Source organism: Chrysemys picta, chromosome 2, assembly GCF_011386835.1.
Source record: "Chrysemys picta bellii isolate R12L10 chromosome 2, ASM1138683v2, whole genome shotgun sequence".
Lineage (NCBI taxonomy): Eukaryota > Metazoa > Chordata > Testudines > Emydidae > Chrysemys > Chrysemys picta.
In genome coordinates this window covers 41,467,950-41,735,859 of record NC_088792.1, presented here as the reverse complement: position 1 = coordinate 41,735,859, position 267,910 = coordinate 41,467,950, and the positions used below count along the sequence as shown (strand labels likewise).

Below are 267,910 nucleotides of genomic sequence, written 5' to 3'. Positions count from 1 at the left end.
ATACCAGGACAAGGGGGCATTCAATGAAACAACAAATTTAAACAGAATACTTTTTCACACAACACCAGTGGAAATCATTGTCACAAGATACGATCAAGGCTGAGCTTAGCACGATTCCAAAAGGATTGGACTTTTATAAAGATAAGAATATCCATATTCCATCATTATAATAGTATGTAAAAAGACGAGCTTTGGGAAGGCTATAAATCAACCTGTGGCCGTCAGGGTAATCCATTGGCGGGCTGCCAGACAGTTTGTTTACATTTGCATGGCCGCTCACAGCTCCCAGTGGTCATCGTTCCTGGCCATTGGGAGCTGCGAGAAGTGGCAGCCAGCATATCTCTGCAGCCCACGCCGCTTCCCGCAGCTCCCATTGGCCGGGAACTGTGAACCGCAGCCACTGGGAGCTGTGGGCGGCTGTGCAAATGTAAACAAGCTAGCAGCCTGCCAGCGGATTACCCTGATGGGGCACCCACCACAGCTATAAACACTCATGCTTCAGTGCATAGACCAAACTCTAACTAATGGGTTAGGTTGAAACTTCATCTGTGGGCAGATTACTATATAATTGCCTACTGCAGGATTTCTTTCGTCTTCTTACAAATCATTTGGTACCGGCCACTGTCAGAGACACGCTATGGAGTAGATAAATTAATAACTTGATCTGGAAGTGCAATTCCTATACACCACCACTAAGAGGCACATCTTGGTCATAAAGCGGTGATTACACTTCCTCAAGCAGGGGATGGTGATATAATACTCATCAACACTTCCAATTTCTTCCCCTGAACTAAATATTATTTCCCTTTTACCTGGACTGAACTTCTTGTTAAATGACTTGGTCTTGTCCAACATAAATGCAGAGCTGGGAAGAGCGCCCAGTAGATTTGGCTCCTAGTCCTGTGCTGTTACCACTAAGCTACACTTTTCCCCAGGAAATGATTACTGTATAAAATGTTTCTACGACCTAGAACTGCGGAAACTACTCATAATGACTAATTTGAAGTTAGCCCCCTTTTGTATTTGTGAATTGTTCACAAACACTATTTTTTTTTTATAAATTTGTTATTTAAAAATTAAATATTTAACAACACATTTTGGCCAAGGGTTGCTCATGAACTGTTCATTGAGTTTATTCAATCAATATTCACAAGTTACCATTTGCTATTAAATGGTCACCTTAGATTAATGTTGTTACTTTTTGTTCCCTGATTGGATGACTAAAATGTATATAAATTGCAGCCTGAACATTCTCATGACTCTTTGTGCGACTACATATTCACATGGTGGTTCGAGACTTCCACAAACATTCTTGGCCACAACAAATCACTTCTCCATGCAAATGAAGCTCACCTAGAGGCACAAGATAGCTGACTGCTGCTTTTGCTGCAAGGGATTGTATGAGCCAGCCAGCAAGAAAGGGGGAGTAGGCAAATAAGGCCAGAACAAAGACTTGCTGCAGTGAGCGGAGAGTAGCTTGCTTGGCAAGCTAGAAAGACAACCTTTAGCTGCACTGAAGGGCTACAGCCAAAAGATTGATTTGGGATGTAAGCACACAGCCAGCAAAGGGAGATCAAGCACAGACAGTGCACGGTAAAGAAGAAAATAAAAAGTTTCCCTATGGAAGAGGAGACCACGGGGAGGGTGTGAAGTTCAACAGGAGAGAAATGAAATGGCAACTTTTGTGGGCAATATTAGTGAATTTGATGAAAACCAAAAATCATGGGTGATACCGCAAATATTTTGAGCAATGTGTAGCTTGCAATTCTGTTCTAGACAGATGAGTTTCTACCTTGCTAACAGTGATGGGTCCAAAGGCACGTGGACTGCTCCATGATGTATGGATTCCAACTGTGCCCGGAGCTCCCATATATGCAGCAGTTACTGCAGCAATGCAGGGACATTTTTCTCCTACCCCATTGATGACAGCAGAACAATATCAGTGCCCTCAGAGACATCAGGAAGTGGAGAATCAGTAGCACAGTTCATTGCTGCTCTAAGGAAGTTGGAAGAACATTGTCAGTTCAAACAAACATTAAGCAATATTCCGTGTGACTAATGATTCTGAATTACACAATGACCAGATCTGAAAAAAGTTACTGCTGTATCAATTCTTTCTTTCAAGAAGACTGTTGAGGTAGCTATTGCCATGGAAACTGCAGAGAATAAATGGACACAAATCTGACATCAAGAATTATAACATTCAAAAACCAGTAGGAGAACACTTCAATATCCCTGGACACTCAATAACAGACTTAAAAGTGGCAATTCTTCAACAAAAATCTTCAAAAAGAGACTCCAATGAGAAACTGCAGAACTTGGAATTAATTTGCAAATTGGACACTATCAAATTAGGCCTGAATAAAGACTGGGAGTGGATGCATCACTACAAAAACTAATTCCCCCCTGCTGATACTCATACCTTCTTGTTAACTGTTTGAAATGGGCCACCTTGATTATTGGTCTCATTAGCACTACAAAAGTGATTTCAACCCCTTCTTGTCAACTGTTGAGAATAGCCCACTTCTACTTTAATTAAATTGGCTCATTAGCACTGACCGCTCCCCCACACACACACTTGGTAAGGCAACTCCCATCTTTTCATATGCTGTGTATTTATACCTCTCTATTGTATTTTCCACTCCATGCATCTGATGAAGTGGGTTTTAGCCCACGAAAGCTTATGCCCAAATAAATTTGTTAGTCTCTGAGGCACCACAAGAACTCCTCGTTGTTTTTGCTAATACAGACTAACACGGCTACCACTCTGAAACCATCACCATGCAAGGCACTGAATTTAGCCGTATAAAGTGGAAATCCATCAACTTCATGAAAAAGCTCGTGCAGATACAGCCAGACATCATCTTCCTTTCCAAATGCAAACAGATGGATATCATACCAAAAGGACTGAAGGTAAAAAAATCCATTACAATCAACATACCACACACACTATGGTGAGAGATTGTGCCACACATTCTCAAAGAAACTGCAGAACCATCTGATCAACATCCTATACAGCAAACGGGAAGATCAAGAATGAGCTCTCAAAACTGGAAACTCTCATAAAAAAAAACAACCTTCTACACACACTTCCTCGTGGCTGGACTTTTACAAAAACTAGACAAGCCATTTACAGCACACACTTTGCTTCTCTACAGAGGAAAAAAGACACTAAACGATCTAAACTCCTACATGCCACAAGGAGCCTGACAGTGGTTCCCTTAACTCACCCAATAATATTGTTAATCTATCCAGCTATACTCTTAGCCTGGCAGAAGAATCTGCCCTATCTCGGGGCCTCTCCTTCTGCCCCACCACCCCCACAAACATGATATAGTTCTGTGGTGACCTAGAATCCTACTTTCGACGTCTCCGACTCAAGAAATATTTCCAACATACCACTGAACAGCACACTAACTCACAGAAACCTCCCTACCAACGCTACAAAAAGAAGGATTCTGCGTGGACTCCTCCTGAAGGTCGAAACAACAGACTGGACTTCTACGTAGAGTGCTTCCACCGACGTGCACGGGCTGAAATTGTGGAAAAGCAGCATCACTTGCCCCATAACCTCAGCCGTGCAGAACACAACGCCATCCACAGCCTCAGAAACAACTCTGGAATCATAATAAAAAAGGCTGACAAAGGAGGTGCTGTAGTCATCATGAATTGGTCGGAATATGAACGAGAGCCTGCTAGGCAACTGAAGAAGCACAGGAACAAATCTACACAGACACATCCCTATAGCCCTGACCAGGGGAATTCTATCTGCTACCCAAGATCCATAAACCTGGGAATCCTGGACGCCCCATCATCTCAAGCATTGGCACCTTAACAGCAGCAGGATTGTCTGGCTATGTGGACTCTCTCCTCAGGCCCTATGCTACCAGCACTCCCAGCTATCTTCGAGACACCACTGACTTCCTGAGGAAACTACAATCCTTTGGTGATCTTCCAGGAAACACCATTCTGGCCACTATGGGTGTAGAAGTTGTCTACACGAACATTCCACACAAAGATGGACTACAAGCCGTCAGGAATAGTATCCCCGATAATGTCATGGCAAATCTGGTGGCTGAACTTTGTGACTTTCTCCTCACCCACAACTATTTCAGATTTGGTGACAATTTATTCCTTCAAGTCAGCAGGACTGCTATGAGTACCCGCATTTTTATGGCTGACTTAGAACAACACTTCCTCAGCTCTCGTCCCCTAACATCCCTACTCTACTTGTGTTACATTGATGACATTTTCATCATCTGGACCCATGGAAAGGAGGACCTTGAGGAATTCCACCAGGATTTCAACAATTTCCACCCCACCAGTCCACACAAGAGATCCACTTCCTAGACACTAAAGTGCAAATAAGCGATGGTCACATTAATACCACCTTATACCGGAAACCTACTGACCGCTATATTTACCTACATGCCTCCAGCTTTCATCCAGACCACATCACACGATCCATTGTCTACAGCCAAGGTCTAAGCTACAACCGCATTTGCTCCAATCCCTCAGACAGAGACAAACACCTACAGCAGTGGTCCCCAACCTTTTTTGTCTGGCAGGCACCAGAAGACGAGCCACAGAGGACCGTGGCGACGGATGAGCATCTGCCAAAATGCTGCTGACAAGTGGCGACGCCTATTGACATCACCACTGACAAGTGGTGACGCCTATTGACATCGCCGCTTGTCGGCAGCATTTCAGCGGATGCTTGTCCGCCGGCCAGTACATGGGCGCACTTAAATGCCCCTGCGGGCGCCATGGCACCCGTGGGCACCGCACTGGGGACCCCTGACCTACAGGATCTCTATCAAGCATTCTTAAAACTACAATACCCACCTGGTGGAGTGAAGAAACAGATTGAGAGAGCCCAGAAGTCACCTACTACAGGACAAGCCCAAAAAAGAAAGTAACAGAATGCCACTAGCCATCACCTACAGCCCCCAACTAAAACCTCTCCAGTGCATCATCAAGGATGGAAGTTGGAAATCTATAATACGGAGGGAGATGAGTTCTAGTGACACTGATCAAGACCTAGAACTGCATATGTTAGAAGCTGAAGTCATACATGGCATCTGGCTCACAGCCTTGATCAAGGGAGTTCCTACAAGAATGGAGATTGATGTTGGAGCAAGTGTCTCACTGATTTCTGCATCTGCCTATCACCAGACTTTGTCAAAAGTTCCCCTGGAAGAAACCTCCACAGTTATGAAGCCTTATACTGGAGGAAAGTTCATCTTGATGGACAATCAGTCATTTTACTCCTGCATGTGATTGAAGGAAAGTATCCAGCATTACTTGGCAGAACTTAGCTTGAGAAGCAGTTGGACTGAGATTAAGGTGATCACAAAAATACTTAGAAACCTTTAAGAAATACTGGACATACACTCCAAAGTTTTTGAAAAAGAACTTGGACAGATGAGCAAAATGTCAGTGAAGATCACTGTTCAGTCTGACAGCCAGCCAAAAGTAGGCAAGTTGTGCCTTATGCTCTGAAGCCTCAGGTGGAAGCTGATTTGGACAATTAGTGAAAATTGGAGTCTTGTCACTGATTTCACACAGTGAATGGGCTACACCCATCAGACCAGTGATCAAGAAGGATGGCTCTGTCCAAATTTGTGGAGATTTCAAAGTGATGCTGAATCTGGTTTTATGTGCGGACAAGTATCCACTACCTCATATTGAAGATTTGTTTGTTATTCTTAATGGAGAGACAAGGTGGGTGAGGCTTTTGAGCTACATAGAGCTCTTCAGGTCAGCTGTGTAGCTCAAAAGCTTTTCTCTTTCACCAACAGATGGTCCAATAAAAGATATTACCTCATCCACCTTTTCTCTTTAATATCCTGGGACCAATATGACTACAACAACACTACGAACAACTCTTAGTGGAAGATAGTGTTTCAATAAATTGGATGTGCTCAGTGCATACCTACAAATGAAGATTGATCTGGCCTCTCGTAAGTATCTCATAATCAACACACAAAGGCTTATTTTGCTACAACATGTTGCCTTTTGGTATCACTCAGAGCACCTGCCCTGTTGCATAAAGCCATGGATGAGATCCTGAATGGAATGAACAATTCAGTGCTATTTGGATGACATCCTTGTTATAGGAAAGTATCAAGAGGATCACCTTCAAAATTTGAGTGCTGTCTTGCAAAGTTTGGAAGACCATGGGCTGAAAGTATGGCAAGACAACTGTGAGTTCTTCTTTGAATGCTTGCTCATATCCATTCCCATGTAGGTGTGTGCACCGCATGCATAGTTGCTGAGGATTTTTACCTCAGTGTATCCATTGAGTCGGTTCCGGTGCCCCCGGGAGTTGCACCCTCATGGCACTGTACATAGGGGCCTACTGCCCCCTCAGTTTCTTTTTTCCACCTGTGACGGTCTCTGGAACTGCTCATTCTTGCTCTGCAAGTACTCTCCCTAGTGGATATCTTTGTATTTCTTCTGTAAATAGTTAGTTGTTATAGTTAGTTGCTAGTACTAGAGTATGACCCTGCTTAACAAGGTTCTTTCTCACCCCGGCACCAGGGCATGCCTTGGTCTCCAGGGTTAAAGCCGTGCAAGGCTGGTCACAAGCCTATGCCTATTAGTGTTCCCCCCCTCTTGACTTGCCTCAGGTGTTTGGGCAAATCCCACCTGCTTGATTGTTGCAGGATTTGTAAAGGCTTTAAACCCAGGACCCATAAAGAAATGGACCACAGACTTAAGTTCCTCCTGATGCAGGTGGCTCTTTGTCTCTCAGAGTCAGGTCACCCTGACTCATCACCGAGCACCTCTGCTTCTGTGAGAAGCATGCTGGCTTCTGTGAGGGACAGGCACTGCAGCCTAGCCTTTCTGGTGCCAGGGAAAGACTCCTCGTTGGCGCCCCGTGACTCCTGGCACTGCCAAGTTTCGCTGGTACAGAGGAGGTCAGTGCAGGAGAGCACAGCATCACTCCTGCTCATTGGTACTGCACAAGAAACAGCCCAAGGAGGACAGGAAACATTCCCGTACTCTGAAATCCACTGGTCACAAGGACATTGGCAGAGTGAGACCCGTGCAGGGCCACTCGGACTCAGTGGCTGCTGCTATGGCACCATTGACTACAGCCCCAGGGAGGGAGCCAGTACCATTGGACTCTCCTCCGAGGGAGGGCAGGGCTGGCGCACCCATTGAAACCAGAGACATTCCTGGCAGCATGGGACCTGATGTCCCTCTTGGTTCCACCATCACCGACTAGACATGAGCTGGCACTGGAGGTGAGGCCAGCTATGGCATGAGGGCTCCCAGTGCCATTGAAAGGGAAGCCTGCGATTATGCAACAGCACTGGTCTCCTCTGTCCTGGAACCGCTCACCGATACTATCCAGCACCACACCTCTGTGGTCCCCGGGGAATGAATCCTCAGTCTCGGACTCAGAATCGGAGTCCTATACCTCGCGTAGGAGCCGGCACCGTTCAGACCATCAGTACTGGATGGAGGACATGAGTCAGGGGTTCCCACCTGCAGGCTGGCCAGCATAGTGGAAGATGCCTGTGCAATGACCCCTTTGGACTCCCTGGGCTTACCATCAAGTCCAAGGACCCAAGTCGCGCAGGTCCTACTCAGTGGCATTGGAAAATAGAGCCCCGCCACCCCCTCCTATGCTAGTGGAACTAGCATGCTCAGGGTCAGTTCAAGAGGGTCTGTTAGGGAGCAGAAAGTCATCCACCAGAGCCACATACTTGGCAAAATGGAAAAGATTCTCGATCTGGTCAGGGCAGAAACTGGGGGGGGGGGGGGAGGTCCCACTCACTCACTCACTCACTCACTCACTCACTCCCACTCACTCAAGTGCTAATACTGTATATTCGGAACTAGTTTGCTTCACCTAAAGCAGCAAGGGTTGTCAGTGTCTTTGATTAGAGTATACCTGGTGATTATCTTGGATTTTCCTCTGGGGGTGAGTGGAAGGTCCATCTTCACTAATGAACACTGTAGTCATTTTTTTAAGGGACTGACAGGCTGTACCCACAGGTCAGACAGCTGATTCCACCTTGGGACCTTAACTTGATACTATAGAGACTAACGGGGGCCCCATTCCAGTCTTTGGCAACATGTTCTTTACCTGTCCTGGAAGGTAGCCTTGCTGGTGGCTATCACCTCAGCCAGAAGGGTCTCATAAATCAGGGCCCTTACTTCAGAACCACCATACACAGTTTTCTTCAAGGACAAGGTCCAGATGTGTGGCCTGGTAGGCAAGGCTGAGAGCTTCTTAATGAGGCTTTGATCCCCAAGCCCTTTAGCAACCATTACTATCCACTAGTATCCTTTAGCAACCATTAACCAAGGGGTGGGGCTACTCAGGGAGAACAGGAGTTTAAAAAGCCCGCTCCTAAGCGACCAGAGGAGCTAGCAAACAGGAGCAGCTAATGGGAGTTTTGTGAGCGAGGGGACGAGGCTAGATACACTTCATTAATATTCTTTTAAAATTTAAGGCAATAAACACCTCCTAATAAATACCAAACAGCATTAAAGAAAGAGCTGCAGGAGTAAGAAGAGAATGCAGGCAGAAGTCTAGTAAAAGAGTGGGGGCTATCCAGTTTATTGCACTGAATGCAGCATGTATGATTACCTGCCTTATGGGCAGGTGGCGTATGTGTGCATTCGGTGCAAGGAGCTCCTGGCCCTCAGAGACCGCATACAGGCTTTGGAGACGAGTGGCTGAACTGGAGGAGCTAAGGGAGACAGAGAGGTATCTAAATGAGACGTTCAGGGACACTGTAGAATGGTCCCACCCCTGGTCTGACAGCCTCTGTGCTGTTGAGGTGGATGAAAGTCTCCGGAAAGGAAAGCATCAAACTGGAGCAGAGGGAAATGAGAACTGCCTGGTGACTTGCCTGCCTGGTGCAAAGGTTGCGGATCTCTCAAAACATCTGGACAGATTTATGTGTAGTCCTAGGGAGGAGCCGGTGGTCATGGTACATGTAGCCACTGATGATATAGGGAAGGATAGGAGAGAGGTCCTGGAGGCCAAATTTAGGCTGGTATGTAAAAGATTGAAGTCCAGGACATCATGGTAGCATTCTCTGAAATGCTTCCAGTTCCATGCGCAGGGCCAGTTCGACAGACAGAACTGCAGGTGCTCAATGCATGGATGAGATGATGGTGTATGGAAGAGGGGTTTAGATTTACTGTATTAGGAACTGGGGAAACTTTTGGGAAAGGGGGAGCCTATACAGGAAGGATGGGCTCCACCTAAACCAAAATGGAACCAGATCTCTGGCACTTAAAATTTAAAAGGTCGTAGAGCAGTTTTTAAACTAGGGACTGGGGAAAGCCAACAGGTGCAGAGGAGCGCATAGTTTGACAGAGAGATCCCTTAGGGGACAATCTATTAATAGAGATTCTCTATGTCCTAGTAAGGAAGAGAGGATGGAAGATGATAAAATATGTGTAGGATCGGATGAGAAACAGTTAAATGAAAGAGAGTCCCATTCAATTACATCATGTAATGGCAGACAAAATATTGTCACTTTTTAGCTAAGTGCTTATATACAAATGCTAGAAGTCTAAATAATAAGATGGGTGAACTACAGTGCCTCGTATTAAATGATTATATTGATACAAGAGGTATCACAGAACCTTGGTGGAATGAGGATAATCAATGGGACACAGTAATACTGGGGTACAAAATATATCAGAAGGACAGAATGGGTTGTGCTGGTGGTGGAGTGGCACTATATGTGAAAGAAATCATAGAGTCAAATGAAGTAAAAATCTTATATGAACCAAACTGTACCATAGAATCTCTATGGATAGTAATTCCATGCTTGAATAATAAGAATATAGCAGTTGGGATATATTACCAAGTACCTGACCAGGATGGTGATAGTGACTGTGAAATGCTCAGACACTATAAATATAAAACAATAATGAGGGATTTCAACTATCCCATAATGACTTGGTATATGTCACCTCAGGATGGGATGCAGAGTTTCTTGAAACCTTAAATGACTGCTTCTTGGAGCAGCTATTCCTGGAACCCACAAGAGGAGAGGCAATTCTTGATTTAGTCCTAAGTGGAGCACAGGGTTTGAGCTAAGAGGTGAATATAGCTGAACTGCTTGGTAATAATGACCATAATATAATTAAATTTAACATCCCTGTGGAGGGGGGAAAACAACATAGCAGCCCACTATGGTAGCATTTAATTTCAGAAAGGGGAACTACACAAAAATGAGGAGGTTAGTTAAGCAGAAATTAAAAGATACAGTGTGAAAAGTGAAATCCCTGCAACCTGCATGGAAGCTTTTTAAAGATAACAGAATAGAGGCTCAACTTAAATGTATACCCCAAAATTAAAAAAACATTGCAAGAGGAACAAAAAAAATGCCATCGTGGCTAAACCACAAAGTAAAAGAAGCAGTGAGAGGCAAGAAGGCATTCTTTTAAATGTGGAATTTAAATCCCATTGAGGAAAATGGACAGGAGCATAAACTCTGGCAAGTGAAGTGTAAAAATGTAATTAGAAAGGCCACAAAAGAATTTGAAGAACAGCTAGCCAAAGACTCAAAAACTAATAGCAAAAAAAATTTTGGACGATAAGGCCATTGAAGAGAAAATAAATGAATTTTTTGCATCGGTCTTCACCGGTGAAAATGTGAGGGAGATTCCTCAACTTGAGCCATTCTTTTTAGGTGACAAATCTGAGGAACTGTCTCAGATTGAGAAAAGACAACCCAGGGAATTATAGACCAGTCATCTTAACTTTGGTACCTGGAAAGATAGTGGAGCAAATAATTAAACAATCAATTTGTAAGCACCTGGAAGAAAATAAGGTGATAAGTAACAGTCAACATGGATTCATCAAAAAGAAACCATGTCAAACCAACCTAATATTCTTCTTTGATAAGGTAACATGCCTTGTAGTTAGGGGGAAGCAGTAGATGTGGTATATCAGAATGGAGAGGGGTAACTAGTGGTGTTCCCCAAGGGTCAGTCCTCGGACCGATCCTATTCAACTTATTCATAAATGATCTGGAAAAAGGGGTAAACAGTGAGGTGGCAAAGTTTGCAGATGATACTAAACTGCTAAAGATAGTTAAGTCCAAAGCAGACTGTGAAGAACTTCAAAAGGATCTCACAAAACTAAGTGATTGGGCAACAAAATGGCAAATGAAATTTAATGTGGATAAATGTAAAGTAATGCACATTGGAAAACATAACCCCAACTATACATACAGTATGATGGAGGCTAATTTAGCTACAACAAGTCAGGAAAAAGATCTTGGAGTCATCGTGGATAGTTCTCTGAAAATGTCCATGCAGTGTGCAGAGGCGGTCAAAAAAGCAAACAGGATGTTAAGAATCATTAAAAAGGGGATAGAGAATAAGACTGAGAATATATTATTGCCCTTATATAAATCGATGGTACGCCCTCATCTCGAATACTGCGTACAGATGTGGTCTCCTCATATCAAAAAAGATATACTGGCACTAGAAAAGGCTCAGAAAAGGGCAACTAAAATGATTAAGGGTTTGGAATGGGTCCCATATGAGGAGAGATTAAAGAGGCTAGGACTCTTCAGCTTGGAAAAGAGGAGACTAAGGGGGGATATGATAGAGGGATATAAAATCATGAGTGATGTGGAGAAAGTGGATAAGGAAAAGTTATTTACTTATTCCCATAATACAAGAACTAGGGGTCATCAAATGAAATTAATAGGCAGCAGGTTTAAAACAAATAAAAGGAAGTTCTTCTTCACGCAGCGCACAGTCAACTTGTGGAACTCCTTACCTGAGGAGGTTGTGAAGGCTAGGACTATAACAGAGTTTAAAAGAGAACTGGATAAATTCATGGTGGTTAAGTCCATTAATGGATATTAGCCAGGATGGGTAAGGAATGGTGTCCCTAGCCTCTGTCTGTCAGAAGGTGGAGCTGGATGGCAGGAGAGAGGTCACTTAATCATTGCCTGTTAGGTTCACTCCCTCTGGGGCACCTGGCATTGGCCACTGTCAGTAGACAGGATACTGGGCTAGATGGACCTTTGGTTTGACCCAGTACGGCCTTTCTTATGTTCTTATGTTCTTATCTCGACTTTAAATCTTTTGATACTGTCTTACATGAACACTTCTTAAACAAACTAGAGAAATATAGCCTAGGCCAGCGGTGGGCAGCCCATGGGCCACATGCGGCCCATCAGGGTAATCTGCTGGCGGACCGCCAGACAGTTTGTTTACATTTGCATGGTTGCCCACACCTCCCAGTGGCCACGGTTCACTGTTCCCGGCCAATGGGAGCTGTGGGAAGTGGTGCAGGTGCGGCAGGTTGGGGTTGATTGAGCCCAGAGGAGTTCTTTAATCCCCTTTTAACTAGGGCAAGGAGCAGTTGTGCCACAAGGACTTTATGTGGAAAACTGTCCACTAGAACCTGGTCTGAGATCACTGACTCATTTCCTCTAGGCCACAGAACATCAGTTAGGTGATGATACATAGCTGTATCTATGTTTAATGCATTGCCACATTGCTTGCTAATTTGACTTAATCTTCGTTTCCTCTTTTTCTGCAAATGTGTCCAGATTTCCAGGCAAGGAGGTGCATCTGAGTACTGTGAATGTAAAGATTTCCTGTCCCCTAGGCAGATGCTGCTGAAAGAACATGCTGAATCATCACTACATCCAGTAACCCTCTTCCCAGGTCCAGGCTTTTGGGCCCCACCTCACCCAATGGAAGGTAGATTTAGGCTCTGCCAACTGCTACCTCCCTGAAGTGCTGCAGCTGCTGGAGACTTGTGCTGCTGGGGTTTGTGCTTAGGGTTGCCAACTTTCTATCTGCAGAAATACAAACACCCTTGCCCTCCCCCCTCCCTGCCGCTTTTCCAAGGCCACACCTCCTGCTCACTCCATCCCCCTCTCTCTGTCGCTCGCTCTCCCCCACTCTTGCTAACTCACTCATTTTCAGCAGGCTGGAACAGGAGGTTGGGATGCAGGGTGAGGGGGCGGGGTGAGGGCTCCAGCTGCGGGTGCGGGTTATGGGGTGGGGCTTGGGTTTGGAGTGCTGGAGGGGACTCTGGGCTGGGGCAGAGGGTTGAGGTGCAGGGGGAGGTGGGGGGTGCGGGCTCCAGGCGGTGCTTACCTCAGGTGGCTTCCAGGAAGCTGCCGGCATCTCCCTCTGGCTCCTAAGCAGAGGCATGACCACGTGGCTCTCCGCACTGCCCGCGCCTGCAGGCACCGCCCCCTCAGCTCCCATTGGCTACGGTTCCTGGCTTATGGGAGCAGCTGAGCTGGCGCTGGGGGCAGTGCGCAGAGCTCCTGTGGCTGTCCCTCCACCTAGGAGCCAGAGGGAGATGCTGGCAGCTTCCCGGAAGTTGCATGGAGCTGGGTAGGGAGCCTGCCTGTGCCGTCAACTGGACTTTTAATGACCCAGTCAGCAGTGCTGACTGGAACCGCCAGGGTTCCTTTTCGACCAGGCATTCCAGTCGAAAACTGGACCCCTGTCAACCCTGTGGTGGCGAAATCAAGTATAGGCCCTGAGGTGAAACACATCCCTAATATTTCCATTTATTTGTTATTAGCATCTCTCTCTAGGTCATTAGTGCCTTTTAATTTTAGCAACTACTTCTCCAAAAACTAATCAATCTTCAGAACAGGTTCAGTTTCTCATCCGCCCCACTGTATTAATGTGCATTCTGTTACTATAAGCCCCCTCCCTTGGCTTCTGTTCTATTGGGGCTGTCTGGGACCCTTGACATCCTGTGCGCCAGGCATGAGAATGGGAGTGATGGCAGAGGTTCTACTTTCCTACAACTCTCCAATTTCCTTCCACTGTCATCATCAAGCTGTCTCTGATGCAACTTCTGCTGTCTCTGCCCCTTGCAGAAGAAACAGAAAAACACCTGACCAGGGAGATAGCGATTGTACTAGAAAAAGAGGGCCTTAATCAGGGGCCTCCAAAATAACCCAAATTTCATATATATTACACACAAAAGTTATGCTAAAGGAACATTACAGTTGCAAAGCTGAGCATTGCAAAGTTATGCAAGGCCAGAATAAAGGTTGCTTGTCCGTCCTTATTTTGGATACCTTGGGCATATACATTATGATACAATCTTTAATTACATGTATACATACTATTTTTTCCAGCCACTCATAGTGTCTTCCATCCACTGGCTCCCAGTCCCCTGTTCCCTGCCCACCCCCATTTCCCTGCCCAGCCAGTCCCAGGCTCCCCTCCTCTCAGTCCCAGTCACCTTGTCCAGCCCATCCAGATTCCCATCCACGCCCAGCTTCCAGTCCAAGCTTCTCTTCCCCCACCCCTGCCAGCCTCCAGCCCCTGTCTATCAACTCCTCCCCCCCCACACACCACCCTTGACTCCTTGTCCCATTGTATTCCTGGCCCCTCCCTAGGGCGTGAGTCATGCCGGAATGCTCCAAAACACCATTCCAGCACTGCCAGAAAGAGCATTTCTTTATGACTGGCACTATTGCTTATGAATGAGAGTTCTTGAAGTACCAGAAATGCACTGCCTCTCCATGATCTGGCTCTTCTCTCCTCTGCATTTGTCAGGTGGCTTGCTCCTCCTGGCTTCCTGGAACAGGAGAGAGAACACTGAGATCACAGGACTGAAAGGCTCCCTGTTCTCCGTTCTGGTGCCCAGTGCCACCACGGGCTGCAGTAGCCAGGAACAGCAATTTCAGGGAAAGGCCTGCTTGGTGCCTGTAGCCCCAGGATAGAGTGTGCTTACTGTAGGCAGAATCTTCTTGAAGCTTTGCAGTTAAATACTCCCAAGTCTTTACTGAGCAGGTGTGAACTGAGATTTTTCAAAGACTTATAATTTGGTCAAATCTGGATGAATTTGGTCAAATGTGGGATCAACAAAAAAGCACACCCCTGACCCAAAGGCCATCCCCCTGACACATTTCAAGTCCCTTCTTCAAAGCCTGAAGGCACTTGAGCTTTTCAAGGAGTAGGTCGCGGGAATTTTTTTAATATGACTAAACAATATATTTATCTAACCTTGTTCTAAGAAATGGCTGAACCCTTTTGGTGGAAACTTTCAAACAAACAAGCAAATAACAGACACCCAGCACAGAACTTTTCAAACCAAATAATGGCAAAGTTATAAGCAAGTGAAAATAGGGTCTTATAATGGAAAGTGTCAGGCAACCTCAGTAATAGCTTGTAACCCGACCTGTACCTATTCTATATATATTTTTAAAGGGAGCAAGTGTTTAGAAAAGTGAGCCACTCTTCTAAAAAGTGAGGTCGGTGACTATGACATTGCTTTAACTCTCCTAATGGAATTTTTTGTTTGGGAATTGCCTCTAATTTTCAAAAATAGGAAAATAAACTTTCTTTCTTTCTTCATAACTTTACCTTAGAGTGAAAATTCTTAATCAAAATGTATTTAGCTGAAAAACTCAGCTAGCCAAGGACAGGTCATGTCCCTCGGTCACTGTTCAAAGACAAAGCTCAAAGGAAGGGAATGTACACCTTTTAGAACTCTGTAGCCTCTCACCCGAAGAGTTTGAATTGCAAGCACCTGCTCCCAGATCCCAATAATGTAAAACTACCTTTAGCCTGACCTATATAGGGCCTACCATCTTTTCATAACATTAAAGCCCCCCAACTCCTGAAGATTCCTCAGGCAATGCCACTTTATTGGAGCTCTATGGTTTTTCTGTGGGGCAGTGATCTAGCTGCCCTCTAGAACATAAGAATGGCCATACTGGGTCAGACCAAAGGTCCATTTAGCCCAGTATCCTGTCTTCCAACAGTGGCCAATGCCAGGTGCCCCAGAAGGAATGAACAGAACTGGTAATCATCAAGTGATCCATCCCCTGTTCCCCATTCCCAGGATCTGGCAAACAGGCTAGGGACACCATCCCTGCCCATCCTGACTAATAGCCAGGATGGCTATTAGAGCTATCCCTTGAAACCCCACCAAATTTCTAGCTGGAGATCTGATTTTGTCCCTGTGGGTTCCCTCCATGGCTGCTACTAATGTAGTCATCAGCCTCCTGGCTCCTGTGAGAGCACGGGCAATGGAGCCATGGAAGGGTCAGTTGTCAATTAAGACAGCTCTTGCTTCTTTTCTATGGGTCCGCAAGGTTGGGAATCCTCAGTCCCTACTAACTCCAAGGTCATATCAACTTTGAATTTCATATTCTCTAAAAAGTGCAGTACTAAAGGTTTTTCTCTTAAGTTACTGTCACACATTTACAGACTCATCTCTGATTCCTCTTCCTCCCTCTCCTGGTCTTTTTTACTGTATTCTCATTGGAATGCTGATTGGCTTAGTAACTCAGAAAACTACCCTTGTGTGACAACCATGTTCCCAGAAATCCACAATGAACTGCAAACACTAAGTTTGTCATTGAAATTTCTGTAGAAGAACACACTCTTTCAACCCTAGAGAAATTAGCTTACGTGCGCAATGTTCTTATAATAAATTTATTTCAAAATGTCACATGGGACAGGATAGTTCCTTATTTAGAGCCCAGAACTTCCCTATATTCACCAACTCTTCAAAACTAAGGAGTACCTGCTAATCTGGCTCATTAGAGAAGGATTTTCTTATGAGGCACTGATTATAGCTCATTGTTATTTTTGGTGAAGGGAAGAAGGGAATGAAATATTTGCAATGGCTGTCTACCTGCTCCTGATTTTTCTTTCCCTCGTCACTTCAACAATTCAACTGCCAGGTAAGTTCCTGTCCTGACTTTTTTTGAAGTGAGGATATAAAAATGCTTCTTTTTGCGTCCTTTCCTTAGTTACTTTAACTTTCTCTTTGGGGCAGAGTGAGATTATTTATTTATGCTCTATTATTAGCCCTAATTTAAAACAGCTTCACTCAGTTTTGGTGGCATCTGGAGTCCTCAGATTTCCTTCATGGCATATAATCAGGGTTTAGACCAAGATATGGCTCAGAAACTGTGCTGGTGAATTTGGTCAAAGGCTGGGAGGGTTGGGGGGGGAGGGTAATGTATCACCCAGGGAAGCTTGGCTTTGTGATAGATGGTCCCTTACACCAAAAATCAAAACAATATTCAGATTACTGCCGGTCCCAAAGGACCAGTCACGTACCCCAGGTCAATTGTTCCTTAGATTTACACCAAAGCCAACACTTGCAGCCAGTCCTATAATAACCTAACTAAAGAGTCATTAACTATGAGAAGGAAATAAGAGAGTTATTTACAAGGTTAAAGCAAGTAACATACACCCAAATGAGATAGGGTCTTAAGTTTCAAAAGGTAATAAAAGCTTCTATAATAATCAAGCGCTATATGTTCTATAGGGCTAACCCAGGATAAACACTGGGGATCTCTTGCTTGCCCTTGAGAGTCCATGCAGCATAGAGATACAATTTCTCCATATCAGGGATTTTTATTCTCATTCCACTCTGAGCTGCCAATTCAGCTGATGGGAGGAATTCACTCTCACTTTTCCTTTTCCTGAGGTGCTGGGGCGGGGGAGAGGGACAACAGGAGAGCAACCAACAAAGTCTTTTGTTCTCTGACATTCCACAATAGTTTGTCTGGTTTTGATGGGCATTCTCTGATAGGCAGGACATAACACCTTTTTTGTTGTAGGCCAGCATTAATTTCACACTAATTAATGTCTCTCTCTCCTGTCTGGTGACTGACACAGCTATAAAGGCTTGCAATGCAAATGCACAAATATAACTTCACAATATGGGATACAGATATACTAAGTGAGATCAATGCATGCAGCATCTTACAAGCATTGAATAAAATCTAAACAGCACATTTTTCTAATACTACATTTATTTTAATAATACACACAAGGGAGGCAGCATAATTCTAGCAATGTATTTGTCAGTATCAAAGTGAGAACTGCGGACCTTGGCATAACCTGGCACCTGCTTTGCCAGCATCACAACAGCATCTTTCACTGCAAGGGGCTCAAATGTCCAATAAGTGACCAGCTTACCTCCTATTACAGCCTTCGCCATATATTTTTTCTCATTTTGTTTTACAGGTAGTGGAATATTTTTAATACACAATGAAGACCATAAGCTCTGTGTAAAAGCTCAAAGCTCGAACTCAGTCATAATTGCCACTTGCAACCAGGACGATGAGTCACAAAAATTCAGGTGGGTCTCTGACCACCAGATTCTGAGTATGGCATTGAAGTTATGCTTGGGAGTGCCTTCAGTGAAAGACCAGGCTGTGATCACGCTGTATCCTTGTAACAAGACAAGTAAACTCCAGCAGTGGGAATGCAGAAATGAGACCCTTCTCGCAATCCAAGGGGAAGATTTATTTTTCAACTCTGCCCACGGAGAGGGAAGGAAAGTCATGCTGTCCAAAGGATCGGGCTCGTGGAATAGGTGGAAGATCTATGGAACTACAAAAAAATTGTGTTCTCAGGGCTATGAAGGTAAAATTTTGAAAATTAATCTCTTTATTCTAAACTAATTTACTTGCGTAGCTATTAGAGAATTTTGTTTCCAATGCACCTCACCTTACCATCATTCCATGCACAGAACTACGGTTGGCTCAATAGCAGAGCTGACTACAGGTAGAGAGCAGAATTGGACCTTTCAAGAACTGACTTTGGCAATTTGTGGTTCACTTGGCAAAGGCAATTCCAAGTGCCAAATTAAGTACATTAATGATAGACCCCTATATTGTGTCAATCAGTATACAGGGAATGATGATTCTATTAGTACAACAATGAAAACAAAAGATCTGTGTATATATTGGTATCAACCTGCATTTGTGGAAGAAATTTGGAATTACGTTGTATTTAATGTCCTAGGGTTGATTTAACTGTTGCTCATGGAATATTACATTCTAGTAACTGGATGTGAGACCTAGCTCTTCCTCAGTTCAATTGAATACATCAGGCATGGTGGTCCAGCAGCATATGAAAAGGCGTTTCAGTTTATGATCCCAATTCACTCACTATGTATGCATTTATATGGGGAAAATAAATTTAAAGGTGAAGTGAAATAATGTTTGTCAAAATAATAATTAAAAGAAAACCACTTAAATCCTAAGGACCTGAAGTTTACTGTACAAAGAAACATATTTTAAAATGGATTCAGTAAAAAATAAGTGGTTTTTTTCTGCTTATCCCAGAAGTCTTAACTTTGGAGAGGCAATTTTCACCTACTACAGTTGGTGTGACAGTCTGCTATAAACAGTGAGAGAGTGCCTGAGCATGTTCTTGGCTGCTCCAGTTGTTCCTTCTGCTCCCACGCTTTCATGGGCTGGGAGTTAAAGTTCAGAGTTCATGTTATTAATTTAACAGTAAAAATCATTCCATTAACGTTGTAATTACCAATGAGCAAACATTAGAAGTCAGGTGATTCGGAATGAGGTTGCACTTAAACTAAGCTCAAAACTTCGGAAACACTTCCCCTGTAGCAACCGCATGAGAACAAGCAGAAATAATGACAAGAATTATCTTTATTGAACAGCTAGATTGTAACTATAGGAGTAAGGGGGAATAAAAAACACCCCTATCGTGTCCCTCCTTGGGCGACCCGGGTCTTGGCTCCAGTCACAACGGAATGAAAGGGGACTGCCTGCCTGTTTATTCCCCTCCCATAGCAAGAGGGCAAGGGGAAGGGGAAGGGTGTGTAAGTAGGAATGGACAGAGCTTTGGCTCCTCCCCACAACTGACCAACAGCCATTGCTGCTGAGCTGACAGAGGGGTTGTCATAATTTGCTGCTGGTAGAAGCCAGACACAAATTATGATACCTAGAGCAAAAGGGAAGCAGTCAGTGAAGTAACTATTCCAAATGTAAGATTTAGCTACAGATCTCTAGGGCTCTATCAAATATTCCTTGACTAAAAGAAAAAAAAAATCCTCACATAATTCAAAGCAGGTATTAAATATATAACAGGTCTGAACATTTTTGAAAATCTGGCCCAGACAGAGTTACAAAGAAATATGGTAGGTTGAAATGACTATGAAGGCCAGGCTCAGGTTGTTTGGATGAGCTTAACTCTGTATATCTCTACTTTAAAATGTAACCTTCACTTAGAATTTCCTGGCTCTCTCAGCTTTGATTATGATAATGGTCTTAATGTAAGGATTTTTACTGTGAAATTAATTATATGTAATGTCAGCATCAACTCCTGCTTAACTAAGTTATTTGCATGGCATGTGGTTTATGATCAAACATTTTTGTGGACACTGGTACCCAATTATTGCTATCTCTATCCATTTGTCTCCTTAGATATGTTTACACTGCTAGGAAATGCCTTTGGGGCACCCTGTGTATTCCCTTTCAAGTTCAATAGTACGTGGTACGCTGAATGTACAAAGGATAGAAAGGCTGGTAATGAACAGGGCTTCCCCTGGTGTGCAACATCTACAGACTTCGATGAAGACTCTCTATTTGGATATTGTCCACTGAAAGGTAAGTTCTTCACATTTAAAACAAGGGCCCTGATTTAGGCAAGCAGTTTAAGCACATGCTTAACCCACTATCACTTGCAGTCCCTGCCCAGGAGGCTCAGAGACTCTGTGTGGTATTGGGGAGGCAGTGGCCCCTTTTACTGGACTTCCAAAGGCTGGTGATGGGGGAGGGGAGAGCAGCCAGGCATTCCCAGGAGCCAGTGGGAGGAACTAGAGGACACGCATGTTAAGGGGGAAGCCAGGGCCTGGGGTAGCTGTGGGGGTGAGGTGGAGATCAGCACACTAGGCAAGGGGGAAACATGGGGAATCAGGATAGCACACTGGGTGATGGGGCAGCAAATGGGGTCAGGGATAAATGAGATAATGGGTGGGGCAACAAATGTAGGAGCAAGGGCACATAGTGGCAGCAGCTGCCTACCTCAGAAGGCTGGTAATTCCAGGGGCCTTACCCCCAACTTGGACGTTTCTAGCCAGGCATAGAATTTTCTAGAGGGATGTGAGGCAGTATCAGCATCTTTATCCCCTTTGCTGGCCTAAGGGGTGGGGAGATGGTTCTCCATTGAGAGCAGCTATTCACATCTGTGAGGCAAGGGTGGGAGTTCTTCCTGCTGTACAGGCTGAGAGATCAAACTTTCCATCGGGGTGTGTAACATCTCGGATTAGCTTCCCTTCCCCAGTATGCAAAGGAAAAGCCACCCATCAGATGGAGATTTCGTCACAGATCAGTAGAAGGGGTCTGAAAACCTAGTCTACAGGGAAATCCCATAATGTTGGAAATTTGGCAGGTCTTAGGAGAGGTTCCATGGAGTGAGGGAATGGTGGATGTGCAGGATGACAGGTTATATATATATATATATATATATATATATATATATATATATATATATATATGTATATATATTTGGGTAGGTGTTGAAAAGTAAGTACTGAATGAATGGAGGGTGTGTAAGTGGAGCAATCAGTGTGTGCAAAGCAATCTAAATATATGCAAATTGCTACTTTATGTTAACTAGAATATACTGGGGGCATGATTTCAAATCTTGGCAGGTATGATTGATTATATTTTCAATTAACAAATACTGTGCCAATCGTCTCTTTACAGACAACATTGACAAAGACTTTTGGACTACAAACCCTTTCACAGGCACCCACTACCAGATAAACTCCAACTCAGCCCTAACGTGGCACCAAGCAAGGAAAAGCTGCCAGCAGCAGAATGCGGAATTATTAAGTATTACAGAGCTACATGAGCAAACTTATCTGACAGGTAAAGCTAAATAACAAGTTGATCTCTGGAGCTTACACATTTTATATACACCTGACTCAGGGCCATTTTTAGGAAGATGGGAGGGAACTAAGTGTCATTTTTCCAACCAAATGTATATTAATATGCTCCAAAAATGTACTTCCCCCTTACCAATAACAAGGTGTTGCAGCATCTCTGCATGATGGATGACTCTACATACCTGATTTTGTCCAAGACATGTAGTTTTCAAACTATTAGTTTTAATTAAAGCTTTGTACAGTCACTACAAAATCAATTCTGTTTAATAAATTGTCATTTTATTTCTTTTTGTTACTTAGCGCTAACTGGCAGAGGGAATTCTGAACTCTGGATTGGACTTAACAGGTTGAATTCCAATGGTGGATGGCAATGGATTGGTGGCAGTCCATTCAGATATTTAAACTGGGCTCCAGGTAGGTGCACATCTGTTTAATGATGGTCTGTTTATGGGCAAAATTCTGCTCTTATATATGCATGGTGGGTCTAAGCTCCTATATTCTGCTCTCTCCACATTCACAGAATTCCCATTGATGTCAATGGGACTATTAAAAAAAAGTAGAATACTGGAGTGCTTGTGAGAGGAATTTGTCCTTACTTTGTAGTGCAAAATGAAAGAGAAGATTCCCAAACCAGGAAAGCATTTAAAGTCTAAAGACATTTGCATCATCTTCACACACGTGATTTTCCAGTAGCGATTTTCTTACATACTATTCAATTCAGATGGAAAACTCATTAAAAACATTGAAATACTTTCTGTTTAGAAACATTACATACCATGCATTGTAGATTTTCATTTTTTCTCATTTTTAAAAACTATAACATTTGCACGAAGGTCTTCATAGGCCCCTGCTACATTTTTTCCCAGCTAGATTTATAATCCTGTATCTGTGCCATCATAATCATTTTCATAAAGCATGTAAACTACTAACGAATCAAACATTCATTTATTGTAAAGTCCATAAGTAAATGACAAACAAGGTAAAACACCACCACCAAATATTATACTCATAATGCTGTTGCCACATCTGTTTTGAAACATCACTGATCTTTTTCACTCATCTTCCCCCCAACCTCAAAAATTAGTTGTTATAGGAAATAACGTATGAAATGGTTGAAAACACCTTTATTTTTACTATGTGATTGTCCATATATTAAAATACATTCATCTGTCAACACATGAATGTATAACTCATAGTATGATTAGGAGTATGTATAAGAACTGATAGGAATACTGTATGAGAGTAAGCCCACCCTTCCCAGAGCCCCAGCCTTGTGGGCCCTCTGGTTTACCATTTACCTCTTCAGGGATGATATTTGATGCAAACTGACCCAGGGTTTCCAAAACAATTAGCTGTTACTTTAGGCAGCTCAAAAGAAATACAGAATCATGCAAAATAAGATGCACTTAAATGCCATTTCCTCCCTCAGTTTCCTCATCACTCTTGAGCGTTCTTTGGGATTTGGGTCACTGTTTTCTAAGGAGTCCCTAACTGTTTTTAAAGGGCTGTTTCAAGACTTCAGTCTGTGTTCCCCTTCTGGGGAAATCCCACCGCTCCAAACCCTTCTTCCTGTAGACCTCTTGGAATAACTGGATTATGCCTGGTCAGGTACCTCTGTTAGCATACCCACTGGCCTGCCAGAACAGAGTCACTAAAATGTTAGTGTCTTCTTTTGTTTATTCTGTAGCTTCTTGCAGACAGGGTGTGTGATAAATGACACAGTCCTTGCCAGCCCCTGGCTGGTTTGCTACACATTGCAGGTTAGCATTATACATATGGCTCATAAAATCAATCAGAATTCACAAGTTCTACATAAATAGATCCCCCAAATCAGGGTTGCCATTTCTCAGATATTTATCTTTTGCCTTAGGCTCTAGTATATTTCCTCAGCATGTCTCCTCCCATTTATGGCCAAAGTGGGATAAGGTTCATAAGCTATAGATGCTCAGTAAATACTGAGGTTGAAAATTTTCAAATCAACATATTGCCTCTGACTTGTGGAAATATATATTTTGGTTTATCTTTTATATTATCAAGATTAATCCAACTTTCTTCATAAATACAATATTGCTGAGTTTCCTCCTGAACACTGTTTCCCTGGGATTCTAAAGGTTAGAGAGAGCAAGTGTGATGAACACCATGATTGACACATTGGAATTGAATCAGGGACCTCCAGAGCTAAAAGCATGGGTTGCTGCAGCTTGAGCTAAAGCTTGCTATGTAGGGTTGTAACAGACTCATGTTCCCTGGAGATGGGGCTCAAAGGGAGACTGTAACACACACTCGCCAGTGGGTTAAATGTGGAACTATATATGAATATCCAATTGTAGTCAGGCTATTTGGACTAATGGACAACAACTTTATAGCATCAGTGTTGTTGGTCAGCTAAGTAATTGTCTCCTAATCTTCTGTCCTTAAAGTGATGATTATTAGCAAATAATATGTCAATGAATTTGTAAGTGCAAGAAGACCCCCAACAGATTGTTCCTTTGGTTGGTGAGATGAAGATGTACAGTGTTAATAGAGATTCTCTGCTTTTTGTGTTTGTTTCTCAAAGGAAGTCCCTCTCTTGAGTCTGAAAAGATCTGTGGACTGCTACAGTCTGGAAATGGTAAATGGGAAAACCAGCAGTGTGATCAGAAACTTGGATACATCTGTAAAAAAGGAAATTCCTCTTTGGAGTCCTTTATTATTCCCTCAGGTAGGCTGGTCAATACAAATAAAAGCTATTTATTCAAAGTCTATAGAATGTCCTGCAATGAGCAAAAGATAAAAAGGAATGCATCTTTATACAGTGCACATAACCTTCTGTCTCGATTGTCAAAACCAAATTGTTAGGCCTGTTGATCAGTTGTAAACACATGTGGAAGAATTCCATGATGTCAGTTCTCTATAGGTGTCTAAATGTTGCTTCACTAAGGCCACTTTGAAAAAGTTCCAGGAACACAAGGCCCTCAGAGGGAAAGGATCCTGCTCTGGGGGAAACTAATCAGGACCTGAGTTCCTTGCATGCATGCTGAAGTCTGCAGAATATATTAGAGGGACCATGTGCTGCATCAGGAGTGATCCGGAGTGCATCCTGCACCTGGCCTCTGAGATCCATTGGATACATCTACACAGCTATAAAAAAAAGTGCTGCACCAAGTCTTCGAACCCAGGTCAATTGACTTGGGCTTGTGGGGCCTGCGCTGCGGGACTAAAAATAGTGTAGATGCTTGGGCTCAGGTTGGAGCCCAGGTTCTGAGACACCCCACCCGTCTCACAGGGTTTCAGAGCCTGGGCTCCTCCCAAACACAGCTTCTACACTGCAGTTTTTAGCCCTGTAGCCCAAACACAGCAAGGCAGAGTCAGCTAGCCCAGGCCTGTCGTGGCTGTACTGTGGGTCTTTTATTGCAGTGTGGATGTATTCTGTCCTACTCTGGCAGGATGGGTCATGATCTGCCTATGTAGCTGGAACCCTTCATTCCCACCTCTTTCGATTGCTCTTCTGAATAATTGTTTTAAACATTTTTTTTCCTTTAGGTGACTTTAGGCCTATTAAATGCCCCAGTGGATGGATCCCCTATTCAGGCCACTGTTATATGATTTACAGAGCACCCAAAATATGGAAAGATGCTTTATCTTCCTGTAGAAAAGTGGGTGGAGATCTGGCGAGTATCCACAATATTGAAGAATACAGCTTTACAGTGTCTCAGCTTGGGTACAGTGAGTATTGCTACAGGGCAGTATTTTACCTGCATACATATTTATAACATAGCCATGATCAATTCTGCAGTTCTGACAATGATGTTAATGTAAGGTCTTAAAGTCCAAGAAGGCAGATCCACCTTCATTACTCAGTCAGGGATGGACATGAAATTTAATAATGCTATTAAAATATATAATAGTATGGGGGGGAGGGATAGCTCAGTGGTTTGAGCATTGGCCTGCTAAACCCAGGGTTGTGAGTTTAATCCTTGAGGGGGCCACTTAGGGATCTGGGGCAAAAATCAGTACTTGGTCCTGCTAGTGAAGGCAGGGGGCTGGACTCAATGACCTTTCAAGGTCTCTTCCAGTTCTAGGAGATAGGATATCTCCATTAATTATTATTCTTATTATAACTGCTTCTTATGTTTTTAGAGCCTACGGATGAGTTGTGGATTGGTTTGAATGACCTCAAGATTCAGATGTATTTTGAATGGAGTGATGGGACTCCTGTGATTTACACCAAGTGGCTACATGAAGAACCATCCCATGCAAACAACAGGAAAGAAGATTGTGTCAGTATGAAGGGAGAGGTACAATAATGCAATTATATTTACTACTAGCTTGTTTTCTTTCAAAGGGTACATCTACACTGCAGCAGGTATCTACCAGCTTGGGTAGATAGACACATGCAAGCTTTTCTCCAGCTAGGGACTAAAAAATAGCAGTGTAGCTGGTGGTAGCCTGGGCGTTAACTCAGGCTAGCTGCCTGAGTACAAACCTGCCTGGATCCCCTGGGTACGTGCTTGTGTAGCTAGCCTGAGCTGCTGCTATGCTACCCCCATCTACACTGCCATTTTTAGTAAGCTACTGTGTGTCTATCTGCCCCAGCTGGGAAACACGCTGCCTGCTGCAGTGTACATATAGCCGGCCTAAGTGACTATTGTAGTTTGATTCATTGCCCAAGAGCAAGGGTACTAGTCTGAAGCCAATGACATCTGAAGTAATCACGTCTGGAGATTTAGGTTTTGTAAAAATACAGCTCTCAGGCCCTGATCCTGAAAGTGTGAGTATGGAGGCTATGCACAGGTACAAGTAAGGTTTAACATAAGGGGTGATCCATTAGGCTAAGGCTTTGTCTGCTCTAGGGAAGTCGATTAAAGAGCACTGAGCATCCACTCACAAAATGTGGGATCTTCTTGGTGGTAAGTCTCTTGGTGCAGGGATTTTCTACTTGTCTGTAAAATATCTTGCACATTTATTGTGCTTTTCTGAAAAATAAATTACAACTTTGGAAGCCCATGTAGCTGGAGCCTCCTAATCAGGAAAGGCACCACATGGTTTGTGCTCAGTTTACAGCCCCTCATCATGGGTACAGTGGAACGAGGACTACTATATTCCTATTAAATCTCTTATATTCTCACTTTACTTTGTTTTCCCTATCTTTGCTTTGCAGTTTTTAAAGAAAAAAACTAAGATATTTTCTCAAAAACTCAGTTTGACCCATTGTGAGGTTTTGCAACTGCCACACACCCCTTTTCTTGGCTGGTGCAGCCCATAGGGTTAGTTTGCCTTTATTATATTCACTAAAAAAATATCTACAAGACCAAGGCCAGTAGGTCCCATAAATCCGGAAAAACATAATGTGTGTGTACATTGGGGACGTTCTACTAGATCCTAATTTGTCCTTGCAGAAGCTCCCATATCTCTTTCGGATGAGTGTTCTTATTGTCAGGAACATGTCATGCTGTAGGATAGCATGGTGTATTTCAGTCATAGGCCAGCCCAGGAAAAACTCCCTCAGGAACTAAGAACCGCTTCGGATCTTACCACATTCTGCTCTGTGTGCAAGGCACACTTATTTGTCTTATCTTTGGTAATAAATATGCAGAGCAGAAATTAAAGAAATATTTTTTGAAAATATTTCACATTTTTTCTTCAAGGAGATAAAAGGAGAGAAAGAGAATCATACATGCCATAGTTGAAACTAGTCACGTCATGTAATGCACTTCTGCAGCGTGCTCAGATACTGCACTATGATAATAGAATAGAATAGAATGTTGACTTGTTCAGCAGTCACTGAAGCCTTCATAAATGCCATTTAAACTCTGTGCACTCTGAGGATATGCACCCAGCACTAATAAGCTAATGAACTTTTGGACAGACAGCAGAGCCTCCAATGGAATTTCAAAGTTAAAGGGAGGACCTTTATTGATGGGCCATGGTAAGGAAAAAGAGATCTGTAGTCATGTGGGGAGGGAATTGAAATGACCCAAACCAAAGCTTAAAGGTGGTCTGGGTGCTGCCTGGAGACTGGTGAATGTTCAGTCTGGTTCTTATTTCCTCTGAACCTTTTTACGGAAAACCTTAGAAAAAAAGAATAAGGAATGTTCTAAAGACATAATCCTTCGTCACTGACTTTCCTTTCCTTTCTTTGCCATGTTCAGGATGGCTATTGGGCAGATGATGTTTGTGAAAAGAAACTTGGTTACATCTGCAAAATGAAACCTTTGGCAGAAGAATCTGAGGAAGTTGAGGTCATTGTCCCAGGCTGCCAGAAAGTAAGTACTATATATATATATATATATATATATATATATATATATATATATATATATATATATATATATATATATATATATATATATAAAAAAGATCATTTGACTTATTGGTTTCACTCCTTTTAAAATTATATTGTCTTTTAGGAGGCAATCTACGATAACTGCTTTTGACAAAACTTGTTCTTACCCTAGCAAATTGTTAATTTATGCACATTGATGATTTTCAGACCACTGGGGAAAAAATTGCTCCCTCATTTAAGCAAAACCTTTCAGTTCCTTGTGTCTCCTTTTGTCTTTATTCTCTCTTTTCTGAATTGAGCAGACCTATGCAGTTTTGGTTATTCATGAGTCATCTGCTGTACAGATGTACACTTAATCATTGTTCCACTGAAAGATTTTGCATTGCCCAACTGCACAGCAATAATAATTTTCCTAGAAGTCAGCCTGCAGCCAACATCAATGTCTTTGTGGGACTTGCACAGCTCTGAAGGCCCTACGGTGTCATTAAATGAGGTTGTGATGGTTTCCTCCTGCCGGGGTGCCACCTGGAACTGGGGTACCACTGAGCTCTCTGACCCACCAGCCTGGACTCCCTCTAGACTGTACTGCTGTGACAAGTTGCAAAGCCCTCCTAGCTTGCACTGTCACAACATTCATACGGGTAGGGATACATCCAGCTGCAGTTACACACAGACTCTCTAACCACCAGCCTCCCAGCCTTGGACCCCAGAGCAGTACCATCCTGCCTTGGTCAAATCTGGGTTTAATACCTGGTCTGCCTCTCCCTCAATGTGAAGAGAACAATGCACACTTGTGGTAACCAAGCAGAGATTTTCCCCAGACACCTTAGTCAAATGCACACTGGTTTGGATTAAAACATAAAATAAGTTTATTAACTACAAAACATAGATTTTAAGTGATTATAAGTGATAGCAAACAGATCAAAGCAGATTATCTAGTAAATAAACAAAACCGCAAATTGAGTTTAACACACTAGATAGGTAGAATATGAATTAGCACATTCTCACCCTGAGTGATATACAGGCTGGCAGATTCCAAAGGCACAAGCTCCCTTGGCTTTGCAGCTTGGCTTTCCCAGCTTTTCATACACAGGTTAGCAGTCCCTTAGCCTGGGACCATAATAATAATTAATGGAGATATCCCATCTCCTAGAACTGGAAGGGACCTTGAAAGGTCATTGAGTCCAGCCCCCTGCCTTCACTACCAGGACCAAGTACTGATTTTGCCCCAGATCCCCACGTGGCCCCCTCAAGGATTGAACTCACAACCCTGGGTTTAGCAGGCCAATGCTCAAACCACTGAGTTATCCCTCCCCCCCCCAAAGACCATCACTTCCCCCTTGTTCAGTCTTTTTTCCTCAGGTGTTTCTAGCTGTGTTTTTGTAGGGAGAGTGAGGTACCCTCTTTTTTTAATCTTCTTCCCACTTGCTCGAAAGCTTTTTTTCTGTGACCTGGGTCAAACAGTTCCCGTTTATGTAGTGCTATCTCTGAGAGGTTTCTATTGTAAACAGTTCCTAGGGTAATCATTGTGCTTGTATGCATTTCCTCAATGAGCCATTAACATTGTTTGGCCTTTTTACTGTTGTCCCTGAAAGGCTGCTTGTGGGTGTTTTCAACCTCAGAACATGTTTCAGTAACACATACATAGCCACACTTCATAATTTCACATACGATGATAGCACATACAATCCAATGAGATATTAATGTCTAGCAGATCAAGACTTTTAGAATGACACCTCACAAGGCATACTTTGTACAAAACATATCCTAATTACGGGACAGTGGTGAATGCTGGGGTGCCAGGGTGTCACAGATGTTTTGAAACAAATTGATAAATTAAACAGTAATAAGTGACCAGGACCAGATGGTATTCACCCAAGAGTTCTGAGGGAACTCAAATGTGAAATTGCAGAAATTGTAGTATGTAACCTATCATTTAAATCAGCTTCTGTACCTGATAACTGGAGGAAAGTTAATGTGACACGAATTTTTAAGAAGGGCTCCAAAGGTGATCCCAGTAATTACAGGCCGGTAAGCCTGACTTCAATACCAGGCAAAATGGTTGAAATTATAGTAAAGAACAAAATTGTCAGATACATAGAGGAACATGATTTGTTGGGAAAGAGTCAACATGGTCTTTGTAAAGGGAAATCATGCCTCACCAATCTACTAGAATTCTTTGAGGGGGTCAACAAGGACGAGGACAGGATGGATACAGTGGAAATAGTATACTTATATTTTTAGAAAGCCTTTGACAAGGTCCCTTACCAAAGGCTCTTAAGCAAAGTAAGCTGTCATGGGATAAAAGGGAAGATCCTCTCACGGATCAGTAACTGGTTAAAAGATGTGAAACAAAGCGTAGGAATAAATTGTCACTTTTCAGAATGGAAAGAGGTAAATAGTGGTGTCTCCTAGGGGTCTGTACTGGGACCAGTCCTATTCAACATATTCATAAATGATCTGGAAAAAGGAGTAAACAGTGAGGTGGCAAAATTTGCAAATGATACAAAACTACTCCAGATAGTTAAGTCCAAAGCAGACTGCAAAGAGTTACAAAGGGATCTCACAAAACTGGGTGACTGGGCAACAAAATGACAGATGAAATTCAGTGTTGTTAAATGCAAAGTAATGCACATTGGAAAACATAATCCCAACTATACATATAAAATGGTGGGGTCTAAGTTAGCTGTTACCACTCAAGAAAGAGATCTTGGAGTCATTGTGGATAGTTCTCTGAAAACATCCACTCAGTGTGCAGTGGCAGTCAAAAAAGTGAACAGAATGTTGGGACTCATTAAGAAAGGGATAGATAATAAGACAGAAAATATAATATTTAACTATATAAATCGATCCTATGCCCACATCTTGAATACTGCGTGCAGATGTGTTGCCCCATCTCAAAAAAGATATATTGGAATTGGAAAAGGTTCAGAAAAGGGCAACAACAATTATTAGGGGTATGGAACAGCTTCCATATGAGGAGAAACTGATAAGACTGGGACTTTTCAGCTTGGAAAGAGATGGCTAAGGGGGGATGTGATAGAAATCTTGTAGAGTCTATCAATCAAGATATAAAATCATGACTGGTGTGGAGAAACTAAATAAGGAAGTGTTATTTACTCCTTCTCATAGCACAAGAATGAGGGGTCACCAAATAAAATCAATAGGCAGCAGATTTAAAACAAACAAAAGGAAGTATTTTTTCAGACAATGCACAATCAACCTGTTGAACTCTTTGTCAGAGGATGTTGTGAAGGCCAAGACTATATCTAGGGTTTTTTTTAACCCTGTTAAATTCATGGAGGATCGGTCCATCAATAGGTATTAGTCAGAATGGGCAGGGATAGTGTCCCTACCCTCTGTTTGCCAGAAGTTGGGAGTGGGTGACAGGATGGATCACTTGATGATTACCTGTTCTGTTCATTCCCTGTGAAGCACTGGCATTGGCCACTGTTGGAAGACAGGATACTGGGCTGGATGGACCTTTGGTCTGACCCAGTATGGCCATTCTTATCTTCTTATGTAATATTTTGCACTGGAAAAGGCTCAAATTGCTGAGAATTGGCAGCAATGAGGGAGGAAAAACAATAGTACAACTCGCCTTTAATTACGCATAGGGCAAACAAAAAGTCATATTTAACAAGCTTTGTATGAGAACTGTGCAGTGGTTGTGAGCATGTATTCCCGCCAACCCTAGTCAAATGTGGGACACTCACACAAACGCCACTATGGATTCTACTCCAGCCACTGGAGTTGCAGTCCCTAAATATGCCCAATCGAGGCATTTGTGGTCCCTATCACTGTTTGATTATCACATTATTTTTTCTCTCATTGTTTCTTAGTTTAACTTCACGGTTGAGTACAACATTAATATAATTTTTTAGAAGTGTAGTGGACAGTTATTGTGTGCTATGTAATTTCACAATCTGACAGTAGCTCGTGTACATGTCTGACGTTTATGTTGACAGGGCTGGATAAGACATGGTTTTTACTGTTACTCAGTCGGACAGACATCTGTGACATTTTCAGAAGCAAAAAAAATCTGTGAAGGAAACAAAGGTTACCTAGTCACCGTGAAAGACAGGTATGAAAAAGACTGCCTTTGCTTTCAAATGTGTGAGCAGGATGGAAGACAGAAAGGAGGTTCTATGTTCCAAACTTGTAGTCGGTAATGACTGATGCTTGATTCATTGACTGGCAATTGCATTGTGGAGTTGAACAAGATTACACAAAGCAGTGTCACAAGGAACATCAGAAGACAATCATACTATCAATCCTGATTTTAATAAAAACGTAAAAGATGGTCAAGCTCCTGTTACTACCTATCTAGGTACTGCCAACCAAAATTAAAAAGTCAGCAGTCAGCCCCCGCAAAATCATAAGTTTGGCCTAAAAAATAAAATTTGAAAAATAATACATTTTGGTTACTATTTATTTCTCTTACAGTTTTTGAGTCTTTGAGGTTTATGTTTTCAATCTTTTATCTGCATCCCTGAGGGTTAGAACCCTTTTTTATTATAGTATTTAATAAAAGCTGAAATTCTCCCATAACATAATGACTCCAGAAGCTGTGGCTTATCTCACGACTCATGATAAAATTGCAGGAGTTGGGGACCCTGTATCTGTCCATATAAGGGATGCGTATGACATCCATCACCTTGGTATCACAGCATTTTATGTGCTAGAGTGGTACTGTGACATGCTTGATGCCACATCAACTAAGAAAAGAGTCTCAGTCCTGTGACATAAAATGGAGATCATGGTTCTTGAATTCTACCTGGGGCAGCTATTTTATGACATAAGATGTTACCTTTGAAAAGTATTAGGCTTTAGCTGAGGAACTGCTTATAACACGCAAGAAACGAAGACAAACAACAATATACTACAGTTAAAACTCCCCTGTTGTGCGTTGTTTATTTATTTATATGCTGAATGAATAAAATCTGCAAATCAACCCAAGTATTGCAGCTTAATTCTCTTTATTGTACAGTACAAAAGAAGAAAGGAATCATTGTAGATTGTGAAAGCATCAGCATCTGTTTATGATATAAATTAATATGCCATTATAATGTTGCCAACATTTGCATTATGTATGATTTCATAAAAAGAACAAAGTATGGTAACATCTTGGTTTAAAATTGATTTGACACTTATTATTCTCCTTCCAGATATGAACAAGCCTTTCTGACTGTCCTGATTGGGTTCAGTCCTGTGAAATATTTCTGGATCGCTCTTTCAGATGTTGAGGAACAAGGGACTTTCAAGTGGGCTGATGGTGAAGCAGTTCTGTTTACTCACTGGAATTCAGGAATGCCTGGTATGCACTGCCATGCTGTGTGGTGGGTAACACTGGGTGTATGTTTTGTCGGTTCTCTGGCAGTTAAAAAAAAAAAATCAGTTTGGGAAGAACCGAATCTGAATTTTTGGAAAATTGACAAAGTAAGTGTTTCGTTTAACCCAAATCATTTAGTTTCTGGGCATTTTTAAAGGGCTAGATTAACAAAAGAGCTAGAGGAGGAGCTGGTGCAACCTCTCCCCACCCAAAAGCCACTGGTTAGGGCAGTCACCTGGGATGTGCGAAATCAGGTTCAAATCCCCACTCTGGAGCAGGGATTTAAATCCAGGTCTCCTCCATTCTAGGGGAATGCTCTAACCACCAAGCTGTAGGCTGTTCTTGGAAGGGGCTTTCACAGTCTCTCCTGTTGAATCTGTTCCATTTTGTATAAAATACTTGAATAGTCATTGGGTCAGAGGTAATGAGTGAGAATGACTTTACAGCCTGGTTGTTAGAGCACTCCCCTGGGAGGGGAGAGACCCAAGTTTAAGTCCCTATTTCAATTACTATTTAATCTTCTACTTTCATATGGCAACTTGAAAAGTAACATTAAAGGTCAATGTCCAAGTTTGTTACCCAAGTTCGTCATTCCAATGCCATGGAATGAATCAAGACTGTCCCTCCATAGAAGGATCATAGAGAAGCAACTAATTAGATGTTCCATGGTTTGGATGTCCTCCCTGCTAAGTGCTTTGGCGTGACCAGTGCCATCAACATGGCAACTGAACACTGATTGATGGTCTAACAAGCAACTCAGGTGAGTATTTAATTATTTATACAAAGTAGAACTACTTCAATGGGAGAGACAGAGAGAAACCCATCCCAGAATAGTGCATGGACTGATGGTTAGGGCACTCAGTGGGGAGACTGGGATGCAAATCCCTGCTCCAGAAAGGGGATTTGAATCTGGGGCTCCCACATCCCAGATAAGTGCACTCACCACTGGGCTAAAAGTTATAAGTGGAGTACCACCACCACCTTCTCCACTGGCTATTTTGTGAATATGCCTAAATCTCTGTGTGAATTTAGCTTGAAAAAAAGGTTTTGGCCAAAACTATTCAGTGAATTCATGTTAAATTTGTGAATTGTTTCAGGTCGACTGAAACTACATTTTTCAGCAAATAAACTATTTCTTCTGAAAAACTTTGCCCAGCTTTCATTGTGGGAACACTACCTCTGGAAATCAGGCACAAGGTGTCACATGGTGTCTTTCTAGACATCCAAAAAGTGAGGATCTCAAAATTAGAGAACACTTCTGAAAGTCTGCCAGCATAAAACTAAAAAATGTACAGACTACATTATTGAAATGATTTCATTTGCACAAAAAATAAACGCATCAGACTGGATATGCTGGAAATACCTTCCTAATAGACTATTGGGAAATGCTGCTTCTGATGGACATTAATTTTCCTTAACTCATTTGTTACTTGGGATTTGCTAGTTGGCTCAATCCAGCTTTTATGTTTGTGAATGAATTCTGTATAACTTCTTCATGAGGTCTCATGATCAAAGTCATGACTATTTATTGATTATGGTATTTATTTAAATCACACCTGAGCTGCTGGTGGGTGTATGCATATGGAACATGTAACATTGAGTGATTTTGACTTTGCAGCAAAATTTATAATCTCCACTTGATATATTTAAAAAAAAATTAAACAGAATAATAAGTACATACTTTGGGAAGAGATCATTAATTAAGACTCTTTCTTGAATTAACTTACCGATAGTTTTCTTTTCTTTTGTGTGTCATGAAGGAAGGGAGCCAGGCTGTGTTGCCATGAGAACTGGAACTACAGCTGGATTATGGGATGTTGTGAGCTGTGAAGAGAAATCAATGTTTCTCTGCAAACAGTTGGTTGAGGGAGTGACCCCTCCTCCTGTTCCAACAACAACTCCTGCCCCCTCATGCCCAGATGGATGGCATTCAAGTGCCCACAGTAGCTCATGCTTGAAAGTAGGTATTAAACTCCTGAACACAAAGATATTAATTTATATCATAAACAGTAGATAAATTTGAAAAAACACTTGGCTACAACTGACGCAATAGCAACTTGCATTTGCATAGCTCCTTTTATCCTCAAGGTTACCAAGCATTTCCCAGTGGTTTAGGACAGAAAGTGAGGAAGAGCACCATAGTCAATTGGAACTACAGTAGGGATTCTTAGAGACTCAGAGAAGGAAGACTGGATGAGCTTGCAGTAACCAATTTCAAGAGATGACCAGGCATGGACCAATGCTTTGGCAGCAGAGTCACAAGGCAATGGATGAATGTAGGCGGTGTTAGACAGGCAGACTAAGATGGACCATAACAGATGTTTTTTCTTAATACTGTGCCTGGCATCACAGAAATTTAATTGCACAATTCTCTGTAGCATTTTCAGAATGGACGAAAACATATGAAAACATGGTTTGATGCACGAGATTTTTGTAGAGCTATAGGAGGAGATCTGGCGAGTATCCATAGTGAAGAAGATCAAAATGTAATAAATCGCATGTGAGTAGCTGCATTGCCCTTATTCCTTCACTTGAAATGTATTCCATGAAAATAACACAAAATATCCTTTCCGAAAGAGGTCATTTCAGCTGAAAATCTATATGTCTCTATCATGGTGCTTATTCAAATATAAACATTTGTGTTGCATTAAAAAGAGTGGGGATGGGCTTTGGCATCATTTGAACTTCACATTAAACAAAATTGGGCATCAGATTTCTGATCTGTGCAGATTTCTGAGTGTCATTTGGGAGTTTCTAAAAGTTGGTACAGAGTTAACTGAAGATAGTATAGCAATATATCCGAACAGCAGACATATTTTTATTAGTATTGTTTATTATTTATTGACCATACCCAAGAATATGGTAGGGATGTGACAGTGAAAGACAGGGCCCTGCCTTTGGAGATCTTACAGTCTAGACTTTAAGATATGATACAATGAGTGAGGGTGATAAATAAAGGATGAAAGTGTTTTAGAAAGATCATGCAGTTACTCAGTTTAACCATCTATACATCTTTGTGGTTCTGATTTTTTTCTAATTTTTATTCTCCGATTTGCATACTAATTTTCTATGTATGTGAGATTGCAGACATGAGGTTTTAGAAGGGATTTGAATGAGGAGAGGGGGTGTCTATGCAAACAGGCATTGAGAGGTGTTTCCATGTGTCAGGGTAGCCTGGAAACACAATGAGAGATAAGGAAAAGATGGGGGAATCAAAGTTGGTGTGTCTGGTGGAACAGAGGGGATAGGAGAGTGCCAAAAAGGCAGACTCAGATGTGCACTCTGGGGCTAAGTGATGTAGGCCCTTGAAAGTGAGGAAAATTGGTTAGATTTGCTATACAGATCTATGGGGTGCTAGGAGTTGATGGATTCAAAGAGGGAACAATGGAAGAGATGATTTTGGCAGAACATTGCGAGTGGAGAGGAACAAGGTGGGTATCAAAACAACTGGTGAGGAAAAAGTTACCATAGTGAGCTGTAATTAGGACCTGGACCTGGATTTTGCCATTGTGATAGATTTTTAAATAAAGTTCTGTGGGAAGCAATAGGCTTTGTTGTGGCTTGTATGTTGAGAGAGTTAAAAAGGAAGGTGTCGAAGATGACGTTCAGGTTGTGGCCCTGCTTACAGGGAGGAGGATGGTGTCATCAACAAGACTGGCATTCTAGGGTACTGCTGAAAATTTGGAACTCTGCATTTTTACCCATGTTGAGCTTATGCAGATGATGAGTCATCCAGGATGAACTGTCTGAAAGAGATGGAGGAATGTGACAGCGATCTGTAGGAAATAGATGCAATGTAGAGCTGATCCAAAATGAACAATAACAACAAAAAGAATGAGTAAAAATTTCAAATCCCTTTACATTCCACGGGTTTGGAACAATATTTCATTTATCTGATGTTTTTCATGAAAATTATATTTAAAAAAATTGGTTTCAAAACGTTCATTTTGGAAAAAAAATTCATTTTCTCAAGTTTTTTTGGCTTTTGTTTTCCTGCCCTCTCCTCCCCACTTGTCTTGTTTCTTTCCATTACTTTTTTTCTTCTCTTCCCAACTTTTTAATTTTTTTGCCACTGAAAAAAGGGAAGGAAAAACAGAGACCTGGAGGAAGGTAGAATGAATGGGACATTTTTCTTGGTTTGTTTTGTCTGATTTTGTTGAATACATGGAAAGTTTTGAAAAAAATGAATGTTTTTCACAATTTTTTATTTTGAAACAAGGCCATTTATTCACACAAAATATTTTTCATTAGAAAAATTTCAATCAGATCTAGTTCAATGAGTTAGTTTATATTTTGGACCTGTCTGTAATTAAATAAATGAATGAACCATTTTTAAATAAAAGAGTAGTTCATGTTGCACAAGGATCTTTTCTTACTTAATAAAGGCAAAAAAAACAATAGAGAGACTAAGAAAAATATTTAGGCATAGACTGTGCCAAGCCTTGTATGTGTATGTGTGCATGTCATTTAAGGCTCTGATCTGGCATAGCATTATCACGCATGCTTAACTTTAAGCACGTGAACGCGAGTAGTTAAGTTCTTTGCAGGACTATGGCATTAATGTGCATTTACCACAGCATCACTGTGGGTGGTAACTAAGCAGTTGAGGCCTTTTCTGCAAAGAATTGTAGGACTCGACCTACTGCCATGTGCAGTCCCAGTATATTTTTCTGGGGATGCTGGAAATTAAATAAGTAATTTAAATTATCGCGTTAGGGAGGCAAAATATTTCTTATGTCTTTAGTGCATATTAGAGATATTGAATAGGAAACATTCAAATTTATAGAGATGTTGCAAGTCGTATAATGATATGCATGCTTTGATTTATATACTGTCCTCTCTCTCTATATTTATATATTTATATATAATATTTTAGGGATAGAGCTCATTTCTATCAATCATACTGGATGGGTCTGAGTGCCTTTGATCCTGACAGAGGGTTTACTTGGAGTGATGGCTCTCCAGTGAGTAATTCATTGTTTTTTCACCAGAGTTGGCTTTCTGAATTTATCCTATTGTTTTTATGCAGTCTTTACTCAACTTATTTCTGCTTCTGCCCTCCTTCCATCTTAAGCTACCCTGTGTGATCCCACAACAGTATTTACATGGGGCAATACATCTGTTACTCACCACTGCAGGATTTTTTACAGTGGAAGTTGATCAGTGATCATCACTATTGTAGCTGCATAATTTAGTAGCTTTAAACAGCTCACTTCAAGCATTATTTTCTTTGCATAAGCACTGAAAAATTTCTTACTGCTTTGGAAAATCTAAAAGTTTGCCAGGGCCATGAAGAGATTTCCAACCTTACCAGCTGGAGCAGATGCAGAACTTGGATTCTTTGCAATAGTAGATGTCTAATATTCAGGGCCTTATAGAGAATATTCAGTGTCTTAGCTTTCAGATGGAGGGGGAGGGGGATCTAGTACAAAGTACAAGATTTTGCCCCACTGAAGAGATCACATTTGGGAAAGGGCAGGAGCCCTATTGCTTTCAGCCAGATGACAAAGCACTTGAAAATACTCAATAGGGAACAATCCTGCACTAGCCCCAGGGGCAGATGGGATAGGATGTTGGAATAACAAGGTTTTCTCCCCTCTAGCTTCTTTCATTTCCCTGCTTTGTAGAAAGGTCCTCCTGGGGTGTGGCACTGCTCCCCCAGGATGCAGGTCTCAGCCTCCTCCCCACTCCATTCTATGCATTATCTTTCCTGTCATTCCTCCAACTCTCACTATTATTACTATTATTATTGTTGTTGCTGATATTGTGCTAGAGGCTGTACAAACAGATGGAATGTGGTCAGATGATGTTTGCCCCCTGGCTCTTGTGGAACAGAACAATGGAACAGAAATGGCCAAGCTCCAGCAAAGAGAGACTGTTACAGTCAAAAAGCCGAAAATCACTGAAAAGTCCCAGTGCATGCTGTGGACTGTGGCTGAACTGTTTTGAGAGCTGGGCTTGGCTGGATACTTTCTGAGACATCCCAGGATTGCCTCTGTTTTTAAGTTGTTTGTCTGGGTTACTGATGGCTCCTGGAAAGACTGCTGTGAACAGCCTAGTTTCCCATGTATTCAGTAGTATCAAACCCAGAAAGGGGATGCTGAGATCAAAGTGCTTTGGAGGATAGGTTCATTAATGGCTATTAGCCAAGATATTCGGGGACGCAAACCCATGCTCTGGTATCCCTAAGCCTCCTCCAACTGCTAGAAATTGGGACTGAACAACAGGGATGGATCACTCAATAATTGCTTTGCTCTGTTCATTCCCTCTGAAGCATCTGGTACGGGCCATTGTCAGAAGACGGGATACTGGGCTCTATGACCATTGGTCTGACCCAGTGTGGCCATTCTTATGTTCTGAGTACCTTTCATGGTAGCCCTAAATAGAGTACATTTGAGTAGTCTAGTCTGGAGATGACTGTCTAGCTATGGTGACTCCTGCATATAAGAGGAAAGGTGCCAACAAAAATGGTAAAAAGGAACGCCCAAAAGTCATGGCAATAACATTCGATCAAAATGAACCAATCAAAACACATTGGCTCCACTCATGGATACTTTATTTCATCCTAGCAACATCTGAATTTGTTACTAAAACAATGTTTGTAACATTGTCAAAAGACTGGAGACTCCCTAATTGGTTCTGTTTGTTTAAACAAAACAGTTTGTACAAGTCTCTTTGTCTTAATCTTTTACTTACTGTTATAAATCATTTTATATCACAGGTCAAACTAATCTTTTGTTACCTTTCACCTATTTAATAGACTGGAATCAGCAAAATCTAAACTGGAACTATACGGCCCAATGTTAATCTTGGGTTGAATCATCCAAAGAGACAATCTTCTCCCTCCCATCCCAATAGTAGCAAAACTACATTGTCCCACATTGCTCAATCTTTATAGCCCATGTCATGACTGGTATCTTTGTTGGCAGGGGCTAGGCACAACTTCTTCAGTTCATTAATGTGGCTTGTAAATCAGGTGGAAGAGTCACACTGTGTTCCTCCTTCACCTGGCAAGAGCAGAGTATGCTGTTTCCCTAATAGTCCCAGCCTTTACTGTCCCAATGGGTGCAAGATTTAAGAGCTGAAATCAAACTGGGTCCCTCTGCCCTTGCAGAGCACAACCATCGTTCTTCTTTGAAAGGAAAATAGTCACAGAGTTGTGTTTCTACCAAAAGGTAAACTATGAAAACTGGGCAGATGGAGAACCCAATAATTATGACGGAAATGAAAAATGTGCAATGTTCAATGGATACACTGACATGCAGTGGAACGATATGTTCTGTGAAACTTTGGGTGACTGGGTTTGTCAAATAAAAAAAGGTAGGATGTCTTCTTTCTTTAAATTAGAATATTAAACAAAAACAGTCGAGTCTGTTTCATGGACTGTTCATAAGGCTACATACAAACAGAGCAATGTAACACAGTGGGTATAAAGCGGGAGGTGGTAATTCAAACCTCTAAATTAAATTTAGACATACAGATGCTCAAAAGGCTCCCTTCCATTATGACTTTGACCATTACTTCACTCACTCTTCTTGGCCTGATGAAGAGACCACAAGATAGCAGGATCATCCAGCTGATAGTGCCAATTTAATGAAAAACTTTTGGCTCTGTTAAGGGGCTGGGAGGATTCTGAGTGTTAACATCTATTAGCTGTTGCAACTTCCAGATTGATGGAACGTATTTCAGTGAAAAGATATTGAAACCTAGTGTGTGCTTAAGGACATCAAAATACTATTCATTTCACTCTAAATGGAAGACATAATTTCACTCTAAACAGGAGTAATGGATTTCACCACCTGAAACATATTTTAAGACACATTTTAAAGTAGCTTATGGTCTGGTCTATACTCCGTATTATCAATATCTGAAATCCAATACTTGGAGGACAAGAATATGTTCTTTAAGCTTAATCATTGATTGGATCTAAAATGATATTTTGCTGACTGTTAAACATGGTCATATATTCTTATTAATTATATGTCAATACATGGAAAATGTATTAAATAATGCTGGGGTTTATTTTCTTATTCCACATTAAAATGATAATTACAGTATTTATAAATGTCATTGACAGAACATGCATGAGATAGATAACACATTCAGATTTTATTTTATTTTACAGGAGCAACATTAAAACCTGAACCAAGTACCACATTTGGTAGGTTTTGTATTTCCTGTTACCAGAAAAATGTTACCATATAATGATTCTAACCTGTTGTAGAGATACTGTATATGTGCCTTCATTATTTATCTTGCAGAATATACATATAAAGTCAGTGAAGATGGATGGGTTATATATGAGGACAAGGCATACTATTTCAGCCATGAAACTTTGCCTATGGAAAAAGCCCGAGAGTATTGCAAGAAGAATTCTGGAGATCTTGTTATCATTGAGGGTGAAAGTGAAAGAAAGTTTCTGTGGAGATATGTAAGAAACGTATTTACTACTTCAGAAATGGGTAATTCAGTGCAGCACACCCAGACACTTGTCACAATCTGCTTCTGAAACACTGGAGCGTGTGTACTGTCATGCCATATATTTGCACCACCTTGTCAGGCCCTGAAGGTAACATCCAGCAAAGGTCAGGGCATGTTTGCACTTGGAAATGTACTGAAATAAGTACTCTGGAACATTTATCTTGGTATATTTCCAAGTGTGGATAAGTCCTCAGCTACTTTACAAGAAGTCAAATACAATGCAAACTAACTGTTGCTAGCTTCTAGAGCTGTTCCTTTGTTAAATATTTTTGACTAAATCGGGCATGCAAAAATCTGACATTGAGTTACTGAGCTGTCAGCACATGTAAAAATTTCAAAGTGGTACAACCATGGGATGCAAGGGAGCTGCTGAAACCTCATTTCATATAAAATCATGGAGTCATGGTCTGAAAGAGGTTTTGTCTCTGCTATTTTGCAACATAAATTGTGGCAAGGTGGAGGAGGAGGTGGTGAGCCATGGATTTACCATTTTAAAGGATTTTAGCTGAGACAACTGAGAATTAGAGTTGGCTGGGAAATTAGTTTTTGCAGCAAAACAAAGTATTTTTTATGTTTGTCAACAATGTTCTTTGACATTTTTGTTGAAAATCTAAAAGATAAAAAGGGTTGGGTTATTTCAATTGAAACCTGGACATTTTTTGATGATGATTTTTCCCCCCGCAAAACTTTCCATATTGTAGAAAAAAACATTCTATGACAATAATAATAAAAATATTGTGATGGAAAATTTTCAACCAGCACTTCAGAGAACTCTCCTAAACTCTTCCAAAATGTACTTTTGCTTCATTTTAAAATTTGCCAGCCAGGCAGGTTTTCCTATATCCTAACAGCTTTTCCTCTGCTTCATTTTCATCCTACTCTACTTTTCTTTTTTACTTTAATATTGGCAATCAGGCGAAGGATTTGTAGTCTTCAGATATAATCCATAATATGGCAAAGTGCCTCCACCATCAGCAAGATAAGAAATCATTGCTGACAATGCATGCTGTACAGTAGGCACTAAACCAGAATTACAGCTATTTCGTTACATTTAATTAAATTTTTATTTTTGTTTTAGAGCTTCTATTATGACTTTGGGGATTCCCTTTATATTGGTTTAAGTGTGAGCCTTGATAAAAAGTTTAGGTAAGTAAACAGTGAACATCAGGCTTGTAGAACATAGTACAACAAGTATTGTATTTAGCAAAGCTGTCCTTAAAGGGGCTATTACAGTTTCAATTTCAAAGGGGGATGGGGGTAAAACTTGTTTGGGGCTCAGTCTTGACACAATATTTCCAGAATATAACTTTTTTATTTAGAAAATAAATAAAAACATGTATTTTATAGAAGTTTTAGAGAGAAGTTGTTAGTGGATAGACAAAAATATTTAAAAGTTCAGCAATTCTGTTTGATCTGCAAAATTGTTTCTGCAAAGATACCCATCTTAGCTAATCCCCCCTCTTGGATCTGTGTTCCTGTGCAGAACTCAGTTTCAAATTCTAATCAGTTGGTTCTCAGCAGTGAGCTTTTTGCATCACTCCTTCTTACTTCTCAAAGGGTCAGATTTTTTCTGGCCATGGTTGATTACGGGTCTCTTCTGTGATCCCAACTAGCATTCCTAACCTCACATCCACAATGCTTCATCATGTGGTTTCTCTGACCCTACATGTTCTTTAGGCTTGGTGTTTGTCTCCTTACTTTGTTGAAAATCTTTTTTCTAGTTTCAGATTTTCACCTATACACTAATTCTCAGGTCTTGTGCTTCTGGCATAGTCAACAGCGCTGGAGCTTCATCTCCTTTTATTCAAAACCTGTGCAGCATAGATGGCAGGTACAATAGGCCAGGGGAGGCTAAGCCTCCCCTGCAGCGCAGCCGTCAACTTACCATCTTTGAAAGCATGGATGCCCCTAGGCTGTGGTGGCCTCGTCTGTACTCTGCCCCAAGTCCTCCTCCCACTTTTCTACTGTGGCTCTGCCTGTGTTGCACCTCTTCCTGTCCCTGTTGCACCTCTCCCTGAGGCACCCGCCACTGGCCGAGTCCCTCCTCTCCTCTATCCCCCTACCCTGAGGTGCCAGCTGCTCACTGAATCTCTCCCCTCCTCCACGGAGTGGAGCAATGAAGCGAGCGGCGGGCAGTGGAGGTCTTGGGGGAGGGGGATAGAGCGACTCAGTGAGCAGTGGGAAGGGGTGGAGGCGGGGAAGGACTCAGTGAGCGGCAGGTGGGGGCGCCTTTGTGGGAGGGGAGATGGAGGAGGAGAGGGACTCGGCATGTAGGGTGGGTCTTGGGCATGTGACATGACTCAGCAAGCTGCAGGTGAGGGGGCTGAGTATGAGCGGAACTGGGGGTGGAGTGTGGGTGAGGCCTCGGGGGAGGAGGTCAAGCTGGGGTGGAGCAGGAGGTGAGACCATGGTCCAGATACCGGAGGAGCTTCCGGCACCTGGGCCAGCCTCCCCAAATGCCAGAGCCATGTGATGCCCATGCTGTGCAGAACGTCTTTTCCCCATGTTAAAAGAACAGGAGTACTTGTGGCACCTTAGAGACTAACACATTTATTAGAATTAATGGACACAAATCTGACATCAGGAATCAAAATACTCAAAAACCAGTGGGAGAACACTTTAACCTGTCTGGTCATTCAGTGACAGACCTGCGGGTGGCTATATTACAACAGAAAAACTTCAAAAACAGACTCCAACGAGAGACTGCTGAGCTAGAATTGATATGCAAACTAGACACAATCAACAAAGGATTGAATAAGGACTGGGAATGGCTGAGCCATTACAAACATTGAATCTATCTCCCCTTGTAAGTATTCTCACACTTCTTATCAAACTGTCTGTACTGGGCTAGCTTGATTATCACTTCAAAAGTTTTTTTCTCTTACTTAATTGGCCTCTCAGAGTTGGTAAGACAACTCCCACCTGTTTATGCTCTCTGTATGTGTGTATATATATCTCCTCAATATATGTTCCATTCTATATGCATCCGAAGAAGTGGGCTGTAGTCCACGAAAGCTTATGCTCTAATAAATTTGTTAGTCTCTAAGGTGCCACAAGTACTCCTGTTCTTTTTGCGGATACAGACTAACACGGCTTCTACTCTGAAACTTTTCCCCATGTTGACTTTGTTTCCCTATATATTAGCATGCCAGCTTCAGCTCCAGAGTTCACAGTGAGCCATCAGCCACAAAATTTAATACCTGTGAATTCACATTCCTTACCTAGAAGGTTATTTTCTGGTGGCAACGATTTCAACATTTAGAGTGAATAAGTTACAGGCTTTGATGACTTATTTGTTTTCTTACAAAATTCTTCAGTGATTGTATGGACAGCCCCTGAATTTCTCCCAAAGTGTTTGTGAATTATATTTTCCCATGTCAATGGGGATCCAAGAGGTCCTTCTCTACTCCCAAGGTCTGTCTTTTCAAACATCTTTCTTTTTCCATCTATGGCCATGGACCGAGAGACAAAGTGTTATGGTGCCATCTACTGGGACATTTGGTTATGAGTCACAGTCACTCTGAGCCTCATCTTCAGCCACTCGCTCCACTACTCAGGGTGCCTCATTTGTGCAGATGACTTTATTTGTCTGACTTTCATTAGCATTAATGGAAGTCCATCTAATGGACTGTTGTTCCAGGGGCAGTCCTGCCTTCTCGATCTACTGTTTCGTACACCCACTGTCTGGGCAAATTACTTCCTGGAAATTCTGTTTGCCGTGGTCTATTCTTCTCCCATTCTGTGTTTCACCCTCCTCCTTGCCTGGTGATGTGCTGCTATTTGTCAGTTATAATAGTTCTCTCAGTTTCTTTCATATTGTTTCTTTCTCTATGGCTCTGGAAGTGTCGCTGACAAGAAACAGTATGTTTACAGTTATGCATTGTGTTGTATTTCCTATTAGAATTTTACTTGTAGAGACATCCAGAGAGTTGTGTTGGCTCAAAAACTGGGAATGTTCTGAGCTGGGTATCTTTGAAGAAAAGATGCAAATTGCTCACCTGTAGCTGATGCTCTCTGCTGATAGGCAGCCTTGGCAGATTACTTGCCCATCTCCTCCCCAGAGACCTGAGACTTTTTTCATCTTTAATTAGCTTTTATTTTGGGAGTATTTCACCAACCACTAAGATAAGAAGTGATTATGTCATTGCTGAGAGCAGCATGCATACAGTGAGCGTGTCTGAGATGCCCCCTACTGGAGACTGTCATTCAGGACCTGCTTGGGGCCAATGGATTAGGCTTTGAGTTGAGGAAACTTCCACTAGATCCACATGTAGGGGCCCTGACCCAACAACCTACAGAGATGTATGTGTCCAGAGAACAACAATTACAGGCAATTATCTCAGCTAGCTGTTTTAGTGATGTGTTGTGATCCATGAACTCTGAGAAAATATGCAGGTGGGGAAATAGAATGTATTGATATGAAATGTATTAGTATATCTATCTAAATAAGGTACATATGACATTCATTTAACACTAACAGAAGTATTGGGAGCATAAGCTTTCGTGGGTAAGAACCTCACTTCTTCAGATGCAAGACTTGCATCTGAAGAAGTGAGGTTCTTATCCACGAAAGCTTATGCTCCCAATACTTCTGTTAGTCTCAAAGGTGCCACAGGACCCTCTGTTGCTTTTTACAGATTCAGACTAACACGGCTACCCCTCTGATCATTTAACACTGAGATGCTATACTTTAAATGAATGTAGTTATTGTGAACACAGGGCTAATGTAAGTTAAAAAAACAAGAGAATATTCTCTACTTGAGCTCCAGGACTTTGGCCATATGATTTCCATTAATATGAATGAAAGTCACACATAAAGCTATTGTTAGATGTTAGATGTTCTCTGTGTGCTGTCCCAGCTCTGCGCAGATAGTTGGCACAGCAAACTTCGATTGAACTGCCCAATAACCACAGGCTCAGTTTGAAGTGAGTTGTGAAGGCACTTGGTCAGGTTTATTGTCAATGAAACACAGCCCTAATGCCCTTGTTCAATGGTTACAGGTACACTAACACATGTGTGCCCATTGCAATGGACTGGCTCAGTTAACGGTGGGACTTTCCATTATCCCCTGGGCCAGCCAAAGACACTCCCTCTGAGACTTCATTTTATACCCCAATACAAACAAGTTATGTATTGCCCCTCTGACATAGTTAGTTACTGCCCCCTGACGTGGGTTGTTACCACCCATTACCTTGTATATGTTGGTTGAATCAAAATATCTCTATCCATCACGCTGTCATCCTGACCTTATCTTTAGGAGGGGTCAGTATGTTCTCATTATCTTTGGAGGGGAGTGTTTGTACCATACTTGGTATGGGGAGTTCTGGTACCACCCTTCTGGAATGTGTTTGTGTGAGTGTTCTGTGCCTAGCACTTCTTAGGAATGTGTGTGTTTCTGCAATATCTGCCCTGTTCTTGCTAGATTCTGTGAGCAGACCTGTCTCTTGCTCACAACCAGGCTTTGCTTTATATCAGCAAAGCTTTGACCACTACTTTAGCCCAGGCTTCTGGCTTCCTATCAGGCACCTAATACAAGGGCTTACATCTCAGGCTCTCTTCCTACTACAAAAGGCATGTTTACCAAGCTGACTTTTTGTTGTTTAGCTAGAATTTCTGTAACGTAAAATCAAATGATTAATGTGGCCTTAAAAAATAAAAATGGATCTATCCCGTAACTACTGCTACATTGTTTCTTTTAGCTGGATCGATGGAACCCCAATAAACTATGTAGCCTGGGCTCCAAATGAACCTAACTTTTCAAATAATGAAGAAAACTGTGTGGTCATGTATACCCGTACAGGTGAGTATAGTAATATTTCAGTGTTGTAACAGCTCTGCACTGTGTGACATAGAAGTGTGTGTGATACACATGTTTCATGTAAAGTCATTTATTATATTAAGTGGGTTGATAGTGAGATTTTCAACAGTATCTAAATGACTGTGGAGCATAAATCACACTAAGACAGTCCAGGCACTTTTTAAAAAATGTCACCTTTTGTGGGCATGGCACTGGACTGGGACTCAAGAGACGTGGTTCAATTCCTGGCTTTACCAGAAATTTTCTGTGTGACCATGGGCAAATCAGTTAAACGCTCTGCCTCAGTTTCTATCAGAAAACAGAGACGAAAAACATTTTATTTCTCCGACACTTCGTCTTATCTATTTAGAGCATAAGCTTTTCAGGACAGGAACGGTCTCTGACCATGTGTTTGTGTAGTCCCTAACAAAATAGGGCCCCAACCTTGGTTGGGACCCATACACACTTCTATAGCATAAATAATTAATAACAATTTATAAATATTTTATAATACAGAAGAGGGGGAAGGAGAATTGATATCTAATATATCCAAGTCACTTAGTCTCTCTGCACCTCAGTCCCTCATGTGTAAAATAGAGATGAGAATAATACTACTACTTCCCTGTCTTGCGAGGATAAATACATTACAAGTTGTGAGGTGCTCAGATATTATGGCAGGGGGATCAGATAAGAATCCTAGGTTGATAGTGATAGAGATAACATACTAAAACAAATTGCAAGAGTAGTTAACCTACTATAGTTCTATAGTAGAAAATGATTTATGTGCCACTGCAGCTCCTTCTTTATATGCAGCTAGTGATGGTTTCATATATTAAATCACCTCAAGAGGCATCGGGAGAGGCATCTTTAACTCACATATCAAACTTTATAAGCTTTTTTGACATTTTTCAGTCATAGATTAGTATTGTTTGCTCACTTAACCCACTTCCCTCCTTTTCTTTTCTCCATTCCTTTTTGATCTGCACTGTTCTTGAGTACCGACTAGCTGTACAAAGCAACTCCCTGTTAAACAGGTGTTGCCCTACAAGAGTTTGTTTACATACAGCCACTGCATATGTTTGGCTATAGAATGAGAGAGAGGCTTGTGGGGTAAGCGCTAACTGATACTGCTTCAAAAAGGTTCCAAGATCCCTATCCCAAGCATAGGACAATAGTGGTGTGGCTCTGTGGAGGCAAACACTTTAGGAGAAAATCAGTTACGAGAGGTAACTTCTTTTTATTCTGGGAAACAGGAGGATTGTGTATGAAGTAACTCCTGTTTATGAAGATTGTCTTTAATCCAGTTGTATGCCATACATGGAGACTCTTTAACATCTTTCTGTTAGGGCTAGTAAAAAATGTTCCTTGAAAATTGTTTTTCAGTGGAAAATTGGGGTTTCAATTACACAACATTTTTTGCAAAAAGGGTCTGTTTTCATAGAAAATTTGGATTTTTCATCAAAAAGTGAACACTCAAAAAAAAAAAAAAAAAAAAAAGAAAGGGTTGGGGGGGGGCGGGGTTTGTCTGAAAACCAAACCTATTTTGATTCTGAATGTCACTGAGATGCCACCTGAGCATTGTAGTTTGGGAGTTTCATGTCCTTATTCTTCCCTATGGGCTGTGCCCCCAGCCAGACTTCACCTCTACTGATCCACTTGGGCCATGCAACTGCACGGTGCACTTTCCCCTCATCAAGAGATGTAGTCTGACCAGGAAGCCTGGCCTATAGAGGAGAATGGGTAGGTGTTCAGATGAAATATTACACACTTAGGTTTTTTTTTACAAACACTTGAAAATTTCCATGGAAATTATGAAAACAATCTTTCTTTTTCAACAAAATTTTCCTGGGATCTGTGACATTTTGGGGACCACCCAGATCAGTAAGTGGCTCCGTCACCACCTGCCTTGTAAATTAGGGGCCTTAATACTATGCTATTATGGCTCAGGGCCCTGAAACCAGTAGCCAGCCCTCAAGCATAAAGGTCTCCCTGGCTTCCACCAGCCTAGTCAATCCTTGCAGGGTGTCACCAACAGCCCTACTGGTCCTGAGTCTTCCCAAATCCGTCCTTCCTGAGTTCTTAACTACCAGACACTCGGACTTTTCTCTTTTGGTTCGTCACCCCTGAAGGTGTGAAAAACAGCCTTCTTCTCGTTATCAGTTCACCTTCATACACACACGCCAGACGTTTTGTACAACAGAGACCTGCTTGGGAGAAACATAAACAAAAATGTATTTAATAGAAAAATCGCAGATTCAAAGATGAACAAGTAAGGGGAAGCAAACACACACAAGTTACACAGAAAATACACATAAAGATGCAACCACAGGTGTTATACTTTCTAATTAGATAAATTCCCTTTTCTAGTACAAGTTACCTTTTGTCTTTGAAGAGTTTCCCAGCATGCCCCCTGTCATAAAGTGGATCCAGCATTTTACATACAGCTTTCCACTTAAAGGTCTGCTCCTCAGTTTCTGGATACCTTTCACTTCAAATCCCTTCCCTTCTTATAGAGTTAGCAGGGTTTTTTTTGTTTGTTTGTTTTTTTAATTTTCTCTCAAATTATGATGATTCACAGTAGGGGAAATTCCCTTCTTTCTTAGTTTTCCAAGACTGGTGTTTTCTTTTCAGTTTTAAGCTGTTTCAGTGTTGTCCCATTAACTTTAATGGCCCACCATTTGCCTTTTCCTGGGTTGTACAATGTTAGGTACTTGGAATATTCTCATCTGCCCCTCCCTGTCTGATTGTTTCACCGCTCTGTGGTGAGGTGGAGGTGAAGTTGCACCAAAGTTACAATTATAATTTTCTCTCTCTCTCTCTCTCTTTCCACCACCCCATATGCATACATGCATAACCATAACTTGTATACGTATCTCATAGTGACAATCAAGTTCAGAACATTACAAGCTTTCATAAAAGACCTTCCGTGATGTATTTTTATAACACAATAACATTGTATACAACCAGCTGATTCAACTGTTTATTCTTTGGGATTCATATCCCCTGTTCTCCCCCTAAGGTGTCTGAACCCTAAAAGTTGCAGGAGGAAAATCCCAACTAACTGTACTTTCTATACTGTAATCACCAGAAGAAGGGGTAGATTTTCATTCCAGTCTTCATCTTGTCCAGTAATTTACTTTCCATATTTAATATGTTCCAGGTATGTGGAATGATCTGAACTGTGGTGCTCCAAAAGGCTTTATCTGTGAAAGGCTCAATACTACTACTCATTCAGTAGTTGTTCCCACATCACTTGCACCTCTAGGGGGATGCCCTCAAAATTGGTTTTTGTTTAATAACAAGGTATAGTAGCAAACATCTTCCATATATTTTATTTTATTTGCAAAAGAAACTGAACAAAAAATTATATTTTTGTCTTTTATTATTGTAGTATGGGTTTAGATTATCCGAAGTTGTGTTCTGATTGGCTGATCAGGCCATTCTGGTGACATTATATCCATATTTAAATAATCTAAGAAATGAGTTTGTGAGTTACTATAGGTTTTAAATGGCTTAGGCACCATTCCTGCAATTACTTTGCAAATGCTTAATTTTAAAAAGATTGTATCACTAACCAAATGTGTGCTGTTTTGTTTGTAATTTATACTTGATGTATACTTTGATACATGTTCAGTGAGCAAAAGTGCCAGCTGTCGGCATGAACAGAGAATGTAAAGCTGCTTCTCAGCTAGAATGAATTCGAAGAAAAAACCCCCATAAATCTGTACAAAGCTCCCTCTTTCCCAATAGGATGTATTCAGAATTGCAGAATATAAATGCATGCCTTCCGGAATGGGTGTACATTGATTTGGAATTGCCCACTGATGCACAAAAAGTCGATATTTATGCAAGTACTTTTTGTCTCTCCACTGTGAGACAAATGTAGTACAACTTTATATTCGCTCCCCCTTGTCTTGTTCTCTAAGATGCTGGTACCAGTAGATCATCCAGGAGACAGTGTGGAACTGTACAGAGTTCACAGTGGTGAACAATCATCTACAAGGTGTTAGCAGCAGCAGCATGTGAAAACATTGCCTTCTAGTGGTAGAGCTGCAGCTGTATCATCCTAGCAAACTCAAAAGTCACATTTATACCAACTAAAAGTTCTTTGAATACAAAGGTATCAGCACTGTAGGAAGAACTTACTGTTACTACCCTGTATGTTATGGCCTGAAATGCTCAAATGAACAGAGATTGCACAGAAGGATATTTGACAGGTTACTGTTCAATGAGACATTCAAAATGTATCATCCACATTTCCTGTCAGACAAATGCACCAGTGGTACAAATAGTTACACTTTTACCATTGGTTGAAAAAGGTTGACGGAAGAAATACAAAAAGTGGGGGGAAAATGTAACTTTATCTAATGGGAAATTGTTTTCTTTCATAGTGCTTTTACCCCTCTCCTCCCCTTCCTCTCCTTTCCCCCCACTTTTCACTGGAATCTTTCTGTTGGATGAGGAGGGTTATTTATAGCCAGGACCAAATTATTTTGTTATTTCACTGCTAATATGTATATTTCCCTCACCATTTTTAACAGGCCAGAGGGTATTTCTTTATCTTTAGTCCTTTAATTGATAAGATAAAAGCTTTTCCTCCTCTTTTATTATATGCTTACTTTGTTATCTTACAGCCATATTCTGTTCTCCTAACCACTAATCAGTTAAGTTTCTCACTGGATGCTAAAGAAAAGGAGCTTTTATGTTAGTTCTCCAGTGTGCATATTTTCTTTTTGTAGATTCATAGATTTTTAAGACCAGAAGGGACCATTAGATCATCTATTCTGACCTCCTGTACAACGCCAGAAATTGATCTTGTTAATTTCAGATGTTTTTGATGTGAAATGGTATTAGATTACAGCCTTCAGCATACTTTTCTTTTTCAGTGTTTCAAAATATTCGGCTCCAGTGAAAATGAGAAATTGACGTGGCATGCTGCACGAACGGCTTGTATAAATTTGGAAGGAAACCTGGCTTCCATACCAAGTGAAGAAGTGCAAGGTGCAATGTATAGGCCAGGGGTGGGCAAACCTTTTGGCCCAAGGGCCACATCTGGGTATGGAAATTGTATGGCGGGCCATGAATACTCATGAAATTGGGGGTTGGGGTGCGGGAGGGGATGAGGGCTCCAGCTGAGGGTGTGGTCTCTGGGGTGGGTCTGGGGATGAGGGGTTGGGGGTGCAGGAGGGTGCTCCAGGCTGGGACCGAGGTGTTCTGAGGGCAGGAGGGGGATCAGGGCTGGGGCAGGGGGTTGGGGCATGGGGAGGGGGGTCAGGCGTGCAGGCTCCAGGCGGCGCTTACCTCAAGCAGTTCCCAGAAGCAGTGGCATGTCCCCCCTCCAGCTCCTATGCGGAGGCACGGCAAGGTGGCTCCCATTGGCCATGGTTCCCAGCCAATGGGAGCTGCGGGGGCCACACTTGGGGTGGGGCAGCGTACCGAGCCCCCTGGCTGCCCCTGCATGTAGGAGCTGGAGGGGAGACATGCTGCTGCTTCCAGGAGCCATGCGGACTGGGGTAAGCCCCCAACCCTGCTCCCCAGCGGGAGCTCAAGGGCTGGATTAAAACATCTGGTGGGCTGGATGCGGCCCTTGGGCCATAGTTTGCCCACCCCTGGTACAGGCATTTTGGTATTGGATGAGAAATCAGCTAATCCCCCTAACATACAAATTAAAGATTTTTAAAGCTTCAGTTTTTATAATAGAGCCTGCTACTTTCGCTTAAAACTAATAATTAATTGACACTTAAGTTAGCTGAGAAAAATGTAATTTTGATAACATTTATGTGCATGTATTAGTGGCTTTCCTAAGTCACCTTTTTTAAAGTCCCAGCCTTGGAGGAATTAGTAGCAGATAGACTGGTGTTGCAAGTGCTGTAATGCTAAAATTTGAAACTTGGAACTTGTCCTATGATAGATTGTGTTTTTAAAATCCAAAACCACATGAAATCAGACTGTGCACCTGCATAAGTACCATTCAAATTGATTAAATGTTGCAGAATCAGACTTAGGGAAAATGATAGCTAGACACACCCAACTTCTGATTTAACTGCCAGGGAAACCATCTCAGCTGTGAAATTGCTGGTCTAAAGTGATAAATCTATTAAAACAATTTTGTTTATATTTTATAACTATGATTCTCGCTCCGGATATTTTGGTGTCTTCATGCTTCACTTGTAAAAATGTTTGTTTTCCTTCAGCCTTCCTCATCACCCACTTCAAGGATGCTTCAACTGATACCTGGATTGGACTGAATGATATAAATTCTGAGTACACATTCCTATGGACAGATGGAAGTGGTGTCTACTATACAAACTGGGCCAACAGTTTCCCAAATTATCGCAGTCAGGTAAATGTGGATTGCAAATGATCATTAAACTATCATACATTTGATAAGGTCAATCAAACCATATATAACTTGCACAATTTATTTCTTATGTAGACTTATTTCCATTCACTTTTTGCTGTTGAGAGTAGAATGGTCAGGGTGCAGAGTTCCAGATCTTTTACTAGCAGAAAGGGATAGCTATGTCAGCTTACAGTAGAACCATGTGTTTGGAGCTTCATTTTCAAATATTTCTTTGCAAAAGCCCAGAACTATATTTGGTTGGTGCTTTCCTGGACATAAAGTATTTGCAGACAGTAAATGACACTCAGGGGGTTTATTTAAATTTCTGTTTTAGCTTTTCTCTATGATACAATATGAATCCAAACAAATGGATGGAATAAGGTCCATATTCTGCAAACCTTACTCAAATGAATAGACCCACTGACTTCACTGGGACTACTCAGGAAACTCACACGGGTAAAGGTTACAAGATGATCGGACAATAACTCTGTAACTTTGGAGCCTTGTAAGGGATTATTAGAATGAATAATAAAATTAAGAGGATGGTGTGTATTTGTAAATATCAGATGCAGATATGCACTCATGCATAAGTTATCATGAAATACAATTGTATGAATAAATTCCTCAAACGAAGAGGAATCTGTGCCTCTTGTTTTCATTCCCCCCATGCACTAACCACTAAACATTCCTTCAGAATAAGCTTCTGCTGTGGGCTTTGAAATTTTCCCCAGCATTATGTCAAGTTATTTTAATAGCAAAACATAATTGTGTGTGGTTCAATAATAAATGAAATGGTTAATGTGGAATAATGGCTGTAGTTCCATTTGTTGTGCTCTTACTTTATTGTCTTGACTAAGTATGTCTCCTTTTAACAATAAAAACATATAGCTGATAAGTGATCTGAAATGAATGGGGTGAGCGGTCACAACAGCACCCTGAACAATAGAGAAGTTGGTTTTAAAGGGCTGCCCCATGGGAGATGATGCGATTTGGAAATACCATCACAACAACACTAGCAGTTCTGTTGAAATATGAAGCAATTCAATAGATGATTAGATAATGTGGACCAGAGTGGATATAAATAGTGACAGACAGATACATAGCTGATTCAACCATGCAAGCTATCTGGGTCTGCAGATCCAGAAGGAAGAGGATTGTTTCTTGCTTGCTGTTTATTTATTCTTACTCATTTATGTATCATTTCCCCCCAGGCTGATTGTGTTGTTATGATAAAGGACCCCATTGAGGAAGCAGGGAAATGGAAAGATGTAGACTGCCAAATGAACAAAAGCTACATATGCCAGAGGAACACTGGTGAGTTCTTTCTCCCCAAGCTTCCAAGTTAATTGCATTAAAAACTTGACTGTGATTTTTAGATTGTCTTTATGGTTTAAATGCTGACTTTCCAAATACAGCACATCATCTTTGGCCTCTACATGAAATGAGTTTCACAGCCTTATGTGTTAACATTTTAACAAAACAAGCACGTACACTGATCTCTAATACATGTAGCAGCCTGGCCTATAGAAAAGACAGCATATGCCATGCAGCATCCTGCTCTTACATAGATACAAGAATGGGAGAGCACAGGGCCGGCTCCAGGCACCAGCCCTCCAAGCATGTGCTTGGGGCGGCACCTGGAGGTGGGCGGCGCTCACCCAGGGAGAGCGGGGCCGCGGCCAGGCTTGTCGCCCTCTCCCGGAGCTCCGGCAGGCCAGGGAGAGCGGGCCCGCGGCCAGGCTTGTCGCCCTCTCCCGGAGCTCCGGCCAGCCGGGGAGAGCGGAGCCGCTGCCGGGCTTGGCGCCCTCTCCTGCCGCGCTCCCCGCCGGGGGTGGGGGAGGGCGGCGGGAGTCTTTTTTGCCTGGGGCGGCAAAAAAGCCAGAGCCGGCCCTGGGAGAGCACCAAAGGCCAGAGCTGTTTCTCCTGCAGCCTATTCTGACCTGGGACCCCTCCTCACAATGATGAGTAGCCCAAAGGGAAGCTTTATAAGAGTCCCCCTGCTACAACCCACCAGAACCACGAGGAGAGCGTGACTTGCTTTGGATGGGATGATTAGTTGGTTAGTGGGTGAGAAGATTGTGCTTCCACTTAGTACATACAGCTGCATTAAAGCTAATCACTATCCAGTGCATAGGGAGCCAAATGAGTATAAATCCATGGGAGAGTCTGGCTCAGTAATGGCCAGTCAGAGCAACAAGGACCATGGCTTTTTATAAAAGAACTCTGAATCATGTTTTTTGTCACTGAAGTCCTGGCTGGGACGTGCATCCAGTCTTAATTTCTGTTAGTGCTACCACTCTTAAGTGTTCGAATACTGCCGACATTTGTTGTTCGGTGGAACAATAAGTCCATGTACTACAAAATTACCTTTCCATGTGTTTGGTTTTTTACTACAGATCCTAAATTATATAATTTCCAAACAACAGTTCCAGTATCTGGCTTTACCCTTTATGGTAACAGTAGCTATTCACTCATCAGTTCCAGAATGAACTGGGAAGAAGCACGAAAAAACTGCAAGGCTGAATACTCAGAACTTGCCAGTATTTTAGATCCCTACAGCCAGTCATTCCTGTGGCTACAAGTGTTAAAAGTCGGGCAGCCTGTATGGATAGGTCTTAACAGCAATGTGGTAAGAACATCAAATAAGTGTGACTATGATGCTGCTGATCTATGTCAAATCAGACCTCCCACATTCCTTACTCGAGTGCTGTCTGCAGTTATTACCCAGGGCTCTATTTGATGTGCTTGCTTTTGTCTCATAGTTGAGTAGTGATTGTGAAAGAACTCCCACTGTTCCTGTTAGCGTGCTTCAAAAGCAGCTTAAACTATAGCTAGGGAATGGTGGGAACCATGGAAATGGGAATGGGGGAGACACAGAAAAGGGTATGTGAAGAAGAGATAAGCTGTGGATGGAATTATATACCTGTGGATACACAGTAATGTGAGGAAACCAATAGGAGAGTGGAAGCCATCAAAATGGTGGGGGAGGGAGAGAAGCCGTGGAAGAACATGGGGAGAGGTGCAGATGGGGAATCCTGGGAATGGGAGAAGGGACAAACCAACAGCAGGTGAAAGGGGTGTGTATTCCTTTTGAAAACAATGATTTAGCAAAATGGTTGAAGATCCCAAAAGCCTCAAGGCCTGATTCACTGAAGCTGGTGCCTGATTGATACTGAGGAACGGCAGGCAGTGTTACTGTTGCTTGCCCTCCTTCAGAATTTCCATTGAATTGGTGCAATTTTAAACTCCAGGGAGAATGACAAGGGGATGTATTAAATCAACTTATCCCATAGCTGCTCGGGTATCACACCATTCCCAGTCCATGCCATCCTCTTTGCATTTCACTGGACCCCCAGACTATTGCAGAATGTGGGTTACAAGTGGTGTGGGCCACTTCAGGCTGCCTTTTTGGCAGACTTCTCTCCCCCAGATGCCTGCAGACGTATAGAACTCAGGCTTGGGAATACTTTGGGCTGAATTTACTGCAGAGGCTCATCACTGCCATTGTTTGTTCCAGTGGCTAGGGCTGCAGTGCTACCACATCTGTTTACTTACATTCTTAATTAGTTCTCACAACCATTTTGTTGGGAATCTTTAGTCCCTCCGTACTTTGAAGGAGGGGTTTAAATCTGACAGGGGAGGGGGTCAAGGATCTGCTACTCGCCCTCCCCATGATAATCTGCCCAAATTTGGCTGAGTTATTAGCCTCTGAAAATTTCAGTTCACCCATGTTCAGCAGGGACTTGATAGAGTTTGGCAGCTAAGTTATCCAGAGATTCCACTTGCTGTGGGCATGCTCCATTCCCTCACTGTGCCTGTGTGCAACCAGACTGAGCTTGTACCATTCCTTCTCCTCAGAGCAATTGCTCCATCCCTAGGCTGCAGGGCCAGAGCAAAGACTCTCCCTGCAATGCTCTGCCTGCCAGTCAGGGGCCACCGAGGTCCCAGGCACAGGAACCATGAGCAGGGAGTCGACCTTTCTTGTGCTCTCCTTGCTTGGAAGTGAGCAGGAGGAGTAGGAGGAAGCATGGCTGGAATGCACAGGGCTGAGCAGCTGAGCCTGGGGACAGTGGGATGAAGATACCGGGGTGAGGGGGTCAGACTGGGACAAAGAGTTGGAAAGGGTGGGCAATGGAACTGGGGAAACATGAGGGACTGGAACTGGGTCAAGAAGCTGTGGCAGGGGTAGCAAGGCAGGGGATGGGACAAGGAGCCAAGGGAGGCTGAGAGGGGTGGGAGATTGAGATAAGGGTGCTGGGGTTGAAGAAACTAGGATGAGGAGTTCAGGAAGATGGAGAACTGGAACAAGAGGCCGGGGGAGGGGGGCCGACAGGCTGAGTCAAGGGCAGGCTGGGGAGGCCCAGGGAAGAAGGAGTCAGGCTTGGGGAGGTCAGAGGCAGAAAGTCTATGACCACTACCCAAGGAACTTGAGCCTCAACATTCCACTCCTGTCAGCAAATTGTGGCAAAATTGGTTGACACATTTGTGCCTCTTCTCCCTGCAATGGCTGGCCTACATAGAGGATAACAATCTACAACTGCTGTCAGTTACTCTGTTAGCTCAAGTAGCGGAGGTCTGTGCTGTGGAGCCAAAAGTTCTAGCCCTACCTATAAGACCAATGGGAATCAATATAGTTCCCATGGTGGAATTTGTGTTTTTTCAGTTTGCTTTAAACAAACAAAAAACTAGGAAAATACATTTTAAAAATGATGACTGTTAAGAATATTGCTTGTGCAACCTTAATTTGGACTCCTTCCACCTATGTGTTATGCTATTGTCTTTAATCATATGATCACATACTATTTTTTCCCATAGTATCCCTGCTTCATTCAGTGCAAAGCCTGGAAAGTGCTCATTGAATGACTTGGGGCTGTGCAGTGAATGAGGCTGTTGTCTGTAGGACCACGGAGACATATGTTGCAAACGTTGGAAGGTGTATGGTTGCAAGGATGGTCTCATGGTTTAGGTAATAGAATACTCTTGGAGAAATGGATTCTGTCTCTGCCCCAGAGTTCCTGTGTAATGCTGGATGAGTCACTAAATTAACATTTTCACAGGTGGTCAGTAAGCCCATATCTACACGGAATACTCGGAAGTTAAGGCAAATCAACTAAAGGTGTGAAATCAATGTGCACAAGTTAATCCCCCGTGTAGATGCTCTCACTTAGGAGTAAAGTAACCTTAGCTCGCTGTAACTTAATCCTCCTTTGAGCATCCATGTGGGAGTTTAATATACTTTAACTCAGGGGTAGGCAACCTATGGCACGCGTGCCGAAGGCAGCACGTGAGCTGATTTTCAGTGGCACTCACACTGCCTGGGTCCTGGCCACCGGTCCGGGGGGGTCTGCATTTTAATTTAATTTTAAATGAACTTTCTTAAACATTTTAAAAACCTTATTTGCTTTACATACAACAATAGTTTAGTAATATATTATAGACTTATAGAAAGAGACCTTCTAAAAACGTTAAAATGTATTACTGGCACGCGAAACCTTAAATCAGAGTGAATAAATGAAGACTCGGCACACCACTTCTGAAAGTTTGCCGACCCCTGCTTTAACTTATGCATTTTAACATCACACCTTTGGTTGATTTGCCTTAACTTTCCTTAGTATCCCAATGTAGACATGACCTAATTGTGTGTGTGCCTGTTTTCTGGGTGCCCGACTTGGGATATTTGGGGCCTATTTTGCAGAAGTCCTGAGCACTCACAGCTGCAACTGAAGAAAATGAGATCTGTGATCTGAACATACAAAGTGCTTTATAATGCTAAGTTACCTGAAAAATCAGGTCATATGCATCTGTCACAGGCCACTCAAAATTAGTGAACACTTTTGACATTAATGTCTCTGTGCACCAGTTCCTGATCTGTCAAATGGGAATAATAATGTCACTTCACCTCATTAATGTTTGTGAAGCACTCAGATACTACAGTGATGAGTACCATAAAAAAGCCCATTAGGAAGTGAATAATTCTGTTTTCAAAGCAGGATTTGAGTAGTGTGCCATAAATAAGGCATGGGGACGTATATTGAACAATGAGGATAAAATCTAATTTTGAATAATTGCCCATTAGGTGAGCACTGTCCATTCTGTGCTCTGAAAGAAGCAGGCATCCTGTAGAAAAAAGTGTGTGATCATGTAATTAAAGATGATATCATAATGCATGCACACAAGGGGGCTGAATTAAGGTTTTATAGACAAACTTATTTCTGACATTTGAGTGTGTGAGTTTGTGACCGTAATGTTCTTTTTTTTTTTTTAAGACAGTTTTTGGATGCAATATTATCTTAATTGTCTTTTGTTTTTAGACTAGTGGCTTTTACAAGTGGACTGATAACTGGAGAATCAAGTACTCTAAGTGGGCCAGTGACGAGCCAAAACAGAACTTGGCCTGTGTTTATTTAGATGTTGATGGGACCTGGAAGACAGGGTCTTGTGATGAAAATTACCTCTCTGTCTGTAAAAGGTCTGATGGTAAGCAACTGAATTTAGCAATTTTAATTAGTGAGCTTTAAGTTTAAATGCATTCAGGTCTTGATTATGACTACAGTAGAACCTCAGAGTTACAAACACCAGAGTTACGAATTGACCAGTCAACTGCACACCTTGGAACTGGAAGTATGCAATCAGATAGCAGCAGAGACCAAAACAAACAAACAACAACAAAAAAGCAAATACAGCACAGTACTGCGTTAAATGTAAACTACTAAAAAAAGTTTTAGTTTTAAAAATTACAGTTTTAAAAAAAGATTTGACAAGCTAAGGAAACTGTTTCTGTGCTTGTTTCATTTAAATTAAGATGGTTAAAGGCAATATTTTCCTTCTGTGTAGTAAAGTTTCAAAGCTGTATTAAGTTCAGTTGTAAACTTTTGAAAGAACAACCATAATGTTTTATTCAGAGTTACGAACATCCTCCATTCCTGAGGCATTTGTAACTCTCAGGTTCTATTGTGTGTGTGTATATATATATATATAAATAATGAATGTGACCGTTGACGTGTACTCTGCTCTAATATTGGTTTCTTTGAAGGAAATAGTCATTGATACAGTTTCTTGGTGCTTGACAGACACTAACTAGTGAATTCTAAAGATTTTTCAAAGTTTACAAACTAGTTGGTGCATTATGCCACTTTATTTTCAGTCTGTAAGCTATGGACCCACTGTTGCATCCCTTGCATATCCAAATACTCTGACTTGAATGAGAGTTTTGGATGCTCAAGAATTTCAGAATTAGGCCTTTTCTACTCAGCTACAAATCTGTCAATCCAACAGGAAGTATCAATGGAGATTTATTGGAATGTCCAATATTAGCTGCCCCGGCTTCTTGGTTCCCCCCAGAAGCAGGGTCTAGCCACCTGCGGCTCCCAGCTGGGAGAGGGTTCCATTCTCATCTTGGCTCCCAGCCAGGAGTGGAGTCCAGCCACCCAGCTCTCCAGAGGAGTGGAGGGCAGCTGGGTTCTAGCTCCCTGGCTTTCTTGTCAATTTCATAGAATCATTGAATCATAGAATATCAGGGTTGGAAGGGACCTCAAGAGGTCATCTAGTCCAACCCCCTGCTCAAAGCAGGACCAATTCCCAACTAAATCATCCCAGCCAGAGCTTTGTCAAGCCGGGCCTTAAAAACCTCCAAGGAAGGAGACTCCACCACCTCCCTAGGTAACGCATTACAGTGCTTCACCACCCTCCTAGTGAAATAGTGTTTCCTAATATCCAACCTGGAGCTCCCCCACTGCAACTTGAGACCGTTGCTCCTTGTTTGGTCATCTGCCACCACTGAGAACAGCCGAGCTCCATCCTCTTTGGAACCCCCATTTAGGTAGTTGAAGGCTGCTATCAAATCCCCCCCTCATTCTTCTCTTCTGGAGACTAAACAATCCCAGTTCCCTCAGCCTCTCCTCATAAGTCATGTGCTCCAGACCCCTAATCGTTTTTGTTGCCCTCCGCTGGATTCTTTCCAATTTTTCCACATCCTTCTTGTAGTGTGGGGCCCAAAACTGGACACACTACTCCAGATGAGGCCTCACCAATGTCGAATAAAGGGGAATGATCACGTTCCTCGATCTGCTGGCAATGCCCCTACTTATACAGCCGAAAATGCCATTAGCCTTCTTGGCAATAAGAGCACACTGTTGACTCATATCCAGCTTCTCGTCCACTGTGACCCCTAGGTCCTTTTCTGCAGAACTGCTACCTAGCTATTCGGTCCCTAGTCTGTAGCAGTGCATGGGATTCTTCCGTCCTAAGTGCAGGACTCTGCACTTGTCCTTGTTGAACCTCATCAGGTTTTTTTTGGCCCAATCCTCTAATTTGTCTAGGTCCCTCTGTATCCGATCCCTACCCTCTAGTGTATCTACCACGCCTCCTAGTTTAGTGTCATCTGCAAACTTGCTGAGAGTGCAGTCCACACCATCCTCCAGATCATTAATAAAGATATTAAACAAAACCGGTCCCAGGACTGACCCTTGGGGCACGCCGCTTGAAACCGGCTGCCAACTAGACATGGAGCCATTGATCACTACCCATTGAGCCCGACGATCTAGCCAGCTTTCTGTCCACCTTACAGTCCATTCATCCAGCCCATATTTCTTTAACTTGGCGGCAAGAATACTGTGGGAGACTGTATCAAAAGCTTTGCTAAAGTCAAGGAATAACACATCCACTGCTTTCCCCTCATCCACAGAGCCAGTTATCTCATCATAGAAGGCAATTAGGTTAGTCAGGCACAACTTCCCCTTGGTGAATCCATCCTGACTGTTCCTGATCACTTTCCTCTCCTCTAAGTGTTTCAGAATTGATTCCTTGAGGACCTGCTCCATGATTTTTCCAGGGACTGAGGTCAGGCTGACTGGCCTGTAGTTCCCCGGATCCTCCTTCTTCCCTTTTTTAAAGATGGGCACTACATTAGCCTTTTTCCAGTCATCTGGGACCTCCCCCGATCGCCATGATTTTTCAAAAATAATGGCTAATGGCTCTGCAATCTCATCCTCCAACTCCTTTAGCACCCTCGGATGCAGCGCATCTGGCCCCATGGACTTGTGCACGTCCAGTTTTTCTAAATAGTCCCGAACTTCTTTCTCCACAGAGGGCTGGTCACCTTCTCCCCATATTTGTGCTGCCCAGTGCAGCAGTCTGGGAGCTGACCTTGTTCATGAAGACAGAGGCAAAAAAAGCATTGAGTACATTAGCTTTTTCCACATCCTCGGTCACTAGGTTGCCTCCCTCATTCAGTAAGGGGCCCACACTTTCCTTGACTTTCTTCTTGTTGCTAACATACCTGAAGAAACCCTTCTTGTTACTCTTAACATCTCTTGCTAGCTGCAACTCCAAGTGTGATTTGGCCTTCCTGATTTGGCCTGCCATATTTACTATTCTTTCTACACATCGGGATGGTTTGTTCCTGCAACCGCAATAAGGATTCTTTAAAATACAGCCAGCTCTCCTAGAGCCCTTTGCCCTTCATGTTATTCTCCCAGGGGATCCTGCCCATCTGTTCCCTGAGGGAGTCAAAGTCTGCTTTTCTGAAGTCCAGGGTCCGTATTCTGCTGCTCTCCTTTCTTCCTTGTGTCAGGATCCTGAACTTGACCATCTCATGGTCACTGCCTCCCAGGTTCCCATCCACTTTTGCTTCCCCTACTAATTCTTCCCTGTTTGTGAGCAGCAGGTCAAGAAAAGCTCTGACCCTAGTTGGTTCCTCCAGCACTTGCACCAGGAAATTGTCCCCTACACTTTCCAAAAAGTTCCTGGATTGCCTGTGCACCGCTGTATTGCTCTCCTAGCAGATATCAAGGTGATTAAAGTCTCCCATGAGAACCAGGGCCTGCGATCTAACAACTTCTGCTAATTGCCAGAAAAAAGCCTCATCCACCTCATCCCCCTGGTCTGGTGGTCTATAGCAGACTCCAACCACGACATCACCCTTGTTGCTCACACTTCTCAACTTTATCCAGAGACTCTCAGGTTTTTCTGCAGTTTCATACAGGAGCTCTGAGCAGTCATACTCCTCTCTTACATACAACGCAACTTCCCCACCTTTTCTGCCCTGCCTGTCCTTCCTGAACAGTTTATATCCATCTATGACAGTACTCCAGTCATGTGAGTTATCCCACCAAGTCTCTGTTATTCCAATCGCATCATAGTTCCCTGACTGTGCCAGGACTTCCAGTTCTCCCTGCTTGTTTCCCAGGCTTCTTGCATTTGTGTATAGGCACTTAAGATAACTCATCGATCGTCCCTTTTTCTCGCATGAGACAGGAGTCCTCCCCTCTTGCGCTCTCCTGCTTGTGCTTCCTCCCAGGATTCCATTTCCCCACTTACCTCAGGGCTTTGGTCTCCTTCCCCCGGTGAACCTAGTTTAAAGCCCTCCTCACTAGGTTAGCCAGCCTGCTAGCAAAGATGCTCTTCCCTCTCTTCATTAGGTGGACCCCGTCTCTGCCTAACACTCCTTCTTCTTGGAACACCATCCCATGGTCGAAGAATCCAAAGCCTTCTCTCCGACACCACCTGCGTAGCCATTCATTGACTTCCACGATTCGACGGTCTCTACCCAGGCCTTTTCCTTGCACAGGGAGGATGGACGAGAACACCACTTGCGCCTCAAACTCCTTTATCCTTCTTCCCAGAGCCTCGTAGTCTGCAGTGATCCGCTCAAGGTCATTCTTGGCAGTATCATTGGTGCCCACGTGGAGAAGCAGGAAGTTGTAGCGATCCGAGGGCTTGATGAGTCTCGGCAGTCTCTCCGTCACATCGTGTATCCTAGCTCCTGGCAAGCAGCAGCCCTCTCGGTTTTCCCGGTCGGGGCGGCAGATAGATGACTCAGTCCCCCTGAGGAAGGCGTCACCGACCACCACCACCCTCCTCCTCCTCTTGGGAGTGGTGGTCGTGGAACCCCCATCCCTAGGACAGTGCATCTTTTGCCTTCCAATCGGTGGAGTCTCCTTCTGCTCCCTTCCCTCAGATGGGTCATCTAGTCCACTCTCTGCATTAGTACCTGTAGAGAGAACATGGAAACGATTGCTCACCTGTATCTCCATTGCTGGTGCATGGACGTTCCTCTTTCTCCTTCTGGAGGTCACATGCTGCCAAACCTCTTCACAGTCCTTCTGTCCCTGCTGCGCCTGCTCTGAATCTTCAGAACGTTGTGGCCGTAGAAGCATCTCCTGACCAGGAAATCTTCATTTTCCCTTATGCAACGCAGAGTCGATACTCATTTCTCCAGCCCTTGAACCTTCTCTTCCAATATGGAGACCAGCTTGCACTTTGTACAGACAAAGTCGTTTCTGTCCTGTGGAAGAAAGACAAACATGGCACAACCTGTGCAGGTTACAACAGCTGATCACTCACCTTCCATATCACCGTCCTCTTAAGAGCTTTCACAGCTGTTGCAGGAACTACTCAGAGAAACCTGCAGATGAAAGCCTCAGTGCGCTCTCCCCACGCGAACTCCCAGGCAAACTCCTGCTGTTCGCCGCTCAGCTGGTTCGCTGCTGACTGCCCTTATATACCAGTCAGGCCCACTCAAGGCCCACCTGGAACAAAGCACTCCCAATTCACACTTTTCAAACAAACAAGTTCAAATTTCACGGCTCCAACAGCCGATGTAAGGGACGCAGTGTCTACACAGTGTCACCCTAACTACACCTACATAAGCCCTACACCCCTTGTGGAGTTGGAGTTATTATGCTGGTGTAGTAGGGCACTTACATCAGTGGGACAAGGCTGTAGTGTAGACACAGACATTGTTAGACCAACATGAACTGCCTTGTGTCGACCTAACTGTGTTGTGTAGACTTGGCCTCAGCTGAAGTCAGTGCAGTTACCCCAATGTAAAACCTCCACAACAGAGTAGAGAATCTGGCCCAGATCATGAACCGTGAATATCTGAGGTTCTTTTTCATGGTATCCTGGTCAAATTAGTAGTGGCTGCTTATGGTACAGTATATATGTGTTTTCAGTAACATATCTGAAAAGCCCTTATTGATTTCATACAGCATGGTTTCTTCTCAGTTGTAGTCCCTACTGAACCTCCACAACTCCCTGGAAAATGTCCTACATCTGACATACGCAGATCTTGGATTCCCTTCCATGGTCACTGTTACTACATTGAGTCCTCAGAAAGGGAAAGCTGGCCCCAGTCTTCCATGGAATGTGTTCGATTAGGTGAGTGTCATCTTTAATTAGGATCTAACAGTTTCCTGCAGGCTCACCACCTATTTTGGGCACCAGCCCTAGTATCTGCCCCCCAGCAGTTTGATCTTATCTTCAAAGTGAAAAACTGGGGCACTGTAGAGAAGTAGGCAGGTAGGAAAGAGGTTGGTGGGAAAAGTGGAATTAAAGGAAGCCCTTTCTCCCCTTTCAGAATGAAAAACTGGGAAACTTTACAGTAAAGGTGAGGGTAAAACAAAACAATATTTCTCTCTCAAGCCCCCCCCCCCATCCCGTTAATCCTCTTACTGTCTGCCTTTTAGCTTTCCTCAGTTGATGAGCAGAGCCACCTAGTTAATTGGTTAATCATTCAGTCCTTAACCAATTATCTCCCTAATTTGCTCCATGTTTGGATTCTTACCAAATACCCAGAGTGGTGAGTCAGCCTAAGGCTACTCTCACTTGATCACCAGGCCACTGGTCTGAACCTGGCATAGGTTAAGAGTGAATAAAATTAGTTGCTATGTGATTACTGTTTGGTGGTGAGACATGGTGCACTAGCCGTTCGGGGTTTGAGGAGGGAACACATCTGGGCTGACAGTGTCCTGGTCCCTAGAAATAAAACCCACTACCCTGTACCTATATAGGGAGGAACCAGGATCAACAAGGATTAAGAGGCTTTGTTTACTTGTAAGGTGGCATTTGGTATCCTGCCAGTTAACCTAGCAATAGGAATTTAATCAGCTGACTTTCCAAAGGAAGGAAGATGGGAGTTCAAGATGCAGGTCTGCAAGGACTCTTGTCCAGGTACCTGGGAAAAAGCAGATGTATTTTGGACCCTCTTGGTTTCCTTTTACTTGTTTCAATTTAATGACTGTAAAAGGAGTTCCTGGTCTGTGCCAAAATGAGAGAGGTTCTTGATATTTTGTTCTGTTAAAGCCCTAATGAACTGAGCACTTCAAGAAGAGGAGACTTGGTTGTTAGCCACAACCCAGAATTTTACGTGGCTTATGTGAAATGAGTTGGTGATCTCAGTTTAATACTTCTTAGAGGTTGGTACCCTAGTGTGGCAAATCCACCATAAAATGAAAAGAACCTAATGCTGGTCTCTTGTAATAACTGGGCCTACAAATTTACCCTAATTGTGAGCTCAACTGTAAGAAGTGAGTAAAAGTTTATAAAATGTCACAACAACCTATGATAATAAATGCTAATAGGAAAAGGTACAAAATGGAGACGGACAAAATTAGTCCAAACAAAAAGGCTTACTGATACAATTATAGGACTGTGTTGAGATGGTGCCTGGTAAATAAGAGACATTTGGGACTGAAAATCAATTAACCAAAACTGGCATGTTGGTTATTAGGCCTAATTGGTGGATAAAATAATAAGGGGATGGGCTATTCCACCCAATGCTCCCTTTTGTGGTCCTCAAAAAGAAAAGCTGGCTACCAAGATGCTGGCTGACTGAAAGATGAGAGAATGGGAAGGAGCAAACTTTACCATCATGACTGCCACCCCCACCATCTCCTGGGATCCTTGGAGCTCTTGGGCCTCCATTGTACTTTTGACATCCTGAGAGAGACCTTCATCAGACCAGATCAGACAGAGACACCCAGATGACATTGGGTCACTGCTACCAGCTTTAGTGAAATCTCAGCCATGACCCGGGATGTGAGACTGTGTCTCCACCCCATGTGTCCTTGTCCTTCCCCACCTTATTTCTTTTTCTATCTCTCTCCATTTTCCTTCTGCTTAATAAGGATCTGGCTTAGCCAGCAAAGACTGCATATTTTGCAACATTGCTATAAGGGCAGCTAAATGCAATGCTCTGGGCAGCCCAATAGTGGTACAAGTTTGCCAGGTCTCAGAGTGGCTAATAAGACCATGTGCTATACTTGTGTTTTTCCAGAAGTAAAGTTGCAAGTGAGAGTCAACAGATACATAAACAGTATTTTCTGTTTTAGCTGTTCTTTTCTTCACCCTTTTGTTTTGTCTTCTAGGAAACAGAATTAGACTTTAACAACAGCTACAATAGCCCTGTCCATTTCAACTAACTTTTTCTTCTTTCCCCCAAAAGGAGTTATTACCATTTTTAATACCATCTAAGAGACCGTCAGATGATGGGGCAGGGCAGTTCTTTTTAAAAACTCTCTCCACCTAAAGGGAAGGGGAACATGGGATACTGTTAAAATGGAAGACTTACTTAATACTTTACATTTCACATGCTTTAACCTTTCTCCTCCTTGTTTTCTGTATCTTTAATACAAGGTTAAAAATATTTTAATGATGTGTTTGCCAAGGTACTAAGGTGTCTGAGGACTCTGTATACTAAACCTTGCTTAACTCTGTTTATTGTTGGACAGTGACAGGATCATGTTAATACCTTTGATTCTTAGGCCCCACTTATTAATGTAGATGGAATACAACAGGATGTCAGTATTGAGGAAACTGGGATTATGGTGGTAATAAGATCATCCCCTTAACTGGGATATGATGATATTTCTTATTTCCCAAATCAGTTTCTCTCTTCTTTCTTTTTCTTTTTTTAATCCCCGTTGCAAGAGGGAATATATTTAAAAACAAATGCTGCATTTTTCTATTTGCATTGTCTCTGGCACGTTAAACAGCAGGGAAGGATTGGGGTTGATTGAAAAAATGGCGCATGCAAATACAAAACTAATATAAGATATGTATAGCCTAGAAATAACCAGCATAGCAGGATGTTTTCCTCTAAAGAGCAAAATGCAAGGGCTGTTACTGATCTGTTTCTGGAGCTCTGATTGACTTCAGTGGCAAAAATTAATTACAGTCTATGGCTATTTTAAATGTATCAGGAGGGTTAAGAAAATGTTGTCATGATTGTTTCAAGGGGCAGATCGTTTTCTATGGTGAAACATGCTTAAATTATGCGTATTTATTAATTTATGTTTTGCAGGAGCCTCTTTGGTTTCCATAGAAAATAGGGCTGAAATGAATTTTCTCTTGGACCACTTGGATGTATTTGCAAGTGACTCGAGACAGTTTTGGATTGGAATGTACAAGAATGTGGATGGTAATTATTTAACTTTCAATAGTTATTTACAAATAAGTACTCAAACAGAAGATGGAAATCTGATGTCAAATGCTTAATATTTTTTCAATTATAGTACATAAAAAGGAGAAATTATTCAGAAAGGTGACTGCACATTTTATATCCCTGTCTCTCTCTCTTGTAAATAGAAAAAATTACACGCCTACAGTATTTCATCCAGTTTATTTCATTTCACACTTTTCTTTCATTCCCTTGATATTTAACCAAACTTAACAGCACCTCAGTTTTTGAAGGAACCTCAGTGTTAAGTATTTATTCAGCAAGAGGAAGTTCTGAAAAGTCTGCTAAAGTCTTTTAAAGAAATATATTTCTGTATTTATTGGTTAGGATTGTAATGCTGTTTTTCTCCTGTGAAGCCACAGCCTGTCATGGGGAAGGGATATGAGGAGGGTTTCCGTAGCAGCTACTATTCTTGCTGGTATTTCGTTTGAGCTAGATGCAATACCTCCAGAAGCCTTGGAGAGCATATATAACAGCAGCCTTTGGTATACCATTAATACCACTGCAGTGTGAGGTGAGCATTCTGCTTCTTGCTGGCTGGTTGATTCTAGATGGTGCAAAAATAGACAGGAACATGCCACCTTACCGATTTACGCCTTTTGGGCCCACTGGATGTTTTCAGCACAGTTGCTGGTACTAGACTTTCCTAGTCCTAGGCACTGGAACTACAGCTCCTATGAGGCACTGCAACAGCATTTCTGAATCGAACTGTTCAGTTTTCAGTCACAAGTTTTGGCAAAAAGATTAGTTTTCAGTGAAATTATTTTGGTTTTTAATTTGCTGAAAACTTGAAAATTTCCATGAATGAAAACAATTTGATTTTCATTTTCCATCTAGCTCCAAGTCTAGGCACTGGGATTCCCTTCATCCTTGAGACACAGGAAGTAGCAGCTATTCCTGCTAGCTGAGCCTGAGTAAGGGAAGAGCAGAGAACAATAGGTGTATTTTTAAGTCATCCTGATACAATCAGGCAGAATTAATTAACTGAGCCAGACCTTGCAAGGGAGCTGATTTCTAGCCTTGGCTCTGATGCAGAGCCAAAACCACAGGGGCAAGAGGGGGTGCAGCTCAGCAGCCCCACCTTAAAAATTGTTCCAGCACCACTGTACTGGGATATTTTTAAGTCCTGATTTGCTGTTTACATCACTATCACGTCACGTGGAACAGCGCACTGCGTTTGACGTTGTGCGTGCCATCTGTTGCGATTTTTTTTCCACTGTAAGTTGAGGGGTACATTTGACAAAATGTAAGCTCCTAAGAAAGCAAAGTTAGATGTCCATTCATTTTAGCCTTCTTGGACAGACACATTTGGATTTATTCAAAAGAAGGACCGTGATGTTTGTGCTTTCTGTTGTGAAAGTGTTGTTTGTCGCACATCAAGTGTTCAACGACATTTTGAAACGAAGTACGAGAAAACTTTTCTTGACGAAGCAGACAAGAGTGAATCGATCAAAAAGACAGTAGCAGGATATGAGACGCAAAGCAGTGTTTTTAAATGCTTAAGTGTAAGTAAAAATCAAGCCACAGAAGGAAGTTACAAGATTGCACAGCGCATTGCAAAAAACGGAAAGCCGTTTACAGATGGGGAATATATAAAAAGTTTTTCTCAGCAGTTCAGAGGTTTTGTTCAATGATTTGCCAAATAAAGATGCGTATCTAGAATAAAAGAGCTGCCTGTCTCTGCCAGAACAGTTGAGAGACGCGTCAGCGAAATGGCAGAAAACATTAACGAAAAGCAGACGACTGCATTAAAAGACACAGCAGTGTTTAGCGTTGCAGTTGATGAGAGTGTATATATAAACGACGCTCCATGTTTGGCAGTTGTAGCAAGATATTGTGCTTCTGATGAAATCCAAGAGGAACTTTGTTGCCTAAAACTCCTGCATGGCACAACAAAGATGGAAGATATAGTGGAAACTTTCGTAAACCATTATGAAGAACGAGGAGTTGACATCAGAAAAATATTTTGTGTGACAACAGAGGGTGTGCCTGCCATGGTCAGAAAACAGAAGGGATTTGTAAAGTTACTTGAAGATCAAGTTGGCCACCCGACAGTCAAATTTCACTGTATCATCCATCAAGAAAACCCGTGTGCTAAAATTTCTAATTCAGAGCTTAATAATGTGATGAATACAGTGGTGCAAATTGTGAATGTCCTTGGTGCTTTATCTGCTTTGACTCTAACAGTTTCAAGCACTGCTAGAAGAGATGGATAGTGCTTATGACATTCCACTTCAAAGCAACATTCGGTGGCTAAGTCGTGGCAAGGTTTTGGTGCGCTTTGTAAACTGTTTTGATGCAATCAAGGCCTTTTTGTCGGAAAAAGGACAAAGCTACCCCAAACTGGATGATGACAAATGGCTGTGTAAGCTCATGTTTCTAACTGACATCACCGCTCACCTAAACGAACTCAACTTCTGTCTGCAGGGTGCAGGGCAAATGGTTCTGGATCTTTATGAAACCTGGAAGGCATTCTTTGTAAAACTAGCAGTTTTTTCTCAGGATATTCAAACTTCGACTTTCCGATACTTCCAACACATAAAAGAGCTATCGACACGTTGCACTGTTAGTGTCGATGAAATTGGAATGTACATGCAAGAACTGGAATCAGAATTTTCTGACAGATTTCAAGATTTCCAGCAATCTGGCCCAATGCTTTCTTTTCTAATTAAACCTGAAAAGTTCAACGAAAGCAACTTGGATTTGTCTGTATTTCAGTGGATGGATGTTGAAGATTTCAAAATGCAGCTCATTCAGTTAAGAAGCTCAGAATTGTGGGCATCAAAGTTTGGAGATCTGCGGAGTGCATTTAAAGCTACCAAGAGAGATCATGGGGCCTCTATTCTGACCTGCTGGACGTCCCTGCCAGTGAAATGTAACTGTTTGAAGAAAATTGCATTTGCAATGCTTTCAGCATTTGGATCCACATACCTGTGCAAACAGGTATTTTCACATATGAAATCTGTCCTCTGTCCCTCTCAGAGCCGGTTAACAACTGATCACTCAGAAGCCTGTGTGCAGCTTAAAGTATCCAAATAAGTGCCAGACATGGGAAAACTCATCAAGGAAAAGCAAGGACAAAGATCACACTAAACTGATAAGATCTGCATTTTAATTTAATTTTAAATGAAGCTTCTTAAACATTTTAAAAAACTTATTTACTTTACGTACAACAATAGTTTAGTTATACAGCATAGACTTAGAGACCTTCTAAAAACATTAAAATGTATTACTGGCATGCAAAACCTTAAATTACAGAGAATAAATGAAGACTCGGGACACCACTTCTGAAAGATTGCCGACCCCTGCTCTAGGACAATGCAGCTGACAATGTCCAGGTGAAAACTTACAGACATAAGACATTCTCAGTTGTGTCTGCCTGGAAGGAGAGAGAAAACTGAGTCCTATAGAATGTTAATGTATTGATTTAATAAATTAATGAATTCAGCGCTCAGATTACAACAGTGACAGGTGCCGTAGAAATTATGTGATATTGTTTTAATCTCTACAAATGGGTGGTCCTTAACCTGTCATTTGTTACTCTGTATTTTTCATTTTAACTTTAGGAGAATGGACATGGGCAGACAACAGTGCAGTAGAGTTTGTAAACTGGAAAAAAAGAGAGCCTACGGATGGTTATCATGAACATTGTGTTGACATGGATGCCTCAGATGGGGGCTGGAGAAGCTATTACTGCTCTGCTGACAAAAGATTTATTTGTAAAATACCAAAGAGTAAGTGATATGTTCATTACAGTGAGTTATTAACAATGACTAATATTTATGCTACAAAATCCTTTGCATTGCATATTCTGTATGGGTCTATGTTTGTGGTAGATATTCTGATCCTACTCCCATTGAAATCAGAGGTGAAACTCCCATTTAAGGGCAATTGCTAATAGAGAAGGGGCCCGGGACTCCTGAGTTCCACTCCAATCACCCTTATCCTTAGTGCCTTAGAAGAGTAGGCGCTAACCAAACCAGGCTCTGTTGGTAGGGAGGTGGAGAGAGTACAACCAGAAAGGTTTAGGGAGGAGGAGGAGCCAAAACAGAGGAGTTGCAGATGGGATGTGAGGGGAAGAACTTGAGAAGAAGTTAACTGGGGGTGAGAGGACCCAGAATAACAGAGCTACTGCTGAGAGGGAGGAAGGAGATACCGTTGAGAAGCAGCAGTGGAAGGATACTAAGATGTATGTAACTGTGAGGTAAGTAGATGGGAGGATGTGCCTAGGACCCAATGAAAGGAAGAGGGGAATTGTGACCTAGTTTGTTTTTCTGTTGCCCCCTTGGTCTTGGACTTAAAAATGAAAATATGGATTTTTAGTTTTCCCCATACTTCAGTGTGTGAAAAACCTTCAGCTTCTCAAAATGTCTTGAAGGCTTGACATTCTGAAGGTGTGAAATCATCCCAAATCAATTGGTAACATTTTTTTCATGCAAAACAAACAAAAATAATTTTTTTTCCCTGGATCTAATTTTTAACTGGAATGTTTTGCTTGATTTGGGTAGATGATTCATTTGGATTAAGTTAAAGGTGTTATCAGATATTTTGCATCTCCATTACTTTACTTTATTTTAAAATGCAGTGTACCCAACATAGTAATTCTTCATACAGGATTTATTTACTCTGTGTGACTGTACAATTTGGTGTAAAATGGAGACTTAGACTATGAATATCTTTTTTTTTTTATTTGAAAGTTACTGAAGTTGAACCATCTGAGAAGCCATCAGACAATAAAGGTAGGACTGCTTTCTTATAAGCAAATTAAAGAGAGACCCAAATCAGGTTATAAATATAAGAACATAAGAACAGCCATACTGGGTCAGGCCAGGTCCAATATCCTAGCCCAATATCCCATCTTCTGGCAGTGACCAGTGCCAGGTGCCCCAGAGGAAATGAACAACAGGTAATCCGTTCCCTGTCACTCATTCCCAGCTTCTGGCAAATAGAGGCTAGGATACCATCCCTGCCTATCTTGGCTAATAGCCATTGATGGATCTATCCTCCATGAATTTATCTAGTTCTTTTTCAAATATTTATTTTATTTTCTGACAAAATGACTGTTTGATACCCAGCTCTGTGGATGTTTATTTGAAATGTATTATTGTGATTATTACATCTCCAACCTGACTAAAAAGCAGAACTCTCCCCTCAAACTCAATTTCATTTTGAATTAAGGTATTTAATTGTGTTTTGACTGGACCTCTGTATGATATATTTTGTGACTAGCACTATAGAAGTTATCTGTAAACTGTAATGATGTACAGCCATAAAACTCTGCCTTCAAAAATAAGGTCATTGGGCCTGATTTTCTGCTGATTCTCCACAATTTACATTGACTTGGAGTTATGGGTGCTCAGAACTATTGGAAATCAGACCCATTGCCAGACCCTAATATATATCGTCATAATCCTTAGGATCCTGAGTAATTGCTTCACATTCATTTACAGCATTGAAGACCGATGAAGCTGTTCCTGCACACCGCTTAAGTGGGATGGCCGTTATCCTGGTCCTTCTCATTCTAGTCGGAGCTGGCCTTGCAGCCTATTTTTTCTACAAAAAGAAAAGACACAACCAGCTACCAACAGATGTCAGCTTTGACAACACTCTGTACTGCAATAGAGATGCTGTTCCTGTAGCTAGTGACTCAAAGTATCTTGTGGCCAACATTGAGCAGAATGAACAAGCTATGCTTTAATTCACAAAATAAAAATGATTTTGATAAAAATTAATGCATCTGGACTACATGAACCCTTAAGACAAAGCTGTTTTATCCTGTTAAAATTGTAGTGCATTTTGCAGAGACTGCATTTGTGTGTTACGTACATTCCTTCCATAGTCTTGCGAGGTTCTGGATCTACTTGTAGAAGAATAGTTCTGTGGGAGGCTATTTAATAAAAGAACCAAATATGACCTCAAGCCATGTGAAAAACATTCAAAACTATTCTACTGTCCCTACATGGCACCTGCATCCCTATCAACCATAAAAAGAGCCAAGCTCATCATGCTGATTATGAGAATAATCATTACAAACTCTTCAAATCACTCAGAAAAGCAACTGTCTAATTCTATTGGAATCCTGCAAATCTCACTCAAGAGTTGCAGCACTCAATGCTGGTGCCATTATATTTCACTTCAGCATATAAAAAGAGACTTTTTTTGTTGTATAACTTCAGTTCAGATGACTTCACAACACCTACTCAACATGTTCTCTTATGGGGCTTGATACACTGAAGTCAATGGGATTCTTTCGACTGACTTCCCAGAGCACTAGATCAGGCCATAGGTGCCGACTCCGTGGGTACTCCAGGGCTGGAGCACCCATGGGGAAAAATTGGTGGATGCTCTGCACCCACTGGCAGCTCCCTGCCGTGCCCCCACACCTCAGCTCACCTCTGCCTCCGCTCCGCCTCTGCCCCTAAGCATGCTGCATCCCACTTCTCCTCTCTCCCAGCGCTTGCTGCCGGGAAACAGCTGTTTTGTGTGGGAAGCACTGGGAGGGAGGGGGAGGAGCGGGAACATGGCGCGCTCAGGGGAGGAGGCAGGGAAGAGGCGGGGCCGAGGTGGGGAATTGGGGAAGGGGTTCAATGGAGGCAAGGAGGGGGTGGAGTTGGGACTTTGGGGAAGGGGTTGGAATGGGGGCGGGCAGGGGCAGGAGGAGGCAGGGCAGGGGTGGAGTCAGGGCAGTGCCGGGAGCGGGAGGGGGGGCTCAAGCACCCACTGGCACAAGGAAAAGTTGGCGCCTATGGATCAGGCCCGTGCTTGCTGTTCTTTTAGTTCTGCATTTTATTTTTTGTAATATGTAAAGAATAAAATGCTTCATAGGTCTTAGCTTCAAGAAATGTCATATAATCTAATGTTTATTCCTTTTGTGAAATTTCAATCATGTTTGAATTAAAATGTATCCCTCTGGAGATGAATGGCTGAAAGCAAAGTGTACATTGCTTTCCTTTTTGCTGTACTTTTGTAAAATAAGCATTAAAAGATAGTTTGTAAAGATTTTGCATTTTTATTATGCCTTGTAAATAGGAACATTTTTATGTAGTTCACATTTTTTAAAAACAATATACATATTTATCAATTTGGCCGGCAGCCACGTAGTACCTTATGCTGTATTTTTTAAAACATTTGTTTAGTGCTGCAAGTTTACATAACACTGTACAGAACATAAGGTGGACATGTTCAGCGTATAGGCCTTGATCATGCAAACACTTGCTCACCTGCTTAACTTTACATATGTCCCAATATTGAAGATGCTGTTGACTGGAAGCCAGACAAATTCAAACTGGAAGTAAGGTGTATATTTTAAACAGTGAGTGTCAATGGGAAAAATTAAAGTCTCATGAATGCAGTAACACTTACTAAGAACATGTATTCTGTGATGAAGATTTTCAAAATAAAGGTAAGCCTGGCAAAAAAAAATAAGATTCATATTATGGTAGCAGATATACATATGTAATTGGGAAAAGCAGAATAAGTTGAGGGGTAGAAAGGGCAGATGGGATGGTTCCATGCTGGGCAATCACTGGTGAAATTCTGGCTCAGTAGAAAAGGTGCAGGAATCCCTTTCTGTAGGTGTGTGATAGAGGTTGTGTAGCCAGGAAAAAAAGGCTATGATTTATGTAAATGTGGGCTTGATCTGAAACCACTGTAAACACTCACTGATTTCATAAATATGGAACCTCAGGTGAGTTAACCACATTCTATATATGAACTGGCATAAACTGCATCCACAGGACTGTGTCTTTATCCTTGGTAGAGAAGGAAACACAATGAGGCTATCCTCGGACATGCTGGTGGCATAGACCAGTGTTTCTCAATCTTTTTGATACCGGGGATTGGCTTGCTGCCTTCCTAAACTGTGTCAAGGAGATCTCAGGGCCTGGTGCCAGTCCACAGACTGGTCATTGAGAAACACTGGCATAGACCACATGCCAAGGTGGCCATTACTAGAGGGCAGTGTGATGTGTTGGCTGCAAAGAATGCAATATCAAATGTTCCTCGTCCTTTCCAGTGTCTCGCCTGGAATTCCATGCTGAGGATTTGATGAGGCCCATCAGCTCACTGCAGGTACTCTAGGCTTGCTTGAGAAGTCCATAATAATATTTGCACTGAATTAGCCCCTTCTATGTGCGGATATCAGTGCATTTTTACAGACATTAACTAGGCTTCCCAACACTCCTTTGAAGCAAGTATCATTACAAGTGGCTAAAATATAACCTGTCGTTTGCAGAATGTCACATATAAGGGACAGAGCTGGGAACTGATAACATGAGCCCTAGCTTTGCTTTGTCCTAATATGCTGCTTTGTGCTGGTGGAGATATACAAAGCTTTCCTACTTGCTGGGGATTCCAATAGAATGTGGCCTGAGACCACACATTCATTTTGCAACTGTCAGTCAAACCCATCTTTCTATATTCAGTTTGTTTCTACATTTTCTTTCAATTTTCTGTTTTTCATCCTGCAGATGTTAAGAATCCAGAGAAAGGAACGGGAAGTTTAAATCCTGTCAATTTATAGCCTTCCTCTTTTTAAGTCTCAGCTTTTGCAGGAGCTGCCACTTATTTCTATTAATCATACAGAGAATCACCTAATATTTTTATTAGGGCTGTAAAGCGATTAAAAAAATAATTGTGATTAATTGCACTGTTAAACAATAATAGAATACCGTTTATTTAAATACTTTTGGATGTTTTCTACATTTTCAAATATATTGATTTCATTTACAACACAGAATACAGTGTACAGTGCTCACTTTATATTTATTTTTGAATACAAGTATTTGCTCTGTAAAAAAACAAAAGAAATAGTATATTTAAATTCACCTAATACAAGTACTGTAGTGCAATATCTTTATCATGAAAGTTGAACTTACAAATGTCGAACTATGTAGAAAAAAAATTGCATTCAAAAATAAAACAATGTAAAACTTTAGCGCCTACAAGTCCACTCAGTCCTACTTCAGCCAATCGCTCAGACAAACAAGTTTGGTTACATTTGCAGGAAATAATGCTGCCCGCTTCTTCTTTATGTCACCTGAAAGTGAGACTAGGCGTTCGCATGGGACTATTGGAACTGGCATCGCGACATATTTATGTGCCAGATGTGCTAAAGATTCATATGTCCCTTCATGCTTCAATCACCATTCCAGGGGACATGCATCCATGTTGATGATGGGTTCTACTTGATAACAATCCAAAGCAGAGCGGACCGATGCATGTTCATTTTCATCATCCGAGTCAGATGCCACCAGCAGAAGGTTGATTTTCTTTTTTGGTGGTTCGGGTTCTGTAGTTTCTGCATCAGAGGGTTGCTCTTCTAAGACTTCTAAAAGCATGCTCCCTCTCAGATTTTGGACGGCACTTCTGATTCTTAAATCTTCGGTCGAGTGCTGTAGCTATTTTTAGAAATCTCACATTGGTACCTTCTTTGCATTTTGTCAAATCTATAGTGACAGTGTTCGTAAATCAAACATGTGCTAGGTCATCATCCGAAACTGTTATAACATGAAATATATGGCAGAATGTGGGTAAAACAGAGCAGGGGACATACAGTTCTTCCCCAAGGAGTTCACTCACAAATTTAATTAACACTATTTTTTTAACTAACATCATCAGCATGGAAGCATGTCCTCCAAAATGGTGGCTGAAATATGAAGGGGCATATGAACGTTTAGCATATCTGGCACATAAATACCTTGCAACACCGGTTACAAAAGTGTCATGCGAATGCCTGTTCTCACTTTCAGGTGACATTGTAAACAAGAAGCAGGCAGCAGTATCTCCCGTAAATGTAAACAAACTTGTTAGTCTAAGCAATTGGCTGAACAAGAAGTAGGACTGAGTGGGCTCTAAAGTTTTACGTTGTTTTGTTTTTGAGTTCAGTTATGTAACAAAAAAATCTACATTTGTAAGTTGTGCTTTTACAATAGAGATTGCACTACAGTACTTGTATGAGGTGCATTGAATTGAAAAATAATATTACTTTTGTTTAGCATTTTTACAGTGCAAATATTTGTAATAAAAATAATATAAAGTGAGCACTGTACACTTTGTATTCTGTGTTGTAATAGAAATCAATATACTTGAAAATGTAGAAAAACATAGAATAATATTTAATAAATTTCAATTGGTATTCTATTGTTTAACAGCACAATTAATCACGATTAATTTTTTATCACGATTAATTTTTTTGAGTTAATCGCGTGAGTTAACTGCGATTAATCGACAGCCCTAATTTTTATCCATGTTATCCTACCTCCCCAGATCATCAGAATTAATATTACCAGCTACTTTCTCAAAAAAAAATTATCTAATCTTTTCTGAATAAGTTAGTCTTCCATTGCCCTTTGTACAATTTTATCTGCCACTCCCCAGTTATCTTCTGTCATTACAAATAATTGCTCAGAACAGTGAGTCCACAGCTTTTCTTTCCCTAAAGGCAGGTTACCATTTTTAATTCTGTGATAGATTGCAGAGGCATGAGCACCAGCAAACTGAGAATTTACTGCCAGCTTAGCAATACTGCAGGAGCAATGGGCTGGGAGTATGAAGCAGTGAAAAACAGAGGAAAGGCAGGAGAGTCTCTAATAAAATAACTCCCTGGTAATTTGAGAGAGAGTACAAGCATGTGGGACAGCAAAGCTCCACATTCTACCTGTCTATCCATCACATATAAGGTTATACTACAGCCCTTAAGGAGCGCCTAGTCCTTAAAGGCTGTAGTATAACCTGAGCAGGCTCTTTTCTCTAGGAAATGTAAAATCCTTTTGTTGTGTTTATTACAACCCGTGAACTCCCACACTTCAAAATAAAGATCTGATGGAAAAGCTCTTGTGGTGAAGGAGGTTGTGTGTGTGTGTGTGTGTGTGTGTGTGTATGTATGTGTGTGTGGCTATTGTTTCAGAAGCTACATGTGGCGTTAGAATTTGGGGTAGCGATGGAGTATTCCCTGGGGTATCAGTTGAGCAGATCATAAATTATTTTAATCTGATGTATGAACATATTCAAAACACCCATGATCTTCACAATTTCAAAAAGGTACGGCCATCTCAACTTCCAAAGGCTTTTTCCTCATCATGGGCTAAGGGCCGCAGTCCAACGCCCATTGAAATCAATGGAAATACTCCCACTGACTTCATTAGATATTGGATTGGCCCCTAAAAGCATTGCTACTCCAGGGTGAATCTGTTAGATGTTACATTCAGAACCCTCCCACCATTAGCTCTGCATGTCTCCCTGCAATAAAGTCTGTCTTGTCGAAGTATACCACCTACAATAGGGGAAGTAGTGTAGCCAAGTGGATAGTGCACTAAACTGGAACTCGGAAGGGCAAGGTTCTATTCCTGGCTCTGATGCTGGCCTCTTAGGTGACCTTAAGTAAGTCTCTATGCCTCAGTTTCTTCATCTGTAAAATAGTGATAGTGACCTCTTATGTAAAGTGCTGTGAGATTCACCTATGAAAATTGTTATAAAAGAGCTACGTATTATTAATAGTAGGTATCTATTCTTATTGGGATTAATCATAAGGTCATGTAAGTCAATGGGAGGACTTGTCTAATCAGTGAGTTAGTGTACAGCAAGCTGGGGTGCAAATCTACAATGAACTAGTGTGTCATGCATTAACTGTCCATATGGACCTTACTATCCTGCATGCATTAAAAGTTTCCCAATGCGCATTGACCTACTCCCAGAGTAGCTCAAAGCACACTATATCACTTTTAATGCATGATAGCAGGATCCACATGGGCAGGTAGTGAGTGGCATACTAGTGCGCTGTAGATTTATACCCCTGCTTGCTGCCCACAGCCTCCCCACGTAGCCGAGCCCTCATTTTGCCTGAATAAGGACTTATGTTAAAAATTAGTAACAACTGTCACGGTGTGTGGGGGAGACCAGGCCCTGCACCCCCGGCTTCCTGCGATTCACCATGACTCTCAGCCAGCCAGTTGAACAGAAGGTTTATTTAGACAACAGGAACACAGTCCAAAACAGGTCTTGCCGGTACCGACAACAGTCCCGTCCCCCTTTAGTTAGGTCCATCTGGGGGCCCCAGGGAGGCCACAGCCCTGTCGGGAAGCCCAAGCCCCATCGGGTCACCACTCTCCATCTTCCAGCCAGTTCCAAACCTGAACACTCCCTTTAGCCCCCTCCTTTCTGGCCTTTTCCCGGCTCTTCCCCCAGCCTTTGTGTCCTTTGTCCAGTTTCCCGGGCAGAGGTGTCACCTGGCCTCCAACCCCCCTCCTGGGTTCTCATGTTACATGCTCAGGTATGCTCCCTTCCCCAATGCAGGCAGCCCCAGCAAAACTCCTCTGCAACCTTCCCAGGTTAATATTCCCCACTCAGCATTCAAATAACACATCAAGAACATTCCCACTTCGTCACAATAACCTCAAGTTTTGGGCTTCAAAACACATTTTAAAAAAATCTTATCACCTATGTCTAAGTGAGAGTGACTAATGCGGGGGTTCATCAAATGAGATTTTTGTCTTGTTTTGTGAATTATTGATATACGTTATTGTCTCCTATGATTCTTGGAAGAAGTCTTCACATAAAATAAAACTGTAAGCATCAGTTAATGATAAGGAGAATAATTTCAAGACTGTCTAGAAGAATATCTGTCAGAACTCCAGTTGGGGCTTATGGTGTTGTTGTTTTATTAATTTTTAACAATGTCCAATAAATCCTTGCATAATGAGCTTTGCACTGTTGGTCTAGGGAAACCCGTAAATGTGAGAGCTTCTTGCAGAGGGTTCTGTAAAACTCAGCAAAGGTTTGAGTTATCTGGGTGATACTGATCAGGCTTCTTACCAGGGCTGGGTGAAATGTTTCAACTGAAACTTTTTTTTGGAGAAAAAAGCAGATTCGGTGACCAAGATACTTTGCAAATTTATGTTGGTTTCAACTAATTGTTTTTGCCAAAAACCCCTTAAAATCAGAAAAAATTAAACATTTTCTTTAACATTTCCAAAACAAATGTGTTTAAATTTTTTAGCCGAAAGGGCTTTTCATTTAGAAATTTCCTTTAATTTTTATTAAAAAACAAAACAAAACATTTCATTTCCATTCAAACAAAAAGTTTTGTTCCAATCTAAAATTATTTTGATTGAGAATTTTGAAAAACGTTGTTTTCCATTGGTGCAAAATGAATTTTTCTTTCAATTTTTGCAGAATTGCCAAAAAAAAAAGAAAAGAAAAAAAAATCTGTTGTTCACACAGCTCTGATTCTTACTTATTTTTGTTTTTGTTCTTATTCTATCAACATATTCGGTCCTCAGTTGAAAAGTTCAAATTATATTCTTTTCCCTTGCCTAATGTTTATTGTTGCTATCTTTGAGTTTCCATAGAGTTATATTATTCAGCAATTTATTCAGTTCCTCTTTTTAATGTTCTGGAGCTTCTTAAGGATCTTTCCTTCCTTTTAAGATTTAAGTTGAGCTGTTAGCTTATGTCTACTTTTTGCATGTAGGTCTCTCTGTTTCATAAGAGACTTCTGAGTTTTTTTGCTGGCATAGGTTCACTTTAGAGTCTAATCTCTGAGCACTTTCCAAACAAATGCCTGCTATTTGTAATGGGTGTTTTAGCTCATACACCTTTATTTCGTGTTACAGCATTTCTCATCCTAAACACAAAGTGACTGACTTTCACAAAAGTTTTCTGGTGGTTGAGCAGCTTATCAACATTGGCATGTGGAGTTAAGGCAGCTCATAAATGCTATAAACATACAATACGTGGAGTGGCAGTGTATAGGTGCTGTAAAATGCCTCCTGAGACTACAGGCTGATGTAAAAGTTCTTCACCACCACTTTTCCCAGTCTTCTGCATCGTAAATATGTTGATTGTAGCAAGAGTACCTACACTACTGCAGCTCACTTCTTCCCAGAGCCTACAAGTAGACTGAGGCTGCTCTAACCGAGGATCTTGCAGAGCTATGCACCTAGAATAGAGGGGGTGAGGTCTTTATTCCTGCTCCAGCCCTTGGATGCCAGGTAAAAGGGCTGACGTGATGTAAAGGGGCCCAAATGCCCCGGCTCTATATGGGAAGGATTCACCTGGTGCAGACACTTCAGAAAACAGCTGACCTGTGAGGACCCCCCTCCCCTGCAAGCTCTGGTGTAGGGAACTTGTCAGGGGATTACCTGGGGTGCAATTTATGTGTGAGATGCGAGGCCACAGCATGCAGCACTATGGAGATTGTGGGCAGGGCTGTGGCTCATGGTGCAGCCCTGCAACTCTGCTATAATTTAGATGTGCCCCTCACAGCTTTTAAAGTTACACCAGCAGCCCTGGAGAGGCCCAGGACTGGGATTATAAAAAAGGTTAAAGCCACCTTAGGGGCCCCACTCTTCCTGGACTGTGTGTTCTGTGCTGTGCCTCCTAGAGGCACAATGCACAATCTCACCCAAGGAATGTTACCTTTGCTACACCCCTTCCTTTGCTGCCTCATGCAAAAGAACAAAGTAACTGCCAATTAGGCCCAATATTCGTGATGAGCCATTCACAAACAATCTCGTGCCCATGTGTGTTTGGAAAAAGGATTCATGGAACAATTTTGACCGATGAACAAATTGTAAAAAAAAAAAAAAAAAAAAAAAAGAAATGTGATTTGTTTGTGCATAATTTATTACTAGGAAAAAATGGCTCAATCTAATAAATGTTTGCAAAAATCATTTCAATCAGCTGCATTGCTGCCTTACTATGGCTTCAGTCTCATCTTATTCACACTCCTATTAAAAGACCCCGTACTCATTTTTAAAATGTTTTGAACTTTCTCAGTCTTTAGAAAGTTTGAATTTGGATCTGATTCTGGAGCTGAACTTTACAGCCCAAATACAGTTTCTCTGAAACATGGGAACATACAGACTACATCCCAATCTTACCATGTAGCTCTAAATAGGTATTTATGGGTATGAACTATCGCACGAGGGAAGAGATATCCTAACTTCTACTTCTTGAAAAAGGAACACCTCACGTATGTATCACAGGAATTTTGAAGGTTTTCTGTGTCTGGGTATCATGATTCTCAATATTAGAAGGACTTTTAAAGCTGATCATTGAAGGAAAGGGACAAGTTGTGCTTTTACTGCTGGTGCAGCTTTTGCTCTCTAGAGAGCGGAAGACTTGGCAACCCAACACCTGACCTATTTGTCACACAAACATGTCCCCAGAAAATCTGCACTGAACTGACACCACTTTGCTTATCGCTTGCATTTCTGTGGAAGAAGACTTTAGCCTCAGTAGAAAGCGATTCACATACAAAATCAAAGTTTGCTCTGTGAATTCCTGGCGTTTCAAAATGCCACATGTGACAGGATAGTTCCTTATTTAGAAACTTCCCCTGATCCATCTGCCTTCAGAACTAAGGAGGCCCTACTGTGCGGCTCATTTCATATGAATCTTTTAGTTTGTGATGGGAACTACGGACACATCAGAAGAAAGCAATTAAATATGTGCAATGACTCTCTCACTACTCCTGTGTTTTCTCCCTCTCATCCATGAAACTATTCAGCAGCTGGGTAAGTCCAAGTCCTAGGTCTGTTGTAAATAAGGCTATGAAAGTGCTTCTCTTCTCATACTTTTCCTGGGTCACTTTAACCCCCTTTGATGCAGTCTGCTTATTCTTTATATTTTATTTCTGAAATTATTAATTTGAATGGCTTATAGAAATGGAATAGGGATGCAGCTCTGTGTAGCTGAGATGTGAAAAACAGCATCTTGTCTGCTTAACCTTAAATGCTCACAAATGTTTCCTAGGGAGAGACAAGTTCTGACTGAAGTCACCTCTCATTTACACAAGTGTAATTCCTTTAGCTTCAGTGGAGTTACTTCTGATTGGAACTAGGATGCATAAGAGGAGAATCAAAGACTCAAAATTGGATTTACAATAAAGGAAATGTGTTTGGAACATTATACAGTGTTGCCATGCCTGGAACAGAGGACATTGTCCCCTCAGATTATGAACAGAGCTCTATGTCCACACAATGCCAGCTGGTTCTACTCTGTGGAGCAGGGTAGCGATGGAATTTGACACAATGAGTTTTGACTGTATAAGGAATGTAGGGTTCAGCCTGAAAGATTTGACTAGAAATTGATATTTCTGAAAAATGAAAGTGGAAAGGTTCAGTATGGAGAATTAGAAATACTCTGTAGGAACCTTTCCAAAAAAATAACTGAAATAGGCAATTGGTTGATTTTCAGATTATTAAAAAAGTAAAATCAGACCAGGATAGCACAGTAAATGTCAGAGAGGAGGTTAGATGCTATATAAATAAATGATTGCCAGTAATGCAACAAATTGCACAGCATTACTATTATTTTTTTGTTTTTTACAATAATGACACCAGTGAATGGACAATCAGTGCAATGAAATTTGGCCTTAGGATTTATCAAACTTTAAAATCTGAGTCTCTAAAATGGAGTTGTTGATTTTTATGATATATCATATTTAAAATATATAAATTACCAATGGTGTGTTTCAGGCTGTACAAATGTATAAGACATTACCACAGACGTTAGTCTAGTTCAGGTAAGCACCCTGGCGGGCCGGGCCAGTTTATTTACCTGCTGACGCGGCAGGTTCGGCTGCCCCCACTGGCTGTGGTTTGCCGTCCCGGGCCAATGGGGGCGGCAAGAAGCGGCGCGGGCGAGCGATGTGCTTGCTTCTCTCTGCATGCATGAGTCGCACCTGATTTCTCCTCAGTTATCAGTACTTCAGAAGAAATTACTTTTTTCTGCTTAGGTTTAACAGAACCTATAGTTAAGAGGTAAAAATCATGCTTCTTTCACTAGGAAAAAATCTACTCTTCTGCTTACAAACCCCTCTTGCCAAAAAAATGTGTTTTCTCATGTTGTTTTACAGATAGTGGAATATTTTTAATATATAATGAAGACCACAAGCGCTGTGTACAAGCTCACAGTTCTAGCTCAGTCAGAACTGCCATTTGCAACCAGGACAATGAGTCACAAAAATTCAGGTGGGTCTCTGATCACCAGCTTTTGAGTGTGGCATTGACGCTATGTTTGGGAGTGCCTTCAAAGAAAGACCAGGTTGCAATCACTCTGAATCCTTGCAACAAGACAAGTGAACTTCAACAGTGGGGATGCAGAAATGAAACCCTGTTTTCACTTGAAGGAGATGATTTATTTTTTCATTCTGGCAACCGAGAAGAAGAAAATATCATACTATCCAAGGGAGCAAGTGTAAAGAGCAAATGGAAGATCTATGGAACCACAGATGATTTGTGCTCCTGGGGCTATGAAGGTAAAGATCTGAAAATTAATCCTTTTATTATTTTGCTAATTTCTTTGTGTATTTATTAGAGCATATGGACTCTTATGCATTTGACCCCATAATCCTTGACTCAGTTTTGAATATGGATATATTGCAGAACTGGGCCGTGAGTGAACTGACCTTCCAAGTTGGATAGCTAACTTGAGAAAGGTAATTCTATTAGCTAAGTGTTAATAATGACACAAGGACAACTATGTGATTACACTGTAGATGCAACACATAGGGAATGATGACTGCTACAACATGTAGATGAAATTGGACCTTGATCCAGCAAAACACTTAAGCATTTGATTTGCTGCATTGTTGTCTTAGTGATTGTACCTGCCTTCTTTGACAAAGAAATGTGAAATTACACTGTGTGTAAGTATTGTGTATAGCATCATCATCTTGTTAGTTTATTCAGCTACTCTGCACGAAAAATTACATTCTGCTCACTGGCTTATGTTCACTGCTCCCATCAAGTTTGGTGGCCTCAAAGGAATTTTTCTCCCATTCTCTCACTGATTATGAATCTGGATGGAAAGAATACACTGAAAGATTAATTTATATTTTAAACCAGTTCATATATGGAACAGAAATCCATCTTAAAGAAATATTTTTTAAAATGAAATTAGTGAAAAAAGCAAGTTCCCTCATTTACCTCACAAGTCAGTGCTTCTGGGAGTTTAAATACATCCCTATTCCAGAAAGATCTTGAGCAGGTCTTTAACTCCCATTAATTCAGTGGGACTTAAGCACATACCTGACTTTTTAAGCAAGTGCCTAAGTGCTTTGTTGGCTAGGGATGCTTTTGTGAATCAGCCTCCCTACAGCTCCCTCACTTCCCAGTTTTCTTTTGATAACAATGGGCAGCAAGTGTTGAGAGACCTTGCCTCATGTTGCTATAAAGTTATTTATTTGGGGTCCAATCTTGCAGTCTCTCCTCAGTCACTACACCTACTTGCTATAAGGGGGAGTTTTCTTTCTGTCTGTTAGTTTTAGTACTGCACTCTTTGCCACAGTATCTGAACAGAGTTGGGAGCATAGAAATTACCACACTGGATCGCACCCAAAGTCCATCTAGTCCAGTACTGTGTCTCTGACAGTGAGTAGCAACAAATGCTTAAGAGGAAGGCATAAGAACCCTGTAGCAGGCAGATGCAAGGTGATCTGCCCCATACACTAGGTCTTATCCTGATCTCTAATAGTTAGAGACTGGCTAAACCCATGAAGCATGATGTGTAATATCTCTTCAAAAATGCTTGTATTTAATTATAATTTCTGGATATTCTTGCTACCTATGTAAACATCCAATTTCTTTTTGAATCTTGCGAGGTCCTTGGTCTCAGTGGCTTCCTGTGGCAGTAAGTTCTACAGTCTTTCTATCCATTATGTAAAGAAGTATTTCCTTTTATCAATGTTGAATTTCCCACCTTTTAATTTAATTGAATGTCTCCTTGTTCTCGTGTACGAGACAGGGTGAACAGAAGTTCCTGATTTACTTTCTTTATATCAGTCTTTATTTTATGTACTTTTTCTTATTCATCTCCTTTCTATAGTAAACAATCCCAATCATTTCAATCTCTCTTCATAAAATAATTTTTCCAGGTGCTTGATCATTCTTATTACCCTTCTCTGTACTCTAATTTTGCAATATCCTTTTTGAGAGGGGATGACCAATACTGCAAACAGTATTCCAGAGAAGGCTGCACCATTGGTTTATATAAAGTTATTATATTCTTCACATTATTCTCCCTCCCATTCCCTATGCAGCCTAGCATCTTGTTTGCTTTTTTGATTGCAGCTGCATAGTGAGCCAAGGTTGTCACTGAGCTGTCTACAGAGATGCACAGGTCCCTTTCCTGTTTTGATACAGTTAATTTAGAATCCCGTGAGGTGTACAAGTCACATTTTTGCTTCCAATATGGATAACTTTGTGCATTTATGTATATTGAATTTAATTTGCCTTCAGGGTGCTGTCACAGGGTAACTGACTTTCCGAGAGGGTCAGGCACCTAGCCTACCTAAAACAAGCTCCACTAAGGAGAACGAGCCAACCCAGATCTACCTGTAAGTAGTTAATTGCCTAGATGGCTGGGCTGCAGTTAAATAGCTAAGGAATACCTGGGCCTAATAAAGGGTTAAGAGGGCCCAGTCAGGAAGGTCAGCAGAACAGAAGAAGGTTTCCTGAGGTAAGGAGCTTCTCGGGGAGCTGATTAGAGAGCCCACCAGAAAAGATGGACTTAGGAAAGGTGCTCCTGTAGGGAGCAGACTCTGAGAGGGAAGAGCTGTGGATGCCAAGTGCCTAGGGAGGCCCAGTTTCAGCAAAAGGACCTTACCAGACAGTGGCAGGAGATCCAGATCACTGGGGAACTATGTGACGCTCCAGAGAAGAACTGCAGTGGTTTGACCTCTGCAGAGGCCCTGTGTCCCAAGAAGAAACTATTCCTCAGGTGATGTCAGGAGGCCTGACTCCAGAAGAGGATCATAAATCAAGATCTTGGAAGGAGGAGAAAGATGGATTTGAATGATGCAGACAGGCTAAGATTAACTTTCACTCCCCAGCTAGGACTCTAGGGATGAAGACTTCCTTGCATGTCCTTTTGGCCTTTGACTAAATAAATGAGACACCTCCCGCCCCGGAAGGGACACTGTTCACTCCATAAAGCCTCACTGAACTTACTGATAGCCCATAAGAGGAAACTGAGTCAGGCACACACCCCCGCAGCTTCTCACTGGCCAGCCAGGGAGTATGCAGGGTGATGTCAGTTTTGACACAAGTTAGCTCCAGAGATGAGGGCATGCTACAACAGCTGCTCACTCACCTAGCTTTCTTAGGTGTTTCTAAAGTTTCTCACAGTCCTCTCTGTTCCTGACTAACCTAAATAACTTTGTGCCCTCTGCAAATTTTGCTACATTGCTACACCATTTACAAATCATTAACAAATATAGTATGCAGTACAGGACCTAGTATGCATCCTTGCGACACTGGCCTGTTAACATTTTGCCAGGATAAAAATTGTCTATTTAATCTTACTTTTTGCTTTCTACCTCCTAGCCAGTTTTTGGTCCATGACTATGTTTTGCCTAATAACTGAGGATTAGTTAGCTTCTGTAGTAACCTCTTGTCAAAGGCGGTTTGGAAATCTATATTAGGTATGTCAACTAGTTCTCTTTTATCCACTAGTTTATTGACATGGTCAAAGAATTCTAAGAGATTAATGAACATGCTTTTTCTTTGCAGAAACCATGCTGGTTAAACATTATCAGATCATGATCTTCCAGGTGTTTCATTGTTCCTGTTTTTAATTATAATTTCAACCAATTGGCCAAGTACACATGTAAGACTTACTGGTCTACAATTGAGAAAGTTTAACATTTATAATAAACTTCTTTTTGTTATGGAAAAATGCTTTTCAGTACTTTAATTATATTTGTTTGGGACACACCAATCTTTTCTACCTCAGTAGTAGGTTATTTTAGTTTTACTTTTTCCATTGAGCTGTATACATTTCCCTGTATTTGCTCAGAGTTCATGGTTACTCAACAACTGATGATTAGAGGGTATGCAAAGAAACTAGTCATTTTCACGGACTTCACTTTTTTTCCTTAAGTCAGTATTTTTAACTATTTATATTTCATTCAAATGTAAATGTATTTCTCCAGATTTATATATATAGATATAGATATATAGGCTGTCAAGCGATTAAAATTAATTATGATTAATCGTGCTGTTAAACAATAATAGAATACTATTTATATAAATATTTTGTATGTTTTCCACATTTTCAAATATATTGATTTCAATTACAACACAGAATACAAAGTACGCAGTGCTCACTTTATATTTATTTTTATTATAAATATTTGCACTGTAAAAATAAAATAAATAGTATTTTTCAATTCACTTAATACAAATATTGTAGTGCAATCGCTTTATCATGAAAGTTGAACTTACAAAGGTAAAATTATGTACAAAAAATAAGTGCATTCAAAAATAAAACAATGTAAAACTTTAGAGCCTACAAGTTCACTCAGCCCTACTTCTTGTTCAGCCAATCGCTCAGACAAACAAGTTTGTTTACATTTATAGGAGATAATGTTGCCTTCTTCTTATCAACTGTGTCACCTGAAAGTGAGAACAGGCATTCACATGGCACTGTTGTAGCTGGTGTAGCAAGATATTTACGTGCCAGATGTGCTAAAGATTCATATGTCCATTCATGTTTCAACCACCATTCCAGAGGACATGCGTCCATTCTGATGATGGGTTCTGTTTGATAACAATCCAAAGCAGTGCAGACCAACACATGTTCATTTTCATCATCTGAATCAGACACCACCAGCAGAAGGTTAATTTTTTTTTCTTTTTTTGGTGGTGGTGGTTCGGGTTCTGTAGTTTCCACATCGGAGTGTTGATCTTTTAAGTCTTTTGAAAGCATGCTCCACACCCCATCCCTCTGAGATTTTGGAAGGCACTTCAGATTCTTAAACCTTGGGTTGAGTGCTGTAGCTATCTTTAGAAATCTCACATTGGTACCTTCTTTGCATTTTGTCTCATCTGCAGTGAAAGTATTCTTAAAATGAACAACATGCTGGGTCATCATCTGAGACTGCTATAACATGAAATATATGGCAGAATGTGGGTAAAACACAGAGCAGGAGAGGTACAATTCTCCTTCAAGGAGCTCAGTCACAAATTTAATTAACACATTGTTTTTTTTAATGAGCATCATCAGCATGGAAGCCTGTCCTCTGGAATGGTGGCCTGGAAGGGGAAGAAGGGTCACATGCCCCCCAGATGGCTGGGGGGCACATTCAGCAGGGAACCTCAGCGGTGAAAGGAGCAGAATGTGGGGTTTCCAGGCAGCCCCACACCGGCAGTTCCTCTGGTGTGGCTGTACTGCTGCCAGCCCTTCCACGCAACTGCATCTCCTGTCTGTGGCCTGTACAGCCCCACCAGAGGACAGGGCTCGAGGTGGAGCTGGGGGTGGTACGGACACAGCCACGCCCCCATGTAATGTGGGATGGGAAGGGGACGGGGAGAGCCTGGGGCCCCCGGGCTGGGGGCAGAGAGGAGTCATGTTGGGGTCATGGGGAGGTCACGTACCCCCGCTCTCCCTTTAGCTGGTGCCACCCTCTGGGTGCCTCCCATGAGTTGCACAGTTGTAAATAAGAAGCGGGCAGCATTATCTCCCGTAAATGTAAATAAACTTTTCTTTTAGCGATTGGCTGAACAAGAAGTAGGACTGAGTGGACTTGTAGGATCTAAAGTTTTACATTGTTTTGTTTTTCTGAGTGCAGTTATGTATCAAAAAAATCTACATTTGTAAATTGCACTTTCACAATAGAGATTGCACTATGGTACTTGTATGAGGTGAATTGAAAAATACTATTTCTTTTATCATTTTTACAGTGCAACTATTTGTAATAAAAATAATATAAAGTGAGCACTGTACACTTTGTATTCTGTGTTGTAATTGAAATCAATATATTTGAAAATGTAGAAAAACATAAAAAATATTTAATAAATTTCAATTGGTATTCTATTGTTTAACAGCGCGATTAAAACTGTGATTAATCTTTTTGAGTTAATCATGTGAGCTAACTGCAATTAATGGATGGCCCTAAGATTATATATATATATATATATAGTGATACAGCAGGGCCAAGGAGGAGTGGGAGACGCAATATATAAGCCGTTGGCTAATTAAGGCATGCTTCCCTGTAGATTACGGAAGGTCACTACAGGTTAATTGGAGCACTTGTAGCCAATTAATGCCCTTTCAGGAACCTAATTAAAAAAAAAAACCTGCTTCAGGCAGACAGGGTTAAGCGAGGAAGGAGAGAGAACTGCAGTTTGGAGGTGTGTTGCTGAGAATTGAAAGACCAGAGAACCGGAGGAAATGAGATCCTGTCCCAGCAGAGCAGGGAGACTCCCACCCCCAGTGTCAAGGACCCAGGGGGAAGAGGAGAAGAAACCTATAGGGGTTGAGTGGGGCTGGGGTCAGAGTGAGGAGCAAACCCAGACCCCTTCCCCGTTTCCCTCCTCTACCACCTTCCTGTGCAATGAGCGGGGCTCTTGGTGTCCCAAGACAAGGGGCAAGTGGTGGTGTCCTAGGCTCCCCCGACCCCACCAAGAAAAGTGGGGGACCCACCATACCAACATCGGCTATTTTGTCACAATATATATATGAGAGAAAGAGAGTAATTGTATGAATATAGACAAGTAATTTCTTTGTATACTTCATAAAAATGTAAACACTGATATTGTTTAAAAGAGAGTAGTACATCATGCTCTAGAGTTTTACTGACTTTCTGTAGAAACAGAATTTGTAATAGAAATGTGATTTGTAAATGTTAAGTTGGGAAAGTTTTCATGTCAAGGCTAATACTGTTTTATAAAATGATTAGGCTAATTGAGTCTCAGAACTTGCTGAACTGAATTTTTCAATAGAAGGAAGAAAGAAAATTTGGTAAAGATGACCCTGAATGTGATGCTGTTTGGAAGGCATTCTCCAGCACATTCTATATACCATAGACCCTGCTTACATTAATATATTATTACTTCTGTGTCTCTATTATTTTGTCTCCTTAGATATCTTTACATTGCTAGGAAATGCAAATGGGGCACCCTGCGTATTCCCTTTCAAGTTTAATAGCAAATGGTACAGTGAGTGTACAGATGCTGGCCGGACAGATGGCTGGCTCTGGTGTGGTACAACCGCAGACTTTGATGCAGACCAATTATATGGATTTTGCCCATTAAAATGTAAGTTCTGCATTAATATATTGTTTGCTTACAGCACAGTATTTAACAAACCAACGCTAGCAAAATGTCACTGTCTTGCTAATGTCGAACAGTCTAACAGATAAAACTGCAGCATCTGACTCATTCCCACATCCTGTTCTTCTTTGCAAGGCAGTAATACAAAATGTTGCATATGTGACTAGAAAAGGGTGCAATTTAAAAATAAAAGAGCATGCAGTTCCCTTCACTTAAAGTCTTGTTGAAAAGCAGTATAATAGAATGTACCTCATTTACACCTTATTATATTGTACTAACAGCATGTGCATTGCCCAGTATTGTGTAATCCTGCAATGAGACCCTGTTGTAATGGATATGCACGTGAGAACAGAGTTACAGTTAATGTAGGATGCTTAGTTCTGAATTTGCTGACTCTAAAGAGGTTAATATCTCATGTTGCAATCATCTAGTTTTATGCTTTCTAATGTGTTTTTTTTTAAATAAAACCCTCTATGAAAACCCCTTAGTCCCAACTTGTCTGAACCACTGCAACATTCTCCTTCTTCTACTGTCTTCCCTACATTCAGTCACTCAATATTGCTGCTGCTAAAATTCTTCCTCTGTTATGGCTCTGCCTACATCAGTCTTTCTCCAAATCCCTTCACTGACTTACTCTTGACTTTAACATGAACAACAAGTTTCTTCTCCTCACTTTCTCATCCACCACCTTACATCTCAGCTCTCACTGTCTCTGTTCTTCCTTAGATTCTCTTCCATTGTTGTGCCTTCTTCCATGATGTCTCTCATCCTTAAACCTCACTCCCTCTCCTGTGGATTCAAAATGCTTTTCTATCATGATTTAGATTCCTGATTAAGACACACTTCTTCAAGTCCCTAGAGAGGGCACTACAAACATCCAGCATAAAGGAATCCCCTCCATCTGCATTTGAGCAAACTGTTTCCAAAGTTTGCGATCCACAGCCAACTCTATCATCAAGCCCTTTTTTCAACTCTTTTTTTGGATTGGCTTTGTTTACCATTCAATAGCTGACTTATTTCTTCTTTTGTATTTTATGAACACTCAGATTTACAGCAACCCAAAAAAGCAAAAGAATCCAAAAGAGGAGTAAATCTATGCCTCAGTGACATTATAATGGTCAGTCTACTACAGGAGGAAGCATACCAGATGTTCTTTAACCCCATAAAGTGTATGAATCTAGAAACTATTTAAAGCTCAGTTCAGTTCTTGGGCCTGCTCACACAGCTTCCATTGCTCTCTGTGGTGGCTGTGTGCATAATTCCATCAAGAGAAGAATTGAGCCCTACAGACCTTTGCATAGATTTGTACTCAGCAGATTCCGTTGATAATATTCCGTGTAAATATGGCACTTTCTGTCCAGTTAGTTATATTGCAGTCCGTAGTCTGAAGTAAACCCTACTAACCAAGTGTCCTCCACTCCACCGGTGGCAATAATTGCCAGTTTCACATAATTGCTGGTGTGCTGGCATTATTATCTTGTCTTCTTGGCCTTCCTGAAATGTTCCCAGATTTCCTGTGCACTGGCACAAGGACGTTTTATAAAAATATCAGACTCCATTTGACTCCATAACTAATTTTACCTGGTTAGTCATCACTACTAGTAATCAGACTGTGTCTTTCATTTCTCTGCAGGTAAAGACACCATCAGATTTTGGAAGACAGATCCTTCAACAGGCACCCACTACCAGATAAACTCCCAATCAGCTCTAACATGGCACCAAGCAAGGAAAAGCTGCCAGCAGCAGAATGCAGAATTATTAAGTATCACACAGATGCATGAGCAAATGTATCTCAGAGGTAAAGTAACAAACCACTAGAAAGCCCTGGCTTGCATTCAGGGAATACTAGGCATAGAATTACAGCTACCTCCTCTGATAGTCTTTTTGGAGTGGTGGGATGGAGGGAATTTGATTCATTTTTAGTGTTTAATGCTACTTTCGAGAGTTTGTTAGTCTCTAAGGTGCCACAAGTACTCCTGGTTTTTTTTTGCGGATACAGACTAACACGGCTGCTACTCTGAAACCTATATAAAGGTGGTTAGCCTCGGATGAATGGATGTATGTGCTGATGGTTCCCATAATGTCAAGAAATTTGGTATTTTAGGCTATTTTAGGAATCGTTGTCAGTGAACAGAAGAGCAGTTTTTAACCTCCAGGTTGGAGCAGGATAATAATGAAATTGACCATTTGTTAATGTGTTTTACGTATAGCTTCAAGGCTGAGTTTACTCTATAGAATTTTGCTCATGTTCACTTTGCAATTGCTGCCATAAATAAAGGCTTTATTTCTCATACTGACTTAAGAAATGCAACTTCTTGTCAAAATCTCAGCATGAAATGTTAATTAACTTCTTATTAGCCTGTCTGAGATGTCTGCAGCATATACATGAATAATCTACAAAGTATAATTTTTACTGACTGGTCCTGTCCAAAAATGTAATAGTGCAGCATGTAATTTCTTGTTTAGGGTTAACTGAAAGTATGGGTTCTGCTCTCTGGACTGGACTTAACAGGCTGGATTTAAAGAGTGGATGGCAATGGATTGGAGGCAGTCCTTTCAGATATTTGAACTGGGCGCCAGGTAGGTATAAATCTGTTGAATATTTAAAACCAGAATTCTGTTTTCATATCACCACAATGGATCTCAGCTAGGGCTGCCAAGCAATTAAAAAACATTACTCACGATTAATCGCATGATTAAACAATAATAGCATATCATTTATTTAAATATTTTTGGATGTTTTCCACATTTTCAAATATATTGATTTCAATTACAACACAGAATACAAAATGTACAGTGCTCACTTTATTTTTATTACAAATATTTGCACTATAAAAAACAGAAGAAATTGTATTTTTCAACTCACCTAATACAAGTACTGTAGTGCAATTTCTTTATCATGAAAGTTGAACTTACAAATGTAGAATTATGTAAAAAACAAAAAACCTGCCTTCAAAAACAAAACAAAATGTAAAACTTTAGAGCTTACAACTCCACTCAATCCTACTTCTTGTTCAGCCAACTGCTCAGACAAACAAGTTTGTTTACATTTGCAGAAGATGATAATGCTGCCTGCTTCTTGTTTACAATGTCACCTCACAAAGGGAGAACAGGCATTTGCATGGCACTGTTTTAGCCGGCATCACAAAATATTTACATGCCAGATGTGCTAAAGATTCATGTCCCTTGATGCTTCAACAACCATTCCAGAGGACGTGTGTCCATGCTGATGGCAGGTTCTGCTCAATAATGATCCAAAGCAGTGTGGAGCGACTCATGGTCATTTTCATCATCTGAGTCAGATGCCACCAGCAGAAAGTTGATTGTCTTTTTTGGTGGTTCGGGTTCTGTAGTTTCTGCATCAGAGTGTTGCTCTTTCAAGACTTCTGAAAACATGCTCCACACCTCGTCCCTCTCAGATTTTGGAAGGCAGTTTGGATTCTTAAACCTTGGGTCGTGTGCTGTTGCCAGGGCCGGCTCCAGGCACCAGCGAAGGAAGCAGCTTGCCTGGGGCAGCCAATAGAAAGGGGCGGCACTCGGTCTGTTGTTGGGGCAGTACGTCTGGATCCGCGGCGGCAATTTGGTGGTGGGTCTTTCAGTGCCTCGCTTCCTCTTCGGCAGCACTTCGGCGGCAGCTCAATCGCTCCGCTCAATCGGGCTTTTCGTTTATTTTTATTTTTCTTCACCGCTTGGGGCAGCCAAAAAGCTGGAGCCAGCCCTGGCTGTAGCTATCTTTAGACATTTCATATTGGTATCTTTTTTGCATTTTGTCAAATCTGAAGTGATTCACGTTGTCCTGGAGAACCAGAACAGAAATACAAAAGGCCCTCAGATCTAGGGGGTTTTGTCTAATGTGCACCCCCTCTCTCTCCGCAAGAAAGCACCATTCACTGGAGCGGAGTCCATCTCTTCAGGAAGGCACAAGAGGCACATGATGCTCAAAGAGTAACTTTGGCATTAGACAGCCCCCAGTGAGAGACTGGGGGGAAGGGGAACTTTGAACTGATGATGATAATTAATAATAACCTATAAGATAATAGCCTGTGCATACAGAGATAGATATAGATATTTGTTTTTATTTAGATGGTTACGTGTGGTTAAATACCCTTGGTAGAAAGTTATAGTGTGCATGTGTATCCAAATAATTATTTTTTTATATATATACGCTTAATATATTTAATGTTATTGTAAATAGGTGGAATCCAGTTCCATTCTGGTTTGAGTAAAATACCTGTTATGTTTTGTTTTTGTATTTTTTGACAATCCGTTATATTACTTTGTCTACTATTAAATAACCTTTTATCACAGTGTAACCCCCCCCTACCCCCCCACACATGCTTTCCGGGTCTCACCTGCTGAATACATTATACCACCAGTGTGACAGACAATTGCTAAATCTTGGTCAGTGGTTTTGGGACACGGTAATCCATGTATGTATTTCAAATTATAACACAATAACTCTATTCTGAGAGGTCAGTTTACACATGCATAATTTTTACTGTGAACAAAAGCGTGTTCAAGAATCTATAGACGACTACAATATTCCAGTACTATAGATATTGAGTTAAATTCTGTCCTGAGATTACATGGATATAAGTAAGGGCAGGATCTGGCTCATTAACTATACTTCTAAGCAGTTGTATCAGCATCTATTTCGGCTCCTCTTGTAAAATATCAGTTATAAAACATTCAGAAATGTACGTGTGCGCCAACCACATTTTTTATCATAAAAATAGATTTGCCTATAAATTCAGTATTTCTTGTTTTTCTGTCTTGTATTATGATGGGATTTTTAAGGTCAAAAGGATGATGGAACTGAATGAACCTCGAGTTCAGATGCTTTTCCCGTTCCTTAAACATGAATACTACATATAGATATTTCTAAGACTGCAAATCTGAGTTTGGATTGAAACTGGGGAAACAATGAGAATTTCCTGGTTAACATTCATCCAGGAATGAGCTCCCCAGTCATATTTATAACTCAGAATCGTGCTTGACATACAGGGAGAGTCTCTCTTTTTGTGTCTTTTTTTTCAAAGGAAGTCCCTCTCCAGAGTCTGGAAAAATCTGTGCATCTTTAAATCCTGGAAGAAATGCTAAATGGGAAAACTGGGAATGTGATCGGAAACTTGGCTACATTTGTAAAAGGGGAACCACCAGTTTAGATTCTTTCACTCTCCCCTCGGGTAAGTCAGTCAATAAAAATAAAGTTTGTTGATCTGTGCTGTAGCATCCCAGGCTGCAAAGGTGAGCAGATACAAAGATAAAATGCATTTTATCTATATGAAATTATGAACTATTTTCAAAGGGTAGGAATTCTTGTCCTAACGTACACATACACTCTTCTGTTTTGTTGGTTTTCATTTTGCAACCACTCTGCCCTTTACCCTGTTTAAACATTGTGGGCTGGATCTTATAACCCACTGGCACAGTAGTAAGTAAAGATGGGGGAGGAGAAAAGGAACTTAAATTCCACCTTTTCCACAGCATTTCTGCCAGTCAAATGCTTCACTGAAATATTTACAATAGTGAACATAAGAAGGGGAGAAGACAGTTGAAACAAAGTGAATCGTTTGTTCTTAAAGGGGAAGAAAGTAAGAAGTGAAAAAGCAAAGGAAGAAAACAGTAACACATCACAGAGGTGGTGCACAAGTTATTTTAAGGGAACAGGGTTTTTCCTTGTAATTTTTCCCTATATCCATATCTGGGAAGTTCAGCTAGTCCCATATATGGTCTGATGTTTCTTAGTGAAAGCATCTATTCAAAAAATACTCAATCCAAGTCATTCAGCGTTAGATTACAACAATTTCTGATGTTCAGTTAACTGAGAATCAGTTATGAAATAATACAGAAAAAGATGTCAATACCTACACAATACTTAGCTGTAATATATGAAAATCTTACATCTGACATTGAAAATAGTAGCTATATTCAAATGTGTACATCTTACAAATTGTAAAATGTCCTCTTTTTCAAGTGTTTTGAAATGTTCATATTTTTAATCTCATTTGACTATACTGATATTTTCTATAGCAGATTCTGCATGAAATATTAGACCTGACCTTCAAACTTTTATACAGAATGAAAGCAAATACAGCCAGTTTCATTTACTTTGTTTTTTTAATTATGCTGATACATTGTTTAATTTTAGATGATTTGGGTCCTATTAAATGCCCAGATGGATGGATGTCATACGCAGGTCACTGTTACATGATTCACAGGGAGCCCAAAATATGGAAAGAAGCCTTGACTTCTTGTAGAAAGGAGGATGGTGATCTGGCCAGTATCCACAACATTGAAGAGCACAGCTTTATAGTGTCTCAGCTTGGGTTCAGTGAGTATTTTCACAGGGCAGTAATTTGCCTGTGTTCATATTTATAATGTTCCACTTGGATGGTTTATATTGTTTAAACTAAAATGTCTGTAGCCAAAGAACATAGATCAGAGTTCACTTGACATATGGAGGGGATAGATTTTATTTGATAAATGATGAAAAATAAAGTACAGTTGTACAATATGGAATTTTATATATATATATATTTTAAAGCTCAAAATTGTAATTGAAACTTCCTTTCAAGGTGAACAAAACATTTAATTTGAACTGAAACAAAATTCTTTTGACTTTTTGATTTGCTGAAAATTAATTTTTTTTTACCTGAAATGATTTTTTCCTCAATTTTTCAAAATTATCAATGAACTGAAAAATCTATTATTTACCTACCTATTATGAAAGGGTGGATTCTACTGTGAATAGCTATGTGAGGTATTTATTTTTACCCATTTGTCTTGTTTGTTTGTCTTTGAAGAGATGTGGCATAAGGTGAGTAGGGTACATACATTTTGCTAAAAAGTTTTAAAGGTAGAGTAGGGTGAATAGCAGATTGTTTTGATCATTGGCAATTCTGAAAATTTGGAAGGAAAAATTTAGTTTGGAATCGGACTGATTTTTTTTTTTTTAATTTTCAGAGAATCAAAAAGTTGAAGAAAAATAATTTTGGATTGAATGAAACATTTCATTTCAGAAAAATGTTTCATTTCAATTTTAATCACTTAACTATTTTTGAATTTCTAAAATTAAAGAGAATTTTTTTTAACAAAGTCTTTCAAATCAAAGTAAAACATTTTGTTTTGAAAATGTCAAAAATAAATGGGGTTATTTAGTTATTTTTTACCTTAAATGAGCAATTCAGTGAAATTTGACAAATTCACAAAAACATTGGTCACTAAATCTCACTTTTTTTGGGTGAAAAAAAAAATGATTGGCAAGAGAATTTCACCCAGCCCTGCTTAAAGTGTTGGTTAAAAGTATGAGTAACTTTTGTTTTTTTCTTGGTAGGTGGCTATAGTGTATGAGAACAGGAAGTATGATTTTTGAAGAGTTAAAGTAAAGTTTTGCTTGCATTATTTTATTCTAAATATACTAGCAATGTGTTTTGGACAAAGTCTAGAACCATGCTATTGTAACAAATAAGACCCCCAGTTATTTGTCTAACTGTTGTTGTTAAGAGGAGCAACCAAGGTTTTTGATAAAGCAGCAAGAATTCACTTCTTTGTGCTACATCTTTAAATTCTTGAGCACAACTTCCTCATTCCAAAATCAACATGAAACTTTATCCTATAGACGGATTGTTAACACACTAACTGCTTTTATGTTTTAGAGCCAACAGATGAGCTGTGGATTGGACTGAATGACTTTAAGGTTCAAATGTTTTTTGAATGGAGTGATGGGACTCCTGTGACATACACCAAATGGCAACATGGAGAACCAACCAGAACAAACAGGCAAGAAGACTGTGTAGTTGTGAAGGGCCAGGTAACATAATCCAATCAATATTAACACAGTTAACATGGAAGGTAACTTCCCAATATACATCTGGTTTTGACCCCCAATTTCACCACCTAGCCAGGGCTAGACTAAAGAGTAGGTTCTACAGGCCCATGTTGAGGCCTAGAGTCACAGGATGAGATTAGAGTGATGAAGAATCCACCACATAGTACCTAAGTTGTTTCAATGGCTGGTTACAACTAACCATTCAATGGTTAGTAAGATGCTAAGAATTTGCATCTTATTTCTAGTAAAAATATATTCTAGCGTCAGCTTCAGCCATTGTTATGCTTTTGCCTGCTAAATTAGAGAGCTCTCTGCTACCAGAAATTGATTGTTACCTCTTAACCTTTTCTTGGATAAACTAAATACACTAAGGTTTGCTTTATTTTTGGTGAGGAGTGGTGCCTTTCATTAGTTTGTGGTGAATTATGTAATTATTAGCTGTGATTTATCATTCATAAGCATATACTATTTAGAGTGGTGAAGGAAGTGGCTGCCTACTTGTTAAGTGGTATTTCATGCAGATAGCACATTTCACCAGTGCTTTGAGATCTGCAGGTTGCCAAAGAGCCTATAGGTGGAATTTAAGGTGCTGGTATGGTCAATAAAGACCTATTTGATTTGAGCCCTGCCCACTTGAAAGATTCTCTCTCTTTTCATGTTAAACTGAGATGCTTGTGACTTTTGGAGACATTCAAGCTAGTACACATTGTCTGTGATGAGTCCTTGACTGACTTCCTTCACTGCCCCCTTGGACTGACAAACCAGATTTGTTGTATTACAAAGTGATCTCCAAGGCTTGCTTATTTACTGGGGGGTAGGTGGGAAGTGGGGCAGGCATTTGGTAGAGACATGTCAATGGATTTTGTATGAATTAAAATTGAATTAGTTTAACATCTTTGCTGGTGGCTGAAATATTGTTAATATTTTGTAGTAACATTGTCAAAGGCAATTTACTGTGCAAGTTATATTATGGATGTAATTTAAAAATTGTAGACATCCTTAGATTCAAACTAGTGTAACTATTGAATTAGATTATTATTAGCACAGTGCCTAGAAGCGTAGTGGTGGACAAGGACCTCCTTGTGCTAGGTGCTATACAGAAACAGAACAAAGACTGTTCCTGTCCCAAGGAACTTACGAGCTAATTATAAGCGAGAACAGAAGAATACAAATAGACCAATGGATGAGTATAAGGAAGGAAAGAATGGCAGAATATTAGCTAGTATGATAGGAAGTGGTCTCAGCACATACCCAAAGCTAACTGGCTAATTGTTGTTTCAGTACAGAAAGAGCTAAACATTGACTTTTAGTTTAAAATGACATTTATTTCAGATTAAGTAGATGAACAAGAAAGAACAAAAAGAAAACCACCATGAGCACACAATGCTTGTGTCTGCTCTGTAGCAGACTTCAGTAGAGTAGATTTTCTGACAAAAGTGGTCTGGACACAACCTTCATAGTACCTTTGCCTGCTCCCACAATGACACTGTCACCACTATATGCTCTGTGAAAGTAATACAATTTATATTTCTAAATCAATTAATAGAAGGGCTTAAGAAAGAGAGAAATAAACAGGATTTTCTCTTTCAAAGAACAGGACAGATAAAGGAAATGAGCAGTTTTCTAAAGACTCTGAATCTCTTTTTCACTGACATTCCTTTCTTCCTAATGCCATATTCAGGATGGCTACTGGGCAGATCATCTTTGTGAAAAGAAAGTTGGTTACATCTGTAAAAGGAAACCATTGTCACAAGTATCTCAGGAAATGGAAAGCACAGATGCAGGCTGCCAGAAAGTAAGTAGGCAGTGAGAGTACCATTAATTTTCAAAATCAATGGGAGCTTTGCTTGCGAACAACTCAAAATGAATTATATGGATATCCAGGAAGTTAAATTGTATTACTAAGTTTCACTCTCTTTCAGTTACTCTGTCCTTCATTATGCCATCTACAATAACCACTTTTGAAGGAGACTAGTATTTTTGCTGTAAAGAGCTGGTAAATTATGGTATTGATTATTTCTAATCTGAAAAAAAAATACTACTTCAGTTAAGACAAATCTTGTCTGAATTCATTTTTTATTTTTATGTATGCTCCCATACTGATAGCTGGGGCCGGCCTTAGGGAAAATAGTGCCCTGGGCAAACTTGTATTTTGGTGCCCTGTTCTTTGAGTTTGAGAACAGCAGTTGGGGGTGCTGGGCATGTGGACCAGCTCCTGGCCCCAGGGCCCAGCTGAGCTATACCGGGAGGAGTTTTTTGAGCCCGGGGGCTTCCCTAACCATACACTCCCTGACCACCTAGCATGAGGAGGGCAGGTGCGCAGCCACCACCAGTGCCCATGGGAAGGGGGGACACAGCCACAGTATTGCCAACTCCACGTAGCAGGAAGTTGCCAGACAAACCCTGAAAAGTTGCTAGATGTCACTATTTAAGCACTCAAAAGGAGTAAAAAATGTCACTAAACAAAATTTCCAGAGAATTCCACAGAGAATTTTTTATATGTATATAATATGTATGTGCCCAGGCGAATATAGTCACAAAATCATTCACAAGCAGCTCAATAGTGTTACTAAAATGCATTCCATGCTCTTCTTACTACACTCTTTTGCACACCAAGTCAGTGTCATTAGGTCTCAATTGAGCATGTCCTCAGAAGGAATCACATTCTAAGGTTTCTTGGGCTGAGATCACTATAATCAGCAGGCGAGGAAAAGAAGTGTGTGGAGGCTAATTAAATTAAAAGACTAATTAAATACTTTGCTAAAGCCGGGCACACTTTGGAGAGAGCAGCACATTAGCCAGGGCTTGTTTACCCAAATGTGTTCTTTCTTGCAGCTCTGTAGTAGGTAGCACAACCTGTGATGCAGGGAAAGATGGCTAATGAAGCAGGCAGTGCAGGGGAAGCAGGATAGAGGGCAAGGAGAGCCGCATGGATGGAAGGTGGGGTGGGCTCTAGTGCAGGTTTGACTTTCTTCTGAACAAGTCAACTACAGCAGAGCTGGCATCTATGTCCTTCAGGTCTGGCACAATTCTGGAGGCTGTGAAAATTTTGCAGTAGACCAAGCACAAATTGAGACTACTTCATTTTCAGCACATTGTAATACGGAAATAGTACTGATGTCATTTTACTCATAGTTAGGCAGACAGAGTTAGTCAAACATCACTGTAGGTTTGCATGTAGTGTTCCTTCAATTAAATTTACAAAACCACGATCCCTAGTGGAAATGCTGAGAGTAAGTGCTAAATAAGAATTTCCTGCCTCTGATGATGACATTCTTTTCTTTTTTTCCTCATTATGTCTTAGTTTGGCTTTAATGATGAACTCTTAATTAATATGTTATTAATATACTTCAAAATTGGTAGAGTTCATTCAATGTGTAGTATATCACAATTTGTCAAGAACTCATGCAGATGCCTGATGGTCATTTTACAGGGCTGGAAAAGATATGGCACATACTGTTATTCTATTGGACAAATACCCAGAACATTTTCAGAAGCAAATAAAATATGTGAAAGGAATCAGAGTTACCTAGCTTCAATTGAAAATAGGTAGGGTAATGACTTTTTCTTTTACTTTTACATTTGTGCTAATGATGGAAATAACTTAGAGCCCTAAGTTCTAAAACAGCCTAGAACTTGTTTATCAAATCTAATGTTGTGTCAAATAAAAATGGTCTAATCTGCAAATAAAAAATCAAGGTGGAATGTTAAAGTTACCTGCTCCTGTGAATTATTATTTTTTTTTTAAACAAAATTTCCTTCCAGGGGAATGTGTCATTTTTGTTTTGGAAAAGTGCTTTTCTACATTATAAAACCACCACCTCATGCCATAGCTGCATCCCTAATTTTAGTACCAAATGGTCAGTAGAATGCCCCAAAACTGAGACAAAAGCAAACAAACAAAAATCTGACTTCCTCTTTCCCATCCTATCCCTCAGGCCTTCATTTTTTAGTGAACAGAAGAAAAGTAGAACTCAATTGTTATAAATTATGAACATTCCAAAGTTAATGTGCTTCCTGAATTACGTTAGTAATTATATCTTGTTTAGTTTTAAAATAAATACTACCATGAAAACAAAACTCAATTTCTCTTTGGTTTGACACTTCTTTTTCTTTTTATAGGTATGAACAAGCTTACCTGATTAGTTTGGTTGGGCTGAGGCCCGAACAATATTTCTGGATAGGTCTTTCAGATGTAGAGGAACAAGGGACTTTCAAGTGGACCAATGGTGAAGCAGTTCTGTTTACTCACTGGAATTCAGCAATGCCTGGTATGCACTGCAGTGCTATGTGATGTACATTGTCTGTACTTTAAATATGGTCTCAAACAGTGGTTCTCAAACTAGGGCCGCCGCTTGTTCAGGGAAAGCCCTTAGCAGGCCGGGCTGGTTTGTTTACCTGCCAAGTCTGCAGGTTTGGCCGATCGCGGCTCCCACTGGCTGCGGTTCACCGCTCCAAGCCAATGGGGGCTGCAGGAAGCAGCACGGGCCAAGGGACATGCTGGCCGCCCTTCTTGCAGCCCCATTGGCCTGGAGCGGTGAATCACAGCCAGTGGGAGCTGCGATTGGCTGAACCTGCGGACGCAGCAGGTAAACAAACCGGCCCGGCCCGCCAGGCCCTTTCCCTGAACAAGTGGCGGCCCTAGTTTGAGAACCACTGGTCTAAAAGACTGAATGTTGAATCTCCAATGAGATTTCATTCTCTATCCCTTAAAAGATTTTTACAGTTGTTGATAGTTCTCAATACATCTTTATTGATTGGTTTCATTGTCAGGAGATTTGGTATTTCTATTCTCAGAGGAATGCTATGACTTCTGATGTGCTATTTCCATAAGGATAACCTGCCGGCTAGTCTTCACAGGAAAATTAGATGACCTCACAGAACCTTAAGTGCTCTTTACTCTATATGGGAATAACGTTCTGCATACCATTTTCAGGACTTCTCATGGTCAAAGTGGTGAAGGTTCATGTTTAAATTCTATAGGGGTTTCCTTTTTGCCAAAAGTGCTCATGGGACTTAGCATATCACGTGTGCTGCTGGTGTACGTGTGTGTATATATATACTGAGGACCTGATTTTTGGTGACACTAAAGCCACTTTACATAGCCAGAGCAGAGCCCTGGTATTTACACTCACATTAAGGCCCTTTACATGACTAGAATAGTAAACGAGCCCAAGTGTAAATGGGAAATCACGTCCTGAATGCCTTTGCAGTAAAATCTCCATCTTTTACCTCATAAAATGTCTTATTAAGTTAACTAGAAGTTTCATTTTTTTTTGAGCTACTCAGGGCAGGGACTGTCTTCAGACCATTGTCTACCATGTAAATATTACAATGCTATTAAAAAGTACTGCTGTAAATATATAAATAATAATCAATTAATATGTTATATTATTGTCAACTAATTTGTGCTACCTTTTTCTCATTAAGGAAGAAAGCCAGGCTGCGTTGCTATGAGAACCGGAACTGCAGCTGGATTATGGGACGTTCTTAATTGTGAGATGGTGGAAACATTTCTCTGTAAACAATGGGCTGAGGGAGCGACACCACCTACTGTTTCTCCAACAACTCCTTCTCCCACATGCCCACAGGGTTGGGAATCAAGCGCTTATAGTAGTTTATGCTTCAAAGTAAGTTCTAAATTAGTCAGTGGAGGGTGAGAGGCTTCACTCTTGATTTTAAGGAAAGGAGGGGACCCAGTTCTCTCTGCCTTATCTGAGACTAGACCAAGCTCACCTCAGATAACTGAACTCAGTCCTAAAGATCCAGCTCAATTCCACACCCACCCAGGAATGGAAGAAGATCAGCTGTCCAGTAATATCCTCTGACCTGGGGATGGACAAGGAAGGCAGTCCTTCTATGTGAGGTGTTGGTACTAGTGTGAGTGAATATTGCTGTGAATGTGAATATTGGAGAGTGGAAAAGAAAGGAGGGAGAGACTGACAAGGAAGGTGATTGAAAGGGAGGAAAGTGGTTAAAGAACACAACCCAGAACAAGAGAAGAAAAGAAAGAAGGGGAATGGAGTAAAAGGAAGAAAAAGACAGGAAGATTATACACTAGAGGAAAAAAACTTCAGTAAAAAATTGGGGGGGGAGGGAAGAAGGAACAAAATACATCAAGACATTCAGTCTACGAAAAGAAAAAATGAGTTAAGGCAACTACAGGAAAAGAGAGAACAACAAACACAGAGCAGATCTAGTATTTCTAAAAAAAATACTTAATAAAAAGGGAAATGCTAAAATGCTGGATTAAATAATACAAACAACAAAGCTTGGTATCAGTGGGATTATTTATGTGAGTCATGCTCACCATTGTGAGTAAGGAGTTCCGTATTTGCACTCATGACAGGATGGGATATAAGGATAGATGGTATGGGAACACAAATATTAAGTTCACCCAAGGCAGGAGAGAGAGTCTCAGACTTGGCCCATGATAAGAACAGGACGTTACCCATATTCTTTAGGCTAACATCTATCAGGGATGCTGGTGGGTTAATTTAAATTAATGTTTGGGAGGAGCTTTGAGCACCTCAAATGAAAAATGATAGATGGCAGATGTCCAAAGACGTAAGAAAGAAGTATTTTTTAGAAGACATTTGAAATGATCTAAGAAAGAAGCGCAGGACTGGGTGCAAAGTGTTTCCAACATGCTTTGGGATTCTACAGAACAAAGAGTACTAAATAAATGTAAGATGTTAATAGTTTTTCTTTTAGGAGACCCTGTCCTGTCTTGTTTTAGTTTTGTAATTTTTTGTTTTTTAAACAAACCCAAACAAAGGTAATTTTGATTCTGGTTCCATTATCCCCTTATTGGTCCGGTCAGCCCTGTGCTCACCCACTGCTCAAACCTTTTCTTGTGAGGCCTAAGCCACCCTGGTCAGCATACCCAGATGCTCCTCACTCCACTTTTTCTCATCTCTGACAATTCTCCTTTCCACTCATGTCACAGGGTATCCTTGGCACTTCCACAGCTCCTATGAGTTGTAAACTGACTTCTTTCCTTCTCTACTATTCTAACAGCTACAAATCCTCCCCAATATTCCTCACTTCTGTGAGTGAGTGATAGAGCTCCATGCAAAGTGAAACAGTTAAATTTATAAATAGAGCACTCTGTAACCTGTTACCAGTACATAACATACTCTTTGACTTGTTTAGCTGTACAAAATCCCATTTTTAAGGAAAAGAGCTGTTTCTTGATTTTATAATATAACGTAGTATAGAATATTGTATTGTAAACTATATTCTCTTTAGTGTTTTTGTAAGAATACACAACAACAAAAGAAAACATGGTTTGAAGCTCGAGATTTTTGCAGAGAAATAGGAGGAGATCTGGCTACCATCCAGAGTAAGGAGGAAAATCGTATAATAAAAACTGCAATAAAGTATGTATCTATTATATTTTATTATAATTAATGATATGTCAAATAATAATAATTAGAAATGCTCTTTTATCCTTTGTGAAATAGTTAGTCTGTAAAAGCAGAAAAATCCTCTGTGTTAGTCAACACTCAAATTATTAATTTTTCTTACTGGTCACATTTAAAAACAATAGCTTGGGTATATACAGGAGCTTCATACATCAGTGTCATGATATATGAAATATGGTTTGGGAGAATAGAAATTGATCCAGAGCTCATTTGTGCAAAAACAGCTATATTTACAAAAATAGGAAAAGAAAATAGGGCCAACTTTTGTGACTCATCTTTAACTAATCACTGATTGAACTATTTTCAATAAAAAAAAAAAAGGCAGCCCTGAATTGACAGACATTTTTCTTTCTTAAAAGAAGACACAATACAGAAGAAACAAAGGTTAAGATCAACATTAATAGTTTTAGTTTTAATTCATCAGCCTCCTCTATGGAATCAGTATGTGGTAATTCCTTCTCTGGGGCCTCTCCTGTACATATATCACAGTTCCCTGGTTAACAACATCTCTGACCTCTTTGTCGCCTCCTGGAGAGCACTCCTATTTAGGTCTCAGGCCTCTAGCCATCACCTTTGTCAGGGTGGAATCTCATGATCCTCTCGCTCCAGACCAGGTCCTTAGGCTGCAGTCTCCTGTAATGAACTGTGACCAACTCAGCGGGTCTGAGTTTAGTTCAGCACCTGCCATTCTGTTCTTTCAGGGGCAATGGCAGAGTTATCTAGTGACCATCCAGCTTTCAATAAAGCAAAGTATTATTTTTTCAGATAAAAGTATTACAGATAATACACATCTTAAAAATAAAAAACTGCTTCTACAAATGCCTCACTTATCACATAGAGGCTCTGGTAGGTTTGAATTACTTCAGGTTTTTTCTGTGTGGCCTGTCTGTCTTGGTTACAATCTCCAGTCTGTCCATTCTTGGATAGAGTGTGAGTCACTGTCTCTGTCTCTGGTCAAAGCTGATATTTTACATGATTTCAAGTCCTTTGTTATCTTACACTTCTTGAACCAGATCAAACCAGTTTATGCTATTCCCAGAGGGACTAGCAAATACTTGTTACCTGTGTTTTATCCCCATTGTCTTAAATTCCTTCAATAAACATCCTTAATCTTACCCATTGAGCCAGGATAAAAGTCACTAGTCTGCCCATAAAGATATTGATAACGTTTATGAAGTTAATACAATAGTTTTTGAATACTCCATGATTCCAGGGCATTGCATTGGTCATATCATATACCAAGGAGCCCCGGGTCCTTTAAATCCCCGCCAGAGCCCTGCTGCTGCTACCCTGGGGCTCTGGCAGCGGGGCTCCGGTGGTGATTTAAAGGGCCTGGGGCTCCGGCCGCTGCGGGGAGCCTTGGGCCCTTTAAATCACCAGCCGGTCTGGTCCAGCATGGCGTGCTGGCTCTTGCTTTCACCTCTGGTTTTTGATTATATAAACTATACTTATACCTATTTATATACTGTTCTCTTCCTGTAATATATACTAGAAAAGGTGGATCCTTATATAGTACTTATTGGATTGGTATATTTTCCTTGAATACTGACGAAGGATTTGCATGGAGTGATGGCTCTCCGGTGAGTAATTTAATTTTTAACCACATTTCTGCGTTCAGGATGTCTTTTTTTCTCTATTCTTATCTCAGCCTATTCCTGTTGTCTCCTCTCCCTCCTCTCATAGGCCCTAATCCTGCCAACACTTCACTTTTACTACTCTGAGTGTCCCATTGAAACCAATGTCACATTTGAACATCGATCACTTTGAAATCCATGGGATACTCATGGTAGTAAAGTTAAGCATGCGTGTGTTTTCAGGATTGGGGCCCCGGGCCACCCAACTGAGCTCCCAACCTTTCCTGAAGAAATGCTTCTTCTACTATTCACTACTCCAACTACAGACTTCAGTTAGAGTCAGTTGCGTTGTTCATGTCAAAGCATATAGAGCATACTATCCTTTCTAAGGGAAACCAAAGATCTCTAGTCATTGCTTTTGAAAGCCAAAGCATGTACAAGAGGTTTCTAATACCACTAGCATTAGCCTTGAATCCTGGGAACAGTAGATGTCTAATACTTATATGCTTGCTTGTTGTTGTGACCAACATCATGTTATCTGACATCTATTACAAAATTTGCAGTCATCCCCCCTCTCCCACCACTGCCACCACTACCTTCCTGTTATATTACTCCTGGTTACAGACCCAAACCAAGAAAAAAATAAGTGGACCATGTCCTAAAAGACAGGCTCGGTTTGACTGCAAAAGGGCTCAAATTCCAGAGCTGTGAGCCCTTCACTAACAACACCCTTCTACTAACCCCCAGGAGGTCACCCATAGAGAAAGGCAGCAAGAGAATTGCAGTGAAATGCAGGTGTTACCTTGGGGTGAGGAGTTGGGAGTCTAAGGAGTGGGGTCTCCGAGATAGCCATGTCCAAAAGGATTCAGGGCTTTATAAAGAATTACATACAAGAAAAGATGTTAAAATAAAAATGATTTAGGTTGCAAGGTCAAGCATTTGAAAGTAAGGAAACGCCAGATTCACAGTTGCCCACACAACCGTAAGTCTTCCCCTTTGTGCCCCTTTCATCCTATGCCCTGACTATGAGAGGGTTCCTTTGGAAAACATGAATATTAAGGCATTCCTCATTTTCTAATGTTTGACTTTAACTTAAATACTCGTAACTTTCTTTTAAAATTCTTTGAGCGTGTTTAATTTCCAAAGGAAAAAACGATTCTATTATGTGCAACTCTAACAACCTTGCCCCATTATGCATCAGCTGATTATACACCATCAGCAGGGATTGAACCCTCAACCTTCAGCATTGTACCACAATGCTCATTCCCAACAAAGGAAGGTGTGAGTCAGGGTGAATGCTTGTGAGATTGTTAACTTCAAGTGACAATTTCCTGAGCAGGGGCCTAGTCCCTGCTTGTTTTGGAGATGCAGGTAACTTTTCCTCACAAAGGGAGATTTTAACAATTCCCATCACTTATGGATCTAGGGAGACACTCTGCTGCTACTCTTGGAGGCAAAACACAGAAAGTGCAGATCAAGGGGAGGGGAGGTAAACATGGCTTTAAGCAATCTCTGTGCCCCCAGATGCCAGCTGTGGGGTGCTCTAATTTACAGCAGCCTTACCTGGCTGCAGACGGGCTGTTCTGCAGCTTGTAGAATCCCAGTATCTCAATCAGTGCTGTGAAGAGTTCTCTCCCATCCCCACATTGCTTCTTGTGCTGGGGCTTGCAAGGGATGCAGCATCAGGCTGCCATTACAGCAATGTACAAGGGCAGAAGCAGGGGGAGACTCTCTACCAGTGTCTGTTTAATAGCCACAAGACAGCTCTATCATGCAGGTGGTCAAGTGAAGTTTATCCAGCACATACAGAAACAACAGCAGTGAGGCTGGATGAAACTTGCAGCCAGAGAAGCAAGTGCACTTGTCTGTTCCTACCCTGACATTGTGTCCTCAGACTGCAGACAGGATGGAAAGCTCTTCACAGCAAGAAATGCTTCATTTTACTCCCACTGAAGATAATCTCAGTCCACCAGTGGCTCACTATGTTATGCCTGAAACTATGCTCATCCTCACAAGTGTTGAGCACGTTGTTTCCACTACACTCCTGCTTCCCCAGTCCCATTGAATAAGAGACTAAATCTGTAAAACAAGCCCTGGTCACTCTTGCATGACAATGCAGAAAACAAACACCATCCCTCTTTAAGGCAAAAATAGTAACTAAGCCGTTTTCTACAATAGGTAAGGTACACAGACTGGGGAGAGAGATTAAGAAACCAGAAAGGAGACAAAGATTGTGGAGTGGTCCAAGGATACAGTTTTGCCTTATATTGGGGGAAAGCATCTTGCGAAATGCTGCATGACTGGATTTGTCAGATAAAAAAAGGTAGGATTGCTTCCCCCTATAAATAAGAAAATTAAACAGATTTTTTTTTCTAAAAAGTCCCTTTGGTGGGCTAATTACAAATTAAAGAGGTGAGATTTTGAAAACTATACTTTACTTAAGGTTACATGCAGTTGAACATGCATATGCCTAAATAAGGCATATATATAACTGGTGAGTTTGTATATGTCCTATAGAAAGCAAATTCAATATGTGGTTGGTTAATGTTCTTTATAGGTTCATACCATAAAAGTTAACACTATTAATAATTATGGTGTGTTCTGTGAAACATTTGTTTTTATACTTGTATAAGTCTCCCTAACAAAGGAAGGGTTTCAGAAATAACCATAGATTGAGTATCCTCTTACCTCTGTGTGTGAATATTTGTATTGAGTGGCACTGGAAGCAACTGAAAACAATTGTGGATTAGATCAGAGAGTTCGGACTAATCTGTTTAGATGAGATAATATCTCTGGAACCTTATGTGCTTTTCTAATTGAGATTAAGCTTGTTTTCTTGTGTTTGGTAATACAATTGTGTCTAGTAACATTGATGAAAATATCTGGAAATACTTTGTAGTAGTTTTTAAATTTAATTATTTTTTCTGGTACAATATATAAATAATTATGACTTGTATACTCATAGAAATTACCTGAAAAATCCACACTGGTACATTTTTGAAATGTAATGTTTGATTAGTGTTTTACAAAAGGGCATGAGGGGAGGAAAATAAATTGGCTTCCTTAATTTAAATGTAGAAGGCCAAATTCTCCTCTCAGTTGTATAAGGACAACCCCTTTTGGTTGAAGAGTGTTACTCTAATGTAACCAAAGTTGGGGGGGGAGGGGTTAAGCTTCACATAGTTAAATTGTTATCAGAGTAGAACTTTGCAAAAATTTTAATGCAAAAGTTGAAGCCTTTCAAAATTAGCCGGATTTCAGTTCACACGCAGATCGGAGCAGCAGGTTTGTGTTTGATTTTTTGGGCTTAGTAATCTTTTTGCCAATGTTTGATGTGAAGATTTCTTCTCTATCTGCAACATGTTGAATCTTTAGAAGCTGTCTCATTGGGTCATTTTAGACAAGTCTGGCCAGAGAGCTGTTTAGCTGAGGAGCCTAGGGAGCTGGGCAGTCTGCCAGATGGATGCTTGGACAGCTTAGGGAACCAGAGAGCCACCTGTTTGCCAGACAGGTAAGGCAGCCCAAGGAGCTGGAAAACAAGGAAGCCTCAGAGGTCAAGGAGCCTGGCGGCCAGGAGAATCAGGGAGCCCTCATGTTCACCAAGTGAGCCGCCCTGGGAGCTAGCCAGCTGGGGAATAGAGCATCCAGGGACCAGCTAGCTGGGGGTTCCTGGCATACTGGGGAGCCCAGCGAGCAAGCAGCCCAGGATCCAGCAAACCAAGCAGCCAGCCACCCAGGAAAGCTGCCTCCCTACTGGACAGGCAGCGTGGGAGCCACACAGCCCAGTAGCCTGCTAGCAGAGGGAGCCCAGCAAGCCAGGCAGCTTTGGGAGCCAGCTGGTTTGGCAGGAAGTCCAGTAGCTTTGCCTGGTTTCCATCTAAAGTAACTGTCGGTGGAACAGACACATTCCTACTGGAATCAGCATTATTGCTATCACTGCTGGATGGGCACATAACAGAAATGCTCTAAGCTCCCTTGAGTAAGAAATCAAGTGCTTCTCAGAAAAGCAATGGCCAAAAACCATGGGTATCTTGTTCCATCAGAACTGATCAGTCAAAATAAATGGCTGATGATCCATATATTCACACTTCCTCTCATCTTAACAACATTCAGGCACTATGACACTGGAGTAAATTTAATTAAAAACTTATTTAGATTGTGGTGAATGGGTCGCTCTGGATGTTAGATCCATTTTCTGCTGCAGTTGATAGAATTTAAACATAACCATTGACTGTGCCTACCATATTTTTCTGATTGAAAAACATTAACATTGTGACGGTGTCTAAAACATCTTAACTAACACTGCATTTCTTTGCATGAAATCACTGTATAAAATAAATTTTCCTTGAAGAATATGTATGACGTACCTTACACATTCAGATTTTCTCTTGTTCTGCAGGAGTATCATTAAAATCAGAACCAATTAGCAAGTATGGTAAGCTTTTTTTTTTAATTCATTTTTTGGGGGAGGGATATTAACTCTTAATAAAACTGCTATTGTAGAATAAATGTTTTGTGCTACAGATGTAGAATTTATGGATACATTATTTACTTTCCAGAATATCAGACCACTAAAGATGGATGGATTATATATGAAGACAAACAATATTTTTTCAGCAGAAATGAGGTGCCTATGGAAAAAGCCCGAGAGTTCTGCCAGAAGAATTTTGCAGATCTTGCTGTAATTGAGAGTGAAAGTGAAAGAAAGTTTCTATGGAAAACTGTAAGAAAAAACATTTATTTCAGAAATAAATAATTTAGCATACTGGGAAATAGATACTTTTGATATTCTGTTTCTGAACCTTTGGAAAACACAAATTGAGACATGTTGTACTGAGGGGAGTGGAGCCATGAATTTTTTTTTATGATGATGAAATTTGCCTGCTGTTGAATTTATGAAATTTCCTCCAAAATATACCTAGTTACTTGTGAAATTGTTCACATTTGAGAAAAATGTCAACCAGGTGTGTTCGCTTGTCTATCAAGTGCCCCTTGAGCCAGTCTGACCTAGTGGAAGAAGCATCATAAGGTTGTGGATTCCTGGAGCTCCTGAGTTCTCTGTATGTGACTAGCCTTAGTAGTAATTTACACGAAACATAATTTATGTCTCACAGCACCCCGAGTACATGGATAAATATCACTGTCCCTGTTTTAGAGATGTGGAAATTGAGGATCGGAAGTTGTTACACAATTATGCAGTATTTAGGGACCTAATTAAAGGTGGTGCTGACTGTCTGCAGTTCCTAATGACTTCAGACTTCCATGTGAGTTGTGGGTATTCAAGACCTCTGAAAAGCAGACCACTTTTACTGAGATACCTAAATATAGATTTAGGCTCTGATTCAGGAAAATATTTAAGCATGTGATTAAATCCACCTCTATTTAGAATAGCATTTAAGTACATGCTTACCTTTAAATTCATGATTAAATCCCATCGATTTCAATTATTGTCTTCTCTTCAGACTGTACAGTACCCACCTAATCAATTGAAAGAGAATGGCTGCTTGTTTTGCCTAAGACCTCTTTGTGACATATAAAGGAATTATTTAATTAAAATGTCATCTTCTTATTTTAGGGTATCTTTCCACAAAAGACCAGATCATATTTCATTGGTTTAACAGTGAGTCTTGATAAAAGGTTTAGGTAAGTAAATATGAACATCTAGGCTTTTAACATGTAGCAAAAAAAATTGTATTTAGGTCATCAAAAGTGAAGGGTCTATAAATGCTACCATTTTCAAGAGTTGATGATAACTCAATTATAGTTAGTTGTGGACTAAGCTTAGCAGAAGAGTGACCATAAGTGGCTGAATAAGTGGAAAGTGCTCTGGTAATCAGTTCCTTTCTGACTATATCTCCCTTAGGATAGCTATCATTTCTCCAGCTGTGCAGAATCCTGTATAACACCAATAGACCCTGGCCGTTGGCAGGCAGGATCAAACCTGGGACCTCTGAAGCTATACTAGACATGATAAATCGTCCCCCGCTGGATAGATCGCTGCCCGCCAATCCGGCGGGTAGTGTAGACCAGCCCTTAGTGTATGAGCCTCTACTGCATGAGCTAAAAGCCACAGATCTCTTAGCTAAGGCTGTAGCAGACTCATCAATCTCTAGATGGTCTAGGGAAGGGGTAGGGAACCTTTTTACTATCGGGGGCCATTGACCCACAGAAAAAGATCAGTCACGGGCCACACACAGCCCAGTGGGATGGGGGGGCATGGAGGCTAGGGGCTTCTCCTAGGCTCTGGGGTGGGGCCATAAATGGGTTCAGGGTGCAGGAGGGGGCTTTGGGCTGGGGCAGGGGGCTGAGGTGAAGGAGAGGGTAAGGACTCCGGCTGGGGGTGCAGGCTCTAGGGTGGGACTGGGGATGAGGCGTTTGAGGTGCAGGAGGGGGCTCCAGGCTGGGGCCAAGAGGTTTGGAGTGCAGGAGTGGGCTCAGGGGAGGAGATTGGGATGCGAAGTGTGGGGGGTAGGTACAGGGTCTGGGAGGGAGTTAGGGTGAGGGAGGGGGTTCAGACTGGGGCAGGGAGTATGGGGCATGGGGTCTGGGAGGGAGTTAGGGTACGGGAGGGGGTTCTGACCTGGGGCGGGGGTTTCAGGGGGCGGGCTCTGGCTGGGCGGTAGTTACCGCAGGTGGCTCCTAGGCGGGAGCAGGACTAAGGCAGGCTTCCTGCCTGCCCTGGCTCTGTGCTGTTCCCAGAAGTGGCCGGCCAGTGGGAGCTGTGGAACCGGGGCTGGGGGCGGGGGCAGCATGCGGAGCTTCCCTGATTGCCCCTGCTTCTACGGGCTGCAGGGACATTGCTGGTTGCTTTCAGGAGCTGTGTGGAGCCGACCGGACTTTTAACCGGGGAAGGAGGGGCGCTGAGGCTCAGGACTTCCAGCCCGCAGTGCAGAGACTGGCAGCAGGCTGGATTAAATTAAGCCGCAGGCTGTAGGTTCCTACCCCTGGTCTAGAGGCTACTAGAGTGGAATAGAGCACCACACCAAGCAGGCATGGGTTGCATCTGCTCTCCATGATGCTTCATGTCACCTCTTTGCATCTCACTGTGCTATCAAAGCTGCCATATGTCACCATTATTTTGTCTAAGCTTTTTTCTAGTTCCTGACTTAGAATCATAGAACTGGAAGGGACCTCGAGAGGTCATCTAGTCCAGTCCCCTGCATTCAAGGGCAGGACTAAGTATTATCTAGACCATCCCTGACAGGTGTTTGTCCAACCTGCTCTTAAAAATCCCCAATGACGGAGATTCCACAACCTCCTTAGGCAATTTATTCTTGTGCTTAACCACTCTGACAGTTAGGAAGTTTTTCCTAACGTTCAACCTAAACTGCCCTTGCTGCAATTTAAACCCGTTGCTTCTTGTCCTATCCTCAGAGGTTAAGAAGAATAGTTTTTCTCCCTCCTCCTTGGAAGAACCTTTTATGTACTTGAATACTGTTATCATGTCCCCTCTCAGTCTTCTCTTCTCCAGACTAAACAAATCCAATTTTTTCAATCTTCCCTCATAGGTCATGTTTTCTAGACCTTTAATAATTTTTGTTGCTCTTCTCTGGACTTTCTCCAATTTGTCCACATCTTTCCTGAAATGTGGCACCCAGAACTGGACACAATACTCCCATTGAGGCCTAATCAGCGCGGAGTAGAATGGAAGAATGAATTCTCATGTCTTGCTTACAATACTCCTGCTAATACATCCCAGAATGATGTTTTGCAAGTGTTACACTGTTGACTCATATTTAGCTTGTGGTCCACTATGACACCCCAATCCCTTTCTGCAGTACTCCTTCCTAGACAGTCATTTCCCATTTTATATGTGTGCAACTGATTGTTCCTTCCTAAGTGGAGTACTTTGCATTTGTCCTTATTGAATTTCATCCTATTTACTTCAGACCATTTCTCCAGTTTGACCAGATCATTTTGAATTTTAATCCTATCCTCCAAAGCATTCGCAACCCCTCCCAGCTTGGTATCATCTGCAAACTTTATAAGTGTATTCTCTCTGCCATTATCTGAATCATGGATGAAGATATTGAACAGAACCAGACCCAGAACCGATACCTGTGGGACCTCACTCGTTATACCCTTCCAGCATGACTGTGAACCAGTGATAACTACTCTCTGGGAACAATTTTCCAACCGGTTATGCACCCACCTTATAGTAGCTTCATCTAGGTTGTATTTCCCTAGTTTGTTTGAGAAAGTCATGTGAGACAGTATCAAAAGCCCTACTAAAATCAAGATATACCACATCTACCACTTCCCTCCTATCCACAAGGCTTGTTACCCCGTCAAAGAAAGCTATCAGGTTGGTTTGACACAATTTGTTCTTGACAAATCCATGCTGACTATTATTTATCACCTCATCTTCTAGGTTTTTGCAAATTAATTTCTTAATTATTTGCTCTATTATCTTTTCGGATACAGAAGTTAAGCTGACTGGTCTGTAATTTCCCGGGTTGTCCTTATTTCCCTTTTTATAGATGGGCATTATATTTGCCCTTCAACTGACATTCCATGTCTTTCTGGAATCCAGTGCAACCAGAATCTTTGAAGCCCTGAGGGTTTCATGTGCTTTTCTCCTGCTGAGAGACTTTTCCCCATGCCCATCCTTTTGTTTGGCACAATTTTACATAAAAGGGATGATTTTCAGGTGCTTATGACTGATTTATAACTTAGAAAATTATTCAAAATAAGATGTTGGTTTTTCTCATTTCAGTTGACTTATTTTGGGAGTAGTTCACCTCCCACTAAAACAGAGAATGAGTGTGGAGGACGTTAGGTTGGGGCAGCTTAGGGACTGCAGTAGAAGGGTATAAGCTAAGAGAGTTTCTACAAGTCTCTATGCAGGAACAAAGACTGAAGAGTGGTAACCTATTGAGATATTTATCTTCAGAGAGTAACAATTACAGATAAGTAGCTCATCTAATTTTTTGCTTATGTGAAATCAATAGCAATTCACAGCTGGAAGAACAGAAAACATTTATAAAAATATATCATATCTGTTTAAGTAATTGCCATATTTGATATTCATTATTTGTATTAGAACTTCTTGAACACTGTTTCCAAATTTATTTAATGATTTCTATCAATTGATGGGAAATTATTTTTGATTTTTTTACATTATTTCCTAATCTGTAATATTTGTTTTACAAAATTTATCTCAACAAAGGAATAATCAAAGTAAAGAAATAAAAATTCCTGACCTGATGCTCATGATTTTAGCCATGTAACTCCCATTATTGCTAATGGACATCATGCACCTAAAACTGTACATAGAAATTATGAATATACCTTTTTGGATTCTTGCCAAATGATTTTTGTAATGTATTGATGTGCCTCTTTCTAAAAGTGATTTGATTAATGATTACTGTTACATCCTTTCTTTTAGCTGGCTGGATGGAACCCCAGTGAATTATGTAGCCTGGGCTCCCAATGAACCCAATTTTGCAAATAATGATGAAAATTGTGTGATCATGATATCAACCGTAGGTAAGTGACAGGACTAGGTTCTTAGATTTTATTTTTTGTGTGTACAGAACTAAGATATCTCTTTCTGGGTTGTTTCTGGCTTGCCGCCACATCATGTAGTCTGTTGGATCTAGTCTTTTAAAGGGCTTGTCACCACTTCTCCAGAGAGAGGCTGGTGCTGGATAAGTGGGATGGGCCTACTGAAAAGCTGCCATACTGCACCTTTCATTCCTAAGCACTTTACAAATTTATATACAAAAAGCACCACTAAATGCAGAAGTCTGTGGGATTGAAGGTAAAAACCATCCAGTATGTGCAGAAGGGAGGAGCATACGTTTGCATAATAAGGGAAAAACCCTTATCTTATAAAATGCTCTATAACATTCACACAGAACAAAGAAAGTTTCAGAGCTAAATTTTCCTCTGTTACATCAATGTAACCCAGCTGTGAAGGGGCTGCATCAGTGTAAGTGAGATGAGAATCAGGCCCTCCGTTTTTAAGATGCTGTCTGAAATCCCACAGCACGCAATGTAGAATGAAGAGACTAGAAAACCCTGACTTGCCTTGAACCTCTGGCTCCAGAGAGACTTAAATATTTCAAAGCAGTTGGTTAAAATGCTAAACCATCTCCTAAAGGAGATGCTAAAAGTTCCATCTCTAATGTATATTTTTCTCTATTAAAAAAATCTATTTAAATCTGTTTGTGCCACAGAAAATTCTTCTGTCAAACATCAAGCTATTACTTCTCAACCTGTATCCCTGGAAATTCTCCTATTCAGGCTTCATGTGAAAGAAAGCAGAATTAAGAGTATTTGATATAAACAGTTTGTTCTTTTGAGTCACTTCCTTCCCCTCTTCCCCCCACCCCGCCCCCTCATTTCTTGTTCATTTTTAATTGCCCTGTCACAGGGTACTGGCCAAGTAACTAACTGTATGGAACAGCTCCTGTCAATAAATACCTATTTTTTTGTGAACAATACATAGATTTGTACATTTTCCAAGTAGCTTAGCTGACAAATGGTTTTTAAGATGTGTATATTCTACTCTTACAGAATATAAATGCTGTTTTTAAACAAAATAGGAAGTGTCAGATTATCATTCCATTTATCAATATTATACATTCATTTACTTACTATAGTTAATTTTTTTCAGGTTTGTGGAATGATGTAAATTGTGGCTATCCAAGTGGTTTTATCTGTGAAAGGCACAACAGTACCATCAACTCAACATTTGCTCCTGCACCTCTAGGAGGCTGTCCAGAAACTTGGCTTTTGTTTAACAATAAGGTACATTACAATTTACTAAAGATATTTGTTATTTGGCAGAGTAGGTGAACAAAGGACATGTTTTTATGGTTAGAATATTACGTTGGACAGTGATTATCCAAGTTGGCAGGCTGGGCCATTTTGGAGATATTATACCATTTTAAACCTCCAAAGCAATGAGTCTGTAGGTTGAATTACTTAAGACAGAAGTACGCTTTGTAAGTCTTTGCTGATATAACTTACACTTTCTTTTTCCCCCCCCCTGTAATTTATGTCCCATTTTAGGGACTGAAGTTATCAGTGGTCAACCTGAAAAGATAATATAAAACAGTCCTCTCAGCTAGGATAAATTAGAAAGAACACTTTGATCAATAAATATTTAATTTTCATAAAGTTTCCCAAATGGTTGGATTCAGAATGAAAGAGTAAAAATGATAGGGTTTCAGCATAGGTTTATGTATAGCTTTGGCTTGAAATTTTTCTTTGATGCACCAGATGATTTATACAGATTCCTGGGATGGTGTCCTTAGCCTCTGTTTGCCAGAAGCTGGGAATAGGTGACAGGGGATGGATCACTTGATTATCACCTGTTTTGTTCATTCCCTCTGGGGCACCTGGCATACTGGGCTAGATGGACCTTTGGTCTGACCCAGTATAGCTGTTCTAATGTTCTTATGTTCTGTTTTCTTTCCACTCAAATGCAATCGCTACTTTACAAACCCTGTATTAGTCTTGTATTCTGAAAGTGTTAGGTGACAAGATCTAACTGTGAAATTTCAGACAATTCAGGAGCATGAATGATCACTAGAAAGAGTCACGAGTGGCAGCATGAGAAACATTTCAGATCAGTGTATGCAGCTGTATGACCATAACCAATAAGAAGTTATATTTCTCTAGCTGTAAATTCTCTAACAATAAGGATATCACATTAGCACTGTGGGAAGAATTTATTAGTAAATAATAAAATTGAAAGTCTGTCTATACTGTATACCAAGAAATGCATGCCCTCCTCCCTCCCTCTCCCCTCCCCAAAAAAAACATACAGGAAAAAGAGCATTATGTCATTGTAATTTGTCATTGTAGAGCATCATGTATACTGAACATTTACCACCCATTTTTCTCTTTTCCCCAATTTCACTTTCACTGATAGTGGTAGAGGTAGGAGAAGGAAATGTGAAAGGGGAAGAAAGATCAAGCTGTGGTCAAAGTGTTTGATTTTAAATTACTCTACAGTTGCAACAGTTGTAACTGTCTCATCTTTCGGTGGTTTTGGATAGCTTATTACCTGACAGGTAGGGAGCAGATAAAGCTAGGGTCATGTGTATTCCACAGCCACAGAATTTGTTGTGAAATTCACCCCTTGCTCCAAAGTATGAGCTTTCATTTCTACCACAGTGCCAGAGAATGTAATATGGACATTGCATATGACTGCATTCTAAACAGAGAATAGGATAGATACAAGTTTGGTATCCTTTTCTCCCCCACACCTCCCACATCCCCAACCACAAATATACTTTCAAATTATTCAAGAGGGCTATTAAATATTTTCATGTAACTCATGCATTTGGAGACCAAAATTCTTTGTAACAAGACTACAGTATTTAGTCTCATCCTGATAATGCTATACAACTAATTTTTTTCTCAAAATCAATAATACAGCTCTGACAATGAATAAAACTACCAATATATCTGTATTACGTGATCCAACCATGCACCTATCATCACTGTAAAAAAACCTGGTTCAAACCAGCATCACTAAATGATAAGAGATTTACTAAACAATAATCTGAATCCCAGACTAATGATTCTAGCTAGAATCAAAGGCTATCTAGAACTAAAGGCTGCGACTAAACCAACCAGCCTAACATCCTTTAAACTGCGATTGTTGTTAAGTATCCACTAGGATGTGTTGTGCTGAACTTAAACATGGTTATCTAAGTATTGTGGTTGTTGGTCCCACTTCATCTCACCCATCTCCTACCACTGTAACCCTTCAGTTTTCCATTTTGCTTCTCCTGTTCCTCTCCCCATTCTCCTTATTCCTGTTCCCTTTCTATTTTTCCTCTCCTTCAGTTTACTTCTCTCTCTACTCATTCCTCTATTTCACATCCGCTCTCTCTCTTCCAATCCCCTATTTGAACCCCGAGTATCCTCTCACAAAAAGCCTCTACATTTCTGTAACTTAAAAAACACAGCAAGCTCTAACAACACAGCACATGTCTATCATCATCATGATCGCTTTGGGCTAAATTGGGTTCCTGTCTTATGCATGGTACAGTGTGAGCAGCGGGAGTATGTACACGTACATGTCTTGCATAACCCACATAAAAGCTGCTCCTGAGCTGATTGGCCATACAAGGCGAATATGGGAAGACTAGTCGTGCCAGGAGAAGTACACTCTGTAGAGGACTATCGGAAATTACTTTCCATCTAGTACAATCAGGGAATGCCTCCAGTACTTTCCTGTTAATTGAGTTACCTAGTAAATATCAATTTATGACTACAAAATAAAACCTCCATTGGTACTTTTTACTCAATTTATGACTGCCAAAATAAAAGCACATTGATAATGGAACTTCTAGCATTTAGTATTCATACTGTTTTAGCTTCAGACGACATTTAATTTAAATTTTATAAGATACTAGAATAGAACTAAGATGCAACAGAAGAAGGCTCTTAAGAGCTGCAGAAACTGACTGGGGTTGGTTTCAGTTACACTAGAACTCTCCAGATTTAGGCTTTGCATGTGGAAAAATAATCAATATTATGTCTGTTTTATTTTATTGCATTGTTTTCATATAGTAGATGGAAAGCAATCATTTTTCTGTGAGAAGCACTTAAAAAAAAAACCTGCATGTTCTCCCTGTCACTGAGGGATAAGATGAACTTTAACAATAAACCTCTAAGTTGTTTGAATTGATGATGGGTTTCAGCTCAGGTTTAGCAAAATTTAAATTACAGATCCTAAAGCTTTCCTAGCCTTCCCATCCTTGCTTCCTTTCTATGGGAAGATGAATAGCACGTGAGTAATTAGTATTATTCACATATAACAGCTTCCATTTGGTTTGCAGCATTGAATGAAATGTCCAGTTGATTTTTCTTTTTCTTTTTCAGTGTTTCAAAATATTTGGCTCAAGTGAAAACGAGACATTGACGTGGCATGCGGCACGAATGGCTTGTATAAATTTAGGAGGAAACCTGGCTTCCATACCAAATAAAGAAGTCCAAGGTATAACGTGTGAACCCTTTGGTACTAAACGAAACATCAACCAGTTCCCATAAAACAATTATAAATGAAGGCAAAAAATAAAACTGCAGTTATACATTCTACTCGTTTTGCCTGTTGTATAAATGTAACAAAAAATTGATAAGAAATGGGCCTTGGGATCATAGGAACATAGAAACTGCCATACCAGATTAGACCAGCAGTCCATCTAATCCTGTGTCCTGTTTCTGAGACTGCCTCTGTGACAGAAGCTTCAGAGAAAAGTGCCACAAACCTCATAGTGTACAGTTATGGAATAATCCGCTCCCTCAGGAAATTACTTCTTAATCCCATCAGTTATTGGCTGGTTTTTACCCTGAAGTATGAGAGTTTATATTCATTATTACATACAAAAAACTACATTAGGTGCTCAGAAATTAGGAAATGTCAAAATTAAGGTTGCCTGAAGTTAGACTAGATGATCACAATGGTTCCTTCTGACCTTGGAATCTATCAATCTTAATTTGGCCTCCTTGTGCGCCTGCATTATGAGACAGCCTTTAATTATGTATACATGTAACCCACACACTTTTTGGGTGGGTGTTCTGTCCCATCTAGTGGCACCAAGACCACTTAAAGATGGAGAGAAAATGAGTCTGCTCTACAACCTTTAGCTAACAGGCAGTTGGCTTTTAGCCAATGCAGTAGAGGCTCATAGACTAGGCTTCAGAGCTCCCAGGTTTGATTCCATCTGCCGACAACCAGGGTCTTGTCGGCTTTACATACACATACTATTTTTTCCACATGATCCCTGCCTTCAGTGCACAGCCTGAGTCAGCTTCCCCCATTGTCCTCCTGATTTCCATTACTCTGCCTTCTGCCGCATTCTGTTTGTGAAAAAGCTGATTCTCAGTTTTTTACCCCCTGAAATCTGTTCCCCAAAGTTCAATTCACTGCTATTCATGAATATTTAGATAGCTGCCAGGTTGTGTGAAAATATTCACTAACAACAAAAGATTATTCTTCCAAGTATCCACACCAGAAAGTTTGTGGGTCACTATTCATTGTTCACTATTCTGCTGCCTGAAAAGTTTCATGTTGTTCAGTCAGGGAATAAAAGTGACCAATCACACACCAAGAGTAATGAACACTAGAAGTTAATCATAAACAGACCACAGTATTGTTGTGAGCTGGGTGAAACCTTATTATGGGTTGGGTTAAAATCTCGTACAAACTATCATTTAAGAAAGTTGTAAGAGACGGGTAAGGGGGAACACCTAAAACAAGGCATAATAGTCTGCCCAGAAATGAGTATCATGAGGGTGGGGGTTCTAGTGGGTATTGTGACCAGGGTGGGAGGGTGTGTGTCAGAGAGAGAACACATACACAAATTGAAAACAGACAAGAACAGAAAGAGTGGCAGAGGCAAAAAGCAAGGAAGCCAAGCAGTGTCCTGTGTGAGCCATAGGCACTGACTCTGTGGAGAAAAATTTCCATGGAGAAAAATTGGTGGGTGCTCTGCACCTACCGCAGCCAAGCTCCCCACCCCAGCTCACCTTGCCTCTGCCTTCACCTTCTCCCCTGAGCACGCTGCGTCCCCGCTTCTCCTCCCAGCGCTTGCCACTGCGAAACAGCTGTTTTGCGGTGTAAGAAGCTCCGAGAGGGAGAGGGAGGAGCGGGAACATGGCGTGCTCAGGGGAGGAGGCGGGGAAGAGGCGGGGCTTGGGCAGGGATTTGGGGAAGGAGTCCAATTGGGGCAGGGAGGGGGCAGAGTTGGGGTGGGGACTTTGGGGAAGGGGTTGGAATGGGGGCGGGAAGGGGCAGGGCAGGGGTGGAGTTGGGGCAGGGCTAGGGGCAGGGGGGGCGGGTTGAGCACCCACCAGCGCCAGAAGAAGTTGGTGCCTATGCTGTGAGCATAGTGTGACCCTGGGAAAAGCTAGAGAGAGAGAGAGAGAGAGAGAGAGCGTATGGATCTGTTGGCTAAAGAGTCTTAGGCCTGTAAACTAAGAAACTGTTCCTGGTTCCTCCTGTGTTTGGAGAAGCAGGACTTTGTACATTCCTTGTTTTTTTAAAAAATGCATCAAAGAGAATACTAGACTCCATCGATTTCTACTTCCAACTAGAACCTCCCAAGGGCCCCAAAATTTGACTAGCTGCTCAGGTCAAAAAGGGGCAGCAGTCTGAAAACATTTTGTGAATAGGGTAATAAATTATGCAGAAATTGGGATAGGTTTGTGAAAGCGTCAGTTAACTGTACATATATATAAAAAAAGGGGGGGGGGTTACATTCATTATGAAAATTATTCAAAATGAATTATTTGACCAGCTCTTCTAATAATGCTGCATTACTCATAAAAGGTCATCAGGTCTATTTTCAGTGCTGTTGCACAACAACCTCAAAACAAAACTAAAAAGGCATTGTGCATCTTATTCCTTCCACTTTTACATTGGCAATATGAACTGAGAGAAAATTTTGAGGAGGCATATTTCAGCATACTCAAAACCTTCCTTTTCGCATTGGTTTTTAAAATTAAAATGTCTTGTTTCTTATAAGTTAATGTTTGAGTAGCTTATATTCCTTACGATTTCCCCACCAAACACTATATGTAAGCCACAAAATGTGACATTTAGGGTAGGTGTACACTGGAAGTGCTGTACTGGCACAGCTGCACCGATGCAGCTGCGCCACTGTAGAGTGTCTGGTGAAGATGCTGTATGCTGATGGGCGAGCCAGCATAATTACTCCCCCTCTGTGAGAGGTGGAAGCTATGTCAGTGGGAGAGCGTCTCCCGACAACATAACACAGGCATGGACAGCGCTTCAGTCGCTGTAACTTGCGTCGCTCAGAGAGGTGTCTTTTTCACACCCCTGAGTGATGCAAGTTAGATTGACTTAGGTGATAGTGTAGACCTGCCCTTACTTTCAAGCAGGTGAGATTTTGCAGAGAAATGTTTTTACCATGACCTCAGTTGTGGACATGTGTTCATTTTTTCTGTCTGGAGAAAATCATGTTGAGGTTCCCTTCATTTAAAATGTTTGCTTCCTTTCAGCCTTCCTCTTCTACCATTTAAGGGAAGTCATGAGTGATCCATGGATTGGATTGAATGATATAAATAGTGACCTATCATTTCTTTGGACGGATGGAAGTGGTGTCTCTTATATAAACTGGGCCAATGGTGCACCTACGTACAGACGCACATACTCTTATTTTCATTATGGTGGTGGTGGTGATGCCGATGACTATGAGGAGGTAAATCAAACATCATTAAACAGCCATGAATGGCTGTGCAACCGTAATTGAGCCATTTTGTGAATGTGCATTATGCTGCAGTTTTTAATTACATAATTATGTACTATTTTTCCCACAGGGCTAGTTTTTGAAGAGGATGACAAAAGGCACATCCTTAGCACAAAGGCTTTTCCCTAGCCAAATTTCAAATCCCTGCTCCAAAGCATTGAGGCATTAGAACTCCTCAAAGTAAAGGCCACCAGATTTTATTTTAACATCTAGCATCAGTCTCAGAAACAGTTAATCTGTTCATGGCTGAAACTGACAACCAATATGGAAAATTTCATCCTGAATGGTTAAATTCTGGCAAAGGCATAAAACAACTGAAAATAGGGTCTTGTAATAGGAAGCATCAATCAAACTTAATTATTGGCAAGGCTGCATGCTATGTCTGCAATATGATAATAGCTACACAGCCTGGGTGCACAATAAGTGATTTTTTTTAACACTTTAAGTGCAGTTGTACCCATCTAACACACATACAGACTATTGCTTTTAGTATGTAATGTTACTAAAATAAGTTTCAAACAGTCTCTTCCTCTTTCCTGAAAATCCATTTTAATGATTTTTCTATACAATCAAAAGTTGGACCTAGATAGACATACAATATATATTCTAGTCCATCACCCTGATCCTTACAGGAGTCTTTCCTATTACCGATAAGAATTATGCTTTACAAATAACATTTGTTACAAATTTAGCCCCTTTTCAGGTGAGTAAACCATCTGTGAACTCCTCATATTAATGTTTTTATTTGTAAGTACTCGCTGTCTACAACTTCTGGCACTAGACAGCCCAGAAGTTGTGAAGAGGAAATGAGGCCATAGCCATTCTCTTTCCTTCACAATAGCTAAGAAAGGGGTGGGGCAGTCTTAGAAGGGAGGTATTTGATTAATGCTGAACATTCTGATGAGATTTAGTAGTATCTTCAATCCGACTCCATGCTAGCAAGCTCCCATTGACACCCTTCCATTAGGAGTGGAGAAGAACAGCTGAGGTAACCAAGGATAAATGAACTGCCACCATCTGTCCTCCCAAACATTTATCACAGTGTCACCTAGTGGTGAGGAGCCAACATTGCTTCTAAAATAATCCAGACCAACAGCAGTTTCCATATTCCAGGGAACATTGTCTGGGATTATGAACACTCAGGAGGAGTTTGTAAAAGCTTGGTAAAGTTCCAACCAAAAATTGGAGCTATATTACTACTGACATTACAGTACAGATTTTTAGGAGCTATATTAATACTGACATTACAGTACTGAAACTTTAAATGTTGGAGGACTGAAACATTTGTAATATGCACGTCTACAGAACCTGTGGGAGAAGGAGGAGAACTTGTCTCCTGATGATTACTTTTTCTTCTGAATTTATGTTCTCCTTTTTTCCCCCTTAGAGAGACTGTGTCATTATGACAAAGGAAGAAGGGAAATGGAAAGATGAAGACTGTGAAAATGACAAAAGCTATATATGCCAAATGAATTTAAGTGAGTTCTATTTCACCAGCTTTCTAAATTTAAAAAATCATTGAAAACTCATGATGGCTTTTTAGTTTTGCTTGTGGATTAAATTCTGGGTTTCCACATAGAACATATCACCTATTGGAAGGCATTCTGACCCTCTAAGGCCTCCAAAATTCCTTCTTCTCAAGGATTGAAACAGATTCCGTAGCAGATTCCACAGCTGGGTCGATCTAACTTTCTAGCATGGACCAGCCTATATTTTCTGTATTCACAAACAATTCATAATTTTTCATTAATTTTAACTGAAGAATTTTCACTTATTGTTAGTGCTACACCTCTTAATTTGTGCAACAATGTAGATATTAAACATTAGTAGTACAAAGTAAATCCATGCACCTGATTTTTGGTTATGTATGTATGTATTTATGTATTTATTTAAAATTATTACAGACCCTAAATTACTTCATTCCCCAACAACAATTCCAGCCTCTGGCTTTACCCGTTATGGTGACAGTAGCTATGCAGTCATCCATTCCAAAATGAAATGGGAAGAGGCAAGAAAAAATTGCAAGGACAGATCTTCAGAACTTGCTAGTATTTTAGATATCCACAGCCATTCATTCCTATGGCTACAGATGTTAAAGTATGGAGAGCGTGTATGGATTGGTCTTAACAGCAATGTGGTAAGTGTTGGATATTATTGTACTATTGCATACAAAAATAAGCTCTCATGTTTAATATATAAATATTGGTTGCTTTCATTGTAATGGTGCTGTAAGAGCTATATTCTCAATTCATCAGAAGCATGCATGGACTTCTAGCACTCCTGTTAGAGTTCCTTAAAGACCACATAAAGCACATGGGATGGATAGGAGGATCCACAGAGAAAGTCCTAATGGGAAATAGTAGATGGAGAGCTATAAAAACTGTGGTGGCACTCGGTGTTAAAATCAGGAACCATGGAGACAGGGCGTTGAGTGCCAAATAATTTTTACCCTCAAAATTACTTAAAATCGTAATCTAAAGAAATGATGATTAGGCAGGCTGGATTGTCCATAAGTGCTTCTCTTGATAACTGTCTGGTAAGTGATCCCGCATTTACTCACCTAAAGTTCTAACCATGCTTTGGAGGACACCATTACTTCAACAAGCAAAACAATAATGAATAATTTAAGACGATAACACCGAATGTAAATAGGCAATAAAATAAACTATGCTTAGAATAAGTTATGCTTGGAAGAGCTGCCCAATTAATTTTTAGTTTGTGCTGCCCTCCCCAGCTTTATAAATCTCCAGAAAAATCATCTGTCCATGTAAATGTCCATCTGTAAAGTTACAGCTCCAGCCTATTATATTATTTTGTCACATCCTACATTGTGCCTGCTTGTTCCAGTACATTGAAAACTCCACAAGGAAGAGATTCTGCTATTTGTTCAACTCAGTTCATGTGTTGGACTGTGCAGTGCCCATTTACAGTGCTAAATAAATACTGTTAGCTTTAAAAAAAATAATAAAAAAGTATTACTCTCCTCATGACTCATGTGTCAGGCATTTATTCACTATTTTGATATGTCAGGTATTAGAAAATGACATAAATAGAGTGTTTCTGATGAAAAGCTCAAATAACTAATGCCAGTGTAATTAAAACTACATATTGGTACCTTTGTATTGCCATTTATATTATCTTAATTTATACTGTTTTTAGACAGATGGCCATTATAAATGGGTTGATAACTGGATAATCCAATATACTAAATGGGCAACAAGAGAACCAAAAGAAAAAATAGCCTGTGTCTATCTAGACCTTGATGGAACCTGGAAGACAGCATCTTGTAATGAAAGCTACTTCTCCGTCTGTAAACAGTCAGATGGTAAGCAATTGAACTTAACAATTTAAAGACCACAAGACTTACTGTACTGGATCATGCCAGAGGTCTAACTAGTTTAGTATCCGATCTCTAGCAGTGACTGTCCCCAACAACCTGAGAGAAAGGTGCTTCAAGAATTCCACCTACCTGCCTTCAGAGTCTGGGATTCTACTTATGAGGTGGTACATAACTTTGAAGGCTTTGGCACTTTAAAGCCTCAGTTGGTGTAAATGGGAATAGCTCCATTGACTTCTGAGGTGTTATTTTTATTTACTCCAGCTGAAGATTTGGCCCTCCATTCCTTTCCAGCCTCGAGATATTTTCCTCGTTATCTGCAATTTTCATGGGTTGCATTGGTGGTTGTGCATAAGTTAGATTGGCACTGGACACTCATCATGGCTATCCATCCAGTAACTAATTATGAAAGCTCTAGGGGCAGGTGTCCTGGCAGCAGTTGGAATGAAACACTTGGGAGAGGTTCATGCCCACCTGTCAGGGGTAATAATTCTAAGAGCTGGTACGCTTCAGGCCAGGGTCACCGCAGGGAGACAAGACTCAGGCGTGGGAATCCTGTGTGATGACACCTTTAAGAAGAAGTTTTAAGGTCATGTACTTTTCCCTCACAGCACTTTCTTCCTGATGTGGGTTACAGAATAAATGGCATTGCTTTACAGTAGCTTTTGAGTCAATGCATCAGGCCATAAACCTGCTTTAATCTGCATATGCAACTCACAGTAGTGAGCCCAGCTATGTCAATAGAAGTTGCACACATGATTAAGAGCTATATTTAGCATATGGCATTCTGACAACCAGTGGTGGGCCCCATATAAGTGTCTAAACTTAATGTGCCTAAATAAAGAGTGCAACTGACAATACAGCATACAGTTGCAACACCAATACTTCACCAGTTGAAGGTAGTCTCATATAAAGTGATAATGGAAATTCTAGATTGATATCAATATTTAGCTGGGAGGGGGGAAGGCAGTATTTTCCTAGCATCATTCTAAGTTACTTGTAGCTACTTGTAGCTTGATATATGTGTGCTGAGTAATTTTAAAGACTAATTTTTGGGTTATTCATAAAGAAGTACTGATTTCAAACCACATGATTTCTTCACAGTGGTGGCCCCTCCTGATCCTCCACAGCTGCCTGGAAATTGCCCTGAATCAAAAGAACTCAGATCTTGGATTCCTTTCCATGGTCACTGCTACTACATTGAATCATCAGCCATGAAAAGCTGGGCCCAAGCTTCCCGGAATGTATTCGATTAGGTAAGTGACTTCTCTTGAGAGCAAAGACTTAATTAAGGACACAGTGTTCATTTTACAAAGTTCCTTAACTGCCAAAAACCTATTTATTAAAATGAGTTATTTTTTCCCCACTTATGCTTTTTGTTTTGTTTTTGTTCTTCACTCAGCTGGGGAGATGAAACTAGGCTGATATGTTTGACTTTCTCATTATAGTCGTTTTCATTGTCTGGATTTCACGCATGTGCCAAATACTATAATATTTGTGATCCCAACATATATTTATATTTAATTTTTAAAATAAAATTACAGAATAAAAAGCACTTATCCTATGCTTTAGGAATCTTTGACAGCTTCTAAACATATGGGGCCAGATTCATCAGTACACTCTGTCTCCCCTCCAGATTATTCAAATCATCTGTTGAATTAGTATACTTTCCAACATAGACTTTAAAGCCAGAAGGGATCAGCTAGTCTGATCTCCTGCACATTGCAGGCCACAGAACCTCACCCACCGACTCCTGTAAAATACCCCTAACCTCTGGATGAGTTACTGAAGTCCTCAAATCATGGTTTAAAGACTTCAAGTTACAGACAATCCACCATTTACACTAGTTTAAACCTGCAAGTGACCCTTGACCTGTGCAGCAGAGGAAAGTGAACCCCCCCCCCCCCCAAGGGTCTCTGCCAATCTGACCTGGGGGAAAATTCTTTCCCAATCCCAATAGACACCTGGGAAAGAATTCTCTGTAGTAACTCAGAGCCCTCCCCAGCTAGTGTCCCATCACTGGCCATTGGAGATATTTGCTGCTAGCAGTTGCAGATCTGCTACATGCCACTGTAGGCAGTCTCATCATAACATCCCCTCCATAAACTGATCCTCAACATGAAATCCAGATCTTCAGATTTTAATATTTCCTTAAGATCATGCTGAGATGCAAAAGCAAAGCAGAGACAGTAGGGAGAGAGAGTTACACAAAGGGGACAGTCCCCTTTCCCCTTTAATTAGGAACAATATCTCCCCCAGTTGGTTCAGTTTTGGCCTTTCTCTCACAGCTGAGGAGTCTTCCCCTTCATCTGCATATGCTCCCCACCTGGCTGGCTCTCAGTGTCAGGGGCCAGCCAGTAGTGGAGCCAGTATCCTAGTAACCTAGTGAGCGCAGCTGGCCCTGAAGGAAGCTGTCTGACTAAGCCACCCGATTGGCTGCAGGAGTCAGCTAGCTAATAATTAAGTTCAGCAGCAGTCCAGTGGCTGCTCAATGTGCTCCTGACCTGCAGCTATGCTTGCCCAGGCCCCAGAACCCCACTCTGTCCCCCTGACTGTGACTCTAGTTAACCCTTTGGCTTTGGCTTCTGACAGTGACTCGAGTTAACTCTCTAGCTTCAACTTTGGCTTCAGACTCTTGTGTCCAACTCTTGGTTACCCCTTCTAACTACAACTTTGACTCAGGCTTTGGCTTCTGACTCCCAGTTATGACCTGTGGCTTTGCTCCAGGACTGTGCCCCAGCTGCATTCAGCTCTACCTGTAGGCCAGACACCCACAACTTGGTCACGGACGCTCAAGGCTGTGGGCTCCAGGAGGAAGGAGCATTCGCTGTTGCTGTGTTGAGAAACCTAGTTGTGACTCAGCACATTCAACTGCCATGATTAGCTGCTCTCCCCCAGGAGGCAGAGGAAGGAATGGAGGAGGCAGCCAATCAGAAGGCATTGTGCAAAAGTCTCAAAGATAAAATTAATTGCTATTATAGTTGTGAAGGGGCAGGTCATTATATTAGTTACTCTCCTTGATTATGGTTATTTGTTTTGTTAATGCTTTCCAGATGCTACTTTGGTTTCAGTAGAAGATTTGGCTGAATCCAACTTTCTGACACACAGGATACAGGCTCTTGAAAGCAAAACGCAAGGTTTTTGGACAGGAATGTACAGAAATGTGGATGGTAATTTTATTTTACTGTCAATATTTAAATTAATAAAATTTGTCAATAAATGAAATCTGAGGAATAATTTTATCCCTTGATGCACTGTTCTGCTGATGGTTTAAGTAGGACTGTATATGTCTTTTAGTCTCTAATGTTAATGGGTTGACCCTAGACATTCTCTACAGTGACCTTATTCTCAGAGGCCACCAAAGGTATCAGATAACCCACCAGAAATGAAGTGTGAGGGAAGACCTACTAGATCACAGGTGTCTTCAGGTGAATCTGATTGCATTGTGAAATCTTTCTGAAATCACACATCATTGCTATACAAGAGGAAAAGAAGAGATTTTTTTGTCTCTGATATAGACTCCATAAAATCTTGGTCAGCAAGTTTGTTTTGAGTTGTGCATAGGCTGTTTAATAAAAGAGATCTCTGTCTGGTTTCTGGTTCCAATCCCTCCCATTAAGACACATTTCTAGATAGTCTGAAAAGAAAATTGTTCATAATTGGGCTGATGTATCCACCTTTTTGGAAGAGCAATATTTTGAGTGCAAGTGCAAGGCCTTCTCTGGTTGAATTCCAATTAGTGTTGCTCACCAGGATACTGGAGGTGTTGGGAAAACTTCAGATTTCATGGTGTGTGTTAGACTTCCTGGCTAGTGCAGGCCAGGAGGGAAGCACTGTATCCAATATTGATGGGGATTGTGAGTGTTTCTGTTAAGGAAAGTATGCCACAGATTTGAAGAAAGCCTACATATACTTTTCAGTTATGAAATCCTTGCTTGACTTTGGCAATTTTACCAGTCATTAAGCAGCTTCCAGCCTTCCCTGCTTGAGTAAGGTGACTGAGAAAATGTCTGTATGCCTCAGATCTCCTTGATCCTTGTAAATCTAGTAATGGTCCTGGATTTGAACAAAACCCACAGTTGTTACAATGATCAATGTTCTCCGCCTAGTGATGGTCAGTGATCAGGTGCTTATGCTGCTATTAGTTCTGTTGGTTGCCTTCAATACCACTGATCATAAGGTGTTGACACTTCTGCAGTTGTATGCTGGGGTTCATGGGGCTACCCTTGGAGTCGCTACATTACTCCTTGTCAGAGGGTTGTCTTGAAAATTGCCCATCAGCCCCAATGCCGCTCTCATGTTGGATGTTACAGGGTTTATTTTTGTCACCATACTTGTTCAATGTGTACATAGGGCCTTTAGGGAGGTTAATGAGGAATCATGGTTTGCAATGTTTTTAGCAGTCTGATGGCACACTAATGTATATTGTGAACGGACGTCTGGACATGGTTAGGAAAGTAAATGACACCATAAGCATTGAAAAACGGATAGTAAAGAAGTAGCTATGAGTCAGCGTATACGCTATAATCTGATTTATAATTACATAGCAAATGAAAAATGAGATTCTACAAGGGATGCATTTAAACAGAAAAGTATAATTGTTTTACTCTTATATAGTTTTCTTAATATAATAACTCCAGCTGGCAACATACGGTATCAGATGCTCCTTTTTATTTTATCACCATCAGTTTTAATTCCTGCCATTGTCTTGCACCCTTTCATTTATCTTATTTTGACACAGTGTTAACAGCAATACGTAGTTAGAAACAGTGTTTCTTTTATGTTACTTATTGCATTATGTATATTTGAAAAACTTTATAGAAATAAAATGCATCTTTTACATCTCAAATGTTGAAGTATTTCAGTCTAAATGCATCTTTTACATCTCAAATGTTGAAGTATTTCAGTCTCTGATATTCTGACATCTTCTGTTAATAGATGTTAGCTTGTAGTCAAAGAAACGTAATTAGCTCATAAAACACTGGATTATGGTCTGATCTTTCCTGAAGCACTGTCCATCCAAATCAAATTGTAGTAATGTGGTGGGGTTTACAGATCCCACACTGAACCAGGCTAAGGAATAGAGCAACGTTGGGCTAGGGATGTCCCACCTCTCAACAGGCACAGGGCATGCTCTTGGTGGAGGAATAATGTATAAGGTCCCTTGCAGCCCAGGAAAAGTGGGGAAGGAGCTGCAGGTTGCACCAAGAAGGAAGGCTGAAGCCAAGAGTTGTGACAGGAGTAACTACAGCTTTATTAAGGCTGCTGTAGCTGCGGGGATCTGGATACCCTACCCCCCTCTTCGGGAGCTGAAAGCCCTAAATGAGACTGCTTTGATTAGAACATTAACAAACCAAGTGGAGTCTTCTAAACCAGCTACCACACCCCAAACAGAGGTGCTCTAATCTGTAGGAAATGACCCAGGGAAAATGTAATGTGGGGCAGATCAATAACTGGTCCGGACACTTTGACAAACCCCCTAGGGGCCTGGGTTGGGACCAGGAGGAGTTAATGGACCCAGGTCCCCCTACCTTGCCCCTCTGTAGTGGCAGAACCCCAAGAGGAGGAATAGGAGCAGTCAGGAGGGACTTAGGCCCACTGTGTACAGCTTGGCTTGGGCCCCCTCTAGGATGACAAGGCAGGCAGAGACTGACTACAACGCCACCACCTGAACACTGGGACAGTTGGTTATCAGACAGTTTTAACTACTTATACCAGGACAATGTGATATGTCTTCATGACAAAGCAGGTGCTAGTTACTAGTAAATTGCTTGATTTTTTTAAGTCACTTGGTGAGCTAAGGAGTTACAATGGACACATTGATTTTCTTCTAATTTGTTATAATTAATATATTCTTTTTGACTTTAGACCAATGGTTGTGGCTAGACAACACCATAGTGGATTTTGTCATCTGGAATGTAAAAATGCCCACTGAGAGAGAGCACTGTGTTGAAATATCTGCACCATCTGGGTATTGGAATAATATTCTGTGCTCTTCCGAAAAAGGATTTATTTGTAAAAAACCAAAGGGTAAGTGATATGATTAATATGATATACTAGATTTATTATTAGTAATTATTATAATATTTATACTGTGAATATATGCTGTGTATTGTGAGGTATATGTATGTGTGGTATGACATGCGTGTTTGTGTGTAACCCTTATATATATATATATATATATATATATATATATATATATATATATATATATATATATATATATATACACACACATACTAGGGCTATCAAACGATTAAAAAAATTAATTGCAATTAATTGCACGGATAAACAATATTAGAAATCCATTTATTTAAATATTTTTGGATGTTTTCTACATTTTCAAATATATTGATTTCAATTACAACACAGAATACAAAGTGTCTAGTGCTCACTTTATATTTATCTTTGAGTATAAATATTTGCACTGTGAAAACCAAAAGAAATAGTATTTTTCAATTCATCTAATACAAGTACTGTAGTGAAATCTCTTTATCATGAAAGTTGAACTTACAAATGTAGAATTATGTACCAAAAAAACTGCATTCAAATATAAAACAATGTAAAATTTTAGAGCCTATAAGTCCACTCAGTCCGACTTCTTGTTCAGTCTGTCGCTCAGACAAACAAGTTTGTTTACATTTGTAGGAGATAATGTTCCCTGCTTCTGGTTTACTATGTCACCTGAAAGTGAGAACAGGCGTTCTCATGGCACTGTTGTAGCCAGCATCACCAGATATTTGTGTGTCAGATGCTCTAAAGATTCATATGTCCATTCGTGCTTCAACCACTATTCCAGGGGACATGCGTCCATGCTGATTATTAGAAATAAAAGTGAACAATTTTTAACTAGTGTTGTGGTTCAGTTACATTAAATATAAAAGTAAAGCTGTTGTCACATATTTAGCATCTGTTAATTTCCTTTACCAAATGCATTGTAGAATACGAAGCTAATTGTAGTCCTTCATATTTTTCCCTGCATAGATTTTATAGATGTTGAATAAGTGTTTTATTTTTCTCTTTGAAAGTTCTTGAAGTTCAGTCAACTGAGAAGCCTCCAGATAAGAAAGGTAAGACTATTTATAAGGAAAACAACAAGAAACCCAAAATACCACATGGACATAAGTGATTTTGAAAATCTCGCCCCCTCAGTGATTTTGGAGCAGAAGTCCTATTGAAAATCAGCAGGACATGTGCTCCTAAGTAATTTAGGAGCTTTTGAAAATCCCACCCCTAGGTATTAGTGGTTGTAAATGTTCTGACATAAAATTACTGTAAAATGCATTTCCAAATAATTAACAGCTCATATCTCATTCATTAAAAGTGTGACTTTGTTAAAATAATACCTTCTGATTCATCAAATCTGTGGGCCAAATCCTGAGGACCTTATTCAGGGTCACATTTTGTCTGGCTCTTGGATAGGTGTGCTTGAGTGAAGGGGTGCAAGGAACTTCCCTGTCTTGAATGCCTCATGCAAGTGCCAGGGACAATCACAGTCTTTACATGTAGGAGAGCTCAGGGAAATGTTTTCACCTATATCCTCAGGATGCAGGTTGTCCTGAAGGCAGCTGCAATGAGGCAGGGCTGTGGCACGGAACCTCATCCCACTGGCCCACTCAGAAAGGATTGTGCACTAGAGAGAATGAGGAGCAAAAGGTCCTCCTTACACAGTGCTCCCTTAGGGACAGGATGGCTCTACATGGCCTTTTACTCAGACATAGTGTAGCCCTCAGTTTTTACTCAGTCTCTGTTCTGTCCAATTCTCATAGTCCCACTAACTTAAACAGGAGTTGAGTTGAAACAGGGACTGAGTACAATATGGACATCAGGATTTGGATCTATGTATTCAGGATAGAGCTGTTCAAATCATGAATAAAATGGATTATATTTGTTATTAATTGGATGTGGCCAGATTTCTCTCTGTTTGCTGTTCATGGAGTCCTGGTGTCCATGAGTCACATGCATTTAGAAAACCACCAGGTATTTATGAAAATATTCAGAAATCTCCACATTTCCATGAATTTTTGGACAAAAAAATCTTAAGTTGAAAAATTTGTCCTGGAAAGATATTGTTCATTACTTGCTTTCTGGTATTTGTTACTGGTTAGTCAATGTTTATCGTATGTTCACCTGTTCAAAAAGTTTGTCACCCAACTGGGAATAGAAACAAATACCATATGACCTAAGTGAACAGTCATGGGGCATAAATAACAAATAGTTACAGTGAGCACATCATAGACAACCCATAGGCTACAATCTGTTAATTCAAACTATTCATATAATTTTTAGGAAAAAAAAACATAGATTCCCAGATCTCCAAATTTGCTCCTACATCACCTTATTTCCAGCCTACTGCATAATACTTAGCTGTGGGAAAGAAGGCCTGGCTACACACCAGCAATCCCTTGGTTGCTCTAAACTAAACTGGTCTCATATTGGCACAGAACTGGCTCCAGGTTCGGGATGGGAAGAACATCTCCATCATCACATGAGCCCAGTACATCTTGGGTACAGCTGAGAATCACAGAGTCATAAAGTTTAAGGCCAAAAGGGACCAACAGATCATCTAGTCTGACCTCCTGCACATCACAGGCCACTACAGAACTCCACCCAGTTACCTGTGCATTAAGACCAATAACCTGAATTAGACTGAGTATTATGGCCCTCAGAAGACTGAACTATTGAGAGAGAGAGAAGCAGAAAGTGGGAGGGACCAAGGTGCACCAATTCCTGAGACCCTGCAATGGTAGGGAATTGACTAAATGAGAGACCCAGATGAACCTAGCAAGCAAATCTGGTCCATTGTCCATAGTCCAATGGCTTCCATCTGTTATAATCACTGAGATCATTAGCAATTGTTTTGTGTTCATTTACAGAAGACGAAGAGGCTATTGCACCTGCTCACCTCACAGCTTGGATACTAGTTATTCTGGCTACTCTTATTCTTATTGGAGCTGGCCTTGCAGGCTGTTTCTTCTACAAGAAAAAGAGACAAAACCAACTACAAGGAGATGATCAAGGCGCAGAGACACTTTTAAAATGCAGCGATGCTGTTTCAAGAACTAGTGATACAAAGCATTCTGTGCCAAGTATTGAGTAGAATGAACAGGTTATCCTGTAGTGTAATAAAATTTGTGCCTGATTTTGGTAAAATTAGCTAACTAGAATACAAGAAATCTTAAATCAAAGCTTATTTCTCTTGTTTAAATAGTAGCCTGTTTGTTTAGCACTGTCTATATTTTTATACATGTACTTAGCAGAAGCATTTACTCCTATTATAGTCTTGTAGCATTCAAGATCTTCTCATATAAAAGTAGGTTTTGGCGAAAGGAATGGGAAGGGCTATTCAAATGGGACAATGGATATACTTAAAACTACTAAAATGGAGCAAACCAGTGTGAACAAATATTCAAGAAACTATGGTTTCTAGTCAGAACTGGATTGCCGTGAGATATAATGAATGGTCAGTTTATGCAACTATTGTGTTTGTGGAAACTGCAAAGAACTCAACAAAACATTTGTTTAATTCTGTTGAAATCCTGAAAATAATCCCGAAAACTTCACTCCAGCAGTCAAGCTCTTTTTTTATTGATGGGACTGTACTTTGCTTAAGTCTTAAAAAGAAACAATGTTGTATATTATCACTTTTTAGATAATGTCTGAAGACATAAGTAGTCTGCTGTTTTCACTATGTATAAACAGTGAAACCTGTCAGAAATCTCTCAAAAGGTTTTGTGGTCTGTGCTTGTAAGTCTTGTAGCATATTAAATGATATGAATTAAAATGTTCTCACTCAGTTATGAATGGGCTGAAGCAGAATGAAAATGTGTTTTCCTTCATTCAGTTTAGTTCTTTGAAAAAGACAGAAAATGTCTTTTCGTGACGTAGTTTTCATCTTTAGAACACTGTGTGCAACAGGTAATCTCTGCCCTTCACAGATATTGTCTGTCATTAATGAGAGCAAATTAGCTCAGCCTCCTAGCATGTAAGTAGACTTTTCGGCAATAATTTAAAAGTAGAGAATTCCTCTTGAAGTACCAAAGATATCGCTACAAACTGTTGAGCCTTTTAGCTCTACTTTAGTGTGTCAGTGTCTGAACCAGTCTTTTCTAACAGCTCTGAAAACTGGATGGGGAATGACCTAGCGGGTATAAATTTATTCTGTCTGGGGGAACAAAATCTCATTTAGGGCCAAATTGTGGCTGGCTCTTACCCAGATGTGTGGACAGAGGAGGGTGTAATTTCTGGTTCCCTCTTCACTAACCTTTTAATGAACAGTGCCCCATAGGGGGTGTCAAAGAGGAAGCAAGGCCCTCCTCCCCTCCCTCTGCATTGGCCCAAGGATCCAGTGCAACACAGATCTGTTAAGGTTCCCAGATTAGCCAGAAGATCTCCAGTTTTGTGGATTCCTGCCTGGGACCCTGAGCAGCTGAGTCATTCTCCTAAGCGGGAGAGCTGCAGGGCTATGGGGAGGGACTCTAGGCTGTGTCTTTATAGTTAGAAGAGACCCTGCCTAGATGGAACTATCCTCAGAGTCCACCAGGAAATTAACCATGGCAATCCCACACACAATACAGCCCTGAACCCACCTACAGCTCTTCCATAGTGATGTCGGAAGTTAGCTAACTTGAGTTGGCATGGCTCCTTTTGTGCTCATTTTAAGACCGGGAGAACAAATTCTGTTAATAGCTTGTTGAAATTTTTTATTCAAAACTAAAACTGTTTTTGGTCTTTTATTTTAAGAGTGTTGTTGGAAAATATATTTGAATTTTTTTTCTGATATTTACAAAAATCTCCAAAATCCAAAATGAATTTTGTTTTCAGTTTTTAGTTATTTCACCTTCATCTCCCTTTTTTCCTCTCCCTCAATTTTCCCTTTTCCCATTTTGTTGCTGAAATTGTGGGGGAAGGGAGGAGGAGAAAGTGTGTGGGGAGGTGAGGGGGGAAACCATTGTGACGAAATGGGAATTTTTTGTAATATTTTTATGAAGCCTATATGTGTCTCAGTTTCCCCTGTATTTCACATGGCTATTCAGTGGGGATGGGGGGAAAGCACTGTTTGCACTCAGGGCAGGCTAAGGCCTGGCCTATACTAAAAAATTAGATTGATCCAACTATATTGTTCATCAGAGTGAAAAATCCTCACCTCTAAGTGATGTGGTTAATCCAACCTAATCCCTGTTGACCTAGCTACTGCCTGTCAGGGAGGTGGATTAACAACAGGAGAACCCCTCTCATCAGCATAGGTAGTGTCTACACTGAAACACTACAGCAGCACAGCTGTACCATTTTAGGTGTAGACAGACCCTAAGTTTTCCGTGTAAACCAGCCCTCAGAGAGACAAGAGCCTGAACAATAGGGTTCACAACAGCTTGGCTGGAGCTCTGGCTAACCAGAATGGACTATGCTTTATCCTTCTTTTCTCTGTGCTAACCTAAGGACTTCCTATGCTGTGTTGCCCTGGACTAATAAACTCTGTTTTGACGATACAAACGCTTGGTGAGGTGTGTTAATTCCAGAAGAGTGTATGCATCTTTACCCGAAGTCTGTCTCAGTTGGACTCACTGAACAGAGCTCACAATGTGTGACAGGAGTGCTGAAACCCCAGATGCTGTCTGGTGTGATCACGTGGCCTACCCTGTGCAGGAAGAGTGAGATCCTTTGGGTCTGGCACACTAGAGGGGATTCTCCCAGAGACTTTCAAAGCTGAGCGCTTAGCACCAATCCTGTGGATCTGTGACAACCATAAATTTTTTAAAAAAAAGTTTCACCTCTTTGTCCTCCCTTCCAGAAAGTTAACAGCGTAGCAAGCTGGGATGTAAAGCTACCCCGCACTAGTCTGCCGTACTCCAACTGTCCGTTTTGACCATGCTGTCGTGCACTAGAAGCTCCTTAGTGTGCTTTGATCTACTTCTGTTTTGGGTGCAGCATAGATTTACTAACCAGTTGCCACCAATTAACTGTTTGTGTAGACAAGGCCTTAGATCGATGGCTGATCCTCAATATTTGAGCTTTAATGTATTTGTTTTTCTTAGCTCTCTAGAAACAGTTTTGCCAGCGTGTGTTTCTATAGGAAACAGATGTTCTTTTTTTTTTTAGTTCCAGCATTTACTATTTTTGTTGAGTTCTGCTTTTTTACAAAATTATTTAAAGGATGAAGAATTATTTCCTTAGCTGTTGTTTCTTTCCTATCAACTAAATGTATATGTTTTCAGTCTTAGAAATCCCCACTCCCCAACCCCCGGAGTGATGCAAGTTTCACGCTGTCCACACTGGTGTAATGTCAGTGGGAGACGCTCTCCTACAAAATAGCTTCCTCTTCTTGCTGGGGTGAAGTAATTATACCGATGGGAGAGTGCTTTCTCATCATCATAGCGCATCTTCACCAGACGTGCACATTGCAGATGTGCCAGTGTAGCACTGTACTGTAAATTTGCCCTAAGCTTTCTCATAACAATGCCTGTTATTAACACTCTTCTATATCTAATTAGCTAGGAGGATCCACCCATCTTGGCAGATGATGACCTGCCCTTAGTTACACACATCTTTGTCATCTCCCATTTGGACTACAGCAATGTAATATAATTGGCTGTGAAGCCATCAGCTTTTAAGAAACTCCAACTAGTACAGAACTAGACCTGGTTGGGAATTTTCTATCTCAATTAATTTTCAACACAAAATGCAGTTTCCACAAAATCAAAATTTTAATTTTAATTTTTGATTTTGTTATTTTTCTATTTTTGTTCAGGAAAAACAAAACAATATTTAATTTCAGCTTGGTTTGACCTGAATTGAAATATTTGGTTTGTTAAACTGACCTGAAATATTTTCTTTCAAGTCAGTTCAAGATCAACCTTCCCGCCCCCGCCAGTGTGGTGGCACATTCCTTCATGGGACTTGTTTGGATTCCTGATGCTCCCACTCTCTTCTATGGACAGGGCTACCTGGCCAGACTACATTTCCCATGATGTGATGCAATTTCCCCCCTGATTGAATGGCCTGGTTCTTTGTAGGTGTCACTGTAGGTGCATCATGGGAGATGTAGTCCAGTCAGGAAGCTTAGCCTAAAGAGGAGAATTAGGGCATCAGGCAACTGAACTACAACACCCATGAGGCAATGTGCCATCATAGCTAGATCCAGTTAAATGTTGAAATGCCTCTCAATAAAATGTTTTGAGTCATTTCAACAATCCAAAATCAAACATTTTAATTTGGGAACACCAGAAGTTTTCATTTCAATCAAAAATGCCAAAATGAAAATGTTTTGCCATTTCTGAAAAATTTCAGTTCAGAACTTTTAAGAAATAAAGATGTTGAAATATTGGAATTTTATTCTCGATGGAAATTCCAATTTAAACTCAACTCCATACAGAACTATGCAGCATGTCTTCTCAGCAATGGGTGCTACCAAGAGCACGTCAAACCTGCCCTCCACTCTCTTCACTGGCTTCCCTTAGACTATCATGTCAAGTTCAAGGTTCTTATCTTCAAGGTACTCAGTGGCCTAGGCCCCTGCATATTTGAAGATCACCTAAAGCTCCAGGATAAAGACCATAGTGGACAATTCCATTCCTCAGACAATGGAACTTCCTACAATAAGGGTTTAAAGCTCAGCTGGGCAGGAGACACAACTTTCTTGTCAGCCAGTCCAAGACTATGGAAGGAACTCTCCCCTCTTTCCGCCCTCCCCCTCCCCCGCGCCAGGAAGTAAGGACCATCACAAACCTCTCCACCTTCTGCTCGAAGTACAGAGTGCACTTCTTTGACCTTCTCTAATATAAAACAATAAACCCAGTACCAAAACAAAACCCTACAAACAAAATTCTTCCCTTGGGGAGAGGACGAGAGGGAATGAACTACATGTGACAGTTGTTGAATGTGCTGTTGGAAGGTGCTCGGATACTACAGTGAAGGGGGCAGTATAAGAACACATATAGAATAGACTGGTCTTTGTTTAATGTTTGAGCTAATTCAAAACTGTCAGTTAAGCAAGGTTAATAAATCCTTTAAAATTAGGGCAGGGGACTGGCATCCTTTTGGCATGGAGTCTCCTGCCCTCATAACAATTCCCTTTCCTGGTACACAGGAGCCAAATGTGGCTAGGCAGGTGGAGAGCTATGATCATGACATGACCAGCTAAGGAATTGTGCACATCCTATTCCTGTATTGATTTTTTTACCTTGTTCTTTCACCTCACTCTGGCTGGCTCATCTACCTGCAATATCTTATCTAGCATAATGGAGCCCAGCCTGGTTGTGGCATTTAGATGCTACACAATATAAATGTTTAATAATTCTACTATTAATAGTAATGTAATTTATTTCCTTCAATCAGTCACCTAACATTAAAATCAACGATTACCAGCTTACCTATGTCATACAAGAATTTTATCATAATGTTACTGTGGTGCCATTAAAAAGTGACACAGTCAACAAATATGCAACCAGTAAATTCTTGTTGAGCTGGTAGATGATCTGGTGGGACTTGCATCAGTCCAATGAAGTAAATGGGATAATCTTGCTGATGACGTGTGTCCTGGGGCTAATGCATGTCTGAGTGGTCAGGACTGGTACTGCAGGATGCTGCTGTGATGGTAGCAGATACAAAGCAATTTATTCAGATAGGAAGAGTTATTATTGTAGTTTACAAGCAGTTTTAGGGAACTAGTGGTTTAAATGGTTTACATGGTTTCAAATGGGACTAATTAACATTAAAAAATGAAAAAAACATTACAACTCCCTCTTCAGTTTTAAAATGTCTTAAATGGTGAGATTCAGGATTATATGTATTTCATGCAGGAACATTTTCAGGGTGTCCATGAGCCAAACTAGTCTTTGCTTTAAATTACACATTGACTTTGTAGTCTATGTTCCTTGCTTTAGAAGACAAACTTTAATTTATACCACTGAATATTACTAAGAGTCTGTGGTGTGTAGCAATGAGTAGAGATAGAAACATCAATAAGACCCTACAGAGCATATTCCTTTTCAGTGGTATAGCCATTCAGTAGAATAGAAATGCCTTGTACACACTTGGAATATATATTTTAAAAGTATTCCCAGGTGTTCCTTGCACAATGGGGCTCAACCTGATTAAAGCCTGTAGGTGTTGCCACAATGTAAATATTAAGAAGTAATAATTAATACCAATGACAATGTGTGATTTAAAAAAAACCAACCATGTGGTTTTGGGGATGCTGTCATGCCGCAATTCCATGAGCCTCCATCTTAATAAATACAAAGGTACTGATTGAAGCAAAGGAAAAAAAAAAAGCATTTGTTCTCTTCAGGCAAAATTAACAACAGAAAATGAAAAATCTTGGCCAAAACAGATATTCTAGAGAATACTGGTGATATTGTTGAGGGGAAGGATTATATTTGCTTTGCTTTTGTTGCTGTTAGCTATTTTTGTCACAATTTCAAAAGGCAAAATTCTGCCAGCTTTGTCCTTAATTTCCTACTATCTGTATATTAAGCTTCTATAGAATTTTCTTATTCAGCAATTCATTCAATTCCTCTTTTTTATTTTGGTCTTGCAGACTTGCTTAAGGATCTGCCTTTCCCTTTGAGATTTCTGCTGTGTAGCCAAATCAGGCAGGTTGACTAATTCTTGTATTTAGGCATCTCCATTGTAATAATAGCAGAGATTGATGAGTTTTCCTGCTGTCACAGCTTCCCTTCAGATTTTGAATAAATATATTATTGTGCTTGAGATGGTTATTTCACCTCACACATGTTTTATAATTTCATGTCCCAACTTCTCTTAACTTCAGTGAAAGGAAAGAAACTGGTGGGGTTTGTCTAGATGGAGAAATTAACTGACATAGCTATGCCAGTATCATTATATAACACCCCAGGTGGACACTAATTCTTGAAGAATAGTTCCTTTTTCCGATTTAGTTTAATATGCTTATACTAGAAATGCAATGTTAGTAAATTGCACTGTGTAGACAAGACTGTAGTTTTGTCTGACAAAGTATTCTGGTACAAAGTCCAGTCTTCATACATGTACTATGGGAATGGGATTGGCCTGTACAGTCAGTCTCACCCTTTCTCCCTCTACCACCAGGAAATGTGGTGGTAATGTTCACCAGTTCAACAATATAATGTACAGAACTGTTGAATATTCTCACTGCAGGTATTTAGATAAATGTCATGACCTTTCTTGAAGAAGGCCCTTGGAAGTGGTGTATGACAGTTGTCTAGTCCCTACACAGGAAAGCTAGAAATTACCTTTGAAGTGCACTGTTTCTGAGATCCCTTTTGGCCAGATACCCAAAATGTGTATGCTGAGGCTGGCACATCTGACCATCCTAATTCACCAATCTTTGTTTTCAGAATTAAAATTCTGCTTGTCCTGCAGGGTGATTTTAACTGAATAACGCTGTAAAGTTAATTCCTTACCTTCCAGACAGGTGGAAATGTGAGCTGCTACCAATTTTACTGGAATACTGGAAGTGTTGTCTCACTATCTATCTGAGGTATACTGTTTAAATGTAGCGGCTGAGCTTTTATCTGTGTTCTGCTGCAGGCTTGACACTGTTAGCTCCCTAATATCTTTTAGCGATTTCATTGGACTGGAAACCCAACAACTGACCCAACATTGTCTCAGGAAACTGCACTGAATTGTAACCACTTTGTTTATCACCTGCATTTCTATGGAAAGAGACTTTGCCCTCAGTAAAGAGCGATTCACTTACAAAAGCAAAGTTTGCTCTGTTAATTCCTGCTATTTCAAAATGTCACATGTGACAGGATAGTTCCTTATTTAGAGCCCAGAGCTTTCCCCTGATCTGTCAGCCCTTTGAAACATAGTAGGACCTGCCAGACGGTTCCTTACAGAAGGATTTTATTGACAGCAACTAATTACCATTCATCACTTAGTGGAAAGGAAGAAAGGAATGAAACATTTGCCATGACGTTCTCCACAATGCTTGTTTTCCTCTCTCTCATTCACAGTACTTTGCAGCTGCTGGGTAAGTCTCCATTGTGTGTCTACTGTAAAAATTGGATATTAAAGGTCTTCACCTCATGCTTTTCCTTGGGCATTTTGCTACTCTGTTTGGTGTAGAGTCTGGCTATTCTTTTTGTTATTAACCGTATAGCTGTGATGGGTGGGACCCGCCTCAGGGAAAGTTGCAGATTCACATAGGAGGCAGGGGAAGGCACAGGGCCTAGCAGGATATCAGAAACAGGTACAGAGGGAGAGAGAGGACAGGAACTTTAATTCTGAATGTCATGACTTGCAAATGGTTGTGGCCAGCTTATTGATGGCTCTGCATGGGTGTGCAATGGGGGAAGAAGGTGTAAATAGCTTTCTCTGCTTTCCCTTGCAATTACATCCCTTGTGCAGTGATCCCCCATAGGACAGTTGCTTTGTGGAGCCATTTCTTCATGGCAGCATTATCCAGGTCTCTACCCTCTTTGAGGAAGAGACAACAAGAGCAGGAAATTGCTTCCCTCTTCCCCCCACCCCCTCCCCCGACATTAAGCTGGACTCTCATTTCTGATCTGGTCAGTGTGTTTACATGATGGATGAAGGAATGGATGTAGACGATAAAGGGAATCCCTTTATCATCTACACTCCAATCGGAGGTGTGAATTCAGCTCAGGTAGGCATACCCATTCTAACTTTAATCTAGCTAGTACTGGTGAAAATAGCAGTGAAGATGTGGCCGCTCAGGCTTCATTACAGACTAGCAACACGAGTACATGCCTAGGGTTCCAGGCAAGCTTGTTCAGCCTGAGCAGAAGCCCATGCCACTGTGCCTTCACTACTATTTTTAGCTGTGCTAGCTAGATGAAAGCTAACACAAGTATGCCTGCCCGAGCTGCAATCACTTCTTTGATTGCAGTGCAGACATACCCAAACATATAAAGTGTGTGTGTGCGTGCACATAGATAGAAAGAACCTACATTTTTAAAAGTGACATGATTTTGTGTGCCTCTGTGTTTTGAGTGCCCAACTTTAAACACTTTCAGGGGCTGGATTGGGGCAAAACTCACTAGTTAGATAAGAAATCTTAAGTCATATTATAGGCTGAGCTGTTAGGCTGACCTATTATTAAGATTGCCCAACACTCTCCATTATAAGACCATACTTTTAGTTGCTTATCACTTTGCCAAACTTTAATTGGCAAGTACTTGGTCCTGCTAGTGAAGGCAGGGGGCTGGACTTGATGACCTTTCAAGGTCCCTTCCAGTTCTAGGAGATGGGATCTCTCCATTATTTATTTATTTATTTATTTGTTAATTGTTTGGGCTGAAATTTTTCATGGATATCTTCCTCGGGCTGAATGTTTTTGGTTCAGCCACTTCTGAGAATGCGATTAGGGAAAATAAAGTTGTTTTTCAATGTTAAATTCTGATGACTATGGCTTTGGAAAGTGCTAGCATCCCCATGCTTTGGGGAAGAGATTGTATAATTGGCAGAGGCTACCCTTTGTGTCAGGGACCTGGCTTATGCCATTCCTGTGGAAATCTGTCTGAATTTGGTCAAGTTATAAGCCTTTGGAAAATCACAGTTGGCGCATATTCCGTGGAGACGACGTATATTTTAGTAACTAAAATCTCTGAAGATTCTGCCTTCACAGAGCATATTTGGGCCTCTCACAGCTGCTAGTGTTGACTGAACTGTGCATGAGCCATCCCCACCGATCAGCTGAGCATGCTCCATCCTCTCTCAGCTCTTACAGCTGATCAGACTGCTCATGCACCATTCCCATAGCATAACATCATCTCACAATTCATACATGTGACCAGACTGCACATGCACCATCCACACAGAGTGACTGTGGGGGAAGATCAGTGCATAGATTGAGACATGGGATTGGCTGGGTGAGGGTAGGCCTGGGAGCCAGGGAAGGAAACAGGTGGAGAGGGAGATAGTGGATGGTGAACTGAAATTGAATGAGGAGCCAGGGGAAAGTGGGACTGACAGGACAAGGAAACTGGCAACTGGAACCAGTTGGAGGGGGGAGGAGGTGCAGGGAGGGAATACAGATCTAATGAGGAGCCAGGTTGCATGGGGGATAACTGGGATTGGCTGGGCAAACAGACTGAGACAAGAAGCCAAGAGAGGGGAGAACAAGGAGTCTGGAGAAGGAGACTGGCACTGGGAGCCAGTGGGGACAGAGAGCATGGCCAGGGAGATAGGTGATTGGAGACTGGGGAGAGATGGTGGACACATTAGGGAGTGGTGGAGGGAATTGGGAATAGCTAGGCAGGGAGACTTGGAGCATGATGGGGGAGACATGGACTGGGAGAAACTGGTAGAGGGAGTCTGGAGTGGGAGACTAGGACTTGTACAGGAAGGAAATTGGGACTGGGACCAGTAGCCTGAGGAGTAGAGACTGGGACTAACTAGATGAGGAGAATGGGCTTGGGACTGGGAGTCAGCAGTAGGACTGGGGCAGGTTGAGGGTTCAAGATTGGGGACATAGGAGTCTGTGCCATCTAGAGCACACACACCTTCAGAGCCTGAAATGGAACTCAAGATCCCTGAAGTTCACCATTCCTCTGCTGTCAGAGGTGATTGCCCGTGGGCATGGGTGAGCATGAGTGACAGCTCATCTCTTGATGCTCACCCTTCCCCTTTCACCTATGTTTAAGGCTATCTTAGATTTTGTGAGCAAAAACACATTTAAAATACCCACCCAACCCTAGCTCTCCCCCTCCCTGCAAAAAAAAATTCTGAAGTTTAGAAGACTATACAAAAATATACACTAATAGAATTCAACTCCTGGTTTGATTTTAGTGTTGCTGTTGCTTTAGAATTGATGGTATTTTACAATTAATATCATATATTGATGGACTCTGACAGATTTTGCATTCCATAGAAGCACAGACTGCATAACAGAGTCTATTTGGGTCAATCATAATTAATATTACATATCTTTCTTCCCTTTCCAGGTGACACTGAAAGATTTTGGACTACAGATTCTTTGACAGGTTTCCACTACCAGATAAACTCCCAATCAGCTCTAACATGGCACCAAGCAAGGAAAAGCTGCCAGCAACAGAATGCAGAATTATTAAGCATCACAGAGATACAGGAGCAAACATACCTGAGAGGTAAACTAACAAAATAATCAAGAGTGAAAACTCAAGGTGACATCTTGGCTGCATTGAAGTTAATGGAAAAACTCGCATTGATGTCTGTGGGACCAGGGTTTCACCCACAGTGATTTTTCTGTTATTGTGTCAATTCTAAATGCATCTCAATGGTCTGGGAAACCTTTTCAGTGAGGCAGCAGCATTTATGACACCCTTTAAAAGGATAAAACACATCCCCCCACCCACTAGCCTGCAGTACAGGAAGACTGGCCATTCCCCATTCGGGGAGCATAGTGACATTGGCCATGAAAAAACAAGAAGCAAGTCCTGGTGCAAAGGTTGTCTCCACATCATCTGCTTCCTCCCACCACTGTTCAGGAGTAGCCATAATCTGATCCATAGATTAATATGTTTCCTGTAATCTTTAGTGATTATTTATAACTCCAATATATAACTTCTGAATACATGAAGGTGGTTAGTCTCATCCTAATATGGGTGGATTTTACATGCGTCAACTTCCAATAACACCAATGGAGTTAATAATTTAAGCTCCTTTATAAAAGTCATGAAGGAGGCTTCATAAACACCAGTTTGGAACAAGACCAGAAGAGAGCTAGTGAATCTTTCATGTGCTATGTTTGTGCTGAAATGAAAAGTTCATTTATTCCTTTTGTTAGCCAGAAATCTCTGTAACCTTTACACATATATGCTCACATGTATATTGTGTTCCTATTCTCATCTATATATTTTACTAATTGGAAAAGTGATATTTTTATTAACTGGCTTTGTCTGAGAAATGTAAATTTTGGTTCAAAGTTTCATTTAATTTCTTTTGTAATTTAGAGATAACTAAAAATATGGATTCTGCTTTCTGGATTGGACTTAATAGTTTGAATTTTAACAGTGGATGGCAGTGGATGGGCAGCAGTCCTCTCAGATATTTAAACTGGGCTCCAGGTAGGTAAATCTGTTTATAATAATCAAAATAGATCTTCTGCTGGTGTAAAGTGGTATAGCTCCACTGAAGTCACTGATTTACACTAGCTGATGGTCTGCCCCATCATTTTTAAGAGTAAAATTCTCTGATGCACATTATAGATTTCAACACCAGTATTTTTTATCACTATAAACATGGAACTGTCTATAGAAATGAATATCATTTGGAGTTAATAATCACCAAACAGATCTGATCCAAATTTTTCCTTAAAATGTAATCCAAAAATGAGAAATATAAATTGAAGCTTCCAGAAGCAGCAAAATATTTAGGAAATAAAGGCATTGCATCTTCTTCACATATTCTAAATATTATACACCGTTGGAGTAAAACTGATGCTTCATCAAAAATCTTCAACACATTCTATTTAGAGAACAGGGGCCACTGCATCCTTTGATGACAGTGTAACTGGAATAATGCAGTGGAAATCAAGCCCATTGTTGCTTATATAGTCTATTACATATTTGCTATTTTTTATTTCTAAGGCCAGTTGCATGAAATCTTGATTGTAATTTGTATGTGTTCATCTGCTCTTGTAGCTTATTTGTTGCTGAAATCAATAATCCAATGCTTGTGACAGGGTATGATTCAGGGGGAAACATGATGGTTTCCAAGCTGCTTCCACAAAATAAACTCTGGCCATGTAAATTGACAAATGAACAGCTGCTCATAGTAGATTGTGCAGACTTTCAAAATATGATCATGTGAACTGCTAGGCTTCTCAGTAGGTCTTGAATATACCCATTGGTTCCACTGGGCTCACTGGGCTTGGCTCTTTGATTAAAGAAAAAGGAAAAAAAGCGAATCTGTCTTCCAAACTCCACCCACTTGTGGCACCAAAATAAGACATCACTCACAATAACTTGTGTGGATCTATCCTTCCCTCTCCACCCTTTTTGATATGTACAATGAAGTAATCAACAATGTTGACATTTAAATTATCATTACTGGGTATCTGCATTAACACCTCACAGAAATGAACGGGGCAGTTCACAGCACTCAGAGCTATTGCTCCAGGGTCTCTGCAGACACATCTCTGCAGCTTAGGCCAGGTCTGCACTACAAAGTTATGTCAACATAAGCCACCTTGTGTTGACTTAGGCCTTGGCTACACTTGCAAGCTAGAGCGCATTAAATCAGCCCCATACACCCTAACTGCAGAGATGTCCACACTGGCAAGGCACTTAGATCACCCGGACTCGTGGCTGGAGCACCCCCGGTAATCCACCTCCACGAGAAGCATAATGCTTGCTGCGCCCCAGCTGGAGCATCGTGGTGCCAGTGTGGATGCCCTGGTCTGTTAATGCGCTCTGATCGGCCTCCAGAAGTGTCCCACAATGCCTGTTCTAGCCACTCTGGTCATCACTTTGAACGCTATTAGCCTGCCCCCAGGTAACCAACTGTCAGACCCTCCCTTTAAATTCTCTGGGAATTTTGAAATTCCCCTTCCTGTTTGCTCAGCAAGGCATGGAGTGCTCTCAGCACATCTTTCCAGATGACCATGTCTCCACACGCCAGGCGATCCCCAGTATGGAGCAATGGCGAGGTGCTGGACCTCATTAGTGTTTGGGGAGGGGGAGGAAGCTGTCCAGTCCCAGCTGGCTCCAGCCATAGGTATTACGATACCTATGGGCAGATATCAAGGTCCGTGAGAGAAAGGGGCCATGACCAGGACGCAGTGCCATGCAGGGTTAAAGTGAAGGAGCTGGGGAATGCCTACCACAAAGCGCGGGAGGCAAACCACCGCTCCGGTACTGCCCCCATGACCTGCCGTTTCTACAAAAAGCTGGATGCAATCCTTTGGGGCGACCCCACCTGCATAATGAATAAACAGGAATCTTGACTCAGAACAGAGGTTATTTTACCTTTGAATTCTGCACAGGTGTGACTGCTGCAGGAATACAGTGTCCAGTCCTGGTATCCACAATTCAGGAACGATGTTGGTAAATTGGAAAGGGTTCAGAAAAGATCTATGAGAATGATTAAAGGATTAAAAAATATGCTTTATAGTGATAGATTCAAGGAGCTCACTCTGTTTAGCTTACCTAAGAGAAGGCTACAGGGTGACTGTCTATATGTATCTACATGGGGAACAAACATTTAATAATGAGCTCTTCAGTCTAGCAGAGAAAGATATAATGCAATCCCATAGCTGGAAGTTGAAGCCAGACAAATTCAGACTGGAAATAAGGAGTAAATGTTTAATGGTGAGAATAATTAACCATTGGAACAATTTACCAAGAGTGATGGTAGATTCTCCATCACTGAAATTTTTAAAATCAGGATTGGCTCTTTTTCTACAAGCTCTGCTCTAGGAATTATTTTGGTGAAGTTCTGTGGCCTGTGTTATACAGGAGGTCAGGCTAGATGATCCCAAGGTTCCCTTTTGGCCTCAGAATCTATTAACTTTTTTCAGTTTGATTAATCTGTGCAGCTGATAGTGCTCTGCGTCTAGTCAGTTTAACAATCATAAAGGCAAGAGAGATCACCAAAAAATTGTTCCTTCTATTGGTGACATGGTTTTTTGCAGTGATTACATGGAGATTCTGTTTTATCTGTTTGTCAAAGGAAGCCCCATTCCAGCCCCTGGTAAACTCTGTGCCATGCTGAATCCCAGAAGAGCTTCTAAATGGGAAAACCAGGCATGTAATCAGAAACATGGCTACATTTGTAAAAGGGGAAACTCCACTTTAGAGTCTCTCAATACGCCTTCAGGTAAGTGTGTTAATTTAATAAAAAGTTGTTGTTTTTTGGTAGAAACGGCAGCCTGCAAAGATGTGCAATGGATAAAAAGGAGATGCATTTTGATCGCCATGAAATTACAGTGGAAGTTATTTTTTTAGCCAAGAGCAATACTTTAAAAACACCCGTGTGTGTATGTGCATACCTTTGTGCACAAGCAGGTGGGGACACACAATTTTCTATATTGCTTGGTACAAAAGGCCATTATTCTGCCCTTATCCTATATTAACCACTCTGGGAAGAATTCCATTATTCCATTCATCTAAAGCAGGGTGGCTAAATTTTACACAACTAAAAGCCATATTGGCAATTTGACAGGAGCCAAGGATCGAATTTGCATAAACCATAATTGTAATTTCATGTCCTTAATTGCACAAAAGGCACACACCACAACCACCCTAACCTTTAATGCAAAGAGTCAGTCTGTGATGACTACTGCTCAGATGGACATGAAGTGTTGCATGCTGGACAGCAGGAGCACTAGTTTTCATTATCCACGTCTCTGTATTAAAAAGCGGCCATGGGCTACATTTTACATTTCCTTGGACTACATTTAGACTGCAGGCTGCCTTTGACCTAAAGCATGCAAATGACAAGTTAATAGCAGTCATATGCTATACCTAGAAGTGATCTTCAATAGGCTGTTTCCCAGGGATGCTTTGAAAGCTGCTGTAAATGCTCAGTGACAAACTTATTAAACTAGATAGAGATTTTATTTAAGAATATTTTAACTGACAATAATAACATGAGAAAGAAATGGGTCAAGATTTTTTAAAAAGGGGACCTAAAGTTACGGTCTGAAACCTGTATTTAGTGGCCCAATGTAAAAAGGTGACAATTTAAAGACGAGACAATTAGTTGCAGTAGTTTACAAAATTATTTCTGATGGTCAGTTACTTATAAGCAGTTACTAGAGATTTAGACCATGAGTGTCAATACCTGAAACTTCTATGGAGCTGCACTACATGACAAGTCTGGGTAGATCTGTCCAAGTCTGGGTATTTTATGATATTTAGATGTTTAAATGATAAAGAACCATATTTTATTTATATTCACATTTAACATATTTAATATTAATCATATTTTAATTCTCACTAGAATGTTCTTGAATTTCTGACCGCAAATGTCACCTATATTCAGCTAGATCTCCTGTATTTTATGCATAATAACAGAAAATACTGCCAGTCTCATTTACTTTGTTCTTTTTTACATTGCTCTAAAACATTTTTATTTTGATTTTAGATCACTTGGGGCCTATTAAATGTCCAGATGGGTGGCTGCCATACTCAGGTCACTGTTACATGATTCACAGAGAGACCAAAGTATGGAAAGAAGCTTTGACTTCATGTAAGAAGCAAGATGGAAATTTGTCGAGTATGCATAATATTGCAGAGAACAGCTTTATTGTTTCTCAGCTTGGCTACAGTAAGTATTACTACAGGCAACTGTGTTGTCTGCAGTATTTATAATGAACAGTTAGCTGGTTTTTATTTTGAACACTACTGCTAACATTTATAGCCAAAGAATGGATCAGACTTAATGGGTGTTTTTTACATAAACACAGAAGAATATTTTTGTTTACTTATGAAGTAAAAATCTAAGTATTAAAAAAAGTTGTACAGTAGGAAAGGAAAAATTCTATAGCTTGTGTGTGCCAACCTGCTTTCTTAGTACATAACGGGGGGTGAATCTTGTGCCTCCAACCCCAGTCCCATGCATTGGAGGCTGACAAGTTCTGTAGTGACCAAGATCTTCTGAGCTAGGCCTCAATCCAACATATGAGCATGTGCTTAACTTTAAGCACTGGAGGAGTCCCATTAAAATTGACAGAACTACTCATGCTTAAAGTTGAACATGTGCTTAAATGCATTGCTGCATTGGGGCCCTAGTGAAGAACAATTAGGAAGAAACAACTCTGCTACTTTGTACAAACAAAATATGGGCTATTGTGGTTGGTGTCAGCATAAGTTATAAGAAACCACCAAATTCCTCCTCCTCTTTGTTTCATGGACCTGCAGGAGACAGTCATGCAGAGGTGTCTCCAAAGAGTTTTTGGGCTGCCAACATTTTGCAAAAATGTATTTTTTTTTCTTGTGAACCATAATGAGGAAAATGTATTTTTTTATGAAAAGAAATAGAAAAGGTGAACAGGGTACAAACAACTTCATCAAATATGTGCCAGGCCAACCACCACAACCAGTGCTGAATTGTGGGACAGCATGGGGATAGCTGGTCTGGTTCTGCAGTTTTCCAGTCAATGGCAGCCCTCTGTTGTTAAGAGGGATGCTGTTGCTCAATCCCAGCACCTGTAAGGCCACTGCTGACAGAAGACAGAACCAGGCACAAACCAGCATATTTCTGCCTTTATTTTGTTGCTTTAAGTTATCAATAAAGTTTGTCAAAAATTGTTTATATCTCTCCTCTGCCATTTGCAAAGAGCATATGTCCCTTTGTTAAAGGCAAGATTTTTTGAGTGAATCTAAGACTTAGCCATGTTAAAATGTAGGCCAGCTTACCTCTCACAGCAGAGAGGGATGTGAAGGAGCAACCTGCATTTTTGCTAAAGGAGAAAGACTTACCGTAACTCTCTAAGTGCTATATCCCAACATTCATGACTGAAATCTCATTCCAGACATGGAAATGTACTCTGTTACCAGTAAAAGTGTCATTAACACACCAACTGGTTTTATGTTAGCGCCAACAGAAGACCTATGGATTGGACTGAATGCCCTTAAGATTCAAATGTATTTTGAATGGAGTGATGGGACTCCTGTGACATATATTAAATGGCTACGCGGTCAACCCAGCTATGCAAAGAGACAAGAAGATTGTGTTGTTATGAAGGGACAGGTAAAATAATTCAATTATTTTTCATAGATCTATAGATTGGAAGGCCAGAAGGGACAGCTGTGATCATCTCGTCTGACCTCCTGTATAACACAGGCCACAGAACTTTCCCTAAATAATTCTAGACCAGCTCTTTTAGAAAAATATTGAATCTTGATTTAAAAATGTGAGTGATGGAGAATCCATCACGACCCTGTGTAAATTGTTCCAAGGGTTAATTTACTCTCACTATTAAGAATTTGTGCTTTATAGTGATGCTAATCATTACATAGTTCAGGCTTAAACTGCCATTCATTATAAGGCTGATTCTGAAATGTTCACATACCTCTTTTCTCCATAACCTTACCATAAACACATGAAACCACTTGAAATTTCACATGCCAGATCTCAGCCTAAAGTAAGTTTTCATATAAGTTTGGGACCAATCAGACAGGGCATTTATAAGATGTGTGAGATCAAAAGTGAAGGAGTAATATTTTCCTAATGTCTTTTAGCATTTCATATCTCCTAAAGAACTTGGCCCAGAAATTCCAAAATTATTTTGTTGTTATGGTCATAGCAACAAGTGATGCCTTTGGTTTTAGAGGCTCACAGTGATTTATTTGTTATTATTATAAGTAGCTATTACATACTCTGTTTTCTAATTCACTAGACCATACTCCAGGGAAGTGACTGAACTTCTGAGTTTGTTTCCCTGTCTGTAAACCTAAGATATGTATATACCTTCTTAAGGCTGTGAACATCTTAAATCCTACATTACTTTTGACTGCCCACTTTTACAACCATAAATATCTTTTAACGTGGGTTTTTGTTTTGTTTTGCTTTTTTGTGTATAATGTCCTAGGTTTTAAAAAGCCAAACACTGAAAAGACATACATTTTATGATGTGGAATATTATTCACCCTCCCTCTCCCCCCAAATGGGTCATGAGCAGGATTGGAACCTCTAGTTCTAGAGCCCGGGTCTCAATCAGTTGAGCTTACCAAGTAACTGGTAGTAGTAGCAGGCTGTTGTCCTCTATGTGGACAAGCCAGAGGAGGGGTATGAGACACATATTTTGTCTCTGACTGTGAACAGCCAGTTGCTGACAGCAGAGAAATGTTGAAACTCTGGATTCCTGGAGAGTTCTGGAAGGGAGTGTTCTCTAGTAGTTACAAACCCTTATTTCCTATACCTCCTCCAGCCTTTTGCCCCTGCCCTAGCACAGCGTTTCTCAAATGTGGCCACCATGGCTGTATGCAGCCACCAGGCGCTTTTCTTGCAGCCACAGCTTCCAGGGAAATGATTTGGGGGGTGGGGGAAGAGGGGAAAACAGTGGCTCCTCCCCAGGGGCCACCAGCAGTGATTGCACCCCACCCCTCTCTGGGGAGGTACAAGCTGCAGGAGCAGGCAGTCAGTCAGTCAGTTCCCCACCTTCCCGGAGGCGATAGGGTTGGGCTTCAGCTCTGGGGTGGCAAGTGGCAGACTCCAGCCAGGGGGCTTTGGGCTCCATTCCCTGGCTGCACAGTGGTGGGCTCTGGCCCAGGCTCATCCCCATCATCACTTCTGGTCCCTGCTGCCTCCCACAGTGCTCCATCGCCCATGCCCCCACTACCTCTGTACACATCCAGGGCTTAATTTGTCTCCGAGCTTGCCAGGGCTGAGTAAGTCTGCTTTGAAAAGTGATATTAACAAACATACAAATATCACTTTTCACAGCAGACTTACTTATAGCTAGCAAGTCTTTAAAAAAAAAAAAAGAAACAACAAGAATAAAGACAAGAACATTCAAAGCACCTTATTTGTGTTTCTATTCTGTTTAGGTCCAATAAGGTTCAGGACAACTGTACATTATTTTTATTATTGAGTCTTAAAAAAAAACCCTACATAGATAAATTACAATGATTTGGGCATGTATATGTGCATATTTATTTGTTTTTCCTAAAGTTAATTAAGTATTTTAGAAAAAATTGTCAGAGTGGCCACCAGCAAGAGTTGGTGGCCTCACTCTGAGGCCACCAAAAATTTGTTGTGAGAACCCCTGCCCTAGGCTCTATCTACCACCACCCTGCAGCCTATCTCTGCTCCTGTGTGCCCCACAACCTGTCTATCCCTCCCACACAGCTTGTCTCTGCCCCACACCACTACTCACTCTCTCCATTCCACTCAGTCCCTTCAGTCCCTGGCTGGAGCATGCCCAGTCCAAATGGGAACTTTGGAGAAAATAACTGCCAAATTCTAACAAGTCTGTTCTTAGCATGTGGGTCCTGATAGTTTTCTGAGGTTTATAACCTGGCCAAATTTGGTGGACTTTCATGGGGATGGCAAAAGGCACATCCCTGACACCAGGGCATCCCCCTGCCAAATTACAAGTCTCTGCCCCAGTGTTACCAACTCTTGTGATTTTTATCACAAGTCTTGCTATATTTGGTGTTTTTCTTAAAGCTCCAGCTTCTGAGATTAAAAAGTTATACGAAAATCTCAGTTTTGGTTTAAATCCCCCCCTTTCCCCCTCCCCCACACACACTTTGATTCTAGCTCTCCTGGTTTCAGAGAAAAGCTTGATAACACAAAGACATTGAACCATAATGGAAACCAACAGGCCAATAAAAAGAGCCCAATACGTATTATTTTTTTAAAAATCTCATGATTTTTAAGCCACTCTCATAATTTTAAGTGCCTCATTCATGATTACTATCAGAGGTTAGTTAGTCTGAATCTGTAAAAAGCAACAGCGGGTCTTGTGGCACCTTTAAGACTAACAGAAGTATTGGGAGCATAAGCTTTCGTGGGTAAGAACCTCACTTCTTCAGATGCAAGTACAGATGCATCTGAAGAAGTGAGGTTCTTACCCACGAAAGCTTATGCTCCCAATACTTCTGTTAGTCTTAAAGGTGCCACAAGACCCTCTGTTGCTTTATTCATGATTACTGAGCATCTCAGGTTGGCAGTACTGCTGCTCCAAAGCATGATGCTTTTGGAGTAAATGATTATAAGAATTTTTTTTAATACGGGCAAAACAATGTCTTTTTCTCTAACCTTGTTCTGAGAAGTGGCTGAACTGTTTTTGTTGAAACTTTCAAAAGAAAAGTTCAGCTTGAGGCAAACACCCAGCAGGGAAAATTTAATCTCAAACGGTTAAAGTTTGGCAAATCATAAGCAAATGAAAGCAGGGTCTTATAATGAGAAGTATTAGGCAATTTAGGTGTCACTGCCAGCTCGGCCTAGGATATTTTTTGTTTCCATCAATGGTAAATATTAATCCTCTCCCACCATTAAATGGGCGGAAGAACAGAGCTACTGAAGAACAGAGTAATTAAGTAGTTTACATAGTGGGCACTGTGGTCTAATGGATTAAGCATGGACCAGGGCATCTCCGTTTTAATCCTGGTTCTGACACTAACTCTCTGTACGACATTGTGCATGCCATTTAGGGCTAAACTGAGTGTCTAGGTTCAGCCTGTGTAAAAGGCAGCATGTAGATGTACACTGGGAAGGAACTGTAACTCAGCCCCAAATCCTCTCCTCTCTCCCTCTTGCTCAGGGTGCTGCTTACTCTCCTTGCTTGAGCCTGACAAGCTCCCCTGAGGGAGGAGGGAGATATGGCTTCATCTATTTCTTGGTCCTCGCAGATTTCTCATTCATGCAGGGCAGTATGGAAACATAGCTAGATTTGTTAAAAATAAATAAATGGAAGGTAACAAAACACTCCAAACCACCATAAATAAAAACAAAAATCATTTCAAGTTGACTGTTTCTCAGCAAAGATCTAATGGCAGATAGTTCTTAGGTATCTTTTACAAAACATACTACAGGAAAGTTCATCTAGTTCATTACAAAATAATATAATAAATAATTAATGAGAAACATCTAACATCAAAATTAATTAACATTTTGTGGGACATTATGATTTATTTTTAGTGTGTTTTTTCACTTTCTCTCTCACAAAATTCACTGGCTTTCATCGAGTCTCCTACTCATAAGTGACATCGTCATACTTATGGGGACACGTTCAAGCCTGCATTACTCCAGTTCTACTCCTTTCACTGGAGTTACAGCAGTGTAGAACTCGAGTAACGCTGTGATGAATCTGGCACATCACTTTTTGATGCAATCTATATATATTAACCAATTTATGCAACAGATTAAAAATGAGCATGAGCAAGGAAATTAGCAGTTTTCTAAAGATTATGCATCCCTCTTCCTGGACATTCTTTTCTCTCTCCCCCATCATGTTCAGGATGGATATTGGGCAGCTAATGTTTGTGAAAAGAAACTTGGTTATATCTGCAAAAGGACACCTTTACCACAAGCTCCCAGGGAAGTGGAGATCATCGATCCAGGCTGTCAGAGAGTAAGTGTGATCTATAAAGGTCTATATTTAGCCTATTGGGTTTCGTGCTCTTCAAAGTATTTCCTCTTCCCCCCTATTGAGTAACTAGGGGGAAGAGAAAGTACTCTTTTGAAGGAGCCTGGTGTTTTTTTCCCTTAGCAAGCTGCTCATGTATGTACAATTTTTATTATCATTCATTTTCAGATGCAAATCTACTCTGAATTCATTTTTCATTTATATGAATGCTTCCATCTCCTCCCTCTTCTTTATAATGGAGTCCAGTTTCCCTCTCAGTAATAGATATACATAGACCGTTTTGGTTAACAAAAAGTCTTCACAACATCCTGTGTTTATTTAAGGCTCTTAACCCAATGAAATAACAAACATAGCACCCACCAGAGGCCTCTCTGTCTCAAGTCTCAGATATTCTGTCTCTTCATAGTCTTTAGCATCAGCAACTAATAAGAAACGGAAATTAATTCAAAGCAGAGAAGAATCTCCCTTCCCAGCTGTCTGGTTCAGATTCCTTATTTGTGGGCTGCCTGGCTGGACTTTGAACAAACCCAACAGGTGATATGGTTCCTAGTCAGCAAACTTAGCAAGTCTCACCTGCCCAGAAATCCACTGGTTTACTGTATGCTGGTTTGGGGTAAGCCTCTGTCGTAGACTCAGGAGAACAAACCTAGGCTGGATCACAAAGGGTCCTTCATTGAATTCGGAAGAGCCAGTGTAATCAGATATTGGTAGCTCTGGTTCTATGTGAATAATTTAAATCATTTTTGTATTTCAAGGTTTTAGAGGCCACAATTCTTGAGCTACATAGACATAATTTCCCTCTGAGCCGAGCAAAGTCAGCATCTTTGTTCTTCTGGGGCGTGCGTAACCAAGCCTGCAAATCAGTGTAAGGCCATCCTGATCAGGAAAGATAATCTTCCACTCCAGGAAAATCATACCAACATAAGAGGAGGAAAAGATGGGCCAGGTGCAAGCTGCTCTTGGCAGACCTCCCAGCATCATCCCCTGAGTAACAACAATACTGATCTCTGTAGAGGCAGGGAGCTTCCTTTTGTTAAATAACAGCCCTGCCTATGTGTGGTGATCACAGTCTCTTCTGTTTTCTCAACTGAGCTTCATCAATCGATTTCACTTTAATATGTATTTATATGTTAAAGGGCAGAACAGAATCTATATGTTAATCTGTCAAGAACTCATGTGTTTGCATCATGTTTGTCACAGGGCTGGAAAAGACATGGATTTCACTGTTATTTGGTTGGACACACATTTGTAACATTCTCAGAAGCAAATAAGACATGTGAAAGGAGCAATGGTTACCTAGCTACTGTGGAAGATAGGTATGAAAAATATATTTTTTTCTACTTTTAAATTTGTGCTAATGATGGAAAAAGCTTTGAAGGTTTTACATTTTAAAATACTCTAGAACTTTTCTAGTGCTGAGCCAAATACAGAGGATCTACACAGAAAAAAATGAATGCCTATGTGCCTTGGGGTTTTCTATAGTCTCTGTCGTGGTAGTATCCGAGTGCTTCCCAGGTAAAATTAGATTTGCAGAGATGGTCCCTCATGGGCTAAATGGAGTCTTATGTTCTTCTTCATTTCCTGGTTATAGGAAGGCTTTATTAATTATTTATTTGCTTCTTTTTCCTTTCAGGTCTCATTCTGACTTTTGAGGTTCTGTTTCTGCTTCTGTTTCTGATATTAACCATATCCTACAGCTCCATTATGACCTCACTTGCAAAGAAGAGACACTTCTGGGATTGGATTTTAACTTTCAAGTTTATATTTTGATTTGGTTTATTGAGATGGATACATTGGTTTAAATTTGGTTTGACCATTCTTTCATATTGTTTTCATGCATGCATCTACTTCTGTGCATCTCCATACTTTTTTGGATGCTCTATCATTTCAGAAATCCCTCCTTATTCTTATCCAGGATTTTCAAATAACATTTTCTTACTGTTTACAGGTTTTCTTTCCTTCATTTCTTCTCATTGCTTAATCCAAGCATATGTAAACTATGCTTCTTGGTCCAGATTTGGCTTGTGAGGGAAATGTAGTGCACACATCTTTCAGTCTTCAAAACTGCCAGTGTCTGACATGAGCCAACAGAATGCGTGTGTGACAAATGACCAAAATGTGGAACACCTTGTGTGTTGTACATTGTGTCATAATTGACAATTCTAATGATTTAAATTAACAATTGATGGATTCTAATGACTTTTAATGGTTTATCATTTTAATTTTAATTGACAGATTGTAATAGTTATAAATCTTTCTTTAAATTATTAGTTTAATTAGTTTATATCTCCTTGAGGTGAAACATTTGAGCAAAAATATCAGGGGAAAAATATTTTTTTAGTAATAGTTCCTTGTAACAGGGTCAGCACCCACCTCTCGCGAGTGCCCCCTTGTGATCGGGTGGGAGCCTGCTGTTTCTTAGTTCTTGGAATGAGGTGGCACCCACCTCTCACAAGCAACCCCCCTGGCCAGTGGTTTCTTTGGAGGGTCTTCAGTGACTCAGCCCTCTGGCCGAATCTCTCACGCTATCTATAGGTGGAACAGCATGAACAAACCCCTTCTGGGGTATACAGTGTTTACTTTGCACGAAAGCTTCCTTCGTGGACACACTGCCCTCTATACCAGTTCAACAGGGCGCAACAAGGTACCCTCCATTGGTACATCCTTTTCGGCAGCAACCCCACCCCCACCCCGCTTAGTCTTTAACTAGACCAACAGGGCCCATTGTGGTACCCTTGCTTGGTCTGGCTAGGTTTTGGGCTCAGTCCTTGCTCGGTCCCTTCAGCCATCCAGGAGTTCCTTCTTAACTCCCCTGGTCTTCAACAGCCCTCCGTGGGCTCAGCTTTGCCCTAGCTGAGCTGTCTGTGGTCCTGCTGTACTTCCAACTGGCCACGAACCTGGTTCTCTCTCTTCCAGCTCCAGGCAGCAACTGACTGCTTTGTCTCTGCTCCTTTTTTTTATATGGCGCTCCATCATCCCCTCCGATTGGCTGCTTCCCCATAGCCATTGTAGGCCACCTGGAGGGCTTCTCCTCTTCTCTTTTCTGAGGCAGAGTGAGGCAGGACTGTGAGGCCTCCAGCAGAGGACCTCTGGACATAGTCCAGCCCATCATATTCTTTTATTAAAAATCAGAGGATCAAGGTTTGTGGGGTCTCTCTCAGCATATGGCCCTCTATTTCCTAAGGCAGTGGTAGCCCCAAAATTTAAACAACAAAACAAAATGCCACATATAAGGAGCTAATAGACAGCAGCTCCATCATGACCATACTAGGATCTGCCTCTGCCTTCTCCCGTCTAACTCTCAGACAAATGTATAATGTCTTATATTGTGCAGGAGGAGAAGGAATCATTCCAAATTATTAATAGGCCATAATTATCATGCTTCCTTTCTGGTGTCAGCAGCTGAATTTGTTCAAAGTATAAATTAATTGATTTAAACCAACCATTCTTTTTTAATTTCATTTTAATTCTTTTATCAAGTTTTCCATTCTGAATGATTTCATTAAAAAGAAAAGCCATGATTAAATCTTAGTTTTGAAACATTATTTTCCTTAACAGAAATGAACAAGCCTATCTGATTAGTCTGATTGGGCTAAGGCCTGAAAAATATTTCTGGACAGGTCTTTCAGATGTAGAGGAACAAGGGACTTTCAAGTGGACCGATGGTGAAGCAGTTCTGTTCACTCATTGGAATTCAGCAATGCCTGGTATGCACTGCAGTGCTGTGCAATATGTGCTGCCTGTGGTTTTAGTATGTGTTAAGACTGAATATTGAAATTCCCATGAATTTCCACTCTCCATCCTCTGGTGGATTAGACAGTATTCAACCTCTTCTGAATTTTTGCAGGGGAGTAAGGAGCAGGCTAGCCACATGAAGATTAGTGGGCTGCTATTCTCTGTCTTGTGTAGTTGTGAAAGCAGGGGCTTTGAAGGTCTAGAGACAATACTAAGCAGGGGCTGAAGGGACCTCAACGTTTTCAGAACTTTATCACAGCATTAATGGTTGACATCGTTCATCAAACTGGGGGGGAGGGATAGCTCAGTGGTTTGAGCATTAGCCTGCTAAACCCAGGGTTGTGAGTTCAGTCCTTGAGGGGGCTATTTAGGGAACTGGGGTAAAAATCTGTCTGGGGATTGGTCCTGCTTTGAGCAGGGGGTTGGACTAGATGACCTCCCGAGGTCCCTTCCAATCCTGATATTCTATGATTCTATGAAAATTAGTGCTGGACATAAGTGGCCAAACAATTAGACCTATAGGGTGCTCATTTGAGAAATGAAGTAACAGCAAATATATAGATTATTAGACTAAAAACAGTCACACTAGGGTGGGAAAAAGTGACTATCAGTTTTCACATTTTGTGAGTTTTGTCACCATTTGGCAGAGATCGGCTCATGGGATTTGTTAATGTACCTGTGTTACTGTTCTGTGTATTCCTGTGACACATGGAATCGAGACCCAGGTTTTTAAAAGTATGTAGGCATTGTTGCACTCAGTGTTGCAACACCTAATGGATTAGAAGCCTAAATCTTACTTTCAAAAGGGATTTAGGCACAGTTAATGGAATTTAGGCTCCTAAGTGCCTAAATCCCTTTTGACAATAAGTCTTTGCCTTCTAGGTGACTTATATATTGCAATGCTGAGCACAGCAATGCCTATATACCTTTAAAAATCTGGACCCAAGTGACTTTGCATCTGCATTAGAATTTCCATCCTTTGGCTTATAGAAAACAAACCCAAATAGGAATGGAAACAGAAGTTTAATTTCTTTGAGAGAAATATGTAATTTTTAATTTAGGTTTTTAAAATTTCTTTCATGAAGGAGGAAAGTCGGGCTGTGTTGCCATGGGAACTGGAATTGCGGCTGGATTATGGGATGTTCTTAGTTGTGAGAACACAGCAAAATTTCTCTGCAAACAGTGGGCTGACGGTGTGACACATCCTCCGATTCCACTAACAACTCTTGCCCCCACATGCCCTGAAGGCTGGGATTCAAGCAATTTTATTAGCTCATGCTTCAAAGTAAGTATTAAACTTTCCTGCCTCATTTCACTACACACTGTCCATCCAATGCACTGAAAGTTAAAATCTGCTCTCAGTTGTTCCCTAACCTGCATTATGTAGCGAAATGCGCATTTTTTAGAGATTCCATTTCGCAACACTATTGTCAACGCCAGGTATTGGAAAATTATGAGTCCGGGTTCCAAGAAATCATGATATTGGCTTAAAATCATAAGATTTTTTTAAAAAAAATATTGGGTTCTTTTTTATATTGTTTTCAGGCTTTTCCCCTCAACCATAAGGGCTTGAAACATACTTTTCTCTTTTAAAATGAAAGCTGAGATTCTCAGCTAATCGAATTGTGTGAAACTTCCCCTGGCATACCTGGGCAAGCATAAAGAGTAAACAAAGCTGAGGTTAAGCTCTTACTCTTCAGGGACTATGTAATTCTGTTATATTGTGTCACACTCAAATTCTTATTTATTTATTTGGATTACCATTTATGAGATCAAATACTTTCCTACTGCTGAGACCTCTTCCCTTAGACTTAAATAACCTTAATTATGGGCTCAGTCCTGCAAGGTTAAGCACATACTTAATTTCTTTGCGGAGTTAGGGCCAGAGTGCTTAGAACCTTGCAGGATGAGCCCTACATCCACATCTCCCTTTCGCTCCCATTACTTTGGGTTTTGCTCCTGTCATTTCTCAGTAATCTCCTGATTTTCAACCCCCCCCTGGATATTTAGATACAATCACTCTATTTTTCTTCACCAGTTTCAGTGGTCAGAGCTCCTGTTAAGTTAAACAAACTAGCTTTTTCCCTCTCTGTGTATTGTGACAGCTATGGGTCTTCTCAGTCCTCCCCTGTACTTTTGCTCAAACAAAGTGAAACAATGGATGCTAAGAATTAGGCATTCTATAATCCATATTCCAGGTGTTATTTACCTTCTGGATGTCCTTTTGATTTGGTTAGCTGGATTGTATGAAATCCCACTCCTGAGAAAGTAGCTGCATAGGGTGTTGTTTGATTTTATTACATAGGGAGGGTATTATTATATAGTAGCTTATTGTGAAATATGTCCTCATTAGATTTTTGTGAGAGAAGGAAACCAAAAGAAATCATGGTTTGAAGCTGAAGATTTTTGTAGAGAAATAGGAGGACACTTGATCACTATCAACAGAAAAGAAGTAAAGCATTTAATATGGCAGATGGTTCTGTGAGTATTTACAAAATTATTTATTCTTTCACTTTAATGGCATGTATAAGAAGAATAACAAAAAACACTTGTATTCATTCTGAAAGGGTTAATTTCAAGTAAATATCTGTTCATTATATCTTTATCATTATACCCCATTTATTTTTAATTATTGTATTTAAAATAAACCTCAAGAATTTGGGTGTAACAGGAATCTCAGAATTCAGGAACTTGATGTGCAAATGTTTGTGTATGGGTTGGAGACTTCTAAAAGTGATACAGAGTTCATTTGTGATGATATATTAAATTTACAAACAATTGGAAGAGCTTTATGTCCTGACTATGAAAAGTTGTTGGTGGTTGTTAGGATGTTTGTTTGTTTTTTTTTTTTTTGCAGATGTAAATGCTAAAATTGGGCATCTAACTGCATGACTGTGCCCACAAATCAGGTAGTTAGACCTCTAACTGCTAGCATGCGCAGGTGCCAAAATGTGTCCACAAAAATTGAGGTTGCTGTGAAACTTCTTTCAAACACACTTTCAGGCCACTTAAGTGTGGCTGTATTCTGAAAAGTAACTCTATATAAATTATACAAAGTCTCAACATCTGGTGTTTCCCAGTGAATTCATATCAAAGGCTCTCATTGGCATATAAAAGATGGTGGTTTTGTTTGTTTTTTTCTTGTTGTTTAAATTGCCAAGCAATGGTGTACTATAAACTTATTTTTCCAATAAATTTAAGAGTGATTTACAAGTGGGAAAGGGACTTTTTGACACTTTGTCCATTTTAGTTTATTATATAATAATATGTAGGATGTATTTGTTTTTTAATTTGCCTTTTTTTCATTTTTGTTTTGCTTGGTCATCTGTCTACCAATAGATAGATTAGAGATTCAGATCTTGTCTACCCTTTTTTCCTTGAAGAATCTATGGCTTAGTGTGGCTATAAGATCTTTGGGTCAGGAACTCTTTCCTGTGATGTGTTCATACAATACTGAGCACAGGAGTCCTTGATCTCAGTCTGGGACTGTATCTGCTACTGCACTAGAAATAATAATGAGTATCATGAAAGTGAAACCTACGCATTGAGAAAAAGATTTTTAGTTAGTTAAATTGTTTTACAATTCTTTATTTTTGTTGAAATCTCTTAACCCAAACTCCTGACATACAGTTGAGAGAAAAGATCTCTGAGAAAAGCCCGCACCCCTCACCACTTTGAGAGAGGGCTGAGATAGCTCCCTCCCACTTCTCTGGTCCTTCAAGTTGTTCTCCATCAAACACAAGGATGATAAATATTTATATTCTTAGCGGGCCTGATGATCTGCTGCAGTCAAGATCTACTTGGTGTGGTAGACAGGAAGCACCAGCAGGAGCTGATTATGACACTCTGATCATTGGGTCAGTTCTGTGGTGACTGCTAGTGGCTATTCTAAACTCTACCAGCTGGTAATGGTTAACAAGGAATTGTCTATCAACTCAGAATTGTCAGAGATCAGCATGCCTTGACCAAACCCCTCACATGGAAACTGTGACAGGTTTAGGGTAGGAGCTGGTTCTATGTCCTCTGGAGAGATGGGGCTGTTTTTCTCCTACTGGAGTAGCACAAACAGAGTGGAATATGGGCCAATTTATCTATGATAGAAAACAAGGAGAAAACACTTTTCCGAGAGAAATACATCATTGTACATCATGAAGAAAGGCAAATGGTTATAAACACATTTTCTTCCTTTACAGGTTCCTTTTATGATATAATTTTATAGAGATTTCAAAATTTTTGAACTGCTATAAGTTCTAAAACGTCTTTTGTATAAAGGGTTTTATCATTGTCCTATTATATACAACCACATATCTAATCATATACTATATTTTAGGGACAAAGGATTTACCTTTCAGCATTTCTGGATGGGTTTGATTTACTTGAATCCTGATGAAGGATATACCTGGATTGATGGTTCTCCAGTGAGTATATTAGTTGTTAGACAATCATTGCCTTTCTGGCTTATCTTTTTTGTAATCTTTTCTGAGCCTTTTCTTACTCCCTTCCCATTCCCTCCTAAACTTTCATACCCAGTTCCATAGAAGCACTCTCTGTCACTGCACTAAACAAGTGCAGTGGTTCAGTCTTCACAGAGGCTATGATAGAAGAAAAGAATCACTTCATATCTTCAGCCCCAGCCACACAATCGTAAAACAGGAGCATATGCAATCTGAATCCCATGATACATTCAAACTGGAAAATGGCTTCCATCACCCATGTTCTAGTGGCCTTCCCTGCTGCTTCATATTATATGGGCATGGATATCAATTTGGAAGGAAGATGTGGGAGAAGGGAGCCTTGATGATTAATAGGTTGATATATGTGGATCAAAGACAGTTTTAATGTCCCACTAGGTCAGCATTACCCCTCAGACCAACCTGCTTCCAACAGGGCCTATTCGTGTCTGAGGTTGGACCATCAAAACTAGTCTGCCACCTCATGGAAGTGAGAATAGGCCCTGACCTCAGCCTGGAGATGATAAACTGACTTTGACATAGGTAAAATAGAGTGCTTCTATAGAGGTGGACTACACTTCCTCTGATTTTACACCATTTTACAACCCCACCTTTGCACCCCTGAGTAATAGTTATCAACTAGTTGATGAAGAGGAGTAGATATAATTTCTTCAGCCATCAGGGTTGCCCTTTTCAGCTATATCAGTGTGCATATAGGGGTATGTCTACACTACGGGATTAATCCGAATTTATATAATTCGGATTTGAAAAACAGGTTGTATAAAGTTGAAATGTATGCGGCCACACTAAGCACATTAATTCGGTGGTGTGCGTCCAAGTACCGGGGCTAGCGTCGATTTCTGCAGCGTTGCACTGTGGGTAGCTATCCCATAGCTATCCCATAGTTCCCGCAGTCTCCCGCGCCCATTGGAATTGTGGGTTAAGATCCCAGTGCCTGATGGGACAAAAAACATCGTCGCAGGTGGTTCTGGGTACAGCCTCACCTCCTCCCTCCCTCCTCCCTCCCTCCCTCCCTGCATGAAAGCAACGGACGGCAGACAACCATTTTCGCGCCTTTTTTCCTGGGTGGGTGAACACTGCAGACTCCATACCACGGCAAGCATGGAGCCCGCTGAGCTCAAGACAGCAGTCATGAACATTGTAAACACCTCGCGCGTTCTCGTGGAGTTTATGCTCAGCCAGGACCAGAAAAACGAGGCGAGGAGGCAGCGGCGGCGGCAGCGCAGCGACAAGCATGATGAGGACATTGACATGGACATGGACACGGACACGGATACAGAATTCTGTGAAACCACGGGCCCCGGTGCTTTGGAGATCATGTTGTTAATGGGGCAGATTCTATCCATGGAACGCCAATTCTGGGCAAGGGAAACAAGCACAGACTGGTGGGACCGCATAGTGTTGCAGGTGTGGGATGATTCCCAGTGGCTGCGGAACTTTCGCATGCGTAAGGGCACTTTCATGGAACTTTGTGACTTGCTGTCCCCTGCCCTGAAACGCCAGAATACCAAGATGAGAGCAGCCCTCACAGTTGAGAAGCGTGTGGCGATAGCCCTGTGGAAGCTTGCAATGCCAGACAGCTACCGGTCAGTCGGGAATCAATTTGGAGTGGGCAAATCTACTGTGGGGGCTGCTGTGATGCAAGTAGCCAAAGCAATCACTCAGGTGCTGCTACGAAAGTTAGTGACTCTGGGAAATGTGCAGGCTATAGTGGATGGTTTTGCTGCAATGGGATTCCCTAACTGTGGTGGGGCGATAGACGGAACCCATATCCCTATCTTGGCACCGGAGCATCAAGCCACCGAGTACATAAACCGCAAGGGGTACTTTTCAATGGTGCTGCAAGCACTTGTGGATCACAAGGGACGTTTCACCAACATCAACGCGGGCTGGGCGGGAAGGGTTCATGACGCTCGCGTCTTCAGGAACACTACTCTGTTTAAAGGGCTGCAGCAAGGGACTTATTTTCCGGACCAGAAAATAACCGTTGGGGATGTTGAAATGCCAATAGTTATTCTTGGGGACCCAGCCTACCCCTTAATGCCATGGCTCATGAAGCCGTACACAGGCAGCCTGGACAGGAGTCAGGAGCTGTTTAACTACAGGCTAAGCAAGTGCAGAATGGTGGTAGAATGTGCATTTGGCCGTTTAAAAGGTCGCTGGCGATCATTATTGACTCGCTCTGACCTCAGCTAAAGAAATCTCCCCATTGTTATTTCTGCTTGCTGTGTGCTCCACAATCTCTGTGAAAGTAAGGGGGAGACCTTTATGGCGGGGTGGGAGGCTGAGGCAAATCGCCTGGCTGCTGATTACGCACAGCCAGACACCAGGGCGATTAGAAGAGCACACCAGGAAGCGCTGTGCATCAGAGAAGCTTTAAAAATCAGTTTCATGACTGGCCAGGCTACAGTGTGAAATATCTGTTTGTTTCTCCTTCATGAAAACCCGCCCCCTTTATTGACTGATTTTCTGTAAGGAACCCACCCTCCCCCTTGCCCCAGCTTTCTTTCAAACCAAATAAAGTCACTATCATTTAAAAATCATTTATTCTTTATTAATAGATTAGAAAAAGAGGGAGGGAACCCGGGTGGTATTTGCGAGGAGGATTGCTGGGAAGGAAAAAGCCACAAAGAAAAGGTTAAAAAAATGACAGCCTTTTGCTTGGGGTGTCTACTGGGGTGGAATGGGAAGGTGTACGGAGCCTCCCCCCCGCGTTCTTACACGTCTGGGTGAGGAGGATATGGAACATGGGGAGGGGGGAGGGTGGAACAGGGGCTGAAGCGGCAGTCTGTTTTCCAGCAGCCGTTCCTGAAGCTCCACCAGACACCGGAGCATGTCTGTTTGCTCACGCAGCAGCCCCAGCATTGCATCCTGCCTCCTCTGATCTTCCTGCCGCCACCTCTCATCTCGAGCGTCTCTCCTCTCCTCACGTTGGTCCCTCCTCTCCTCACGTTGGTCCCTCATGTCCTCACGTTGGTCCCTCCTGTCCTCACGTTCACTGGCTTCTTTCCTATACTTTGAAACTGTTTCCTTCCACTCATTCAGATGAGCTCTGTCACTGCAGCTGGATTCCATAATTTCAGAAAACATCTCGTCTCGCGTTCTCTTCTTACGACGCCTTATCTGTGATAACCTTCGGGATGGAGGAGGGAGGCTTGAGGAATTTGCAGCTGCTGTAGGGAGGGGAAAAAAGAGAGAATTGTTTAAAAAGCTACATTTTGCAGAACAATGCTTATACTCTTTCACGGTGACCAACACTATTCACATTACATAGCACATGTGATTTCTGTGCAAGGTCGCATTTTGCCTCTTAATGCTGAGTGCCTGTGGCTTTGCTGCTAGAGATCACAGGTCTGGGCAACAGAATTCGGCTTGCATGCGGCCATGGTAAGCCATTGTCTTACAGCTTCTGCGCCCTCCTTTCCCACATACCAAGCATAGCCTGTAGAGTGCTGCGGTTTTTCTGTTAACATTCAGCAGCAGCAGAAAACAAACTAACCACCCCCCCCCCTCGCCATGAATTCTCTGGGATGATCGCTGTACCCCTCCCCCCACCGCGTGGCTGGTATCAGGGAAGATCCCTGCAGGCACCAAACTAACCACCCCCCCCCGCCGCCGCCCCCCTCCCGCCATGAATTCTCTGGGATGATCACGGTACCCCTCCCCCCACCGCGTGGCTGGTAACAGGGAAGATCCCTGCTAGCCAAACGCGAAAAACTCAGGGCCAATTTCCCATCTGCGCTTGGCTAACTGCAGGAAGGATTTATTTTCCGCCACAGGCAAACAGCCCAGTAGGAACGGCCACCTCTGTCCCCTTAATTAAGTTCCCGTATTTCAACCAGGTTACCAGGAGTGATATCACTCTCCTGAGGATTACACAACAAGATAAAGAACGGATGTTGCTTGAATGCCAGCAAACACCGGGACCATACGCTGCCAGGCTTTGTCAGGCAATGATACCAGATTACTTGCTGCAAGCATGGCGCGGTCAAGTGTCCTACCATGGAGGACGGAATAAGGATGCACTGCCCAGAAACCTTGTGGCAAGGCTTTTGTAGTACCTCCAGGAGAGCTTCATGGAGATGTCCCTGGAGGATTTCCGCTCCATCCCCAGACACGTTAACAGACTTTTCCAGTAGCTGAACTGACCGCGAATGCATCCCAAGTCTTCAGGGCAAAGTAATCATTAAAAACCGTTTGCTTTTAAAACAAGTTTTATATTTTAAAAGGTAAACTCACCTGAGGTCCCTTCCATGGGGTCGGAGGCTTGGGAGGGTACTTCAGTCAGGGTGAGAAAAAGATCCTGGCTGTTGGGGAGAACGGAGTGCTGTGTGCTCTCTGCAAGCTCATCCTCCTCCTCCTCTCCCCCATCGGCAGAATCCTCAGGCGTCGCTGATGAGACTATCCCCGACCCAGAATCCACGATCACAGGTGGGGTAGTGGTGGCAGCCCCCCCTAGAATTGCATGCAGCTCGGCGTAGAAGCGGCATGTCCGCGGCTCTGACCCGGAGCGACCGTTTGCCTCCTTTGTTTTTTGATAGGCTTGTCTGAGCTCCTTGACTTTCACGCGGCACTGCTCAGAGTCCCTATTGTGGCCTCTCTCCATCATGCCCTTGGAGATTTTTTCAAAAGTTTTGGCATTTCGTCTTTTAGAACGAAGTTCTGCAAGCACTGAATCCTCTCCCCATACAGCGATCAGATCCAGTACCTCCCTCACGGTCCATGCTGGTGCTCTTTTTCGATTATCAGCCTGCATGGTTACCTGTGCTGATGAGCTATCTGTGGTCACCTGTGCTCTCCACGCTGGGCAAACAGGAAATGAAATTCAAATGTTCGCGTGGCTTTTCCTGTCTACCTGGCCAGTGCATCCGAGTTTAGATTGCTGTCCAGAGCGGTCACAATGATGCACTGTGGGATAGCTCCCGGAGGCCAATACCATCGAATTGCGGCCACACTATCCCTAATTCGAAATGTTAAAATCGATTTTGGCGCTACTCCGCTCGTCGGGGTGGAGCACAGAAATCGATTTAAAGGGCCCTTTACATCGAAATAAATAGCGTCGTTGTGTGGACGGTTGCAGGGTAAATTCGAATTAAAGCTGATAAATCCGAATTAAAGTCGTAGTGTAGACCAGGTCTAGTACAAGGTGCTCATCTCCCTCTGTAGAAGGGCTGAGCTTATTGGTTCCACAACACTTCTTGCTCCTACTGGCCTCAGAAATGAAACACTTGGAAGGATCAACCCTTGAGGCTTTTTGACCATGCAGTTCACAACTATAGAAGTAACTAGTAATAGAGCTGTATTTCCACCATAGGTGATTTATGAAAACTGGAATGAAGAAGAACCCAATAATGACAAAGGAATTGAACATTGTGGAACATTTGAAGGAAGTCCAAAAATGCAGTGGAATGACTTGTATTGTGAACATTTACTTAATTGGATTTGTGAAATAAAAAAAGGTAGGACTACTGATCTATTTAATTAGAGCAATATAAACAAAGTACAGTCAGTTTGTTGGGCTAACTAAAATTAAAAATAGGCGTGACACTGAGAATCACTCTTTGTTTGAAAGCACAGGAAGGGAACACAGTAGATAAAGAGCAAGGACATGAATTCTGATCTCTTAATTAAATACAGGGATACAGAAGGTGAAAAAAGCTCCCTTGTATTTTATCTGTGGCCTTAGCTCACTATCCCATATATTGAAAAGGCTTGCAGTGCAAGGATGCCTCTCTCTTTAAGAGGAGTATCTCTCTTTCTTATCTCCTCCCTTTATCTGGATCCATTTTGTCCAAAGGAGAGCTGGAAGGCAGGAGGTATAGAGCTTCAATTTCCTTGAGCAAAAGTAGCTGTTTCATATTGTCTGAGTATATAATAAAAGTGAATGAACCAGTTGGTGTAAAAATCACTTGTTCTGACAAGGAGGAAAAAATAAATGTAGATGTAGCTTACACCAACATTGTCCAAGGGGCAGGGCTCTCAACAGTAGAAAATCTGCAAAAGGTCATTGTGGCAACATGATTGACCCCAAAGCCCACTTTGTCATGTGGCTCACAGGCTGCCCCAATGTTACTCACACTCTAGCAAAACCCAGAAGTGAGTGGTACCATGAGGTGCTGTTTCCCTGGGAATGCAGGGATTGGGAGAAATAAGGGTTATAGGAATAAATGACTGACATTGAAACATACTAAATAAAATAAATATTTAGCTTATTTTGACCCTCTGCCTAATTTTCCTTCCCTCCCCTCCCCAGTTGTGGGTAGAATTTCTGCCCCCTCCCCCCAGTTGAGTATTTGAGTACATAAGCAGAGGGCACGGGCACCAGAACCTGTCTGAACGAGAAGAGAGGGGCAATGTCATCCGTGGTACAGAGATATCTTCGAGGCAAGTTTGAAAGCACCTAACTACCCATGTCTCTAAACTAAAAGGAAAGCGGGGGGCACACAAGAAACTGGCTAAGGGTGAGGTGAAGGATAGCAGCAGCTGCCCCCAGGCAATGAAACTTCTGAACCCTTGAGGTCCATCCTGACAGACTATTCTGGAACACCAGGAGATGTACTGGACTGTCACTTTAAAAAACATTTGTCATTTGATTAATCAAAGTGATCTTTCTAGTAAATTACTCATGACTCGGATGTCATCAGAATATTGGCTTCTGTGCACCAACTGACAAAGCACATCCTGTGCAGCCCCTTTTTAGCATTTTGAATGCTATGTTTTGGTTGGTATCTGTTTATCTGTTCTCAACAAGGCTTGTGAGGAGGATTTGAGAAACTGTGGGTGGAAGCCCTGATCAGTTCATCTTCATCTTGGACAACCTTTCAGAAATAAAATGAAAAGAAGTAAACGTTGTTATGAATAAGTAGTATTATTCTATCACTTTTGGATCTCTGCAGAGAGAGGTTAGCAGTTCTGTTATCAGTTCCTGGATTTTGTAACATTTAACTCTTTTGCTTGGCCTCGGTGTGACCAAGGGACTGTCTTTTGTACGATACAATATTGCTCACGCAGTGACTTAACATACTGTTCCATAGGGAAGGGATTGTAAAAATATATAAACTAGCGTATTGATATTATATTTTGTAAAATCACCATTATTATTTCTATTGCAGCACTGCCAGGGGAACTGAAACATAAATATAGGGCGAGCCCATAAACGGCAGAGATGTTAGAACTCTGGGACTCAGCACCCTCTTTTCACACAGTGCTATCTTCAGTAACACAGCACTCTAAACCAATGTCAGTTGTAAATTGAAAGCCAAATTCACCAGTATGCTTTAGCTGCTTTGCACTGCTTTAGCAATGTGAAGCACATGTAAACTCATCTCAATTAATCAGGGGCGCTCTGGGTATTTTGCACTGGCAAATCACCCTTAAAAGTTAAAACCAAGAAAAATTTATTTTAGGTTGCTACTGCATATCTTGAACTCAATGGAAACATCCTCTTTGGGTTCCTTGGTTACTGTTCATGTATGAGATTCTGAGTAATTTTTAAAAATCAGACAAAAAAAACCAACTAGGTTAAGATGGAGCTAAGGATAGGAGAACTTTAGAGTAATTTAGAGAAATTAGATTTCAGGGATATTGTCATTGTGTTCAAACCAAGCATTACAAATCCAGGAAATTCAGACTTCAGGTCACACTTAAAAGAAATCCAAATATGATAAAGTTGGAAAATGCACAATTAAGGCACCTAAACAACTTTAACTCTTTCCTGTAATGTCACCATGTGGGGAAAAATATGAAAAAATCTAAAATAATTATAAATCGCTTTTATCTTTATCAATGACCACAAACAATATTGTATGCCATCACTACAAGGCAAACTTAAGGCTATTTGACTGTTAGAACCCAAATTGAAGCAATAGCCTAAAGAACGTCTGTTCCTCATTCATACTGTTTCATAAAATCTTCCCCTCAAACAAAATCAGAGAAGAAAGGAGGAAAGGTAACAGCAGTAATAATGGCCTTTGCGCAACCCCCCCACAAGGCATACTGAAGAAAGAAGAATTTTCAAGGGGCCAGACCTGGGGCAAGGAACAGGATGGTTTCTTCCTCATTGCCCACTTTCTAACTAGGGCATTAGAACTGTTCTAACTGTGAGAATTTCTGTTAGAGCCAGGCTTTGGGGGTCTATATAAAACTAGCCCTTATAACCAGTGCTTAATTTGTACCAGGGGCTTGCTTGCACTGAGCCTCGGCACCTCTAGGCATGGCAGTTTAGTCTCGGCACCTTTGGGCTTACTGCATCAATTATTAATATAAAAAAATTGCTTGATCCCCAGCACCTCTTTCATTACAAATTAAGCACTGCTTACAATCTATCCTCCTGAGTCAGGTTTTGCATCACCTCCGTCCCACTCTGCCACCTTGTCTGCCTCCTTGTTACTTTCTCAAACAATCACCTCCATGGCTTCTTCCACACTGCCCTCTCTGCTTGGTTTGACTTCCCTGAACTCATCTGCAAGGTGCCTACCCTATCTCTCTTTAAATTTCTCTTAAAACCCCACTTTTCTAACACAAACCAAACCATCAAGATAGCACGAGTCAGTGAGGACACAGAGAATTACTTGTAATATTTATGAAAAATCAGTGTCAGGAATCCTCATGTCTGGTTTGCACCGGTGTACATGGCAGCATCACTGCTGACACAGGCCTGCAATGGCTTGCTCTGACCCCTACCATATCGTAGAATGTTAATGAAATAATTAATTTCTGTCTAAGTAGGAACCCATGGATTTCACCTAAGGCAATATATTTTAGAGCACATTTAAAAGTAGCATTCAGAGTGCATACTTATTGCAACCCAGTACTTGCTAGGGACATGTGTGTTTTCTTCAAATGTAACTATTCAATGATATTATTCTAAATGATAAATATATTTTATGTTAGTCTTGTGAAGTTAATGACAAAAACCTGTGCAGTGCATAAGATAATGCTTGATTCCTTTTTTTCCTGCAAGTCGTTGTCATTAGCTACTGCACAAAATCAATTTCCTTGAATGAGTGTTTGAGACAAAGCTCATGCTGATATTTTGTTTTACAGGCATTCCATTAAAACCTGAACCAAGTACTAAGTTTGGTAGGTATTTTTCCCTCTTGCCAGAAAAAAATATAACTGTATGATGAGAACGTGTACAGTACAGATACCGCATATGGCACTTTATTTATCTTTCAGATTATAAAGTCACTGACGATGGATGGGTTATCTATGAAGACAAGCAGTACTACTTCAGCACAGAAAATGTCCATATGGAGAAAGCTTGGGATATTTGCAAGAAGAAGTTTGCAGATCTTGCTGTCATTGACAGTGAAAGTGAAAGGAAATTTCTATGGAGATATGTAAGAGCCAGACATATTGATTCAAAAATATGTTCAATATAGCGATCATAGACACCTCACGCTCTGCTTTCAAAACTTTGGAGAGAATGCAGAGAGTCCCTTCAGACCCACACCACATCTCATCAGGAGTTAATTATACAATAGAACCAGCATGGTCCATTCATTACATTTACATTTGTACCTACATTAGCTTCTTAACAGCCAAACTGCAGTGCAAAATAATAATTTCCAAACTCCGCTGCTGTTCCACTTGTTAGGTTCAAAAGTTCCAAAGATAGTGGGAGTTTGGACTGAGTCAGGCATGCAGGATAGGGCCTTAATGGCCTAATGAAACACCATCTGATGTTGATGTGAGTGCTTCAGGCATGAGATGCAGCAAAGCAATTGAGAAAATAAAGGCAACGATCCAGAGAAAAACACTGGCCCACAATCTTATTTTAGGATTTTATTTCCTTTTGGTGAGTAGAGAGAAAGTATGTGAATGCTGAGGAGGTAGAGAGGAAGATACTGCCCCAGGCTGTATTATCTTGTCTGTCTGACCTCTGCAGAGTTGAGGAGCAGAGAGATGATGTGCATTCCTGTCCTTTTCTATACATGCCTCCCACCCTCACTCTTCCTGGCTTTACTTGCTATCCACAGCATGGATCCTGGATCTGTGCTCTGTGCCCCCTGGGATCCAAAGAAGGGGAAAACAGCACCGCAAAGGTGGCTGAGCCCCTTCTAGTTTTCTGCTCAGTATAAAAGATAAATGGTTTTAAATTAGTGTAATCTCTTCATGTTTTAGATTTACACTAAAAACAGAATGAATTCATATTTCATTGGCCTAACTGTCAGCTTTGATCAAAAATTTAGGTAAGTAAAGAAGCAACTTTAAAGTGTGTAATGAATGACTGCTCTTTAGCACTGCAATATTTGAGTTTCTTAGGTATTCCATTTCCAGGTTTGCTAACTTTTGTGAAAATTTACTCTAACTTAGTTTCAGCAGAAAAGTCTGTGTGAAAATGGTTTTCCAGTGTTATAAAAACAAAATCTTTTCTTTTCCAATTTCTGAATTTTGGGGGGAAATGTGAGCAAGTCAAATCCATGTGTTAAATTTCATCAATTTATTTGTTTTGTTTGTATTATGTAAAGTTGTTCCTCCAAAAGATGCTACACTCTGCAGGTTCTCATTCTTGGGATTTGTGCCCCTTGCTATGGGCATATTTAGTGTGAGAAGTGTGGTTTCCATTTTTCCAAAAAGGACAATCATATTGTCTACATCTACTCTTCATTTCATGATCGTCTCCCATCAGTTCAACAGGAAACAAGGGCAGTCTGCAGCCTGGGAGCAGACAGCTCTCTGAGGATCACCAGTGGGCCACAGTTTGAGAATTACTGTTTTAGAAACATTCTTGGAAAGGGTTTTCTGGAGCAGAGGGGAGGGGAGGAGAGGCATTGCCAGTGCCAGCTCCCTCGCCCTCACATTAAGAGAAGGGGAGGTCAAATGAGCTGCTAGAAATAAGTTCATTCTTCCACACCAGCATGCCAAGTAGAAAGAAAGCAAATGACGACCAAATGTGCAGTGATACGCTCCCACCCCAGCACTAAAATATTGAGGGAACAAGGGGATCACTGGGACGCTAGTGAGAGCTTGAGGTTTCAGGCTTTCTCAGCTTTTGGGGAAGGGCCTGAATTTTACTATATGTGGCTGTATTAGTAAAATGGAACAACAACAAGGTTGTGACCTATAAGTGATACCATGATACAAACAATAAATAATAATAATAATAATAATAATAATGAATAAAGACTATGTCCGCTAGTTGATGCGCAGGGCTTTCACCATGTAACTCCCACTATCGCAAATGGTATTTCTCTTAATTTTTTTGCCAAATGACTCCTGTAATGCTAAAACAATTATAAGGCTAGATATCCAGTAACTACTGTCATACTATCAGAGGGGTAGCTGTGTTAGTCTGGATCTGTAAAAAGCAACAGAGAGTCTTGTGGCACCTTTAAGCCTAACAGATGTATTGGAGCATAAGCTTTCATGGGTGAATACCCACTTCCTCAGACGCATGTCATACTGTTTCTTTTAGCTGGCTGGATGGAACCCCAGTGAACTATGTAGCCTGGGCCCCAAATGAACCCAACTTTGCAAATAATGATGAAAACTGTGTGGTCATGAACAAAGATTTTGGTGAGTAATGGGACAATATTTTTGGATAAATGTTAAGAAATGAGTTGTGAGAGGGGTGGGGTGGAGCTGTTACTCTGTATGCCTCCAAAGAAATCTCAATTCTGTTCATAGAATCATAGAATATCAGGGTTGGAAGGGACCTCAGGAGGTCATCTAGTCCAACCCCCTGCTCAAAGCAGGACCAATCCCCAGACAGATTTTTGCCCCAGATTCCTAAATGGCCCCTTCAAGGATTGAACTCACAACCCTGGGTTTAGCTGCCCAATGCTCAAACCACTGAGCTATCCCTCCTGCCCCAAAAAATGGAGATATTGTATCTCCTAGAACTGGAAGGGACCTTGAAAGGTCATTGAGTCCAGCCCCCTGCCTTCACTAGCAGGACCAAGTACTGATTTTGCCCCAGATCCCTAAGTGGCCCCCTAAAGGACTGAATTCACAACCCTGGGTTTTAGCAGGCCAATGCTCAAACCACTGAGCTATCCCTCCCCCCTTGTCAGCTTGTTTTACTGACAATGTCGGAGGCTCACCATTCTGAGGGTGATACTACAAATGTCAATCTCCTAAAGTGATTTTCTCTATTTAACTTATTTACAGGCTTTTGGAATGACATAAACTGTGGTATTAAAAATGCCTTTATCTGTGAAAGGCACAACCGTTCTTCTCACTCAGAATTTGCTTCAATAGCACCTTCTCCTCTGGGAGGATGTCCTGAAACCTGGCTTTTGTTTAATAATAAGGTACAGTAACAAACATCTACAGTATTTCAGGGAAATTAAATATGAATTATTATTTTATCTTATATATCATTCTATACAGAAAGCTGCATTCTATCTGGATGGTTGGGCCATTTTGATGATGTCATACTCACATTTAAATATCTAATGAATTAATTTAACAGAGGAGTAATTTTTGTATCTGTTAGTAGGCCTAAACCAAAGTTATCTTTCTTTTTTCTGCTATTTGGGTTTGTTTTAGACAAGTTTAGTGAATGAAAATACCAGCTGTTCTATTGAGCAGAAAGTCTAAACAGTTTTCTGAATGAGGGTGAACTGGAAAAAATGCAGTAGGTCCACTTTAAATAAATAGCAGGACATCTGAATGTTGTCATCTTAAATATCAGCAAACTAATAGCTGACAAGAAAAACAAATATTTTAACCTTCTTGTGCAAATACTACTTTGTTCCTGTGCTGTGGTAAATGGAAATACACATGACCACAAGAACATGAAAATAAGGAACTACTCCCCTTATGTAAGGGAGAAGCTGTGGATGTGGTATACCTAGTCTTTAGTAAGGCATTTGATACGGTCTCGCATGATATTCTTATATATAAACTAGGCAAATACAATTTAGATGGGGCCACTATAAGGTAGGTGCATAACTGGCTGGATAACCATACTCAGAGAGTTGTTATTAATGGTTCCCAATCCTGCTGGAAAGGCATAACAAGAGGGGTTCCTCAGGGGTCTGTTTTGGGACTGTCTCTGTTCAATATCTTCATTAACGACTTAGATATTGGCATAGAAAGTACGTTTATTAAGTTTGCAGATGATACCAAACTGGGAGGGATTGCAACTGCTTTGGAGGACAGGGTCATAATTCAAAATGATCTGGACAAATTGGAGAAATGGTCTGAGGTAAACAGGATGAAGTTTAACAAAAACAAATGCAAAGTGCTCCGCTTAGGAAGAAAAAATCAGTTTCACACATACAGAATGGGAAGAGACTGTCTAGGAAGGAGTACGGCAGAAAGGGATCTAGGGATTATAGTGGACCACAAGCTAAATATGAGTCAACAGTGTGATGCTGTTGCAAAAAAAGCAAACATGATTCTGGGATGCATTAACAGGTGTGTTGTGAGCAAGACACGAGAAGTCATTCTTCCGCTCTACTCTGCGCTGGTTAGGCCTCAACTGGAGTATTGTGTCCAGTTCTGGGCACCGCATTTCAAGAAAGATGTGGAGAAATTGGAGAGGGTCCAGAGAAGAGCACCAAGAATGATTAAAGGTCTTGAGAACATGACCTATGAAGGAAGGCTGAAAGAATTGGGTTTGTTTAGTTTGGAAAAGAGAAGACTGAGAGGGGACATGATAGCAGTTTTCAGGTATCTAAAAGGGTGTCATAAGGAGGAGGGAGAAAACTTGTTCACCTTAGCCTCTAAGGATAGAACAAGAAGCAATGGGCTTAAACTGCAGCAAGGGAGGTTTAGGTTGGACATTAGGAAAAAGTTCCTAACTGTCAGGGTAGTTAAACACTGGAATAAATTGCTTAGGGAGGTTGTGGAATCTCCATCTCGGGAGATATTTAATAGTAGGTTAGATAAATGTCTATCAGGGACGGTCTAGACAGTATTTGGTCCTGCCATGAGGGCAGGGGACTGGACTCGATGACCTCTCGAGGTCCCTTTCAGTCTTAGAATCTGAATCTATAAGAGCAGAAAAAGAGGGAAGTAGCAAGTTTCATTAAGAAAAATATACCTCTTCAGTCAATGAGCACTCAGACAAATCAGGGAGATCACTTTTGTATCAGCATTACAGAAAGAGAGTCAGATCTTCCTGCTAAATATATACGCACTGAATGAAAAACCTTCTTCTCATTTTATGTCTAACTGGGTCACTGCCCAAACTATCCCTGAAACCAACTGAATGGGGAGATTTAGTTGTTCATTAAATTTACAAAAGATTGATTACCCAATAGGTCAAAGCCTCAGCACGTGTAAATTGATACTGCTCCTTTCACGTCAAAGCTGCTTTACACTAGCTGAAATTTTTGGCCTAAGGACTCTAATATGCTAATGAGAGACCCAGACTTGAGAGTGATCTGGGAAAGTGGAAATGCCAAAGGTACTGTACACAAAGTTTGCTCCAGAGCAGACCCCTTTCTTATCCCTAAAGCAAACCTCCTAGAAATACTCAAATGTAAAATCCTCTGCTTATTTCTCTTAGACCATTCTTCTATTCCTTTGCCACTCCAAACAGTCCTTAGACAATAATATTTTCAAGAGATAAATAGCATTCATAATTTTTCAGTCTAAGTGACTTTCTTTTTCTGAATTTTAGCCACATTCATGAAGACGAGAATGTGTTCCATAAGAAAGCACAGTATGTGTCTCCTCTGTTACAGGCTCCATTTGAACTGAACGCAAAAACTTTGTCTACACTTGCGGCGGTGGCACATAGGGTACATGTAGCTGTATACCACAGTGAAAAGCAGGCCATGTCTACACAGCGGTATGTAGGTCCATGTGGCAGCGAAGGGCTCTGGCAGTGGGGAGGCAGCTGGGAAAGGTTCCGGCAAGGGGAAGATGGGGGGAAAGGCTCTGGCAGCAGGGAGCTGCTGGAGTCTTTCCCCACTGCTTCACTCCTGGTGGAGCCTTTCCCTGCTGTTGGAGTCTTTCTCTGTGGCTGGGAAAAGCTCTGTCAACAGGAAGGCAGAGGGACACTACGCTGCTTAAAAAAAAGCAGGGTAGGCATGGGGAGGCGCTGCTTGGGGGAGTAGAGAGCTGTGTAGGGGATATACCATAAGGTTCTGATGCGTCTTTGCTCGCCTAAGCAGTGCCCCACCATCTACACTGCTTTTTATACCCATGCCAGGGGGCATGCAGAGTCTGCTTTCTACACATGTCTATAAGTGTAGACATAACCAAAATGGCAGCTGCCTTCAGCATACAGCACATTCCTAGATCTTTAAAGGTTAAGTACATATAAAAGAAAACAGGTTTGATGATGATGATGATGATGATGATGTAAAAAACTAACTCTTATATAGCGGTTTTCTTCAGTAACTCTCAAAGCGCTTTGCAAGGGAAGTTAATATCATTATCCCATTCTTACAGGTCGGGAAACTAAGGCGAAGAGAGGTGAATTGATTTGCCTAAGGTCATCTAGCAGGCTAGCAGCAGAGCCAGGAATAGGTTTCCTAAATCCCAGTCCAGTGCTCTGTCCATTAGATCACAACTCTCTCCCGATTGACAAACAGCAACCACCAGGGTGCTGCCAAAACGGGCATGGATTTAACCCAGTCTTCATCGTATTGTTCAGTTCCTTCTCCCCTTTGGACATTGATTGTTACATTTCACCTTATCCTACAATTATTGCCTAACCTCGCTGATTAACTTGGACCAGACATAGTTCCTGCTTGGACGCTCTTAGAGAATTCACTCCTTCTAGCTCACCCCTGAAATCAATGTCCTTTATCAATATATAAATCATAAGTTCTTCTCCAACGCTCATCTTGGATGGCCTGTTGGGGTGGAAGTACTGCACACCCTGCCAGCTCCACCCCTTTTTATCTGGCATTACAAACAGTCCCCCACTCTTTGAGCTCAGTATGCGTGTGCACTAGGACTGGGTCAAATCTCATGGTTTATTCTTTCTTGGGCACTTTACAGTAAAATGTCCTGTTTCCCCCCACAGTGTTATAAAATATTCGGCTCCAGTGAAGCAGAGAGATTGACTTGGCATGCTGCACGAAACACTTGCATAAAGTTAGGAGGAAACCTGCCTTCTATACATAATGAACAAGTGCAAGGTATAATATCTGGTCCCTTCGGTACTAGATGAGACATCTACCCATTTCTAACAATCATAAACGTAGTTTATGTAGCTGGAATTTTGAGGCTGCTCCAGTAAACTATGCTGCCTTTGTCACTAATAGTTAATATAAGAATTAATGAAAACTACTTTGAGAAAAATGTATCATACCTGCCTAACTTCCAAAGTTCGATGCTAGCATGCATCACCATAGTACCTGAGTGCCTTCTGTAACACATTATGCATAGGGTACTGAACATCAGTTCCTAGGTGGGGGGTACAAATTACCTGTGTTGTGGCTGTACTATTTCTGTGTCCTCTTCCAAGGGGCTGTGGTTAGAGTTTTTAAACTGAAAACCTTTATTTGTACTTTTCCTAATTGAATCCTCCTATCTCTTTTAAGTTACTATTTTTGTAACAGACATTCCTTTCAATCTCACCATCAGGCAATTATTTAGAGTAATAAAATGTAGCATTTGCAAGTTTTTTTTAATTCAATACTTGAGCAGTAATTTTATTTTTAGTATTTTTTACCATTGTTCAAGTTTTGGGCATGCTGGTGTCTTCAGAGATTGGAGAAAGGGAATCCATTTTTGTAAAACATATACCTCTGGGTTTTTTGCAGCTTTCCTCACCTTCCATTTAAAGGATGTCATGGCTGAAACCTGGATTGGACTGAACGATATTAACATGGAGGGCCATTATCTTTGGACAGATGGGAGTTTATTTGACTATGCAAAGTGGGCCAGGAATTTCCCATTTAGAGATAGTTACATACGAGTTGACTGGACACTTGTTACACAGGAGGTAAACAGAACAAATATGACTAAACCACTGTAACCTGGGGCAGAGTCAAGCTTTATGCAACCAGTTCAACTTGTCTCTTATTGAAAACATTGACTGCCACGGAAGGCGCTACTGCAAACAGAGGGTTTACGTTTTTTACATTGTCTCCATGTACTAGCAGTTCTGATTGCAAATCTTTTTTTGCAGAAATCCAGAACTATAGTAGCATGGTGCTTTAACAGAGTTATATTCATTGCAGATACTCAGTATGTTTTTTTTTTAACTTTGCATTATTTTCTTTTACATGATAGGTTGTATGATAATAGTGTAATAGTCTGGGTGCACTGTAAGGGATTGCCAGCACTTGACGAATGCTCTTGTACCAATCAAATGCAAGCCCTGAAGTTCATTTTTGCTTTTTAAGAAAATACTTATATTTAACCCACCTCCTTCCAGAAATTTAAATACTTGTTTCCTTTTCTTAAAAAAGTAGTTTTATGTACACTGTGCCACAGAATCAAAATTAGAGCAGAAAAAGATTTATTGGGTCTCATTATTAATAAGTAACCTCTATTATTTTGCCAGCATTTTTTTCACTTTTATTAATTCATGTATCCTTTGTCCCTAGACTGACTGTATTGCAATGATGAAGAGATTTGTAGGAGAGGAAGGGAAATGGGGAAACAATGATTGTCAGCAGAACAAAAGCTATATATGCCAGATGGACAGCAGTGAGTTTAATTTGATCAGCCTTCTAATTTAAAGCACATTTAATAACCCCTCTGAGTTCTAAAGTTCCTTGTTTACTCAGATACTGTGGCTGCCAATATCTCAAGCATCTGGTGCCAAGAAGCTGCATCTTCTGTCACAGCCCAGGAATTCTAGATGGAATAGCTATCACGGGTATCCTATGTTATGGCTCTGAGTTGGGGTTAGATTTCACCTCCAGTTTATTTGCACTTCACCCACAGAGTCTGAATACTCAGGATTTGAGTGAAAAGGGAAACATTTATTATTTCAATTTTTCCATTTGTATGTTCTGACCAAGATTTTCAGAAGTGACTAATAATTTTGGGTGTCTGAATTTTTCGATGCCCATCTTGAGACCCCCTCAAAAGGATGTGATTTTCAGAGGGTTGGTGGTCAGCACTTTCTGAAAATCAGAACCATTGAAGAGGTCTTAAGTTGAACACCCTGAAACTGAAGAACTTAAAATCACCTTTGAAAATCTTGTCTTGGAAAAATAGGTAGGGTTTATGTCAAAGTGCTGAACTATAATAAAAGCTAATAAGTAATTACTGTTTTCATAATATTGAAATGCCAGACCATTGGTCATGGCATTGTTGGGTTTCTTTGCTGCAATTACAAAAATAAATTACTGCAATTTAACTGGCACTGCATGGGAAGGTATAATGTCTGGCCTTAAAGTCTATGAGTCAATAGGCTTGTCGTCACTACTGGGGAGATCAACTTTGCTGAAATCGATGCAGCGGGTGTCAAATTAGGGGGTCTAATGAAGACCTGCTAAATTGATGGTAGAGTGCTCCCTGGTCAACTCCAGTACTTCAGCTCCCCGAGAAGAGTAAGGTAAGTTGATGGGAGAGCGTCTTCTATTGATGTAGCACGGTGAAGACACCGGGATAAGTTGACCTAAGCTACGTCGACTCCAATTACGTTATTCACGTAGCTGGAATAGCATAACTTAGGTTGACTTACCCTGGTAGTGTAGACAAGGCCTCTGTAAACTTCTCTGCAAAACTCTACTTCTGTACCTCATGCCTGCAGCTGTTTTTTTCTAGTTTTGAGCCTTTCATGACCAGAGATGTCCCTCTGTACATTATTTTGTTGTAGTTTTCTATGTGCTTATTTAATTTGTAAGAACAACCACAAAAAGTGCCTATCCCAGCCTCTACGTGCCCTGGCTAATATTTAAAAAGCACAAGTCCAACAGTAACCTCCACAATATAGGGTATAACTAAAAAAATTGTACCCTTAAAAATCATTAACAGAGAAAAAATGTCTCTTGGGGATTAAGTTAAGGACACAATAACAGGTTATACTATTCATCTGGGTCTGCGGGGATTTCATGTAATTTGACTGGCATTACCCAAGTAGGGTCAAAGCTACACAACCCAATTTTCCTCTAGATCTGCAGAGTGGGAAGTGGCTGGAGAACAGATTCATCCAAAGCTCATTTGCACTCATAGAGTCCAGAGGAAGAGGAAAGATGTGGCTAGTTATGGGGAAATGCTGGACTCAGCTTGATAGCAGATAGGTGCCACAGTTGGCACTACCGGAAGAACAGAAATTTGGGTCAGAGGATGGCAGCTGAGGATTCCCTTTACATAAAGGAATCTCTGGCTGGAATAAAGCATTCCCCAGTTGCTACTAAAACTGGATAAGCACAAAGGCAGCAGCTTTAAGCCATTTTTGCCCTACTTTTTCAGGCCCTGCACTGAGAACAACTCAGCCAAAGTCGTATTTCTGTATACCATACCATCAGAGGGATAATGCTGGTTTGGTTTTCCGTTTGTACCCCAAACTCTTTTGATTAAACTCTGGAAAGGGAAGAATGAATATTTGTTTGTTTTGCTTGTCCATTTAGGAAGCAATTTGCCCCACCCCTGTGTACTCCTATTTTGAGGATTTAAGTGGTTTCTGTGTTGGGTGAATTTCACAGTTGGCTAGAGGGAAATCCATCCTGTGAAAGCACCCAGCTGATTTTCACTTGTGACCTAGAGTAGGTGTGGATTCATTGTTCTAGATTTGAACAGCAAACACGATTCATCAAAATATATTGTATATATTTCTTTGGGTTGTAAATGAGGAATGATTTTCACTTATTGCTTGTGCTGTCCCACTCAATTTTTGTAATACTGCATTTATTTGTGGTGCAATGGTATGACTAACCAAGCATGCAAACATTTTCATTGTTTTTTTTTTCTTCCCCAAAACAACAGACCCTGATTTATTTCATTCCCCAGCAATTCCAGCCTCAGACATTATTCATTATGGTAATAGTAGCTATTCAATTATCCGCTCCAAAATTAATTGGGAAGAGGCACGAAACAACTGCAAGAAAAAATCTTTAGAACTTGCCAGCATTTTGGATTACTATAGTGCTTTATTCCTGTGGTTATACATGTTGCAGTTTGGAGAGCCTGCATGGGTTGGTCTCAACAGCAATGTGGTAAGAACACGAAACGGGTGAGGTCTGAATGGTACGCTGCTACTCCAAATAGAGCTTGAATTTTCCTTTAAATTTTGACCTTATCCATTTTATAGGGCTTTAATAGGTAGACTCTTGATGGTCTCAAGCTGAGTATCAAGTTATCTAGGAATCCCTAACTCTTCTATGTCACGGTCCTTCAAAGATATCCTGAGATGCAGCTAGAGTAGCAGGGAAGCCATACTAGGAGAAACAAGTAGTGAGTGGAAAAGGGGAGCAATAGAAATGTAGTGAGGAAAGCTGATCAGCAGTTGGAGGGGAAGTCTAGGAAATGTGGTTCGGATGGTAAAGACTGTAGAAAGTTCTTTTCAGTTTCTGAGGAAGCTGCTATTTAATAGATACAGTAACTCCTCACTTAAAGTCGTCCCGGTTAACGTTCTTTCATTGTTACCTTGCTGATCAATTAGGGAATATGCGTGTTTAAAGTTGTGTAATGCTCCCTTCTAATGTCATTTGGCAGCCACCTGCTTTGTCTACTGCTTGCAGGAAGAGCAGCCCATTGCAGCTAGCTGGTGGGGGCTTGGAACCACAGGGTAGATCAGCAGCCCCCCTATCAGCTCCCCAGTCCCCTAAGTTTCCTGTGCAGCAGCTGCCCAGCAGGCTATCAATTGCAGCTGTCCCTCCCACCACTGCCATGTGCTGCTCCTGCCTTCTGCCTTGGAGCTGCTCCCTGAGACTCCTGCTTGCTGTGCGGGGGGGAGGGAAGAGAGAGGGGGGAGGCTAATGTCAGGGTGTCCCCCTCCCCTCTGCTCCTGCACCCCGCTTACCCCATCTTCCCTAGAGCAGGGGGGACACACCAGGGCTCAGGACAGAGGGAGATTGCAGCAGCTGCTGTCTCAGCAAGCTAATCTAATTAACAAGGCAGTGTACTTAAAGGGGAAATGCGCATATCTCCCTCCATTCCTGCTGCCTTGTAGAGTGAGAGAGTTAACCCTTGAGGGCTCAGCCAACTGCTAGTTCTTCATTTAGCAGTAAGGGAGATATCCCACCTTTTGACTCCTCCACCTCAATCAAGCTTCACAATCATCATCGTTGTGTACCAGTATTAAATTGTTTGTTTAAAACTTATACTGTGTGTGTGTATGTATATAATATAGTCTTTTGTCTGGTGAAAAAAATTTCCCTGGAACCTCATCGCCTCATTTACATGAATTCTCATGGGGAAATTGGATTCACTTAACATCGTTTCACTTAAAGTCGCATTTTTCAGGAACATAACTACAACGTTAAGTGAGGAGTTACTGTATTGCAAAAGCCTCGCTCTTTGCTTGATGGTTGTTTATCCCAGCGTTGTGGCTGTGGTGGGTGCAAATTCTGCTAGCAAAGACCAACACATTTAGTGTGGATCGGCAGAGGGGTATGTGGTGGAACTTTTTTCTTCTATTTGAGTTTCTGTCTGCTGCAGTTTTTTCAGTAACACAGTTGGGAGTATTACAGGTAGAAGCTTATGGTCTCATGCTTTTAAATAGTGATTGTGGTGTTTTCCTAAATTAATGCTGGGTCCCTTTTCCTTTTTAATAAAAGCTTTATTTTGTTGTACACGGACTCAGTGCTTGCGAGTGGGGAAGTATTGCCTCTGACAGGAGCCCCAGGGTGGTTTTTAGTTTTCCCAGGTTGGTGGGACTCAATCTGGTCTATTTTGTGTTGTTAAGAGGAATCCCTGGATATTGAACCCGGCCCTTGTTGCTGCCAACTGCACCTGGCAGAAGGGTTACAAATGCATAAGGCACACTGTTCTACATCACCCTCAGACGTGCTCAGTACTCATTTGAATGTGTCAGAATAACAATGGCATATGGGTGTTTCCTGCAAAATAGGGCTGCATATATCATCAGGGGATGTGTATGAATCCTCTGATCTGAAACAGGAGACTAGAGTGTAAACAGAGAGAATCATGTTTATGCCTATGAGCTGCCATTTGTTAATTCCATTTGTTTTGCTTTTAGACTGATGGCTATTACAAATGGACTGATAACAGGAGAATCAAATATTCTAATTGGGCTAGAGGGGAACCAAAACAGAAAATAGCCTGTGTCTATCTAGACCTTGATGGAACCTGGAAAACAGCATCCTGTGATGAAAATTATTTCTCTGTCTGTAAACGGTCTGATGGTAAGCAATTGAATGTAACAGTTCTAGTTTCGTGCCCTGGAATTCGAGAGCCTGCACTAGAGGTTGGATTTGGTTTTACAACAATATATAATATTTAACATATATTAACGGATAGAGAACCTGTGTCTGTCAAGTACATAACCCTATTTTGCATTAATATTGCATTTTTTCAAACATGTACTCAATGACACAGATTGCTGCTGCTTTTTGGAACTCAGGAGATAGCTAATGAGTTATATAAAATTTCAAAGACATTCCTTAAAGCCAAACAGAGCGTGTATTATTGGAATAAGTGTCAGTACTTTTAAAGTCTGTAAAATGGAGTCTCTATCCAGTTGAAAGAATAAATAGGAATTTATGGGAGTAGCTCTGATCTATGAAGTCTAATTGTTGGAGGAAACACTCTGTTCCTTCACAATAATCAACCTGTATACAGTAGCAGAAACTTCTATGTTCTGCACAATAATGCCACTACATTGCAACAGTTGGAGGGTAGCCTGGATAATTACATCTGGTTACTCCTATTACCTATGGAAACAATGACTTCTAGATGGCTAGTGTGCTATAGGATGCAAAAAAATCACTGGTGGGACAAGCAAAAATATTACACTTGCAGTGACTCTATAGACTGCATATATAGGCATCATCTATGACAGAACCCAACCTCTTCTGCTTCAGAAAATCAGCTCATTTGAGCTACAGGAGAATCACCATTAGCTATAGCAGCAGAAGGTTTAAAAGTGTGGAGAACATTTTAAAGGGTCAGACCAAGCTTTTTGGTGTGTGTTTCAACTCATATGAGTTTGCATTCCCAAAGTTTCATTGGAATTTTAGATTTACCTGAAAATATGATTTATGTTTTCATTTTTGCAAGGTTTGCAAAGCTGTACTTATCATCCCTTTGTGAGCCAAATGATAGAATCACATATACCAATCACATAGATTTTATCAGTTCTGAAATTACATCCTCTAGGCTGCTCTAACCTTTGCTCGTAGCTAATTCTGGGAGCATAGCCAGAGTATGCAGTACTCCAGCCAGTCCTGCTCCCCATGCCTCTCTGCATTGGGGGCTGTGGGGAGGGCGTCCTAGAGGTCATAGGAGTAGTTTATTTGTTTACATACCTGACCATTAGATGGAGGCCCCGAGCACAAGAACACAGAGCCCATTGGTCCTAAGATGGATCATTAGGCCCCTGAAGAGAGAGGAATGAAGGGATTGGGGTATCTTAAGAATGGGCTACACATACAAGGGTTTTAGAATGATACGTCTTTTTGTACACTGCACAATATGCTCTGTTACTTATGTGGGATCTTTAATAGCCTACATTTCTTGAGTGTAGGGTTCTTTTCTTTTCTTTTTCCAGGTCGTGCACTGAGCTTGATCTGCATATGCAACTCCCACTGATGTCGATGGGAGATGCATGTACAGACTGACAGGATTACTGATTTGTGGCCTGACATGATTAATTGCAGAGTATTCTGTGTAACAAGAGGCTGCAACACTAATATTTCACAAGTTTAAGGTTGTTCCATACAATGTAATGATTGGAATTGGTTGAAAATTTTCTGCTGGCAGTTTTTCTGTTAGGAAAGCTGATTCAACGAAATCTATAGCTCCAACAGAAATGTGTCAATTTTGCCGAAATTTTGTTTTTAAAAAACAAAACAAAAAATATTTGTTTCAATAAGATTAACTGTTTTATTTCAATCTTATCAAAGTTTTGTGTTTTGGCTATTTTCTTATGAATATGTTTATATTATATTATTATTTATTTTAAAAAACGGAAGAAAACAAAATGTCAAAAACTCTAAATTTCCCATGGGATTGAAATTCTGAGTTTTGCTCAGCTCTAGTGATAATGAAGATTCTGATTTATATAGATTAGATTGTGCTGATGAGCTGCAATTGGGAGCTTCTGCTACTTGGTATCTTTTTTGAGCTTGTAGTATCTACTTACTAAAACGTGCTTAGCAGCTTTTTAATTAACTTTTAAGAACCCTATTTTCTGAAGTCATGGAAGTCAATAGCAAAATTCTCACTGGCTTTAGTTTCTTAACTGTTTCTTAACAGTTATAGCTCCTACTGATCCTCCACAACTCCCTGGAAAATGTCCGAAATCAAGAAACCCCTTATCTTGGATTCCTTTTCGTGGCCATTGCTACTTCTTTAATGCCCATAGTACCAGCTGGGCTGAATCCTCTACTGAATGCACTCGATTAGGTGAGTGTTCTCTTTTATTAAAAGGTCAGACTTTAGTGTTCACATAAAATTCACATTTAAAAATCCTTAATTGTATTATTATTATGGTAAAACCTTTGCGCGTTAAAACAAAGAATTTTAACATTTAATTTACTTTCCACCATTATTGCTGTTTGCTTGCTTTTTGCATTTCACTCACCTTGGACAATGAAACTAAGCAGATCAATTTCCCTTGTCACTTATAGTCATCTCTGCTCTTTGGTTCTAATGCATGTGTGTACTGCTACAATGCTCTTAGGTTTGAGTTTCTATCATCACATGTCATTATTTTATTTTAAAATCATAGAGCTAACTATAACAGGACTGCTTGGAAATAGTGACCATAATATAATAACATTTAACATTCCTGTGGTGGGAAGAACATCTCAACAGCCCAACACTGTGGCATTTAATTTCAGAAAGGGGAACTATGCAAAAATGAGGAGGTTAGTTAAACAGAAATTAAAAGGTACAGTAACTAGAGTGAAATCCCTGCAAGCTGCATGGACACTTTTCAAAGACACCATAATAGAGGCCCAACTTAAATGTATACCCCAAATTAAAAAACATAGTAAAAGAACTAAAAAAGAGCCACCGTGGCTTAACAACCATGTAAAAGAAGCAGTGAGAGATAAAAAGGCATCTTTTAAAACGTGGAAGTCAAATCCTAGTGAGGTAAATAGAAAGGAACATAAACACTGCCAAATTAAGTGTAAAAATGTAATAAGAAAAGCCAGAAAGGAGTTTGAAGAACAGCTAGCCAAAAACTCAAAAGGTAATAACAAAATGTTTTAAAATACACCTCTACCCCGATATAACATGACCCGATATAACACGAATTCGGATAAAATGCGGTAAAGCAGCGCTCCGGGGGGGTGGGGAGAGAGGGCTGCACACTCCGGCAGATTGAAGCAAGTTCAATATAATGCAGTTTCACCTATAACACAGTAAGATTTATTGGCTCCCGAGGACAGTGTTATATCGGGGTAGATCGAGATACAAAAAGCAACAGAGGGTCCTGTGGCACCTTTAAGACTAACAGAAGTAAGCTCCCAATACTTCTGTTACATTTATGCTCCCAATACTTCTGTTAGTCTTAAAGGTGCCACAGGACCCTCTGTTGCTTTTTACAGATTCAGACGAACACGGCTACCCCTCTGATACGAGATACAAAAGGAACACTTAAAGACAATAAAATCATTGCGGAGAAACTAAATGAATTCTTTGCCTCAGTCTTCATGGCTGAGGATGTTAGGAAGATTCCCAACCCTGAGCCGTCCTCTGTAGGTGACAAATCTGAGGAATTGTCACAGATTGAAGTGTCCCTAGAGGAGGTTTTGGAATTAATTGATAAAATTAACAGCAACAAGTCACCGGGACCAGATGGCATTCATCCAAGAGTTCTGAAAGAACTCAAATGTGAAATTGCGGAACTATTAACTATGGTTTGTAACCTGTCCTTTAAATCAGCTTCTGTACCCAATGACTGGAAGTTAGCTAATGTAACGCCAATATTTAAAAAGGGCTATAGTGGTGATCCCGGCAATTACAGACTGGTAAGTCTAACGTCCGTACCTGGCAAATTAGTTGAAACAATAGTAAAGAATAAAATTGTCGGACACATAGAAGAATATAAATTGTTGGGCAAAAGTCAACATGATTTCTGTAAAGGTAAATTATGTCTTACTAATCTATTAGAGTTCTTTGAAGGGGTCAACAAACATGTGGACAAGGGGGATCCAGTGGACATAGTATACTTAGATTTCCAGAAAGCCTTTGACAAGGTCCCTCACCAACGGCTCTTATGTAAATTAAGTTGTCATGGGATAAAAGGGAAGATCCTTTCATGGATTGAGAACTGGTTAAAAGCCAGGGAACAAAGGGTAGGAATAAATGGTAAATTTTCAGAATGGACAGAGGTAACTAGTGGTGTTCCTCAAGGGTCAGTCCTAGGACCAATCCTATTCAACTCATTTATAGATAATCTGGAGAAAGGGGTAAACAGTGAGGTGGCAAAGTTTGCAGACAATATTAAACTGCTCAAGATAGTTAAGACCAAAGCAGACTGTGAAGAACTTCAAAAAGATCTCACAAAACTAAGTGATTGGGCAACAAAATGGCAAATGAAATTTAATGTGGATAAATGTAAAGTAAAGCACATGGGGAAAAAATAACCCCAACTATACATACAATATGATGGGGGCTAATTTAGCTACAACTAATCAAGAAAGCGATCTTGGAGTCATCATGGATAGTTCTTTGAAGACGACCACGCAATGTGCAGTGGCAGTCAAAAAAGCAAACAGGATGTTAGGAATCATTTAAAAAGGGATAGAGAATAAGACAGAGAATATCTTATTGCCCTTATATAAATCCATGGTATGCCCACATCTTAAATAGTGCATGCAGATGTGGCCTCCTCATCTCAAAAAAGATATACTGGCATTAGAAAAGGTTCAGAGAAGGGCAACTAAAATGATTAGGGGGTTGGAACGGGTCCCATATGAGAAGAGATTAAAGAGGCTAGGACTTTTCAGATTGGAAAAGAGGAGACCAAGGGGGAATATGATAAAGATATATAAATCATGAATGGTGTGGAGAAAGTGAATAAGGAAAAGTTATTTACTTGTTCCCATAATCTAAGAACTAGGGGTTACCAAATGAAATTAATGGGCAGCAGGTTTAAAACACACAGCGCACAGTCAACCTGTGGAACTCCTTGCCTGAGGAGGTTGTGAAGGCTAGGACCATAACAGGGTAACAGGGTTTAAAAGAGAACTAGATAAATTCATGGAGGTTAAGTCCATTAATGGCTATTAGCCAGGATGGGTAAGGAATGCTGTCCCTAACCTCTGTTTGTCAGAATCTGGGAATGGGTCACAGGGGATGGATCACTTGATGATTATCTGTTCTGTTCATTCCCTCTGGGGCACCTGGCATTGGCCACTTTCGGTAGACAGGATACTGGACTGGATGGCCCTTTGGTCTGACCCAGTATGGCCATTCTTATGTTTTCATGTTCTTTAATCATAAATTGAAAACCTCAATTTTTGTCCGAAACCATTTCAGAGTGTCCTTATAAATTTAGAAACAGGAGCACACACACAAAAATTCCCAAACTGTGGGTATATCATAGTATCTATCAACAGGTGGGGCATGGTCCAAAAGTGGGTTACACCCATTGCCTGAAAGCTGCAAAATCCTTCATCAGTAGGACCCACCAGTAATCTAGGGAGAGAAAGGAAGAAGCAGCTCTCTCCTTTCTTCTTCCTAATGCTGTTGCCTGTGCCATGCTCCTTCATCTCTCACCCGCCAACCAATCCAAGAGTAGCTCCTCAACCTCCACACCTCTCCATTCCAGGGTAGGGAAAGGGAAAGTGATGCTTCAAGGGGTGGTGGGACGATCTGCTGAGCTTCCCAACATCCAGATCTGCATGCTTCACAGACTAGGGTAAGGAGGGAGAAGTTACCCCAGCTTGGGGGAATGAGCCCCTTCATTCCTAACCCTCATCAAGGCCCTCTTAACCCCAACACTTTTGGATCTCTAGCCCACAAAATTCTCCACAAACCAAATCCCATAACCATTTGCTGCAGGGGGTGTGGCCTCAACTGGAAAAGGCGTGGCCTCAACTAGAAGAGGCTGGGCCTTTAAATACCTAGGCTCTTTAAATCAAGATTTAAAGGCCCCGGGGCTCTGGCTGCGGCTGGGAGCCCAGGGGCCTTTAAATCACACCCGGAGCTACCAGCTGCAGAGGCAGCTGGGGGTCCCGGGGCTCAAGGGCAATTTAAAGGGCCCGGGGCTCTGGCCGCCGCTACCGCAGCGGAGCCCCTGGCCCTTTAAAGCGCTGCCCGAGCCCCACTGCCAGACCCCAGGGTATCTGTGGCAGGGCTCCGGCAGCGCTGCTGCGGGGAGCCCCGGGCCCTTTAAATCACCGCTGGAGCCCTGCCACCGCTACCGCTGGGCTCGGGCGGTGAGTTAAAGGGCCTGGGGCTCTGGCTGCTGTGGGGAGCCCCAGGCCCTTTAAATCACCAGCCTGGGGAAGCCGGTCTGGTCCGGCATGGCGTACTGGCTCTTGCCGGTATGCCTTACCGGACCGGACCAGCTTACTTTCACCTCTGGTTCCATGACACTATTTTGGCTCACTTGCCAAACAAGAATGACAACCATCGGTATATATTGTCTATAAAAATATGCTTCCCCAATAACCTCAAAATAATACTCTGTGTGATGTAACCTAAAGTTTTCAAATTATGTTTGCAGTGAAATCCATTCCTTTATTTTCGATTACATCACTTAGGATCCAGACTATGCCCTCCCCTACAGCCTTACCACCCTCTGTATTCTTTATTCATACACCCGCCTATACCCTATTAACAGCAGGGGCATTTATGTATTACAGAACCTTGTACTGTATCAAAAGCCATAACCTGAGACTGGTTTCTGTGGCAGGATACAACTTATTTGTTTCCTAATGTTTTGCAGGTGCTACTTTGGTTTCAATAGAAGATTTAGCTGAATCCAAATTTCTAGCAGACATTATAGAGCCACATAAAGGAGAGACAAGTGGGTTTTGGACAGGAATATATAGAAACGTTGATGGTAATTATTTTAGTTTTGATATTTAATCATATAAATTCTGTATTCAATAGACTGAAAGCTGATTAAAATATGTCATAACTTAGGCTGTAATGAATAGAAAATAGAAATTCATCTGGAAAGATTACTAAGCAGTAACAAAAAAAAAATTAGATCTATGGTATCTTAATCTGAAAATCTTACTTGGAGTTGTTGGTTTCATCTAGCAAAAGTATGACCCGAGAAATATTGTAAAAGAGAGAGATTTCTGACTCTTCAGTTTGTTTTCTGTTTTAGGGCCCAAGCATGTAATAAGATCCAAATGGGTGAACCCTTATGCCTGCATGGAGACCTAAGGAATTCAGTGGCCTTATGCTTATTAGCTACGTTTTGTAATAAGCGTCTGAACAGCGTAACAGGACAGATTCTCATACACCTCCTGAGCTGCACAACACAGTAGGTGCAGTTCATGGGAAGAGGGGACAAAGGTGCCTTTGCACTGCCCATATTCTTGGCTGTTATGGGGGCCAAAATGAGAGCTGTCCATAGAGGTCTCTCGCAGATGCCTATGGACTGTACTGCAGTCCAGAATTCACATAGCACCAAGTGCTGTGGCATGCCCTCTCCCATCCCTTTGAATATCTTCTTATTCTCCCATCACTACCTCCACCATGGCCCCTACTGCTGGCCTGCAAGGGGACAGCATATCACATCGCCCTACACTGCTCCTGTGCCAGGGAAATTCTCCCCATCCTCTTGCAGCTCCTTTACACCTCACTTGACTCGTGTGCAAGGAGCAGAGCCAGGGCCAAATTTGGCCCCATAGAGTCTTTTTTCTTGCTGTCCTGACCTGTGCCTAAGTTCAGAAAACAATGTGAACCTGGCTAGAGGATGTCTTCTATCCGCAGCTGCTGACTAGTTAATCAGTACTGGTCATAAGCTATAAGGAAAGAATTAGATTTACGGTTACCAGGAAAACAGGATTTTTGGAGAACAAAGAAAGAGAACGTTGGAATGGAAGGGAGCAAAATTAGCCTCAGTCTAATGTAATCAGAAGGTTTTCTCTCCCCTCCCCCCCAATACTTCCAGTATCTTTAAGATCTTTGAGAAACTATGATGAAAATTTTCAAACCAGGGTACCCAAAGTGAAGTATGTGTTTATATTTAAGCACTTCAGCAAAATCAGCTTTCTTTTCAGTGGGAGTTACCGACATATGACTTTAGGTACTTAAATAAAAGTTGCCTGACTTTGTGGATTTAGGTGCCTAATCCCCAAGTTTGAAACTTTTGGCCCATATACCTGAGAAATATGGGCTTATATCATGGAAAACTAGGAAAATGTAATTCTCCATATCTAAGAATCATAATTTGCAAAGATAAAGGCAGTATTTCCCTTGGAAAAGAATAAAGGGAAGTAAAAATCTATTTGCATGTGATGAAATAAGCACCACGAAGATTTTTTTAAAATTTTCCTTTTAGAAACTAAGAAAATTAAATATAAATTCAGACTGACACATATTAACCAAGATTGTCTATAGTGAGTTATCTCTACCCTTTTAATGCATTTTGTCATTAGGGTTGTGGTTATGGCTAGACAAAACTGCAGTAGATTTTGTCAACTGGAATAAAGGACAGCCTTCAAGTAATCAGTTTGAGTACTGTGTGGAAATGTCTGCATCCTCTGGGTACTGGAATACCATTCCCTGCTCTTCCCAAAAGGGGTCCATTTGTAAGAAACCAAAGAGTAAGTGATATGTTAAATCCTATGATTTGATGTTGATGGTTTTATTTTAGTAGTAATGCCAAAGTACATATACTACAAAATACATACTGTTTGTGCTGTGTGAAGTACAGTGTGTCCACATTTCTCCTTTGCTGTTTGTGATTACAACATAAAGCCAAAAATGTCTGAACATTCACATAAGGTAAATACCACAGATTAAAGGCCCTACTCACAAATATCATGTGTAAATATAATCTAGAGCCAGTTTTTCTGCATTTCACATTCAAATATTGAAAACCTCAGCTCATGCTCTGTGACTCTGTCCATACTTAGAATGCAAGGGTACAATTTGCTCTAACATGCTGAGGTGGTAAATGGGAGGGGAAAGCAAAACTTAAGAAAGAGCAAGTAACAAAATGTATATGAGATTTTAAAAAAATATTCTAAGTTTTACAAAGTTTAATGAGCCAGTTGAGTATCCCACCCCAATTCTTGCGCAAATTTAATGTATGCCTCATATGGCTTACCCAAAACTAACTGCATGTAACTTCACTGGCTTTCCTTCCAGGCTTTCCTTCCACCTACAGCTGTAGATGTTCCGATATCTTATTTATTACCTAGTATCAGTGACTACTGCATAGGCACATAAGTAATATCAAGATTTGGGTACCCTCCATGATGTACTTCATACAGTTTCAGACTTTCCCACATAGTTGCACTCTGGGAGCACAGACCAAAGAATGTTCAAATAATAACTCAGGATGTTACTGAATTTGAAAATTCTTTAAACATTTCTGCATTTTTTTCTTTCCTTTTCCAACCTCCTTTAATTTTTTTTTGCCTTTGGAGAACAAGAATTGCATTTAAGTGATTTTCTTTTCTTCCTCTTGCCATGTGAAGATACATGGTGTACTGTGTTCCAGGGGTGGGGAGGAAGGCCAATTCCGGTTAAGCAATCACTAAACTGGATATTCATCCAGAACTCAAATAGAAATCTTTTAAAAGCTAGAAAAAATGTTTTGGTTAGCATTTATCTTATTTCTGTGCACCATCTGCCTTTGTCAGGAAGCAGATATATTGAAATATCATGAGCTATGCTACTCTTGTGGTATTTCTGACTCAACTCAAACAGCAAGTTCTAGAAATATGATACAAAAGCTTGATTTCCTGTCCAATTTTGCAACCTACACAGACTGGTATAAGTTCTACATTTTGTGAGGTTCACCTATTGTTAGTCTCTTCTCCTAAGTGGGTGCAATTGCCCCAGACATCAGCTTTTCATGCAAGTGATAGCATTAGGGCCTTCCAGATGAGTGAGTGCTTGATTTGAGACAATTCTCCTATATCTTAGATCATGAGTTCATAGCATTATAGACCAATAAAGGCTTACGTTTTGTTGCCAAATATATTGGAAAGTACTAAGTCAGTGCTGACACCTGGTTAGTACTTGTGGGACTGATTGTCTCCAGCCCCTATGTGGAAGCACAATGTGGGGTGAACGTGCAAGGAGCCTTCCTAAGTTTTTGTTCCCCAAAACAGGGCCCAGCCACAACTGAGACTAGTGTGACCAGATGTCCTGATTTTATAGGGACAGTCCCGATTTTGGGGTCTTTTTCTTACATAGGCTCCTATTACTCCCCACCCCCATCCCGATTTTTTACATTTGGTGTCTGGTCACCCTAACTGAGACAGAAAGGGAGCATAGCTGTGGTCACATGGTGGTATAGTAGGCACATTCCCTCTGCTCTCCTGTATGCACTGGAAGGCACTATGCCTCTCTCCAGCATGACGTTTGGGGTGCTCCTGTTGGAGATGTGCAAGTCTGTATTGCCTCCTGCTCAGGACTGTGTCTGAAAGATACAGTCTGCCTTTTAATAGCAGTGAAATCCCATTGCCCATATTTGAAATCTGCACTTGAGTACATAATCATCCAGTTGCCATTTAAGTATTGGTAAGTGGTATTAATTTTAAAAGCCTTGCAGACAGCTCACTCATTGTACAGCACAGAGAAATAGCATAAGACAACTGAGCTGGTACAAAGCAAGTGTTTGAGAACTGAACCCTGTAGATGCAGAATATATGAGCTTCAAATACTGGAGCATGTTAAACTAAAACCTACTATGTCTTGAATAGGCTGTGTACAGTACAGAAAATTAGGGCATTTTTTCATGATTTGAACATGTTAGGCCAGATTCTCTCCTGTACTGAGATCTCTTCAGTACAAGAGATTTGGGGCCATCAGGGAGCCAGCTATGCCAGGGCTGAGTGGGCAGTTGGTATAGGAGCCAGCTCTGGAGTCTTTGCATCAGCAGAGCCCTCCCACAGAGAGAATTCTCAGCTAGGAAACCGTGGCCAGATCTAGTATCTTTGCACTGCCTGAGAGGTACAACAGGGAAAGTGGTCAGAATAGTGGGCGTGGGAGACTGGCCATTCTTTCAGAGTGGCAGCCATGTTAGTCTGTATCAGCAAAAACAACGAGGAGTACTTGTGGCACCTTAGACACGAACAGATTTATTTGGGCATAAACTTTCGTGGGCTAAAACCCACTTCATCAGATGCATCTTATGCCCAAATAAATTTGTTAGTCTCTAAGGTGCCACAAGTACTCCTCGTTGTTTTTGGCCATTCTTTGTGGATTATCATTAAATGAGCTATATAACATGACTGGTGCATCACACGTTTTAAGTAATTCCTAGACCTTTTTGGCAGAATGACAATTGCAAATATCTGTGTTCACATTAGGCCATTAGGCCACATTAGGTCATTAGGCACATGTTTCACTGTGAGCATGTGAGTAATGCCATTGAAGTCAATGGGACTACTCACATGCTTAAGTACCTTCATGAATCAGGGTCTCGCTGTATTTGGACGTTATTTGATTATTAATCAAGAAACAAGTACAGTAAGAAATTTTATTCACTGAAGTGTTTGGGTTCTGCTACAATGAATGTCAAGTTAAAGTGGGTATCACATTTTTCAGCTTTGTTAGTTTCATTTAGCAAATGCATCTACAATAAATGAATAAAGTGGTATGACTAAAGCAGTAATTGTTTGTACAGTGTGTGCTTCACCGCATATATCATTTTAAGGGTAAAATGCAGATGTTTGCAGATTTTGACTAAATGTGGGGTTATTTGTTTTTGTTTTTGCAAGTGATTGAAGCTCATCCAAGTGAGAATCTAATAATTAAGAAAGGTAGGACTATTTTCCTCACAAATAACTTCAAAGATAAATTCACATAAGTTCATAACTGTTATTTATTGTGTTTTCTGACATAATTACTATAAAATGCATGTCGGTGTCCTAAAATATCCATATATCTCATTCATGCCCAAGGGCAGGACTCTCTCCCTCCTTAAGTGGGAGTGAGTTTTGAATAACATTGAGGGGTAAGGTTATTCTTTTTCCATATTCTCCTTTCCATGGTGTCACTTCTTTACAGTCAAAAAATATCTCTGCAAACTGACAATATATTCAAACATAAAATACTGCCTTTCTGCTCCCCTGATCCTGGGCCAGCCAGGGGCTAAATGACCCTCAGATTACCCTTAGGCTATAGGCACCTATAAGGACTGTGGCACAGCCTGGGGATCAAGGAAAGTTCCAGGTGCTCTGCCCTTCAGCCTGCCCTCTCCCCTCCCCAATATGCCCCTATGTGGAGGCCTCACAGGTGTAAATCCGCGATTTGACCAAATGCTCCCTACTCTCTGAGCTACACTCAACATAGGACTGTAGGTGGGGTCAAGGGGGTGGGGGAAGGAAGGTGACTTTAAGTTCATCCCCAGCATGACTTAGAGCTACCTATGACCCCATGAGGCTGTTGTGCCATCTCAGGATAGCTGAAGTGCATTGGCACCCTGACTGTTTCCTCTTTATCTCAGCCATTTTCTCCATGCTCAGGGATGGGAAGGGATTGACCTAGAGACAGTATGCTAGACTGAGAAAATTCTAGGCTGTGGAAATCATCAGTAGACTAGCTGAGCTAGCTTTCTGGTCTTTTTCTGCTGCCTGAACAGTGCACAGGAGTCATAGGATGGTTGAGGGTTCTTCGAAAGCAATTAACTCCTGATTTACATCAGTGTGAGTGAGAAGAGACTCAAGCCAATGTTTTTTCTCTAGTCTGCTGCCTAATATCTATCATAACAATTGTCTCTCTAGTAATTATTTTTCATTTATTTTCAGAAGCACCTGCCCATAGGACAGTTTGGATTCTAATTATTCTGGTCCTTATTCTAGTAGGAGCAGGACTCACTGCCTATTTCTTATTCAGGAAAAAAAGACAAAATAAACTACAAACAGATGCCAGCTTCAATAATGTGCTATTAGAACACAGGGATACTGTAACCAGAGAGAGTGATACAAAGGATTCTGTGGACAAGAAAGATCAAAATGAACACACTGTCATCTAGTGTGATAAAATAACTGAATTGCATGTCTGATTTTGAGAAAAAATGATGTAATTGGAATGAATGAAATCTTAACCAAATTTGCATTCTCCTAGTACACTGTTTTGAGCTCTGCATGTATACCTACTAGTAGAGGCAATTATCTCTTTTATAATGTTGAAAATGTCCTAGAACAATTTCACAGGAGGAGACTTGAACAGCATGGCTAACTAACAAGTATTGCAAATAGACAACTGAAGAAAACTAAAATGAAACATGTAGCAGTGTGAATTAACACTCAGGCATCTTTGGGTTTTAGAGTCTTGCATTGCCATAACCCATAAAGTGTCGAGACAGCTGAATAGTGAGAATTGTCTCAGCAAAGCAGGTATCCTATAAATATCACTCAAGAGATCCAGCTGTTTAGACTATACATGAGTTCAACATTTAAAAGACTGTAGTGTTATTTCAGTCAAGATAACTTTGATATGTATAATTTATAATTATATAATATATATAAATTAGATATACAAAATAGATCACAATAATCTTACTTTTACACAAATTGTTTTACCCACTTTATTAGTTCAGTATTATAATCTTAGCTTGTGACTTTGTAATACGATTTCTATAAGCTAATCATGTGTGGATTACAATATTTTTATCACAATATGTGAATAGATGAAAGTCAAATGTAAATGGTTTCCCCTCATTCAGACCTTCAGTTTGAAGTTTTGTAAAATAAATAAGGCTGTTTATTTGGCTACAGGCTTGCATTTTTATAAGATTATATGACTATGAATGTTTTTGTATCAGCTTCAAATTAACAACATTAAATATGTAAACAAAAGGATCTGTTACTTAGATAAGCAATGATGAGCTTAGCATGCAGAGATGCTGATCAAGTGAAGCATTTACTTGTGAGATGGATTGGCTAAGACCATGGGGGAACAATAAAGTATGTACAACATGCCTGTCTAAAAGAGAAATAAACAGTAGGCAGATGCAAAATAAAGCTGTCTGTGCCCATTTTTATTTCAGTTTGATGTGGGTTGTGCATTTCATTATCGCGCCCTCCATGACTTTCTTTGGAAACTGTAACAATGCTTGAATTGAGATGCTCTGGACCATATGACATACCAACATTTCTTGGTAGCATTCCACCTGACAGCCATACTAGACTCTCTTACCTCTCTATAAATCTTAGGACATCTGTGCCAGATTGCAGAAAGGAACAAGGAACAAGAGAGAGCCAGGAAATCAAGTGTTCTGAGGAGAAAAACCTGCAAAACCGAACCCTCCTCAAAGCAGAGCCCCTGCTCTGGAACTCCTTTCCTCTGAGCCAATGTCTGGCTACTTTTAAAATATGGTTCACGATACTCCTTTATTTGGCTTTTTCCAAATAATGACGTTTTACTTAGGGTCCTTCATTGTTTGGTGGCTGGGGAGGGGGCTTAGGGGAGAGTCAGTTTCTGTCTCTTTAAGGACCGGGTGAAAGGGTGTGTTTTATTTTATTTTGTGGTGGCACCTGGGTGACATGATGGTAGGTACCTAAGATAACCCACATTCTAAATAGGTAAAGGCAGGTTTCTACGTTTAAAAAACGGGCAGTTATGTTTTTGAGGTGAAAAAGAACATGATTTTTAATCTGGGTTTTCTATGGCAGGCAAAGTCAAAGGCCAGATCCTCATGTCACCAGGGTTTGAATCCCCTTCCTCTTGTTTAAAGGAGGTTTGTCTAATGAAGTTTTGATCCAGATACACGAACAAAACAAAGACAAAAGTGCTCAAAAACACACAAGTAGTTTAATGTCCCATAATGAAGAAACAGTAACTTACATAAGAAATAGAGAAAAAGGAAGCAGCACTTTTAAGTTCTTATGTAAGTTTATAATACAGAGAGCTGTTAGCAAGACTAGTGGAAACAGGAGCTAGAAATGCTGCACCATCTGTTTCCTATCAAAACCAATAAGAATATAAGAATGGCCCTACTGGGTCAGACCAAACGTCCAGCTAGCCAAGTATCCTGTCTTCTGACAGTGGCCAATGACAGGTGCCCCAGAGGGAATTAACAGAACAGGTAATCATCAAGTGATCCATCCCCTGTCGCTCATTTTATCAATAATGATAAAATTGCTTCCAATAGACAATAGAAAACAAATATTAGAAGTTCACATCATAAAGTTCATAACATGAGACATCTCTGTAAGACTTAGAGTAGGAGGGACCCTCATTACTCCTTGGTTTCTGGCCACAGACCCATTCCTTTTGTCATAGTCATGTACTTGTAAGCCAATTCTGAGGTGGACATAGCTTCATTTCAGACCCAGAGGTCTACAAAGTGCTTTTTGATCTCAGATGAAATTATGCTTTCCCTTGCAGCGCATCTTGCAAGAACTGGCTTCATAATGGAATTGGTTGAAAATTTCATGAACATTTTTAAAATTTTTAGAAAAACAAATTAGCAAATACTCACCAGCAACCACACAACAAAAACACTAACCCAGGAACCTATCCTTGCAACAAAGCCTGTTGCCAACTCTGTCCACATATCTACTCAGGGGACACCATCATAGGACCTAATCACATCAGCCACACTATCAGAGGCTTGTTCACCTGCACATCTATCAATGTGATGTATGCCATTGTGTGCCAGCAATGCCCCTCTGCCATGTACATTGGCCAAACCGGACAGTCTCTACATAAAAGAATTATACCATTCAAAAACCAGTTGGAGAACACTTCAACCTCCCTGGTCTCTTGATTACAAACCTAAAAGTCGTAATATTACAACAACAAAACTTCAAAAACAGACTCTAACAAGAGACTGCTGAACTGGAATTAATTTGCAAATTGGACATCATTAAATTAGGCTTGAATAAAGACTGGGAGTGGATGGGTCATTACACAAAGTAAAACTATTTCTCCATGTTTATTTTTCCCCCCTACGGTTCCTCATACCTTCTCGTCAACTGGAAATGAGCCATTTTGATTACCACTACAAAAAGTTTTTTTTCTCTCCTGCTGGTAATAGCTCACCTTAACTGATCACTCTCGTTATAATGTGTATGATAACACTCATTGTTTCATATTCTCTGTGTATGTGCATATGTATATCTTCCTCTGTATTTTCCACTGCATGCATCCAATGAAGTGGATTTTAGCCCATGAAAGCTTATGCTCAAATAAACTTGTTAGTCTCTAAGGTGCCACAAGTACTCCTGTTCTTTTTTCAAAATAAATTGTAATTCAAAATATTTTAACCAGGTTGACTTCATGGTTAAAGCTCATTTGCCCTTAATGTGGGAATTCAAGTTATTTGTTGAGTATCAATAACATAGTGTATCTCACTCCCCCTCCCACCCTATCCCCAGTGTATGTTACACCACTTATTCTTTGAGTGAAGAATGCTTTTTCTGATAATTTAATTTGAAAGTGGTCCCTTTAAGAAATCAGCACTGTTTGTGGCTGAAATCAGTAAGTCTATTGTTGTTCTCTCTCTTAAGCCATATGATAGTCCTCTTAGTTTGTGACAGTGCGGAGGCAACTTCCTGCTTAGCTCTCCTGCTGTTGTAAAAAAGGGGTAGTGAAACAGTCTGAAGCTGGCCTGGATGAACTCATTGGCAGTCAGACAGGAAACAGGCAAAACCTTACACTCCATAGCTCTTTTGTTTATCAGCATTTCTTTAGAATTCAGCAGCTTATCCAATGCCTCCCATTATTTAGAGTTCCTTAAGGATTTTCCTTCCCTCTTGAGTTTATGTTGAGCTGTTATATCAGACAGCTTGTCTAATAGAACTGTGTGGAGGATGGAAGGTCCATTTTGCAAAGAATTTTGAGATTTCAAAAACTGGCTTTTTTCTAAACTGGACCCACCCCTCCCTCCCCCCAACACCGCATTGTGAAATTCTCTGCAAAGTAGTCAGGTCAATTGAAACATTTCATTTTGATTCATACTTTTGTTTATTATTTTGTATTATAAGATATATTCATAATGTATCATACAAAACAGAAACGATTTTAAATGAAGTCATTTTGAAATAATTGAAATGTTTCATTATGAAAATGTTATAATGGGACATTCTTCTGAAACAGAATTCCAGCTAAGTTGACCTGATTTCTCAAAGCATTTAAATGTTGATGGAATATGGTTCAAAGTTTCTCCAACCAACTCTATTCTCTAATTCTTACATTTGGACCTCTCCATTTCATTATTGCTGCATTGGTAAATCTGATTTTTGATTTTATGAGCACATAAGCACACAGCTACCTACCCACCTTTAATTCAAGTTACTGCTTCTCTCAGCCTACCTGGTATATGAGGAAGTATAACTATGTAGATTAATTGTTGAGTCACAACTCTTCTAGCATATATACAGATCCATAATGTCCTGATTAGGTGTGTCACCATTGATTGCTAGGGTTCAATACAACTTTCCCTTCACAGAAGTGTGTCCTCATTGATAGATGTGACCTTCACTCTCTAGCTAGCTGAATGCCTTTTGTCTTTTAAATCATATTTTTCAAACAGTGCAATCCGTAATTGTGAGAACTAACTCGCAAAAAAATATAAAATCATGCAAGCTATTTCCCCTCTTCATCTTCCCCACCCCTGCCTTCCTCATTTCATGCTGGAAGAAATGTTAAACCTACTGTGTAAGTTTACTCTTGGCTTACACAATTTAAACCAGGTAGCAGGTCAGGTGGTGGAAAGTCAGCTTTGTGGAGTTTGTGGTGACGTAGGACAGCATGTGGGGTGAAACTTTCAAAAGTACCTAGTAGTCTTAGTCTCTTTTTCAGAAGGAGGCTTTCTCTGGCAAATGGAGAATAAACTAAGATAAAGGCCAGCTGTAATGTTAGTGTTAGAACCTTAGCTATTTCCAAATGTTTTGACATTCAGGATTTTGGTCTACAATATTTTAAATTCCTAATGCTTCAATGGCAGCTTGGTCCAGGGGATAGGGTACATGATGGCACAGCTCTGACAACTTGCCTTCTCTGCTAAAAAAAGGTGTATTTTTTAACTCAAGGAAACTAATGTACATGAGCTATCCTGAGGTAAAAACACAGGGAAGAATAGGCATATTTGTTTTGCTGTAAGGTAAACTATGCAAGGTCAACCCCAGGCAGATGTATCGTGCTGACACGGCCTAGTTTACTTCATGATACAACTAAAGTGCCTTGTCTTCACTGTGTTTTTTTTTAATCTCAGGATAGCTCATGTACATTAGTTTCCTTGAGATAAAATAGATATATTTTTAAAGTAACGACAAGGCCTGGGAGTCAGAAGATCTGTTTTCTATTCTCTGCTCCACTGCTGGCTTTCTAAGTATGTTTTTGAGAGTTAAAGTTCATTTTTGAAGGAAAGGGAACAGCTTTGCTCTTTTATTCTGTTTGCTCCCTGATACCTTCACTAGAGAGTTGATTGACCTGACAGTCCAACAACTGATTCATCTGTGAAACTAACGTAAGTCCAGAAAAACAGTATTGATCTGTCACTACTTTACCGCCTGCATTTCTATGGAAGGAAACTTTGTTCTTAGGAGCGAAGTTTACACTGTGAATTTGAGTTATTTTTAAAAGCCACATGTGACAGGATATTTCCTTATTTAGATCCCAGAGCTTTCCCCTGATCTGTCAGCCTTTTGAAACTGAGGAAGACCTGCCACCTAGCTTGTTTGAGAAGGATTTTATTGACAGCAATAAATTGCAACGCATCTCTTGGTGGAAAGGAGTTAAAAATTTGTGATGACTCTCTCCATGTTGCTGGTTTTTATCTCTCTCATTCACAGTGCTTTGCAGCTACTGGGTAAGTCATTGTTTTGTCTCCAGTATGAGAGTGGATATGAAAGTGCTTCTCCTTCTTATGCTTTTCCTTTGAAACTCTAGTTCAGTCTGTTTATTTTGCATTTATTATTAATCCTAATCTGAGTGATTTAAAGAAATGGGCTAGAGAGGCTTATCCAGATGTGTTGGATCCTTCTCAGAAGAAGGTAAATATTTACGGAAGCAGCCAGGTCCGGGCCTAGCAGGGGAGCAGAAGTAACAGCAGAGGCAGACATACTCAGGTACAATCTTGATTTCTGTAGGATCTGATTTAATCAGCAATATAGATCTATATAAAAGAATAAAACATATTGGATGTGTACCTTCTTCCACTTTAGATGAGCTTGTAAAAGAAAAGATGTGACTTGCAAATAAATAATTGGATGTTAAAGTGGGGGTATATGGCTGTTAGAAATATATAAGCTTGTGTGTAAGAATGTATCAAAGATATAGGCAGAAACTGGTTGTGGGCATTGGCACAGGGCAGAGTTAAGGTTGGATGTGCATATTAACTCTGAATAACAACTTTTGGGCCAAATCATGATTGGCCCTGCATTCATAGAATCATAGAATATCAGGGTTGGAAGGCACCTCAGGAGGTCATCTAGTCCAACCCCCTGCTCAAAGCAGGACCAATCCCCAACTAAATCATCCCAGACAGGGCTTTGTCAAGCCTGACCTTAAAAAATTCTAAGGAAGGAGATTCCACCACCTCCCTAGGTAATCCATTCCAGTGCTTCACCACCCTCCTAGTGAAAAACTTTTTCCTAATATCCAACCTGAACTTCTCCCACTGCAACTTGAGACCTTGTTCTGTCATCTGCTACCACTGAGAACAGTCTAGATCTGGACTCTTTGGAACCCCCTTTTAGGTAGTTGAAAGCAGCTATCAAATCCCCCCTCATTCTTTTCCTCTGCAGACTAAACAATCCCAGTTCCCTCAGCCTCTCCTCATAAGTCATGTGCTACAGACCCCTAATCATTTTTGTTACCCTCCGCTGGACTCTTTCCAATTTTTCCACATCCTTCTTGTAGCGTGGGGCCCAAAACTAGACACAGTACTCCAGATGAGGCCTCATCAATGTTGAATAGAGGAGAATGATCACGTCCCTCGATCTGCTAGCAATGCCCCTACTTATACAGCCCAAAATGTCGTTAGCCTTCTTGGAAACAAGGGCGCACTGTTGACTCATATTCAGCTTCTCATCCACTGTGACCCCTCGGTCCTTTTCTGCAGAACTGCTGCCTAGCCATTCGGTCCCTAGTCTGTAGAAGTGCATGGGATACTTCCATCCTAAGTGCAAAACTTTGCACTTGTCCTTGTTGAATCTCATCAGATTTCTTTTGGCCCAATCCTCTAATTTGTCTAGGTCTCTCTGTATCCGATCCCTACCCTCCAGTGTATCTACCATGCCTCCCAGTTTAGTGTCATCTGCAAACTTGCTGAGAGTGCAGTCCACATCATCCTCCAGATCATCAATGAAGATATTGAACAAAACTGGCCCCAGGGCCGACCCTTGGGGCAATCTGCTTGATACTGGCTGCCAACTAGACATGGAGCCATTGATCACTACCCGTTAAGCCCGATGATCTAGCCAGCTTTCTATCCACCTTATAGTCCATTCATCCAGTCCATACTTCTTTAACTTGCCAGCAAGAATACTGTGAGAGACTGTATCAAAAGCTTTGCTAAAGTCAAGGAATAACATGTCCACTGCTTTCCCCTCATCCACAGACCCAGTAATCTCATCATAGAGGGCAATTAGGTTAGTCAGGCATGACTTGCCCTTGATGAATCCGTGCTGACTGTTCCTGATCACTTTCCTCTCCTTTAAGTGCTTCAGAATTGATTCCTTGAGAACCTGCTCTATGATTTTTCCAGGGACTGAGGTCAGGCTGACTGGCCTGTAGTTCCCCGGATCCTCCTCCTTCCCTTTTTTAAAGATGGGCACTACATTAGCTTTTTTCCAGTCAGCCGGGACCTCGCCCGATTGCCATGAGTTTTCAAAGACAATGGCCGATGGCTCTGCAATCACATCCGCCAACTCCTTTAGCACCCTTGGATACAGCGCATCCGGCCCCATGGACTTGTGCTCATCCAGCTTTTCTAAATAGTCCTGAACCACTTCTTTCTCCACAGAGGGCTGGTCACCTCCTCCCCATCCTGTGCTGCCCAGTGCAGCAGTCTGGGAGCTGACCTTGTTCATGAAGACAGAGGCAAAAAAAGCGTTGAGTACATTAGCTTTTTCCACATCCTCGGTCACTAGGTTGCCGCCCTCATTCAGTAGGGGCCCACACTTTCCTTGACTTTCTTCTTGTTGCTAACATACCTGAAGAAACCCTTCTTGTTACTCTTAACATCTCTTGATAGCTGCAACTCCAAGTATGATTTGGCCTTCCTGATTTCACTCCTGCATGCCTGAGCAATATTTTTATACTCCTCTCGGGTTATTTGTCCAATCTTCCACTTCCTGTAAGCTTCTTTTTTGTGTTTAAGATCAGCAAGGATTTCACTGTTAAGCCAAGCTGGTCGCCTGCCATATTTATTATTCTTTCTACTCATCGGGATGGTTTGTTCCTGCACCTCAATAAGGATTCTTTCAAATACAGCCAGCTCTCCTGGACTCTTTTCCCCTCATGTTAATCTCCCAGGGGATCCTGCCCATCTGTTCCCTTACGTCAAAGTCTGCTTTTCTGAAGTCCAGGGTCCGTATTCTGCTGCTCTCCTTTCTTCCTTGTGTCAGGATCCTGAACTCGACCATCTCATGGTTACTGCCTCCCAGGTTCCCATCCACTTTTGCTTCCCCTACTAATTCTTCCCTGTTAGTGAGCAGCAGGTCAAGAAGAGCTCTGCCCCTAGTTGGTTCCTCCAGCACTTGCACCAGGAAATTGTCTCCTACACTTTCCAAAAACTTCCTGGATTGTCTGTGCACCGCTGTATTGCTCTCCCAGCAGATATCAGGGTGACTGAAGTCTCCCATGAGAACCAGGGCCTGTGATCTAGTAACTTCTGTTAGTTGCCAGAAGAAAGCCTCATCCACCTCATTCCCCTGGTCTGGTGGTCTATAGCAGACTCCCACCACGACATCACCCTTGTTGCTCACACTTTAAACTTAATCCAGAGACTCTCAGGTTTTTCTGCAGTTTCATACCAGAGCTCTGAGCAGTCGTACTGCTCTCTTGCATACAGTCAGCGCCGGCTCCAGGGTTTTGGCCGCCCCAATCAGCCAAACAAAACAAAACAAAAAAAAAGCAGCAATGGCGATCTGCGGCGCCAATTCAGCGGGAGGTCCTTCACTCCGAGCAGGAGTGAGGGACTGTCTGCCAAATTGCCGCCCAATACCTGGACGTGCCACTCCTCCGGAGCGGCCGCCCCAAGCACCTACTTGGTAAGCAGGTGCCTGGAGACGGCCCTGTATACAGTGCAACTCCCCTACCTTTTCTGCCTTACCTGTCCTTCCTGAACAGTTTATATCCATCCATGACAGTACTCCAGTCATGTGAGTTATCCCACCAAGTCTCTGTTATTCCAATCACATCATAATTCCTTGACTGTGCCAGGACTTCCAGTTCTCCCTGCTTGTTTTCCAGGCTTCTTGTATTTGTGTATAGGCACTTTAAGATAACTCACTGATTGTCCTGCTTTCTCAGTATGAGGCAGGAGTCCTCCCCCCTTATGCTCTCCTGCTCGTGCTTCCTCCCAGTATCCCACTTCCCTCAGGGCTTTGGTCTCCTTTCCCCGGTGAACCTAGTTTAAAGCCCCCCTCCCTAGGTTAGCCAGCCTGCTTGCGAAGATGCTCTTCCCTCTCTTCGTTAGGTGGAGCCTGTCTCTGGCTAGCACTCCTCCTTCTTGGAACACCATCCCATGGAATTGTGGGCAATAGACTTGTTTAAAATCACTCATCAGAGGTAGGGCTGAAAGGGGCCAAAGCCTATGATACATCTAAAAGAGGTTATTTTTATTTTAAAATTCCATAAAGGTATATTCAGTATATTCATTTGATTTAGAAAAGTTAATGTAACAAGACACAGTTAACATCTATACAGGTGATTGAGGCAATTGACCCCCTCAATCCCCCCATCATAATTTTTTTGTTTTGTTTTAGCCATTTAAAAACAATTTGACCTCTTAGCCTCCACTGAGAAGAATAAAGTAAGAGGCCCCTGGTACTGACCACACAGGAATACACAATGACAACAAATAAACGAGAAAAAGGCTTCCTCAGCTGATGCTCAGGCTCTTGGCAGCCTTGTCACTCATTCTCAGAGTTCAGCTGGATCCTCCTCAGCTGGGCTATGGGTAATATGCCTTGTCACAAAGGGGCTCCTGTGGCACCCACTCTGCCAGGCCAAGCAGCCTCTCTGCCTCTTCTGTTAATGAAAGGTTTCAGAGTAGCAGCCGTGTTAGTCTGTATCCGCAAAAAGAAGAACAGGAGGACTTGTGGCATCTTAGAGACTAATAAATTTGTTAGTCTCTAAGGTGCCACAAGTCCTCCTGTTCTTCTTCTGTTAATGAATTCCCCCTGTTGGAGCTGGGCAGGGAAGGAACAGCCAGCAGGAGCAGGTGGTGGCAACATGTGAGGTGGCTCAGAACTGTTCCCAGGCTCCTCCTGGGAATTCCCCCCACCGGCCACCGAGCAACCATAGCCCTCCAGTAACACCTTAGCTACCCTCCCAGGTAGCACACACTCACCCCAAAACCCCAACACCCAGCTGTCACCCAACAGCACTCTGTTTACACCCAAAGAACACCCAGGTACCCCAAAAAAGAAGAACAGGAGTACTTGTGGCACCTTAGAGACTAACAAATTTATTAGAGCATAAGCTTTCGTGGACTACAGCCCACTTAGTCCACGAAAGCTTATGCTCTAATAAATTTGTTAGTCTCTAAGGTGCCACAAGTACTCCTGTTCTTCTTTTTGCGGATACAGACTAACACGGCTGCTACTCTGAAACCAGGTACCCCAGTCTCCTATCTAACACTATATCCTGTCCCTGTGTCCTATTCTTGCCATAGCTTGGAGCAGAGTGTGTTGACCATAAGATGAAATTTATGGTTATATGCAAATTATTTACAAATATAAAAATTAGCTCATTAAATAATTTGTATAAAATGCTACACATGAGTCCTTCAACACTTGTGTAAGCCCCAGAGCTAGAAGGCTTAGGGAGCTGGAACATAGCTACTTCTATAGAGGAAATGCCAGTTCTAGCCTTCCCTATTTATGTTAATTGTAATGTTGCTTAACCATACTTTCACATTCTGTGTTTCAGTGCTGTAGTTGGAATTTGCCTATCATCTGATTGCATAAGTTATATTAGACTCTTACTGTAACTGCACTAATGAAAGGACATTGGATAACAAGCTATTATTTTTGTATGCAGTGTAGTTGTAACTATGTCAGTCCCAGGATATTAGCGAGACAAGCTGGATGAGGTAACATTTTTTATTGGACCCACTTCTGTTAGTGAGAGAGACAAGCTTTCAAGCCATACAGAGCTCTTCCTCAGGTCTGGGAAAGGTGCTCCCAGTGTCACAGCAAAATGCAAGGTGGAACAGATTGTTTAGCATAAGTGGCTAGCACATATTGTAAGGGACCATTCAAGGCAGAGTGACCCGTTAACGTCTCTGCAATCATGAGACAAAAACAGAGGGTTAGTGGGTTACAGATTTTTGTAATAAGCCATAAATCCAGTGTCTCTGTTCAGTCTATGATTTTTAGTGTCTAGCAGAGTTATGAATTTAAGCTCCCAGACTCTTTTTTTTTTAAAGAGTTGTGCAGGTTTCCTTTGAGGATGAGGACTGATAGGTAAGATATAGCATGATCATTTTGTGAAAAGTGTTCACCCACAGGTGATCGGGTATTTTTATCTTTTATCATTTTCTTGTGTGAGTTCATTCAAAGGAGTAGTGATTGTATGGTTTCACCCACATAGTTATTATTGAGGCATTTAGTGCATCCAGAAAAGCTTCTTTCACCCACATAGTTGTTATTGGAGCATTTAGTGCAACCAGAAAAAACTTCTTGGAAGAAATGTGTTTTCGGGACAAAGTTAAAGGAAAAAAGAAAGTTCCATTATAATTATTGCTTTGCTAAAATGTGGTATAATATAAATTGTTACATTTTTTCTTTGCTTGATTGTCTCTTTGTGTTGTGTATGCACAAGTCACACCTGATTTTTTTCCCTTCCTACTTACTAGGCTCCTGAAAGTGGGATTTGAACCCACAATCACGTGCCATGAGTAAAAGGCCCATTCTTGATTCAATAAAACAACACCTCACATCGGCTTACTGTTTTCCTCTCAACCTCTCTCCAACCCAAACACATTAATTAGTCTCATTTTATCTTGCAGATAATGAAATATTTTTAATATATAATAAAGACCTCAAGCGCTGTGTTCAAGCTCAGAGTTCTAACTCCATCACAACTGCCACTTGCAACCAGGACACTGAGTCACAAAAATTCAGGTGGGTTTCTGATCACCAGCTTATGAGTGTAGCATTGAGGCTATGCTTGGGAGTGCCTTCAAAGAAAGACCAGGTGATGATCACTCTGTATCCTTGTAACAAGACAAGTGAACTCCAACACTGGGAATGCAGAAATGAAACCCTTCTTGCAATCCAAGGAGAAGATTTGTTTTTTAACTCTGGCAGCAGAGAAAAAGGAAATGTTATGCTGCAGAAGGAATCAGGTGTGAGGAGTAAGTGGAAGGTCTATGGAACCACAGATGATTTGTGCTCTCAGGGCTATGAAGGTACAGTCTGAAAATTAATCTTTTTATTGTTCTGAACTAATTTATTTATGTATGTGTTAGAGTAATTTGATGTATATTCATCTGATTGTATAATCAGCCATGCTCAGTTCTCCGATGAGACTATGGCAGAGCATGACCCGGCTTCTACATCCCAACCCTGCAAACACACTCTTCACTTTACACATGAATCTTACCATGATATGATTTATTCAGCACCAGGGAAGGAAAAAACTGTAACATTTGTTGTCTTATTTGTAAAACAAAAATGGAATTACATTATTTAATATTATTAAATGTAACTGTGTTAGTCTAGTCCGCTGCAGTATATGTGCTAGTAAAGTACATTGTAGTTACTGGATGAGAGGCACAAATTTATCTCTGCTTATTTCACATTTCAACTTTGATGGCCCATAAATATCAGAAAAGAAAATCAATTCTGTGTACAGTTCCTCCAAATGCTGTAAGAAACTTTAGAAGATGAAAAGTCCTTTTAAGAGTGAACTGAAAAGATATTTACTTAAAATATACAATTATTAAAAATAAAGCTATATGAGGAACACTTTTTTTCCATTCAAAGAAATGTATCTTAAAATGAATTTAGTGAAAATAACTAGGTGCTTCCACCAGCTCATGAGCGTGAGTTCTGAAGGTTCAATTTCCAGCTGCCACAGCTAACACTGAACAAATGTGTAAGTCACATAGTGTTTCCTTGGCTGTCTTATGCTGCTTTGAGAGCAACAGTCGGCCATCAGTGATCATGCATGCAGTGGCCCTCCCACATGTGATACAGAAGATTAGAGAGTTGGGCACCTCAAGCTTCCTTATTTTTATTACTATTTCTATACTGACTTCTATCATTTTGTATCCCCAGATTTGTTTACATTGCTAGGAAATGCCAACGGGGCACCCTGTGTATTCCCTTTCAAGCTGAGTGGCAAATGGTATGCCGAGTGTACAGATGCTGCCAGGTCAGATGGCTTGCTCTGGTGTGGAACAACAGCAGACTTTGACACAGATCAATTGTATGGATTTTGCCCATTAAAATGTAAGTTCTGAACGTTGATTTAGAGTATATAATAGCACAATATTTAGGAAACAGAACAACACTGCTGAAATGTCACTGACAGTGTCATGTTCACAAGACAAAAACTTGAACTGATTTATTTTGCATCATCCTCTACCTCCACCCTATAACATTTCTTACAGGGCAATAATGTGAAATCTAGTGCAGTAGAAGGCAGCCATATAAAATGTTACCTGTGTGCATCTATAATTATAGAAAAAGAACTCTGGCTAATTGAGGACTGTTATCAACTGCAGAGTTTTGAGCAGTATCTCTAGGCAACTCTAAATTCTACTGTAGTCAGCATAAAACCACCAGTGAATCAGGCAGCCACTATCAGTTACCTCAGGGGCTACTTCCCTTACTGTCAGCTATGGATAGCAGCAGCATATTGCTTCTCCATCTTTGGCAGGCCCCCTATGTTGCAGTTGCAGGTAGGGTGACCGGATGTCCCGATTTTATAGGGGCTTTGTCTTATATTGGTGCCTATTTCTCCCCGTCCTCTGTCCTGATTTTTCACACTTGCTATCTGGGTACCCTAGACATAGGAGCTTGCTATGCTATATGTATATCTCCTTGGGAGATGTCAGCAGTCTCCTGTGTGGTGAAAGGGAATGGAATGGGCCACAGAACCTGACCCAGCATGAGGAAGGGTTGTAGAATCAGGCCATTACAATCTTCCTGGAAAGCCGCATACTCAGTTGATAGCCATATGTAGGGTCAGGAAGGAATTTTCCCCACGTCAGATTGGCAGTGCCCTTGTTTTTTTTCACCTTGCTTTGCAGCATATGGGTACAGGCCTCCAGCACTGGTGCAACTCGGTCCGTTGTATTCTCTGCCTGTAGCACATAGTAGTCTAGTCTCCTGTGGGTTGTAATACTTTGATTTGATTTCAGTTGTTGTGCTTAGTGTTCGGGTGCTGGGTGGTGTTGGTGGCCTGTGATTTACAGGAGGTCAGACTAGATGATCTAGTTGTCCCTTCTGACCTTAAACTCTATGACTCCGTGACCCTATTGAAATGGATACACACATGAGGTTAGAGAGAAGGTCACACTAGGAAGCTGAACTCTGAATTTACAGAAGATAATACAAATGCAATCTCAGCCTTAATATTGCGTCAATGTCATCATTTGCTTTTAATTTCCTTGCTTTTTCAGAATGAGAGAGAAGGTCAAAGACCAGATTCACCTGTTTCCTCTGACTGTTTTGTGCCACTGCTGTGATGCAAAGCACCTGTGAATCTGCCTTAACCAGCCAATGAACATAATATTGCTGAATATGGCCATAAAACTAGAAACAAATAACTCCTTCCTGAGGGTGCAATGGCTGTTGAGTCAACTCTAATCCTTTCTTGGCCTGCCTAACCCCACCTCCCAAATATGGCAGCATTGGAATGCACAGGAAGCCACCCAAGAGTTGTGCTTTGTCATGTATGAGACTGTAGATACTCTGGGCAGGAACCCCAAATTCTCACCTATTCTCTACTCCTTGTTGTGGAACCATGTTAAATCTATTATGACTGGGGCTGTGTAGTGCCATGGAGGAAGGAGCAGGATTTGCCCCATTGTATTTCTTTCTTTGGAAGATTGTCACATTTGAGCTACGAAACTGAATATATCAGGTGAAATCTTGGCCCCATTGAAATCAGTGGCTCATCCCATTGACTTCAGTGTGGTCAGGATTTCATCCATGGAGCACAATAACAGACTCCCACTTTTAAAGAAAGGATTCCGTTTTCTCGGTTGGAACAGTGCGACTTTACAAGTATGCTCACAGTTAAATTTTATCATACATTTCATATGCATTAGTCAGAATAAATGTCAACATTGCATCCCACTTCTCTCATGCAGATAATGAAACTCACAGATTTTGGACTACAGACCCTTTGACAGGCACCCACTACCAGATAAACTTCCAATCAGCTCTAACATGGCACCAAGCACGGAAAAGCTGCCAGCAACAGAATGCAGAATTATTAAGTATCACAGAGATACACGAGCAAATGTACCTGAGAGGTGAATTATGAAAGCAATTCTGAGTGAAAACGAGTTATTTTTCTATGTTGGATCTCTAACTTTTCAGTGGTTTAATCATCTATTGTAATTAATGAGATTTTGAATATTAGCAATATGTGCTAACTCATAGGAAAAAAACCTAAACACGGAAAGTGATGTTTTTGAAGTACTGGAAATTCAGCTGTTCTTCATGTAGAAATTCCAATACAGCATTCTGGGAATTTCCTTTCATATAAAGCACCTGACTGGATTAATCCTGTCAGCAGCTCTCATAAATATTGTGCACATAAATATAGGCTCTGTTTGAATAAAGCTTAGAGTGAATTTAGTAATAAAAATAGTATTTGCAGCACTTAATGCCTTTCATTGCCAAAGCTTATTGCAAACATTTTTGGAAACCCCTAAGATGACAACTATTAGCTTCTTCAAAATGTTGTGCCTGTAAAGTATTTTACAACAAATGTATGATGATGTATTTTAATTTCTTTTGGTTCTTTAGATTTGATTGACAGGATGAGATCTGCTCTGTGGATTGGACTTAACAGTCTGAATTTCAACTATGGATGGCAATGGAGTGGTGGCAGTCCTTTCAGATATTTAAACTGGGATCTAGGTAGGGGTAATTTTTAGAATGGTTTAAGGATGAAAATCTGCAGCTAGACTGTTGAATGGATCTCAGTTACAATTCTGTACTATCCCACAAATAAATATAGCATTTGTAATGAGAGCCTTATGAATAGATCATCGTTGGAGCTGAGCTCCACTTTAAAGATCTGACAGTGGAGTTATGCTTTTAATATGTAATCTGAAACTAAAAAAAAACCAGAAATCATCATCTTAAGGAAACCAAGTTCATTAGAAAAGTAAGAGAAAATCGTAGATCACAACTAAAATGCAATAAAATCCTACATAGCTTCTGTCTGGGTAACAGCTGGGTTGCATAAGGCATGTATTTAGAGGTAATGTTGAGTCAGTTAAGACATCTAACATTCTCTTTGTGCGCCTTAAACTTCACCATCTCCATCTGAGAACATCTCAGTGTCAGTTCTCAGTGGCAGTGAAAAGTTTAGTCTTTTTCAGAGTTTCTCCTCCTTATTTTTGGGACTTTCTTCTCGTTTTATATCCTAAAGAGTCTTTAACCATGTGAGTCCCTGTGCATTTACATTCTAGCCCTGAAGTAATCTCTACTGTCATCATAGTAACAATGAGGTGGCTCAAATTCAAAATTCCTGTTATGATCTCAGCTGCCTCACAAACCCCAAATTTATTCAATTTATTTTATTTGCTTCCTGAGCAAATATCTTTGATTTTCTTTTCACCCTCACCAAATCTTAAAGTTCCTTTGGTGTTGGGGTATATGGCTATCTACCTTTCCTGACACCATGATTGGGCGACAGCTCCAGACTAGTCAGGCCTGCCTCTATCTTCCCCACGACTCCAGGGTTTGTCTATTCCCTGCTGGTCCCATAAACTTCCTGCTCCACCCCGTTGATTCAAGAGGTAGGGGAGCATTGTGCCTTGGCCTCCTACAGCCTTCACCCAGGTTGGTTCTGCACTCCCTTGACAATGGGTCATATAGGTCAGTAATAAAATTCTCTTGTGTCCAATAATTTTAGCAACTATGATTTTCCACTTATCTTCTTTTACTTTCTAAAAGATAAATAGAATTTATAAAAGAAATATGAATGTTTCCCAATGCATACAATTTCTCTTTATTGTTAGTGTCTGATTATTCAAACACTGGGGTACATTCTTCATTCAATACATATGTATATAATTCCTAGCATGAGCTGGAATTATGCACAAGAATCAATAGGAGAATATGCAGGGCACAAAAATATTGGGCCAAATTGTGTCCTCAGATTTCATGAGAGTAAATGAGGGCAGAATTTATCTCATTAAGTTCACTATTAAGCAGTCATATCAGTATGACCTGACCCCAGTTGAATATTACATCAGATGTTATGTCATTCATATTTTATCATAAGTGTTTAAGGGGACATTGTCAAGTAAAGCGCTATTTTTGAACACATTTCTTTAGCTACAATGAAAAATAATATAAAAATAATAATACCAATGAAATGCTGACTCCATAATCTATATGGGAAAAGATACAAAACAAACATGAGGTTTTGCACTGCCTACGAAGAATTTCACTGGCTTTGAATTCATTTTTTGAAGGAAATCCTTCTCTGGAACCTGAGAAAATCTGTGCAGTACTAAATCCTAGAAAAGGTGCTAAATGGGAAAACCGTGAATGTGATCAGAAAGTTGGCTATATTTGTAAAAGGGAAAACTCCACTTTGGATTCTTTCTCTCTTCCCTCAGGTAGGTCTGTCAATAAAAATGACAGTAAAAGCTTTTTATTTAAATTGTATGGATTTGGTCTGCAGAGATGTGCAACAGAAATGCATTTTTATTTATATGAAATTACAAACTTGCTTCATCCAAGAGTAATTCTTTTTAAAAATCGCATATGTTCTGTTTTGCTGGTTGCACAGAACAAACCATTCTACCCATTTCCCTGTTTTAGAGACACTAGGAAGAATACCATTATTTAATTTATCTAAAGTAGGATGTCTAATCTTTGGCAACTTTTCTAGAACTCAAACCACACCTAAGTTTAAACAATCTTTTTTTTTATTTATAAAAACAGAGGTGACCATCCAAGCCATGGACATCCTGACATAATTTAACTTCACAAAGAAGTAAAATGGATTGTGCTTCCCCACGTAAAGCCAATAGGAGTTCAGGATGTTTAGCACCTGCTAGAAGGTGTTCTGAACTTCCAAGAATGACTCCCCTTGACTTGAGAGGTCACTGGATCTGGGCCTTAGCAAGCAGCAGCGTGATCACTGGAAGCCCTATAAAGACTGCAGTATGGGCTCATATCACCTCCTGATAAAGTCAAATGGAATTGGTCCCTAGGTATTAGAACCTGTAATTGGCAAAGGGAAAGATTTACTGCAGCACCACTTTTCTGAGAAAAGAAAGGCAGCTATCCTGTCTCTGACAAACTATTTAATGAGACCCTATGATGTAGAAAGTAAACACATGCAGAGAGGTAATTGCTACTGTTGCAATAATATACAAAACATAATTAGATGCAATGCATTATGTGAAAATATTACATCTGGAATTATAAAACATCATTTTGTCCAAATTTGCACATTTTGCAATGTTGATGTTTTCAAACTGTGAAGTCCAGTTGGCACTGATCCCATTTTCTTCTGTCTTGGTTGAATGTGTTTATATTTTCTACCCCAAATTCTGTGTGTCATAGCAAATAGATCTAATAGCCTTAGATATTTATATGCAGAATGAGAAAAAAATACTTCCAGTATCTTAACTCTGCTTTTATTTTTAATTAATTGCATAATTAATTTCAAATTTAACCACACTTATTCCAGGCTCTAACTTGAATTGTTCTGAAATATATTTATTTATTTTAGAGCTCTCTGCAGCTAGTGAATGCCCAGAGGGCTGGTTGCCATACGCAGGTCACTGTTACATGATTCACAGGGAGCCCAAAGTGTGGAAAGAAGCCTTGGCTTCCTGTCGAAAGGAGGATGGTGATCTGGCCAGTATCCACAACATTGAAGAGCACAGCTTTATAGTGTCTCAGCTTGGGTTCAGTGAGTATTTCCACTGGGCAGTAATGTGCACATGTGGATAATTTTAAAAATTAGAAATTTTGTAGCTTTTTAATGGTTTATATTTCATTTATATGGATATTTACAGGTAAGCACACACATAAATATACATAAACGATACCAGATGACTGATACTAACTTATCATCACTGTTAATTTACAACATACCTTTTGAAGGAAATCACAGCATCAGTTACTGCAGCATTGGGTAACTGCAGTGGTCACAAAAGGAGCAGCCGATACTGCTGCTAAGTAGAATGATTTGCTTTCCTGGTGGTATTTCCTATCTCTTCTTGAATAAAGGAAGGAACATGAAATAGACATTAAGTAGACATCATTGTCAATTTATCTGGAATAGCTTTGTAATGCAACGTAACAATTTCAGTTCATCGTCATAAAATCCTGCTCCTGAAGATTATTACAATGTAGATAAAAACATAGCCGAATATATGTTCTTAGAGCCAACTGATGAGCTGTGGATTGGTTTGAATGACCTCAGGATTCAAATGTATTTTGAATGGAGTGATAAGATGCCTGTGATATACACAAAGTGGCTCCATGGAGAACCAACCACTACAAACAGCAGACAAGAAGATTGTGTTGTTATGAAAGGACAGGTAAAATAATGCAATTATATCTATCTGCATTAACATCATATTTTCTTTGTTTTTTATTTTCAATTAGATGTCTAAAACTGGAGAACTTGTTTTAGAATAATACCATATGATGATATCTCTAGTTGCTCAGCAAGTTTATGCTTTAAATTTTAGAGAAATTTAGATCAGTATTCAGATATGATAATGCATTTACTTCTCTAGCATACCCAGCAATCCTTGTAACTCTGCACCCCATGCTTCAGGCCAACTCAATTCAACTACTGTAGCTTCTTTATAAATCAATTCATGAATTAGCTTCAGGGAAAAATAATAAGCATATTTATTTTTACTTTTAAAGGAATGTTACCAAAAAAAAAAAAAGAAAAAGAAAATAAGCAGTTGTGTAAAGAATTTTAGTTCCTCTTAACTGACAATCTTCTTCCCAAACTGCCTTCAGGGTGGATACTGGGCAGACAGTGTTTGTGATAAGAAATTTGGATATATTTGCAAAAAGAGTCCATTGCAAGACACTCCTGGAACGGTGAAGCACATTGATTCTGGCTGCCGGAAGGTAAGGACAAAATAAATTACATTTAGATCAGACAAAATCACCCTTCAAATAGCTTGGTATTTTTGTATTTTTGACTAGGACATTGCTAGTTTATATTTGCTGCTGATTTTCAATCTGAAAAAAATGTGGTCCTTCATTTAAACTAAATTTGATTTGAATTCCTTCACACACACACACCCCATATATATATATATATATATATATATATATATAAAATAGAGCTTATATATATATATAAGCTCTATTTTTTCTCAGTAACCTCTCTGAATGAGACATAAACTGGTATTGTAGCTTTGGGCATACATGATTCATGTTGGTGTACATATATTTCAGCACCGTGTAATTAGCTATTGGGTGGCACAGTGTGGGGGTTTCTGAATTGTGTGACATCACTTTCTCAATGGGTGCAGAATGATGCTGTGTTCTACCAGTGGGAATCTGGATTATTAGAAATGACTAAGCACTAGAACTATATTAATGAAACCTTTTTCAAACAATTTACTGTTTCCTGTTGTTCTTTTTCTTCTCTTTCCCCTCCTTTTGTTTTCCTTAATATATCATAGAATCATAGGATTAGAAGGGACTGCAATGGTCATCTAGTCTACCCCCCTGCCAAGATGCAGGATTTGTTGTGTCTAAGCCATCCAAGACAGATGGCTCTCCAGACTCTTTTTGAAAAGCTGTGATGAAGCTTCCACAACTTCCGAGGCAGTCTGTTCCATTGTCCTACTGTTCTTACAGTTAGGAAGTTTTTCCTGAGAGTTAATCTAAATCTGCTGTGCTATAATTTGAAGAACCCATTGCCTCTTGTCCTGATCTCTGTAGCAAAAGAGAACAACTTTTCTCCATCTTTTTTTATGGAAGACTTTCACGTATTTGAAGACCGCTGTCATGTTCCCCTCCTCTTTATCTCCTAAACATTCCCAGTTATTTCAGCCTGTGCTCACAGGGTTTGCATTCCATCCCTTTGATCATCGTTGTCACTCATTTCTGGCTCCTTTGCAGTTTCTCTGCATCCTTTTTATATATTGGTGACCAAAATGGGACACAGTATTGCTGGGGCCTAACCAGCATGGAATAGAGTGGTACAATCACCTCCCATGACTTGCCTAAAATTGCATTTGCTTTTTTTACAACATTGCACTGGAGGTCGTGATCCACCACACCTCCCAGATCCTTCTGAGCTGTACTGCTGCCAAACCAGTTTTCCCCCATTCTGTATGTTTGCATTTGGTTTTTCTTCCCTACGTGTAGCACCTTACATTTCTTTGTTGAATTTCATTTTATTGTCTATAGTCCAGTTCTCCAATTTATCAAGATCCCTCTGAATTTTAGCTCTATCCTCCAAAGTATTGGTAACCCTCCCAGCTTTGTTTCATCTGAAAATCTGATCAGTGTGCTCTCTATTCCTATTCCAGGTAGTCAATAAAGATGTTAAACAACACCAGACCCAGAACAGATCTCTGTGGAACCCAACTTGAGACCTCCCTCCAATCCGATTCATTCCATTAATAGTTACTCTTTGTTTGTGGTTGTTTAACCGATTATGTACCCACTTAATGACAGTTCCGTTGAGCCCATATTTCTCCTGCTTTCTTATTAGAATGTTATGTGCAACTGTGTCAAAGGGCTTGATGAAGTCCAGATATGTTATGTCCACCACATTCCCCTATCTACCAAATCAGTTACCCTGTCAAAGAAGGAAATCAAGCTGGTTTGGCATGATTTATTCTTAGTAAATCCATGCAGGCTGCTAGTGATCACCCCTTTATCCTCCAGGTATTCACAAATTGAATATTTTATACAGTGCTCTAGTGGTTCCCAGGTATTGAAGTCAGCCTGACTGGTCTATAGGTTCTCAGCTCCTCCTTTTCCCCCTTGTTAAAGATGGGCACTACGTTAGCCCTTCTCCAGTCTTCTGGGACCCCACCTATCATCCATGAGAGTGTAAATATTATTGCCAGTGGCTCCAAGATTCCTTCAGCTAATTCTTTCAGTATCTCAGGTAAATAGCATCCAGCCCTGCTGATTTGAAGTCATCGAAATTGATCAGAAGATTTCTGACGTGTTCTTTATTTATCCCGATCTGCATCCCTTCCCCTTTATTGTCTATTGTAACTTCGCTAGTCATCTGGGTACATGTTCTTTTTTGTGAGAAGACTGAAGAAATGGAGGCACTGGGCAGCTCTGCCTTCCTATCATCTTCCGTTACCAGTTCACCTTCTCCTTTGAGCAGCAGACCCACACCACCCTAGATTTTTCTTTTTGTATGACATATTTGAAGAATCCCTTCTTGTTGTCTCTAACATTTCTTGTAGCTGTAACTCATTCTTTGCCTTGGCTTTCCTGATTTTGTCCCTACACCCTTGCACTATTCCCATATATACTTCCTTGATGATGTGCCCCTCCTTCCATTTCCTGTATGTATCCCTTTTGGTTTTTCAATTTTTTCATTTTTTTTAAACCATTTGAACTAAATTGTGCCTTTTTGTCCGATGACTTTGGTGGTATTAATGGGCCACTTCACCTTGAATGGTCCCTTAGAGTATGTGTTAATTACTTATGCTGAACTATCTGTTCAACCTTGTATTCGGCTGTAGCACTCTGAGTACCTTTTCCAGCCCCGAGGAAGAGATCTGTGTGTAACCCTTCTGCCAGATGAAGCCAGCAGCAACCAGGGTTGGGTTCAATATCTAGGGGTTCCTTTCCATTGACACAACACAGACACAGCTCGAGCCCCCACCCAGTAACCTAGGAAATTTACACACCACCCCTGGTTGCCTCTGAGAGGCAATGCTTTCCCACTCACAAGCACAGAGTCTGAATGTAGAAAAGAAACTTTTAATAAAAGGAGGGAAGTAACTCGGCGTTAATTTGGGAAAACACCACAAACAGGGTTCATAAACATAAACCATGAGTAAAAGACCCACCTCCAAGTAGGTTGGGCAGTGTCCTTTTCCCCTCAGGTTCTTAAGTCCAGCAACCCAAAAGTCCCTTTCACATGCTCAACAATTCTCTGCACCCACTCACAGTTGCTGTCCTTGGTCAGTGCAGACCCAGAGTTCAGAGGTGCATCTGCAGAGTTCACCTCCCTCCGCCTGGGTGGGCTAAAGAGGTACCTTACTTGCTCCACTGCTCGGGCAATCGCTCGCCACCCTTCTCTGACAACCACCCTGCCGGCCGCCTGCTCACTGCTGTCACCGCGTGTCTCCATCAGCTACCCTGCTGGTGGCTTGCTCACTGCTCTTGCCGCACCTCTCCACTCTGCAGCACCAGCCACTCATTCACTACTCACTAGTTGACTGTCAGTCACCTTCTGCTGCCACCTGCCTCTCTGCTGTGACCTCTGCACATCAGTCTCTTAGTGATTTTTGGCTCTTTGCAGGCTGGGCAGAAACACAGTCCTACCACAACTGATTTCAGTACTGATAGGGCATTTAACATAACAAACAGGTGCCTAATTAGCTCTATTCTGTGAACAGTGGGGAGGAACAGGTTAAACTAGAGAGGACCCTTGATAAGAGTGTGCAGCCTCCTGGCTGGGAATACCTGTCTCCACTCCTCTTACTTTCACAGGGCTCTGACATTCGAGCCCCTGGCTTATCGAGGTTCTTTCAACTGAGGGCCCCCTCATTTGGGACAGGTTAAGCACAGTCCTGCTTTCCTGTATTCCTACAATAATTACAACATTGGTAACCATATTTCACTACCCCTGCATTCAGAACTAAGGTGATTTGTACCCAACACCAGCCAAAGTTGATCACTTTGACACCACTGTATCTGCTGAATATGTAAGCAGAGCAGGACCAAACTGTATTTACATAAACACACCCAAGTCATTCTCCCTCCCAGCTAGCTGTCAGGGAAGCATTCATTCAAACCCTGCTTACATGTGTAGCTCAGAAATTGTCTTTCTCACCAACAGAAGTTGATCCAATAGAAAATATTACCTCACCTATCTTGTCTCTCTTAGGCCATGTCTACCTACAGAGTTAAGTCGACTTAAGTTATGTCAACGATCATAAATCATTGTAATTACATCACTTGTGCAAGTTCACACAATACTCCTAGTGTTGGCGGAGCATGTCCACGGTTGGTGCTTTAGCACCAACAGAGAGAACAGTGCACGATGGGAAGCTATCCCACTCTGCAAATTGCCACCTTCTCCTGGTAGGATTTCTGGGAATGGATCACAGTGCATCAGGGGTGTGGGCTCAGGCCCCCATGATGCAGTTTTCTCTATCCCATAATTCCAAGGGCTTCTGACTGCGTTTCCTGCCATTTTTCAGCTGTGACTGTAAAATTTGTGCCCCCCATCTCTGCCTGAAAGTATGGACCCTGCTCAATAGGCTTGTGATAAGCATTATGAACATAACAGAGCTGATCCTGCTGTATTATATGAGCTGCAAATCTGAACAGGACTCCATGCTGCCTGCCCTGCTATGTGCCATGGGCAGAAACAATTCAAGATTGATATTTGCATTACAGTGCTGCACGTGGTGGACTGTCGCTATTGGGCTCAGGAAACAAGCACTGAGTGGTAGGATCGGACAGTGATGCAGGTACGGGATGACAAGCAGTGGCTGCAGAACTTTGGTATGCACACAGCCACCTTCCTTGAACTCTGTGTGGAGCTTGTCCCCACCCTGCGGTGCTAGGACACCAAAATGAAAGCTGCCCTAACAGAGGAAAAGCATGTGGCGATCGCTGTGTGGAAGCTGGCAACTCCAGGCTGCTACCAATCAATCATTAATCAGTTCGGAGTTGGGAAGTCCATTGTGGGAGTTGCAGTGACTCAAGTGTGCAGGGCCATTAATCACCTCCTGCTATGAAGGTCAGGGACTCTGGGCAATGTGCTGGAAATCGTGGATGGCTTTGTGGCAACTGGATTCCCTAGTAGCGGCAGGGCGATAGGTGCCGACTTCTCATCCATACCACGAGCAATCTGCTTGTAAATGTCAAAGTTCCTATGGCTGGATCAGAGCTGCAACTGCACAGCGCTCTCTCTCCACAGACCCAGCAACTCCTGAGTACTCCAGGCGGGAGCACATTTGCTACAGAAAGCTAACATGGTCAGGTGGAAGAAGCAATGTGAGGAAGCGGAATTTCAAAAATTCCTGGGGCTTTAAAGGCGGAGGGGTGTATGCCTGTGTACTTGGTTGCAAGGCAGTGGAGTAGAAACTGTTCACCAGAGCAGTCATGATGGGCATTATGGGACACCTTCTGGAGGCCACTTAGTGACAAGCAACCGCTACACTGTCTACACTGACACTGCCTTGCTCTAACTTTGTTGCAAAAAGCTCTATGCAGCTTGTCGAGATGGTTATATGATGTCGGCGTAGCAGGAGAGTTAGATTGGCAGCAGGAGCATTGTTGTGTGTTACATCTCCACAGTTTTGTCAAAAAAACTTAATTAAATAGAGAGAGGAAACCCTAATAAAATATTCCCATTTATTTTGAATTACTGTTCTTTCCACATCAACTATATCAGCACTTCACTACAAAACAAACACTCCCATCTTCCATTTTGATCAAGGACATTGATTAATTAATTAATTAATTTGTTCTATTGTTGAATAAATTCTCTATTCTGTATGGTTATAATTTTTTAACGCCTATTTATCAGCTGTTAAGTGTCAAAAGAGGATAATGTATCATCACTTTGATTTGTATGTTTGTGGATGTTTACTTAGGCTTAGTTACTTTTGTAACTTTATTATTGGATTCCAAATTAATATATCATTTTGCAAGGGTAGAGTATAGTCAATATATTATATCACAATCTGTTACTAATTCATGGTCATTCCTGATTGATGTTGACAGGGCTGGGAAAGACATGGTTTTTACTGTTACTTGATTGGACATACATTTGTAACATTTTCAGAGGCAAAGAAAACCTGTGAAAGGAGTAAAGGTTATCTAACAACTGTTGGAGACAGGTATGGAAAACACTTTTACATTTGTGCTTTTGATGGAATAATCTTAGAACTTTCTAAAATACTTAAGAACTTTTCAAAAAAAAATTCTAGTGTTAAAACAGATAAATATAAAAAGTTTGAATTAAAACCAAAAATGTTCTAGTTCATGAGAAGTTACTCAGAAAATACATGTTTTTTTCAGACTAAATATTACATTTTGATATGTTCACTTTTGACAGTTCTCCAAGCAAGTAGAAAGTAAAACCATTTGCATCTGTAGCTCTACAAAATTACATTTGAGAAGAAAAAAAACCCATTTTTGTTTTGGAAAAAAAAATCGCATTTCTGCTTTACCAGCCATGCCATGGTTGTCTCTGCTTTATAAGAGCTAGTGTTCAGTACAGCACAGGTACTCATGCTACAAACTATGTAACCCAAAGAGGCATTTTCACGTAAAAACAAATGTTATTGAAACTAAATTTTACGAGTGTATCACAATAGCTTGGGGTGCTAGGGCCTTATAAAAGGGTCAGCAATACAAGGATTATTCAGATCCAAAACAAAAATCCAAATGCAATTTGGTAAATTAAATCAAAGCCTAGGAGGGCTTTTAGAGCAGAGTCAGCATGAGATGATGGCATGAAAATGAAGAACAAAGTGGGAATTAAGCAGAAAGAGAAAAACACGAAAACGTCAGAATGAGAGCTGGTAGCACATGAAGGACCTGCAGGTGAGAGACAGCGATCCTGGATGAAAGAGAGGGCTCAAGGGATAGTTTGAAAGGGTCTGGGAGAATGGAGAAAGTGAAAGAGGGATATACAATAGTAAAGGACACTGAAGACTGGAACACCATTAATGCAGCTATAGAGAGGGGATGGTGCCTCGCAGCAGAGAGGAAATATACCTGTGCCAGCACTTGATAAGCTTTTGAAATCTCAGTCATTTGTGGACATTACAAATTATGAGAAAACCAGGTTTAATCTCAGTTTGCCACTTCCTCTCTTTACAGATATGAGCAAGCCTATCTAACAAGTCTGATTGGGCTCAGGCCTGAAAAATATTTTTGGATCGGTCTTTCAGATGTAGAGAAACAAGGGACTTTCAAGTGGACTGACGGTGAAGAAGTTCTGTTCACTCACTGGAATTCAGCAATGCCTGGTATGTTTTGTCATAGGTATTTTGAATGGGCTTGTCTACTTTGTGCAGCATCACACCCCACAGGTGTGTGAATTCTAATGCAACATTGAAACAGGGCTGCCACTTCCTGAGCAGTCCCTCTTGGTCAGAGTGCCCATTGCAGTGGCCTCCCCTTGTTCTTCCTCCTACAGGGCCACTTAAACTCCCACAGCCTTTCTTATAAGTCCTGCCCCCTCCACTTGGGGCTGGTTTAATGCCCATAAACAGTCCTGCCCATAAATTCCCATCACTGCAATCCAAAGGGTCACACTTATCTCTGGTTCTTCCACCATCCACACAGAGTGCTTTTTCTGATACAGCCCGCTCTTCACAGGGTCGCTTCTCATAGCTGTCTCTCCCTGGAGTTCAACTTTCTGGTTAATTGTATCTAATTTGTATATTAATTCAAGTTCAGCAGTCTCGCTTTGGAGTCTGTTTTTGAAGTTTTTTTGTTGTAAAATTGCCACCTTCAAGTCTGTCATTTGCAACAAAGCCTGATGCCAACTCTGTCCACATATCTATCGGGCTTTGTTGCAAGGAAAGGTTGCACACCATACAACATAAACTCTAACCCAGGAACCTATCCTTGCAACAAAGCCCGATGCCAGCTCTGTCCACATATCTATTCAAGTGACACCTTTATAGGACCTAATCACATCAGCCACACCATCAGGGGCTCGTTCACCTGCACATCTACCAACGTGATATATGCCATCATGTGCCAGCAATGCCCCTCTGCCATGTAAATTGGCCAAAACGGACAGTCTCTACACAAAAGAATAAATGGACACAAATCTGACATCAGGAATCATAATATTCAAAAACAGTGGGAGAACACTTCAACCTCTCTAACCACTCAGTGACAGACTTGAAGGTGGCAATTTTACAACAAAAAAACTTCAAAAACAGACTCCAAAGAGAGACTGCTGAACTTGAATTAATATGCAAATTAGATACAATTAACTTAGGTTTGAACAGAGACTGGGAATGGTTGGGCCATTACACTAATTGAATCTATTTCCCCATGTTAAGTATCCTCACACCTTCTATGGATCATCTTGATTATCACTTCAAAAGTTTTTTTTCTCCTGCTGATGATAGCTCATCTCAATTGATTGGCTTCTTACAGTTGGTATGGCTACTTCCACCTTTTCATGTATAAATATCTTCTTGCTGTATGTTCCAGTCTATGCACCCGATGAAGTGGACTATAGCCCACGAAAGCTTATGCTCAAATAAATTTGTTAGTCTCTAAGGTGCCACAAGTACTGTTCTTTTTGCAGATACAGACTAACACGCTGCTACTCTGAAACCTGTCATTCAGAAGCAGAGTTTCATTTTGAAAATTAGGTGGTTTTTTTTTAAAGTGTGGATGAAAAGACACCCAAAACAAAAGATAAAACAGAAAAAAATTAATTTCAAATGGAAGGAAATGTTTCTTTCAACTCAAAATCATTTTTTCCCATTCTTTTCATTTTGGGGAGAAAAAAAATGGAAAAAAGATCATGTAAGTTCAAATGGAAGTGATTTTTTTTCTGATTTTTCAATTAATTATTCACTCTACTCTAGATCAGACGGCCTTCTTTTTTAAAAAGTGTTGATTTGAACATTGTAGGAACAAAGCCTCTTTAGAGAAAAAAGGATTTTAAAACAACAAACAGTCTTCATGTATATCTATCATAAATGTCTTGTCTTAGACCCTGATGTTAACCTATGCAGGCCTAACTTCTTTCAACTCACCCAACAGTTTATTATGTCTCAGTCTGGTTCTCTTCAATCAACTATTGCCTTGAGAGTGTGCCCCTCTTTTAACTTGGCTATAGTTCTTTTGTTCTTCTGTGTTGCCATTTTGCAGGTTGGCTGAAGAGGAGGTCAAGCCATCCAAGCTAATACTTCTGGCATTGTCTCTTAACAACACTTGAATGTTTCCTGAGAAGTGGCTAGCTTGAATCATTCTTTTCTTTCCTGCCTGTTTTCCAAGACAGCTGTCTACTGAATTAACCCAATATATTCATATAGTTAACATCCAAAAAACGAGGCCAATATATATTATTCACAAAGTATTACAGAGCAGTTCCAAATCTGTCACAAATGGCTCTATTGCTAGTTTTGGTACTGCTATGAAAGATGTCATGAGTGATCTGCTGTTTACATCAGCTTAGTCGGCTTTTAACCCACCAAGAAAAAAAGCCAAAACGTAGGATCAGAATCCCGAAATTTGCTATTGTTGTTTATGGACAAGTATCACAGACCACTAAATACTAGGGGCCTGATCCTCCTTTGGCCTGCACAATGTATAGCCATTTACACCAGGGTCAAGTGGGTGTAAAATGCTGTCATTCTGATCTGGTAGCATTTTCCATTCACTTTTCACTTATTTTTGCACCACTGCAAAGAATCAGGCTCCAGGTCTGTGTAGCCCGTGTCTCATTGACCTACCATGAACATCTAATAGATTTCTCCTTTCAGGGCTACACTCTCCTTAGCTTCTCTTGGAATTAAAAGGAGTTTCCCAGGCTCTGGGTTGTGATTCCAAACTATTTTCTGTTTGTCCAACTAGCCAGGACTGAAACACTTCTCCTTATTGTGCTTTTGAGAGACTAACCAAGACTGAATCCATAGACTCATAGAAGATTAGGGTTGGAAGAGACCTCAGGAGGTCATCTAGTCCAACCCCCTGCTCAAAGCAGGACCAACACCAACTAAATCATCCCATCCAAGACTTTGTCAAGCCAGGCCTTAAAAACCTCTAAGGATGGAGATTCCACCACCTCCCTAGGTAACCCATTCCAGTACTTCACCACCCACCTAGTGAAATAGTTTTTTCTTAATATCCAATCTAGACCGCCCTCACTGCAACTTGAGACCATGGCTCTTTGTTCTGTTATCTGCCACCACTGAGAACAGCCGAGCTCCATCCTCTCTGGAACTGCCTTTCAGGTAGTTAAAGGCTGCTACCAAATCCCCCCTCAGTTTTCTCTTCTGAAGACTAAATAAGCCCAGTTCCCTCAGCCTCTCCTTTTAAGCTATGTGACCCAGCTCCCTAATTTTTGTTGCCCTCCGCTGGACTCTCTCCAATTTGTCCACATCCTTTATGCAGTGTGGAGCCCAAAACTGGATGCAATACTCCAGATGTGGCCTCAGCAGTGCCAAATAGAGGGAAATAATCACTTCCCTCAATCTTCTGACAATGCTCCTACTAATGCAGCCCAATATGCCATTGGCCTTCTTGGCAACAAGGGCACACTGTTGACTCATACCCAGCTTCTCATCTACTGTAATTCCCAGGTCCTTTTCTGCAGAACTGCCACTTAGCCAGTTTGTCCCCAGCCTGTAGCAGGGCATAGGATTCTTCTGTCCTAAGTACAGGACTCTGCACTTGTCCTTGTTGAACCTCATCAGATTTCTTTTGGCCCAATCCTCCAATTTGTCTAGGTCACTCTGGACCCTATCCTTACCCTCCAGCATATCTACCTCTCCCCCCAGCTTAGTGTCATCTGCAAACTTGCTGAGGGTGCAGTCCATCCCATCATCTGGATCATTAATGAAGATGTTGAACAAAATTGGCCCCAGAACCAACCCCTGGGGCACTCCGCTTGATACTGGCTGCCTACTAGACATTGAGCCATTGATCACTACTCATTCAGCCTTTCTATACACCTTATTCATCCAATCCATACTTTTTTAACTTGCTGGCAAGAATACTGTGGGAGACAGTATCAAAAGCTTTGCTAAAGTCCAAGATATATCACGTCCACCACTTTCCCCATATTCACAGAGCTAATTATCTCATCATAGAAGGCAATCAGGTTGGTCAGGCATGACTTGCCCTTGTTGAATCCATGTTGACTGTTCCTGATCACCTTCCACTCCTCCAAGTGCTTCAAAATGGATTCCTTGAGGAACTGCTCCATAATTTTTCCAGGGACTGAGATGAGGCTGACCGGTCTGTAGTTCCCCGGATTCTCCTCCTTCCCTTTTTTAAAGGTGAATACTATATTTGTCTTTTTCCAATTGTCCAAGACCTCCCACTATCACCAGAAGTTTTCAAAGATAATGACCAATGGTTCTGAAATCACATCAGCCAACTCCCTTAGCATCTTTGGATGCATTAGATACGGACCCATGGTCTTGTGCATGCCCAGCTTTTCTAAATAGACCTTAACCTGTTCTTTCGCCACTGAGGGTTGCTCACCTCCTCCCCATAATTCCTTAAATATATACTGCAGTCAAAGGTATTTTAGCTCTTCTTTCACAATCCTTACAAGGGTAAAAGCTACCTTGTGTAGAGAATGAAAGGAGGATGGATTGGATAGAAAAAGTACTACAGAAAACTGGCTGAAAGATGTTGGCTAGTTTGCAGGCATGTGTTTTGCTGCCCTCAGATGGTTTCTGTATCTGCTTTCCATACTCCTATCTATTCATCCATCTTGTTCCTCTTATCTCTTTATTACTGGGTTAGACAGCTTGCATTAAGATTTCTTTTAAATAATATAATAAATATGATAAACAGAACCACAGGAAAGTTTGACAAAAACTGATTGCTTTATGGAAATGGTCCATGGAATATTGTTCCAAATGGCTTTCCAGCTCTGAGACCACATACTGCCAAATAAAGAATGTGAAAGCCAGGTGAGTATGTGGGTGTGTGAGCATTTCAGAAGTTATTTGTAGGATCTTGATCATTTCAAGATGACAGACTACCAGCTACTTGTATTGTCACAGAAAAGACCTAGGCAGGGTGTCCTTTAGATACCAATGATTGCTCATACATTTGAGATTTTAAATTTTTAGAGAAGGAGTTAAGATGCTGGACAACTCCGATCTCAGTTTACATGGTTCACTTTGCAAAACTCCTTATTCGAGCAGCCAGATAACCATTACTCAATTCCAATACAGGTTTCACTCTCATAAAACATAATAAAAGGAGATATGCAAATTGCAGGGGGAACAAAAAGAAAAAAAAGTGTGCATTTTAATTTCATTTACATCTCATGAAGGAAGAAAGCCAGGGTGTGTAGCAATGAGAACTGGAAGTGCAGCTGGATTATGGCATGTTCAGGACTGTGAAGAAAAGGCAAAATTTCTCTGCAAACAACCAGCTGAAGCAATGACCCTTCATCCTCCTGTTCCAGAAAAAAAATCTTACTCCAAATGCCCCATGGGTTGGGATTCAAACAATAACATCAGTTCATGCTTCAAAGTAAGTATTAAATTTCCAAACTAATAATGAACTGGATACATGCAGATAGATACAAAGAAAGTCTAAACTTCAGAGACTACCAGGCTATGGTACAAACATAACAAGCTAGTGTATAGACTATGTATGGGTCTTGTTTTAACTGTCAATTATCAGTGAAACAGCCGACTATCTGAAGAGGGCATTCTGTAATCCAATTTAAATATGTTTACTTCTATATAATTAGCTATTCGATTTCTCAGATTGTATTAAATCCCCATACAGGAAAATAGCTAAGATGTCTTTTTTTTAATGCATATAACATAATATACAGTGTTTAATTGTAAAATATATCATTAGCCTTTTGTGAGAGAAGGAAACCAAAAGAAATCATGGCTTGAAGCTCGAGATTTTTGTAGAGAGATAGGAGGAGATCTGGCTGCCATCAATAGTGAAGAAGAAGAACAAGTGATACAGCATTCAATAGTGTAAGTATAGGCATCATAATTGGTCTTTCAGTATAACAATATTGCAGTATAACATGTTGTATAACAAAACTAAAAATGCTCTTGGATCCTTCCTAAGATAGTCAGTTGAAAATCTATTAAGATGTATAGTTAGGTTTATTAGAAAAAGGGTTGAGTCAATACAAAAACTTCACAAGTGAAACAGACTTGTTATGTACTAATTTCTAAGTGTGGTTGGGAAGCTTCTAAGATTGATTCAGATGGTACAAAAAACTTAAGAACAATGGGAAGAAATGAATGGCCAATGTTTCCATTTAGGACTCATTTCTAACTACATTTCCTAGAAATGTAGGCGAGGAAGGGACCTCAAGGTCATCCATTTTCCTATATTGAGGCCAAGCCAAATATATCTAGATATATCTGATATCTATCCATGGTTCTGAAAATTTCCAGACTACTGTACTCTTCTCAGGAGTCTGACTTGTCTTGCATAACCCCAAATTTCATCTCACTTAAAAACTACTTGGTTAAAAATCAGACATAAAAATACAAAAGTGTCACTGCGCACTATTATTGAAAAATTGCTTACTTTCCTATTTTTACCATATAATTATAAAATAAATTAATTGGAATATAAATATTTTACTTACATTTCAGTGTATAATATATAGAGCGGTATAAACAAGTTTGTAGGAAATTTTAGTTTGTACTGACTTCCCTAGTGCTTTTTATGTAGCCTGTTGTAAAACTAGGTAAATGTACCCCCTGGAATACCTCTTGGTATCCCCAGGGGTATGTGTACCCCTGGTTGAGAACCACTGGCCTAGACTGTTCCTAACAGGTGTTTGTTTAACCTGTTCTTAAAAACCTTCAGTGATGGGGATTCCACAACTGCCTTGGTGACCTATTCCAGTATTTAACAATCCTTATACTTAGAATGTTTTTCCTAATATCTAACCTAAATGTCCATTGCTGCAGATTAAGCCAATTACTTCTTTTCCTAACTTTAGTGGACGTGGAGAACAATTGATTCCCATCCTCTTTATAACAGCCCTTAATATATTTGAACACTATTACTAGATTCCCCCTCAGTCTCCTTTTCTCAAGGCTAAGTATACCCATTTTTAAAGCTTTCCTCATACTCAGGTTTTCTAAATCTTTTAACATTTTTTGTTGGTCTTCTCTGGACTCTCTCCAATTTGTCCACTTTTCCAAGTGTGGCACCCAAAACTGGACACTGTACTACAGCTGATGCCTCACTAGTGCAGACTACAAAGGGACAATTACCTCCCATGTCATACAGACGATATTCATGTTAACGTACCCAATAATGATATTAGCCTTCTTAGCAACTGTATCACATTGTTGGCACATATTCAATGTGTGATCCACTATAGCCTCCAGATCTTCTGCAGTGCTACTGCTTAGCCAGTTATTCCTCATTTTGTATTTGTACATTTGATTTTTCTTTTCCAAGTGTATTACTTTGCACTTGTCTTTATTGAATTTCATCTTGTTGGTTTTAGACCAGTTCTCCAATTTGTCAATGTCATTTTGAATTCTAACCCTGCCCTCCAAAGTTCTTGCAACCCTTCCCTACTTGCTGTCATATGCAAATTTTATAAGCAGACTCTTCACTCCATTATCCAAGTCATTAATGAAAATATTGAATAGTAGTGGACCCCTCTACATACATCCTCCCAGTCTGACAGTAAACCATTGATAACTACTCTGTGACGATGGTCTTTCAACAAGTTGTGCACCCATCTTATAGCTGTTTCAGCTAGATCTTATTTTCCTACTTTGCTTTTAAGAATGTCCTGTGAGGCTGTATCAAAAGCAGATATATCTCATCAACTCCGTCCCCTCTATCCACTAGGCTAGTAATCCGATCAAAGAATATTTGCTAAACCATTTTCAGACAAAGTAGTAGTTCATAATCTATGTGGACTTTTTTCCTAAAAGAAGGCAACAATGAAACATTAAAAAAGAAAAACAAGTTAACAATTTTTTTCATCAGCATTTGTCACACAAGGGAATATTTTGCGTTGCTTTGATGATTATGAAAATTAATGGGGGCTAGACGCCTAACTGTGCTTTCTGCTTTTGAAAATTTCCATCAAAGTTAGTTGATGGTAATTTAGACTTGAGGCGTCTCCTATACCGAGGTGTGTGTCAACACTTCACTACCATGTACCAGAATATTTATCTGCAGATCCTGACACAATTAATTTAAATTATTAGGTTTAAAGTTCTGAGTATTTCTCTAAGCCTCCAACAGATATGAGAGATTTGTATAGAGAGCCTTCAAATTTGCTGAACTGCTGTAAGTACTAACATTGATTGTGTATAATGATGACCTATATCCTGTTATATTTATGTGCTATTCTATTTCTATCTCACATTTTAGGGACAAAGGACTGTCATTTCGGCCTTTCTGGATTGGTTTATTTTGCCTGGATCCTGATGAGGGCTTTTTTTGGAGCGATGGCTCTCCAGTGAGTGATTTCATTTTTAGCCGTATAGCTGTCTTTCTAACTTCATCATCCTTGGAGCGACTGGGGGCCAGTTCAGTAGGGATATGGACTGAAGATGACTATAATATTCCAGTAGGCCATCAGCTCACTGGTGAAATGATTGGACAGCAATCCACTCAGTGTGTTCTGGAATCCAGTGGGGCCCATTAGTCTTTGAGATTATACCATCAAAACAAGGGGTAGTAGGGACTATTGAAGGACCCTGACTACTGGCTTGGAGACAATTATATTACTGTAACAAAGATATAATAAAGTCTGTCCAAAATGTATTTAGTTACTGCATGCAGATATATAATGCAGTTCCCATTCCCCAATTAATTTTTAGCCCCACTTGATATCTCTTCTTACAAAGGCTGAATATGTTGCTTCCCTAATACATCCATGTGGTGTTGGCACAAAAAGCAAGAGCCTGGCTTGAAATTAAACCTGGGTGTTATCGCCTCTCTTGCCAGTGAGAGCATAATTTTTGTCCCTCTTTAAGAAGAAAATAAAAACCAAATTGTGTTTCTACTATAGATGAGGTACAAAAACTGGTATAATACTGAACCTAATAATGAGCATGGTATTGAATATTGTGGAACGGTCAATGAAGAGTTTTCCATGAACTGGATTAACACACACTGTGAACATTTTAACGATTGGATTTGTCAAATAGAGAAAGGTAGGTTACGTTCTATTTTAAATTAGAATATTAAACAAAAAAACAATGACAATTAGCTGGACTAATTAGATTAAATTGGTATGACCCTGAGAATCATTCTTTCCATAAGGGGACATGCAGCGAGACTGAGATACAATGGTTCTCACAGATATAGTGAGATGGAGTTAATTCAGACCTTAAAACAATGTCATTAAAGTCATTCATTGACCAAAACACACAGAAAAGGAGACAGAAAAGAACAGCAAACAGAAAATGCAGCTTCTATCTCTGGTGCTGAGTCTTACCTGCAACCTCACTGTTGTAGATGCACAGACACAGCACCAGCTGTTATCAGCCACTCTGTGACCTGGTAAACTTCGATCAGCATCAGGTTGTTTAGGGTGTTGCTTTCGCTGCCTCATTACTCACAGGCTCACAAGAGTATTGCAAAAGAGATTGTCTTAGTTGCTTAAACTCATCTCTTATTAAACAGAAGATAAAAAAAGAGAGACAGAGAAAAGAGAAGAAATAAGGAAGGAAAAGGACACATGAGATAGGGGTCTCGCATTTCAGATTTAGCCAGAATGGGTGGAGGTGGCAAAATCATCTGGGTCCCTCTCTCTGGCCCTGTCTATTCAGCACATCTCTCGGGATCAGGACAGTGAAGCTCCAATGGTGGCACAATGGATCCTGGGGTCCCAAGAGATGGTAGGGGTGGCAGCCACGCTGGTAAAGTTCAGTCCTTTAAGTCCACTCTTCTAATTATTTTGACCCTCCCTCTGAAGTCTCTTTTAAGGACCGCAAAAGGGAGTGATGGGCAGAATAGCCCACCACCTCATCATTTTGTCCACCAGTGAAGCCAAATTTCCAACACACCAATTTTGGTCCATTCATTTGAGATTATACCATCAAAACCATTTCCAGTTCCATCCTCCTCTGTTTACCAGTCGCAATTTCAACACAGTCCTTGGGTTGTAGGAGTAGACCTGTGTTTGGACTAATTCAGTCTTCCTGGCTTTAACTTTTGCTGACTTTCATAACCAACTTTATGTAACAGACTGAGTTGGGCTTTTGTTACTTTGGAGAATTTTGAGTACAGGCCTCTGCATAATATCCCTCCCCTCCCCTAGGCTTTTAAGGAGGCAGCGAGCTGTCCTGTCCTTCCCCTCTTAACATCTTTGGAAGGACAATCTAAGTAGGTCTTTGTCTAACAAATCAACTTGTAAGAATGTTGAATAGACAGGCTACTCCCCCGCCCCCTATCCAGCTGCAAGACTCAAAATCTGCTGTAGGGCTGAGAGGTGCTAGGCCACCAGCAGTTGTACCTCAGTTCTGGAGCATCTTGAAGCCCTATAGTTAAAGGACTAGCAGCAGTGGAAGAAACAGCAGAGTTCCATTCCTATTATTGCTAAAGTGGTCGGAGCTGGGGAGTCAATCTGAACATACCAGTGATTTGGAGCATACCACTTACTTCACTGTATTTTCCCTCTTACTCTTCCCAAAGGCATAAGTTAGTTTCACCCCCCATAAAACACATTTTATTACACAAATATAAAAGTAATATATAGTGTAATTCATATGTTGGATTGCTAAAATCCAGTATATTGGAGGGATTCATGCTTTCTCTAAACTTAAAAACTTGGGGGCTCAAAATAATATTTTGCTGAATGAAAAAATTCCTTTAATATCATGAGCATATGTCAAAAACATAGAAAATTAATTTTTCCTTTCCTTTACAGGAACACTACTTAAACCAGAACAAACAAACTCTCCTGCCAGTAAGCTCCTGTCTATTTCATCTTACCTGGAGAATAGTACAGTATAACAAGAATAGCCTACCTTAATGCACACTAGGTACAGAACATGGAGTTTCATTATTTATCTTGCAGAGTATGAAGTCACTGAAGATGGATGGATTATATATGGGGGCAAGCAGTATTTTTTCAGCACAGAAAGTGTCCCGTTGGAAAAAGCTAGGGAGTTCTGCAAGAAGCATTTTGGAGACCTTGTTGTCATTGAGAGCAATAGCGAAAGAAAGTTTCTATGGAAATATGTAAGCAAACACTTTATTACTTAATTCAGCACAGTCAGCCTATGCCACATATGCTTATGAAATACAGGAGAATGTGCATTTTCACATCATTTCTCCACTACAGTGTCTGTAATAATTTGAATATTAATCGAAAAAGGACATATATAAAGCAGCTTCTTAACAGAAAATTAAATGTTCAAAATAATAGCTGGCAGATCCTGCTGCTGCTCCACTTATTAGGCTCAAAAGTCAACTATACCTGGTCTTAGTCAATTATACTCCTCTGAATCCAGTGGATGTTTTGCTTGAGTCAGGTGTTGCCCAATCAGGCCCCTGAAACTTTCAAAACATTGCAAGTGCGGGAACTAACATAGTTACTAATATCTTAAAATCACTATTGCAAAAAAAAGAAATCACTGCCTTAGGCTGGTGCTTTTGGTGTGTGAAAGAATATGAACAAGCAGAGAAGGAGATTTTGAGGCACAGTTAATTAGCGGATTGATCTAAAAGAAAAAGGTGCTTTTTTACCCTGAACAACCTAAATCATTTAAACTAGATTCTTCTTAAAATTAAGGAAGGAATACTTACCCTTCCATGCAGCCTCACCAGGGCAATAATCTCCTTCCTGGGAGGCACTGTGCAGCGCTGCACACAGTGCCCCACAAAGAATTCTCTTAAAATCAGGAATATGCTTGCCAGGCTGGCTTGGATCCATTTCTAACTGCTTTGATTATAGCAGTATGGCATCCAGAACTAGCTGGAAAGCATTCAAGCTAATGAGGCAAAAGTTTGTCTTCTTGCAGATGTGATCCATATTTCCACTGAGTCGCAAGTCATTGTCAGCTGTACAGACAGCTCACAAGATTATTCCAATCCAAATAATTTGAAAATAATCTGCTTTTCATATCAAATGGCTTTTGTTAGATATATGGAAGAATTTAATTAAAATCACATTCTTGTGTTTAGATTTTAAGAAATGGCAAAAAGGAGTCATATTTCATTGGTTTAATTCTGAGTGTCGATCAACAGTTTACGTAAGTAAACAAGCAATATCTAGTTTTATTCTATGGAGTCGTTAACATCTTGTATGTAGTGGATTGATTCATAAAGAGACTTGGTAGGGTGCACAATCATCATCAGTGTGTCCCCCCTTGTATCCTGGTGAGCTGTTGCAGTGGTTTTCATCTCCAATGACCCTGTAGGCCTCTGTGTGCAATTCAGCTTTCTGGCTGAGAAGCAGCTAAGTCAAATCCCTTTGGGGTAACAAAAGCTCAAACTAATGTCCCAAAGTCTCTCAACAATCAGCCCTTCCTCAGGGCTCTGTTTTCAATCTCCTTTCTCAGCTACTCGAGAATCTTCTTCCCCAGTTCCAGCTACCTTCCTGAGGTATCTATTCTCCTGCAGACTCTGTCTCAGGCCCCTTCACAGGAGTCACTCTGCTCCATGTGTTTCCGCCCTTCAGACTGAACTCTCTCCCTTTGATGATGCCCCCATGTCCATTAACTTATCACCAGATACCGCTTAGTCAGGCCCCTCTGGCTGAAACGCCACTAATTAATTACAGCATGGATGCAACAGAGGTAACTAATTGGCTATTAACGCCTTTCCAGCTAAGATGGGTTTTCATCCCATCACATGACCCTTAAAAAGGAGTTATAAAAATGGTTTGAGGTACTTATGTTATGTGTTGAAAGGTAAACTCAGTGAGTTTAATTATGTTTTAAATTACCTGCATCTTAATGAAGGTTTTTTTTATTGGGAATGTAAGTGCTATGAATACAGAGATAATCACCATGCAAAATAAAATGTATACTGTATTCTTTACCTTATGTGCAGAGATGTAGTTACCTTTAATCCTAATGGAAGTTGAGCCTAACATCACATATGCAAAGTAGTGAATATACTTATACACTTGTGATATTTCTATCAAATGATTTCTATAATAAAACAAATTGATTTGCATCGTTTCTTTTGTAAAAACAAAGTATAATTTAACCAGTAATTACTAGGCTATTTGTTTTTTTAGCTGGATGGATGGAAGCCCAGTGCACTACGTAGCCTGGGCAAAGCATGAGCCAAACTATGCAAATGCTGAAGAAAATTGTGTGGTCATGTATAAAAGCTTTGGTGAGCTACACATTTTGACATTTGTATACGTGTTTGTGTGGCTATATTTTCCCCATATGTTTGTTAACCGGCTTCCCCTCTTTTTATATGTAGAAAAGATAACTTGGGAAAAAACAATGTACCCATAATAAAAGATTCTCACTCTTGGGGGTTATATCCCACCCAGGCAAATGCAGAGTTGGGCAAAAGTGTAAGCTAAAAAGTGATGAATGGAACCAGGCATGCAGGGCAATCCAGCCCACTTTAAAAAGTTTACAGCTCTGCAGACAAATAGGGCAAAATCCAGGCCCCACTGAAGTTGATGGGAGTTTTGCCATTGACTTCACTGGGGCCAGGATTTCACCCCCCAGTTGGTAACCAGAGTAAGGCTGGCCAAAGAATGGGGAACATAGTTAAGTGCCTAATATGCATGTGGAGGTTTGTGTTTCCGTCTCTTTTTTTAGTTGGAGCTCATGAGAATAAGGAAATGGGTGCTCAAAAGCTTGAAACTTTGGCTGAGAGTACAGGCTGACAGTACATTAATTGCTTAACTGTACATCTCCCCCACATAGTCTCTGTTCCCACTTATGCTGGATTCCAGATACCTAAACTGTGCATCACCCAAGGATTAGCAGGCTCAAAGCCTTTGTGCAAGCATTGCAGGTGGGATGTAGTTAATAAACTTTCCAAGTACAGGAACTAGTGACTGTAGACTTGACACACAGTCTGTGGCATTCCCAGGGGGAATAAAAACATGGGGAGGTGATAGATTTTCACCAGAAATGTCAAACTCGTCCAATGGCTTATTTTCTATATTTAAATTGCTTTTAGGTTTGTGGAATGATATCAACTGTGGTAATCCAAATGCCTTTATCTGTGAAAGGCATGGTAGTGGTACTGTAAATGCAACATTTGCTGTGACAGCACCTTCTCCTCCAGGAGGGTGTCCTGAAAGTTGGCTTTTGTTTAGAAATAAGGTATGGTAGCAAACATCTACAATACATTGCATTTATCATAAGAATAAGGGAAATTCAGATCTGAATTTGAACACTATATATTATAGTTAATACAACTCAATTAGCTTCTATTTTCTTTTGCTTATAAAGTAAATATCTGACTTTTTCCCCCCAGTGTTACAAAATTTTTGGCTCCAGATATGAAGATAGAGTTATGTGGATTCCTGCACGTAGAACTTGTGAAAAGTTTGGAGGAAACCTGGCTAGCATACCTAATGAGCAAGTGCAAGGTACAGTACATAGACCCTTTAGGGATTAGATGAGACAACAATCAATTCCTGCAAAGAAAAGCGTGCCAAAATAGGGGAGTGTGTATTATACTATCTCTTCCTGTTATTGTTTAGGTGAAAGAATTAATGAACCTTCCTTCTAAGAAATATATATATTTTGATAACACATAAAATCCTTTATTATACCAGCCAGGCAGATGGAAGTGGCAAACACCAGGTATATTGGGTGGTGGTGGTAGTTGTGGTGCTAAAAGTTGGTCCCCTGTGCTTACCCCATATTCCCATGCCACACCAAATGGGATGTGTTTAGTCTAGTGGTGTACTGGTTAAAAAAAAAAAAGGCGGGTAAACTAACTGACACTAAACTTAAGCTATGTCTACACTACCACTTATGTTGGTATATCTTATGTCACTCAGGGTACATCTACACTACAGGGGGGAGTCGATTTAAGATACGCAAATTCAGCTACGTGAATAGCGTAGCTGAATTCGACGTATCGCAGCCGACTTACCCCGTTGTGAGGACGGCGGCAAAATCGACTTCTGCGGCTTTCTGTCGGCGGTGCTTACTACCACCTCCCCTGGTGGAGTAAGAGCGCCGATTCGGGGATCGATTGTCGCGTCCCAACGGGACACGATAAATCGATCCCCGAGAGGTCGATTTCTACCCGCCGATTCAGGCGGGTAGTATAGACCTAGCCTCAGAGGTGTGAATAAGACACCCTCCCCGAGCCACCAACCTAAGCACCGGTATGAACAGCGCTATGTTGGTGGGAGAGCTACACCAGAGAGCTTATAGCAGCTCAGCTGCATCGGTGTAGCCTCTAGTGTAGCCATAGCCTGAGAGAGACAAGGTGGGTGAGGTCATATCTTTTATTCCTCCAACTTTTCTTGCTGAAAGAGATGAGCTTTTGAGCTTCACAGAGCTCTTCTTGTGATCCAGTAAAAGATATTAACTCTACATATCGTTATTCTGGAAGGTGTTAATGGGTGCCATCAAGTGGATGTCTGATCTATAGACAAATACAGACCTGTTTAAAGTGGATGGGTGTGCTAAGCATCCTTCTTTCAGGCTCAATGAAAGGAACAAATAAGCCCCCTTCATATAGTGATAGCTGGAAACAATAAGAGTCTGCTGGCCAAGGCACTAGGCAACATGGCAAATCCTGGGAGTGATTGCAAACACAGTGGCTAGAGGATTGACTGAGCTGTGTGAATGGGCACCTGGTTATATGGGTCTGTGAGAAAGAAAGATGGCAGCTTGATAACCTGGACAGCCCAGGTTACTGAAACACCATCTTTCCTTCTGGAGCTGGCCTAGAAGCAGAAGAGGTGGAGGAGGCGAGGATGCCATCTCCTCATGCTGTTTCCTTCACATCTTCCACTTCTGGGCCTGCTCCAGAAGGGGAGAAGATGGCTCAGTAATCAGGTTGCCTAGCCACCATCTTTCCTTCTGGAGCAAGGAGCCAGGTCTGAGGGTTCCCCCAGGGTCCACCCAGGTTACCAACCTGCCATGTCACATTCCGGAGCCAGGCCTGGGGGATCCCCCTGGGGCCAACCCAGGTTAATAAGCTGCCATTTCTCTTTCTGGAGTAGGGAGCTGGGTCCCGAGAATATTTTCAATTTTTTCTCCTACGTGGGGGGCTCCACCCCCAGGCTCCAAAGGAAGGAGAAGAGATCCAGAGATCCTTGGACACGGGACTCACTGGCAAGATACGCTTGGAAGTACTGTGCATGGAAACTACCTGTTGCTGTTGGTTTCTACTGTGCTCAGGGAAACAGGACTTTGTGTACCTTCTTCATAAATAGACAGGATTACACCAAAGAAACCTCTGACTTGTGTCCTCAATTTCTCCTCCTAATGGAAAAAAATCCTGAATTTTGGCTAACTGCTCGGGCCAAGGGGCAACCATACACCTCTACCCCGATATAACGCAACCCAATGTAACACGAATTCTGATATAACGCGGTAAAGCAGTGCGCCGGGGGGAGCAGGGCTGCACACTCCAGTGGATCAAAGCAAGTTCGATATAACGCGGTTTCACCTATAACGCGGTAAGATTTTTTGGCTCCCGAGGACAGCGTTATATCGGGGTAGAGGTGTATTAATCGCAACTGTTTGAATACAAGACCAACTTCATGCACCATTCACCTGCCCCTACTGCCATTCATGTTCATCCTTAAATGTAGTGTGTTACGGTGCTATCCACTATGGGGCGTCTCAGGGTGCCTTGCCATGCTAGGGAACTTTTAGTGCACCATAGCAGTGTACATAGAGTGAGGTAATGTGCAGCAAGCTGCCACACTGAAGAAACACATTCTGGTTTGTTGTGCACTAACTCACCATGTAGTCACTGAATTCGGATACATGGATGTTAAATTCAAGCGCATGAGTGAACAACAATATGAGCAGGCAGGACTTGGTAGATTTTCAGTGCCCTTAGATATGGTGCCCTGCTTTGCCCTTACCCGTGTTTCTCCACAGATCCAGGCCTTTTGCCCTCTGAGCCTTTTCCCAGCCAAGAGCCTGGACCCATGGTTCTGGCCCAATTCTGCTCTGCCAGATACTAATGTAAAGATGTAAAATGTTGCATTTACAAGATTATTTAAAATTAAATAATTAAGCAGATTTTGTTTGTTTGTTGTAATTGTGCCCTAATTCTGGACATGCTGGCATCTTCCTTGATTAGAGGAAGGCATGTGCCAGGTTTCTTTCCCTTCCTTCCTCATGCATCTTCCTTTCCTATAAACATTTATTTGGCTTTATTCCAGCTTTCCTCACTTACCACTTAAAAGATGCCAAAACTGATACCTGGATTGGATTGAATGATATAAATTCTGAGCTCAACTTTGTTTGGGCAGATGGAAGTGGTGTCTACTACACCAACTGGATTGCAGGTTCACCTGTAGTTGGAGAAATCATCCTATATGATTCTCTGCGGCCAGAGACTGGCAACAATCTGCTTCAGGTAAACATTAATTCGAGATTTCCAATAAACATTCCATGCATCTGAAGAAGTTGTTTTTTACCCACGAAAGCTTATGCCCAAATAAATCTATTAGTCTTTAAGGTGCCACCTCGTTGTTTTAATAAACTCATTGGAGAAGGCAATCCAATTTTAAATAACCTGCTCAATTTACTTCTTATGTAGGCGTCTTTGTTTTGCCAGTGTTCATGGCTGTTGCATTTGGGAATAGAATGGCAATACTGCAAGGGTCAGGTCTTCTGTTGATGTAATAGGAAAGTTTAAATGGTGGCTTTCATCACTCCCCTATTTCTCATATAAGAACAAAGTCAATTTTGCAAGGATGTTCTAAAACGTTGTAGGAGAGATGGGCTGACTTCAGTCACAAGGATACAAGAGGAAACTATTAGCTATTTGTTTTGGAGAACATTTTTGAATGTATTACTGACATAAAAAGAGATACCATCTGTTTTGAAAGAGCTTCTGGGTAACAAAAAGAGAAGATGTATCTATGGAGATGGGAAGAGACCACATGTATTCGACTTTTAGTTTACTTCCAATCTTTTTAAAGAATAGTTAGTTTGAAGATATTTCAGTGTCAATAGACATTTCTGAAGTAGCACTGGTAGAAATTAGAAACTGGCAATCAGGCTCATTGTTTAATGGTGAGTTAACACTTGGAAAATCCTCATGCATCCCTGCCAACATTTGAAATAAAAATTAGTATATTTTAATTAACACAATTTTGCATACACTTGCACAAATACACATTATTTGCATTGACATATTGCCTATTTACCCCTCTTATATCCATTCCCTGCATTCAAAACTTACATTTTCACACCACTCTATTCCCAGCCTTTCCGCCTACCCACAGACACATTCTCCATACCCAACTTACTCCACGCCTCTCCCAATTTCCTCTGCATTTACCCATCCATTTATTCTTTGCATGCACACACATCCGGTACCTGCCCCTGATTGTTAGCTGCTATGGAATCTTTCCCTTCCTCAGTAAAACAGGACAAATGATCAAAAATAAAAGGAGAGTGTAAAATGAAGGAATATGTCATTCTTATTATTTTTGTTTGCTACCAATTTATTCACCTTCTGATCCTCCCTCTCACCCGCATCCCCTCTCCACATACACACACTTTACACATTTTTGAAATTGAGTGTAAATTATCTATTATGCTATCTTTAACCTGTGGGGTTTTTATTTAAAATATCTGAGTTTTTACCAGTCTGGTCATATGATTTGTCCTTCCCTCTTTGTGAACATTATTAACCAAAGACCTAACTAAATAGGAGATAGAATGGTCCTGATTGTGCTGTGAAATGTAATTGGTAACAAGTAAAGCTGATGGCGTGACAGAATGTTTATAGTCCTATTTTAGTACATTTGCTTTTTGTATTTAATTCTCTTCTCAAGAATAGTAGTATCTCTCCAGAATAATAAAAAAAAATGTGAAACTGATAAGCAGGCAGAGGCTAGACCTGGGGAAGTAGCTGCACTGAAACAGCCCCTAGGAATAGCAACTACCTGTAATGGAATGCCACCTGGGAGAAGGTGTTGCTGGATGTAAATTACACACCAAATACCAGCAGAATTCAAATGTGCAAGAATACAGGGACTGAAACTGCCCAGAGCTATAGCTCCAGAAGGAGGAAAAGGCTTTCTTTGTTGTTGCTGACATTTTTTTAGTAATTCATATATGCTTTTTTCCCATAGCTGGATTGTGTTGTTGTGAAAACAGGTCCTTTTGATAAGATAGGACAATGGAAGGATGAACCGTGTTTTGAAGACAGAGGATTTATATGCCAGATGGACAGTGGTGAGCTCTGTTTCACTAGTTTTGCAAACTAAAAACACATTAAAAACTCATTTTGCAATTGTTTGTGGATTAAACGTGGTTCGTATGCACTGTAGATCAATCCCGTTCTTAAGTTATATGAATTTCTCTGCCTCAATGATACTAGTGCACTCCATAAAAATAAACATATATGGTCACATGTTCTCCTCTTTCCCGTGCCACAGAAGGGAGCATTCAGAGTAACATTTTGCAAAATCTGTCCAGATGTCTCTTTGTGCGTAAGCCATGAGTACATGGCATGGTCCCTGAAGCAGACATTGTACCACTGGAATGGAACCAAGGGGCAGGAGTATTGCAGTCCCTAATTATTCATCCTTTCTCCAAACATTTGGAACCATGAGGGCACATGAATGTGGCTTCAATAGTCTCAGCTTTTTGAAGGTTTTTGACTTTAACATTTAGAGTGTTTTGTGTTTGCATCCTTAAGAGAGTGGATCTGCGTAAGTTTTTGCAAAAAAAAAATCTAAATGATAGTGAAAGCAACTAAGAATTGGAATACTACTTTTCTTTTTTTGTTTTACCACGTGGGGATGTTATTGCTAATGCTAAGGGTGTAATGCAGTGGCACTTGTTTGATCTAGGCATGGTCTGTGCCAATGTTATGTAAAGTTCCATAGCAACTGGAGTATACCTCATGGTGGGTCTATAACAGTCCTACTAGTCCTGATCTTCTCTTGAGCAGCAACATCTAATTATATCTAATTTAGTTGTGGATCTGTATTGGATTAGGGAAATGGTACCAAACTCACTCTCGCTTTTGGCCTACCCAGGTATGAATTCAAAATTGTAGATGTAAACCACTACTGCATTACTCCACTTTGCTCACCATGCCACCCTCCCCAGCCTGAAAATGCAGTTTTCAGTCAGAAGTGTTCACTGCTGTTTGGAAAATATCAATTTCTCATGAATGTTCAGTGAGGAAGATTTTTCATTAATAATTAATGCTACACTACTTACGTTCTGAAGACTGCAGATGCTTGTTGTTCACTGGTATAAGATAAATCTATGCACCCAAAGTTTATCTTTGCATGTTTTGTTTTGTTTTTGTGCTACAGACCCTAAACTGTCTCATTCCCCAACAATTCCAGCCTCTGACTTTACCCATTGTGGTGATAGTAGCTATTTAGTCATCCGTTCCAAAATGAAGTGGGAAGAGGCACAAAAAAACTGCCAGGAGAAATCCTCAGAACTTGCCAGTATTTTAGATCCCTATAGCCAAGCATTTCTGTGGCTCCAGGTGTTAGAGTATGGGGAGCCTGTATGGATTGGTCTTAACAGCAATGTGGTAAGAACAACAAATATGTTGCTGCTTCTCCAGGTAATATTAGAACTTGTATTCCCTTTTTAAATGGTAGGAGCATCTATTATCACAAGACTGTTTTAGCTGCACTCATTATGGTCTCACACTGAGCATCTGAAACCTCTATGAAATCCTGTCAGAATGCAAGGGTGAGACCAGCAAGACATGAAGATGAGGGAGGCTACAGGAAAGGTGGAGGAGACAAGCAACAGGCAGCTATGGGTACAAGGTGTGGTGGAAAGACAAAGCCATAGTAATGGGAAAAGGGGGAAACATAGAGGAGAGCTGAGCAGCGAAGCAGTGAGTGAGGGCAGCCCTTGAAAGACTTGGTAGGTAAAGAAGCAGAGTGTGGAAAAAGAAGACCCACAGAAGTGGAGGTAGGGGCTGAAGACCAGCAGCAGGTAGAAGAGGTCCTTTTTCTTTATACCAGTTCTTAAACTTAGCAAACAGTAGTTTAAACCCTTCCTTCTCTGTTGTGTATTTGTTTATCCCAGTGGGTAGCTCTGCAATGACACCACATCTAAGGTTCCCTAATGGCTACTTAAAAAAAATTCCCAATGTAGAATCTTTTGGATTGTTTCTGAAATATACAATTTACAACTTATCAGCTTCCTAAAGAATTTCAGCTATAAGGGCTGAAACCTACCGTTTTTATTCTTTTATAACCTACTTTATTATTCTAACATATCTGTTCAGCATACTTTCCCCCCTCGTACAGTGCCATAGTCATGTAGGTCCTATATGAATAATAAATTTACAATATGACATTATTAATCTTATTATTCCTGTGCTGCGGACAAGAGGTGCTCACTAGTACACTTCAAATTTTAAATTATATATAGATACTAAACTACTTCAATACTATGGAATGCTATAATTATGCTAAAAGCCACCCTTGAATTGATTTTGCTTCCAGACCAATGGCAATTACAAATGGATCGATAAATGGAGAATGGGGTATTCTAAGTGGGCCAGTGAGGAACCAAAGCAGACAGTAGCTTGCATCTATCTAGACCTTGATGGAACCTGGAAGACAGCATCTTGTGATCAAAAATACTTCTCTGTCTGTAAACAGTCTGATGGTAAGCAATAAAATTTAACAGTTTACATTGGGGAGCTTGGAAATTCATTTAAGTTCACTGACAAGTTGTATTATAAGCATTCGGAAAAGATACTTGTCTTCCTTTCTTGAAAGAACCCAATCCTAAACCATAATACAAGATTTAGAGGCTATCAAGTTCTAAAAACTCAAAATTCTTCCCAGAAGTTTACTCTTAAGGTCACTTTGCAGTTCCTTTGGACCTGAGCAATCATCATACTCTACACATAGGCTATTTAAGCATCTGACAAGGGTGATGGAGAAGAATACTCTGAATGACCTTGCGAATTGCAAGCGAACGCAAACGTTTCTTCAAAATAAACGTTTTTTTCATTGATTAAATGTTTTATTGTATGAGTTCCTGGACATAAATAAAACCATAGTGCTTTGCAGTGAGGGACAATATTAATAGTTATGTTTAGTTTTTTGGGTTTTGGGTTTTTTTTTACACAACTAAATGTTTGGTTTTTCAAAAAAAAATTAAAGTAAAATTTTTTTGGGGGAAAGGAATTTTTTGGCATATTTGAAAGTTTTCACTGTAAAATTGTGTGGAAATTCCCACCTTCTCTCAGCTTTTTACTGTTTCCCCCCACTGAATAGGTCAGAGGAAAAGTTAAAAAGGTGAGAGAGAAAGTAACGCTTTTACTTTAAAGTCTTGTTATGAAAAGTTTTCATTTTTAACAGTAACACTTCCTTTGCACTTTTTAATTTTCATTTTAAGTGAGAGAAGATCATTTTTTTTCCAGTGGAAAAAAATATAAAATGAGTTTTCCCCACGTAGTTTTTTTTTTTTTTAAATCACCATACCCTCTCCCCCCCACCAAAAAATAAATAAATAAAAATACCTCAAATCAAAAACCCTTGAAGAACAAAAAAACAATGTATACCTTTTCTAGTTATTTTTATCATCTATCTACGTGGCCCATTTAATCACTCTGCAAAATAAAATAATAAAAATAAAATAAATAATATGGGCCTAATTACCCCTTGCAACTGGAAAACCCATTCATTTAGATAAGTAAGTTTTATTGTGATTTCAGGATTTTAAACTTCATCTAAAAAAATAATTACAATCTCCCTAACAAAATTCGAGAAGTTGGGATAGATGGTTTAGTTTTGTGTCATTAGTATATAATGGAAAAGCCAGGTTGGTTGTGGTTTCACAAAATCTTGTCAGACCATTCATAAAAGTAATATAGTTTCTGTGGTCCAGCATCTCCCACAATTTTGTACGTCTGGGCTGCTTTTCTCTCTCTGCAGTTCAAATAGAAGCACTCCTTTTGCTCCTCATTCTCAGAGATGTACCAGGAAACAAAAGATTCCCCTAGAGAAAATACTGGAATTAAGGTCTGAGGGGGAAGTTCAGAGGGATCTCAGCCCCCCCACCCCATCCCACTGAATGACAGATTGCGTAGGCCTCCACCCAGAGCTGAAGCTAGGGGACAGGATTTCCTACTTCAGAGAGGAATGATTTTCATTGACCACAGCCAAGTAAATAGTGAGCCAGGGATACTCCCACAAGCCAATACTCTCACATGCCATCATCTCCAGAGATCCATTAAAACACAATCTGATCCAGAATAAAAATCTCATCTTCTGGATATGGGAGTGATAAAAAGTATTTTCTCAGAAGAAAGATTCTCTGGGTTCTACTCCATCATCTTCTTAATTATACAGAAACTCATGGGGGGGGGTGGGTGGTATCAGAGCCATTCTCAACCTCCAAAGGCTGAAGAAGTGGATGAAAATGGTGGTGATGATAACAACCAGAGTCAGGTCATAGGGAACTCACCTATACCCCTTCCTGGACAACATCCTGATCAGAGCTCCATTGCAATCAGCAGCACACAGGATCACGTCTAGGATATTGAACTTCCTCCAGGCACAAGGCTTCATCATCAGGAATTTATTTTCTTGCAGAGCCCCAGGAGACCTGCTATAGCACTATACCTCCAACTGCTATGTCATGTACATGGATCACACATCATAAATCTTTAAGCCTTCATACTAAAGGTGTGGGATCACTCCCTGGAACACAAGAGATCAAGTACGGGTTCCAGCACAGGTGTTCAACACTTTACAGTGGTGGTCAGCCCATTACATTGTCCACAAAGGCATGCCCATCTGCCTTCCAGATCTTTTAGTTTTCACAATCAATGCCAGCCTCAAGGACTGGCAAGCTCCCTTGGAAATCCAAACAGCCTAGGGCATATGGAACCAGGAAGAAAAGGCTCACAGAATGAACCTCCTAGAGCTGAGAGTGGTGAAGCTAGTTCTTCAAAGATTCCAGCCCACCCTAAGGAGGAACCATGTCGTGACTACAGTCACATATTTAAACAACCAAGGGGGAAGTCTGGCACTACAAACGAAAGCAATGGAAATAATAATGTGGGCAGAACAGTTCCTCCTTTCCCTCAGTGATTCACGTCAAAAGGTGCAGGGTCAACACCTCCAAGTGTTGCCTGAATCAGGTTTTCAATCTCATTGTTCAGATGTTCGGCCTCCCTTCAAACAATCTGTTCTCAAATAGTATTAACAAAAAGAGGCCAAAATACTTCACAAGAGAGGCAGATCCCAGATCCATGGAGACAGATACTTTATTGCACAGTTGGCTGCAGGGCCTACTTAGCGCATTTTCACCCGTGCCACTATTGGGGACCATGGTCCAGAAAATACAATGAGAACAGGCGATGGTAATACTGATAACTCCTCACTGACCAAGGAAACCTTGGTTCTCAAACCTGATAGAGCTGACACTGGACCCCCATTCCAGCTTCAATGGAGACCAAACATCCTCTTGCAAGGTCCTCTTCTTCATCTGGACCTGAAACGGCTTCAGCTAACAGCCTGGCTATTGAGAGGGAAGTACTAGAAGGTCCCATTCTGTCCTCCAGTTTTAAGACATTGCTTTCATCTAGGAGAGTATCAACACAAAAACACTCTGTCTGAGCCAGATTCAACAATTGGTTCCAAGAGCACAAGGTATCCCAGAAATCCAGGAATTCCAACCATTCTTGACTTTCTAAGAACGCATAGACAGAGACCTTCAGCCCAGCACCATTGTACATCAGCTCTTTGCACCATTGTACATTCATCCCAGCACTATTGTCTGCTCTTAGTAGCATGCTATTCACAGGATTCTTTGGCTCCTTGTCAGACAATCCAGAGGTAGCCGGATTCCTCCAGTCTAATTAGCCAGACTGACAGTCAATCCACTCTTCCCAAAATGAAACCTTCTACTAGTGTTGAGGACTCTGACAAGCCATCTCTCTGAGCCTCTTACTTCAATGTCAGCCTTTTATTTATCCATTAAAACTTGTTTTTTAGTATCTGTCGTATGTGCCAGACAAGGTTTGGGGCTGACAGCCTTATCTATACCAGAGCCGTACTACATGTTCCACAAGGAAAAGCTGATGCTCAGGACATCAGAATCCTTTCTTCCCAAGGTAAATTCCTCCTTCCATACTTCCCAAGAGGTTGTGCTTCCTTTCTTCTGTCCAAAATGACAACATCCAAAGGAAAATGTGTCACACCATAGATGTCCGAAGACAACATCCAGTGGAAAATGTGTCACACCAGAGATGTCCAAAGAGTGTTGAAAATCTCAAGCATACAGAATCCATGAGAAGATTTGGGTCCCTATTTATGTCTTTCCACCCAATATGCCAGAGACTCAGAGCTTCCAAGTCCTCCATAATTAGGTATCTTGACCTATGTATTGTGGAAGCCTACAAATCATTGGAGGTCCCTGTCCCAGAAGGGATCAAGCCGCACTCCAGAAAATCCATAGCATGGACAGAACAAGCAAGTGTGTCCACTTCGGAAATTTGAAAAGCGGCCATTTGGTCTACTGTGAATACCTTTATTATGTACTGCGTGGTGGACCCTCCAACTTCTGCAAAGGCCTCCTTCGTCAGGAAGGTGCTGCAGGTGGTAGCCCTAAAGTAATACAGAACTTTGAGCAAGCTTACAAAAAGGGGGTATTTCTTTCCTACCAAAATTTCACTGCTCACTACTTTCCAGACATCCAGAATTGTGGGAGACACTAGGCTGCATAATGGCGCTTACTGATAATTTCCTTTCTGCTAGCAGTGTTTCCCACGATTCTATCCACTCTGGGTAGCTCATGAGTCAGGGTCATATAAAGTGGTTAGACCATCTTCCTTGGTCTAATGTAGTTATTTTGTTACTTCTAGAATATTTGTTAATAATGCTGTTGTGCAAGTTTTACAGCTCGGGAATAACTCATTGGACAGCAAGCAGCAACAAAGGGGGTATGGTCAGACAATAGAGGCACCAAAACACTGATCTGTCTCTGTGAGCTGCAGAGAGGAGAGCAGCCCAGATGTCCAGAATTGTGGGAGATACTGCCAGAAGAAAGGAAATAATTGGTAAGAAATTTTCTATTCTTAACAGTTATGGCCCCTACTGATTCTCCACAACTCTTTGGAAGATGCCCTGAATCAGAGGAACACAGATCTTGGGTTCATTTCCGCAGTCATTGCTACTACATCGAGTCCTCGTATACAAAAAACTGGGCCCAGGCTTCCCGAGAATGCACTCGATTAGGTGAGTGTCATTTTTTTGTGTGTGTGTTTAAGAGTGAAGACTTAAAACACATGTAAAATAATATTGAAAAAATAGTAATCAAACTTTAGATCATTAAAAAAACAAATTGACTTTTTCAGTGTTAATGCTTTTTATTTATTATATAGATTTCACATAACTTGGACAACAAAACTAGATTGATTAGTTTCACTGTCTAGTTTTCACACATTAGAAATTTCAGAGTTGTTAAGTCACTCAGATCAGGTGAAAGACTCAGTTTTGGGCACCTCCTCCCAAGCTGGTGAGCATCTGCTAGTGGCAGAGAAGGGAAGCTGGGGGAGGGAGGAAGGAAGAAAAGCTCTCTAACCCTCATCTCTATGGGTAAGTCTGGGAGAACTGCTCAAGGATAATAACTCGTAGAGACTCTGCCTAGATGGTAATCCCTAGCCCACCCATGTTTCCTTAATTGTTCCAATATATTTCTGACTTCTAGCCAGATTTTATAACAGATTAAATATCAGACACTATATTTCTGAATGTTTAATAACAATTTAATCTGAAGAGTGGGTACAAAGATTTTCAGTAGCACTGCATATAGTCGCTGGGAAGCAATAACAGTGTTCAGCAAATAGAAAAAATGCAATATACATAGGCATTTTACTGTGCAAGTGTGTTAAAAATAAACCACTAGAATGATTTACACAAATATGTGATTTTGTCACAAGGAAAAGGGTAATTTTACACTAAAAAGCAAAATTCAAGAAGAGCTATATTGTGCCATTGTACAACATGCAGAACTTCCATTCGCTGCAGTGGATGTTTTGTGCAAAAATCAGTGATATGACACAGCCTCAAGAATTAATTGCTTTCAATTGTTCATAAAACTTAGAAAATAAGCTTTTCTCCCAAAAGGCAGATTTTTTTTTTCAGTTATGTCTTGTTAATGCTTTTTTTCAGATGCTACTTTGGCTTCTATAGAAGACCATGCTGAATCCAGCTTTCTGTCACATAGGATAAAGCCACTTGAAAGTAAAACAACCAGCTTTTGGATAGGAATGAGCAAAAATGTGAATGGTAATTTCTTACTTTCAGTAGTCAATAATATAAATAGACGATTATGGTGTCATATTTCATATCTTAGGAAGTTATAACATAAAACAGATATTAAGAGGCAATATTACACATTTTGTAGTATGTGTTTTAATTATTTATGTGTATACAGCACTGTAACTAAAGTGTTTATTAGATGTTTATTAGATGACATCATAACATTTAAAAACCAGTAGGGAACACTTCAACCTCTCTGGTCACTCAGTAACAGACTTAAAGGTGGCAATTTTGCAACAGAAAAGCTTCAAAAACAGATTCCAACGAGAAACTGCTGAACTTGAATTAATATGCAAGCTAGATACCATCAATTTAGGTTTAAATAGAGACTGGGAATGGCTGAGCCATTACACACATTGAATCTATTTCCCATGTTAAGTATCCTCACACCTTCTTGTCAAACTGTCTGTAATGGGCTATCTTGATTATCACTACAAAAGTTTTTAACTCTTAATTAATTAGCCTCTTAGAGTTAGTAGGGCAACTCCCATCTTTTCATGTTCTCTGTATGTGTTTATATATCTCCTTACTATATGTTCCATTCTATGCATCCGATGAAGTGAGCTGTAGCCCACGAAAGCTTAGAGACTAACAAATTTATTTGACCATAAGATGCCACAAGTACTCCTGTTATATTTGAGTTCGGTATTAAAGTTTTAACCCTGTACTGTGCTTTTTGTAAATAAAATTTCTGCTCATTTGAAGATTTTCCTATTGGGAACAATCCAGGTCTAGATTAAAGTGCCAGCCCTATTTAGAAGATGGGCATTTTTTGAATGACTCATTAATCTGTAATAACCAATAGGAATTTAGATCTGCTTGTGAGGAAAACAAGATTTGGGGGGGGTGAAGTCAGAAAGATAAATAGCACACTGAAAATATGGAAGGGAGATAGACAAGATAAATGCTATCTGAGTATGTAAGAAACAAAGACAAATTTTGCCAACAATTATTGTATACGCATATCACAGTTTTTCTTCATACTTAAAATCGAAAATAATTATGTTAATTATGTGCTCTGTTTGGCAATTCCTAATCACTGTAGCTTTCTTAGACATAAGTCGGTAGTTAAGATATTATCCAGTACAACATTCAACTATGATCTGATCTGTCCTGTAAGACACATTTCCCTGAAACCAAAAACTATAAGTAAAATTACTCAATTTTGATGCAGACCAGAGAAGGAGAAAGGCTACTTACTAGTACATTTGATCCAGTAGTGATAGTCTTGGTGATCAAATGAAAGCTTAAAATATCATCTGGTGGCTGACAAATGGAGGAGTCTTTTTCAAACTCTGAGGCTCGATCTGTTGATACTTCTGTTCTGGTATTTTAAATACTTCTAAGCCTTTCAACATGTTCTTTCAGTCTAAACAGTTGACCATGTATTTCCTTTTAACATTAGGTCAATGGTTATGGAGAGACAACACTGCAGTGGATTTTGTCAACTGGAATGAGGAAGAGCCTTCAAGTTATGGTAATGAGAAGTGTGTCGAAATGTATGCATCATCTGGGTACTGGAATGATGCTCAATGTTCTTACAAAAGAGGATATATTTGTAAAAAATCAGAAAGTAAGTGATATTTGCAATATATTGGGGTTATGGTTAATAATGTGTATAATGGGTGTATACATTAAAAGGCATGCTGCATAGTATTATAGCAGAGCACAAGCTCTGCTATAGTCAAGATATATACGTATTACAGATATTGTGTGTGTATTTATTTATATAAAAATATATAAAACCATACACATTGAGGGTGAAGTCAAAGATCACTTATACTTCATTAAAGGCCAAATTTTATCCATGTTAAACACAAAACTCCCATCGACTTCAATGAGGTCAGGATTTCACCAAAAATACCATACACACCTGGGTTTAGAAGTAACAAGTTTGGTTTCACTCATCTTAAATATATATAAAAATGATTGTTGTGATGGACAGTCTCCCTTTAATGAAAAGTATCCCTGTAATTTATGCTAGAATTGGATTTCCCTTATTCACCATCATCCTACCATGCTGATGGAGTACAGAACTGTGATTAGTATCAGAGGGGTAGCCGTGTTAGTCTGAATCTGTAAAAAGCAACAGAGGGTCCTGTGGCACCTTTAAGACTAACAGAAGTATTGGGAGCATAAGCTTTTGTGGGTAAGAACCTCACTTGAAGAAGTGAGGTTCTTACCCACGAAAGCTTATGCTCCCAATACTTCTGTTAGTCTTAAAGGTGCCACAGGACCCTCTGTTAGAATTGTGATTCATGCCCATGCCAATCTTTTAGCATTCCACAACTCCTGTACTGTAAGGTCATTGATAAATAACATTTATTAAAACATTTGCACTTCTTTGCTATTAAAATAGTTTTGGGGGAAATACTAGGGATGATTGAACCAGTTCAAATTATATAAGAGAAGACCAACTAGAACCTTCCTTCAGAACATGAAATTAGAAAAGTGTGGTTAACTTCACATTTTTATATTTCTGTGCATCTTTGCACTACCTGGTGCTGTTAGGAAACAGAAATACCCTAGTATTGTGAGCAAAGATACTCCTGTGATATTTCTAAGCCAATTGAGGCATCCATTCCGGCGAACCTCCTATTTTAGAAAGCACTTAAGCATGTGCTCAAGTCCCATAGAGAGATACTTAAAGATAAGAACATGCTAAGGTGCTTTCCTGTGCTAGAGTCTGATGTAGGAAGTATTGGAAATCATGCAAGATCCTATTTCCTGCCCATATCTCAGCTGAAGAGAGTCTGATACTTACCAGAATTAGACAGCCAAGCGTTGTGAGCTTCACACATTCTTAGCTCCATCTCTTACGGGAGTTCAACAGCACCAAAAGCAGAGTACGTGGAAGCCACAGATTTTCATGCTTATGGGATGGCACCATCAAGACCATCCATGTGAGTGCATCTGGAATAAATGTTTTGCTTTATTTCTTTTTGAAAGGTATTAAAACAGGATTGACTGAGAAGCCACCAGAGAGGAAAGGTATGATTATTTTCTTTTTAATTAAAGTAAGGAGAAACCTAAATAGAGTAAAAGCATAATAATTATTTAGAGTAAGTTGCTGGATCATATAATTATTACTAATAGCATTTCAAAATAATAAAACCATGTGCATTATTTGTATCTAAATACAGAAAATTGGCTTTCATTTTTAATTATTATATTATATAACTTTATATATATTGGGACAAAGCTCCTCCTCTATCTTGGTGGGTCCTGCGCTTATTGGCGGATTTTCTTGCCTCAGAGATTCACCATGTGGGTTGGGGAACAGCCCAGAGACCTTCCTCTCTGGAAGAACCCACAGTCCAGGTCAATTGGGAGGTTTGGGGGGAACCCAGGCCCGCCCTCTACTCTGGGTTCCAACCCAGGGCCCTGTGGACTGCAGCTGTCTATAGTGCCTCCTGTAACAGCTGCATGACAGCAACAACTCCCTGAGCTACTTCCCTATGGCCTCCTCCAAACACCTTCCTTATTCTCACCACAGGACCTTCCTCCTGGTCTCTGATAACGCTTGTGCTCCTCAGTCCTCCAGCAGCACACCCTCTCCCTCTCCCTCTCCCTCTCAGCTCCTTGCGCCTCTTGCTCCCAGCTCCTCACACTCGCACCACAAACTGAAGTGAGCTCCTTTTAAAACCCAGGTGCCCTGATTATCCTGCCTACCTTAACTGGTTCTAGCAGGTTCCTGATTACTCTAATGCAGCCCCTTCTCTGGTCACTCAGGGAACAGAAAACTACTCATCCAATGACCAGCATATTTGCCCTCTACCAGACTCCTGTACCCCACTGGTCTGGGTCTGTCACAATATTATATTGTATAACTTATTATATTTCCTCCTTCACTTCTGTTAGCAAAATATCTCCAGGAACATATGTGCATATCTTGCTTTTTAAAATTGTGATTAGCAATATCACCTTTCACTCCCATATTCCTGGAATCTCTCATATCATTCTGGTGTCTAACAATTGCCTTGTGTTTATTTACAGGAGAGAAAAAGGATGAAGAGGTTTCTGGATCACCCACCAACATCACTTGGCTTGTAATTATTCTGGTCATTCTGATTCTATCAGGATCTGGATGTGCAGCCTATTTCTATGTCAAGAGAAAAAACCAAGACAACTTCTTACCTATTGTAACTCGAATGAGTGATACAAAAGAATCTGTCGATAACCAGGAGCAAGATGAGCATGCTGTTGCCTAGTGAGATAAAATGATTGAATAATATATCTAATAATAAAATTATGCAATTGGAATAAGTGAAATCTTAGGCCAACATTGCCTTCTCTTACCAAATAGTAGTCTATTTCACAATCTCTGCATATATGTATACATAACATAAATAAAATATACTGGTAGACATGATTATTCCTTTTATAGTCTTGTAAATTTTCTAGATCTACAAATTTCAGTGTCCAATAAAACACAGTATAAGCTATTTATCAAGTGGATAAATGCATAAAAATGAATGAAATCATGACCCCATTGAAGTCAATGATAAAACTCCCATTGATTTAATTGGGGTCAGGATTTTGCCCTGTGCAGTTGTTTCAGTTAGGATAACGTTGGGATATCCATATCTACATCTCTAGAGAGAAGGAATACAGTAGCTCTGCCTTTACGTTAATTTCCCCCCACTCTTTTAGTTCAGCATTATCTGTAATGTGCAAAGACTGAAATATTTCAGAAATCTGATTTACAACTTAAGATTTACAGAAATCAAATCATATCAAACTTCAGCCATGTGAATTAAAATATTTCCCCCCATCAATATATAAATAAATGGGTGGAAGCCAAATGTAAATGTTCCTTCATTCATGCCTTCAACTCGTGTTCTTTAAAATGAGACTGTAATTTTCTATAACTTTGCATTTCCATAATAGTCTGTGAATATGAACATTTTCCTATCAACTTCAAATTAACAATAAAAATCATTAAGAAAATGATCTGTCCATTAGACAATAATACTTGGGAATGAGGAATTTAGGATGCTGAGATGCCACTTTTATATGATCTAGTGATGTTTTTGTATGTGGCTTTGGCCTGGTGCAGCATACCAGTTTCTAAACTAGAGAAATAAAAAGGATTCACAAATAATTTGTAACTAGAGTGTTTCCATTTTTGTTTCAAGTTGACTTGTTTGTGTATTTCAGTATAGGCCCCTCCATGACTTTCCAGTCAATTGGATGCTATAGCAATGCTTGGCTTGAGATGATATGGGCCAGTATGGCCTACCAGCATTTTGCTGTAATAGGCCTATTCTTGGCTTATTTTATCTTTCTGTAAATTCTAGGACTTCTGTTCTCTATGGCAAGTTGTAGAATTGCCTTTCTCTAAATAACAGGAGGGGAGCTCAGCATCAAGGGGCCTAAAGAGAAAAACTGGCAAATGAGAACGCTCATCTGAAGCAGGATCTATATGGGAAGCAGGTGCTCATCAAAATATATCTGTGATAGGGGACGGGTTTTCTCTTATGCCACATTATGGATATTATGATTAGTCAGAATACTTGCTTTGTCCCCATGGATAAGTGACAAGACAACTTTGACAGACAGTCCTTTGCTCTGGTACTCCTTTACTCTGCAGTTCCTCTGAGCTCACATCTGGTCACTCTTCAGGTACGGTGCCAGATACACCTTTATTTGGCTTTTACTAAATAGTGGTAATTTTAATTTGGCGTCTTTATTGGTTGGTAGCTGGAGGGAATTTAGGGTGGAAAGAGCTTTATTAATATCGCCCAGATAACAGAGTGATACATACGTTTCCTTCTTGATCTTTTGGTTTCTTCCCTGTGTTTAGCCACTGCAGTCCTTTGCGCCTTAGTGGAGAGGACATGTGTCTATGCCCTTTTGACTGAAGCTGAGTGGGAGGTTAGGATTCAAATACTACAGTGTTGAAGGATTTATAGACTCCATAAGACACCAGAGGATGAAGGATTTTGCTCTATTCTGGTACTTTCTGCATGAAATTGTCCAGCCAATAATTCATGAATCATATTACTGGTAAAAACAAGATTTATTAAAAATAGAGAGAAAAATATAGTAAAATAAAAGAATCTGTTTGCATAACTTACCTAATTCTGCATACTTTGCAAAGCCCATTTTGGTAGGCTCCCCTTATATACAAAGGAAAAAGAAACTTCTTCCATCCCTAGAAAGCAAGTCCCTTCTTACCCAACCTATTTATCACGTTGCCAGTGTTAGCATTTATTATCAAGAAGGATGAGGTTACCTTCATTTTTCCACAAGGAGGGTTTTTTTTAGGATTACTGTCTGGAGGAAATGCAAGTGTCTTTTTTTTCTTTTGTCTTCCATACAATGTCTGTTTTCTCCTTATCTCCTCTGGGAGTTCCCACACCTTCCTGTCTCCAAGTCCAGCATTTTGCAGGCCATCTTGATATCCACCTCCCTTGGCACGTCTTGCCAATCAAGGTGATTGACCTCTGATTCTCATATCTAATGTCCTTCACTAGAGGAGTTAGACCACAGCCTTAGGTCTCTTTTAAAATCTTTAACTTTTCTCAACAATTTTCCATTGCCCTAAAATATAAATTAGTGCTAGAACCCAGCCTCTCTATCACAGGTACATAAGAAACCCTCATATTAAACAGGTAAAGACAGGGGTTTACATTTCAAAACTGGGTAGTTGTGTGTATTTGAGGGGAACAAAGCCATGATTTTTAGTTTGGGTTTTCTGCAACAGGGTATGTCTGAGGGTTGGTTGACACTGAAAACTTACATTGGCTTAGCTCCATATCTCAGGGAGGTAAAAAATCCACAACTCTGGTAGACAAGGGTATGCTGACCTCCTCCTCCTCCCCGTGTAGACAGGGCTAGGTTGACAGATGTAGTCTTTCATCAACCTAGTCACCACCTCTTGGAGAGATGGATTAAAAGGAGAATCCCCCTCCCATTGCTCTAGTGAGTATCTGCACGGAAGCTCTAGAGTGGCACAGCTGTAGAACTGTAGCATTTTAAGTGTAGACATACCCAAAGACACAATCCTTCATGCCTCAAGAATTTGAATCTGAACTTCTTGTTTAAGAGATTTACCTAGCTGCTGATTTTGAACCAGATGCACGTCTGAAAGAAAGACAAAAGGGCCTACAGACACTTCAGTTACTTTAATATCCCAAAATGAAGAAACAGTAACTTCCATTACCAATAGAGAAAACGGGTCTTTTAAATCCTTACATAAGTGAATAAAAAGGAGAACTCCAAACAAAGAGAGTGGAAACCAGAACCAGAAAAACACCATCTCTTCCCCTTATAAACAAATGCTGATATGACTGTTTCTTAGGAAACATGGAAAGAAAAATAAGAGAAGATAATGAAATTCATTCAATCAGACATGTGCCCAAGACTTGAGCTATAAAGGACCCTTGACTTCTTCAGGTTTGTGGCTCTGGCCTGTCCCTTTTGTAGTTGTCATAGAAATGTAGGGCTGGAAGGGACCTCAAGAGGTCATCAAGTCCAGATCCCTGCACTGAGGCAGGACCAAGTAAACTTACACCACCCTTGACAGGTGTTTGTCTTACCTGTTCTTAAAAAGCTCCGGTGGTTGGAATGCCACAACCTATTCCAGAGCTTAACTAGCCTTATAGTTAGAAAGGTTTTCCTAATATCTAACCTAATCTCCCTTGCTGCACATTAAGCATATTACTTCTTGTCCTACTTTCAGTGGACATGGAGAACAATTGATTTCTGGCCTCTTTATAATAGTCCTTAACATATTTTAAGGCAGTTATCAGGTCCTGCCTCAGCCTTCTTTTCTTAGACTAAACATGCCCAGTTTTTTTAACCTTTCCTCACAGATCAGGTTTTCTAAACCTTTTTTCATTTTTGTTACTGTCCTCTGGACTGTCTTGAATGTATCCTCATCTTTCCTAAAGTGTGGCACCCAAAACTGGGACACAGTTCTCCAGCTGAGGCCTCACCAGTGCTGATTAGATCAGGACAATTACCTCCCATGTCTTACATATGATATTCCTGTTAATACACCCCAGAATTATATTAGCCTTTTTCACAACTGCATCACATTGTTGGCTCATATTCAATTTGTGCTCCACTATAGCCCCTAGGTCCTTTTCAGTTGTGCTACCACTTAGCTGGTATTCCCCCATAGTTGTACATTTTCCTTAAGTGTAGCACTTTGCACTTGTCTTTAGTGAATTTCATCTTGTTGATGTCAGACCAGCTCCAGCTCCTCCTCACTGCGGGTAAGTTTGGGGGCTGGCTCCCACTCACCACCCTCACAGTGCACGCAGCCAGGGCACCCCTGCATACACAGCCCCGGGGGAGAGGGAAGAGGCTGGAAGCAAGGGTCAGAGAACAGAGCAGGGACCAAGCGGCTGCCCTGCAGA

General features: G+C 40.8%; 4 protein-coding genes across 7 annotated transcripts; all 4 read left to right on the top strand.

The window, feature by feature from the left end:
- Positions 1-16,487: 16,487 nt before the first annotated feature.
- LOC101947545 (macrophage mannose receptor 1-like) lies at positions 16,488-74,840 on the top strand. Of its 2 annotated transcripts, XM_008162793.4 has the most exons (30): positions 16,488-16,679; positions 17,977-18,378; positions 20,190-20,372; positions 21,474-21,638; positions 21,956-22,069; positions 24,213-24,356; positions 25,178-25,360; positions 25,775-25,932; positions 27,787-27,900; positions 31,889-32,004; positions 33,089-33,237; positions 35,013-35,212; positions 35,631-35,752; positions 38,129-38,216; positions 40,428-40,572; positions 41,378-41,413; positions 41,514-41,683; positions 42,812-42,879; positions 47,434-47,534; positions 50,692-50,834; positions 52,418-52,532; positions 53,726-53,874; positions 55,086-55,188; positions 56,271-56,503; positions 60,186-60,351; positions 65,881-66,033; positions 68,957-69,073; positions 72,679-72,846; positions 73,810-73,851; positions 74,563-74,840. In XM_008162793.4, exons 1-30 carry the CDS (start codon positions 16,619-16,621, stop codon positions 74,808-74,810), a joined length of 4,356 nt encoding a protein of 1,451 aa, XP_008161015.2. In that variant the 5' UTR covers positions 16,488-16,618; the 3' UTR covers positions 74,811-74,840. The 2 variants fall into 2 exon arrangements, with proteins under 2 accessions (XP_008161015.2, XP_042713390.2); XM_042857456.2 differs by lacking the exon at positions 65,881-66,033 and having other exon boundaries at positions 16,502-16,679.
- A 9,581-nt stretch (positions 74,841-84,421) lies between these two features.
- Positions 84,422-140,390, top strand: LOC101946806 (macrophage mannose receptor 1-like). Its single transcript, XM_024100964.3, is given in 31 exon segments — positions 84,422-84,627; positions 85,971-86,372; positions 92,980-93,153; positions 94,802-94,966; positions 95,635-95,748; positions 98,208-98,354; positions 99,320-99,502; positions 100,827-100,981; positions 102,681-102,794; positions 104,433-104,548; positions 105,122-105,270; positions 106,430-106,629; positions 108,251-108,381; positions 109,919-110,006; positions 112,179-112,323; positions 114,400-114,435; positions 114,560-114,723; positions 115,576-115,643; positions 119,389-119,489; positions 120,622-120,755; positions 123,849-123,963; positions 126,990-127,189; positions 128,625-128,715; positions 129,142-129,374; positions 130,397-130,562; positions 131,679-131,810; positions 131,813-131,830; positions 133,628-133,744; positions 136,443-136,604; positions 137,603-137,644; positions 139,451-140,390. Coding segments are annotated over 31 exon segments (4,347 nt in total). The 5' UTR covers positions 84,422-84,566; the 3' UTR covers positions 139,675-140,390.
- Positions 140,391-147,340: 6,950 nt separating this feature from the next.
- On the top strand, positions 147,341-205,028 carry LOC101947068 (macrophage mannose receptor 1-like). Of its 3 annotated transcripts, none has more exons than XM_065583028.1 (28): positions 147,341-147,549; positions 150,485-150,646; positions 151,472-151,585; positions 154,191-154,337; positions 155,607-155,789; positions 157,060-157,214; positions 161,431-161,544; positions 162,760-162,875; positions 165,118-165,266; positions 166,380-166,579; positions 167,648-167,775; positions 169,625-169,712; positions 175,081-175,225; positions 178,812-178,847; positions 178,944-179,107; positions 179,892-179,959; positions 181,186-181,286; positions 181,881-182,023; positions 185,701-185,815; positions 186,443-186,624; positions 187,232-187,334; positions 189,564-189,793; positions 191,779-191,944; positions 194,016-194,165; positions 198,667-198,783; positions 200,336-200,503; positions 203,636-203,677; positions 204,668-205,028. In XM_065583028.1, exons 1-28 carry the CDS (start codon positions 147,489-147,491, stop codon positions 204,889-204,891), a joined length of 3,771 nt encoding a protein of 1,256 aa, XP_065439100.1. In that variant the 5' UTR covers positions 147,341-147,488; the 3' UTR covers positions 204,892-205,028. The 3 variants fall into 3 exon arrangements, with proteins under 3 accessions (XP_065439100.1, XP_065439098.1, XP_065439101.1); XM_065583026.1 differs by having other exon boundaries at positions 204,665-205,028; XM_065583029.1 differs by lacking the exon at positions 203,636-203,677 and having other exon boundaries at positions 204,753-204,958.
- A 5,452-nt stretch (positions 205,029-210,480) lies between these two features.
- Positions 210,481-263,913, top strand: LOC112058636 (macrophage mannose receptor 1-like). The gene is made up of 30 exons (XM_008162794.4): positions 210,481-210,675; positions 217,048-217,449; positions 218,321-218,494; positions 220,363-220,527; positions 221,027-221,140; positions 222,709-222,855; positions 223,980-224,162; positions 224,639-224,796; positions 225,233-225,346; positions 231,170-231,285; positions 232,274-232,422; positions 237,441-237,643; positions 237,980-238,107; positions 240,497-240,584; positions 241,140-241,284; positions 243,003-243,041; positions 243,153-243,316; positions 244,262-244,329; positions 245,322-245,422; positions 246,233-246,378; positions 246,533-246,647; positions 249,420-249,616; positions 251,346-251,448; positions 252,543-252,772; positions 253,704-253,869; positions 258,303-258,455; positions 259,392-259,508; positions 260,947-261,114; positions 262,491-262,532; positions 263,538-263,913. The coding sequence occupies exons 1-30, from the start codon at positions 210,615-210,617 to the stop codon at positions 263,750-263,752; spliced, it is 4,371 nt and encodes a 1,456-aa protein (XP_008161016.2). The 5' UTR covers positions 210,481-210,614; the 3' UTR covers positions 263,753-263,913.
- Positions 263,914-267,910: the final 3,997 nt, after the last annotated feature.

What these genes read in the sequence shown, in the direction of transcription:
- LOC112058636 (XM_008162794.4), top strand. Translation starts at nt 210,615, where the DNA reads ATGACTCTCTCCATGTTGCTGGTTTTTATCTCTCTCATTCACAGTGCT. An exon ending in ACATCAGTTCATGCTTCAAA is followed by an intron (nt 237,644 to 237,979) that starts GTAAGTATTAAA and finishes ATATATCATTAG; the next exon opens with CCTTTTGTGAGAGAAGGAAA. An exon ending in AATGAGCAAAAATGTGAATG is followed by an intron (nt 259,509 to 260,946) that starts GTAATTTCTTAC and finishes TTTTAACATTAG; the next exon opens with GTCAATGGTTATGGAGAGAC.
- LOC101947545 (XM_008162793.4), top strand. Translation starts at nt 16,619, where the DNA reads ATGGCTGTCTACCTGCTCCTGATTTTTCTTTCCCTCGTCACTTCAACA. An exon ending in AGTGTCTCAGCTTGGGTACA is followed by an intron (nt 25,361 to 25,774) that starts GTGAGTATTGCT and finishes TTATGTTTTTAG; the next exon opens with AGCCTACGGATGAGTTGTGG. An exon ending in TGTCTGTAAAAGGTCTGATG is followed by an intron (nt 60,352 to 65,880) that starts GTAAGCAACTGA and finishes GTTTCTTCTCAG; the next exon opens with TTGTAGTCCCTACTGAACCT.
- LOC101947068 (XM_065583026.1), top strand. Translation starts at nt 147,489, where the DNA reads ATGACGTTCTCCACAATGCTTGTTTTCCTCTCTCTCATTCACAGTACT. An exon ending in GGCTTTTGTTTAATAATAAG is followed by an intron (nt 182,024 to 185,700) that starts GTACAGTAACAA and finishes TTCCCCCCACAG; the next exon opens with TGTTATAAAATATTCGGCTC. An exon ending in TTGGTCTCAACAGCAATGTG is followed by an intron (nt 189,794 to 191,778) that starts GTAAGAACACGA and finishes TTTTGCTTTTAG; the next exon opens with ACTGATGGCTATTACAAATG.